The 245,838-nt window shown below is 40.3% G+C and overlaps 2 protein-coding genes, 1 non-coding gene and 1 pseudogene across 6 annotated transcripts; 2 read left to right on the forward strand and 2 right to left on the reverse strand.

Moving 5' to 3' along the window:
• Positions 1-14,363: 14,363 nt before the first annotated feature.
• Positions 14,364-14,499, reverse strand: LOC142423656 (small nucleolar RNA SNORA21). The gene has a single exon (XR_012779261.1). It is a non-coding gene; the product is annotated as a small nucleolar RNA SNORA21 (small nucleolar RNA).
• A 29,271-nt stretch (positions 14,500-43,770) lies between these two features.
• Positions 43,771-196,369, forward strand: KLHL2 (kelch like family member 2). Of its 3 annotated transcripts, none has more exons than XM_075564232.1 (15): positions 43,771-44,102; positions 59,283-59,408; positions 90,866-90,972; positions 99,268-99,389; positions 147,841-148,003; positions 154,380-154,489; positions 162,776-162,895; positions 174,725-174,874; positions 179,351-179,468; positions 186,500-186,697; positions 187,091-187,192; positions 188,743-188,871; positions 191,839-191,979; positions 193,332-193,475; positions 194,512-196,368. In XM_075564232.1, exons 1-15 carry the CDS (start codon positions 44,077-44,079, stop codon positions 194,538-194,540), a joined length of 1,785 nt encoding a protein of 594 aa, XP_075420347.1. In that variant the 5' UTR covers positions 43,771-44,076; the 3' UTR covers positions 194,541-196,368. The 3 variants fall into 3 exon arrangements, with proteins under 3 accessions (XP_075420347.1, XP_075420348.1, XP_075420349.1); XM_075564233.1 differs by having other exon boundaries at positions 43,773-44,102; positions 162,779-162,895; XM_075564234.1 differs by lacking the exons at positions 43,771-44,102; positions 90,866-90,972 and having other exon boundaries at positions 194,512-196,369.
• On the reverse strand, positions 182,946-183,049 carry LOC142423503 (U2 spliceosomal RNA; annotated as a pseudogene).
• Positions 196,370-207,574: 11,205 nt separating the features above from the next.
• MSMO1 (methylsterol monooxygenase 1) lies at positions 207,575-223,106 on the forward strand. 2 transcript variants are annotated; one of them, XM_075564235.1, is made up of 6 exons: positions 207,575-207,715; positions 216,314-216,599; positions 217,904-218,052; positions 219,251-219,377; positions 220,035-220,189; positions 222,125-223,106. In XM_075564235.1, exons 2-6 carry the CDS (start codon positions 216,345-216,347, stop codon positions 222,318-222,320), a joined length of 882 nt encoding a protein of 293 aa, XP_075420350.1. In that variant the 5' UTR covers positions 207,575-207,715; positions 216,314-216,344; the 3' UTR covers positions 222,321-223,106. The 2 variants fall into 2 exon arrangements, with proteins under 2 accessions (XP_075420350.1, XP_075420351.1); XM_075564236.1 differs by lacking the exon at positions 216,314-216,599 and having other exon boundaries at positions 207,582-207,715.
• Positions 223,107-245,838: the final 22,732 nt, after the last annotated feature.

Below are 245,838 nucleotides of genomic sequence, written 5' to 3' on the forward strand. Positions count from 1 at the left end.
AGATTTCCTATCTCCCCACAGCCCCTCCAACACTTGTTGCTTTCTGATTTTTTGAATTGGGCTATGTTTGCGGGTGTTGGGTGATATCTCATAGTTGTTTTGATTTGCATTTCTATTATGGCCAATGAACTGGAACATTTTCTCATATGTTTATTGCCATTCGGATTTCTGTCCCTGTAAAACTTCTGTTCAGGTCCTTTTCCCACCTCCCCAGTGGGCAATTTGCTTTTCTCTTATTGAAAGTTTGAAAAGTAATGTAGATTTTAGTAATAAGACCTTTGTTTGATGTATCATTGCTAAAGATGTTTTCCTAATCAGTAGACTCTCTTATTACTCTCTTGGTGAATTCTTTCGACGTACACAGGTGTCTTATCTTCAGTATATCCCACTTGTCTGAGTCTCCTCTGTATTTGTATCCTTCCCTTTTTCTTGTAACCTATGTAATCCCTGTGCCAATGTTCTCAGGTTTGTACCTATTCCATCATTGATGGCCCTAATTGTTTGGGGTTTTATCTCCAGGTCTGTGATCCACCTTGAGTTTATTCTTGTGTATGGAGTGAGGTAAGGGTCTTGTTTCATTTTTCTGCAGGTAGATATCCATTTTTCCCACACCATTTATTGAAGATGGCATCTGCTTCCCATTTAATATTTTGGGGGCCCTTATCAAAGATCAGTTGCCTATATGCTGATGTTTTTATTTCTGGGTCTTCAGCTCTTTTCCATTGGTCTGAATATCTGTCATTATGCCAGTACCACACTGTTTTCACTACTGTGGCCGTATAGTACATGCTGAAATCAGGTAGATCAAGCCCTCCCACTTTGTCCTTCTTCTGGAGGAGTTCTCTGCTAATTTCGGGCTTCTTCCCTCTCCATATGAAGTTGGTCATCTGTTTTTCAATTCTTTGAAGAAGGATGGTGGTATTTGTGTCGGGATAGCATTGACCTTATACAGTCACTTGGGCAGAACTGACATCTTTACTATATTCAGTCTGCCAATCCATGAGCATGGGATATTCTTCCATTTGTTGAGGTCATGCTTGATTTCTTGAAGTAGTGTCTTATAACTTTCCTCATACAAATCTTTTGTTATTTTAGTCAGGTATATCCCTAGGTATTTCAATTTGTGCTTGGCAATTGTAAAGGGTCATACCTTTTTAATCATTTCTTCTGTGGTCTTGTCTGATATGTAGAGCAGTCCAATAGATTTCTGTTTGTTGATTTTGTATCCTGACACTCTGCCATATTCCTCTATTGCTTCCAACACTCCGTTTGTGGAGTTTAAGGGGTCTTCAATATATAGAACTATATCATCTGCGAATAATGATAATTTCGCCTCTTCCTTCCGCAGCTGAATACCTTTAATATATTTTCTTTGTTGTATGTTGTTTGCTAGGACCTCCAGTACAATGTTGAGTAGGAGTGGGAACAAGGGGCATCCTTGTCTGGTCCCCTTTTTCAGTGGAATTGTTTTCATCTTTTGTCCGTTAACTACCACATTAGTTGTTTGTTTTTCACATATGGCTTGTATAATATTGAGGAATTTTCCTTCTATTCCTATCTTCTTAAGTGTCTTAAACAGGAATGCATGTTGGATGTTGTTGAATGCCTTTTCTGCATCTATTGATATTATCATGTGGTTCTTATCATTTTTCCTGCCAATGCAGTGAATAAGGCTGATGGTCTTTCGTATGCTGAACCATCCCTGCATCCCTGGTATGAATCCCACTTTGTCATGGTGAATTATTTTTTTAATATGCTTTTGTATTCGATTGGCCAGTATTTTTGAATCAATGTTCATTAGGGATATTAGTCTATAGTTCTCGATACTTGTGCCATCATTGCCTGCTTTAGGTATCAAAGTTATACTAGCTTTATAGAAAGAGTTTGGGAGTTTTCCGTCTTTTTCTATGTTCCGGAAGAGTTTGTATAGGATTGGTGTCAGTTCTTCCCTGAATGCTTGGTAGAATTCTCCTGTGAAGCCATCTGGTCCAGGGTTTGTTTTCATTTTGTTTTGTTGGTAAGTTGCCCCTGATTACCTTGTCTATTTCTTCCTTTGCTCCTTTGCTTATCGTTAGGTTCATGACTTCTTCCATCATTGTTTTCTGTTTTTCCTGCTTTTTCGTTGAAGCTGATGGAACTGGTTGCTGTTTATGTGTTGTTTTAGAGGAGCCTGGAGCCATCTTCCTGAGTTGAAGATCCCTGGGCTCTTTCTTGGTGGATTTGAATGAGTCCTTCTATGAACTACCTAAGGGGTGAGGCTATCGCTATATCTTCCTGTGGTTTCACCCTTATCCTAGCCATCCAGTATTCTGTTACTTGAAATGTGTGTTGGATATTCTTCTCATGTGACACTGGTCAGATCATTGTGGGCCCATGATGGCATCGATTCCCTGGCCTATCTCTAAGTAGGCTTCACTGTTCTTGGGGCACCTTGGCTGTCATGTGGTATTTTTCTCTGTAGCTGTACTGCTGATGAGGGCATTTGGGTATATCCTCCTTGGTGTAGAGCTCTGTAGCTGGCAGGGAATTACTGTAGGCAGAAAGATTGTCTTGGAGGTTGGGTGGAAGTTCCTGCAGTAGCGTGGAGCCCCAAAAGTGGTGGTCAGGTATTTCCCCTGGTCACTTGTAGGGTCTCAGGACTTAGGCTGGGAGTGCCCCCACTTTTTTAGGGGAGAACCCCCTGCTGCTTGGTGTGTGGGAGAGGACCGGCGTGAATTTCCCAACTGTTCTCCACGCCAATAAATGCAGGTGGGGTCTCCCCCAGTTGGGCCTTCAGAGTTTCCCTATGCAGAGAGAAGTGGCCTGGAGGACGTTCGTGTCTTGTGGTAGGAAAAAGAATGAAAGGAGAGGAAAAAGAGAGAAAGAGGAAGACACACACTGGGACAATAATGCCAAGCAAACCGACACCCACCCACTCACCCACGTACACCTAAAGTGCACAGAGTAAACAAAGGTGAAAACAGTACAAAATAAAGAAGGAAAAGAAAACAACCAAAAAGGAGAACTAAATCTGTTGAGGCTGTGGGAGAAAATTGAGAAGACCTTGACGGAGAGGAGAAAAGAAGAAAATGTGTCAGAAGAGTGCAATGAAAGAAAAAACAAGAGAAGAGAAAAGTAAGGAGGAGAGAGAATTTTTAAAATATTTAAAGAAATAGCTGACCCTGTGCTGTACTGTGTGTAGCACTAACTCGTCCTGTGTGCAGCACTGTTTTAAGACTTAAGGGACAGGCTGTCCACTTGGAGGACAGGGTTGCCCTAGGCTGAGTGTAGGGGTCTGGGAACCAGCAGTGGCATGTTCAAGGAATGAGAGGGAGCAGAGAGAATCATACAAACTGAGAGAGAGGCAAAGAGAGCAAAGAGAGAGAGACGAAAGAAAGAAAAAGAGAATAAGGATAAAGAAGGAAATAAACCCAACTAAGTTCACTAAGGTTGGCTGTGATGGTAAAGAGGGAGGAGAGAGAGAAGGATGAAATAAAGAATAAAGAGATAGCTGATCCCTGATTGCTTGGATGTGGGGCCAGAGGGCTTTAGACCCTGCCCCAAAATGGTAGGTTGCTGTGCCCTTTTAATGCTGGGACCGAGTGGTGCTGGGCAGAATTTCCCTAGTTGAGGAGATGAGGTCTGACGGAGATTCCCTCAGCAGCGCAGTGAGTTGTAGGTGTTTGTCCCAGGTGTCTTGTGTGGTGTACAGCACTCCCACGGAGGGTAGGCTGGAGTTCCTCCTGCTATTTGAATTGATTTGCCCTAAGCGGAGGGTAGTGACCTGAAAGCCAGTATTGGCATATGATAGGAGAGAGTGGGAGAGAAGAGGAGAAAGAGGGGTAAATGGCAGGGGGGGGAGGGGAGGGCAGAGATAAAGAAGAAAGAGATAAAATAAAACCCCAACACAAACCTGAGCTCATTGAGACTGAGTGCAGTGGAAAAGTTAGAAGGGCTAGTGAATATAGAGAGAAGAAATAGAGTAGTAGGTAAGGAAATAACTGAAGCTTAATCACCTGTCCGTGCGTCTGGAGGAGTTCCAACTCTTCATCCAGGTTTCAGGATGGTGTACCCGTTTGGTGTAGGGTTCCACAGATGTTGTGTGGGATTACTCCAAAAGCAAGCTCACGCTGTGGCCAGGGGTCACTTGGGTGCTGGATTTCGCTGGTATACCTGCCTTGTGCTGTATATAGCACTGCAGGAGGGGCTGGGAGGGGGGCACTGGGGTGTTCCCTCAGCCCTGTCTAGGACCCCAGGACAGGCAGGGCCTCCCCAGCTATGTATAGAATCACTGATAGGGAATCTGGACTTATTGTCCTATCTAGTCTGCTGGTGCTTACTATATCAGAGAATTTAATTTTTCCCCCTGGCCAGCTAGAATAAAATCAAATGAAACTGTCGCTCACAGTCACTGAGCTGCAGCTCTTGCCCTTTAAAGTTGTCTTTTGCTACAGTGGGTCTTTATTATGCTAAAAGCTGCCAGGCCCTGTAATTGAGTTCTGGCATTCCTTAGCTAGATTGCTTCTTATGCTGATTTATGTTAAGGACCTCTACTTATGTGCTCCTTGGAGCTGAGCAACCAGACTTGGTTTTGAGTTTTAAACCAATAATATATATTTCACCCTTCTTGGTTTTGATTTGTTTGTTTGTAATGTGTTCTGATTTGGAGGCTGTCAGGCTGACCCCCAGAGGGGGAAAATCCAGCTTACTATGGGGGTTATTTCCTTCTCTGCCAATTGGAACTAGGTTTGCTCCCTGGACTCCCAACTTTCTGCCTATTTTCTCCCACACCACAGTCTTCCTAAGATAATTATATATATTTTTCTTTTACTCTAAATTATAGCTACCCGCCGCCACTCCCCTGGGCGTGAGCTCAAGACAGCCAACCACGCAGAGAGCACCGGAGTGGGGTTCCCCTCGTTTCCGGGAATCTGTCCCCTCTCCGTTGTCTGCCTGAGCCTCACCAAAGCTAGAGCACTTTAAAGCGTTCTTGGTTTGCTTTGTGAGTGGAAATCCCACCCAAAAAGTGGTTCAGGAGAAACCCTGGTACCCTAGTTCTAATTTCAGGACTCTATCTCCTGATTTCCTTAGTCTTACCTCCTAATTTTCTGGTCTGGCAGCAGGAGCTCTAGACAGATGAGTCTTATCTGGTCGCCATTTTCTCCCCTCTAATCTGCACATTCTGTTGGGTTGTTAAGGGGGTTGTTTACTTGTGTTTTAGTGACTTTAAAAAGAACAGCAGTCAAGAGATTAAGTAATGCATTCCATTAGGTAAATTTACTGCACAAGACCTCCTTAAAGTGTTAAAAACTCCATAAAGTGTTACTTTAAGTGCTAAAATGTGTGTGTTAGTCTGGGTAGGCTACAGAAACAAATTCATGGACACACATATGTGTATAAGAAAGAGGTTTATATACAAGAGCAATTGAATATTGAGAAAGATGTTTATATACAAGAGCGATTGAGTATTGAGAAGACATCCCTTCCCAGTCCAGATCAAGTCCTTAAGTCCAATATTAGCTCATATGTCTGATAACAATCTATAAAGTACTCTTCAGACTCACTAAATATAAGCAATTATGTTGAATGCATGAGGACCACAGGAGAGTGAGTTGGAAATCTTATGGATCCAGTGGCGTTGTAAGCATCTCAATGCTGCCAGGCGTCTCTACGTGGCTTCTCCGGCTCCAGAGGTCTGGTGGCATCAAGGTAGGTCTGTGTGGCTTCTCTAGGTCCCAGGGCTTAGCGCCATGTACCTTGTTAGTACAGCGTCTCTCAGGGAGTGAGCAGAGAAAGAATGTGTCTACTGCCTCCAAGGAGGAAGTATCAGAGTCCCCACAATTCTCAGGAAAAAGCCATGCCCACACAAAGGCCTCATTGGTTATGATACGATTGACAAACTAGACTCCACGCCTTCACTCTTAATCTACTCAAGTCCCAAATTGATACCAGATCATGTAACTACCACAATGTGCCTGGTGTAAGCCATGGCATTTTCAATCACCTCCATTATGTGAAATCTGAGCATTGTATAAGCAAGGTCAAGGCAAAATCTGAATTATGATACTGAGGAAGAATATTGAAAGTTTCATGGACTGACAAAAAAAAATCTGTTTTGGAAGAAGTAAGCTCTTTAGAAGTAAGAACAGCAAGGCTTCATCTCACATAGTCTATCAAGAGAGAGTAGTCACTGGACAAAGGCATCATCTTGGTAAAGTAGAGGGAGAGTGAAAAAGAGAAAGAACCTCAACAGCGTGATTGTTACAGTGGTTGCAACAAATGGCTCAAATATAACAAGAATTGTGAGTCTGACCACAACCAGGCAGTGTTTAATTCTGTTGTCCTTAGGTTTGTCATGAGTTGGTATATAACCTCAAAGATATCTTTCTCTTAAATCAGTTTCTTTGAACTTATATATACAGTCAAATTCTACTAAAACTTGATTGAGAAAATTTAAACTCTGTGGTTTAAATCCGTATCTTCAGCTCTAGGACTGTTACACTGTCTAGCATAGACAATCTTCTACAGTACTGGAAGGTTTACCAATCTGATTTAAATATAAAGCACATTACCTCTATTCCACAGGATGGCCAAAACCAAACCCAGCTCTGCTGAGTCTTTTCCAACTCATATGATTCCTATAGTTCAGAGTGGAACTGTCCCCTAGGGTTTCTGAGACTATAAATCTTTATTTCCCCCAACACTTTTGTTGGCACACAAGTTTACATATATATAATTGAATATTTCAGTCATTCAATCATATCAAGAGTAGTTGTAAAATCAGCACCACATCTATCTTAGAGAATTCCTTCCCCACTCTGGTGAAATCACCTTTAAAATGAGTTGTGTAATCATGATCAGTTCTAGTGTTTCCTCTACCCTCCTGCCTTCATTCCCTTTTCCCTCCCTATTGCTTATCACTCACCCCTGCATTCCCTATAACACCTTGTATCAGTTATTATCATTATACCTCCACTCCTTCTGTGCTTCACATTTGGAAACTCATTGTCAGAAGACAATGAAAAACAAACCATGCTAAGGTGGTAAGGATAAGATCATAATAGTATAAAGACAAAAATACAAATAATGTATTTGACCTCCATAAATATTCAAGAAGTCAAGGAAGAAATTTCTGCCATGGAACCAGTAAGAGATACTTGATACCCAGAACACATTCAGGTCATGTCAATAGTTATATCAACTGGGTAATTATGGAGTTCAATCCAGCATAATCAAGATTACAACGGTCTCTTCCAAATAGTAAAACATACTCTTGCTTTTGACTAGAGCAGATCTGCCAGCAGTTCGATCTGACTAGATACTCTGCAGGTGAGTTTTGGCCTCCCACTGTCCTCTATAGCCTTCTACAAATTGTCTTTGAAATTTTAGCTTTGATACTTTTCTCTTTACCATATTTAAATTTTGAAATTGACATCTTTGGATCACACACAATCTGTTGTGCTTGTTCTGAGTGGACTTAGTTGACTCCTTGCTTAGGTGACTGCTTGTTTGAATACAAGCCTTTAAGATCCCAGAAACTCCTCCAACTGATACTCAGGCATGAACTGCTTTCTTCAGCACACTTTTTTGTAGCACCTTATCTTAAGTGATCATTTCACAAAGGTGAGTATCGAACCGGGCCATGATGTAAAATTTAATTGATCTTAAGTTGGTGCTAGGATTCAGTGTGAGGCCAGAACTCATTCCTGGATCTGTGCTTTTTTTTTTCTTTCTTTAATTTGCTGGAACTTGGGATTAATACATATGTCATTCCATAGTTCAATCATGTCAAACCTATTTGTATAATTGCTTCTGTAATCAGTTTCCAACCATCCCTTTTCTTCCTGGGCTTCTTGGCATCATCTCTTATCTCCCCCACTCCTCTATATCGCCCCTCCCCCCAAACCATTGTTATGTTTTCTTTCCCTATAGGCTCAGTGTCCCTTGGTTTCATTTACTGAAAAATAGAGAAACAACACAGTTTTGAGAGGGTGACCCACAATTGTGGCACACCTCTGTGATACACCCTCATAGACACAAGCATAAGCAGAATATAATACAATGGTCATCTCAGGATTGCTGGAATAATTTGTTAGTCTATAAATATTTAAGAGGGGAGCTAATAATTTCATCTTTGTCCCAAGAAATATTTGGTGGAATTTAACTGTCAACCTCTGAATTAGCAGCCTAGTGCACCTTAAGGCTCCTTCCACCAGATGGCAGGAAGGCTTAATGAGACCATATTGATATATCATTTCTAACACAAAAGAAAAAAAAAAGCTATGTATATACTTATTCCATACATTTAAATAGTATAATGTAGGTTATACAAATAAAAAGTCTGCAAACTTCAATATTTTCAACATTTAATATTCACAGACTAGTCCTTGGCAAAGAAGATAAAAAACAAACCAAAAAAAACAAATTTTCTAAAAGTTTCCAAGTTCAGAGAAATGCAAACATAAGGCAAGCTTAATGTTGGTTAGGCTTATCCATTAGTCAACCAGTAACTTCTGGACCTCATTCCTGCACACACACCCCAAAATGTGCATAAACCACATTTGTATAAAAATAGAACCACATATTTTAGAAAAGAGCCTAAAAATAGAAATCTTGCTTAAATTAATCAACTTTCTACACAATCCTGAGGATGATCTGAAACACAAAGTGAGCTAGTAGCTTTTATAAATTGCAAAATCTAAGGTCACTATTATAAGGTTCCAGAAAAGTACAACTACAATGCTCTTTAAAAGTGAAGATGATGAAACTCTTTTCGTGTACTTTGGACAGGTTATCAAGGAGAAACCAGTCTTGGGAAAAGGACAACATACTTGTAACCGTGAAAAAGAGGAAGACCCTTGACAAGATGGATTGACACAATCCAAGGAACTCAAATACAACAATTGTGAGCCTGCTGCTGGACCATTCTGTTGTATGGTCCCTAGGAGCTGGGGCTCATTCTAACGCACTTTAGAACAGCAACAACATTACCAACTGAAGAATCTCCCAGAAAAGTTAGAATTTCCCCTAGAGAGCACCTGAATTCCTACGTACAGCTCAAACTGTGGGTTTAATGCAAGTTGGAATATTAGCAATATTTACTACTTACTCAGGAATTTTTATTAAATTTTGGCAGATTCAGTAGCTGAAGTCCAAGAAGCAGTACAGTTGGACCTGTGATTCTCAAAGTGGGCCATGTAAGAGAGTGGAGGGGTAACCCTGGTGACCAGCCCTCATTCTGCACAGCTCATTTGGGGTTGAAGGAGAATCTTGAGGCATGTGGATGAGTGAGAAGGAAGTCAGTATAATTATTTTCATATTTAGGGGAAACTACTCTAATTTTTATAATAAAACACAGATAGTCGAGCACTGGAGGGTAACATAGATATATTGGCTAAAGAACACTGAGAATACTAATAAATATTTAAAGTTTCCATAAAGAGAAGATGTTTGAAAGAGCTGATCATTTAGCTAGGTGCTTAAGAAATTTTTCTCGGTGAAAGAGGTAGCAGAGGGACACAGAGGACTATGCAGCACCCACAGTGTTCCATGTCCCTCTCCTACACCACACTCATCTAGTTCATGAGCAATCTGTGAATTTGGATGGCTTAATGCGTGACTCAATCTGTTTGATGAAATGTTGAGTTAACTTTAATCTTTGGCTTTGTGCATTTCAGGACTGAAATAGATCACCATTACTGACACGTGACATTTCCTAATGTAAGGTTTCTGATTGGAGTAGAAGTTATTGGGAAAATTAAGAGGGAGTGATTTGGTAACACGAAGTGATAAAGAAGAGGATTGGAAAGAGAGGAAAGGGAAATTAAAGTTTAATTTAATTAAATTGATTTTTTCATTAAGAGAAACACAATTGCAAACAAGGTCATTTTAAAATTACTATGTAGTGATAAGTAAAATATATTACTTGACACAATGTAGAATATATGAATGTCAAGGGACTTAACATGTAGAATATTAAATATATTTCTGGCAGAAACTTGAATTAGAAATAATAATCACAGTCACATATTATTTGGGACAAGAATGTAACAAGTAAGCATACACGCACACACACATTTTACACTCCTGTCCATTTACTTCACAAAAATTATGCTGAATTGCTAGATAAATACTTTCCTAACAAGGACATATCTGTTAGGATATTTACAGTAATAATGGATCCTTACTCTTAGGAATTTTAGCAGGTTGACTTGTCCTATTATCCCATGGAGAGAGACAGAAGATATAAGAAGAGATGCTTCTCGGAAAGATAATACTTATACTTTAAGTCTGTTTTTCATGACCTTTCTTTCCAAGCAATATGGTGCAGTTAGGTCTAAAGCCATAGAGTAAGTTTTGTTTTGTTTTACTATCTGGGTTAAACTATCCAAAGTAATTCTCCATTCTCTATCCTTCCTAAAATAATAAAGTCTTCAGAGATGTGTAAAATTGTTCAACATAGAGAAAACTCTAATTCATAATAATTATTTAAAAGGCTCATTAACTTCTTAAAGTTTAATTTATCAAGTTATTTTTGAGACTGAGAAAAAGATGAGGCTTTTTATTTTCATGAAGATATATAGTCTCTGAAACCCAGAGGGAAAATTCTACCCTGTCTGATCTACACATATGCATTTTAAGGATCTCTTGGAACAGTGGCTTATTCTCACAAATGTTGGAGAAAAGATTTTTGGGGACCTGCTTTATGAAACAAATAAAATGTTCTAAACATCTCATTCTACATATACAAATAAATTATTCTATACAATTTCAAGTGTGCTTGAAAGGATTTTCTCAGATGGCAAACACTAAATAAAGATGTGCATCACCAGTGGGGCGGGGAAGAAAATAAAATAATTCCTTCTGGAATTTTTTCATTAATAAATTAGCAAATATTTTCCTCAGAAAAAGTACACAGGCTGTAATCTTGCCATGCTAGAATTATCCAAACTTCTTCAAGATGAGGTTTATTTAATGAGATATTACTGATAACCTCATCGTTAATTTTATGACACTAGAATGGTAATTATGTCAGGTGTATAAATTGTGTGGGACAGAGAAGAAGCACACAAACTTAAGTGAACATGAGGTGTTGAAAGGATCAGGTGGCAGACACTAAAGAACAAAAACCATCATTGTATGATCACCTTCCCCACATAAACGCTGAAGATGATGTGTGCATAAGTAAGTGTGGTGAAGAAGGCCGATGGTGCCCGGCTATTGAGAGATATAGAGTCTGGGGACTTAAAGACTTGAAAGTAAACAAGCGGCCATCTAGCCCAGAAGCAACAAAACCCACATGGAAGCAGCACATCAACATGTGTGATCATGAAGGGCCGAGGGGCCCAGGTTTCAAGCAACAAAGGTGGGAGGGGTGGGGAATCATATCATCGTGAATGAAGGGAGTGTGTGATGGGTGTCTGGATCCATGAGGCCCGACCATTGCTTGGAATTTATTAGGACCTGCTTGGAGCCATGAGGCCTGGCCATTACTTGGAATTTATTAGCCTGGGCGCTGGGCATTCTTCTACCCCAGCCTATGTGACAGAGCACTGCAGTTGTAAAGCTTGAGCAAACAAGGGGTGATGCTCTTTAGTACCCTGCATCCCCTTGAATGGGCAAAAGATCATCTTCCCCTTTGCTTGATTTGCATGTACATGCCACTCCTCTGCGTACCTAATTGAAGACTGTAAGCCCTTACTGGCTCACGGGCAGGGCACCCTCCCCTGAACTCCCTGATTGGCCTGTTGCCAAGGTAGGCTAATTTGCATGTGCGGCTGAGGCTTCCCCCTTTTGCTGGCCGTTATAAGCTGTGACTCTTTGTTCATTAAAACAGGACTTGATCAGGATATTGTCTTGTCCTCATTCTCCGTGCCTCTTGTACCCCCCACCCCTCCAAATTCCCACTTTCTCCTCCAGGATCCACATTGAATGTCCCACGGGACGGGACAGATGGGGACCCAATGCCCATCTGTAGACAACTGGACATCCCTTGCAAAGGGGTAGTGGGGAGGAGATGAGTCACTCAGGGTTCAGTGTAGCAACAATGAAACTCAAAACCTTCCTCTAGTTCTTAAACGCTTCCTCCCCCCAATTATCATGATCCCAATTCTACCTTGCAAACCTGGTTAGACCAGAGGATGCACAGCGGTACAGTTGGGATCTGGAAACACAAAGAATGTAGGACAGATGAACCCCTCAGGACCAACAGTGAGAGTGGTAATACTGGGAGGGAAGTGGGGGTAAAAAGGGGGAATCGATCTCGGGGATCTACATATAACCTCCTCTCTGGGGGATGGGCAACAGGAAGGTGGGTGAAGAGAGATGCCAGGCAGTGTAAGATAGGATAAAATAATAATTTATAAATTATTAAGGGTTCATGAGGGAGGGGGAAGTGGGAGGGAAAAAAGGAAAATGAGCTGATTCTAGGAACCCAAGCAGAAGGAGAATTTTGAGTATGATGAGGGCAATGAATGTATAAGGGTGATTTACTCAATTGATGTATGTATGGATTATGATAAGAGCTGTATGAGCCCCAATAAACTGATTTATAAAAAAATTGTGTGGGAAACAGTCAAGAGGGAGTTCTGTTTGGTTTGTTTTATTCTTATTGTTGTTATTTCTAGGCTATCCATTGCAACATTAAGAAGGATACTGGAAAGTTTTGTGTTGACTTATCTGATGAATATGTATCAATATGTTTTTCCTCATATACAATGTGTTGGGAAATGGTTTAGCATAAGGTAAACAGCTACAGATATAATTTACAAAGGAAATAATTCAGAACATTATGTATAATGACAAATAGCTAGAGCATTAGAGGGCCAATGAATTCCAGGCTGGGTCAACTACTCCCAAAATCTGTGAGTGTGAAAATTAATATTCTAAGTTACTAACCAGTGAGTGGTTTATATGCAGTATAATCAGAGTAATGTCTGACAAATACACTTTTATAAACTATGTGAATGTCATTATAAGTGCAAAGATAATAAAGGGGAGGAAATGGAGAAAGACAAAAAAACATTATACAGTAGAAGATGGGTGAGGAATTGTTCAAGATCCAGGAAAATACTAGTCAAAGTTTATTTTAAGTCTGTATTATGAAATTATGTCCAAAAAGATTTACCAGCTCCATGAAAGAGATATTTTCTCCTGTCAGTGAATCCTTGTGAGTAAGCCTAGATAGGAGTTGCTGAAAGATCATTTACTTTTATGAGTAACAAATATATATACTCCTTTTATATACTTATTATGAGCAATAGATAATATGCTCTTTCCTTCTCTTGTGAAGTCAGTGATGAGAGATAAGAAGTGAAAAAATATCCACCATCCATCAAATAACTTAAGAAATCAATGAAGGAAATAATTAGTGAGACCAAACCAAAACAAATCAAATAATATGATCCAATTTCAAAGGTAAAGGAGAGAGTGGTTTAAATGCCACAGAGTCATAGAAAGCAAAGTAAACCATGCAACTCCCTGCAGGCAGGAGCTGTGTTTCTCTATCCATGAGTTTCCTGTGGACTTCCTAGCAGAGTAAGTGTTTGCGGCATTAAAAACTTTCAGGTGAAAATGATGAAAAGAATGATAGCAACATATATACAAATATGCCTGATACAATTGATCTGTGGATTCTAATAAGCATTTTAAGAATCTTCAATAAAATGATGCAAAAATATGAGAAAAAAACACTTTGAGGCACACTCGGTACAGAAAAGGAAAGCCTAAGTCTGTTATCTTTTATATTAGCTATTTCTAAATCTGTCGGTCTTTTCAGCTCTTTACACTTAACTAAATTGATAATAGGAAAACAGATAGAGGCTCTTAATTTTTTATACTATCTGCTCTAAGCCCAGGGTTTTGCACCATCTCACACAGTAATCACTAATTTTTCAGCTATCTCCACAGTACTCTCCACTTTCAGCTAGGTTTTATAATTTATTTCAACAGCCACACAAAACTCACAGATGATGTTCACAATTATGAAGTTTATTACAAAGGTTAACAGGTTACAATTCAGATGAGAAATGCTCAGAGTATAGCTGTTCACGATGAATATGTTACAAAGTTATTTTAGGGCTGCTAATAAATATACAAAGGGCATGCCACTTGGCTATAAGCCTGAACTAGGAGGCACTCAGCTCTAGGTCTGTGGATCAGCAAAATCACTTCCCTTAACTGAGTGCCTAGCGGCACCCTACTCAACCTCCTGCCCTGTGGGTTGGGAAGTCCACCACCCTGTCTCATGCTCTGGCTCTTGGTTTTGCTACAACTGTTCCTCTGTGACTCCTCCAGTGTTAAAGTTGTCTCCTAGATCAGAAGGTGTAGGGAATCTCTGTCCATTAGGATGTGCTCCTCTCCTGCCTCTTTTTTTTTTTTTTTACTTTTGTCACATCACCGATTGAAGCTGAACAACACGACACGTTGCCGCTTCACCCATAAGTGGTGTTTTTTAATCTGCCCTTTTTGACGGCTCAGTGGGTCACTGGCAAAAGGCCCACCGAGTGCTTTTAAAAGGGGGTTCTCCTGCCTCTTGATGGAAGTGAGATTTCCCCATCCCATGCTTCTGAGATGTCTCACTTCATACCATGAAGAATAGCAATCACTCACAGCTTAATCATATAATACAATCGGTATCGCCCTCCATCTTCTTATCCAGATCTATCAGGAAAATTACAGTCATTTGGTGGGAGTAACAAAGGCTAAGACTAGAAGAGCCATATTAAACAATTCATTACATTGTTATCTTTTCAGCTCTTTGCATTTCACTGAATTGATAAGAGGAAAGAAGATGCTCTAAACTTTTGTACTATCTGTTCTAAGCCAAGGCCTCACAATAACGTCATCCATCTTCTGGGGGTGAATAGTGAATAAAAAAGTGATGACTTTCATGGAAAAAAATGCATCTTCAGGGTCACTAAAGTTCACAAATCCAAAGTTATCAGGGCCCTTACTTCTCAGACCTAGAGATTATTATTGATTGGAATTTGGTGTTCGTGTCTCATGATTTCATTCACAAATTTTGGGGTGTGGGTTCACCTGTGACTGGTACATCTGCCCCTCATACTTTCCCTCATATTATTCTCTGTGTGTTTCAGCATGAGCAGAAACAGACAGTTCTGTCTAAAAATCTAAAAATATGCTAAGTAGCTTTTTAATATAACAAGAGTAGTATATTTTACTGTTTCAAGGTGATATTAGAGTTACATTAAAAATTATATTCATAAAAGTAATTAAAAAGCAAAAGATTTTATTATTACTAGATGTGGTAGTTACATAATGTAGTGTCAACTTGAGACTATTAAGAGTGAAGGGGTGGAATTTAACCTGTCAATCAGGTCACAGCTTGATGACCTCATTTGAAAGTGCTACAGAGATAAATAGCTCACTAGAGACCAGACACACTCTCTCTCTTCTTTGTCTTCTGGATGACAACACACATAGAGCTACACCGAGTGAGCCAAAGCCCTGGAACTAGAGGAGCCACCTGAAGATCCATGCCAGTGCTGAGATGCTTCTACTGCCACTGCAGCCACAAGGTTCCATCCATTGGCCTGTGATCTTCCTGCATTCTGCATCATTGAATGTGTTGCGAGAGTCTGAAGAGGAAATATGGACTAATATTGGACTTATGGATTTGATCTAGACTGGGCTGAGATGTTTTCTTAAAATATAATTACTCTTTGAAATAAAGCTTGCTCTTACACATATGAGTATCTCTGTATTTGTTTCTTTAGTTAACCTGGACTAACACATTATGGTACCTTGGGAATGGGGAACTAGAGAAACAAATCATGAAGATGAGAACAAATGCTTGTTTGAACTCTGCCTCATGGTAGTTTTTTTTCTTTGGCTAGCCCGAGGTCAGACATGGCTTTCCAGTTTACTGGGTTGTTTTCTGGAAAGAATAAGGCAAGTTAAACTTTTGATTATTTTCTTAGGTTGTTGTCTTTGGTTGTTCCTGTCTGATATGGCAAAAATGAATGTGATTAATGTATATTATGAGCTCAGGTGGCGAAATCATCCCTTGAATTTCTCAGAGACCATGCTACTTAGTGAAACTGGCTAACAGAAATCCTCACCCTGGCTTGATGTAGTCAGGCCTAAGGTCATATTTCATATCAGTGAGATAGTTTTTTAAAAAGATTAAGATAAGATAGATAAGGATGGAAATTGACTGTTTTAAGAATTGAGTTTAGGATCTGGCTGTACTAAGTTTATACTGATTTCTTCTGCTTATTATTATTTCCATAATGATTGATAGAATTGATTATTGGGAAGTAAAAATAGAGAGTTTGTAAAACTATTAGCCTGCAGTTATTAAATTGGAATTTAAATGGGTTAGGGCAAGCCTGCAAAGAAGGCTCTAAAATGATAAGCTTCACCCAGTGTTTTGAGTGCTCAGGATATTCGAAGGTGAAGAGACTTGTGGGGCTGTTGACAGATTAATTTTTAAAAAAGAACTCTTTGACTTTTTGAATTTTAAACTAGTGGTTTGTTCCCGAAGCTGGAGGAAAAATAAATCTGGAACCCTGAAGAAACTCCTTTCTAGGAGAATGTTTAAGGGAGCCTATAGGCAGGCTGAAATGCTTGCTAGGTGACCACCTGAATCCATTTGTTGAGTGGAAGTGGGAGAAATGCAGCAATAAAGGGACAGGATGAGTCTGGCCACTGACACCCATGGAACTGGTTTACACGAGGAGACTAGAGGAGAAGATGAAAGTGGATCGACTGGTCTGAAGTTTATGGCCCAGCCCAAGGGAGTAGAGTGGTTGAGAATTTGTGACAGTGCCCATGGTCTAAAGGCAAGGCGACCAATGGGCACCCTGGTGAGGCAAAGTGAGGCAGCCCACATTGAGATGACCAGAACCCAAGTAGATGAAGAGAAGATATTTGAGGCTGTCACCTGGTGCATGTTGCTGCTGACGTTATGGATGGCCTGTCCTGATTTGACTTTGTTTATGGATGTGGGCTTCACAAGGTTCCAGCTGGAGTGAAGATTTGTCACATCAAAGAATATAATTGTCCCTCAGAACACTGGGTTGATGTACGTGGGCAGTATAGAAAGTGGATACCCAAAATGGGGGGATAAAGGCATGAAGTAACTGCCTTATAAATTTTCATAGGTGGGGAAATATGTTCATAGGATTAAGATGTAGGTGTATATATAAGTATAGAATATTTTTGTTTTGTTCACTTACAAAATGTAATGTTTAAATGAGGGTGGCAAATTTTTAAATTATGTACATTTTGTGTTTTATCCTGTTAGGTACAGATATGATTTTATTATTGTTTGTTTGAAAATTATATATGGCTAAAGAGTTGTATGAAAGTGTCAAGTTGACAAGGAGTGGTCTGTGATAGTTACATAATCTGGTATCTACTTGAGACTATTCAAGGTGAATGGGTGAGGTTTAGTTTGTCAGACAGGTCACAGCTGGATGGCCTCATTTGTAGGTGATATGGAGATAAATAACTCGCTGGAGGTCAGACCCAGCCAGACATTCTGCTTCGTCTTCCTTTTGTCAAGCCACAAGGAGCTATGCTGATGGAACCAGAGCCCTGGAGCTGGAGGAGTCACATGGAGACCCATGCCAGTGCTAAAATGCTTCCACTGTCACTGCATCCACAAGAATTTCCACTCACTGGTCTGTGATCTTCCTGCATTCAGCACCATTACATGTATTGTGTGAGTTTGAAGAGGAAATTATAAACTGGTATCAGACATATGGGCTAATATCAGACTTATGGACTTGATCTGGACTAGGATGTTTTCTAATATACTCTTTGATATAAAGTTCTTTCTTACACATATATGACTGTCTCTGAATTTGATTCTCTAGTCATCCTGGACCAACACACTAGGTACAGTTGAATTCATTCAGTTTCTCTTAATTCCATTTCCAAGAACTTTTTTGAAGACTCCCTATATATAAATACATATAAAGAGATATCTCTTTCAAGAAAATAACTCCACACAGATGTGAAGATTGGCAAATCTCAAATTCATGGATTAGGTAAGTCTCAAATTCAATCGATAAGCCTCAAATTCAAGCATTAGCTGTAAGTTTCCCATGACTCATGTGGTTTGAGGCTCTGACAAACCTAAAACTGACAGGTTAAAGGGCAGGATTCCGACTTCTGTCTCAAGAACAGGTGGTCAGAAGATGACAAGTAGAATACAGGATTTATACAGGGAGAGCCTTGCCAAAACATTCATATCTGAGTATATTGCACGAAGGTCTGAGGATAATTATGTAATCCTGAGACTCTTGCCCTAGCCAGGTTGACACATAACATTAACCATCAGAGGTGTCAAACAGACACCTCTACATGTCTCTGAACCACACTGACCTCTAAAGATTGATATAAAGCCATACTTGCCCTTAACATTATGAACTCATGTACAACTGAAAATATACTATTTCCATTTCCATCTTATATTTTAAAGGATAAGAAATGGAAGAAAGCAAAAAATATTTGGCATCTATATATTTGGCAAGTATAAAACAGGCAAAAATACTAACTGTGACGATCTTTGTTTCTGCATGGCTACATGGACATAATTGGTATTTGCAACTATCTTCCTCCACATTCATTTTTATTCCCTTTGCCCTCAGCAAGCACCTCAGTTGATCATGATTCTTTATCTTTTGGGGTGACCCAAACCTTCATTCTTGAAAAGTCTGGGCCTTAAGAAGTCATGTTGGAATTGTGCTGCTGTAATTGTTCATTGACTTTAATCAGAGGCATCCTGATACTAAAAGAGGACCTAAGAGATGGCCTGTGTGATAGGCTGGGTTGGCTAGAGAAACAAATCAATTGACACTCATATAATTGTAAGAAAGAGCTTTGTATCAAGTTCATAAATCCAGTACTAAGCCACAAGTCCCTCTTTAGAGCCATGCAGCCACATGCAATGATGCCGAATGCAGGAAAATCACAGACTGGGTGGATGAAAAGTCTTGTGGATCCAATGGTGGTGGCAGCATCACAGGGCTCTGGCAGGTCGCAGTGTGGCTCACTGGCATGAAAGTGAAGACAGAGAGGGAGAGGTTCTCAGGATCCTCCTTATGAGAAGATAATGCCCACAGGGAGGCACCATCAGACTGTGACTTGAATGACAGGTTAGACTCTACTCCAACACTTTTATATCTTCAAGTTGACACAAAATTATCCAACTACCACAGTTTATATTCCAGACATACTCTTCTTTACCTGCACTATATAATGTTGATCCTCTTTCCCTTTGATAATCAGGATCAATCACATCAGTATATTTAGTAAATCCATTCTGTGCCAATTGCTCCACAGACATGAGGAACCCAAAGCGGTTGGATTGACACAGTGCCTTCAACAATAGACGCAAGCAGTGGAACAATTGTGAGGCTGGCTTGGGACTAGGCAGTGTTTTGTTCTGAGTCAGAACTAATTCAATTGTACCTAACAACAGTTTAGAGTGTATAAAGCTCCCTGACAAACATTGGCTCAACCTTGAAAAGTATTGTCACCAACTTGCGCCGTAAGTGTGGTTTAGACAACAATTCCATCATTATATCAAGCCAGATACTTCAGGAAGGTAGAAAATATAGTTATTATTGTTGCTCTTATTAAATGTTGTTGAGTCAGCTCTAACTCCTAGCCGCTCTCTGTACAACAGAACAAAATGCTGCCCAGTCATGCATCATCCACACAATGATTGCTACATTTAAGCCCATTGCTACAAGCTACTGTGTGAATGCATTTTTTGAGAGTCTTTTTTTTTTCTTTCCTGACCCTGCTTTGCCTAGCATTGTGTCTTTCTCCAAGAACTGGTCCTTCCTGATAACATATTCAGAATATATGAGAGGAAGAAAGTTTACCACCTTTGTTTCTAAAGGAGCATTCTGGCTGCACTTCTTTTAAGATGGACTTTTTTGTTCTTCTCATAGTCTGTATTGCTCCAGGTGGACTAGAAAAACAAATTCATAGATATTCATATGTGTATAAGAAAGAGCTTTATATAAAAAGTAATTGTATATTAAGAAAACATCACAACCCAGTCCACATCAAGTCCATAAATCCACTATTAGTCCTTATGTCTGATACCAGTCTGTAAATTCCTCTTAGACTCATGCAACACATGCAATGACACTGCGTGCAGGAAGATCACAGGTCAGTGCGTGGAAAGTCTTGTGGATCCTGTGGTGGTAAAAGCATCTTAGTGCTAGCGTGTGTCTCCATGTGGCTCCTCTAGCTCCAGGACTCTGGCTGCCAACAGTATAGGTCCATGTGGCTTTTCAACAGGAATGTTTCGCAGGGAGAGTATATCTGTTTTGAAAATGATGATGGCAACATATATACAAATGTGTTTGACACATGAATATATGCATGGATTGTGATGAGATGTAAGAGCCCCCAATAAAATGATTTTAAAAATAAAAACTAAAATACTGTGGCATGTGTCAGGAACATGTTAGTCAAGAAAGTCACATCCTTGCTCTTCAATACTTTAAAGAGGTCTTGTGCAGCAAATTTTCCCAATGTGGTACATTTTTGGGATGAATATAATCTGTGCTTAGTGGGCTCATATCAATAAACTCATACTGACCCAACTTTATGTTCCTTGAACCACTCTCCTACTCCCTTAATAGCCAATCTCACATATGTGATCCAGATTTCTGCTTTCACATATGAACAAGCAGTTCTTTTGAAGTGTAGTACATCTCTTCCTGGGTCATTTTTACTAATTCACCATTTAGGGCTTGCTGGGACTGAAGTCTAATGATGGGTCTAGAAGCAACAATGAAGGGTGACATTTTTCTTTGGAGCATTCGGCAATGTCTTGTTAGACATCTACCTCAGATACTTCTCCAGAAAAACATCTCAGCAGAAGAGTTTTTGTTTGTTTTACTTTTCTGTTGATGGATTAGCAAAGGTGAAGTACTCTCTTCAGATTGGAAGTATGGTGTTATTGGCAGGAGTTTAGGGCCCTATCTTGATTATCTGCCATATATCCCATCCCAAGTTTCGGGATCCCTTTTCTTCCAACATAAACGATTTCACTTTAACTTTAGGATCTACTGGAGGGCTAGAAATCAATTAAAGCCATTCGTCAAGCCATTCTACTTGAATACACAATCTGCAATCAATGCTCCTGGAAACAGCAGTAAAATACCACACGATACATTGCACTGGGTAAATCTGCTACACAAGACTTCTTAAAAGTGTTAAAAAAAAAAAAAGAAAGAAAGAAAGGATAGTACTTTGGGGTTCAAGTTGAGCCATTGGTATTTTCAATCACCTCAAATGCATGGGAAAATTGAATATTGAATACAGGCTGACAAAGAATCAATTTGTTTGAATTATAGTGATGGTGAAGAATATTGAAAGTACTGTGGACTGCCAAAAGAGCAAAATATAATCTGTCTTGAAAAAAGTACAGTCAGAATGCTTCTTAGAAGCGAGGATGTTGAAGTTTCGTCTAATGTACTTTGGACATATCAGCAGAGACCAATCCCTGGAAAAGTAGAGGGGCAGCAAAAAAGAGGAAGACTCTTGTGAAGGATACCAAACTCTAAATCCATGGTTCAGATGTCAGGCTGGAGGCTTTTCCTGTCTAACATAGTTGCAGAAACTGACAGGTTCAAATTCAGAAAATAAGGCAGCAAACCCAAGGCTAGATGATGATAAATCAGAGGCAGGACTTTGCCAGAACTCATGTGGTAGTCACCTAGTCTGGTGTCAATTTAAGGATTAAGAGTATATGGGTCGAGCCTAGGCTGTCAGTCTGGAGATAGCCAATGAGACTTCTGTGTGGGCATGGTCTTCTCCTGAGAATTCTGGGAAATCTGGTACTTCCTCCTTGGAGGTGGAAGACCCCCTTTCTCTCTGCTACTCCCTGGGAGACATTGCAGAAAACAAGTCACATGGACGCAACCAGAACTTGGAAGCTGGAGAAGCCAAAGAGAGACCCTTGCCAGCACTGCGATGCTTACAACACCACTGGACCCAAAGACTTTCTACCCACTAGCTTGTGATCATCCTGCATTTGACTTCATTGCATGTGTTTCATGAGTCTGAAGAGGATTTTATAGATTGGTATTGGACATATGGGCTAATATCAGACTTATGGCCTTGGACTGGACTGGGTGGGATCTTTTCTCAATGTTTCATTGCTCTTGTATAGAAATCTCTTTCTTAAAGAAAAGAAAATGATTAAGGCAAAGAATGTACAGATGTGCTTTATACAATTGATGTATGTATATGTATGGACTGTGATAAGAGTTGTATGAGCCCCTAATAAAACGTTTTAAAAAAAAAGAAATCTCTTTCTTATACACATATGTATGTTCATGGATTTATTTCTCTAGTCTACCCAAACTAACACAACTTGCATATATGTGCATGTAGACCACACTCCCCAAAGAAACTCCACCAACCCTTTACATGAAATCACAAAATGGAGAATAATCACATAACACTACTGAAAATCACAGTCTAGTTAAATTCACATATCACATTAACGAACACATTTACATTCAAAGAATTCTTAGTATCCTCTAACATAAAGCATTCGTAGTGTGTTCTAAAGGATTCTAAAGTGATCACACCCAGTGCATCCATGTGGGTTAGAGGCTGCCAGATGTACAACTTGTATTATTCTTCATACATCTTGGATTCCTGGGGAGAGGGTGTATGATGTGGGTGTGTTTCGTGTGCTTGGTATCTATAAATATACTCTTTCAGCACATTCACTATGCCTGGCTTTTATATAAATCTGCACCCTTACAAAAAGGAATAAAATTGAAGTTTATTTCTGCCTTGATGACTATGATTCAAGATAAATTGCTACAAAACTAGATATCATTTATAACTTCCCCCTGAAGATGTAAAATTCACTTCTTGTTTCAGCAAAAATGTATGCTACAGTTTGATTGAAGGTGCATTTTCTCCTAACCTGTGATGACTTCATTTTCCTCTCAAGCTGTTCTCTCAGTTTTTTCTATGAATTGCATCTCACAATTCCTAGACCCCAATCTGCATTAACCTGAATATGGAGTTTTGTCTGTGCTCAATGCCCTTCATGATCTGCCTCTCTGGTTTCACCTCCCATGATTCTTCCTCATGTCTAGCAAATTGTTTACGTATCAGGACCCAGTCTGCTGGGTTCCAGATCTTAGTTTTGATTGTTTCCAAATATGGGTTCACTGACACTGGTGGCACAGTGATTAAATAGCTTAACTGAGAACTGAAAGGCCAGCAGTTCAAACTCAAAGATGTAGTATTCAGGCGACCTTGGCTTCATTCAGACAATGTTCCACATACTCAACCATCACCTGTCTGTAGATGGAGGCTTATTCATTGCTTAGATGTTGAGCAGGTTTCAGTGGAGTTTCCAGGCTGACATAGGTCTAGCAATTTACTTCCAAAAAGCAGTCAGTGAAACCTTATGGATTACAATGGTTTGATCTGCAACTGATAAGGAGGATGGTTCAGGATCAGGCAGCATTTCATTCTCTTGTGCATGGAGTCGCCATTAGTTAGGTCAACTTGATGGCAGCTAACAACAATATATGGGCTGCTCAACACCTTGATGGTCTTGTTTTCTCATCTGACTACCCCACAAGTTTTTACAGAGACTATAGTTGATTTTGCAGCAATGGCCTGGTTGCCTTTATGTCAGTAATGGGAAGCCCTGTGAATCATGTTCCTATACTCATTACTGCGTCAAGTTTCCTTTCTACACTGTTGATTTTGGTATTGGCCATTAGTCCTTCTTTGGTTAGTGATACAAGAAGAAGCATGATTAATCCTTGTACATTGAACTTTCACTCTTTTGCTTGCTGTATCTGGAACCCAGTCGTGATGTGAAGAGACTTGAACAAGTCAGCAGGAAGATGAGACTCATGTCCCAATTGACCACACCACCTCAGCTAATCAATAGTCAAGTGAATGAAGTCACTAGATAGCCACAGATAACTTGTCAACTGTAAACATGAATGTCATTTACAACCCAAAGAATGTTGGGAAAACATGAAGAGACTAAGTCTTTAAATTTATGCATGAAGAGACTAAGTCATTAAATTTGTGGTTGTTTGTTATGCAACAATAGTTAATTGACACAAAGACAAGCTAGTTGTGCATTTATAGAAATATCTGACATATGGTCTATATTTGCTGTTGATAGTTATTTACACTTATTAAGGTTTTTGAGTGAATCAGACCAGTCCAAAGTAGCTAGGTTAAACTATACAACAACATCTAGATTCTAGATTAGAGTTTAATAAGTAGAAACTGTAGCCTAGCCAAGCAACTCTGGTGGACTCTGTGGTGGTCCAGTGGGTTATTTATTGGGATGCCAACAACAAGGTCAGCAGTTGAACCTATTGGCTGCACTGAGAGAAAAATATGAGGTTCTCTCCTCCCATAGAGATTTGTTGTTGTTGTTGTTAGGTGCCATCAAGTTAGTTCTGATTCGTGGCCAGCCTATGTATAACAGAATGAAGCACTGCAGTAGTATGCCATCCTAACAATTGTTCTTGTGTTTGAACCCATTGTTGAAGCCACAGTGTCAGTCCATCTCTATGAAAATCTTTCTCTTCTTTGCTGCCCCTCCCCTTTGCCATAAAGATAAACAGTCTCAGAAATACAAAGGGGCTATTATACTATTGTTGTGTTAGGTACCAGTCTGAGGGCATTAGAAAAAGCCTGCCTGCCCCAATGAGAGCCAAATGACTAACTTCAAAGGGCCCCAGATCAAGGAGCCATCTGCCTTAGCACCAGGTGGCCCAATGGAGGAACCACTCTACTTTGGAATAGTTATGGATGGAGGCTTACAGGCCCTGCAGCTGTAACTCCTTCCCCTTCCTCTTTATTTGCCCACCTGTGGTTTGTTTCTACCCCCTCCCTTTATTGCTTACCCTCCTGACCAACTTAAAACTTGCACTTCACCACAGATAAACAAGACTTCTTAGACTCCCTGTGGGGGGCCCATGGTTCCCAGGGGAGTTCAGGGCTTCCATATCTCTTCCTTTCCCTTCTCTCCTCTCCCTCCCCAGTAGCAGAGAGTCTCTGATTCCATGCTGGAGTCCCTGAGAAGTGCAGAATAAACTTCCTTCTCTCTGGCCTGGCCTTGATTTATATTTGTGGTAAACTTAATAACTGTGTCCTGTAGGGTTGCTATGAGTTGGAAGCAACTCAATAGCAATAGGTTTTGTATTGGTTAAAACCTACAAGCCACGGTAACAACAACAAACATAAGGCTGGTCTGAGTATGAGAGCATGACATCCATTATCCATCTCAGGCACTGCTTTTCTTCTCCTCTATTACTCACTTTAGTCACTGATTTGACATCTGTTTCTTGAACTTTCTTTTTCTTTCTTCCATTCAACAAATAGAAGGATTTTCTACAAATAAAGCTCTATCTATATGTCTATACATATAAACAGTGTTGAGTTGTTGGGTTGTTTCACCTACAAAACAGTTTTTCAGTTGAGTAGCATGAATCCAGTCAGTGTACCAGCAATTATTAAGCACTAAATATGTCAGATATTATAAAGATACTGAGACCATAGGGATAAAGTCAAGGTCTCTGCCTTCAAGTTGATTACAGTCTTGTGTAGAATTATGAAGTAAGTGACTGAACCTAGTCTTTATTCATTAGTTCAACTAACACTTTGTGGATGCAGGTGGCATTTGATGTTTAAATTCACTGTCAACACCGGAAACTAGGCTAGTTCACATAAAAATTAGTTTCTGATTTCTCTTGAATTATTAGATCATGTGCCATAAGAAGATCAAACTTGAGGCAACCCTTGTCGTTAGTTGAATTTTCTTAATATGGCTCCTCTATCCACCCATATCTCCACAATGCCCAACAAATCATTGGGTTAGACTGTGCAGATAGGGTATGTGGACCCTAATAGAATGGAAGTCAGGTTTGCCATTCTTTTTTGTGTAAGGCAGCCACCTCAGAAGCAGGGAAAGAGGGAGAGAAATCCCAGGACCATCAGGAAGGAAGAAGAGCCACCAGCAGAGCATCTTTGAGACCCCTGTTTGAAGTGGCAGATGCAACAGAGACGATTCCATGCTGAAACCAGAGACAACAGAGCAGAAGAGTCACGCCACTTATACAATTCAAAGGTGAGGCAGGGCAGTACTGTGTGACTGAGAGACGTGGCTGCTGACTGAGGAGACTACATCCCTGACTTGTATTAACTTATTCAATAAATCCACTTAATTGTGAGTATTATCTTTGAATTCTGTGTGGCCATTGCAACAAATGGCAAACCTAACCAAGATGTAAAGGGCCATGAGAATTTTCACTGCTATTGAGTGAATGCGTTGGGTTTACAGTTCCAGCCTGGAACTGTTTATGGGAGTAGAAAACCCAGTTTTTCTACTGAAGAACTGGTGGTGGTTTTGAACTGCTGACCATTCAGACCACAGTTCAATGCATAACCACAATACCACCATGGCTCCTGGAGTCAAAAGAGGGACAAATGAAGGGTGGTGACATGCCTGACCTCAGCTTCATGGCAATAGGCTCTGGGCTGGTAGGAATTAGACTTTTTTTCTCCTGTGTGTAGCCAGAGGAGGCTCAATGTGACCTTCCCTTCATTTTGGCAGTAACATAATGCATAGCATAATAATAAATATTAGGCTTTCTATTTCTTTTTTTTTTAAACTTTCTATTGTAAATTAGGTGGGGGCTTAACATTTTGTGAAAAGGATCTTTTTTTATTAACTACTTAAACAACTTCTCAAGCCTTTCAATATCTTGCCCTGTTCCCTCTGCTTTTTTTCTTTTCCTCTTCTCCAGCTTGGAGGCTATTGTCTCTCCTTCACCTAGGTTAACACCTGTCTACCTTCTCGCCCCACTGTTTGTCTATCAGTTTATTGTCCTGTGGTGGCTTGTGTGTTGCTGTGATGCGGGAAGCTATGCCACTGGTTTTTTAAATCTCAGCAGAGTCCACCAAGATTAAAGTTTCAGCAGAGCTTCCAGACCAAGAATAGAATACAAAGGAGGAATAGCCTGTCTACTTCTGAGGAATTAGCCACTGAAAACTGCTTGGGCCAGGTCCAGACGAGGCAGCTCCCATCTCCTCTCTGTCTCCTCACAGAGATCGAACTTCAAGGCCCCTGTTTCCAGCCTCTCGGAAAGATAAATGGCCTTTTGAAGTTTGCATCTTCTGCCCCAACATTTCAAGGAGCTTATCTCTCCAGACCAAGGTTGTGCGGCCCCTGTCCCAGCACTCCAGGGAGTAGGTTGGCAAACAACAAAGGCACTTTCCATGGATTGCATCCTGACTCAAGGTCCTGCAGCTGCAAGCAATAGTCTCCCTTCTTGTTGTCAATGTATTCCTCCCTAGCTCATGCCCTATATATCTCCCACTGCCTCACCGACAAGCTGCGATTTCCCTGACCCAACTCATTGGGTCTTGGAATCTTCCCAGGAGCTCAAGATGCTCCTGTTCCTCTCTCTGCTCTCCCTTCCCTCCTGGGGGCTCTTTCCCTGCCCTAATAAAGCCACTCTTAACCTCATGTTCAGTGTCTCAGTGTCGACCTCTCAAAAACTTCATAGATAACACAGAAACAAATCTGACTCAAAAGAAGTATAGCCAGAATGCTCCTTGGCAAGGATGACAAGACTTCATCTCATGTACTTTGGAAATGTCAAGAGAGATCAGTCCCTGGAGAGGCACACCATGGTGGGTAAAGTAGAGGGACAGTGAAAGAGAGGAAAGCTCATGATAAAATGGATTGACACTGTGGCTCCAATAATGAGCTCCAGCATAAGAATAATTGTGAGGATGGGGTAGGATCAGGTAGTTTTGTTCTGTTGTACACAGCCCTCTGTTAGATTTCTCAGGTGGAAATACCTAGGTCCTTGGCTTCTTGGGAAAAAGAATTCACACCGAAGCCTGGTTTGTGATCCAAATGAGTTTTTATAAAGGACACAAGAAGTGTCATATTTTGTTAGGTAGTCTAGCTCAGGGACTGGAGCGTCCATAACGCATGCCCAGAGGGCCAAGCTATGGGAACAAAGGAGTGGCACACTGCACATGCTCAGAGGTTCAGGTTTCCCACCAGGTACATGTGGGTGGGCACTGCACCTGGATTGGCCCACCCAATTCAATCCAGTCAATGGGGTCGACCAGGGGTCGTCCACCATACCTCCCATGGAATAATTGAAAAGGCAGGAGCCCAGAGTCAACTTCATGACTTTGCGAGCAGTTTCCAGGCAGGCTGCACGTTCGGGAGTAGCCCTGTGGGTGCCTGTGTAAACCTGAAACTTCTAGCGCTCATAAAACTCACTTGGATCACATCACAAACCAGGCTTCAGTGTGAATTCTTTCTTGCGCAAAGCCAAGGACCGAGGTATATCTCTCCCCAGAGAGATCTAACAGTTTTATGCAGGCATCCTCGGGGCACTTTACACACACACACACACACACACACAGAGAGAGAGAGAGAGAGAGAGAGAGACACCTGAGGCCCGAGAAACCACAGCACAGCCAAGGAGCAGCTGGAAAAGGGGGGTGGGCTCGAAATTTCAGCCTTTTGGGGCTTCCATTGGGAAGCATGGTCAATGGTACTGTTTGACCCCATTGGCTGAATTAAGCCCGCCTGGCCTAGATTGGGGCTCTCCCAAGTGTACTGGCTTCCTGGCTCAAGGGCCTGAATTTGTGCATGCCCTCTAGCCTTCATCAGCTTCAACTTCCTGCAGGGGGGCCCTAGGCAAGGAGAGGAACAATCCCCTATCCAGCTACCTAACACCTCCTCTGGTAGATTGGCTTCCCTGAGATGGATAATGTTATGAGGTTCTTGGGAGAGTAGGAGAAATATCTGAAACAAAATTACAAACAATAAAAAGACCAGGTTTCCTGGTCTGACAGAGATTCACAGAACCTAGACTATGGCCTCTTGACACCTTTCAGGCCTGGAATCCAACTCACCACACAGCTCAACTTTCAGACCCAAAATAGTCTGGTTTGTTAAGTGATTTAGTTGCTATGCAACCTGCACATGGCCATTACATTCTTAGAGGAAATTGATGTTTCCAGCAGGCCTTCAACCTGTAATTCTTCCTGTTCCAGTTAACATTATGATCCACACATTTTAAATGGGCCTATTTCAGTGTAGCTTCCTTGGCTGTAATTGAACTGTGCTGAGCCAGTTTGAAGGTTTGAGCCAGGTTGAGTTACTCATCACCTTGTGGCTCAGGCTTTGGGGTTTCTAGGGAGGTACTTTGTACCGTACCTGTCCAGCCTCATATATTATTCTTCAACTAGAGATAGAATAGGTATGTAATTACTGCCAGGTCAACTGTTGGATTTCCTCCTTCCCTCTATGAGTAACTTGCTCCCTTAGCTTCACTACCTATCTAAATTCTACATGTTTTTCAAAGCTCAGATCAAATTTTAACTCTTCTAGAAACTATGCCTTAGAAAAATTCCCTCTAATATGACCCTTTCACTCACAAATATATTCCCTTGTGAAGTTTAGGTATGTATATCTGATTTTCTTATAGGAGGCAAGCTCTTTTTGGAAAAGTTCTATTTTTAATATGTATCCACAACAAAATTTTAAATAACCCTGAAAAGGACTATAAGTACTAGGGAAAGTTCTTGAATCTACCCTAGATATATTTAAAATAGGTCTGATTCCCATATGAAATCAAGTGAATGGACTAGATGAGTTTTCAATCATATGTTTTAAAGAATATGATCATAATAGTTTATTGCTGAAATCATATAAATAAAATTTCAGCTGGCCCTTCACCTATACCTGTCAAATTATTTAGTATGAAATTCAATATGAGAGGAATCTCTCAAAGATTATTTAACATAATAATTACCAAAATAGTTAAAGTACCCAAATGCTGTACTGTGATGGCTTGTGTGTTGCTGTAATACTGGAAGCTATGCCACTGGTATTCACATGCCAACAGGCTATCAGTGAAGCTTCCGGACTACAAACACACAATGAAGAAGGTTGGCTCCCACTTCAGAGGAAGAAACTGCCGAAAACCTTATATATAAAAGTTATAGCGGTGGTCACATCACATAGATTTTGAAAACCACACTAATGAAGCTCTACCATATGAGTATAAAGATATACTTATTCATAACTTATGCTAGAAAACAGACCCAGTTAGTTTTAAAATTACCCTAGATACAGAGCATTAAAAAAAAAAGCTCATTTAAAAATACCTAAGCTTTTTTCATTCCACCTCCAATGTATGGCACTTCACTGTTCCAAAAATACTACACAGGCAAATAAACCAAATAACCCATGAACATATATAGCTTCCCACAGTTAGAATTTTACAATTGGATTGTCTTAGAAAATGCATGCTCATGCAATATTTAAACATGCTTTAAAATAAACATTGTTATAAGTATGCATGTAATTAATTATGATTTTAAAGAGGTTTAACCAGACTGCCCCTTAGAAGCAAGGATGGCAAGACTCCATTTCACATACTGCACTGTGAGCATATTATCAGGAGATACCAGTTCTTGTTAAAATAGATGGTCAGGGAAAAGAAGAAGCTCCTCACCAGATGGTTTGGCTCTGTGGCTACAACAATGAGCTCAGACATAAGAAAATTGGGCAGAACCTGGGATTGTTCCTTTCTATTACCCCTGGGTCACAAAGGAAACTAATAAGAACAATAACATAAAATAAAATTCCAGCAGGTTTTAACCAACATACAATGAACACCAATTGAACTAAGATACCTGAGAGGTGAAAAACGGAGGCGCAGAATGGAGATAGAATTTAGCCAGGAATGTGAAGAAAGATTTTATTGAGGGAAAGAATTCCCACGAGGGGGAGCAAACAAAGGGACAGGAGCATCTTGAGCTACTGGACAGGTTCCAAGACCCAACGAGTTAGGTCTAGGAAATCACACCCATCAGTGGGGCAGTGGGATATTTGTAGGACTTGGGTCAGGGAAATATGCAAATGAGGTGAAGAGAGCTTCTGGTGCTTGCATTGATAAGAAAGGGGGTTTTTTAGTGGGCAGCTGCAGAGTCTGAGTCCTTCACAGACCAGCTGCTTGGTATGTGGGAGAAGAGGCTGCACAGTCCAGCTCTGGCCTTGGGAGGCAGGGCAAAGGGGCTGTGTGGACCCTGACTAGAGAGAGAAGCTCCTTGGATTGCTGGAGGCAGCGACTGCAAAGTCCAGCAGATCACCTGTCTTTCTGAGAGGCTGGAAGGGGCTGCATGGTCCAAACCCAGCCCAAACAATATCCACTATTACTTCACTCTGTCTACTCCTCATTCAAAATCTTCATGTTCTGAATTTTAAAGAGAAAGCATTGTTACTAGTTATAGTAGATTTGGTTCTGACTCACAGCAACCTTAGCATAACAGGAAAACATTGCCCAGTCTTGCACTATCTTCAAAGCCTTCTTAGATAAGATATTTGGAGTGAAAAAATCTGGAGGGAAAAAGTAACATTAGAATAAAAATATGAAAAAGTACAGAGACTCTAGACATGCTAAAGTTTTGTAGTAATGTAAAACGCAGTTAAAAACAAGCTAACCTTTATTGAGGTGCCTGACTGGTGCAAGTAGCTGGTAAGGTAAAGGTTGACAGTTTCAACCCATCCTGTGTGCAGTGGAAGGGATTTGGAATACTACTTTCCTAAAGGTTATAGTCAAAACCCAATGATACACTGGGTTTATAATACACAGAGTCACCATGAGCTGGGGGTTAGCTAACAACAAAAATGACCTTTATTGCAGAAACAGTGGCTTTGATTCTTCTTTCCTAAAGGTTGGAGTAAAACTGAAAAATTTCCAAAGAGAATGTGTTTTGGTGAGAGTGGAGGGGAAAATGCCTGTGGTACTGAGACACAGAAGACCAGCCTGGCAGTGTACTATTCAATCTAATACCTTAGTCAACCTTCACATGTTCCAAACCTTCCCTGAAATCAGTCAAAATTTAAATCCTGGGTGTAGTGGCAACTGGTGGCTGAGTTCTTCCTGTCTTCGTTTCCCACAGCTTTGACAAATTGGCAGTTAAGCTTCCTTAGCAGTTACTAATGGGCTGATGATAACATACAGCATGATTCCACTAATGTAAAACAATCGGAAATCCATATATTGCTATATCTTCTGCATATGTATGCAGCAGCATAGGAAAATGTTAAAAAGCGACACATTATTAAAGGGTTAGCACATGCTGCTTCCAAAGAGGGGATTGGGGGAGAAGTCAGTGGAAACTTCTATGAATGCTTTGGAATTTTACTGTGAAGATGAAGTCATGGACTATTTGCCTAATTAAAAAAAGAAAATCAACAAGAAAGCAAAATTGGTATGACAACATCATCAGAGAAAACATGCAGGAAGATTGATTTCTTGAAATAAATTAACTCTCCACAGAAAGGTGCATGATCCTTTTCTTCAGGGTTAGGGACCTTGATCCTTTCTTGGTACAAAGTATCCATATCCTGACTTATCTATAATTTCCTGCTGAACATTTTACATAAATATCTTGGTATTACTGAAAACTCTGCAGGTCTAAAATCTCACCATATTCTATCCTGTGCTCTACCGAAAACAACAACAACAAAATATTATATCACCGTAGTCTGACAAGGTGCCCTGGTGGCCTAGTGGTTACCATTTGGGCTGCTAATCCCAAGGTCAGCAGTCCAAACCCACCCACCACTCCATGAGAGAGTTAATCTTAGAAACCCCCTGGTATAGTTTTACCCTGTCCTATAGGGCTATGAGTCTGAATGATTTGACTGGAGTTAATGTCAGTTTTGTTATTTTAAGGAGCTCTATTGGATAAACATTTGGATGCTCACTGAAAAGTAGGCAGTTCAAACATACCAGGCCCTTTGATGGGGAAAGCTGAAATTAATGACCCCTGTAAATACTGACAGACTCAGAAACCCTATCTACTAGGTTCACTATGAGTCAGAATGGAATTTACGGCAATGTGTTGGGCTTTATCACTATATTCTCAAGCTCAACACTATAAGACAGACTTAAAAACGTGTTACCATGGAGTGTATTTTAATTCACATAAGGTAAACTTAGAAGACCAAAAACACCGTTGTGGAGTATGACTAACAGTGAATCACCTTATAGGGCAGAGTACAATTGCTCCTTAGGATTTTTCAAACTGTGAATCTATCTAGGGACAAACATCCTTCTCCCACAAACCTGCTGGTGCATTTGAACCACCAGCTTTGTGGTTAGCGATCCAATGCTTAACTGACTGTGCCAATAGAGCTCCTGGATAGTTGTAATAATTCTCCAATTGGTTTATTGTGCCAACTAGGCTTCCATAGGAACATGTGGGTGGAGTTTAATCAGCTTGATTGGAGGGAGACAAGACAAATAGCTTTCCAAGGCAGAACCCCTTCCCTCTTTCTCCTTGGTGATTGACCAGCACTCTGTTGTCTGAGCAAGTCCTTTGCCTCAACCATGTGCTGCACTATTGTGGGCTGAGCCAACCCATGGATCATTTTGCCTTGCCATTCATGCATAGTGTGATGTTTCATCAAGATATGCTTCTCCAGGCTTCTTGAGGATCCATTGGGATCACTTTGCTATGCTCCTGGGCTACTGGCCTCTGCTATGCTTCAAATTTTCATCGTCCTGCTGTTACTGCCCACCCTGCTTGTCTTGCGTGAGGGCAGATTGTCTGCTTCCTTAACCCTGGACCAGCAGTCGGAATTGAAGAACCTTCAGTATATTAACTGTTCCACAAAAGAGTTGAATTGAGCCTCTGTATTGCTGTGTGGACTAATTATCTGTTCTATTTTTTTCTCACTATATCAATCTATTCATATATATATACATATATATATATATATATACACACATATATATACATATATATAATCATAGTGTCCCGGTTTTGTTTCTCTAGAGAATCCTGCCTCACACAATACTCATAAGCTAAATGCTAATTGGTTAATGGTTGAGTGTTATTGTGTGTCTGGGTTTTCAGGATCTCTGAAAAAAAATACAGAAACACTAGAAATACTAAGGATTTGTGGTCATACAAACTCCAATTTATTTTTAAAAAATCATGCCTGTGGCACTGTGGGTTAGGCATCGGGCTGCTAACTGAATGACTAGCTGTCCAAAGCCACCAGGGATCCCTCTGAAGACAAATGGAGTCATGTGCTCCCCTAAAGATGTACATCCTTGGAAACCCTGTGAGTCAGAACAGACTTATTGGCAGTAGATTTTCCAGTTCTGTTTTGTTGTGTTTTTTAAGCTAATGATATGGCAAGGAACTCTGGTGGCACAATGGCAAAGTGGTCTGCTGCTAGTTGAGAAGTTGGCAGTTTGAATCTACCAGCAGCCCCATAGGAGAATAAATCTGATACACTGTTTCAGTCTAACGCAGTTCTGCTCTGTCTTACAGGGTTGCTAAGAATTGAAACTACCTCAGTTGTACATGACAGTAAGAATATAGTAATGACAAAACACACTAAAATCCATGTTTTCACAGAGCTCACTGGACAGTCAGTAAAGAAATATACAAGCAAAACATACAGTTTATCAGATGGTGGCAAGAGCTTTTAGAGGGAAGGAAATCAGAAAAAGGAGTTTAGAGCATGTAGGTAGTTTAGGGATAGTTGCAAGTTACAATTGGGTCATCAAAATTTTCTTAATCTAGCTATTGGTTAAGCTGATTTAATATGTAAGGAGGATAACAAATTAGCATAGGTTTGAATACTTTGCCTTAGAAAATACAGCTAAGAATGTTTTTCGCATGATTTCATTTTAGTTGGCTTTTAACAAAGACTTCAAAATGGCAGTCTAGGTTCATTTTTAGTTCAGTGAAAGAGTTCTCATACATATGCAGCTGGGATTCAATTTTATTTCTTGGGTTGGATTATTACCAAAATCTTAACAAGGAAAATGAATAAATATAGATGCCTCAGGGATTGACTAACCAATTATATCCTACACATGCTTCTCTACCCAAAACTGACTTGTACCAGATTATGAACTAGAAAGAATTTTCTGGCAAAAGATCTTTATTTGCAAAAACATAATTCCAAACCTTAGGCTAAACTCAAATGATAGGATTTATGTAGAAATGTAACACTTGTCTTTTTATATTAAGATTTGAACTAATAATGTAAACTCTCAGAGTTTTGGTTTCAAAATTCCTAAAGTTTAAGAATCCTTTTCATCTCTTTTACTTATGGTTGTTCTTTAGTAAAGATTTCCATTTACACTGCAATATCATAGCACTTCTATTAAAGAAAAGACACACTTCAACATCACACTTTGTTATAAAAATATGTGATTACTCACACTCTACTGCTAACCTCCAGATCACTGCCCTTAGCCTAGGGCATTTAGGCCTGTGCCACACCCAACTATGTGAGCTCCAATCTGTGTAGCTAGCGAGGCTAGAAAAGGCCCTGCCGACCCCACCAAGGAATACTCCACTCAACATCTTACAGGGGAATTCCTGCCTGTGTGCCTGGAGCATAAGGAAGCTCAGCCAACACTCCTCAATGCTCCAAGCTGCTGCAGGAACCTCTGCCCAACCTTCACAACACCACAGCAGGCAACCATTCTGGGTCACTCCCCTGAGAGGGAAGCCACAGGAGGATAAAGTGGTAGGTTAATTCCATAGTGAAATAAGCTATAGGCAGTTCGAAGATGCACTCCTACAAGTCTCCCAGAGAGAGCCAGTGCTCTTCAACTCCCTGGAAAATGGCACCTGGCTCCTCTAAAACAATGCAATGCAAACAGCCATCATCTCCAATGACCTCAATGGAAAAAAAAAAACGGGAGAAACAAAAGGCAATGGCAGATGTCCTGAACATAATGACATGCATAGACGAAGCAGACATTGAGCTGCCACAGAGAGAAATTTTCAGAATGCTAATTGGAGTCATACATGGTATGAGGGAAATAATACAGAAAAAGGATGAAATGATAGGAGAGGTAAAACCCATAAACCAAAGAGAAATACAGGAGTTTAGGGAGGAGATAACAAAAACCAGTAGCAGAATCACAGACCTCCAGAAGCAACTGGAGGAATCAGAGAACTGCATCAGTGACTTGGACGACAGTCAAGCAGACTTTATCAAATGCGAACAAAAATCTAATAAGATCATCAGAGAAGCTGAAGAAAACTTAAGAGCTATGTCTGAAGCTATGAAGCGGAACAACATTAAAATTATTGGCTTACCTGAGGAAGACACCACCAAGAAGTCATCTGCAACAATAGTGAGAGAATTCTTGGAGGAAAGCTTCCCCAGCTTAATGAATGAAAACCAGGCAACCATTCAGGAGGCTGAGAGAACAGCAGCTAGACTGGTTCCCAAGAAGAAGTCACCAAGGCACATAATAGTTAAATTATCCAACTTTGATGAAAAGGAGAAAATCATGAGAGCAGCTAGGGAAAAACTAGCAATCACATATAAAGGTTCCCAAATAAGAATATGCTCAGACCTATCAGCAGAAACTATGAAGAAGAGGCGAGAGTGGAGTAACATATTCCAAAACTTGAAGGAAAACAATGCAAACCCAAGAATACTCTACCCAGGCAAATTATTGATCATGATGGAGAAGTAAGAGTCATCCCAGATAAGGAAAAGCTCAAAGAATGTGTTAGAAGAAACCCAGCCCTACAAAAAACCCTTGCCGAGCCAGTATGGGCAGAACAACAACACTCACCAAGCATAAATAAGCGACCGCCACATAGAAAAACCTCACCCAGAGGGCAAAAAAGAGAAAATAGACGTCAAGATAGCATTGGCTTAAATATAGAAAGACTTGAAAGGCTGCTGAGGTAAGCTTTAAAAAAAAAGGCAAAAGGGCATAAGGAAAAAGCTACGGTATACAAACATTCCTGGGGTGAGGACCAGGTAATATGACAGGGACAAGACTAAATAGGGACAACTAAAAAGGAGGTGGGGAAAGGAAACAAAATAATTAAAAAGAAAAGGGTGGCGGGAGCACAGGGCACTAACCCACCCAAGGGTGGTGGTGGTGGTATTGTTTGTGTCTCCACAGGTAAAGAAGGACCAGACTTCAACCTGGTGCTCCAAGATGTGAATACAACATGCCAGCATGGAGTAGGGAACTAGTGGAGAGGTCTAGGGGGTGGCCCCAATGTCAACTACTAAATGGACACCTGTCCCTCCCCTCAGAAGAATTTATTTCGAAGGATGGAACCGAATCTACAGCTCCAGAAGAAGGACATATCTGATCAGAGCATACGGGAGCAGATGAAGGGGGAGGACGAGAGAGTGGGGCACATCATGGCCCACCAGGCCAGGAGGTCGATGTTCCCAATTAGAGCAGCCAGTCAACAGAAAGGACCACATGACCACTGATCCATAGCCCTACAGGGGACAACACCAGAGACACAGTGTGTGAATTGAACCCTATTGAATCCCATGACACCGAGGCAAAACATTAAGGGGGTGCAACAGAACAGCAAGGGAATGGAGCAGCAAGGTCACCAGGGAATGCTGAAGGTGTACTTTTGGGCCAGGGCGTGATGCCCCAACAGACTGGACTGGAAAACACTCCTAAAGGCCAACAAACAATCCTTGAACTAACTACAAGCTTTTCTTTTGTTGTGTTTTGTTTTGTCATTGGTTTGTTGTTGGTGTTGTTGTTTTGTTGTATGTTATTGCTTGGTTGTGCTCTGTCTTGGTTTTGTGCATGTTATTGTCTCCACAGGTCTGTCTAAATAAGATAGGCTGGATGAACAATTGGAGGAGAAAACAACAGTACAGTGGGCACATGGGAGACAGGGAGGTGGGGGTAAAGGTAGTTGTTAATAAACCCAGGGACAAGGGAACAACAAGTGATCCAAATCGGTGGTGAGCAGGGTGTGGGAGACCTGGTTGGGCATGATCAAGGGTAATGTAACTAAGAAGAATTGCTGAAACCCTGGTGGGGACTGAGCATGATAGTGGGACAGGAGGGACGTCAAAGGAAATAGAGGAAAGAGCTGGGAGGCAGAGGCAATTTATAGAGGTCTAGATAAAGACATGTACATATGCAAATATATTTATACATGAGGATGGGAAAATAGATCTATGTGCATATATTTATAGGGTTAGTAATAAGGTAGCAGAGGGACATTGGACCTCCACTCAAGTACTCCCTCACTGCAAGAATACTTTCTTCTATTAAATTGGCATTCTATGATGCTCACCTCCCCAGCACAACCACTGAAGACAAAATGGGTGAACAACTAAATGTGGTGAAGAAAGCTGATGGTGCCCACCTATCAAAAGATATAGCATCTGGGGTAAAGGCTTGAAGGTAAACAAGCGGCCATCTAGCTCAGAAGCAATAAAGCCCACATGGAAGAAGCACACCAGCCTGTGTGACCAGAAGGTGCTGAAGGGATCAGTTATCAGGTATCACCTCCCTGATACGACTGCTGAAGACAAATGGGTGCATAAGCAAATGTGGTGAAGAAAACTAACGGTGCCCGGCTATCAAAAGATATAACTTCTGGGGTCTTAAAGGCTTGAAGATAAACAAGCGGCCATCTATCTCAGAAGCAACAAAGCCCACATGGAAGAAGCACACCAGCCTGTACGATCACAAGGTGTCGAAGGGATCAGGTATCAGGCATCATCAGAACAAAACATCTTAACCATAGTGAAAGAGTGGGGCATGCGGAGTGGAGACCCAAAGTCCATTTGTCGGCCACTGGACATCCCCTTACTGAAGGGTTGCCGGGAGGAGACGAACCAGTCAGGGTGCGGTGTAGCAACGACAAAAATTACAACTTTCCTCCAGTTCCTAAATGCTTCCTCCGACCCCTCCCAATGTCATGATCCAAATTCTACCTTGCAAGTATGACTACACCAGAGGACGTACACTGGTACAGATGGGAACTGGAAACACAGGGAAACCAGGGCAGATGATCCCCTCAAGACCAGTGGTGTGAGTGGCGATACTGGGGGGGCATAGGGAGGGTCGGTTTGAAAGGGGGAACCGATTTCAAGGATCTACATGTGACCTCCTCCCTGGGGGGCATACAACAGAAAAGTGGGTGAAGGGAGACGTGGGACAGAGCAAGATATGACAAAATAATAATTTATAAATTATCAAGGGTTCATGAGGGAGTGGGGAGGGAGGGGAAAAATGAGGACCTGATGCCAGGGGCTTGGGTAGAGAGCAAATGTTTTGAAAATGATGAGGGCAACGGATGTACAAATGTGCTTGACACAATTGATGTATGTATGGATTGTGATAAGAGTTGTATGAGACCCTAATAAAATGATTTAAAAAAAAAGAATCAGGTGGAACTCCTCCTGTAATCAAATCTAAAATTTTTTTAACACAACTGCATTTAATTTTATACTTTCTTTAAATGTCAATTAGAATTTAATGTACAGAATGCGAAGAAAGCAAATATAGTTCTATATTTATTCTCTTACTTGCAATTTCTGCTGTGTTTCATTTCTCCTTGTATATCATAGTTCCTGTTGATCATCATTTTCCTGTGGACTGACGGTGAATTGTCAGTGTTTCACTTTGTGTAGTCTGCTGGTGGAATATTCTCGGAGATCCCATTTATGCCCAAATGACTTTATTCCACCCTTGAGTTTGAAGGAATTTTGTTGTTGTTGAATATTGAATTCTGAATTTCTAGCCTTTTATTTCGGAACATTGAAGATGTTGCTCTTTTTTCTGGACTCGTTTCATCTGACAATTTCTACTCATTGCTTTGCTATCTACTATCTGTGAAATTTAGGGTAAAACTTATAATCTTTTTAGACTTCAGTATCTTCCCACCACCTGAAATGGTTCTAATAATATATGCTTTTTACGACATTCAATTCAAAATGCAGAGCACACAAAATAATTGATTTAAAAATACATTGAGTATAAAAAATATTCACAAAATATTCTATCTTACTTAACCTATTTATAATTTGAGCCTAAATGAAAGTTTAATGAGCCTAAATTAAAGTTTACTGCTAAAATTATATGTGCATGGCAATAGTGTTATCAAAGAATAGATTTTGAGCTAAATTGAACTTTGTACCACATCCTAATAAATCAAGTCAAAACAGAAAAAAATATTTGATTAAAAAATATAGAAGACATTGGAATGTATTCTAGAAAGAAGAGAATAGGGGAGAGAACATAAAGATACTATGTAGGTAAAAATACATAATATCAATATGAAGTTAACCAATGTCTACAAACCACTTATATTATAGTGTAATTAGCTAATTCATCTGTTAATTGATTAAGATGCAGAGAGAACATTGGGGACCAGCTGATGGTGATCAGCAGAGGTGATGGATATATTCTAGATAAAAAGGAAGATGAAAATTCCAAAAGCAAGCTTACTTTAATCTTGCTTTATGCTATTTTGGTGTATTTTATTTCAGTTGTGCTTGGATTGACACAAGCTTTTTATGTGTGTAAATGCAAAACTTGTAATGAATAACAAGTGAATAGTGATTCAGATAATTTTCCATGAATCTTTACTTGCTCTCCTCTACTCCTCAGCATTGCTGATTGTGTAGAAAGATGTTTAGTCTCAGAGAATGCTGTAATGAGTTTATTACATCAGTAGGCTACATAAATATATACCATTAACTATATACATGCAAAAACAGTTGCAGTAAATACTCTTCTTAAAAAGCACAGAGAAATTGCTTACCTGACATACATTAGTGTGAAATTGATTTTTAGATTTTTACTGTACCAATTACCGCAGATTTATAATAAACTCCCAGGTAACTAAAAAAGGTCAAGCCAAAAGTTCACTAATCCTAGTTCCTGAGAGGGGTGACTTTGATGGCCACAGAATTGTGTAGGAATAATAGCAACTAATAATTGTAAAATGCTTCTATTACATACTTATGTGCTAAATGCGTTGCATAGATTTTTCTCATTTACTCCAAGGACAGCAGTTCTAAACCACCAGCTGCTCCAAGAGAGAAAGATGAGGCTTTCTACTCCCATACAGAGTTATAGTCTCAGAAACCCACAGGGGCAGTTCTACTCTGTCCTATAGGGTCGCTATGAGCAGCAATTGACTTTATGACAATGAGGTTTTTGGGTCTCCCTCCCAGCTCCCCCTCCAATGTCAGCAGGTCTGTGGGAGAAAGATGAGACTACATGCTTCCCTAAAGTTGCATAGCTTCAGAAATTCTAAAATCCTATAGGGTTCCTATTAGTTGGAATTCCCTTGAGGACAGGTTTTATAAAATAGGAAGTCTTATTATGGACCTGAACAAAGCTATCACCATGTATGCCTGATGATGGGTCAGTAATGCCAGCAGGAAAGAGAAAGGCGAGCTCATGCCAAGCAATACTAAGGCATTTTCTTTTCTGGAATCGTGCACTAGGTTTCCAATACCCCTCCCTGGTCCTCTTCCTACTCTCCCCTTATTAATCTTCTAAGTTTTTAGGATTCAGTTCTTCATCTTGTGTTCTCTACCTATCCAGTTAATGTCAACTAGTTCCATGGCTTTAAATACCATCTTTCCCTAATTACTGAAAAAGGTTAAGTGTGCAATGTCCTGAATAATTGGCAGTTTGAATTGACCTTGGAAGAAAGACTTGGAGATCTGTTTCTGAAGAGTCATGGCCTTGAGGAATTTATGTAGCAACGTTCTATTCTGCACACATGGGGTGGACATGAGTTGGAATTGATGTGATGGTAACCGGCATACACTGAGAATTCCTCTGTCCCCCAATTGATAAATTCAGCTTCGATGAATATCTTTGTCTGAAGCTTATCTTCACAGATATCTCAAACTTACCATACTGAAGTCAGAATTCACAAATCCTCCTCCAATTGAGTCCTTCTAAATCTCTCTAATAAATGGCAATTCCAAGTGGTCACATCAAACTTTTGGGATCATCTTTGACTCATACCTTCTTTCATTATCCACATTTCTCTCATCTATTAGCAAACTATGTTTTATCTTCTCAGTAAATCTCTCCATCACTCAGATTCTAGTTCATGCATCCTTATTTTCACCTCTGCAAGTCTAACCTTTGCTTGCTCTACATATGCTCATATTGCGTTGTTAGTTTAGTAACTGTTTTTCAAAAAAAGTATTTATGATGAACATTTTCAAATATACACAGAGAAAATATTATGATCACCACGTGCACTCATCAGACTCAAAAATTAACATTATGCCTATCTTGTTTCATGTAGTCCCCACCCAACCTATTTTCTTGGTGTAATATTTAAAACAAACCCCAGCAAAAAGCCATCCATTAAAATCACAGAAAAAGATGCTCAAAACGTGTAAATTACTTTTCATTTTACTCAAAATCCTTTATGATAGCTCACAAGACTGATATGACGTCACTACTTCCTCATCTGACATGTCCCCTGTATTCTCTTAAGTTCAACTGGTTGTCAAATCTTATTAGACATCCAAGTCAACATGAGGCCTTATGAGAGCACATATGTTGGGTTGGGCTCCTTCCTGAGTATCTGATCCAGTGAGTAGGAAGTTGGAGCTCTGCAGTCTACACTTCTAACAATCCCCCATTCCTTGGGTGGTGCAAATGGTTTATGCTCTTCTATGAACAGAGAGTGGCTGGAGATTCATCTCCCCAATTGCACCGTGAAAAAAAGGCTGGAGAACTGCTTATGTAAAAGGTTGTAGCCAAGAAAACCCTATGGAGCAGTTCTATCCTATAATACAAGAAGTCACCACAAGTCAGAGTGACTCCAAATCAACAGGTTGGGTTTCTAAATACTGTTCCTGGTAGCACTGTGGGTTCCTTGATAGCTTCAAGGCTCAAATTCATTGTCAAGTTCATTCCAACTCAAAGCGACCACTGTAGAACTACCCCTGTGAGTTTCTGAGGCTGTAATTTGGGAATAGAAAGCTTGGCCTTTCTCCCATTGAGCCAAATGGTGGTTTTGAACTGCGGACCTTTCAGGGAGCAGCCCAACGTATAACCCACATCATCTCACACGGAGAAAGATCAGGCTGTCTGCCTCATAAACATGGGCAGTCTGGAAAGCCTATACAGGGTTACCATGCGGTGGAATTGACCTGCCCGCCGGCCGTGTGTGTGTGTGTGTGTGTGTGTGTGTGTGTGTGTGTGTGTGTACCACCGAACTCTGTTGTTTTCCTTCTGGTCTCACAACCAGCCAGCCATCAAGTACCGCACACAGGATTCTCTGCATTCCCTCTGCCCTGGGTTACCCTGTGCATTGATTACGCATAGTTCATTTCCCCCTCTCTTCCTAGAAGCCTTCTCAGCATCCCTCTCCCCTCACCCCAGCAGCCGTCATTTTGTTTTTTCTCTCTGCATGCTCGAAGATGAGGTTTCCTCTCTGCCATCTCCCCAGCACCACACCCTTACCTAATAGGTGTCCAGTTCACCCGTGTAACGAATGGATGGGGTGGACCACCAAATTAATTTTGTTCTGCCTCAGTTTCACCACCTGTAAAAGAAGGGGCTGGTGATACCTACCCATCTCACCTACTGCAGAGTGGGCCCAAATCCCAATAATGGGAACACACCTGTGCTGCCGTTATTGCCATAAACGCCAAGGCGCCCCTTTCTAGCCCAGAGAACCCTTTGCCCATCTTCTAGCTCCACTGCCCCGGTGACCTACAGAGCCGCCCAAATGGCCAGCACTCTCGTCCCGCCCCTCCCCTCCCCCCAACCCCGGCTCCCGGCTCCTAAGGTCTGGCTCTCGGCTCCCAGGGCAGCGCCCAGCTTGTGCTAGCCGGCCCCCGGCCGCGGCGGCCGCGGGAGAAAGGGGAGGTGCCGAGGGAGGGGTCCTCGCCGCCGCGGGAGGCCGCACCGTTTCACCGTCACGGCGTCGGCGCCAGCCAGAGCTGAACCCGGAAGTGGCCGAGCCCGCGCGGTCGCTGGTCGCTCCGCCGCCGCCGCCACCCAGCACTCGAGCGAGCGCGGAAGCGGCTCAGGCAGACGCCCGGAGCGCGCCCGGCGAGCGGGCCGTGGCCGCGGGGCCCGCCGCCGCAGGTGGTGGCGCGCGGTGAAGCGAGCGCGGCGCCCCTCTCCGGGGCGGATGGCACGCGGCTCGGCGGGCGAGCGGTGCCGGCGTCCACGGTTGGAATGGTGCTGGCTGCGGCGGTCGGTGCCTGCCTTCTGAAGCCCGAGCAGAGCCACCATGGAGACGCCGCCACTGCCTCCCGTGTGAGTGAGCGGGCGGGCGGCGGCCCGACTGCGGCGCGAATCCCGGCCCGGGAGCTGCCGGAGGGCTGCGGGCGGTAGGGGACGCGGGGCGTGACGGGCGCGGATGCCTGCAGTCTGAGGCGAGCCGAACTCAGTCCGGCTGGCGTCGGCGGAGCCAATGCCAGCCTCGGAGGGGGCTGTGCACGGCGATTCCGAGTGTCCCCGGTACTGCTCCTGAGTCGCTGGTGACATCCAGCAGGCCACCCCCTTCGAAGGGATGCCACGCTCCGGGGTTCGTGGGCGAGGGGCAAGGGACAGGGAAAAGTACTAGGAGCACAGTGTCTAAAATGAATTGATCGCAGGTTCTTGCTACTCCAAATCTCTCACAAAAATGGTATCCGAGGAGCTTATAGATGACTAAATGCTGCGTCTCTCCTGAACATGTGACCTCTTTTACCTGACACCGCAAACCATCTATCTAGAAATCAGAGAGCGTCTTCTGTCTCCTGGGAACCCTGGGCACATTAGTCGTGCATGACCTTCCATAGCCTGGAAGCGGCTACTGCATTTTTCAGCGCAAGTCCTTTATCTTCATCGTCCTTTTCTTTTACACATCTTGCTAAAAGTGGACTCTTCAGGAGTTGTGAAAATTGGAGTGTACCTTTTCATCTAAGCTTATCGATGAAAGTTAGATTTGGTTTGCATCTTGCCATGACATTTGTAACACTAAATATTGTATATCTAGCTTGGCTTGAGTAGCTTTTAGTTTAGTTTAGTTTTTGTTTTTTAGATGCGAATCCATTAGGAGCGCTAATAGGATTTGGGGGGACTACTATGTCTAGAGGTGCCTTCCAGAATTTTTCGCTTGATTGGAGCTGAGTTGATCCTCCTGGGCTGATAGAAGCAAGGGCTCAGCTGCTGCTTTGATTGAGGACTCTGATCTTTTCAAATTCTAAAGCTGGTTTCAAAGCTCACCTTGAGGTTAGAGACCCCAAGTGTAACCACCATGTCACCTTATCCTCCAGGAGAGTGGTTCAAGTCCACCAGCTATTCCTCGAGAGAAAGATGAAGCTGTCTGCCCCCTTGAAGATGTAGTCTCAGAACTTATCTTCAGTCGTGATGAGTCAGAATTGACTTGATAGCTGTGTTTTATACTGTGGTCAGACTTTGAGGAGATCTCAAAACAACGCTCTTTTCTTTAGGGTTATAAATGAATTCATAATACCAGTAGTTTCAAGTATTATGAAGAAAAAACAAAGCTGGAAAAAGGAGTAGAGAATGATGAGGGGAAGAAATGCTGTTTCACTTAGGGTTAAGGTGTCATTAATAAGTGAAGTGGAAATTTGTGCTAAGTTCTGAGGATGGAAGAGCATTCCAGGCGGAAGGAACAAAAAACTTAAAACCACTGCCATGGTGTCATTTTCACTCAGTGACCCTGCACCACAGGGTAGAACTGCCCCTGTGGGTTTGCAAACCTGTAACTGTTTATGGGAATAGACCCTTTCTTTCATTCTCCACTGGTAAGCAACCTCTAAGCCCTCTGGGCTCCTTAGACACAGAGAACAGTTGAGTGCAAAGATGTTCTTCATAACATAATTTAGACACATTGTATGACATTGTATAATATCGATTGCAGTTTTCTCTCTGGATTCCCCTTTTCCATTCATTCACTCTTCTATGCTGCTCCTTCAAGCCTTTTGAGCATTGCTTTGGGAAATAGTGCTTTTTTGGTTGATGTGAGAGTCACATTCCTCACTCGTGTTGCTCAGGTGATAGGCCTCTTTGCTTGGCTGCAGGGTGGTCACAGGGGAGGGTTCGTTTCCACTTTGAAAGATATCTGAAGTCCACCATCTGGGGAATTCCACCGGTCTGGCAGACCAGGAAGTCTGGACTTCTTTATGATTTTGAGAATTTTTATCTCCACATTTTTCTCGTATTCTGTCCAGAGCCTTCTGTGATCCCTTGGGAAAGCACTCTTGTCTTTTCTTCCCTTTATGTCCACAGCATTGTCATAGTCAGTCTATGCTTTGTGTTTTATGCACTGTGCTTTCTCACCTTGCTAATAGTATTTGCTAAAGTAGACTTTTGACCCTTTTATTTTTTTACAGACCTATCCTTGAAAAACCAGCCCTTGCTTTTCTGTGCCATTAGTTTTCATTGTTTTCTCCTCTACCTTCTATAGTTTTGCTAAAAGTAATTGACCATCTTTATTATTTTATTTTGTTTATTCTTCCCAGCAGCCCTAGAATGTAGGTCTATTTTTTATTTGATTTTCAGATGACGAGATACAAGTTAAATTTCTTTCCCAAGTTCATCCAGTGGGTGGAAAAAAACGGGACTTTCATCTCTCTCAACCAGTTACTTTTCTTTCCTCTGTCTTAGCTGACTTCTCAAGTATTACTGTTTGTGGCAGGAGCTGTTCTCCACAAGACCCGGCTGGGGTCAGCTCTCCTTTACACTCAACTATTGCTCTCCGGCTTATGGCCCCAAATGCATCTACAACATTAGCTCTAGATCTGTGTTTTTCTCCTAGCTTATAGTGTATTTTCTCCTAGCTTATACTTCAACCTTTAGACCTCATATGTCTAAAATGGATCACATAAACTTTGTTCTCAAACTGACTTCCCTTTACAGCATCTCCAGTTATTCACTAGATACGTGAATTTTTCATTCATCTCCTACTGAATTCTCAGCATCCTGGCCCCAGCTTCTGAATTCACTTACTATTGTCCCTTTGGACCCTTCAGAGTCTTAGGGTCACACTGGATGACTTACCAAATCCAGATAGCTCAGCCATGCCACAGCCTTCCCTCTTTCTGACCTTAACTTTTATGTTTAAAATCATTATATGCTTTAATCTTCTAGCAAACCCGTCCTCTCACAAGTCAGCATTCATTGAGGCTCCCCTCCTCCTGCCCATTGTAAAGCTAGAGTTTTTCCAAGGCCCACTTTGAACCTATCTTCTTCACAAAACAAAACCACCACCAAATCCACAGTGGATTCTAACTTATAGCAACCCTATGTGGGATTTTCAAAGCTGTAAATCTTTATAGGAGCAGCCAGCCTCACTTTTTCCCCATGGGGGAATTGGTGAATTTACACCATTCACCCTGATTAGCAGTCCCAGTGCTCACCTAACAGTGCCACCATGGTTCCTTTCTCCTTCTCAAAGCCTTTCTTAATTACTCCACCTCGTGGGCCTTCCTGTAGTATTTATAAACTATTGCCTTCAGTCTTGAACCTGTGTACTGACTTGTGCTATTTACCCTACTGGTTTCAAATGTGCTTCCCCAGTTAAAAGGTAACAGAAGAAGGATCCTGTACGCAGCCTTCTTTGTCTCCTCACCCTGTCTAGTACAGATGCAGTGAGCATCTAGGCAGTGCTTACTTATTAGATTATTAATAGCGTCGGTCATGTGGTATATTGTTAATATTTTAATTGATTATTGCAATTTAAAATGTTACAAAATATACATATTGTTGAATGGAAAACTGTTTTGCTCTGTAAACTTTCACTGAAACTACAATAAATGGGGGGGAAAAGTTTCTGTTAAAAAGAATACTTATGTACTTAACTGTTCTCTCTACCCAGAATGATCTTCTCCCTTCTGAACTATGCCCAAATTATCACTATACCATATGAGGGAGCTTCAAAAAGTTGTGAGAAATTTTCATTATTTTTTAATTCCATTTTTCCAAAACCCTTTTAAAGCCCCCTTATATATGTCCCTGTATTCAGTTTATCCCCTAACCCCAACATTTTTCTTCTAAACTGTTATGGTTGCATGTATATCGTGTTTAAATACTTTTACAGCTTCCTGAGATAAGTGAGGTGTTATTAGCTGTGGTTTCTATACTATATATCACCCAAGATATATTTATGGAATAACAGACATTTATTGTAAAAGTCCGAAACCCAGAGAGACTAAATTACGTACTAATCCAAAGTCACTTGACTAGCATCTGGCATATATTTTCATAAAAAACAAACAAACTCAAAACTCACTGTCATCAAGTTGATTTCATCTCTGCATTACCCTATAGACCAGGGTAGAACTGCCCTGTGGATTTCCAATACCATTATTCTTTATAGGAGTACAAAGCCTCATCCTTCTCCTGAGGAGTAGCTGGTGGTTTTGAACTGCCCAATCCTTAACCCACTGTGCCACCAGGCATCATAGTATTGGGCATAAGCAGGACTAACTTTCAGTTGTGCTGCCTAATTCTGGTTCTCTTGGTGCCTTTTTAGTTAAGTGTTAGAAAATGTAACCCAGTTAACTGAATTGCCAAGTTATGCTACCATTCTCATTTACCAATTAGGTGATGGCATTCTAATATTGGAAATTTGGGGAAAGGTCAGAAATATGAGTGATAAAAGGCATAGAAATCAATCAACCTCTTTCTCCCTGTTTTACCCTATTCTGACAAATGCTTTGCTAATTGTTTATGAAATATTTTTTAAAAGATTGATCTTGCATAAGACCTGCTTTTATCCCAGCCCCTTTCCGGGTAATAGTCACTGTCAGGGACAAAAAGTGCCTGATTGTGCTGTTTGTTCTGTAGGTGGGAGAGGGAGCTGAGTTGAACTAAAGTGTAGAGCTTTTTACAGCACTATTGTTCTATGATCAGAGAGCAATTATACTCCAACTTCCATCACTTCTCCACCTCAGATATCCAGCCACCTCTTCTTGCCAGGGCTCCTCCACAAACTTAACTTTCAAGCCCAACAACCATGCCCTTAGGGGAGAACAGATGGTCTGCAGTCCCTCCCTCTGCCCTCCCATAGCTACACTGCTTTGATTTTCAGCTGCTCATTCATCTCAGTAAAATTGAGCTTTCCAGTTTTCTAGACTTTCGTTTCTAGCTTTGGCAAATTGTAAATATAATTGTTAGCGATGTGTATTAAAATTAATGTATTCATTGGCAATATTATAGTGCTGTCTATAGAGTATTCTGTTACTTGATGCAGGTTAGGGACTTCCATCTCACCAGATGCTTCATTATTCGGTTTTAAAAATCTGCGGGCTGTAGGTTAATCCACGTTTTTATATGTCTATAAGACAGATGCTACCTATTAAATGAAGGGGGAAGTGCAGAGTGGAGACCCAAGACCCAAGTGTCGGCCAATGGAGATCCCTTCATAGAGGGGTTTAGGAGAGGAGATGGGTTAATTAGGGTGCGAGGTAGTACCGATGAAGAACACAGCTTTCCCCCAGATCCTGGATGCTTCCTCCCCCCAACTACCATGATCCGAATTCTACCTTGCAGGGCTGGATAGGGGAGAGGCTGTATACTGGTACATATGAGGGCTGGAGGTACAGGGAATCCAGGGTGGATGATACCTTCAGGACCAAGGGTGTGAGGGACGATGCTGGGAGAGTGGAGGGTGAGTGGGTTGGAAAAGGGGAACTGATTACAAGGATCCACATGTGACCTCCTCCCTGGGAGAGGGACAGCAGAGAAGGGGGGAAGGGAGACTCCGGATAGGGCAAGATATGACAAAATAACGAGGTATAAATTACCAAGGGCATATGAGGGAGGGGGGAAAGGGGAGGGAGGAGGGGGGGAAGAGGACCTGATGCAAGGGGCTTAAGTGGAGAGCAAATGCCTTGAGAATGATTGGGGCAGGGAATGTATGGATGTGCTTTATACAATTGATGTATGTATATGTATGGATTGTGATAAGAGTTGTATGAGTCCCTAATAAAATGTAAAAAAAGAAAAGAGGAGAAAAAAATGATTAGGGCAAAGACTGTACAGATGTGCTTTATACAATTGATGTATGTATATGTATGAACTGTGATAAGAATTGTATGAGCCCCAATAAATTGTTAAAAAAAAAAGACAGATGCTACCATTTAAAGAAAACTATTTGGTAATATTATAATATGTTTATAAATTGCAGTGCGTCCTGGCTCTGAACCTCATAAAAGTCTAAATTCCAGATACTTGAAGAAAATTTGTCATGTATCTTTGTCTTTAGGTAATTGCACACACAGAAGCCACAACCCTACTGTTATGTTTCTGAGATGGGTTACCTTGGTCTTTGCTTCTCAGTGCCCAAAGAATTCACATGGCAGAAGCACTTTTGTAATCCAAGTAGCTTTTAGGAGGGAAAGGGAAGTGTTAGGTATTATAGTCTCAAAAAATACACACTATCTCTGGAAAGCATGCAGGCCATATGGGGACCATGCAAGTTTATGGAGAATACCAGAATGAGAGCGTGGAACCAGAGTGCTCAGGCAAGAGAGAGCGAGTCTAGAGAAGGCATGCAGGTGTGTGCCCCCCCCCCCTCAAACACAAGAGAGAGAGCCTGCACTATGACCTGCAAGATAGCAACTTGATAGAGAGGGCTCTGCCCTCAGCCTTTCCTATCTCCTATCCCCACTGGCTGTGATTCAGGGCATGGTTCAGGGTATTGACCAATCTTACCATGACCCTTTAATACAGTTCCTCATGTTGTGGTGACCCCCCAGCCGTAAAATTATTTTCATTGCTACTTCATAACTGTAATTTTGCTACTGTTATGAATCGGGCAGCCCCATGTGAAAGGATTGTTTCACCCCCAAGGGATTATGACCCACAGGTTGAGAACCATTGGTTTAAGCACAACTGTGTGATGTTATGTTGCTGGTGCCTGCTGTGGGTGGGTGTGCCTAGATTTATCTCCACCTGATCCTAGGTGCCTTTAGTCTGCGCATGCCCAGTTTGGATTTTCCCCTAGGTGTCCAATCTGTGCCTGATTCCTGTGCCACCCCTTTATTGTGGCATTTGGTGGAGACAATATCTTTATCCCTAATCTATCAACCTATCACTACCACAAACCAAAACATCTTTCTAATGGAGAAAGTCCTCTACTTTCAGTGTCTAAAGAGTAGTTATTTGGTTGATTTGAAGGATATGAGAATGTTTTGGTGGGAACTGTAGAGTATCCTAACAAATATTAGTTAAAACTTTCCAAAACTCAGTGCCATCAAGTCGATTCTACCCTTTAGCGACCCCATGTTGAGTTTCTGAGGTTGCAGATCCTCACCAGAGCAGATAGCCTCATCTTTCTTCTGTGGAATTGTGGGTATGCACCACTAGTCTGTGGTTAGCAACCCAACCCTTGCCTAAGAGCACAACCTTGGCTTCTTGGTTGAATATGTACTGCTAGTAAGCCTGGCCTTGTGTGTATGGGAGTGCCTTTAAAGATCAGGCTTCTGTAATGCATGTCTGCTAGAAAGACAACGGGAAGGAAAGGAAAGGTAGGAAATAATGGAGGAACTTCAAAGTGGTGTGGTTTGAATGGTAACTTAAAAAACAGTTGCTGATTTGAACTTGGCAGAAATTTGTAAGTAATCAAGGGTGACTAGTTGCAAGTAGGGGAGTTTTTGCAGCTTTTGAAGTGAACAGGCAAAAGAGAGAGGGAGGAAGGAAAGTAGAGATGGTGTCCACCCAATGGTCACATCTTTATGTCCTGAATGTGAGCATGTCTTTGGTTCTCTGGAAAAGCTTGCAGCTGCATTATTCATATGAATTGTACCTTTGTTTTCACTAGAAAACACTAAACACACGAACAGTCCATATTCCCTCCTGCTCTCAGTCTGGGATGGCCATCTGGGGAGTGGGAGGGAAGGGGGTGGCAGGACATATTACAACCACCTGTAGTTTTGTTTTTTCTCACATGGCAGTTCCTCCCCCTTCCCCCGCACACACACGAAGGCACTGTTATTCTGATAAACCCAATCCGAAACTCCAAGTTGATGGGTGCACTTTCTATGTCATTTACAAAAATCATGTAATGTACTTTGACCCTTCCACTACCCTTCATTGGAAATCATGGTTCCAAAGCAAATACCAGACATCCAGAAACTATGACTCATATCTATAGTGTCTTCAGATTTTTTAAAAACAGACCAATATAATGAACCCCTGTGTTATTTATCTTACCCAGCTTCAACAATGATTAGGTCACAGCCAACCTACTTTTTCTGCAATTTCCCCTACTACCCCTCATCTTCCTAGATTATTTTACAGCACATCTAAGACCATACATCTTTTCATGTGGGATGTTTCATGATGTGCGGAAGGCTTTGTAAGGCCTTGGTGTCATGTACACAAGAAGAGCATTTTGTGTGTCCAAGGTAGCTGTTGTTAATCGCCGCAAGCTGATATTCTTCACCTTTTCAGTTATATTCTTCTATTTTCCAGCAGTCTGTATGCTTCCAGGCACGTTGAACATTGTTCCTGCAAAGAATTTTTGGAGTCAGTTGAAAATATTGCTTGGTTGCAGATTGTGCCAGCCCCACTAGAATGGTTCATTGTCTTCCTCTCTGTGAATGCCATTGTCAGTTGTATAGTCTTAAGCAGAAACAGAAAGTCATCTTGTTTAAGAATTCAACCTTACCCTCAGCTTCATATTTACAGAAGGGTCAGTTATTGAGGGAAAACTTTAGGATTACTTATTATAAAACATAACAGTATATTGGCAACCAACCCTTTACCACCTCAACTATTTTGAATGTGTTTTGATAACAGTAAGCTGTTGGATAACAGACTGAATTAGTCTCTTTCTGAAATTTTAAGGAAGACAATTCTCCGAGAAACTCTTCTGGAACAGGCTAGATTTCCCTAACAAGGACTTACATGAACTACCTTAACCTTCCTGTTAGTTGTTTGTTCCTAGTTGGGGAAATGATCTTGTAGCTACTACTTTAAAAATTTTTAAACTATTTTGTTGGCACATAAGCCACATATCATACAGTTTAATAGTTTAAGCATATCAAGAAGAACTGTATAATCATTAACCAAATGAATTTTAGAACATATATGTATATTTATGATTAAATTGCTTTTACAATGAGTTGCGTAATCACAATCAGCTTTAGTGCTCCCTCACTCTCCCACATGCATTGTTTGCTTCCCCTAACTCCCTCACCCTTCCCTTTTCCCACGCTCACCTCTGCCTCCCCTATAAACCCTTGCATCTGTTATTATCTCTATATATCTTCTCCTAGAAAACCCAACAGAAACCATGAAAGAAAAAGAAATTAGTAAGAATAAAATAATAGTAATACAAAGATAAAAATACTAATAGTGAGTAAGAAAGAAAAGACAACTGTGAATCTTTAAAAGGCCAAGGAAGAAATATTTGTCATGGAACTAGTAAGAAATACTTGCACCTGGAAGAATTTCAGGTTGGGTCAAAAGGGAGGTCAATTGACCAAACATCAAGTTCAATCCAGTATAATCAACAGTTAAAATGATCCCTATCTGATGTTAAAGCTGTTCAAGACCCTTGCCATGGCTCAGAGGGATCTTCCAGGGATTAATTGGCAGATGGGTTTGGGGTTCTCACTGTCCTCCATAGTCTTTTACACATTGGGTGTTCATAACTTTAGCTCTGATGCTTTTCACTTCATAACATTCAAATATTGTGATTATTCTCTGTGGATGATACAGCTGATGTGTTTCTTCCATGTAGACTTAGTTGACTCCTCACTTAGATGCCTACATGTTTGAATATAAGCCTTTAAGATCCCAGGCACTATCTGCTCTCTTTACAATACTTAGCACCCTTATCTTCAGTGATCATTTCATGAAGGCGAATATTGAGTAGGGCTATGTTAACAGAACTAACTGTTATTGGATTGGGGCTAGAGTTCAGTGGGACTCCAGAATTCATCTGCTTCTCTCTGGGATATGTACAATTTAGGTTTACTTTGGTGGTTGTATTATGACAAAATCAAAACCCAAAAGACCCAGTACATTAACAACAAAAAACCAAACAAACTCAAGGCAGGAAAACAAAATCCCATAGAAACAGAAAAGTAAAATATTGTTAATTATACCCCTGGAGTATAAGGCGATTGTACTGATAACATCATCAATTTTCCCAATGACACGTAACTTTGGACATTGCCAGTGTGAGAAGTCTATGAGAGTGCGGTTCCACAATGAGCTGCACCTCATGAGTTGTTGCCCTACCATGTTTGATATCCCATTTGATTGAGCTCTGTGTACCCTAAGTATGGAGATTGATGCAAAGAGGAAACTTCTAGATTAATTCTTTTAAGTTCAGATTCCTGCCCAACAGATCACAACCCGTCATGTCACTGTGAAGGGGTGGGGGTAGGGCATTAAGGTACTAAATATATGGTGATTTGTGGTCCCTTTCCATTGTACACCCACCAAGCCAGGTCCTCCCCCTTCCACGATCCTGGGGCAGCCACTCCCTGCTTCCTCTTCCATCCTAGTAACCCAGTCCTTAGTTCAACAGTGCAGGCAACTTTGAGACAGGACTCAGTTCATTATGCAGGGCCTCTATGGTAATTCCTTTTGATTGTAGCCCCTGGTTATACCATACTGCTTGCAAGGTTGGCATCCAAGGTCATCGTCGCGCTTAGTCCATGATGTGGCTCACTGAGTGTTAGGTAGAATCTTATTTGTAGTGTCCACCCAGGAACATAAAATCTGCTCCATTGACTCCCCAGTTTCCCTACAGTCATTGTTTAGCATCCCTTCTTGCTGTGAGGTTACATACCACATCACCCACCATATTCACCAACTATCAGTGTCTCCTCCAAAATGTAATTGCTCCCTTCCCCCATTCTTGGCTTGATTTTTCTTGCATGATTCTCCTTCCCTTCCTGTGAAGGGGGACGGGAGAATATTGATTTCTCCCTGCCTTTTCTTGATGTTGTAGAGCCTCGAGTGGATGGTCTTCTCCCATTTACCCCCACTTGAAGGAGCGACACCAGACAACGTGAGGTCTCCTCCTTCAAGGTTGTAGTTACTTTTGACTTCCTTCAGCTACACAGGGGGAAGGAGATTCCAACTTCACATCTGCTGGAGCATGATTCCTGTGAGGCAGAGGTTGGACATAAAACAGAGGTCCCCACCGAAAAACAGGAACGAAGCTCTGCTGGGTGGAGCTTTTGTAATAAACATTTTTCTTGCTAGGCGAGTATCGAGCAACTCACTCTGAGTCAGTGCACCGGTGATCATTGCCTGGGAAGGTTCTCGCTGGTCACAGTGAATTTTTTCATAAAAGCATTTTTGCTTGAACCTCGTTTTTGCGTGTGTGTGCATGTCTGTGTGTGTGTGTGTGTGTGTGTGTGTGTGTGTGTGTCTGTTTGGGAAAAATGTCCCAGAAACTGTTGTTGTGTTGAACACAGCTTACAAAAACAGCACTGTGGGAAAAAAACTCAAATATATGATGGTTTCCTTGAGTGTTTTTCTCAGTTGTTGACTGAGCTCTTTCTGGATGTGCAGCAACTTCCTGAACAGACGAAAATGTTGACGTGTAGTACATTTGGAATTTGTTTTACCAGATCAGACTGTTAATCAAACTTTCTATTTAGGGTTCTGAAAAGAATGCATAACAGGGTGCAACAAAAAAGACCTGATTTGTGTCAGACGGGACACTGGTTTTGCCACCATGACAATACACCTGCTCACATAGCCATCTTAATAGTGCTGGTTTTTGGCCAAAAAAAACCCCAGCATGCCTCCCTTACCCCACACACCTTTCTCACCAGACTTTTCTCAGTGTAACTTATTTTTGTTTCCACTAATGAAGAGGGACATGAATGGATAATTTAAAAAATGAGGGAGATGCTGTCAGCCATCCAAATATATGAGTCTGGAAAATGTTTCCAAGAATGGAATTGCAGATTTGACAAATGTATTAAGTGTAATGGAGAATACTTTGAAGGTAATAAGGTTGTTTTGTAAGAATATTTAAATGCAGAGCTTTGGGGCAAAAAAATCTGTTTTGGGGGATGGGGTGGTAGTGGGGGGGTACTCCTTCGTACTTCCACCCTCCAACCTTTTTTATCCTATTCTGACCCAAATTATCCTTCCCAAGGCATTCTACTTTCCTGGTTGGTTCGATAGTCCATTGCAGTGGCCACATATAATTCACAATGTTCACTATCATCAGGGGCTTATTAGGGAAGGTATGAGGTCAGGATCAGAAAGCATTAGAAGGATACAGTCTTTTTGTTTGTAGACTTGTAGTAGGCTCAGTACCCTCTGGTCATTGGCCCAAGAGCCATGTGGTCCCTTGGCTTTTATCCTTCTCGGGCCAGTGTTACAAGTCTTCTCTAGTATGATAAATTCTTACAAGACACCTCGCTTTGCAAGCCCTCCTCCTGCCAGATAGCACTTCCAGGGGGTGGGAAGCCTGCTCCTCTTATCTCATGGTCTCGGGGCTACACCCCCTTGTGCCTCTGCTGTCACCCTACTTCACTCAGGGCTCTGGCCACTTAACACAGGGACCTTGTGCTCGCTCCACTGGTGGCTATTTCACAGAGAGGCCTTGTGCATGCACCACTGATAGCTCTTCTTTCTTAATGCCCGATGATGACCTGTCCTTTCTTAAAATTTGGCTCACTTACACCTAGGGAAATGGCAAAACTAACCACTCCCCAAGTTAGAGATGCTGCTCAGTAATTCTGTGGGACTTATTAGTGATTTTAATTTGCAGAACTAGTACATGTACATTTTTCATGTCTATAGTGGTATACCTGATATGTCATTTTTTGGTTACTCAGTTCTGCTTCTGAATGTGAGCTCATTTAACACAAAGCCTTATAGGAAATGGGAAATTATGGAAAGGGCATTAGTATTGAAAACAGAACTGTGCAGCACAGGTTTGTATTTATAAATGGCTCATATCCAGAAAATACTTTTTTTTCTTTGTAATGCAATATGTTTTATTTCTTACTTCCTTAAGCCCTTGGAATAAAGTCTTTTATTTGCAGCATTCTGTTTTCCTTACCCCAGAAAGGAGTGTATTAGGAAATGAAAGATCTGAACATATCTTTACAGAAGCACCAATGTAGGCATTGCTGTCTCAGAGTTAATCCTCAACTCAGAACTTTACTTTGTAATAAATATTCTTGATTCTTAAAAAGTGACCATTCTTCTAGGCCACTTTCGCTTCTACTCTGAGCATTGGAAGGTCTCTATAGTTTTCCCAATCTTCAGGATAATACTTTCACTACCTGTTTACATTTCTAAATTGTTAAACTAGGGAGAAATGTTTAAAGTATTATTATTTTGCTGTGGGGATTCAGTGTTAAATGGTCAGAAAGTTTGCATTCATCTCTAAAACTTCCTCTTTCCCCTTTTCTCTATTGTTTTATTTATGTGAGGATTGTGTCTAGAAAGAATAATTCATATGGCAATAATAATATTTGTGTACTTAAAAATTTTAACTTCAAAATTTAAGTGTAAAATTGAATATCCACTGGCTAATATAGGAAGTATTATTCCTGCAATAATTTAAAGAATGAGTTTGAGATTTAGATTGGCGGTACTCTTCTCCAGCTCTTTTGTTTACCAAGTGACCCAAACTTGATATTCTCATCTGTTTAATGGGATAATAAAAATAATTAGATCACTGAGTTGTAGTATAATTAACCAAGGGGGCTTCAGAAAGTTTGTGGATAAATTTCATTGCTTTTCAATTCCATTTTTTCCACAAACTTCTTGAAGCCCTCTTGTATAAGTAAACTACACTGTATTTATTAGAGGCTCAGTGATTGCCACTAATAAGTACAGAACAAATGTGAGTTAACATGATTAGCCTCATTTAGAGTAGGTTCAAAATTAAAAACTACCACCATCAACAAAAGCAAAGTCATTGCTAGCAAGTTGATTCCTACTCTTAGCAGCCTCATGGGCCACAGTAAAACTGCCCCATAGATTTGCCACATCTTTCTCCCATGGAGTGGCTGGTGGGTTTGAACTGCCAACCTTTGGTTAGCACTGAACTATTCTTTGAGAATTGGAAAATTTTTAAACATTTTTTACTTTATGTATATATATATCTGTTTGCATAAATATTTAGATATGCATCTATGTTGCAAGGGAAAGCATCTTAATAATAAATTGCCAGCACCATGACAATCACTTTAAATACTTCAGCATGCATCTCTTGCAAAAAGACATTATCCCACATATTGTATATACTTGAATATCAGCCAACCCGAATATCAGCCGAGGCGCCTAATTTTACCACAAAAACTGCATTAAAAATGTACTGCTAAACTCGGCTTATACATGAGTAAATATGGTAATCATATACCATATCATGTCTAAGGAAATTAAGAATTCTCTAGTTATACCTGTTGCTAACACTATTTTTTTAATTTAACAGTTTTATTAGCATATAATGCATGCATCATGCAATTAAGTGGCTTTAAATACATTAAAAAATAATTGTGCAATAATCACCACAATCAATTTTAGTATATTTTCTTCATCCTTGTACCCATTATTATTAACACCTCATTTCCTAAAACTGCACCTACCATAACCCCAAGGTGCTATTAATATAGTTATCATCATTGTGGATTACTTGTTCAGGATTTCATATAAAAAGAAAGCATACTACAAAGAACCCTCAACACTGGTGATAAAGCACATCAAAACCTCAACGGACAGAAGACAATACAAATGAGAACAAATTAAAAATGGGTCAAAAAGAAAACAAATGATAAGATGTTAAATTTTAATCTAACTATATCTGCAGTAATCCACTTTCCAATGTACTCTGTAAAAGGACAAGACTATTCACATCCCTAGTCAGTGGTCTGAGGGCGTTTAATGGCAGTATAATTCATGTAGGGATGCTGCAAACATATGCCAGGTGCTCAGAATTTAAGCTGTAATACAATTACCTTCCCGAATCTTGGAACTTATTATATGTAATCCTTGGATCACAGAATGAGCACCAATATCTTAACCTTTGTACCACTATGGCTTCTTAGATTTAAAATACATGAATGTAAATATTCTTACAGGTAGAGAGCAGAATTCAAACCAGATTCTGACCTTTTGAAGTTTGTACAGAATGTGATCTTGCTCTTGTTTTGCTTTGTAAATGATGTATGACAGGCTTTAAAATAAAATTAATTTCTTGATGAAAAGTTTGTTTCATCGTATCTGTATTGGGAAAGATCTGCAAAATTGCTCTGACGGAATCTTCTGAGCTCATCTTCAACACAAGGGAAGTTATTGCCCAGGAATTTTTGTTGTTGAAGCCACAGGGACTATCAGAATGTTACAAATATTATCTTAATTTTATACTGGCATATACCCTAAGTGAGCAGGGTAAAGACTGTCATTGTACCTCTTGTGGCATGATAAGGCTGAACAATAATATTTCTAATAAGATCGGTTTTCTGCTTTTTGTTTTTTTATGTACAGATGCACAAAGCAGAGTCATCAGAAGCCTCTCGATTCAAAAGACGATAATACTGAAAAACATTGCCCATTGACGGTGAATCCTTGGCATATGAAGAAAGCTTTTAAAGTCATGAACGAATTAAGAAGGTATCATTACATTCATGTACTGTAACTATGGTTCTCTTTGTCGCTTTTTGTTTAAAGTGGATACACCCCCAATAGCTATTTTGTTTGAAATAGAGAACATTGGAAGCCTTTTCTGTAATATTTTTAAAGGTAGGAACACCACAAATAATTAATCAGGAGGGTGGTTGGATAGTGGCCTATTTTGTCCAATATGGGTAACTACTAGTTTACTAAGTAAACTTGAAATGTGGCTAAATCTGAATGAGATAAAAGATGTACCAATATGTTTTTAAAATAATGGTTCCATTTCAAAGTACACCTTTGGATATTTTCAGTTAAATAAAAATGTTTGTATGTGCCACAAAATGATCAGGCAACACCTGGCTGCATATACATTCATGGGAAAGATGCCAGGAAGCAGAGGTGGTACTGTGTCCGAAACTTACCTCTCAGGGTTGCATTGTGTGTTCCTGTATGCAGCCCTCTACAGGTCTGTGTCCCTAGGAAACACTGGGCCACGGCCCTTCTACCCAGTCTCTCAGGACTTGTGATTCTCTGGGGCTGCTTGGAAAGTGCCATGTGCCCAGTGGCAGCCAAGTGCAGATGCAAGTTTGCAAACCCTGGGGCTCTAGGTCCTTAGAACCAGAGCTGCTGGGGACTGGGTGGTCTCGGGTAGAATGTTACTTTGATATATGTGTGGAGTATATACAGACATGTATATATATAATATGTTCTTACAAATCACATTACCACCAATTAAAAAAATAGTGGATGTTAAGTGTCATACTTTTTATATTACAATTCATTTGTTTCTTTTTACCTTTTTTAATGTGACTACTAAAATTTTTACAATGATATTTGATTTGCATTTGTGATTGCCATGTTAATTCTTTTGGGAAATGATAGTCTAGGGCTTTTAACTTGCTATAATAAAGAATATGGATAGAGAAATATGTAACTTTTTTGGTGAGTGATGGTGGTCCTATTGAAGATTAGGGACCTGTTCCATTGCTAAATGAATAGCTTTTATTTGTTCACTAAGAGGCTTATAGATGTACTGCTTAGCACTATTCTGTTTTCTTGGCATTTTGTGGCATTTTCCTGTTTCGTTTTGTAAATGTCAAAATCAACAGTCATTCCTTAAGAGCTAGATAAAGCTTTCTACTCTGTCCTATAGGGCTGTTCTAAGGTCAGAATTGACTCAATGCTAGTGAGACAGACAAACTACACAATCATCTGCCTGAAGTACTCAAAGCTTGGGCTAAGAAGGGTTTGGTTTAACTTTCTCTTAGTCCCTCAGTGCTCTGTTTTCTTAATAGCCCACCATTTAAGTCTCATTTGTTTGTGCAGTCTTCTATTTATGGGCTAAGTGATAGATATACAATGGTGAACAAACAGACATGGGGACAGGAGTAGGAGCTTATGCTTGATTGTAGGGTGCAGACCATAATCAAAGATTCACACACATAATTGTAAATTTTAACATCAGTTAGTGTACTAAAGGAGGGCTGTCTGATGCTGTGAAGGTGGGTAACACTAGTTAGAGAAGGATTGCCTGCGCAAAAGTGTCCTGCGGTAATAAGGTTATTAAAAGAGAGATGGTGTCTGATGCTTCGGGAGCAGCAGTACAGTCCTTTGGTGGGACCTCATTAGTGGGACTGTGGAGTGAGTGCAGTGCATTCATGGTATGAGCGAAAACTGGGGCCAGTGTAGATGGGAGGGAAGCAAGCCATTTAGGGCCTTGGTGGTGGTTGTGATAGAGGAGGGACTTATTGAAGGATTTTAACTAGGGAATTGGCTTCATTAGATTTGCTTAGGTAAGAACATACTGGCTGCTAAAGAGAGAATGAATTGGAGAGGAAAGATAAAAAGTTAAAGTAAAAAAATGGATTATTTTATTTGCTTCTTACTCTGGCAACATTTTTTATTAATAAATCTTTTTATTGGGTCTCATACAGCTCTTATCACAATCCATACATACATCAATTGAGCAAAGATCCTTATACATTCATTGCACTCATCATTCTCAAAATTTGCTTTCTACTTGGATTCCTGAAATCAGCTCGGTTTCCTTTTTTTTCTCCTCCCACTCCCTCCCCGCTCCCCCCTTCCCCTTGCTCTCTTAATAGTTTATAAATAATTATTATATCTTATCTTACACTGCCCGGCATCTCCCCTCACCCACCTTCCCATTGCCCATCTCCCAGAGAGGAGGTTACACTTAGATCTCCAAGATCTGTTCTCCCTTTCTACACCCCCTTCCCTCCCGGTGTCGCCACTCCCACAGCTGGTGTTGAGGGGTTCATCCGTCCTAGATTCCCTGTGTTTCCAGATCCCTGCTGCACCACTGTACATGCTCTGGTCTAACCACTTCCGCAAGATAGAATTGGGGTCATGATAATTTGGAGGGGAGGAAGCGTTCAAGAACTAGAGGAAGGTTTTGAATTTCATTGTTGCTACACTGAACCCTGAGTGACTCATCTCCTCCCCACTACCCCTCTGCAAGGGATGTCCAGCTGTCTACAGATGGGCACTGGGTCCCCATCACGCACTCTCCCTCATTCACGGTGATGTGATTCCACCCCACCCCCGCCTTTGTTGTTTGAGACTTGGTCTCCTCTGCCCTTCACGATCACCCATGTTGATGTGCTGCTTCCGTGTGGGCTTTGTTGCTTCTGGGCTAGATGGCCGCTTGTTTGCTTTCAAGCCTTTAAGTCCCCAGACGCTATATCTCTCAGCAGCCGGGCACCATCAGCCTTCTTCACCACACTTGCTTATGCACTCCTTCGTCTTCAGCGTTTATGTGAGGAAGGTGATCACACAATGATTGTTTTTGTTCCTTGGTGTCTGCTACCTGGTCCATTCAACACCTTGTATTCGCTTAGGCTGTGTGTTTCTTCCCTGTGGGCTTTGTTGCTTCTGAGCTAGATGACCGCTTGTTTGCCTTCAAGCCTTTAAGACCCCAGACGCTATATCTTTTTGATAGCCGGGCACCATCAGCTTTCTTCACCACGTTTGCTTACACACACGTCTGTCTTCAGTGATCATGTCGGGAAGGTGGGTATCATGCAGTGACTGTTTAGCAAGGCAAGGTGCTATTGTATTGGGGGAGTATGCATGAGGAGGCCCAATGTCCATCTGCTACCCTACTACTGAACCTATAAATATATACACATAAGTCTATTTCCCCCATAATCATAAATATATTTACATATGTACATGTCTGTATTTAGGTTTCTCTGTATGCACTTTGCCTCCTACTCCTTTCCTCTATTTCCTTTCGCTTTCCTCCCATCCAACTACCATGTTCAACCTTCATTCTGGTTTCAGTAATTCCTCTCAGTTACCTTGCCCTTGGTCACTCCCTACCAGTCCTCCCATTCCCTCCCTCCTCTGGTTTTGAACCACTCGCTGTTCCCTTGTCCCTGTGTTGGGCGACACCTCCTCCCTTCCCCTACCTCCCACGCTCTCATGGACCGTTGGTCCCATTATTTTCTTCTCTCATTGTTTGTCCAGCCTATCTTGTCTAGGTGGACCTGCTGATGTAGTAATATGTGCATACAATTGCAGATGACTTTGACAGCACCCAAGTGGCACATATGAACATGGTTTCGACAGCAGCAACACCGACACGCTGATAATAGAAAAGCCACTAACATACAAAATTTACAAGGTAAAAAAAAAAAGACAAAACAAAAAGATAGCAAAAATTTTTTTTTTAATTGCTAGTAGTTCAAGGTCTGTTTGTTGGCCTGTAGGAGTGTTTTCCAGATGAAACTTGTGTGGTGCCACGTCCTGGCCCCAAAGTCCATCCTTTATATTCCCCCGGGATCTCTTTGCTCTGCTTCCCCTGCTGCTCCATTGCACACCCCCAGTGTTTGCTTCAGTATGGTGGGGTCAGCTCAGTTGCACATCCCCCACTGTGTCTCAAGTGCTGTCCTGTGTAGGGCCATGGGTTGGTGCAGATGTTACATCTCGCAGTGTGGCCAGCTGTATGGTCCTCTCTGTACGATGGGCCCTTCAAGCTGGGCTATCGTCCTTGGGCTTAGTGCGCCCAGGTGTACTCCACTACGTCCTTTCTCCTTCCTTTGTTTCAGCTTCCTTCTGGATGTGGTGTGGTGGGTCAGTTCCTTCCCACACCAGACGATCTATTTTCATTTTCTGTGGTATTCCCTTCGAATGTGGGGGTTGGGCTAATTCTGGATTGGGCCAACATATGGTCCAGCCTCTTTGTGTAGTCCTTCGTACTTTACATTGCCCTCCTTGTTTGGTGTGTCATGGTGGGGTTCGTATGCATGTTCCAGTTCTGTGGGGACACAACCAATACTCTCCCCTGGGTGGGTTAGTACCCTGTTCCCACCCACCCCCATACCATCCACTCGGATTCTCCCCATCCCGATTGTCCCTCTCCCTGCCCCACTTCTCCTTCTTTATGCTGGGCTCTCATGTACCTCCCTAAGCGTGGCCTACCCTCCCTCCAACTATTTATGCTTCCCCCCGTTTATTGTGGGATGGATGTTTATTCTTCTATTTGTCATGCCTATTGTACTTACCTCAGGGGACTCATGTTGTACCTGTCCCTTTGGGTCTGGCTTACCTCGCATAAAATAATTCCTTCCAGCTCTTCCCATGAAATAATGTGTTTCATGTGCTCATCCATGCTTTTCAGTGCTGCATAGTACTCCATTGTGTGTATGTGCCAAAGTTTAGTGATCCACTCGTCTATTGATAGAAACTTAGGCTGTTTCCAAGTCTTTGTTATTGTGAATTGTTCCGCAATAAACATTGGCGAGCATATGACTGGTCATGTTTTATTTGCTGCTTCAACCGGGTATATGCCCAGTAGAGGGATGGCTGGGTCATAAGGTAGATCAATTACCATTGTCTTTAAGTATCGCCAGATTGCTTTCCACAGTGACTGTACAGATCTGCACAACCACCAGCAGTGGAGGAGGGTTCCTACTTCACCACAGCCCCTCCAACACTTGTTGCTCTCTGATTTGCTTATTTGGGGTAGCCTCAGGGGTGTTAGGTGATATCTTATGGTTGTTTTGATTTGCATCTCTCTTATGACTAGGGACTTCGAGCACGTTCTCATATGCTTATTAGTCATATGTGTCTCCTCTCTAGTGAAAGTTATTTTCAGTTCTTTTGCCCGCTTCCTTAGGGGGTTAACTGTTTTCCTCTTTTTGCAGGTTACGATGGTGTTGTAGATTTTAATAATGAGCCCTTAGTCTGATGTGTCATTATTAAATTCTTCTCCCAGTCTGTTTGTTGTCTTGTCACCCTCTTGGTGAAGTCTTTCGAGGTGCACAGGTGCTTTATTCTTATTAGATCCCATTTGTCGATTTCCAGTTCACCTGTGTGTGTACCCTTTCCTGTTGCAGTGAGCCTATGAGCTCCCTGGGCCAGTGCTCTGAGATTAGTCCCGATTCCCTCCTTAATGGTCCTGATGGTTTGGACTTTAACTTCTAGGTCTGTGATCTACCTTGAGTGTATTCTTGTGCATGGGGTGAGGAAACATCTTGTTTCATCTTTCTACATGTGGATATCCATTGTTTCCGGCACCACTTATTAAAGAGGGCATCCGCTTCACACTTGATGTTTTTTGGGACCCTTGTCGAAGATCAGTTGTCTATATGCTGATGATTTTACTCCTGGGCTTTCTATTCTTTTCCACTGGTCTGAGTGTCTATCGTTGTGCCAGTACCACGCTGTTTTGACCACTGTAGCTGTGTAATAGGCACTAAAATCAGGTAGGGCAAATCTTCCAATTGTGTCCTTCTTCTTGAGGAGTTCTCTGCTAATTCTTGGTTTCTTCCCTCTCCATATGAAGTTGGTCGTCAGTTTTTCCAATTCTTTAAAGAAGGTTGATGGTATTTGAATTGGTATAGCATTGAACTTGTAGAGTGCTTTAGGAAGAACTGTCATCTTTACTATGTTCAGCCTACCTATCCATGAGTAGGGGAGGGTCATCCATTTGTGGAGATCACTTTTGGTTTCCTGGAATAGGGTTTTATAATTATGCTTATATAGGTCTTTAGTATTTTTTGTTAAATATATTCCTAGGTATTTCAGTTTGTTCTTAGCTACTGTGAAGGGTACTTCCCTCTTAATCACCTCTTCCATGGCCCTGTCCGATGTGTATAGAAAACCTACCGACTTCTCTTTATTGATCTTGTATCCTGCTACTCTTCCATATTCCTCTATCGCTGTAAGTACTCCAGCTTTGGAGCTTTGGGGGTCTTCAATGTATAGCATCATGTCATCTGCAAATAGCGATAGTTTCACCTCCTCCTCTCCCAATTAGATTCCTTTGATGTCCTTCCACTGTCTTATGTTCTTAGCCAGAATCTCCAAAACGATATTGAATAGAAGTGGGGACAGGGGGCATCCTTGTCTTGTACCTTTTTCAGTGGGATTGTTCTTATCTTTTCTCCATTGACTATGATGTTGGCCATTGGTCTTTCATAGATAGCTTGTATGAGCTTGAGGAACTTATCTTCCAATCCTATGTTCCTGAGTGTCTTGATTAGGAATGGGTGCTGGATGTGTCAAATGCTTTTTCTGCGTCTATAGATATTATCATATGGTTTTTATCCTTTTCTTCTCGGTGGGTGTATGATATTGATGGATTTTCAGTTAAACCATCCCTGCATCCGTGGGATGAATCCTAACTGATCGTGGTGGATGATATGTTTTATATGCCCTTGTACTCTATTGGCCAATATTTTGTTAAGGATTTTTGCATCTATGTTCATTAGAGATATTGGTCTATAATTCTCTATACCTGTGGGGTCTTTGCCCTGTTTGGGTATCAAAGTAATGCTGACTTCGTAAAATGAGTTTGGGAGCTTGCCATTCTCTTCTATGATGTGGAATACTTTGTAGAGGATTGGTGTCAGCTCTTCCCTGAATGCTTGGTAAAATTCTACTGTGTAGCCATCTGGCCCTGGGGCCTTTTTCCTTGGTAGGTTTTTCGTGACCCTTTCTATTTCTTCCTTCACTATGGGTTTGTTGAGGTTCTTGATCTCTGTCTCAGATAATCTAGGGAGAGATTGTTCTTCTAAATATTTATCCATGTCTTCCAAGTTACTGAATTCATTAGAATACAAACCTTCATAGTACTTTGTGATTATCCTTTTTATTTCATTTGGGGTCTGTTGTTATTGCCCCTAATTCATCCCTCATACTGGCTATTGATGTTTGCTCCTTTCTATCCTTGGTAAGCTTTTCCAGAGGACTGTCAATTTTATTGATTCTTTTATAGAACCAACTTCTAGTTGCACTAATCCTTTCCTTTGTTCTTTTGTCTTCCCACTGGTTTAACTTCACCCTGATTTTTATTATTTCTTTTTTCTTGCTATTGGAGGGGTTGTTCTGTTGACTGTGTTCTAGTTGTTGAAGGTTTTGTGTTAACGTATCTGTCATACGCCTTTCTTCTTTTTTCATATATACATTTAATGATATCATGCTACCTTTGATAACTGCCTTTGCAGTGTCCCATAAGTTTGGATACGTTGTATGCTCATTCACGTTAGTTTCTAGAAACTTCCTAATATCTTCTCTGATCTGGGCATGTACCCATTCATGTTGCAGGAGATCGTTGTTTATTCTCCAATTGGTTGCCCTTGCTTTTCTGGATACCGTCTTAGTAATCTCCAGCTTTATGGCATGGTGGTCTGAGAAAGATGTCTGGATAATATCTTTCTGTTTGAATTTACTCAGGCTGGACTTGTGTCCCAGCATGTGGTCTATTCTTGAAAAAGATCCATGTGGACTGGAGAAGAATAAAACCCTTTTCTTTTGGATGAAAAGCTCTATAGATGTCTATCAGGCCCTGTTGCCTCAGTACATTGTTTAGCTCTCTGGCCTCTTTGCTGAGCTTCTTTTCCAGTGACCTGTCTTTCTCTGATAGTGGAGAGTTAAAGTCCCCCATTATTATTGTTGATTCCGTAATTTCTTCTGTCATTTTTTAAATAGTTTGTTTGACGAAATTTGCCACAACATTTATTAGGTGTGTAAATATTCAATATGCCAAGTGCTTCCTGGTTTACTGGACCTTTGAGCATTATGTAGTGTCTTTCTTTGTCTCTTTTTATATTTTGGATCTTGAGGTCCATTTTGTCGGAGATTAAGATAGCCACTCCTGCCTTCTTGGAGTTACCATTTGCTTGGTAAACTTTCTGCCAGCCCTTTATTCTTAGCATATTCTTGTCTGTGCGCGTAAGATGTGTCTCTTGCAGGCAGCAGATTGATGGGTTATGTTTTCTAAGCCAGTCCTCCAGCCTCTTTCTTTTAATGTACGAATTGAGCCCATTGGTATTCAGAGTAATTATTACTATCTCTGGCTTCAAAGTTGCCATACCCTGTTTTGTGTTTTGGGTCTTTACCTATCTCCCTTCATATCAGTGTGCTGTGTTTGAGTGGAGCATTTCTATCATGACCTCTTTTCCATCTGAGATCCTGTTGTCCTGGTACTTGTTGCTGGCATGTTGGCTTCTAGATGGAGATGAGGTATATGGTGGTCTCCTGATTGTTCTAGTTGGAGCTTGATCCTCTGGGCATAGTGAGTCAGCCAGCATGTTCCGCAGGGTTGGATGACTTGCAGCATATTTTTTGAGTTCTTCCTTGTCCTGGAAGACCCTTATCTTACCCTCTATCTTAATGGATAACTTGGCAGGGTATAGGATTCTGGGGGAGGCAGTTTTATCTTTCAGTTTTTGGAAGATGTTGCTCCATTCTCTCCTCCTCTTCATGGCTTCTGCTGATAAGTCTGAACATATTCTTACCTGCGCTCCTTTATATGTGAATGTCTTCCTTTCTCTTGCTGCTCGTAAAATTTTCTCTTTTTCCTCTAAGTTGGATATTTTTACTATTATATGTCTTGGCGTGTTCTTCTTGGGAGTTAGCTTAGCTGGCGTCCTATCTGCTTCCTGTATGAGTGTCTGATTCTCCCTTGTTAGGTTGGGAAAATTTTCTTCCAGAAATTCCTTTGCTATTTTGGCTTTTGACTTGTGTGTTGTATTGTGTTCCAGTAAACCGATTATTCGAATATTATTCCTCTTTATAGCATCTGTCATTGGTTTCAGACTGTCTTGTGTTTCTTTAATTTTCCTATCTGATTGTTTTTCTCGCTTGCTTCGTTCTGTTTGACTGTCCTTGAGTTCACTGATACGGTTCTCTGCCTCCTCAAGCCTAAACGTAGCTTCTGTGACCTTTTGTGTGGCTTCTGTTACCTCCTCTGTTAGTTTCTGCAGTTCCCTTTGGTGGGTAGATTTCATCTTCTATTGTGGACTTCATCCCCTCTATTGTGCATTTCATCCCCTCTATCATTGCATCCTTATTCTGGTTTGCTTCTCTTAGCTCCTGTATTACTGCAAGCAGAGTTCTGAAGATTTCCTTTTGTGGCTGATCTATATCTATTTCTTCTATGAGCAACGTTAGGTCTGTTACTGTGTCTCGTTTCTGTGTTTTTTTTTGTTGGGTGTAATGTGGTCTGTTGATTTTTCCTTGATCCTTTCAAAAGCCCCATGCTTCTGGGAGACCGGGGTAACCTTATCTATGTTGTTGTTAAGGATTCTTTCAGGCGATTGCCTATGACCTACTCTGAGGGTGGGTCAGACTGCTGTGTAGACCAATTCCCTGACGGCTTGGTGACCCGCAGTGGTATGTTTCAGCAGCTGGAGTGGAGGCTGGAGCCTCAATGAGTGCCCTCAGGCTGCTTTGACCTGGTTTGGCAGGGTACCCTTAGTATCCCCCCTTTTTTGGGGGGGGGGGGTTTAGTAATAAAAAAGGATTTAAAAGGTTAACAATTTAAAAATAGTTTTTAACAAAATATTGGGCAGAGGAAGGAAAAAATTGGAGAGAGAGGAAGAAGGAGAATCTATAAAAGAGGAGTGACAAGCTGTGATATTAATAGAGGTCGAAGGAGAAGAAAAAAGAGAAAGAAGGGGAATCTGTAGAAAAGGGCAGAAGAGAAGTACTAGCAATAATGAAAAAGTAGGAAGGAAGGAGAGAGAGCATACAGCACAGAAAGTAAAGAAAGGAAAGATAAAAAAACAATGCTAGATGGAAGATATGTAGATGTAGCTATCTAACAATTTCCCCCTTCCTTTCTATCTAAGCACTGGTGATGCCTAATAGAACGCGGAGGTGGGTGAGTTCGCATTGTCCCAAGACATGGTGCTGATCTGGGCTCCAGAGCGGGGCTATGTGGTGGTGGTGGTGGGGTGGTGGGAATGCTCTTCCACTCAGCAAGCCCTCCCAGGTCCCTGCAGGCCTGTAGAGTTTAGCCTGTGGTAGGAGGCTACACAGGTGGGAGCCGCTCCCCACTGGCAGTCCTCCTGCACTAGCTGTGAAGTGCTAGGGCAGCTAAGGGTACTGAGAGGAGGCACAGGCCACAGTGCCTGCCTCCTGTGGTGGCTGGGGTGGGGGGCTGCGGCAGGCTTAGGAGCTGGCACTGGGGATCCTACAGGACCCTTAGGTGGTGAGAGCTGGCTGGAGCGCACAGGTCTGCAGGGTCTGCAAAGCCGAGTCCCAGGCTCCCCAGCAGGCAGAATGTTTATTGCCTGGGCTGTGAGTGGGCGCGGGCAGGCTCCTCCGCTGAGTCGCACGGACAGCTGTGGCTTGGCGTGAAACTGCAGGGGGCAATGGTGCCCGTCCTCCGCCCAGACTCAGAGCTCAGAGCCGCGGCCTCTGGGATCCCCACAGCACACGGGGAAGGGGGTGCGATGCCAGTCCACAGGAGTGCAGAACTCTTTGTCTCGTGCTCCCTCTTGGCAGGGGCACCCACTCTTGCGCCTGACGCCGAGAGGGGCCCTCCGCGGGCAGACTCAGCGGCCCAGTTCACGGGTAGGCGCGGGTTGGGCTCTGGCTCAAGCAGGAAGTGCTCCGCGTAGGGTCCCGGCCGGGAGTAGAGCCGGTGCTAAGCTGCCGGGGGTGGGTGGCTGGGCACACGGAGGGCTGGTGGAGAGGTCTGTGGCAGCGGTGTGGGTGGATGGTCGCCAGACAACCCGCAGGTCAGTTACCCAGAGCTTGGATGAATGGAGGGAGGGACACGAGCCCAAGGGCAGATCGCTGCCAAGAGGGGAGAAGGGAACCATGGGAAAGGAAAGCTCTCCTAATGGGTTCCTGTGAGTGGGCATCTGATGTAGGGGATCTCCCAACCTGTTGCGCTTGTCTAGGCAAGACAGGCAAGTGACTCTGGGCTGGGGTCCTGTCTGGGGATGGAGCTTAGACTAGTCGCCAGTGCAATGGCGGCAGCCTAGTGACCGGAGTTGTCCCAAGAGTCCGGTCCTGTATCACCGAGGCCCCAACTCAGAACAAATGCGTGGGGTGGGGCTGGGGTGCTGTCCCAGGGGGATATTTTACTCACCAGACTCCTACCATTCAGCTACCTGGACACCAAACCCACTTTGTTCAGAGGAGCTCTCAGAGTATGCAGGTCCCCTGGTAGGCCATCTTCATTCCTCTCTGGCAACATTTTAAAAATGTGGGTTTTTATATATCCTATGGGAGTAGATATATAACTAGGCTAATCCACCCAGTCTGGCCTTGCTGTTTTAGTTTTTAATCCTGTTGTGACAATAGTTATTAGAATGTAAAATGCTGTGCTTACTAAGTAGAATGGAAAGAAAAGCAACAAAAATAAGGGCATGCATCCAAGCAGCAAGGGAGCAAAGAAATGAAGTTCCCAAGGAATACCAAAAATAGACTTTGGGGCTAGGGGGTGGCACCCCATCAGACTCATAAAGGTCAACTAACAGACCTGGAACTATTTATAGGCTTTTCGTCTTTATTGTTGTTGGTGGTGGTATATTGTTTTGTTTTTGTGCTTATTATTGTTTTTTGCATGTCTATCTAGATAAGATAGGCAGTATAAACAATCCAGAGGAGAAAACAATGGGACCGACAATTGGGGGAGGGGGCATGGGAGAGGGTGAGGCAGGGGAAAGGAAGGGGGTGTCAACAAACCCAGGGACAAGGGAAAAACAAGTGATCTAAAATCAATGGCAAGGAGGGCATAGGATGCCTGGTGGGGTTTGATCAAGTGCAATGTAACTGAGAGGAATTAACTGGAATCCAAATGAAGGTTGAACATGATAGTAGGACCAGAGGAAAGTAAAAGGAAATAGAGAAAAGAACTAGGAGACAAAGACATTTATAGGGATCTAAATACAGGCATGTATATATGTATAAATATTTATATGTGATGATAGGAAAATAGATCTATGTATATATATTTATATGTTAAGCTTTAAGGTAGCAGACAGATATTGAACCTCTACTCAAGTACTCCCTCAATGCAAAAATACTTTGTTCTAATAACCTGGCATTCTGTGATGCTCACCTTCCCGACAAGATCGCACAAAATGGTTACATAAGCAAATGTGGTGAGAAAAGCTGATGGTGCCCGGCTATCAAAAGATATTGCATCTGGGGTCTTAGAGGCTTGAAGATAAACAAGTGGCCATCTAGCTGAGAAGCAACCAAGCCCACATGGAAGAAGCACACCAGCCTATGTGATCATGAGGTGTCAAAGGGATCAGATATCAGGCATCAAAGAACAAAAAAATGTGTCATTGTGAATGAGGGGGAGTGCGGAGTGGGAACCCAAAGCCCATCTGTAGGCAACTGTACATCCTTCACAGGAGGGTCACAAAGAAGAGACAAATGAACCAGTCAGGATGGAGTATAGCACCGACAAAACATACAACTTTCCTCTAGTTCTTAAGCACTTCACCCCACCCCCCACCCGCATTATCATGACCCCAATTCTACCTTACAAATCTGACTAGACCAGAGCATGTACACTGGTACAGATAAAAGCTGGAAACACAGGGAATCTAGGACAAATAACCCCCTCAGGACCAATAATGCAAGTAGCAATACCAGGAGGGGAAGGGGAAGGTGGGGGGCGGGGAGAACCAATCACAACAATCAACATATAACCCCCTTCCAGGGGGACGAACAACAGAAAATTGGATGATGGGAAACAGCGGTCGGGTTAAGACATAATTTTAAAAATTCATAAATTATCATGGGTTTATGAGGGAGGGAGGGTGGGGCAGCGGAGAAATGAACTGATAACAAGGGCTCAAGTAGAAAGAAAATGTTTTGAAAATGATGTCAACCTATGTACAAATGTGCTTGACACATTGTATGTATATATGTATGGTGATAAGTGCTGTAAGAGCCCCCAATAAAATTATAAAAGAAAAAATACACATTTAAAAAAGAAAAGAAAAACAAGAAAAAATGGACTGGTTATATTAAGACTCGGATCTCTCATAGGTTTTCTTTGAAAGATTGAGAAAGACTGATTATTAATGTGTTTCTCTCTCATCAGGCCCAGGTACCTTAGTGTGCCACTTGTATTGTTTGAGTGGGTCTCTGTTGACCAAGCACTACTCATTCAACTTCTGGGAAGGTAATACCTAATGCTTCTTCCCCTGAGGTCAGTGACCTGAGTTTTGGAGCCTCTTTGGCCTTGGTTTCTACTTCTTTGAGCCTTGACTATAACACAGAGGAGTGGACCGGCTGGCATCTAAGTTTCATTGCTTCCCAGATATTCTTTGGTAGTTATAAAATCTGTTGTCAATTTGAGACTTGGAGTGAAGGGATGGAGTTTAGCCTGTTAATCAGGTTGCAGCTTGATGACCTCATTTGGAGACACTAAGGAGATAAATAGTTAACTAGAGGCAGGACACACACTCACGCCCTGATTCTCTCCTGACAAGACACATGGAGCTCCATTGATGGCAGCCAGGGCCCTGGAGCCTGAAGAGCCATGTAGAGACCCATGCAAGTGCTGAGACGCCTACGCCACTATTGGATCCACAAGACTTTCCACCCACTGGTCTGTGATCTTCATGTACTCGGCATCATTGCATGTGTTGCTTGAGTCTGAAGAGGAATTTACTGATTGGTTTCAGACATTTGAGGTAACATTGGACTTAGGGACTTGATCTGGCTTGGGCTAGGATGTTTTCTCAATATCCACTCAACCTGTACTAACACAGACTGTGAGATTTTTTCCCCCCTGTGTACTTGCTGCAGGTCTTGGGGTACAAGAATAACCCTCAAGAGAGGATTATTAAGCACGGGCCGTCATTCATCTATTTTGTCACATTGTGGATGTGGACTGTGTGATTGTGAACTTATCATGGCTTTGGTTCTCTGTGTTGCATGGTTGTAGCTGGTCGTCTCACCAGTCTGATTACTGATGCTACCAATGCTGGTTTTTAGAACCAAGATTGACCTCTGACAGCAAGAGTGTTGGCTGCTATGTCTGCTGACCAAGGCCACTTTGAAGAAGTCAGAGGCTAACAGTTTTTAAAAATGAACTGTCTTGGGTTCATCAGAAGCTCATCCCGTTCCCCACCCCCACACAAATATTATTCTCTACCTTTCTACCCCTGATAGCTAAGTTGAGTAATATTCTCTCTCTCTCTCTCTCTCTCAAGAGAGAGCTCTATATCAAAGAGCAATTTTAAATTGAGAAAACATTCCAGTCCAGACCAAGTCTGCTATTAGCCCATGTGTTCAATACTGGTTCATAAAATCTTTAGATTTATGCAGCACATGTAATGATGCTGAATGTAGGAAGATCACAGGGTAGTGGTGGATCCAGTGGGGGTGTGGAAACATCTCAGCCCTGGTGTGGGTCTCAACCTGGCTCCTCCAGCTCCAGGGCTCTGGCATTCATCAGTGTTGTTCCATATGGCTTGTCAACAGGAAGATGAGACACAAAGAGTGTGTGATGCCTCTAGGAAGGAAGACTGAATAATTCTTAAAGAAAAGATAACTCTCTGAAGAGGCTGAAATCATTCATTATTTCCTATCCTTGCATCAACTTCCTGCTGCCAGGAAAGGGGAGCTGAGAGTGACTTCCTGACTTCTGGGGAAAGAGAACTTCCTTGTTTTTATTCCTCTACTTGGTTTTTATGTTCTCACTGCTAAGAGGTAGAATATTAGCTATGTGTTAAGATTTTTTTTCCCAACCTTTCACTGCTGGAAGCCATGTTTTAGGAGTGAAAGTCACTTGCCTCCCCCATGTTTAGGGAGGTTGGAGGTAGGGGTTCTTTAAGATGTAAAGTATATAATTAAAATTGTTTTGGGCAAGAGGGATGTGACTTTTTTAACCTTTTTTTTAGATAGACAGCCCAGTGGTCTGTATACCCAGCCTCATATGAACTTGAACAATTTTAAATTATTTGCTTTAACTTTAAAATAGCCAATTAAATCCCTCCATGAGTTCTGACAATTTAATCAGCATGATTATGTAAGCATCTGACTCTCTCTAATGAAATGAATTAGCATGCCTGAAAGGCTGTGTAAAAAATGGTATCAAACTAAAAAAAAAAAAATGGTATCAGACTTGGCCCAAACCCTTCAAGTGCTTAGAGATTTGCTAGAGTACAGAGAAAGAATGAGGTAATCGGAGATTTTATGGCACATGCGGATGCCAGTAAGGAATTGCACAGGAGAAAACTACATGGCCCCTGGTGGGGGTGGGTATCAGCTGGGCACTGAGGAGATGGCAGTAAGATTTAGATAGAAGACTGCAGAGGAAAGGAGTTCCTGAGATACTTGCCTGTGCTAGGCAGCAGGTGAGGGCAATCTGATGGACAAGGGCTTCATGGGAAGTTTGTAGCAAAAGGTAGAAGGAAAGAATAGTGGCAGCCTTAAGTATTGTGATGAATTTGAACTTAATCTTCAGGGCAATGGGCATAGTGAATGTTTTTTGAGAAAGGGAGATTAATGACAGTGGAGGAAGAACTTGACAGGGATGCGGAAGGGTGAGTGTGGTTGTTTAGTGGTAGGATTTTCACCTTCCTTGTAGGAGACTTGGGTTTGAGTCCCAGCTGGTGAACTTTGTGCACAGGCACCGCCTTTCTATCAGTGGGGGCTTGCAAGTTACTGTAATGCTTAGCCATTTTTAGTGAAGCATACAGACTAAGAAGAAGGGCCTGAAAATCTACTGCCAAAAATTAGCCAATGAACACCTGGTAGATTACAATACCCTTAACTAGTAACTCATTGGGATAGTATAGGAACAGGCAGAATTCAACCCATTGGGTTACCTTGAGTCAAAGCTAGCAGCAGCTACTGGCAATGATAGCACAGCATAAAGTCTCTGGTGTAAATTAAACTCTCCGATTTCTCAAGCATGGATAGATGGAAATATTTCAAAGCACTATTTTAAAAATCAAACCAGTAGATCTTTACAGAGTGCTTATTATACACAGCACATTGAATTGGGCCCATGGGACACAAAAGAACAGACTATATCTGAGACACATATTTTATTGAGAAAATTAGAGGGGTTTTTTGAGGCAGTTTGAACAGGAACTGTTAAAAGATAGGATTGTAGTCTTTAAAATAAATTAAACAGGTAAACAAAAACTGTTTTGTAGACAATATGACAAACTGCTTAAGTCTTAAAAAATTTAATGAATATTAACGATGGCCAACCTTTTTAGTTTTGCCTATATTTAAAAGCAAAATAATTTTGATTCTTAAGTTATATTTAGGAGTTAAAACTTTTCAGTAAGGAAAAAAATATGAATCAATTCAAAACTCAACTTTATATCAAATGTTAGCCATAAATACTTAACTGTTCAGCTAAAACCATAATTCTTATATTCAGGGAGCTATTTAAACAAAAAAGCCTGAGTAGGTATTGTATCTTAGGTATCATAGACTCAGATCACTATTAGGATTAGATCTGTTATATATTATTGTAATTTGTTGCTTAGTTGTCAAATTATTTAAATAATGGACCACAGCATGAGCCTGACCTCTCTTTATATCACTTTTTTTGGGAGAGATTGTAAGGAATTAAGTAGGGTATGCATTCTCTAATTTCTTTATTGTAGTATAGCATATTGTGTTAGCCTGGGTTGAAACAAATTCCTAGACAAGCCTATGTGTATAAGAAAGAACTTTATATATAAGAGCAATTGGATATTGAGAAAACATCCCAGCATAGTCTAGATCAAATCCATAAGTCCGATATTAGCTCAAATGTCTGAAGCCAATCTGTAAATTTCTCTTCAAACTTAAGCAACACATGCAATGGTGCTGAATGCAGGAAGATCACAGACCAGTGGATGGAAATTCTTGTGGATCCAGGGGAAGTATCTCAGGCCTGGAAGGGCTTTCCACGTGACTCTTCCAGCTCCAGGACTCTAGTGAAGTTTCCATGTGTCTTCTCAACAGGAATGTCTCTCAGTGAGTGAGTGAGTGAGCTATTTATCTCCTTAGTGACTCCAAATGAGGGCAGACTAAACTCCACCCCTTCATTCTTACAACCGAAATTGACAACAGATAATGTAACTACCACAGCCTACCCCTTGTCACACAACTCTTTAGCCACATATAATTTTCAAGGGAACAATTATAGAATCATCTGTACGTAACAGGATAAAACTAAAATGCATACAACATGTGCCACCCTCATTTAAACAGAACATTCTGTAAATGAACAAAACAAAAATATCCTATGCCTAACAATTATAGTTAAGTAATACCTACACCTTAATCCTATAATCCTATGAATCTATTCTCCCACCTATGAAAGTTTGTAAGCCAACCACTTTATCTCTTTATCCTTCCCATTTTGGGTATCCAATTTCTATGCTGTTCATTTGCATTAACCCAGTGCTTTGGTGTGAAGCATCTTTTTTCCAGTTGGCATCTTGTCAAGTTTGAATCCATAAGCAAAGTCAGATCAGGACAGACCTTCCATAAAGTCAACAGCAAAATGCACCAGTTCATAGGCTCAAAAATCTTCTCTTGATCTAGTTGGATTCTGGTCAGCTTATTGTGGGCTGCCTCTATTAGCCTCACCAGGGTGCCCATTGGTTATTTTTCTTTAGACTATGGACTCGTCACAAATTCTCAACAAGCCTAGCCCCCTTGTACTAGGTCATGAACTTCAGACCAGTCAACCACTCTCGTCCTCTCCTCTAGTCCCTGTAAACCAGGTTCATGGGTGTCAGTGGTCAGACTCAACCTTTCTCTGTATTACTGGATTTCTCCCACTTCCACTCAACAAGTGGATCTAGATGGTCACCTAGCAAGCATTTCAGCCTGTCCACAGGTTCCCTTTAATGTTCATTCCTACAGAGGAGTTTTCTTTCCAGTTTCTGACAGAAACCCCTAGTTCACAATTCAAAGATCCAAAGAGGTCCTTCTTTTTAACTTCAATCTGTCAACATCCCCACCCCCTCATTGCACGTCTCTTGGAATGCAAATGTCCTGGGTACTCCAAAGCACGGGGTGGGGCTTATCCTTTAAGAACCTCCTTTGCAGGCATGTCCTAAACACATTTAAAGATCAAATTTTAATGGCTCAAGGTAAGTGGACTTGGAAGCTCTCTATTTTCATACTTCCCAATAATCATTTCTATCAGTCATTATATCAACAATAATAAATAGAAGAAATTATTATAAACAAAGTAGAATCAGATCCTAAATCTTAAAATAGTCAAGTTCAATCCTTATTTAGCTTATCTTAATCCTTATTGAAACTATTTTGTTGATACAAAGTATGGAATTAGGCCTCTGACAGCATCAAGCCAGAACCAGGCTTTCTGTCAGCCATTTTGACGAAGCATCTCTGAGAAATTCAAGGGGTGATTTTGTCCCCTGAGCTCAAAATATACATTAATAATGTTCATTTTCATCATTTCACACAGGAATAACCAAAGACGACAAGCAAACAAAATCATAAAAACTTTAACTTCCCATGTTCTTTCCAGAAAACAACCCATTGAACCACATAGATATATCACACGTTTGGCTAGCCAAGAAGAAACACTACCATGAGGCAGAGGTCGAACAAACATCCCCTTTCCATAATCTAGATGTTTCTCTAGTACTCTACCCCCAAGGTACTATAATGTGTTAGTCTGGGTAGACTAGAGAAACCAATTCATAGACACTCATATATAAGAAAGAGCCTTATATACAAGAGTAATGGAATATTAAGAAAACATCCCAGCCCTGTCTAGATTAAATCCTTAAGATATTAGCCCATATGCCTATTATCAGTCTATAAATTACTCTTCAATCTTATGTGGCACCTGCAATGACTCCGAATACAGGAAGATCACAGGACAGCGGGTGGAAATTCTTGTGGGTCCAGTGCATTGTAAGCATCTCAGCACTGGCAGGGGTCTCCTTATGTCTCCTTCAGCTCCCGGGCTCTAGCTGAGCCCCATGCGCCTTCTTAACAGGATGTCTTGCAGTGAGTGAGTGAGTGTCCCACCTCCAGTGAGCTATTTATCTCCTTAGCGCCTCCAAATGAGGTCATCAAGCTACAGCCTGATAGACAGGCTAAACTCCATCCCTTCACTCTTAAGTCTCAAATTGACAATAGATTATGTAACTACCATACACATTGTCAGGTTCTTTTCTTATTTTGTATTTAAGTAAGATGTGAACCATTTGAATGACAGAGTAGTTGGGTAGAACCCTAAAATTAAGCAAACTTGTTTATTTAAGAAACTTTTATGAGACATTTGAAGCCAACAGTCTTTCAGTTAAATGGGAAATCATCCACAATGTTTCTTAAGCACTTGTGATTGATTTGTTTTGAAGCAGTGGTTATCATGCTTGGATGGAGTCATTAAATCATTAAATTTACAGAATGAAGAAAAGAAGGCCTAGCAGTAAATTAATTTACTAATAATCTAGCCTCTGCGCTCTCTTACATTACTGAATACCTACTATATGTGGGAATCTGTGCTACTTCAGAATCTGCCTTCCCTTCTTCTGTTAAGTAGCCCTGGTAGTATAGTGGGTTCCAAGCTGGGCTACTAATCAAAAGGATGGAGAGAAAGATGAGTCTTTCTGCCTCATAAAGATCTGCAGCCTTGGAAATCCTAGAGAGCACTTCTATTCTGCCATATAGGATCAGTATGAATTGCAATTGACTCAGTGGCAGTGGATTTGATTTTGGTGGTTACTGGTTTAAAGCAGTTTCTTAAAAAAATTTTTTTAACATTTTAGTGGGGGCTTGTACAACTCTTATCACAATCCATACATCCATCTATTGTGACAAGCACATATGTACATTTGTTGCCATCATCATTCTCAAAACATTTGCCTTCTACTTGAGCCCTTAATATCAGCTGTTCATTTTCTCCCTCCTCCTCCCCTCCCTCACGAACCCTTCATCATTCATAAATTATTATTATTTTGTCATATGTTATACTGTCTGACGTCTCCACCCGCCCTTTTCTCTGCTGTCCATCCTCTAGGGAGGAGGCTATATGTAGATTCTTGTAGTCAGTTCCCCCTTTCTACCCCCAAATTTCCTCCACCCTCCAGGCACCGCCACTCTCACCACTGGTCCTGAAGGAGTCATCTGTCCTGGATTCCCTGTGTTTCCAGTTGCTATCTGTACCAATGTACATCCTCTGGTCTAGTCAGATTTGTAAGGTAGAATTGGGATCATGATAGTCTGGGGGGGGGGGGAGGGAAGGAAACATTTAAGAACTAAAGGAAAGTTATATGTTTCATCATTGCTACTCTGCACCCTGACTGGCTCATCTCCTCATAGCAACCCTTTGGTAAAGGGGTGTCCAGTTGCCTACCGATGGGCTTTGTGTTTACACTCTGCACTCATCCACATTTACAATGATACGATTGTTTTGTTCTTAATGCTTGATCCCTGATCCCTTCGACAGCTCGTGGTCACACAGGCTGGTGTGCTTTTTCCATGTAGGCTTTGTTGCTTCTGAGCCAGATGGCTGCTTGTTTATCTTCAAGCCTTTAAGATCCCAGATGCTATATCTTTTGATAGCCAGGCACCATCAGCTTTCTTCACCACATTTGGTTATGCACACATTTTTCTTCAGCAATCGTGTTGGGAAGGTGTGCATCCTGGAATGCCAATTTAATAGGACAACATGTTCTTGCATTGAGTGTAAGTACTTGAGTGGAGGACCAATGTCCATCTGCTGCTTTAATACTAAACCTATAAATATATGCACGTAGATCTGTTTCCCCACACTCTTATATAAATATACTTACATATGTACATTCCAGTCTTTAGACCTCTATAAATACCCTTTGTCAACTAGTTCTTTCCTCTACTTCCTTTTACTTTCCTCTTGTCCTACTATCATGCTCAGCCTTCATTTGGGTTTCAGTACTTTCTCTCAGTTACATTGCCCTTGCTGAATCCCTACCAGGCCTTTCACACCCTCCTTTCCACTGGTTTTGGATCACTTGTTGGTCTCCTGTCCCTGGGTTTGTCAGCACCACCTCCTTACCCCTGCCTCCCCTTCTCCTGCGTCCCCCCGGAACCATTGGTCCTGTTGTTTTCTCCTCCAGACTATTCGTCCACTCTATCTTATCTAGATAGACCTGTAGAGATAATAATATGCACCAAAAATCAAGCTATAGCATGATAGGCAATGAATGAGAGCCCAGCAATGGCCATAAAAAAGAATACCAATTACCCATAGAGGAATAAATTAATTAAAAGAAACAAATTTTAAAAAGGAAGAAAAAACTTGTAAATAGATAAAGGTCTGGTTTTTTATCTCTAGGTGTGTCCTTCAGTCAGGTCCGATGGAGTACCATGTTCTGGCCCCAGAGTCTGTCCTTTGTACTCCCTCAGGGACTCCCTGCTTTGCTCCCACTGTTGGTCGGCCGCATGCTTTTAGTGGTTTGCTTCGGTGTCACTGGTTCAGTCTGGGCCAGTTGCAACACTGAGTCTCCTGTGTTGTCCCCCTTAGGGCCCTGGGCTATCAAGGGACGGCATGTGTCATAGTGGGATCAGCCATATGGTCCACTCTGTGCATTGGCTGTTTAGAATGGGGATATCGTCCTCCAGGCCTTTTGGGCCAGGTTGTGCTCCACTCTCTCTTTCTCCCCCTTCATTTGCTCCCATTTGCTCTGCTCAGACATGCCCCTCTCCCCTAGCTGCCGCTTCAGTGCAGTCCTCTCAGGTAAATTCTTCTGGGGGGAGGGGCAGTTGTCCATGTAGCTGGTGTGGGGGCTGAGCCCTTAGGCCCCTCAACTTGAATTTTTATTCCATGTCTTATTTAAGCTTTAGTAAGTTTTAATACCACAATGTTTTGTTTAATGGCTAAGACTTTGTATATTTGACACTAGTTGGAGGCCATTAGTGTGGTTAATAAGAAACCCTGGTAGTGTAGTAGTGAGCTGCTAATCAATGACAAGGCCAGTGATACGAACCCATCAGTTGCCCTCTATGAGAAACATGAGGCTATCTTGAAAAGTTTTGGAAATTCAAAGGGATGGTTCTGTCTTGTCCAAAGGGTTGTTATGAGTTGAAATCAACTCAATGAAATTGAGTTTTAGGTTTTTTTTCTTTTCTTTTGAGACTGATTATTCATTATTAACCTTGGTTTCATGAGCCATATATTGGAGGATTAAAATTATATAAATTGTACAGATGAAATGAAATAATACATGTAGATAAAGCTTTTGCCTAGGACCTTCCTGTAAACAGCACTGACTTTTCCCACCCTACTTCATAAACTTATAGAACTCATGAAATTGCAGAGTAGGGATTTTTTGTTTTTAAGAGAAGGTGGTAAACTTTATGTTTTACACATGGATCTGGACGAATTAAAATCTAGGGAGATTGTACTGCCTGAGTGATACTAACATATTACCTGTCTGATGTCTCATACAGCATCGTGAGCTATTAAATTTTTATCACCCATGAGCACTACTACTATTGCTACTACTATCCACTACATCCAGGTTAGTTTTGACTCATTACGCTTGTATGGCACAGAGTAGAATTATCCCATAGGGTTTCCAAGGCTGTACTATTTCTCAGAATGATTGGTGCTTTTAAGCCAGTGACCTTTTGATTAGTAGCTGAATACATTAACTACTGTACCAGTGCCATGACTAGTACTTCTATCCAGTTGATGTTGCAAGCTCTTTAACAACAAGCCCCTAGAAGAAAGTCATAACTAAGGCAGCAACTCTCCTTCTCTCAGTTTCTCCTAGACCGGAGGGAGGACAGATGCTAATAGACTCTTAGTGCCAATTCAGTGGAAACAAGTTTGTAAGCATTGTGGACAAATAGGAACCATTAAGGACTTGATGCAGGACTGTCTGAAAGTTGCCTGTAAGCTACTAGAAAATTACAGAAACAAATAGTAGCGTATAAGCAGAGTAATGAAGAGAGAGTTGGGGACAAGGGGATGCCACAGTGAACTCTGTGCACTGTCCACAAACACATGAATATAGTACCTAATCATTTGCAGTACATAAAGAAAAGAATTTTGGTTTTGCCACACCATTTTCAGCTGTCATTAACATGAAAATGAGCATTAGGTTCAGCGAGGTAGATTTTTTACTTAGCACTGTCCTTGTAGCCTGTCGACATCACAGCAGTTTCTGCAGCATTTTTCCAGAGCAGGAAACAAAAATTCACAGTCACAAACTATTCTCTTAAACCGGCCATCACAAAAAAATTTACTGTGACCAGGGAGAATCTTCCCAGGCAATGCCACTGGGTGCACTAAGGCTTAATGGATTGCTTGATGCTCGCCTAGTTGGAAAAATGTGTATTCTGAAAAGCTAAGGTGACCAGACATCCCGCTTTTGGCGGGACAGTCCTGATTTTTAACAATTTGTCCCGCGACCCATGGAGTTTTAAAAAGTCCTGATTTTTGGAAAGAATGCAGGACAAGCTAGGGAACGGCTGGAGAACAGGAAGGGAATATACAGTTTTCAGCTACCATGTGGCTATTTCACCAGGATATGAGTATTTCATTATTTTTGTTAATTTTATAATTTTAAACATTAATAATAACAAATAATTACTGAGAACTGATTATAGAAAACTTCTTATCAAAGTTCGCATTGTTGATCAGTTGTTAGAATTCGACCACAATTGTTTGGACTTAATGAACAATGGCATTTTTTGGCATTGGCAACGACGAAAACATTTTGTAACTGTCTCTCAGATGATACACATCGTACTGCATGCTTGTGCTAGTTAAACTAGTGATGTCAACAAATCAGTTGTTCAGATAACTTAGGTAAGTAATTTATTTCATAAATATATAAATTTTCTTGAATCTAGAAGGCAGTATTCATATTATTTATATTTTATAGTGGTGGCAAAGAGTCTAGTGCCAGTCTTGAAAGTGACACTTATGACTTACGTTACGGCAAATTCAGAGAAAACATAATACAGTTGTGTGTAATGTGCTTTCCCCAAATGCATTTTCAGAATTACACAAAAATCTAGAAAAATTAATTTTAGATCCATATATTCTGATGCATCTAATAATCATAAGGATATAAAGTTATTTCCAACCATTATTAGATTTTTGGTTCAGAAACTGGAATAAAAATTAGAATTTTAGATTTTATTTCTGTGCCTGGCAAAACTGAATTAATTTTCAGTTCCATTATTAATATTTTGCAAAAAAATTTTAAACATAAAATGATTGCATATTGTGCAGACAACACGAACACAAATTTTGGAGGGAAAGCAAGAAGAGATACAAATAATATTTTTTATCAATTAAACAAAAACCTTAATGAAAACATTATTGGTGTTGGTTGTGCGGCGCGCATAATACATAACGCCATTCAAACAGCTGCTAATTTGTTGCCCATAGATGTGGAAAATATTGTTATTAAAATATATTCTTACACAACGGCTGGAGCCAAAGTGGGTGAACAAGTAAATGTGGTGAAGAAAGCTGATGGTGCCCGGCTATCGAAAGAGATAGTGACTGGGGTCTTAAAGGCTTGAAGATAAACAAGCGGCCATCTAGCTCAGAAGCAACAAAGTCCACATGGAAGAACACACCAGCCTGTGTGATCGAGTGGTCCCAAAGGGATCAGTTACCAGGCATCAAAGAACAAAAAATCATATCATTGACTGCACACCTCCATGATAGGATCGCTGAAGACAAATGGGTGCATAAGCAAATGTGGTGAAGAAAGCTGATGGTGCCCGGCTATCAAAAGAGATAGTGTCTGGGGTCTTAAAGGTTTGAAGGTGAACAAGCGGCCATCTAGCTCAGAAGCAAAAAAGCCCACATGGAAGAAGCACACTGGCCAGTGCGATCACGAGGTGCCAAGGGACCAGGTATAAGGCATGCAAAAATAAGATATGTGTGTGTATGTATGTGTATATATGTGTATATGTATATATGTATGTGTATATATGTATATATATATACCATATTAAATGAAGGGGGAAGTGCAGAGTGGAGACCCAAGGCCCAAGTGTCAGCCAATGGAGATCCCCTCATAGAGGGGTTTAGGAGAGGAGATGGGTTAATTAGGGTGTGAGGTAGTACGATGAAGAACACAGCTTTCCCCCAGATCCTGGATGCTTCCTCCCCCCAACTACCATGATCCGAATTCTACCTTGCAGGGCTGGATAGGACAGAGGCTGTACACTGGTACATATGAGGGCTGGAGGTACAGGGAATCCAGGGTAGATGATACCTTCAGGACCAAGGGTGTGAGGGACGATGCTGGGAGAGTGGAGGGTGAGTGGGTTGGAAAGGGGGAACTGATTACAAGGATCCACATGTGACCTCCTCCCTGGGAGAGGGACAGCAGAGAAGGGGGGAAGGGAGACTCCGGATAGGGCAAGATATGACAAAATAACGATGTATAAATTACCAAGGGCACATGAGGGAGGGGGGAAAGGGGAGGGAGGGGGAAAAAAGAGGACCTGATGCAAGGGGCTTAAGTGGAGAGCAAATGCCTTGAGAATGATTGGGGCAGGGAATGTATGGATGTGCTTTATACAATTGATGTATGTATATGTATGGATGGTGATAAGAGTTGTATGAGTCCTTAATAAAATGTAAAAAAAGAAAAGAGGAGAAAAAAATGATTAGGGCAAAGACTGTACAGATGTGCTTTATACAATTGATGTATGTATATGTATGAACTGTGATAAGAATTGTATGAGCCCCAATAAATTGTTAAAAACATATATATATATTCTTATTTCTGTATATACACTGTGCATGTTGAAATGCTTAAAGAATTTTGTGAAACTGCAGAAGTCAAATATCAGAAAATACTTGTATACAGTAAATAGCTCTGGTTATCTCTTTTGCCAGCAGTCGAAAGAATTTTGAAAATATACACGATCCTTTGAAATCCTACTTTCTATCACAGGATAAATGTCCTAGAATTTTAGAAGAGTTTTTTTTTGCAAAGATTCTTCAAAAATTTGCCTAGGGTTTGTACACAATCAAGCAGCTCTTTTTCAAAATGCTATAAAACTTATTGAAGGTGATAAAATTTTGGTAATCGAAATAGCAAATGAAGTTTATGATTTAAAATTTCGGTGTCAAGAGCGGTTAGAAAATAATTTTCTTCCATTAACTATCCATAATAGTATAAGCCAGCTAGAAGAACAAGGTGCACTAAATCGTGCAGATATCGTGAATCACATTAAAAAGTTCTATAGTAACTGCATAGATTATTTAGAAGCGTGGTCAGTACATTACAATGATATAGAACATTTCCATTGGGTTACATTAAAACAAGAGCTTAATTGGAATGATGTGCAAAAATCATTCGATCATATTACTCAAAATTTCCCATATAGTAATATTTCTGAAAATGATCTTTTTAATGAGGTATCACTTAAAATATATATTGATAAGGAAGAGGTTAAATTTGGGCATCAGCAAAATTCACAATAGAAAACAAATGGTTAGAAATATTTCATCATTTTGAAACAAACCATGTTCCATACAATAACGTACTAAACATTATGGAATATGCGCTGTCCTTACCAGGAACTAATGCTGCGACTGAACGTGTTTTTTTCTTTGGTAAATAAGTTGTGGACATCAGAAAAATCACAATTATGTGTTGAGACTTTGAAAGCCATTTAATGTGTGAAATATAATTTAACAAATTCTTGTGAAAAATTTTAAACAACGACAGCAATCTATTAAAAAATTTACTCAAATGAGAAATATGCCAAAGAATGAAATACGATACATAATTTTCAGTGTATTACATTTGTAAATTATACCTATGTTGAATTTAAAATATATATATTACAATACTATTTTTGCATTCTATGAAAATTTTTGTTGCTCCATATTGACCAAATTTTTAATCAAGAACCCAAGAAGCCCCCCACCCCACCCCTAGTCAATGGTGTCCCACTTTACCAATGTTAAAATCTGGTCACCTTAATGAAAGCTCCTCTCAACATCTCTTTCCATGTTTTTTTTTTTTTGGTGTGTGTGTGTGTGTGTGTGTGTGTGTACCTCCTTGTATGTCTATTCTTATATTAATATCAGAATATTTTATTTTTTCAGAGTATTTTATTTTATTGACATTTTGAACTTAGGAAATGTGGGTTCTGCTTTCTTCATTTTTCAGGGTTGCTTGCCTATTTAGGGCCATTGCAACTTTAAATTGCATTGCCATTTGAGGATTAGTTGATCAACTTTGATAAACATGGCAATTCAGTTTTGCTTTCAGTCCCTTTGGGTTCCCACCACCCTCAAGTTGATTCTGTTAATAATGGGCCTATGTAGGATTTCAGAGGCTGTAAATCTTTACAGGAGCACACAGCCTCATCTTTCAACCACAGAGCAGCTAGTGGACTTGAATTGCCAACCTTGCAAGTTAACAGATCATTGCTTACCTGATAGCAATTTACTGTATCATTTCAATATATTGACATTTTACTGTATTTAGTTTTCCAGTCTAGGAACATAGCATTGCCCATTGCCTTTTTATTTATAGGCCATCCTCAGATAATAAGCAAGTTCTGTTCTTTTGTACATAAAAATTTTATACATAAAATTTGTACATAAAAAATCTTTATCAAAATAATACAGCAGTGGACAGTGGAAAGTGGGTGAAGGGAGACATCGGAGAGTGTAAGATATGACAAAATAATAATAATTTATAAATTGTCAAGAATTCATGGGGAAGGGGGAGCAGGGAGGGAGGGGGGAAAATGAGGAGTTGATACCAATGGCTCAAGTAGAAAGCAAATGTTTTGAGAATGATGAGGGAAACAAACGTGCAAACGTGCTTGACACGATATGTGTATGGATTGTGATAAGATTTGTACAAGCCCCAATAAAATGATTTAATTATTAAAAAAATAATAAAACAGTAATACAAATAATTTTGATGCACCGAACATAACATCCATTTGTTAGTGTAGACCATAGTAAGTACCATGACAATAGGTTTTATAGAATGGATTCATAACTACAGGTTGTATATAAATTGTTTGTAACCCTGGGACAATCTTATACTAATGCCAAAAAAATCCCCAAATCAGAAACCGAAATGCACAATTCTGCCAACCCATCAATGAGACTGAATTTTCATGGGAGCAAACAGCCATGTATTCCTCCTGGGAGCAGCTGGTGGATTTGAAGAACTGACCACTGCTTAGCAGCCTGAGACCAACGTACAACACCACGAGCACTTCTTGAACTTCTTTCAGAGTGTTCTGTAGTTCTCAGTGAATGCTTATTTCCCCTTCCTATTTATATGTATTCCTGGAGAGTTTGTTCTTTCAGATGATATAATGATTATTTTCCTTTCGTTTCCTCTTTCATTACTGATTTATAGAAGTCCAATAGAGTTCTATGTGTTGATGTTGTACACTGCAACTTTGCAGAATTCTTTTATTAGCTCTAATTGCTTTCGTAGGAATTTTTAAAATATTTATTATATAAGGACTGTCCCATTTGGGAATAGAGGTAGTTTTACTTTTCCCTTCTTAGTTTGGACATCTTTTAGCTTTTTTCTTGTCAAATTGTCTGGTTAGAACTTCTAGTACAGTACAGCGGTGCAGTAGGGATCTGGAAACACAGGGAATCTAGGAAGGACGAACCCCTCAACACCAGCGGTGGGAGTGGCGACACCAGGAGGGAAGGGGGTGTAGAAAGGGAGAACCGATCTTGGAGATCTATGTGTGACCTCCTCTCTGGGAGATGGGCAATAGCAAGGTGGGTGAGAGGAGACGCCGGGCAGTGTAAGATAAGATAAAATAATTATTTATAAACTATTAAGGGACCAGGGGGAAGCGGGGAGGGAGGGGGAGGGAAAAAATGGAAACCGAGCTGATTCCAGGAACCCAAGTGGAAGGCAAATTTTGAGAATGACTAGAGCAACGAATGTATAAGGGTGCTTTGCTCAATTGATGTATGTATGGATTGTGATAAGAGTTGTATGAGCCCCAATAAAAAGATTTATTAATTAAAAAAAATCTTCTAGTACAGTATTGAAATAGCAATGGTAAAAGCAGTAGGTTACCTTGTCTTAATCCTCATCTTAAGGGTATACCTCTGAATTTTTCTCCATCATATTAAAGAACTTCCTCTCCAATTTTTTTAAATCATTTTATTGGGGACTGGTACAACTCTTATCACAACCCATGTATACATCCATTGTCAAGCACATTTGTACATTTGTTGCCATCATCATTCTCCCTCTCCATTCTTATTTTTGTTAAGGGTTTTAATCAAGAACTCATTTTGGACTTTGTCACTTGCCTTTTTGTCCATTAAGATGATCATGTGATTGTTTTTCTTCTTTTTATTAATATGATGCATCACACTTAGTTGATTTTCTAATGTTGAACTGCCTCTGTAAACCTGACTTGGTCTTAGTGTATAAGTCTCTTACTATGGTGTTGGATTCAGTTTGTTAGTATTTTATTGAGGATTTCGGCATCTAAAGGAATATTGATTTATAGTTTTATTTTCCTGTGGTGTCTTTCTCTGACTTTCATACCAGGATGGTGTTGACCTCATAGAATGATTAGGGAATGTTTCCTTTTCATCTGTTTTTTTTTTTTTTGAAGAGTTTAAGAAGAATTGATACCAATTCTTCTTTAAATGTTTGGTAGAACTTCCCAGTGAAGCCATGCGGCCTAGGACTTTTTACTTTTGTTGTGAGAGCTTTTGATGACTGATTTGTGATTTGGTCATTTCACTTGTTATAGATTTTTTGACATTTTAAAATATCTTTTTCATTTACTTTAGGGAGCGTAGGTGTTTTTTATCTAGAGATGCTCCAGAAGGGAGGCCTCATAATCTGTTTCCAAAAATGTGTTACAGTTTGGAAAACCCAGTTACATTCTAATCTGTCCCCGTGGGGTTAGTGTGAGTTGGGAATGGTTCCAGGACAACTATCAATACAAGTAACTTTGGACTTCGTTTGCTCTTCTCTTTCTAATTCTGTAAATTATAAAGGAGCCCTGATTGCAGAGTGGTTATGCATTGGGCTATGAATCCCACGGTCACCAGCCTGTTCTCTGGAGAAAGATGGGGCTTCCTGCTTCCATAAAGAGCTACAGTCTTGGAAACCCTAGTGACTGTGAATCAGAATCAACTCATGGGATTGAGGGTTTTATTTTTTTTTCTCAAGTTTTAAGTTGTAAAGTTAGATTATTGATATAATTTTTTTCTCACTTTAGATGTTTTTCATTGTTCATTTTCCACTGAGCACTGCCTGCACTATGCCCTTTCATTCTTCATACTTTAAGCTTTCATTTTCATTTGAGTGTAAGTAATTTCTGATTTTTCTCTTGTTTTTTTTCCTTGACCCATTTATTGTTTACTAGTGTATTGCAAATATTCTACATAGTTGTGTATTTTCCAACTTTTCTTCAGTTATAAATTTTGACTGTTACTCCTTTTGGTCTGTGAAGATACTTTATAGGATTTCAGTCTTAAAATTGGTTGCAACTTCTTTGTGATCTAGCAGATGGTCTATCCTGGACAATAATTCAAGCTCACAGGAGAAGGATTTGTATTGTTTTGATGTTGGGTAGGAAAATTTTTTTTAATGCTTTCCAATTTTATATGTGGGAGCATTTTCAGGTTTAAGGAATGAGATGTTTTGCATTAGTAGAATGTTCTGATATAGCTAAGCTTCAAATACCCAGATGTCTTTCAGGCATTAGATGATGAGTAAAATGGAATGTAATTGTACCATTTTTTGTTTGTTTGATGGCCCAGGATAATTTTAACACCACCACCCCTCTCAAGTACTTTGACATAATAATTTCGTCTTCTGCTTGTATTTTGTTTTTCCTCATCTTAATGTTGCTTTAGCTGTTAGTGTTCTTAATTCATCCTCCAATGATGGTTGGCTTCCAGTAATTTCCATTGGGCTGATAAAGCAATAATCCATTTTGGAAAGATTCTCTATTAAATAAAGGCAAGATGTTGAGTGAAAGACCAAAATGTGTTGGCCCTGTGTCTTTTAAAAATATTATTGTAAATTGGGAGTTTATACATATATCACTTTGTCTTGACTGATTTCTTCATATATTGTATGTAGGGACACTATTTTAATGGATGACAGTTTTTTAAAGTAAGTTTCAACTTCTGAATAGAGAATTTCTACTGTAATGATTTTGGATAAGGAGCTCTATACATTTATTATTGGTATCATCTTAACTCGTTTTTTTCCTCTCTGATTTGTAAACAGTCAAAATTTGCTGTGTGATGTCACAATTGTGGCTGAAGACATGGAAATCTCTGCTCACAGAGTGGTTCTGGCTGCTTGTAGCCCTTATTTTCACGCTATGTTTACAGGTAGGATATATTTTAGCTTATGGGTATTGTTTTTAATTGATCTTTTATTTTCATACCATAGTTTTTCTTGCTACTAATATTTTCTTTTTGTGTGTAAAATTAGGTAATGTAATGGAAGAAAATACTCTTACTACATTCTGAATGTCTCCTCAAGTTTATTTTTCCTTGTGGTCAGCAAGCATAAGTTCACATGCATACATACTCAAAACTATTTGCTCTACTTTTTCCCTCTATCATTATATTTACCTATTTTTCCATAGTTTACTATTCTATTATTATAGATTTTTGTCAACTTCTTCCTTTTGCAAAAGAAAGGCCCTTTTGGTATTTTTACATTTTTTCAGGTGATTTTAATTTTTCTACAAGTATTTACCGTGACTATAGAAATATTTCCTTAATGGCCTTGATTTGGAAATCTTATGAAACCAGGGTGGTTTATCGACAAGCGTAGATTTTACTTAGACAACTACAAAAATATGCAGAATGATGTTAGAACTTGTGGGAAAAGACATATATGTTCATTACACTTCAATTCAAGTCCATATATATGTGTATAGATGATACATGTATAATATATAGAGAAATGAAGTTACTCACTAATCTATCAATGAATTTCCAAGTTTTGAGTAGTAGTAGGACAAAAAGAAGATACCTTTACTGGGAATACAAATGTTATGTAAAAATACAAAGCTGTTCATACTTTAGTAACTATTAAGTATTCCTTGTTCCTAACATTTTACTACAGGGAATACTAAAACAACCCCAGCTGGCTCTCAGCCTGCAGTGGCTTATTGGGTCGTGGAGGAAGAGATTGCTCGTGTAAGTGAGCAGTAGGGTATGGAGGTCTCTGTGTAAAAGCAGTGGTGTAGATCGGGGACTGTGATGGGGAATGTGTTTTGGGAGCGCATTCAGAGGCATATTGGCAAAGTGCTGAAAGGGGGTATCTGACATTTCTTGAAACCTAGTGGTTGTAACGGATTTGACAGATAAAGACAAGTACGGATGTAGAGAAAATGTATTTAGTAGAAACTTTCCATCGTGCCTCTCAAGAGAGTCTGAAGCCTCTCTCACATTTCAACCTCCTGCAGTCCTGCTGTTCCTAAGGAGAGTTAAATTAGGAATGTCTCAAGGAGAGTGGAGGAGTTGTGGACCAATTTTATACAAATTTTTTGGTGGAGTACCATTGGCTGAGGCCAATTTGAAAAGTCAATATTAATATTTTAGGACCAGTCAGATTTTTATGTCCTGCCATTCATTTCAGTTTCTTGACTTATAGCAGCAGTTCTCAACTTGTGGGTCGCGACCCCTTTGGTGGTCCATTGACCCATTTACAGGGGTCGTCCGATTCATAGCAGTAGCAAAATTACAATCATGGAGTCGTGGCATCAGGTTGAGAACCACTAGCTTTATAGCTTATTTTCCCCCAAGGACTGTAAGAAGACTTAGGTGGGTAAAAAGAGGAATTGAACAGGAATTCCCTAATGAAGTGCTGTCCCCTGTAGATGGGCTTTCCTCAGAGGACACTGCTCTTACTATTTATGGTACAGGAATTAGGTTAATGTCTTGCCAAGAGAAAGGTATATGGTTTGAAGAGATAGTGTCTCATAATAGAATTTTATTTAGAAGCTCATAGAAGAGAACTACTCGTCCAGGATGCCTGTACTCAGTTTTTCTAGGTGCCCTACCATGCACAGAATTCTCAAGAATTTCCACAGAGCAGCAGGGAGTTCTGGGAAATGTGTCCAAACTCTCCACCTTCCCTCAGCAGTCTCATTTAACTGTTAGCACTACTGGGTCTTTGGGAAACTCACATGATCGGTCTATGTATGAGTGCTCCATTGGAAAACAAGAACAATATTTAGTTCATAGGGTTTCTGTGAGGATAAGTGAGTGTGTGTGTGCGCGCTTGTGACTAATTTGGATAGTTTATTTTCAACAAAATAACAAAATTATAGTGAATAACTTTGAACTACGGGATCAAGAATCTTACCTTTCTCTTCAAAAAGAAGCACTTAGGTTTTCCAAACGCCAAGTGTTAGGTATCCAGAAAATTGAATGCTAGAGAGAGACCCGGAAGCTTGTCATGTCTTTAGTTTTCTTTTCTTTTTATTTAAAAATATTATAATATAAACCATACTTCAGTTTTCCCCTCTTCTTTATAGATCTGCTGAGTTTTCCCTAATGAAGGGAATAAGGCTCTAAAAACTTTCTGTTTTTGTAAATATTTCTAGTACATCTCCGTTAACTGGTAGTTGTTAATTGGAGTTCAAGCTGAGAATGCACTTTCTATACTTGGTTAGATTTTAGATGGCTATTTGCTGAAATGCAAAACCAGACAATTACTCATAGTGATTCTGTGTGGGGCTTATGAGACCAGAAATCTTTACAGGACTAGACTGCCTCATCTCCTACCCTCAGAAGAGCTGGTGAGTTTGAACTGTCAACTCTGTAGTTGCAATCCAGTGCCTAACCCACAGCCCCACCAACGTTCTGTTTTACTAAGGCAGAACAAAATAGGGATGTTATGTTCATTCGTGGCACATTTAAAATGCAGATTGCATTTGTTACAATTTTACTGAGGTACATTTTACATATAATAATTTTTCCCATTTCAAATGTATAAAGATTTTTAGGAAACTTTCTGAGTGTACAACTATTGCCACATATTACTTTAAAAATAACTTTATTTTCAAATAATGATTTTGAGATTCACCTTTATAATAACATGTAGCACTGGCTTTCTCCTTTTTCAATGCCAAATAATATTCCATTATGTGTATATTCCACATTTGACTGTTCACTCACCAATTATTGGATATTTGGGTTGTTTACAGATTAGGATTTCTTGGAGTGGTGGTGCTGCTGGGTAAGCCTTAGACAACTAGCTGATGTTTCAGTTTCAAACCCATTAATGCTCTGAGGGAGAAATATGAGACAACCTCATAAACCCTACTTAGAGTTGCTATGAGTTGGACTAAGCTTGATGGCACTAGATTTGGCTTGGCTAGGAGCTTCACTATCAAATATTTGTGTGGAAATACATCTTTATTTCTTTTGGGTAGTTACGTAAACATGGAATCACTGGGTCATATAGTAAATTTATATTTAAATTTTAAAAGAATGGCTAAACAGTCTGTCCCATTATACATTTTATATTCCCACCAACACCATATGAACTCATTTTGCCATATCCTTGCCAACAATTGGTACTATCTATTTTTGTTTGTTTGTGTTAATTACTTGGTGTCGTGCTTACAGGTTGGGCTTCTAACCTCAAGATGTCAGTTTGAAACCACCAGCCACTCTGAGAGAGAACGACAAGGCTTTCTATTCCCTTAAAATAGTTGAAATCTCAGAAACCCACAGAGGGCATTCTATCCTATTTTATAGGGTTACTCTAAGTGGGCATTGACTTGATGGCAGTGAATTTGGTTTTTCAGAATGATTAATGACCTTTGGCACCTTTTCTGTGTTTGTTAGTTATGCTAAACTTTCATGGTTCTTCAATAATAGATACTGTTTACCTTTCTGGTGATCTTTGCACTATTTCCTGGGTTTTAACCCAGTGTGGAATTAACAGTTTGGCAAAAATTAGGTAAAGAAAGTACAGAGATACAGTCCACATGGTTTAGTGTAAATATTTGTCAAAATATGAGTTAATTATCTGTTTCTCATGGCCTGAATTTCTATTACACTCTATTGTAAAAAACAGTGAAGATAATGAATGACTCTTTGGAGACTTGTTTCATTAAATACCATGTGTATTGTATAGTCTCGTGCTCATTGAACAAGTGTTGACAGTATTAGGGTATTTGTCATGAACTCACCTGTTAGGAAATGGAGAATAATCAGATGCTCTTTCTTGGCACTTGTTTTTAAGTTCCCTTAAATTATAGGTAAACTTTTCATTCAAATTTATATCACCTAAAAATGAAACAACACAAAACTCTTGTTACACATCATAGTTGCAGGTCTCTGGGTTGAGAAGGAAGGTGAAAAGTAATTCCTTGTTGTACTCACACTTTGTGAGATTTGGACCAATTTAGAGCATGTCTCAATTGTTTTACTTGAGAAAGAACTTTTCAAGTTGGATTCTTGTGTTTTAGAATACTGTGGCGTTTTAAAGGGGTTTAGAATTTTGTCAAGATTTGTTTAACACATACATTTGAAGTTTACTTGGTGCCATGGGCTAAAATTCATAGGCCTTATGAGAAATACAAAAATATTGCTTTTACTGAAATTACATGTATGGAATGTTTTAAATGAAATGGATCCTAGGGTTTGATGTCATCAACTTGTTCACTTTTTAGAACATCATAGTGGATCGATGACGTTATCAATTTGCACCGAACTTCAGAAGCCCTGATTAAGATAGAAATGTTTCTAGCAACATATATATCCTTAAGCTCTTAATATTTAGAGCATTCCATTTCTTTCTGAAGACAATTATACAGGTTTATTAGAACAAGTGCTTAGCTCAACCTTCTGTGTTTAGTCGCTGTCTAATAGATGCTTATTGACTTAAATCCTTCATTGCCAAGCTGCTCATGCTCAAGACAGAGTTTTATTTTTTGTTTTAAGATACTACATTTTACATGGCCTTTGCCTTTTTCACTTATCATTTATCTTACAAATATTTATTGGGTAGCCATTAAAAACTAGGCATTGTGGGATATAGAAAAAACATTTGATTCTTGCTCTTAGGAAACTCAGGGATCCAGATGGGACGAACTAGGTGAAAGTGTGGTTTATAACAGTGAATTTGCTTACAGTATCCAAGCATATTCAGAGTGAGAGCCTGACCACCACCACCCAGCCTTGGGGGGCGCGGGGGTAGGGGTTGATTGTGTCACCAACAGGTGTCACCTGGAGAGGGTGCATCTGATTCTTGAGGGAAATGCAGGAATTACACTAGGGGGTAGAGGGACAGAATTGACAAAACTAGGTATGGGCATCAAGGTAAGATATTCTTTGGTGTTTGTGGAAAAGTTGTACTTAAAGGTTAGAAGTGGGAGATAGGAGACTAGACAACAGGGTTCTGGGCCTTGCAAGTTTGTGACCATGTGATTTGAAGTATTTGAGTGCTCCAGTCATTTATAATCTGTTCACAGTCTTGTGTGCCCATTCATAAGCTCCAGAAAGAGTGGTTCGCAGCAGAAGTGCCTCACATACATTTAAAAATTGTTCTGCAGTCTCAATCCTCCTCATTTTCCATGTCAGTAAGAGGAAACAGTAGAATTTCCTGTAGCAGCAAACACTTTAACTCAGTCCTCTTTCTTCCCATGTAATACAGTTGGATTTCTTCCTTTCTAGGAAGTAACAGGGTAGTTTTTGAGGTATTTTTACTCTTAGAAAAGCAACTTCTTTGTCCCATCTCATCAGCGGTAACCTCCAGGGGAGCAAGCAGCATGTAGTTTATGTGCCTCACTGTCATTCTCTCTCTCCTCCCATGGTTTCTGTCTGCATCATTATGGAGTCCCATCGGTTCTTTGACAGAACAAAGAAGCTGTTAAAAATCTGAAGGATGTTGCTTCGGATTTCTTACAGGCGTTGGATTAAAGTGAAAGTGACCACTGGTGGCCTTTTGTGTCATGCTTCTTTTTATTTTATTTTTATTTTGAAACTTCATGGAGTCTGGGACTAACCTTTTTTGCTGAGAGTGCCTTAAGGCACTTAACATCAGTTTGCTTTCCCCACCCCCAACTGGTACAGTTCATACTTGTGTTTGTTACCTGAAAGTATGATGGTTCAGTATGTTCAGAGGTGCCTCAGAAGAAAGCCCTGATGACCACGCATTGAGAATCCTATGGTTGGTCATTTTTGCTCCAATATACATGGGATTACGAGTGAAGTCAGTTCGACAAAGGATGGTTCTACTGGTTTTAGTGTTAATTTCATTCTCCTTTCCCCAACCATTTGGTTGATAATTTATCAAAGCTGCTTTCCATCTTTGGTTTAAGAGTTGTTTTTCCTATTTTTTGCTTTTCATGAGAGACAGAGTCTTATTTATGGGCCCTGATTGCTTACGTTAACAGGCATTAGGAGTGAGATCTTCTAGCCCTTGTTAGGAAGCAGTAATATAGAAGAGCACCTGGTTTTAGTAAAAAGTGGTGGGGATGGGATGACTTCAGGATGAAGTTACCACAGGTGACAAACAGGAAGTGAACTTGGTCTGGTGTAACATGTCTTTACTGTTGAGCAACCCTTTTCCTGGTTCCTCTTTGACTCTGTTCCTTTCTTTGCATTCTGATAGTTTCTACAAGAGGGTTGTGTCCTCCCATTGAGGGCAGAGTCCCTGGGTCTGCTCCCTGTCATGTGGGTCCATGGTAACCATTCCAGAGCTTGTTGAATGAATGGTGCCAACTTAGTGAGTCCTTTTTTTTATCAAGTAGTCATTGTCATTAGCTGAAGGTGGTAATGTCTTTACTCTTCCAGTTCTTAGTAGAAATCCATAAAGAAGAAAAACAGAATTACTCCCAAGCATGAACAGCAAAAGAGCAACTGCTCTTACAGCCCCAGGATTGTATTTAATACAGCTAAACTTTGGGATATGTGCATTGTTATGATGTGATTTTCAGTTATAAATGGGTGACAGACTTGCATTTTATAATATGGCAGGGAGTATAGGAGGGTTTTGTGATCTTTAAAAAGTGGCTGACGGGGGTAAGAAGGTGGTGCTGACCAACCCAGGAACAGGAGCAATAAGTGATCCAAAATCAGTAGCAAGGAGGGTGTGAGAGGCCTGGTAGGGATTCAGCAAGGGCAAGGTAACCGAGAGAAATTACTGAAACCCAAATGAAGGCTGAGCATGATAGTGGGACAAGAGGAAAGTAAAAGAAAATAGAGGAAAGAACTAGGTGACAAAGGGTATTTATAGAGGTCCAAAACTGGAATGTACATATGTAAATATATTTATATGAGTGTAAGGAAACAGATCTACATGCATATATTTATAGGCTTAGTATTAAAGCAGCAGATGGACATTGGGCCTCTACTCAAGCACTTACTCAATGCAAGAACACTTTATTCTATTAAATTGGCATTCCAGGATGCACACCTTCCCAACAAACTTGCTGAAGAAAAAAATGTGTGCATAATCAAATATGGTGAAGAAAGCTGACAGTGCCCAGCTATCAAAATATATAGCGTCTGGGGTCTTAAAGGCTTGAAGATAAACAAGCAGCCATCTAGCTGAGAAGCATCAAAGCCCACATGGAAAAAGCACTCCAGCCTGTCTGACCACAAGGTGCAGAAGGGACGAGTTATCAGACATGAAAGAACTAAAAATCATATCAATTGGTGCCCACCTCCCTAATACAATCAATGAAGATAAATGTATGCTTAAGCAAATGTGGTGAAGAAAGCTGATGGTGTCCAACTATCAAAAGACATAGCGTCTGGGGTCCTAAAGGCTCGAAGATCAACAAGTGGCCCTCTAGCTCAGAAGCAACAAAGCCCACATGGAAGAAATACACAAGCCTGTGTGACCATGAGCTGTCGAAGGGATCAGGTATCAAGCATCAAGGAATAAAAAAATCATATAATTGAAAATGTGGGTGAGTGCAGATTAGAGACTCAAAGCCCATTGGCAGCCAACCGGACACCCCTCACTGAAGGGTTGTGGGAAGGAGATGAACCAGTCAGGGTGCAGGGTAGCAACGATGAACCATATAACTTTCCTCTAGTTCTTAAATGTTTCCTCCTCCCACTATCATGATCTTAATTCTACCTTACAAATCTGGCTAGACCAGAGGATGTACAGAAAGCAACTGGAAACACAGGGAATCCAGGACAGATGACTCCTTCAGGACCAATGGTGAGAGTGGCGATGCCTGGAGGGTGGAGAGAATGTGGGTGGGGTAGAAAGAGGGAACTGATTACAAGAATCTACGTATAGCCTCCTCCCTGAGGGAAGAACAGCAGAGAAGAAGGAGGGGGACACACTGGACACTGTAATATATGACAAAATAATAATTTATTAATTATGAAGGGTACATGAGGTAGTGGGCAGTGGGGAGGGAGGGGGAAAATGAGCAGCAGATATTAAGGGCTTAATAGAAGGCTAATGTTTTGAAAATGATGATGGAAACCAATGTACATATGTGCTTGACGCAATGGGTGTATTATGGATTGTGATAAGAATTGTATGTGCCCCCAATAAAATGATTAAATTTAAAAAATAGTGGCTGATGAATTTGTCTGCTAGGCGCATCGGGTGGCAAGAAGATGAATTTACCTAACTTAGTATGGGTATTTTCTCAGCAGCTCCTTCACTGTTACTCCTTTGTGTTTAAGGTGAGATGAGTGAGAGCCGAGCAAAGAGAATTCGAATAAAAGAGGTTGACGGATGGACCCTGAGGTTGCTAATTGATTATGTTTACACTGCAGAAATTCAAGTTACAGAAGAAAATGTACAGGTAAGAGTAAACACTTCACACACTTAGTTCTTTATATAGGCCAGGTGTTTAAATTTTAAAAAGCAAATAAATGTGCCCACACAATATTCATTCTGTACCCAAAGTAATAAGACTTCTTTTTAAAACTGTATTTCAAAGGAATGTTTGGGATGATTATGTCTTTTTAATGCTTTTGATCTCAGTATCTTTTATACTTTTAAAGTTCTAAGATACAAAATGTTTAGTTCCTTGAATGATGCTTGTGCTTCTGTGAAAGCGCTTTCATATTCATTTATAATTAGACATTGATGCTGCCCACAATTTTTCTTTATTCCTTTGAAGGTAAGGTCTACTCAGGATGTTTTTGACTGCTAACAGCCTCTGCATCTTTCACTATTTAAAACCTCCCCCACACATGAATTTACTTGGAATTTAGCATTGCGTCTTTTCAATAGAAAGAACAAATGTTATATATAATATAAACATCTAAATAATGTAATTGTATAGGGTTGCGATACATGAGTCAGAATCAACCTGACAGCAGACAGTAGCATCAGCATATGGAGTAAACAGTAAAACTCCCTCCTCAAAACTGCTCTTCCCGTACTTGTCCTGCCCGTGCGCCTTGGTCCAGTGTCCTCTTCCAGAGGGTAACCTTTGATCTTAGTTTGGTGCGAGTTCTTTCAAACCACTTTCTGCACATTTATTCACACACACACACTTTACATGAATTTGCTATTCTTGTGTGCGTGGCTTTTCAGTGAACATGGTATGGTGTCTTAGAGATCTTTAGATGTCAATACTTATGAATCCAGGTCATTCTTTTTTTTGTGTGTGGGAGGCCATGTAATTCTTCACCTTCACAAAATTACTGCAATGAATTTTTTTATATTTACATTTATCCATTTCTTAGAGTAAAATGTCTCAAGATGAAATTGGTAGATAGTGAGTATATGAACATTTTATTTTTGATAGATATGCCAAATTGCTATTTTAAATTATTATTCATATTCTTTCCAACAGTAGTACTGTGCTTTTAGGCTACAGAAAGAACAAGGAGAAAATGCTTAAGAAATATTCTCCAAATTTTACTTGCCCAAATAGGAAATTGTGGGTCCAGCCTGGTAATTAGTTGAACTGTGCTATAAAATATTGAATTTGAATACTGAACTCCTTGTAGTTTTAATCTGCTAAGACATGCTGTCAATTTCTCAATGATTTATTAACAGTTGTAAATCATCTTGGTGATTTTTTTAATAGATGACCTTATTTGCCTGTACTTGGAAGTCCTGTGAATGCCCTAAGCATTTGGATAACCCTGGTTAATATTGGAGTTGTGCATGAAAGCAATTAATTAGTTACCGGACATTTTTTAACATGAAAGAGTATTTAGGGTACTGTATATACTTGAGTATAAGCCGAGTATTTCAGCACATTTTAAATGCAGTTTTTGTGGTAAAATTAGGTGCCTTGGCTGATATTTGGGTTGACTTATACTCAAGTATATACGGTATGTCCTGAGAGAGCAGTAGGAGAGCCTGGAGAGCCTTATTTATTATCTTCTTTTTTGGGTGGTGGTTCTTATTAGCTGCTGTTGAGTCACCCTTGATGTATGTTGACTCAGTGCACAGGTTGGACTGTGGTGATCCACAGGATATTCAATGACTGCTCATCAGAAGTAGATTATCAGGTCTTTCTTTCTAGTCAGTCTTAGTCTAGAACAGGGGTTGGAAAACTGGGGCTTACAAGCCATATGCAGCTCTTTCGGTACGTACATGTGGCTCTGAAGTAAAATAGAAAAAAGTTAAATGATATTTTTCAATTAATGGTAATTTCATTTGTTTGTAAACATATATTTATAACTATTGAATAATTTTTAATTTGTTGTAAGGAACAGGATTGTCCCTTTTGTCTCAAAAAGTGTGTCAATCCCTAGTCTAGAAGATCCATGGAAACCTGTTCAACATCAGAGCAACACTAAGTGTCCACACTGGATGAGTTGTGGCTGTACTTGAGGCCCACTGGCTGGGAATTGAACCCAGCTGTTCTGCATGAAATGGGCAAGTTCTATTGAATCATCACTATATACTCTTTCTCTGCACTATTTATTGGATTCTGAGGCATTATTTTCAATAAGAGTTTATCTTGGAGTTTTGTTTTCCCCCTTGTTTTATCCATTTGCAGCATGGACTTCATTGTGTCTTGTATTTGACCTTCCACAAATGATTTACTGATGAGTTTCTGTGGGCCAAAGCTGGTGTGGAATTGCAAAAGCTTATTTTGTCCAAAAAGACTGAACCCTGAGAGCGCAACCCTGAGTACTGTTTGTAGTAGTTGTATCTGCCCTAAAATATAACCTAGAAAACATTATGAGACAATTTCACAGTGTTGCATGAAGTCACTGTGAGTTGAAATTTCCAGGAGTGCATTTAACAACAGAAAAGAAACACAGGTCTTTCTACTCCTATAAACAGTTACAGTCTTGGAAACTCAAGGGCAGTTTACCCTATCCTATGGGGTTACTATGAGCCCTTATCAACTTAGTGGCAGTGAGCTTTGAGTATTCCCTTTATCTGTTTATGTAACTGCCTCTTGATTCATTTATAGGTTCTGCCTGAGCACATGAAGTGCTCTGGAATTCCAATTCTTCTCAAGGCTACACACTTTATAATCCATACAGAGTGCCTTTGCATAGTCAAGAAGATACAAGAATATCATTCTGATATTCTTTGCTTTCATCCAAGATCCATAGGATGTCAACAATGATATTGCTTCTTTTATATCCTCTTCTGAATCCAGCCTGAATTTCTAGCAGCTGCCTATGGATGTCCTGCTGCAACCATTGTTGGATAATCTTCATCAAACTTTTACTTACATGTGATATGAGAGATTGTTGTTCGCCAATTTGCACATTCTGTTGGGTTACTTTTCTTTGGAATGGGTACAAATATGAATCTCTTCCAGTCAGTGGGCGAGGTACTTGTCTTCCAAATTTCTTGGTATCCAAAGGAGTAACCCAAGCCCCCCAAATGGATTTTCCGTCCAAAACTTTGTGTTTAAATTTTTCAACCTTTTCACCTTCAAAGTAATCTCCATTACACTGAATATGTTTGTCAAATCGACAATTCCATTCTTGGAAACATTTTGCAAACTCATCTGTTTGCATGATTGACAGCACCTCCCTTGTTGTTGTTGTTTTCTTCGCCTATTCTACATCATCGAATCGCTTTCCTTTAATGTCCCTCTTCATTTGTGGAAACAATAAGAAGTTGCAGAGTGAAGTCAGGTGAGTAAGGTGCATGGGGCAAGGAAGGCATGCTGGCTTCTGCTAAAATCTGGCATACTGAGATAGCTGTGTGAGCAGGTGCGTTATTGTGGCAAAACCAGTCACCCATCTGCAACAGATCAGGCCTTTGTTGTTGCACACTGTTATACAACCTTTTCAGAACCTCTAAATAGAAAGCTTGATTAACAGTTTGACCTGGTGGAACAAATTCCAAATGCACTACAAATGAGTCAACATTTTTGGCCGTTCAAGATCTCCAGAATGAGGTTTGGCATCAATCAACATTTCACCTTTTTTGAAATGAGAAAACCACTTGTACCTTGAGTTTTTCCCTTAGTGCTGTCCTTGTAAGCTGTGTTCAAAATCACAAGAGTTTTGCGGAATTTTTCCTGAGCTGGAAACAAAATTTCACAGCCATACGCAGTTCTCTTAAATCAGCCATCACGAAAAACGAAGTTCAAGCCAAACTGCTTTTATAAAAAAAAATTCACTGTGACCAGAGAGAACCTTCCCAGGTGATGCTGCTGGGCACACTCAGAGTAAGTTGCTTGATGCTTCCCTAGCAGGAAAAATGCATACCATATCTCCTTTCTGCCCAGTGCAATTCCTGGGTTTTTTTGGGTTACCCATTGTAGACAAGTGAGGGTTTCATCAGCTTGTTGAAACGCTTCAGTTGGTATTCCATCCAATCCTGGAGCCTTGTTTTTGGCTAATACCCCAGTACACTTTGGACTTCTTTCTTTATTAGCATTGGTTCATGCTCATTTACTATCTCCTGAAATAGTTTAATGTTGATTAGTATCGTGATTGTGTATTCTTTCTGTGTTAGGGTTCTCGAGAGAGACAAAACCAAATTGCTAGTAATTTTATATATATATATATATATATATAGATAGATAGATAGATAGATAGATAGATAGATATAGATATATAACACCAGAAATGAACTGTTAAATTATATACAGATAAATAGATATATAATACAAGAAATGAACAGTTAAATTATAAAGCAGTACAAATGGCTCAGTGCAACTCCCGTGAGAGAGTTGTGAGACACTGGCAGTCCTTTAAGTCTTGAGGGCCACCACTTAGTCTTCTGTAGAGAGAGAGAGCTAGGCTATTATCAGCACCGGCAGCAAACAACAAGGCAGGTCACCAACCGTCAGCCAGGTCACCGACTGTCAGTCTTCAGCTCCAGAGATGTACATTCCAATCATGTGGTCTTAAAGGGACCTCACCTTACAGTGACACAGTTCACAGGCTAGGCGTCCCAGAGGTAGTGCAGCCTCTAAATTGAGGCACAGAACAAGCAAGGCAGCCACATACTGGTCCGATGCTCAAAGAGCGAGAGACAAGAAAGGCGAGGCTCACCGAGCCATTTATCTCTCTGCCCTTCAATTAATCCCACTTGTGTTTATCGGCCAGGATGGCCCAATAAACTATCTCAATTTCCATCTTCTTCTTTTATTTTAAAGATAATTTTATTGGAAGCTCATACAACTCTTTTTTTTTTGGTTAGTTCAAGGATTGTTTGTTGGCCCTTAGGAGTGTTTTCCAGTCTTGTCTGTTGGGGCACCACGCCCTGGCCCCAAAGTCCACTTTCAGGATTCCCTGGGTACTTTGTCACTCCATTCCCTTGCTGTTCCGCTGCACTCCCCCAGTGCTTTGCCTCGGTGTGGTGGGATCAGGTCAGGTGCAATTCCCACACTGTGTCTCGCTCACACAACTCTTATTGCAATCCATACATCAATTGCATCAGCCATTTTTGTTCATATGTTGTCATCATTCTCTTCTAGATAACACTTTTTATTGAGCACTTGGCATCAGCACCTCTTTTTGACTCTTTCTCCCACCCCCATGACCCCTCAATAGATTATACATTTTTATTATTTTCATATCTCACACTGACTGTTGTCTCCCTACCCCCTTAGTTTCTAGTGTCCCCCCCCTGGAGGGGTATGTGTGGTTATGTGTCGATCATGATTATTGGTTCCCCCTACCTCCACTTATCTACCCCCCCACCCCACCCTTCTGGTATCACTATTCCCATTCCTGCTACTGGATTCTATGATCCGTGAGCTCTTTCTCTTATTTATACCTATGTACATGATCCGGTCTAGTCCGAAGTGAGAAGCAGCACTGGGGTCATAATAGTGGGGGGCAGGGGGGGAAGGAAGCCTCAAGGAACCAGAAAAATATTGTGTGTTTCATGGGTGCTTTACTGTGCCCTGGTTGACTCATCCCTTCCCTGTGACACTTCTGTGGGGGGATATTCTATTGTCCACACATGGGCTTTGGGTCTCTGCTCCGACCCCCCTTGTTCTCAATGATATGTTTTTTCATGGTTTGTTTGTTAATGGGTCTTCTGATGCTGTTACCAATCCCAATGATATCTCATGATCAAACAATCTGGTTGCTCTTTCCATGTGGGCTTGTTTCTCTGCTGGATGACCACTTGTTTTACTTTAATCCTTTAAGATTGTTTTACTTCAATCCTTTGTTCTCACCATATTTGCTTATGCACCCATTTTGTTTTAAGCGATTGTACCAAGAGGCTGAATGTTATAGAACAACCATTTGTTAGAACAGAGTGTTCTTATATTGAGGAAGGGTATAAGCAGAGGCTCGAAGTCCATAAACTACCTCAGTGTATTTCCATATAAATATATGTTCATAGGCCAATACCTCTACTTTTATGAATTAATGTATTTACATAAGGACACACCTATGCTTATACCTCTATCCATGGGTTTGCTTCCTAGATCATTCCTCTGGTTCCTTTTACCTTCCTTCTGCCCCATTATTATGCTCACCCTCCTTCTGCATCATAGTACTTCTTCTCAGCTAGATTGCTGTTACTCCAACACCCCCAGGATCTCTATACCCTACTTGTTGTTGATTTTAATTCCCTAGTTGTTCCCCTTTCTATGGTGTTGTTTGCTCAACTCACCCTTCCCCTGCCCCCTTCTCCCCCAAGTCCCTCCAGGACCATTGGTCCTGTTGATTTATCCTCAAGCTTACTTCCCATATCTGTCTTATGTATGTAGGCAAACCAACAATGGCATAGACCAAACAAATAGGAAGCAAAAGATTGAAAAAAAGAAAAGGGGGGAAACACCATACATAATTTCAGGTCTGCCCACTGACCTTTTATGACTATCTCCCCATTGGTCCTGGGGAAATTATGGGAGCTGCCCCTCCTAGTCAGAATCAACTTGATGGCAGGGAGTTTGTGTTTGTTTTTTTCATTATTAGGTTTGCTGATTAACATTTTTGGAGAAACTGAAAAGTTTTTAAAGCATTTACTTAGTTTCTAACTGGATAGCTTTGTTACATGCATTTTTCTCCACAGCTTTTGGATATTTGTTTTAGCTTGCTAAACTTGATCTAAGTGTGAAAACAAAGATAAGTACATTAATAGATGGTGCCAATGTAAGTCAGTGTTCTCGTGCCTGAATTAGTATGAGTGCAGCTTCTGTCTGTGAGAGAACTTACATTATCTTGGATGAGTATAAGATACTTTGGATGGGTGGGCTTTAAACAGTTTATGGACTTTATTTGTTATATAGAGTAAAACTGTTTGAGACAAAAACATGTCATTCCATTACAAAGAAATTTAAATGAAAAAATTTCTAAGGACATTTAGAATCAATTATTGGTATTAATCATTAGAGTGTTTAGAACCATTTCAGGACGGTTGACAATTCAGTATCATGTATTTATTGTATTGATGGAGGCAGGTGAGTTGTTTTGGGAGCAGTTCTATTCTGCTCACATGGTGTTGTCTCCGCAAGTTGAAATTGAATTGATGACACTAACAGTGTCAGCAACTGAGAGCATGTTGTGGTAGTATTTTATCCATCACATATTCCTAAAAGATCAGAACCAGGAGGACCTTACACATGACACACCCTCTTAGTGCAGTTGACCACTTAATAAGAGAAGTTATTAAAGGAGGCATAAGTATTTTTAAAATATACAGACATATCTAAAGAAAACCTGTAAGTGCAAATTTCCCTCCAGTCTTCAATGTAAGACTAAGTATTATCAGTTGATTTGAAGGATCATATTCTTTCTTGCATAAAACCTTACTTTGATACATCAACTACAATTTTTCCAGTTATTCTAAAAGATATCAAGAAGGACTCACAAAGAAATCTCACTTCAGAGTCCTCTTCAAATTATGTAATTTCTGTTTTATTCCTACACAATTGTCTTCCATGTCTTACTTAATTAAAAATAATGTTGTGATACTCTGTTGATTAACTCATTCTAAGGCTTTCAACCACATTTTTCGTAGACCCAGCTCTCTCTTTTTGAAAATGGTTTCATTGGTATATAGTACACATTTGATAAACTTAATAGTTCAGTCATATTAAGAGTTGTGCAGTCATCACCACAGTCAATTACAGAACAAAGCAGCTTCTGTTATACTCACATTTTGCTAGATTTATATGTATTTAAATAAATAATGTGTTTTGAATAATAACTGTAACCAGATTTGGGAGTGTAATTTGGTAAAATGCAGTTCTTCTGGAGAGGCAGAAATGTGCAACCATAGTACGCTTCATAAGGGCATAGGGCAAATGGCTTGCAGGTTGTGTGGACCTTAAGTGGGGATTAGTAAAAAGTGCTCTTGCTGTGTATATTTCTGCATTGGGAAGATTCAGAACTAACATCTCCATTGGTTTTATTAAGAATGTTGATAGTAAAAAAAAAGAATGTTAAGAAAATGGAATAGTACCTGTTAGGTACTAAGTCCTGTGCTGGGTGTTGGCACTACAAAAAAAATGAACAAGTAAGCAAAGCATAATAGAGAACAGATTTATACAGATCTGGTTTTTTTTTCTCTTAAATACGAGGGGATACCCCCTCCCCCCGCAAAAAAACCCCAAACAAACGGAAAATAGCTCTGCTGGGGGGAGCTTTAATAGTATGCATTTTTCCCACTAGGCGAGCATCAAGTAACTCTCTCTGAGTTAATGCACCCAGTGGCATCACCTGGGACATTCTCTGGTTACAGTGAATTTTTGCATAAAAGAATTTTGGCTAGAACCTCATTTATTGTAACAGCCAATTTAAGAGATCTGTGTATGCCTGTGATATTTTGTTTCCTGCTTGGGGGAAAATGCTGCATAAACTGTTGTGGGGTTGAACAGTTTGCAAGGACAGCACTATGGGAAAAGCTCAAGTGTACAAGTGATTTTCTCATTCTGGATATCCCTCAACTTCCTGGATGGACAAAAATGTCAACAAAATTCATGCACTTCTGCTCAAAGACCAACGAGTGACCATTGAAAAGATGGGAAACGTATCTGTAGTAACTTTGATCTCTGTTCAGCAAATTTTGATGGAAGATTTGGGAATGAGAAGGATCACTGTGAAATTTGTGTCTGGGTTCTGACTGACCAGCAAAAACAGTGTTGACTGGAAACATGCTGGGCTTTGACAGACAACTGTAAAGCAGCCCAGACTCTTTTCCCAATGTCATTACTGATATGAGACATCATGTTATTCTTATGACCCCCAAAAGCAAACATCAATCAAGCCAGTGGAAGATGCCATTGCCACCTTGCCCCCAAAAAGTTCACTAGTGAAATTAAAGATCAAGTTGGTGCTCATTTCTTTTTCTTTTTTATGAGAGTGCTAGTGCATTTGGAGCTCATTCCACCAGGTCATACTGTTAATCAGTTTTTCTATTTAAAGGATCTAAAAAGATTGTAATAGTGTGCAACAAAAAAAGGCCTGATTTGTGGCAGATGGGGAACTGACTGATTTTGCTGCCACGACAATGCACCTGCTCACACAACCATCTCACTGTGCCAGTTTTGGCCAAAAAAAAGCATGCCTCTCTTGTCCCCAAACACCTTACTCACCTGACCTCACTCCATGTGACCTCTTTTTGTTTCTGTGAATGCAGAGGGACAGGAAAGGACAGCTATTTGATGACATAGAAAAAAAAGAGGGAGGTGCTATCACCCACCCAAACATACATTGGAAAAATGTTTCCAAGAATGGAATTGTAAATTTTGCAAATGTATTCAGTGTAATGAAGAGTACTTTGAAGGGGATAAAGTTGTCGGTTTGTTTGTTGTTTTTTTTTAAGTAAGTACATTGCTTTGGGGGTAAAAATTCCATTTTGGGAGAGGGTACCTCCTTGTAAAGTGGGGATAATGCTGTCCTTCCTCATATAAGAGTTTGTGGATTATGACTCATTAAATCAGTGATTTAGCTATCTGTGAGTCCTGCTGCCTGTGGCGAATGAGGTCAAAAAATAATTGGGCCAGGAATAAGGGTGCTGATCTGCAACCTGGCACATTGTCATAGCCAACACTCAGTATTTTTTAAACTGCGGGGAAAAATACAGCCCAAATTAAAATGTTGAAGAGTGAGTGACTTGAAGTCCCAAATGAGATGCTAAAGAAGATACAACAGGGATTTGCGGTGCTAATGTGGTTGCGTCCTGTGAGGCTGGTGAGAATTGCTTTGATCTAGAGGCCCTGCCCTGGATAAACACAGATTTCTGCCTTCTGCGGTTGTGTTCCAGCTTCTCTAGAAAGAGCCTTGGAGGCATTTGTAAAGACCACAGCCAAATAAATTCCAGATTCTGGAGCATCTGCATAAGCCAGAGGAGTAAGACAAACAAATCTGGATAAATAAATGAAATAGTTTAAAATTGTTATTCTCCAGGTCACTGTTTTACATGCTGGAAGATAAGATTCTGGAAGATATGCCACTGGTATTTCCATTACCAGCAGGGTGATCCGTGATACACAGGTTTCGTTGGAGCTTCCATACTTGCTCTGAAGAAGTGGCTAGAGCAAACGTTCAGGACAATATTATCTGAGGCAGTGCCAGAAGAAGGAACCTTTCAGATTGTAAAGTACTCAAAATACAGTTTGAGAAGAGTGACCTCTTCCAAGTGGAGTGAACCATCATGATGTAGATGTAGTAGAGCTTCTGTCACTTTGAGTTGTTGAGGTACTATGACATGAAAGGAGAAGAAAGAGGTGGAAACAAATGTTGCACAATTGGAATACGAAATGCATCTAGGAAAAGGAAAAGTAGAGGAATTTACTAGGAATCTAGGAAAAGTAGAGGCTCTCAAAAGGAAATGAGACTCTTGAAAACCAATATCCTTGGTGAGCTAACATGGACTTTTATTAGCCATTTGGGATCAGTTAACCATAGAGGATACTATATCTGGAATGACAAACTGAAACGATCAAAAAGAACATTTCAGTCAGTGATAGATTAATATTCATGTACAAGGAAGACTAGTTAAGATGACTATAACTCAAATTTATGATTTAACAGTAATGCCAAAGAGGAAGAAAGCAAAGATCAAGACACATTGATAGTAATTGGTGATTAGAGTATGAAAAGGAGCCTTGGTGGTAAAGGTTAGGCCATCAGCAGCTCCTGTGAAGATTTCATCTCAGAAACTTTCCAGGGCCGCAGTTCTGTATGCCCCACAGGGAGGATCACTATGAATTGAGATCAATTCAACAGTAATGAATTTGGTTTGGTTTTGAGTTTGCTGTAGGCAAAGTAAGATGATGGTAGATTTTGCCTTGGGTCATTGGCATGGATGAAGGACAACAGTAATACACGAAAAATATTTGCAGATAGAGCCCACAAGAATTTAGATTTGCATGAGAGGGTGGAAGAAGGATAGCCACTTGCCCTCACCATTGACAGAGCCTGAATTTGTACTGGGTGCAAGCATCTCTAAGACCTTCCATGACAGAAATGTCTTCCCTGATTCTTGAATGTTGATGTGGGTCTTATACCTCTTGTGCGTTATTTGTATTTTTGTCTTTATACTATTATGATCTTATCCTTACCATCTTAGTAGAACTTGTTTTTCATTATCTTCTGTTGGTTTTCCCAGAGGTGACATACACATGGAGTGGAGGTATAATGGTAATGGATCCAAGGTGTTATAGGGATTGCAGGGGTGGGGGGGGGCAGTAGACAGGGAAAGAGGATTTCTGGAGTCAATAATGAAGACGGGAGTGGGGACGGAGCACTAGAACTGATTGTGATTGCACAACTCATTTAAAGGCGATTTAACCATGAGGGGATGGGGTGGGGAGGGTGGATGTTCTAAGATAGATGTGGTGCTGATTGTACAAAACCCCTTTATGATTGATCAAATGAAATATTCAGTTGTAAACAATGTAACTTATGTGCCAATAAAAATGTTTTTTTTAAAGATAACACTTTGATTATTTGCTCGAGTAACTAAGTTAATGATGCTGTTGTCTGAGGTAATAAACACTGATTGGGGACACCTGGAGGCTATAGGTAGTTCTTTTTTCATCATGGTGATTTCTACCTTTTGAAATTGTAAGTGGAAATGATTAATAGACATTTGGGCCTGTGATGGAAAAGTTTCAACTTAGAGGAATCAGTTAAAAGCATTAGATGATATTTAGGAGCCCTGGTGGTGGAAGCTTTGGGCTGCTAACTGAAAGAGCAGCAGTTCAAACGCACTAGCCGATCCCCAAGAGAAAGATGGGGTTGGCTGCTTCTGGAGCTGTGGTACTATAAAGTCCCTGTGGATCAGAATCAACTTGATGGATGTGGGTTTTGATTTTAGTTGATATTTGATGTCATTGAGCAGTATATGATCATTTTGAGTGGTAGTATAGGGAAGAAAAGAAAGCCAAAGACATCAGGCATTCCAGAGTTAAGATGAACTGGTCAAGAATGAAGGGTGGTCAGCTGTGTCAGGTGTTATAAAAGGTCAAGAAAGTGAATGATGTGAATTGACTATTGACTGTCATAAGGGACATCACTGTTAGGTCCCATCTTATACCTATTATTCCAGGAACCTATCTGGCTTGTGCTTGTTTTATTCAGAAATGTTCCAGTAAAAAAGATCAATTATATTTTTGCTATGATCATTAATGACTTTAACAAAAATGCTGATGTGAATTAAAACTGGATTAGGGTGGACTGAGGAGAGGAAGGGAGATAAAGAGAGTACAGTTGACACTTAAGTTATTTGCTATAAAAGAGAAATGTGTTAAATAAAGGAATTTGTGGGGCCTTGGGCGATTTTCTGTTTTGGGGGCTTTATTGTTGTTGTTCTGGATGGATAATATTTTAAAGCATGTTTACATGCCAATAAGACTGATCCAGTAGAAAAACAAATTGATTCAATAAAAGCAGAAAGAATGAAAGAAAAGGGACAAAGGAGAGAAGATTTCGCAAAAGCAAGAGGAGTTGGGACCCAAGATAAAATTTACTGTAGGCAGAAGCAGGGAATCTTTCCATGGTTAATTGGAGGAGGGAGCTAGATTATGTGTACAACTACAAGTTGCTTCCTGGGGGAAGGCTAGGTAGTTTTATCTTTGTACTGATTCCCTGTAGCAAGCCTTCATTTAGGAGGGAGGGGAGAGAGGTTGATTGGTGGTGGTTTGAGGTAAAAATAGCGTGTTCGAGGATTGTTTTGGAAGAATGAAGGTAAATTGACTAGTGCAATGTGGTAACCTTATCCAGCCCCATGGTGAGCTCCTTTGAGATTTGATTTGCCTTCATAAATTCTAGTGTAGCGTAGAATGGTTATATGTTTTTTCTTTAGCCACGTTCAGCCTCTTAGATGTAGACAGGGAGATGATGAATGCTTTATTTAATTATTGCCTCAAAAACACTATAAAACAAATGATGCCAGAGCTTGATGGCTTGAAACAATAATTATGCATTTTCAAGTATCTACAGGTTGGCTCAGGGTTGTTTAATCTGGGCTGGGTGACTGACTCTGTTCCATCTTTCTTTAATCCTCCTGGTTCAACAAAATTTCAATTAAGGCAGCATGAGGGATTAGTTGAGAGTGGCAGGGAAGAGATTACTGAAACTCTAGGAACTGAGTTGTATGTGGATGTTGGAAGTCCCAAGAAAATATGGTGGAGAGAAGAATGATGTGACTTGCCATTTAAAAGCCATCAGAAAATTGAGAGTTACTGAAATGTTACTAGACAGTACCAGCCAGCAGACTGGGGAAGGGACCTATGCTTCAAAGGAGCTGTGGTTCTTGAAGGAAGGAGAAAAGAAGGAAGCAGCAATGTGGAGCCATAGCCTCTGCCTTAAAGTCATATTTTTGTCTTTACAGTGTGGGTTTAGTAGGTCATTCTTAGTGTTCCACAAGAAAAAAATTTAAATAGCCTAGAATTTAAAATAGCAGATAAGAGCAATAATCCACATTTTGTGAAATATCGTAAAAATGCTGTTTTTTGTGGATTGTGGTCAAAAAAGTTTGCAATTTTGGCCGTCAGTTGCTTGGAGTGTGAGAGAGAAAAGTTGCCACACGTTCATAAACAGTATGTGAATGAATTATTGTTGCTTATTTCTTGCATTAATTGTTATTCATAAGCCTGCTGATTTTTGTGTTGTACATGCATGTAATTAACAGTCTTTAGTTTTTAAAGTAGCTTTATGTTTGTATATAAGTTAGCATATATTATAAGGAGATCCAGTGTACCCCTGTCCCTTTTGTATAATTTCCCTTATTAACATCTTGCATTTCTTTGGTTATACCTGTAAATAACAAGTGTTATAACTGTTGACCTAATATTAAAATATTGTTATTAATTAAATTTCATTTACATTAGGGGTCACTGTTCATATTGTACAATTATGGGGCTTTTTACTAATGCATAATGTCATATATCTGCTATTATAGTTTACAGAGAACAATTTAACCACTGCAAGATATCATATAGTTCAGGCCCATCATATTCATCCCTCCAACTCCTTCCTGAACTCTCTGGCAACGATTTTTTTCCTGTCTGTAGTTTTGCCTTTTCTAGGATGTCATATAGGTAGAAGTATACAGCGTGTAGCCTTTTCACAGTAACTTCTTTAGCAATATGAATCTGAGGACCCTGCATGTCTTTTGTGGCTTGATAAATCATTTCTTTTTTATTGCTGAATAATATTTCATTGTATAGAAGCGCTAAAGTTTGTTTATCCATTCACCTATTGATGGGCATCTTGATTGCTTCTGAATGTGTTTTTGAGTCTTTTTTCTTCTAGATCAGTGGTTCTTTTTTTTAAATCGTTTTATTAGCGTCTCATACAACTCTTATCACAATCCACACATACATCAATTGTGTAAAGCACAGTTGTACATTCATTGCCCTCATCATTCTCAAAACATTTGCTCTCCACTTCAGCCCTTGGTATTAGGTCCTCATGTTTTCCCCTCCCTCCCTTCTCCCCCCTCCCTCCTGAGCCCTTGATAATTTATAAATTATTATTTTGTCATATCTTGCCTGTCCGACGTCTCCCTTCACCCACCTCTCTGTTGTCCATCCCCCAGGGAGGAGGTCACATGTAGATCCTTGTAATCAGGTTCCTCTTTCCAACCCACTCTCCCTCTACCCTCCCAGCATCGCCACCACAACCCTGGTCCTGAAGGTTTCATCCACCCTGGATTCCCTATGTTTCCAGTTCCTATCTGTACGTGTACATCCTCTGGTCTAGCCAGACTTGCAAGGTAGAATTCAGATCATGACAGTGGGTGGAGGGGGATCTCCAGTGGCCGACAAATGGGCTTTGGGTCTCCACTCTGCACTACCCCCTTCATTCACTATGGTAAGATTTTTTTGTTCTGATGATGCCTTATATGTGATCACTTCGACACCTCGTGGTCATACAGGCTGGTGTGCTTCTTCCATGTGGGCTTTGTTGCTTCTGAGCTAGATGACCACTTGTTTACCTTCAAACCTTTAAGACCCCAGATGCTATATCTTTTGATAGCTGGGCACCATCAGCTTTCTTCACCACATTTGCTTATTCACCAGCTTTGTCTTCAGCAGTTGTGTCGGGTAGGTGAGCATCATAGAATGCCAATTTAATAGAAGAAAGTATTCTTGCATTGAGGGAGTACTTGAGTGGAGGCCCCATGTCCTTCTGCTACCTTAATACTAAACCTATAAATATATGCACATAGATCTATTTCCCCATCCTCATATATAAATATATTTGCATATGTACATGTTTTTTCTAGACCTCTATAAATGCCCTTTACTTCCCAGCTTTTTCATCTATTTCCCTTGACTTGCCTCCTGTCCCACTATCATGCTCCGTCCACCCCTGGGTTTCAGCAATACCTATTCGTTACATTCATTACGCTTGATCATGCCCTACCAGGCCTGCCACACCCACCTCACCACCAATTTGGATCACTTGTGTTCCCTTGTCTCTGGGTTTGTTAACACCACTTGCTTTCCCCCCACCTCCCCTTATCCCATGCCCCCCACCAAACTGTCAGTCTCGTTGTTTTTTCCTCCAGATTGTTCATCCAGCCTATCTTATTTAGACAGACCTGTGGAGAAAATAACATGCACAAAAACAAGACAGAGCAAAACCAAGCAACAATATACAACAAAACCTCAACAACAAACCACTGACAAAGAACAAAACAATAAAGAAAAGCTTGTAGTTAGTTCAAGGATCATTTGTTGGTCTTTAGGTGTGTTTTGCAGTCCAGTCTGTTGGGGCACCACACCCTGGCCCCAAAGTCCACCTTCAGCATTCCCTGGGGACCTTGCTGCTCCATTCCCTTGCTGTTCCGCTGCACTCCCCCAGTGCTTTGTCTCGGTGTGGCGGGATCAGGTCAGGTGCAATTCCCACACTGTGTTTCCGGTGCTGTCCCCTGCAGGGCCATGGGTCTGTGAGGGACGTCATGTCTCATAGTGGGGCTGGCCATGTGGTCCTCTCTGTGGACTGGCTGCTCTAATTGGGGTCATCGTCCTCAAGGCCTGGTGGGCCAGGATGTGCTCCACTCTCTCCTACTCCCCTTTCATCTGCTCCTGTGTACTCAGATCAGATATGTCCCTCTCCCAGAGCTGCAGATTTAATGCTGTCCTTTGAAATAAATTTTTCTGAGGGGTGGGACAGGCATCCACCTAGTATTTGGTACTGGGGCCACCCCACTCCCCCCGACCTCTCCATTGGTTCCCTATTCCACTCCAGAACGTTGCATTCACACCTTGGGGCACTGGGTTGAAATCTGGTCCCTCTTTCCCTGTGGAGATAGAAGCAATACCCTCTCCTTGGGTGAGTTAGCGCCCTGTGCCTCCGCTACCCATTTCTTCCTTATTTTCATCATTTTTTTTCCTTTCCCCACCTCCCCAGTTGTCTACCATGTGCATCCCTGCATTTCATCTTAGATCACTGGTTCTTAACCTTCCTAATGCTGTGACCAACCTTCCTAATGCTGTGACCCTTTAATACAGTTCCTCATGTTGTGGTGACCCTGTATGTGGGCATATCTGCATGTGGGCAGACTGCCTGGAGATGGATAGAGGAGTGGTGTCTCAGTTCCAGTTCTATAATCTAGAACAACTGTTCTAGATTGTATTCCTATTTCTAATACAAGAGAGCCCACTGGGTGACTATTGAATGTTGACTGCTTGAGTGTTGGGAAGACGTAGGTTTGCAGTGACAGTCCAGAAACTATTCTTGTTGTGCCGACTTGCAGGTGCCACGCTGAGAACGGCACCCTAGAGTGCAGTATGGGTGGAGTTAGGGCAGCTATACTTGACTTTGCTGGTCTGGAAACTATTTTACAAACTCCTTTCGAATTGGTATAATCTTAGAACTATATCTCAGTGCATCTGAGGACCCAGGTACCTAAGAGACAGAGTTTGTAAGCATGGAATCAGAAGTTTGGGAGGTCAGTGGTTTCGTTCAGATGGAACTAGCAAATTACCGTCAGGCTCATTAAAGCTAGAGAACAGGGGACATAGGTGTTTTGAATTTTCATTTATTTCCAAGTGAACACTGGATAATGCAGGCCATTTTATTAAACTAATGTTAAAAAGAATCTCTTCTGACAGACTGTCCTTTGATATTGTTGTTTAAGTTTAATTACAGTTATATTTCAGATCTGCTTCTTTAACACTGTCTGTTCTTTACTCTCAGCTTGCCTAAGTACCAAAACTGTTCAGTGGTTAACAATAACATGCATGAGGCAGTTTTGTGAGTGTTCTTTCTTAGTGGTATCTTAGGAGAAAATGATTTACTTTAACCGTATACTACCACTTACTTATATTACTGTTAAACAACTCAGAAAATAATGGTAATAAACCCTGTATCACTCAGGAGCCTTAGTGACACTGTGGCCTATGCATTGGGCTGCTAGTCACAAGGTAAGCAGTTCAAATCCACCAACCTCTCAGAGAAAAAGATGAGGTGATGTGCTACCAGACCGGAAAACCCTAAGGAGCAGTTTACTCTGTTTTGTATAGGGTTGCTAGGAGTCTGAACTGGTTCAATGACATTAAGTTGTTTGTTGGCTATCTGGCTCTCTGCTAAAAATTTTCATAGGTCAGTGGATGCTGCCTAGTTCTAGTATTAGAATTCAGATCTCACATTTTAACTTGCCATTTATTTCAGAAATAGCCTTGAGTAACTTTTCTGCCCATTAACTTTTCTGCCCATTTCTCCACAATTAAATGATACTAGTATGCTCTGACATCTCAGAAATGCTGTAAAAAATACTAATAACGTTTATAAAGACTGAGTAGAAAATTATTCATGTAAAACTAGAATTTATCATTTTCCAGGATAGTATACATTTTGTTATTATTACCCAGAGGCAAAATAGTTTTCTAGGACCTTACATGGTTTGGTGCTGTCTAGAAATGGTAGATTATCTGAGGTTGTGTCTGTTTGGTTTGTGATCAAAATTATTTTATCCTAAACTCTAGAATATTGACACATGATTTTTAAAAAGATTACCATTTAAACCTTGATGCCTTATTCTACTCTCAAGTTAGTGAAAGTAATCCTCTTTTAAAAATATTTTTGTTTTGTTTTTGTTAATCTACTCAGTGAAACATAACAACTATTCTGCCATTTCTACATGTATAGTTGCAGTGCAGTGCAGTAAATTATTTGTGATGGCTGTTCTAGCCATAGGCTTTATAACACCCACCACATGACTGGTGGGCATAAATAGGTGTATGAAACTCTAAGGAGGAGATTGGTCCATTTTGCAATCCTTTCAGAAGCACTTTCAGGAGCTCTCACTACCATCGTGAAAAAAGAATCAAGATTGGAGCATGACCTTTGGACCTTGAGATTTCAACACTGAACTTCATCATTCTGAGAAACAAAGAACTGTGAACCAGACATGTGATAACGAAGAAAATGCAGTGGACATTCTAGCCCACTGAGCAAGGAAGTTGAGTATCATTGGGCAGGAGGCACAATTGCGGAGTTGATTGCTTCTCCTCACTGAAAATGGGGAGCTAGGTTTGCTGACTCACAGAGTTAGAGCCGATTGCTACGATCAGGCTTATGCTGGTGTGGTATCTCCTTTTGGGCATTTATCAGCAGTGAAAAAGTAGCTTTGTAACACTTTACCCATGCAGGCCAGAGGCCAGTTGGCTGAGAGATGGAGGACAAGAAAAAGACATGCCTGTGAGGTGCTCTTGACCAGAAGAACTGTATCCTGCCTGAGCATTTCTGATCTTGAATTATAAACTGTTAAATTTCCCAATAAATCCTATAATCATGAGTATTGCTCCGGGCTCTGTGTGACCATTTCATTGAATGATCGAACCAAGCAGAAAACGACAGAGTACTGTGTGAGGAATTGACTAGTGTCAGAAGTTGATAGAAAATTGGAGAGTGGAAGCATGTCTGACCTCCACTTGTGGTCTGTTGTTGAGCTTAATTCTTCTCCCTTATGAAGTCAGAAGAGCTCCTGTGTCACCTCCTTGCTGTTTTTCATGCAGCCACATGATGATTTTGATTACATGCTGCAGCTTATGCAGCCATCCTCATAACCATTAACTAAACTCACAACCTTGAGATTCCTCTCCAAGCTTTAGGAATTGTTATTACTTTGATTCTGTATGCCTGAGGCAAACATTGTTTAACTTTCGTAACCTAGCAAATGTCTGGATGGTAGCATGCAAATAAGATGTATGAAACTATTGAGGAGATTGGTCAGTTTTGCCATCCTTTCAGAAACTAAACTATGGTTTCATTTTAAGATTTCCAGGGTGTGCTAGTTACATAATCTGATGTCAATTTGAGGATTAAATGTGTAGGAGTGGAGTCTAGCCTGTCGATCAGGATATAGCCAAGGAGGCCTCTGTAAGGGCATGGCCTTCTGAGGATTCTGGTAACTCCTGTATTTCCTCCTTGGAGGTAGAAGATACTCTGTCTCAGCTCACTCCCTGAGAGACATCCCTTTGAAGAGACATAGAGAGAGGCTGCTGGAGACAGACTGCTGGAGCTGGAGAAGCCATATGGAGAGCCCTGCCAACACTTAGATGCTTACAGCACCACTGTATACACAAGACTTCCCACCCACTGGCCTGTGATCTTCCTGCATTTGGCATCATGTGTTCTGTGAGTCTGAAGAGGACTTTATAGATTGGTATCAGACATATGGGCTAATATCAGATTTAGGGACTTGGTCTGAACTGGGTTGGGATGTTTTCTCAATATTCAGTTGTATAAAAAGCTCTTTCATATACACAAATGAGTGTCCATGAATTTTTGTCTCTAGTCTACCCAGACTAATACACAACGATATTTTGGGTTTAAGGCTTATAGTTGATCTCATGTCAGTGGTTTTAGGGGTTCTGTCTTCTGGGGCTCCAAGAAGTCATGATAATTTGAAATGTTGTTTTGCATCTCCCCCTTTTGATCAGGATTCTTATATGGAATCTTTTATCACAATGTCCAATAATGGTAGCTGGTCATCAACCTGTTCTCTGGTCTTTTGGGAAAAGAGGCCGGTATTCATAGAGGCAAGTAGCCACACATTCTATATCCTTTTCCTGTATACTTCTGATGCTCCAAGTAAATAGAGATCAGTTGTACCTTGGATGGCTACTTGCAAGCTTTTAAGACCCCAGGTTCTACATAACAAATTAATAGGTAGAATCTTAGCACTGAATATATTCCTAGGCCAGTTGCCTGGCATATTCCTGAAGTTATCACCCTAAGCCTTCAAGCCAAGGAACCAAAGCCCATGAGGTTTTCGGTTCTCTGCAAGCAACCTTGGCAGCTACTATTTTTATCTTTTTATAGCTGTCAAAACATAAGTATCATAATTTTGACCAGTTCATCTTTTTTTAAGGTGTGCAACTTACTGATAGCTCTTAAAATATCAGTTCGATTTTTCTGTCACCATTAAATTCCCTTCCTCCTGTTTCTAGTAGTCACTAGTAAATTCTCAGCTCTATACATTTGCCTTTTAAAAAATATTTTTATAAGTGAAGTCCTATGATAGTTTTTATTTGTGACTGACTTTATTCCAGTCAGCACAGTGTCCATCCACAGTGCAGTGTGTACCATGACTTTGTTTCTTGTGCTAGTATTCCATTATGTATATGTCCCACCTTTTGTTGATACACACATCTGTTGATGGGCATTAAGACCTTTTCCACTAAATGAATTTAAGTGAATGTTGGTGTGCAAAGCTTCAATTTAGATCTCTGTTTTCAGGTCTTTGGGCTGTAGACCTAGGAGTAGATGAGCTGGATTGGCACAGACTATAACAGTGACTTCTAACAGGAAAGATTGTGAAGATGGCATAGGACTGGACAGTGTGGTTTCACTCTGTTATACAGAGGGAACTGACTCAACAGTATCTAACAGTAACCTCACAGTAGCTCTCACTTTAGGGATGCTTTATTTCTTTGTTTTGAACTGCCTAATTCCTATTTTCTGCATATTAGTGCTTTACCCAACAACCAGAAAGAACACAATTTCAAGTACTGTATACTCTTAGTTTGGGGAGATCACAGACTACAGACTCATTTACTTATTTTAGACAAGATCTTAACCTCATTAAAACTTACTGCAGTGTGCCCTCTCTCCTTCCCACCCTCCCTCTCTCTCCTTCTCCCTCCCTTTCCCTCCCTCTCCCTCTCTCTCTCCCTCCCTTCCTCCCCCTCTCTCCCCCTTCCTCCCCCTCTCTCCCCCTCCCTCCCTCTCTCTTCCCCCTCTTCCCCTCTCTCCCTCCCCCTCTCCCTCTCCCTCTCTCCCTCCCCCTCTCCTTCCCCCTCCCTGTCTCTCTCCCTGTTCCTCTCCCTTCCTGCCCCTCCCTGCAATAAAATTTTTAAAAAATAAAATAAAAACTTACTGCAGTGTATAAATTCACATAAATACAAAAGTTGATGCAGTTAAACAGAAGCCTCATATATATTTTTTAATCTTAAGGTCTTAGATTATAACTTTTTCTGCAGTCTGTGATTACCAATGTGTTTTGACGTAACTACATATATTATAAGCTTTTTTACCTTTAAAATATGAGAATTACAATTTCTTACCAAAGGATTTAGGGGTTCTACATTTAAATATTAGCATGAGCATTTCATGTTCCCTTCAATTGAGACATATGTTCCTGGAGAAACTGCCACGCCAATGCCCACAGTTGCCGCATCCTTTTGTATTTTCACCAGCAGTGGATCAAGGTTCCAGTTTACCTATGTCCTCATCAAATGTGAGATGTAGTGTACTTGTGACTTTTTCTAGAATTTATCACTTATAAAAATTTATATTTCTTGTGAATGGTGATGTGACTATATTACTAATTTACATTAATTCATGAACTGCTGTTTTAAACTTTGGTTTGTGAATACTCATGAAGACATTTGGTAAAATAAGTACATTCTTTAATTGTTTGTTTGCTTTCTTATTTTGGATCCTATAAGATAGGATTATCCTTTTTCCATTTTTTGAATATGCTTTGTAGTTAATAAATGCTTTCCGCTGACCAGCATAATCTTCTAGTGTGAGTTTAAAGCACTGTTTTTGTAGCTTGGGGCATAATGTACAGTAGTTTGTTTGTCATTTTGTATGAATTTACTACAATTATCTTATTGATGGACTTGTGTAATTATATTTCAATTTTTGGATGTCATGCATACAGCTTAAAAAACCCTTTATAGAAAACATTAAGAATCCTGTATACACTATAGTTAAGCTCTAGTTGGGCTCAGGTTTAGGCTGTTATGGACTCAGTTGTTATTTAATTGCCTAATACTGTTGAATTTTTTTTTCTTTTTTGTTTCACATATGCTGTACTATTGTATATTTTCTGACTTTTTATTTCCTCTAACAGTAATTTGTTTTTTATCTTGTAATTTTTCTTCACCTGGAACATTTACCTTGAGAAATAAAGTCCTGAGTTGTAGTTCTTGCTTCATTGAGTCAATTCTTACTCTTGGCAAACCTGTAGTATTTGGATGTTGACTGCAAACAGATTTGAGAATAGAGAGTATAAAATAATTTCTAGTGAAAAATGACTTGTAATTTTTAAACAGTTATTTGTCCAAGAAATCTGTGCACATACATACACGTGCATGTTATCGTATAATCTACAATAAGGGTCAGTAAATGATTCAAGACCTCTTCGCTTTCCCTAAGCAAGGTTGCATCTCTCTCTATCACAGTGATTAGTGAGCCTTCCTATAACTCTGATGCCATATTCTTCTTCATATAATCCAGCTTGGATTATTTGTTCAGCATACACATTGAATAAATGTGGTGAAAAGATACATCAGTGCACACCTTTTTAAATTTTAAGCCATTCAGGGTTTCCTTGTTCTATTCCATGGACTACATCTTGGGCAATACACAGACACTACATAAGTGTTTTGGAATTCTCATGTTACACAGTAGTGTCCATATTTTCTCTGAACCACACAGTCAAATGCCTTTGCATTGTCAATAAAACATAGGTAAACATATTCCTGATATTTTCTGCTTTCAGTGAAATCCATCTGATATCAGCTGTGGTTTCTTCATTCCATGTATTCTTCTGTCACTAACTGCAGTCTTGGAAACTACAGGGCAGTTCTACTCTGTTTCTTAAGATCTCTATGAGTTCAGATTTGCCTAACAGCGGTGGATAAAATTGTAGAAAGGAACAATCTTGAAAGATCCAGTGGAGATACAGAAGGAAATTTTGACCAGTAGGAGTAAAATACATGGTCATTTACTTCAATCTAGCACTCATGATTTTTTTTAATATAGTGATATTGAAGAGGAGGGACTAAAGGAAAGGTAAATGAATTAATTGAGGAAAATGATAATAAAACTTGAATAAAATAGGATTTTAGATGTGAAGAATGTGTTAGTCTGGACACACTAGAGAAACAAACCCAGGGAAATTCAGACATGTATAGGAAAGAGCTTGTTATACAAGAACAATTGAATATTGAGAAAACATTCCAGCCCAGCCTAGATCAAGTTCATAAGTCTGATATTTGCCCATATGTCCAATACCAATCTGTTAAGTCTTCTTCAGACTCATGAAACACATGTAATGATGAATGCAGGATAATCACAGGTCAGTGGGTGGGAAGTCTTGTGGATCCAGTTGTGTTGTAAGCATCTCAGTACTGGCAGGGGTCTCCATAAGACTTCTCCAGGTCCAGAGCTCTCACTGCCATCAGCATAGCAGCATGTGTCTTGTCAATAGAGTCTCTCAGGGAGTGAGCAGAGAGAGTGTCTCCTGCCTCCAAGGAGGAATATAGGAGTTCCTAGAATTCTCAGGAGTAGGCCATGCCCACACAGAGGCCTAGTTGGCTATGATCTGATTGACAGGCTAGACTCCACCCCTTCACTCTGAATTCTCAAGTTGATACCAGATTATGTAACTTACCACAAAGACCATTTGAAAGGCAGGAAGACAGGGATGGAGAAAACTCTTCATGCTTCTATTGAATCTAAACACTTATTATTATATTTGTTCACTTTATTACCATCTTCATAGAACTGGTACATATTAGGTGCTCAATACCAAACCGGACTCACTACTGTCAAGTCAGTTCCAACTCATACCGACTCTATGGGACATGGTAGAGCTGTCTTTATGAGTTTTTGAGATTGTAATTCTTTACCGAAGTAGAAAGCCTCATCTTTCTCCCTCAGAGAAGCTGGTGATGTTGAGCTTCGACTTTGCAGATTGCAGCTCAACGAGCAATGACTACACAGCTCATATTGAACTTTCCATTTTGGTCTTTGAGGCTATAAATTTTTAGGGATACAGAAAGACTCATCTTTCTCCTACGAAGTAGTTGGTGGGTTTGAATTCCTGACCTGTGGTTAGCAGCCCAGTACATAGCCCATTATGCTCCTAGGGCACCTTATAGTTAGAGACAGTGACTTTTAAGCATAGCATTCAATGTTTCGTGACCTGAAACACTGCTCTGCATTAACACTGCCATGAGGTCTCCTGGGTTGATGAGCTAGGGCTCATATTCTCTCTGAAAGGAATCAGGATGGTAGCTGAACCGGAGTAGGCTCTAACTCTACCTAAAAGGAGCCAGATGTGAACCTGAAGAATGTAGGGCAGGGAGCCAAGTTGTCATTAAATAGACCAATGGCCTCACACTCAAGAAATCAAATGATGTATTGCTTTAGGCAAATCAGATACCTCTTTCTTTGGCACTATGAATACAAAAGTGAGCCTAACTCAAGCCGCAGTCTATTTAGTGATCTTGCATGTATGTGAAAATTGGACAATTAATAAATAAGACTAGAGAAGAAGTGAAACATTTGAAGAAGATTATTGAAAGTACCTTGGACGACAAGAAGAACCAACAAATCTGTCTTGCAAGAAGTATAGCCAGAATGCTCCTTAGAGGGAAGCAAGGCAAGGTTTCTTCTCACGTGTTTTTGACAAGTTATCAGGAGACACAAGTCTCTGGAAAAGGACATCAGTATTGGTCAAATGGAGGACCAGCAAAGAAGACACTAAGTGGTAGCAACAATGGGGTCAAACTGAGTCATTGTGAGGGTGGCATGCGACCAGGAAGTCTGATTGGCTCCGCAGTAACCACCACCACCAATATCCAGAAAATACATTCAATAATAAGTAAAAAAACAAACACACACAAAAAAACCAATGGCCTCAATGTAAGAACACGTTGTTCTATTAAATTGGCATTCCAGGATGCACACCTTCCCGACACGATTGCTGAAGAAAAATGTGTGCATAAGCAAATGTGAAGAAAGCTGACAGTGCCTGGCTATCAAAAGATAGAGCATCTGGTTTCTTAAAGGCTTGAAGATAGACAAGTGGCTCTCTAGCTGAAAAGCATCAAACCCATATGGAAGAAGCACACCAGCCTGTCTGACCATGAGGTGTAGAGGGACCAGTTATCAGACATCGAAGAACTAAAAATCCTATCAGTGGGTGCCCAACTTTTTGATATGATCAATGAAGACAAACATGTCCATAAGCAAATGCGGTGAAGAAAGCTGATAGTGCCTGGCTATCAAAAGATGCAGCGTCTGGGATATTAAAGGCTTGAAGATAAACAAGTGGCTATCTAATTCAGAAGCAACAAAGCCCACATGGAAGAAACACACCAGCCTGTGTGACCACAAGCTGTCGAAGGGATCAGGTATCAAGCATCAAGGAACAAAAAATCATATAATTGAAAATGTTGGTGAGTGCAGAGTGGAGACTCAAAGCCCATCTGTAGCTTCCTCCCCCCCCCACCCCCGCCTACTATCATGATTCTACCTTACAAATCCTACTAGACCAGAGGATGTACATTGGTACAGATAGCAACTGGAAACATAGGGAATCCAGGACAATGACTCTTTCAGGACCAGAGGTGAGAGTAGCGATGCCTGGAGGGTGGAGGGAATGTGGGGTAGAGAAGGGGAATGGATTACAAGAATCTACATATAGCCTCCTCCCTGGGGGATGGACAGCAGAGAAGAGGGCGTGGGGAGATGTCGGACAGTGTAACATATGACAAAATAATAATAATTTTTGAATTATGACGGGTTCATGGTGGGTAGATAGGGGGAAATGAGCAGCCAATATTAAGGGCTCAAGTAGAAGGCAAGTGTTTTGAGAATGATGATGGCAACAATGTGCTTGACACAATGGATGGATGTATGGATTGTGATAAGAATGGTATGAGCCCCCAATAAAATGATCTTTTTAAAAGACCAATGACACTCCCCCACCCCCCTTTTAACATATTGTGTTCCATTTGAAAATATTTAGTGGTAGTTCTTCATGTTTGTATCACATGGTATTACTTCCCTCATTCCTTGAGATTAAAGGAACTGTGTATCCCTTAAGTTTTTCTAATATGCTTCCAGAAAACATATTTAATGATATGTATTTAAGAAATATTTTAGAATGTTAGTTAAGTTTAGTATCTCACTTGTTTTCACTGTCATAGTATTTCATCCCGTGGGTTTCCCATAATTTACTGCATCATTGCTATGTTGGTAGATCTTTAGTTGGTTTTTTTTTCCTACTCTTGTTCTTTACTAAATAATGAGCTGCTCAAATAGTTGGGAAGTTTAGAAAACTATTGAATTACAAAAGTAATAGAAGATGAAATTGCAAAACGGACAGAGTAGGAGAGGTGGTTGCAGGCGTAGGACCTCAGGAATCTTGCTTTGAAGCTGCTGTGCCTCCAGGTTTCATTTTTCCAAATTTCCTGTGCTTTTCCACTTGCCACACCATTGGAAATAATACAGAGTATATAGGCCTTCTGTTTATGAGACAGCCTCTTTGAAAACTTTAAATACCTCTAGACGGTGTTCATTCTGGGAAGTCTTGCATTATTAACCATTAATGTAAAATAATAAGACAGTGTTCCTTTGGACCCTGCTGTCAGTAGCTACCTTGAGGGATAATCTGACTGGAGGTATATACGTAGTAGAGTGAAATTTCTTCATAAGGCTCTTCTGGCCATGTCTTTGTAACTTCCACCAAAGGAATGAATGGAACTATGCAAACGGTGTGTGCAACATTAATAGAAGGATTGGTCAGTTTTAGTTACCACCCCATTGGCTATAAGGGTGAGCCTACTTTGAAGCAGGAAGAGAAAAAATCTAAGAAGAGGGGCACCAGTAGAACATGTTTGAGATCTCTGGCGCTGTGAAGGCCAGGACCAGAGGCATGAGAAACTGTGGCATGGAGACCATAGCAGAGCAAAGTAGACAGACTGAGATCAGAGACCTGGTCCAGGAGACTGTGAGACAGCAGACAAGCAGCATGGAGACTATGTGACTGTGAGGCAGAGCAGGGGTCTGCCTTCCTGGCCCACAGAGGCCAAAGGAGCACATGGCTTAGAGGCTGAGGAGAAGCACTGATGTGGGCAATGAATATCCTTACTGTTTACTCAGCCTGACTTGTGGCAGAGGCAGTGAATTATTTAATGTGGCTCATGTAGCCAAAAGTCTCTAACTCCCACCAAACGACCTTTCCCTGTATTGGTCTAGTAAGAAAGTAAGGGGGTGGTATTGATAGGATCACCTGTGAGTAATTGTAAACAGGATTCCCTGAAATGACATCCTGCTGCTTTTAAAATGAGCCCTCTCAGAAGCAGGAGGAGAGATCTCATCCACTGAGAATCAGGAGTGGAGACCACCCTCTGGGCCTGAGATCCCTACACATTCAAGCTCCTGGATCCAGAAGATAGTTATGATACCCCCGAAGCAGCAGCTGAAGCAGGAGCCAGAGCATGCAACAGAGTGGTGGGCTTCCCAAGCCACTCATTAAGTAAAGCGGAGTGCTTTAGTTCAGGAGGCTGGCTTGTGGACTGGGGTACCTCTGGGCACTGTATTGGGAAAGTTCGGCTTGATGATATACAGAAGTGAAGCCGAGTGTCTTTGGACTGAGTGGAGTGCAGGGTGTCTCTAGTCACATCATTCAGGGTGGGTTTGTTAACCCATGGAACTTGAACTGAATGTCTTTGGTTGAGGCTTTCAACAGAGTGGTTTGCCCCTTTGGGCATTATTAGCAAACCTGGAAGAACTTTGTAACATGTCTTGATAAACAATTCTTCCTGAGCGGTTCTCACTGGCTTTACAACTTGTTAATTTCCTTAACAAATCCTTTCATCATAAATTTTGTCTGTTTCTGTGTAGCCATTACAATGAATATTAGAGCCTGGAGAGATGAAATAGAGAACAGTCAGCAAACACAGTGGTAACATGTTAACATCCCTAATAAACGCTTTAAGTGTGAGTTTTGCCTGTGGATTCACTGTGGCCATTATAATGAATTATCAAACTCAGGAGAAAAGTAGAATGCCATGGGAGGAACAGTTGGTGTCAGAAAAGGGTAAAGAGGATGGATGATGGAGACATGTCTGACCCCTGCTTATACCAATAGATAATCCAGAAGGGGTGAGATATGGCCTCCCTACCCCTAGCACAGCATACCTTGTTAGGTATCAGTGCTGCTATAGCAGAAATTCCATAAGTAGATGGTATTTATTCTCCCACTGTTTAAGGGGCTGAAAGTCCAAATTCAGGGTGCCAGCTCAAGGAAGAAGACTGTCTTATTCTGGGTAGATTCCTTGACATCACTGTTTCCCTGAATCTAGAGCAGTGGTTCTCAACCTGTGGGTTGAGACCCCTTTCACAGGAGTCGCCCGATTCATAACAGTAGCAAAATTACAGTTATGAAGTAGCAATGAAAATAATTTTATGGTTAGGGGTCACCACAACACGAGGAACTGTATTAAAGGGTCTGGGCATTAAGAAGGTTGAGAACTACTGGTCTAAAGGTTCTTAGCACAGGGACCCTGCTGAGAGTATACACTTTACACCAGAGTTTTCTTTTTGTTGGTACTAAGAACCCTCTCATCTCTGTTTGCTTTTTTTTTTAAATTGGGGGCTCATACAACTCTTATCACAATCCATATAGACATCCATTGTGTCAAGCACTTTTGTACATTTGTTGCCATCATCATTCTCAAAACATTTGCTTTCTCCTTGTTCCCTTGGTATCAGTTCCTCAGTTTTTCCCCTCCCTCTCCGCTCCCCCCTCCCTCATGAACCCTTGATAATTTATAAATTATTATTAATTTGTCATATCTTACACTGTCCATCATCTCCCTTCACCTACTTTTCTGTTGTCTGTCCCCCAGGGAGGAGATGTGTGTGTGTAGGTTCCCCCTTTCTACCCCACCTTCCCTCCACCATCCCAGTATCCCCTTCTCAGCACTGGTTCTGAAAGGATCATCTGTCTTGGATTCCCTCTGATTCCAGTTCCTATCTGTACCAGTGTACATCCTCTGGTCTAGCCAGATTTGTAAGGTAAAATTGGAATCATGATAGTGGCAGTGGGGTGGGGAAGGGGGAGGGAGGAAGCATTTAAGAATTAGAGGAAAGTTGTATGTTTCATTGTTGCTATACTGCATCCTGACTGGCCTGTCTCCTCCCAGTGACCCTTCCATAAGGGGATGTCCAGTTGCCTACAGAGGGGTCTTGGGTCCCCAATCTGCACTCCCCCTCATTCACAATGATATGATTTTTTTGTTCTTTGATGCCTGATACCTGATCCCTTCGACACCTCGTGGTCACACAGGCTGGTGTGCTTCTTCCATGTGGGCGTTTTGCTGCTGAGCTAGATGGCTGCTTCTTTACCTTCAAGCCTTTAGACCCCTGACGTTATATCTTTTGATAGCCGGGCACCATCAGCTTTCTTCACCACATTTGCTTATGTATCCATCTGTTTGCTTTTTTAGCTGTTTTATTTCTCAAAGGAGATAAAGGCTAAAAATGAAGCCTAATCCTGTCCTGCTTCATTAACATAGTTGATTCTAGTTCTGACATTAATTTCATAGAGCCTAGGATTTTTAACACATGGGTAGTTACATCAGATGACAAAATAGAATATAATCATGTAATTCAGAATCATGTTCTAGTCAAGTTGGCACATATTTTTGCCACACTGCACTCCAAAACAGGTGTGTTGGGAGGAGGGAGGTAATATGGGCATCTTGAGAGAATGAAAGATAATGTCAGGAAGGGCAGATCTGGTTGGCGAGTCACAGGTGGAGCAGAAGACTGGGTCTTGTTGAAGTATGGGCTGTGAGGTATGAAAGCATGAATAAAAGGTGGCAGGATGCCAAGGGCAAACATTTCCTCTTTTGAAAGCTACTCTTGATCAGGCCTATCTATATTTCGGAAAGAAGGCAACTTCTTCCTTTTTTCTGTACTGTACCTTCTGAGGTCAGCACAATCAGGTCATATGTCCTTTGATAATGTAACTTAAAACCATTTATAATAATACTTATGTAAATAAAAGTGTACTACCAGGCAACAAATTAAAAGAAATAAACTTGTGAAATATGGCATACTTATTTAGAAGTAGTGTGTTAATCAAAGATATACTATTTTTTTTTTAAATCTCTTTAATCCAACAACATAGAGCTTCTTTATGTTTGGGCTGTTCCCTTTCCTTTGCTCAGGCTCTTTCAAAAACTGTTTCTTTGTTTGTTTTCAAGTTATTTCTAGCATGTAAGACCCAGGCCTTTAAACAAAGAGATGTTTCTGATAAAATATAAAATGAGTGGAAATTAATGAAATATCTTTTAGCAGTGCACATACTATATAGTTAACAGTGAGGTGGGTTTCATATTTCCATGTTTTCAACGACATCTGGAAATCTTGTTTTATATCTGGAGGAATCAGATCCCTTAGCAATCTCATCATATAAAAAACTGCTAATGCTGTGGATTTAAAAGATTTACTACAAAGTATTTCCTCCCGTGAAGTGAATGCCCAAGCTGAAAATAAATCACACACAGATCCTAATTAGTCGAGCAGAAGGAATGTATTTGTCTCAGCTAAACTATATGTGTAATTTGGTTTGTCAACAAACGTGAAGCAGGATGAAAGCATTTTACATTAACTGTGCAGCTGGTGGAAGAGTGTCATAGGGATGGTAATTGGTTGGCTGCGTGTCTTCCACATCTAGTATTCTACTGGTCATTATTAATCATTGCAAGAAGCATCTCTACAGTACATAGTGTTTAGCCTTTTATGTGCTTCCATATGCTGACTCTAAATGGAAAACACTTTTTTGTGAGTAAGATGTGAGGGACAAGAGGGCATGCTGTTGTTTTGTCAAATACTGGCACACTGAGATGGCTGCTTGAGCAGGTGTATTGTCATGGTGGAAGACCCAGTCCCCCATCTGCCACAAATCAGGCCTTTTGTGTCACACACTGTTATGCAATCTTTTCAGAATCATTATATAGCTTGATTAACAGTCTGACCTGGTGGACATTTTCATCCATTTGGGACATTTACAGATGTCCCAAATGAGGTCCATCATAAATTGACATTTCACCTCTTTTTAAATGAGAAAACCACATATATACTTGAGTTTTTCCCATAATGCTATTCTTATAAACTGTGCTCAACATCACCACAGTTTCTGTGTCTTTTTTATTTTGGGGGGTGGCCTCAGGAACCAAAGATCACAGCTGCACTCTATTCTCTTAAATTGACCATTACAAAAAAGAGAGAGAGAGAGAGAGGTTCAAGCGAAACTGCTTTTACAAAAAGAGAGAGAGGTTCAAGCGAAACTGCTTTTACAAAAAAATTCTCTGTGACCAGAGAGAACCTTTCCAGGTGATGTCACTGGATGCACTGAGAGTGAGATGCTTGATGCTCACCTAGTGCTTACAGTGAAAACTCCACCTTGCCCAGCGCAATTCCAGTTTTTTGTTGTTGTTGTTGTTTTGGGGATACCCTCTCATATTTTACATGAGAAGGAAGAGTAATGTTTATAAATGATCTATAAAACACTTGTTTGATAATCATACGGCTTTGGGATTCTTTATACTCAAAGGAAAGATCAAAGTGATGCAGACCCCTGTGAGCTGTGGGTGATCGTTACTGGAAAAACCACATCCAAGAAATGATTCCATCTTTCCATTATTATGGTTTCCTCATTGTGATTGGGCTGCTATCTTCAAGGTTGACAATTCAAATCTACCATATGCTCTGAATGAGAAAGAGGAGGCTGTCTGCTCTCATAAAGATTTATAGGCTCACAAACGTGATGTAAGGTTGCTACAAGTCAGAATCAACTTGATGAGCGTGGGTTTTTAGTTTATTCATTGTTGGTGAACCCTAGTGATGTAATGGTTAAAGCACTAAGCTGCTAAGTGGAAAACCAGCTCTTGAGAGCCCCGTGGAGGATAATGTAACTCTTATGCAGAAGAGATTGTCATGAGTCAGAATCAACTTAAGGCTGTACTGGCTTTATATCTACTGGTACATTGACCGGAATTCTAGATCTCCAGAATGGAGTCCTTTGCTTGCTTGTCCCCGACTTTGTTTTAAATAGTATATGTATATTATAGAGAACTTTGGAGATACCTATACTTACGAAGAGTAAATGGAAATCCTTCATACTACCACTGACCAGAGATAAGCTCTATTTGCATTTGTGGTACATTCTTCTAGTTCTCTCATTTTATATCAATACATGTTTACAAAAAGAATTATACTGTGTATTCTGCTTAGAAATTACAGTCTATATTTAATATATTAGTAACATTTTCCTAATTCTTATTTTTTTTAATCATTTTATTGGGGACTCATACAACTCTTATCACAATCCATCATTTTCCTAATTCTTTATATATTTACTACATATTTCAATAACAGCAAAGTCTTCCATTTTATTAGCTTATTGATATATTTTAATCGATCTCTTGTTGGGACTTTAGGTTCTTTCCAGTTTTAAATATTTTAGCAGCTCTATAGTTAATTAACATTCTTATAGTTAAATATATCCATATTCACAATTTTTTTCCATTTGTTCACTTTCCCAAAATATTTTGTCCATTTTATACACTTGAAACTAAGTGTATCCACATCAACTGTTTCTGCAATATAACATCCTGGAATTCCCCTGAAAGATTTAGACTTAATGTTCAGATTAAGTTATCTTAATCATGTCTTAATCTTCGATTTTAGTTATGCTGACCAAGATGTTTTTGTGATTCTAAATAGCAAATTAATAACTACCTCTTTGCATTGCTAAATTCCATCCCCTACTGGGTACCATACTTGTTCATCCATTTTAGTAGAAACTAAGGTCTGGGGTTATGATGATCCCAGATCAAAGCACATTGTTCTTTTTCAGAGATACATGAAGCCACACAGGGACAATAACATGGGAATCAGAATAACATAAGCTACTGAAAAGCTTAGACTACTAAATTTGATCTCCCAAGTTAGGGTTTTCCAAACTTCATTAATTTGTGTGCCAATTTCGTGACTGCTGTATTAACAATGCTGTTCAGTATTTTAATTTTTTTCTACATCCATTCAGTTTTTTTCTTAAATCTAGTTAAAGAATGTTTGTGTGAATGGAGTAATTAAGAAGTAACCCAGTCTGACATCATGTTTGGTAGAGAAAGAGGAAGACTCTCAAGAAGCTTCATCGACACAGTGACTTCAGAGTTATACTCAATTATACCATAATCCCTTATATGAAATATTATAATTCTCTGGATTTCATATACCTGTGGTTGTGGTCTTATTTTTTGGAGGGCATTATCAGCTAACAAACAGGAATAAGATGAGATTCAGTCCTGATCTTAGTAGAGGACCACACTTTTTGTTTAATGATCATTTATTTACTCTTACTTACAATGAATGTAAGGAATTATATGCTACAACTGTGAAGAGAAAGAATGCTATTTCTGAAGTGTCGTGGGAAAAACCTGACTGATGAAAATTAATCGGAGATCCGTGCTTACTGGTAATATCTTACCAGAGGCCCCAGATCATGTATGCATAAATAAGATACAGTTCATTTTTCTTTGTTTGAAATCCAGGATAGGTTTATCTATAGAGACAGTAAACTGGATTCCTTTTTTGTTTGTAATGGTTCCTTTTTTGTTTGTTTGTTTTTGTTTTTATTTTTTAATCATTTTATTGGGGGCTCTTACAACTCTTATTATAAACCATACATCAATTGTATCTAACATATTTGTACATATATTCCATTGTTCTTTTCTAGACATTTACTTTCCATTGAGCCCTTGAGATCAGCTCCTCTCCCCCCCCCCATTAGATTGTAGATTGTTAATTATTTTCAAATATCACACCAATGGCTGTCTCCCTTCCCCTTTGGTTTCTGCTGTTCTTCCCCCTGGATAGGGGTGTGTGGTTATGTTGGCATTCATTGAGATTGGTGCCTCCCTCCCTTTCCACCCCTCCCCCACCTCCCCTTAACCCTTTTGTTATCTCTATTCCCTTTACTATTCCTGGGTTCTATGTATTGTGAGTTTTTATCTCTTGCATATACCTATGTACATGCTCCCATCTAGTCTAGATTGGGAGGCAGTACTGAAGTTGTGATAGCGTGGGATGAGGAGGCCACTAGGGAACAGAGGTGTATTGCGTGACCAATTAGTGCTCTACTGCACCCTGATTGACTCACCCCCTCCTGCGACCCCTCTGTGGGGGGGTGTTCCAGTGTTCATAGATGGGCGTTGGGTCTCCGCTCCAACCCCCTTCCATTCTCACCAATGAGTGTTTGTTTGTTCACTGCTTGTTGTGAATATTCTGATGCCCGTTGCCCAGTCTTGATGATACCTCATAATCGCACCAGCTGGTGTGCTTCTTCCATGTGGACTTGTTGCTTCACTATTGGATGACCACTTGTTTAACTTCAAGCCTTTAAGACCCCAGACACTATATTTTTTAATAGCCGGGCACCATACCCTGTCTTCACCACACCTGCGTATGCACCCATTTTGTCGTAAGCGATCATGGGGGAGGGAGTTGAGCATCACAGAATGCTAATTTGTTAGAACAAAGTGTTCTTGTATTGAGGAAAGATATGAGCTGAGAACCAAGGCAGCTTCAGTGTATAAATATATGTACATAGGCTAATACCCCTATTGTTATGGATTAATGTATTTGCATAATTACACCTCTGTTAATCTCCCTATCTACCCCTTTGCTTCCTAGAGCTTGCCTCTGTTTCCTTTTGCCTCCTCCTGCCCCACCATCACTTTCCCCCTTCTTCCATCTCTTAGTGCTTCCTGTTCACTAGCTTGGTGTTGTCTAATACTCACAGGATCTCCAGACTCTCATAGATGCTGGTTCTGCTTCCCTGTCCATGACGCCATCGGCTCACCACACCCTTCTCCCCACCTCCTCCTTCCCCCTCTACCTTCTGTAGTCATTGGCCCCATTGCCTTCTCCCTGGACTTCTCTCCCATGGTCCAACCCATATAATAGGCAAACCATCCATGTCCTAGTCTGAACAATAAGAAAACATACGGTTGAAGAAAGAAAAGGGAAGAGAAAAAGATGAGGCATAGGTCCAGGTTTATTTGCTAGTCCCCTTGAAACCCACCCCCCTGGTCTTGAGGGGGACCCGGGGGATGCCCCTCCTCATCCAAAGTCCATTCTTGGGGTTCCTCAGGGGCTCTGTGCTTGGCTTTACTCCGATTGCTGATCTGTTACACTCCATTCCCACACTGTCTCCCCACTGTGTGTCTCCATAATTGTTCCCTGTCTCCATATGCTCCATTTAGGGGGCAACCTGTCTTGAGCTGTTGGTAGTCCCACAGTCCTCTCTGTGCCCCAGCAGCTCCATGCAGGGACCTCCTTCTCTGGGCTTGGTGTGCCTATATGGAGTCTAGGCTGACTGCCCCTTTTTCTTTTTCCTTCTTGGTTTGCTTCTGTCTGGATATGATAGGTTGGTTCCTTTCCCCCACCAGAAGTTCTAGTATAGTTCTCTGCAACACACACTTCCAGAGTGGGAGTCAGGCTGGTTCTGGCTGGGGCTGACCCTGTAGTCCATTCTTTTCATGGATTCCTCCACGAGTTACATTGCCCTCCTGGTTTGGCACATCATGGTGGGGTCTGTATGCACACTCCAATTCTTTGGAGACACAACCAATACTCTTCCTCTGGGTGGGTTAGTGCCCTGTTCCCCCCATGTCATCATCTCAATTTCTCCCCACCCCCATTCTCCCTCCTCCTTACCACTTTCCCCTTCTTTGTGTTGGATTCACATGTACCTCCCTGGGTTTGGTCTAACTTCCTCCCCAAATGCCTATGCTTCCACCCACATATTGTGAAATAAGTGTCTTTTCTTCTATTCCTGCTATGTTGATTGTACTTAACTCAGGGGACTGATGTTATCTTTGTCCTTTTGAGATTGGCTTACCTCAGTTAACATAATTCCTTCCAACTCTTCCAATGAAATGACGTGTTCATGTGATCGTCCATGCTTTCCAGGTCAGCATAGTACTCCATTGTGTGTATGTGCCATAGTTTACTAATCCACTCATCTATCGATGGAAATTTAGGTTGTTTCCAATTCTTTGCGATTGTGAATTGCACCACAGTAAACACTGGAGCACAAATGACTGGCCTTGTTTTATGTCTTACCTTCTCTGAGTATATACCCAGTAAAGGGATGGCCGGGTCATAAGGTAGATCAATTTCCATTTTCTTTACGTATCACCAGATCACTTTACACAGTGGCTTTATATATCTACACGACCACCAGCAGTGGAGGAGGGTTCCTATTTCACCACATCTCCTCCAACATTGTTGCTCTCTGATTTGGGCTAATGTCAGGGGTGTTAGATGGTATCGCATGGTTGTTTTAATTTGCATTTCTCTTATGACTAATGAACAGAAACACTTTCTCATGTGTTTGGCCAGATGGCTCTCCTCCCTAGTGAAAATTCTTTTCAGTTCTTTGGCCCACTTCCTTAGGGGGTTAACTGTTTTCTTCTTTTTTGCAGGCCATGAGGGTGTTGTAGATTTTCATGATGAGTCCTTTGTCTGATGTGTCATTACGGAAAATCCTCTCCAAGTCTATGGGTTGTTGCCTTGTTACCCTCTTGGCGAAGTCTTTCGAGGTGCACAGGTGTTTTATTCTTACCAAATCCCATTTGTCAATTTCCAGTTCTACTGTGTGTGTACCCTTCCCAATTGCAGTGAGCCTATGAATTCCCTGGGCCAATGATCTTAGGTTTGTCCTGATTCCTTCTTGAGGGTCCTGTTTTACTTCTAGATCTGTGAATCCACCTTGAGTTTGTTCTTGTGCATGCAGTGAGGTAAACATCTTGTTTCAGTTTTCTACATGTGGCTACTCATTGTTTCCAGCATCACTTGTTAAAAGGGTCATCTGCTTGCCACTTGCTGTTCTTGGGACCCTTATTGAAGATCAGTTGTCTATGTGCTGATGGTTTTACTTCTGGGCTTTCTATTCTTTACCACTGATATGAGTATCTGTCATTGTGCCAGTACCTTGCTGTTTTGACCACTGCAGCTATGTAGTAGGTATTAAAATCAGGTAAAGTAAGTCCTCTGACTTTGTTCTTCTTGATGAGTTCTCTGCTAATTCTGGGCTTCTTCCCTCTCCATATGAAATTGGTAATCAGTTTTTCCAAATCTTTAGAGAAGGTTGTTGGTATTTGAATCGGAACAGTGTTAAACTTATAAAGTGCTTTAGGTAAGATTGACATCTTTACTATGATGAGCCTTCCAGTCTAAAAGCATGGGATGTTCTTTGATTTGTGGCAGTTGCTTTTGATTTCCTGTAGTAGGGTCTTGTAGTTTTCCTTGTATAGGTCTTTAGTTTTTTTTGTTAAATATATTCCTAAGTATTTCAGTTTGTTCATGGCTACTGTGAAAGGGTACAGCCTTCTTGATCTCCTCTTCCATGGTTCTGTCTGATGTGTATAGCAAACCTATCAACTTCTGTTTGTTGATCTTGTATAGTGCCACTCCTCTATATTCCTCTATGGCTGTAAGTACTCCCCTTTTGGATCTTTTGGGGTTTTCATTGTACAGGACCATGTTGTCGGCAAATAGTGATAGTTTCACCTCCTCCTCTCCCATTTGGATACCTTTAATGGCCTTTTGCTGTCTTATGTTGTTAGCTACAACCTCCAATATGAAATTGAAGAGAAGTGGGGACAGGGAGCATCCTTGTCTGGTACCCTTTTTCAATGGGATTGTTTTTGTCTTTTCTCCATTGACTGTGATGTTGACTGTTGACATTTTGTAGATAGCTTGTATCAGCTTGAGGAATTTTCCTGCCATTCCTATCTTCGTGAGTGTCTTAATTAGGAATAGGTGTTGGATGTAGTCAAATGCTTTTTCTGCATCTGTGGATATTATCGTATGGTTCTTATACTTTTTCTTATAGATGTGGTGTACAATATTGATGGATTTTTGGCTGTTAAATGAGCCTTGCATCCCTGGGATGAATTCTACTGGTTGTGGTGGATGACATATAATATACTTTTGTATTCTATTGGCCAATATTTTGTTGAGGATTTTTGCATCTATGTTCATTAGAGATATCAGTCTATAGTTTTCTATACCTGTGGGGTCTTTGCCCTGTTTGTGTATCAAAGTTATGCTGGCTTTGTAGAATTAATTTGGGAGTTTGCCATCCTTTTCTATACTTTGGAATACTTTGTGGAAGGCCTGAGTAAATTCTACCCAGAATGCGTGGTAGAATTCTGCTGTGAAGCCATCTGGACCAGGGGCTTTTTTTGTTGTTGGTAGCTTCTTGATGACCCTCTATTTTTATTTTCACTATGGGTTTGTTGAGGTTCTTGACCTCTGCCTGAGATAATCTAGGTAGGGACTGTTTTTCCAAGTATTTATCCACAACTTCCACATTTCTGAATTCATTAGAATACAGTCCTTCATAGTACTTTGTGATTATACTTTTAATCTCATTGGGGTCTATTGTAATTACCACTGTTTCATCCCTCATCCTGGCTATTGATGTTTGCTCCTTCCTTTCCTTGGTTAGGGTCACCTGCGATCTGTCAATTCTGTTGATCCTGTCATAGAACCAGCTTTTTGCTGCATTTATCTTTTGCATCGTTCTCTTATCTTCCCACTGGTTTAACTCTTCCTTGATCTTTATTATTTCTTTTCTTTTTGTATTGGAGGAATTGTTCTGTTGACTGTTCTAGTTGCTGGAGGTTTTGTGATAACATATCAGTCATAAGCCTCTCTTCTTTTTTCATGTATGCATTTATTGATATCAAAGCTACTTCTGATAACTGCCTTTGCAGTATCCCATAAGTTTTTATACATTGTATTCACATTCTCATTAGTTTCCAGAAACTTACTAACATCCTCTCTGCTCTGGTCCTATACCCATTCATGTAACAGGAGATTGTTGTTTATCCCCCAATTGATGGCCCTTGCTTTTCTGGTCGTCCTTTAATTAATCTCCAGCTTTATGGCCTGGTGATCTGAGAAAGATGTCTGAGTAATCTCTATGTGTTTGAATTTATTCAGGTTTGATTTGTGTCCCAGTATGCAGTCTATTCTTGAAAATGATCCATGTAGGCTTGAGAAGAATGTGATTTTTTTTTAGGTTTGGATGGAAAACTCTATAAATGTCTATCAGGCCCAGTATTCTAATTCCATTGTTTAGCTCTATAGCCTCTTTGCTGAGCGTATTTCCCAGTGATCTGTCTTTCTTTGATAGCAGAGTATTAAAGTCGCCTACTATGATTGTTGTATACGTGATTACTTTTTTCATCTTTTTAATTGTTTGACAAAATTCACCGCTCCATTGTTGGGTGCATAAATATTCAATATTCTAACTGGTTCCTGGTTTACTGATCCTTTGAGCAATTTATAATGCCCCTCCTTGTCTCTTTTAATGGTTTGAACCTTGAGGTTCATTTTGTTGGAGATTAGGAATGCCACCCTGCTTTTTTAAAGTTGCCATTTGCCTGGTATACTTTACGCCAGCCTTTTATTCTTAGTTTATTTTTGTCTGTGTGCTTAAAGTGTGTCTCTTGCAGCCAACAGATTGTTGGGCTATATTTTCTGAGCCAGTCCTCCAGCCTTTTTCTTTTAATATATGAATTGAGGCCATTGGAATTCAGAGTTATTATCACAATTGGTGCATTCATTGCTGTTATATCGTGCCTTGCATTTTGGGTGTTTTCCTATCTCCCTTCATATCAGTGTGCTGTATTTGTTTGGGGGAGCTTCTTTCTTGTCTTCTCTTCCCTCTGAGGCCCTGTTATGTTGGTAATTGTTGTTGGCACATTGGCTTCTGGATGGAGTTGGACCATATGGTGATCTTCTGCTTGTGCTTGGAAGAGGTTGATGCTTTGGCCATAGTGAATCAATAGTATTGTCTTCAGGGTCAGGTGTCTTGCAGCATATTCTTTGAGTCTTTCCTTGCCCTGGAAGATCCTTATCTCCCCATCTATCTTAATGAATAACTTGACAGGATAAAGGATTCTTGAGGAGGCGTTTTGTTTTTGTTTTTTCTTTTCAGCTTTTGGAAGATGTTGCTCCACTCTATCCTCTTCAGGGTGTCTGCTGATAAGTCTGAGCATATTCTTACCTGAGCTCCTTTGTATGTAATTGTCTTCCTTTCTCTTGCTGCTCTTAAACTATTCTCTTTATCGAGAGAAAATTTCAAAGTTGGATATTTTTACTACATGTCTTGGTGAGTTCTTCTTGGGGTTTTAGTCTAGTGTCTGCTTCCTGTATGAGTGCCTGATTCTCACACAAGGTGGGAAAGTTTTCTTCCAGAAATTCCTTCACTATCTTGGCTGTTGACTTGTGTGGTGTGTCCTGCTCTGGTAGACCAATTTTTCTAATATTATTCATCTTCATAGCGTCTGTCATTGATCTCAGGTTATCTTCTGCTTTTTAATTTTCTTATCTGACTGTCTTTCTCACTTGCTGAGGTTTTTTGTGTGTCTTCGAGATCACTGATCCGATTCTCTGCCTCCACAAGCCTAAATTGTATATTCTGTAACCTGTGTGTGGCTTCCGCTACCTCATCCATTAGCACCTGTATTTCTCTTTGGGGCGTGGACTTCATCCCCTCTATTGTTGAACTCATATCCTCTATCGTTGCATACTTATTCTGTGTTGCTTCCCTCAGCTCCTGCATTACTCCAAGCAGACTTCTGAAGATTTCTTTCTGTAACAAAACTGTGTCTGATTCTTCTATGAGAGTCATTAACACTGCTACTGTGTTTTGTATCCCTAATTTTTTTGTTGAGAGTGATTTGGTCTGTTGTTTTTTCCTCATCCTTTTGTCCATCTCATATTTCTGGGAGACCAGGGGGCTCATAGGTCTTTCTGTTATTATTATGATGTTTTCAGGGTGCTGCCTGTGACCTACGACAGAGGTGGGTCAGACTGCCTTGTAGGTAGAGTTCCTCGAAGTTTCAGTGACCAACAGTAATGAGGAGTTTCAGTGACTTCAGTTGGGGCTGGATCCTATATGTATGCCTCTGGACTGCTTTGACTTGGTCTGTCCATGTATGCTTAGCAGCCTTTTTTCTTGTTTATATAAAAAATATATTTTCAGCTCCAATTTTTAAATATGCCTAATAGAAGGCAAAGGTAGAGGAGGCCTTGCTGTATGCTCTTCAGACTAAGCATGCACTCCTCCTGGCTCTCTGTGGGCCTGTAGTACTGGGCTGGTAGGCAGAAGCTGTGTGGTTGGGAAGCGTACTGCTGCGGCAAACCTTCTGAATGGGCCGGATTGGGCTGGGGCAGCAAGGCGTAGCATTCAGGGACGCTGCTGCGCTGGGAACGCACCACAGGGCACCGCAGTGGCGTGGCCCAGCCAGGGAGTGGGCAAAAGTGACATCAGCGGGAAGTCCAGGGCAGTGGCACTAGCCTCCTGTGCCAGTAGGAACATGCTGGGGCAGCAAGGCTAAGTGTTCAGGGCCACCTGCGCTGGGAGCTCGCCACAGTGGCATGGGCCGACCCAGGATCGGACAGAGCGGTATGGACTTGGTCAGCAGGCATGTCACCGGCGGGAGCAATGGGGAGTGCCCAGGGCTGCTGACTCAGAAAGTGTGCTGCAACACGGCCTCCTAGACAGGGAGTTGTAGAAAAGCTAGCGGGAGCAGGCGGGCAGACAGGTTGCTGGTGGAGGAGTACCAGGCAACAATGGGGGCGGATTGCCCCCAGTTGCAAGTCACCTAACCATCTACAGGTAGACTGCAGGTCAGTTACTGGGGTCGTGGGTGAATGGAATGAGGGACCTGAGTCGGGGCAGATCACTGCCATGTGGGGATAAGAAAACCGCAGGAACAGAAAACGTCTCTCCTAGTGGAACACCACAAGTGGGCAACTGCTGCAGGGTGTCCCGCCACAGCTGTGTGTGAATCAGCGGGGCAGCCAAACATCTCCTGGAGTGGAGACCCAGCCTGGGGGTGGAGTGGGTCAATTGCTGTTCATGACAGCGATGGCCGTGTGGCATGGTGCGCTGGGGCAGCTCAGCCTGATGAGCCAAGATGCCTCAAGTATCAGATCCCAGAACTCAGGGCCTCCAGCTCAGGACAGATGTGGGGGTGGGGGAGGCGGGGAGGGGATGTTGTCCCAGGGGGTTCTCTCACTCACCAGAATCCTTCCTCTACACAGTTGTTGCTCTCTACCTGGCACTACGCCTGCCTTGCATGAAAGAGCCCTTAGTATATGTCACTCACCTGGGTGCCATCTTCACCAGCTTAATGATTCCTTAAGGCTGTGTGTGGTCTTAGTCTCAACTTGATAGTAATGATGTTGATATCTGTAAAGCAAAACAAAATAAGAAAGCCTGTGTAGTCACTCTTGTCAATGAATGTTTATATAAGTGTGAGGTGCATATGCATATTTACTATGCACTGTTTTTTTAATTTCACTTAAGATATAACGTTTGTGTATTCGTGTAGAGTTGCCTTGTTCTTTTGAATGATTGCATAATCTTCTAATGAATGATAATTGGCTTGTCTTCTCATGATGACCATTTAGATTCTTTTTTGACTTCTGCTATAACCTACAATAAGCCTCTAAGATAGAGGTTCTCAAACTGTATGTAGAGACCCCTTTCGGCGTCAAACGACCCTTTCAAAGGAGTTGCCTAAGACAATTGGAAAACACTTATTCCTGATGGTCTTAGGAACCGATACATGCTCCTCTGTCTCCAGGCAGGTCCACCCTTATGAAGATACACCCCCACACAAGTATCCAGCATGTTGACATTATTGTGCCAATCCCATCACACACACCCCATACAAATATAGGTGTATGTCACAAGGTTGGTGCCATAATGTACTTATGCGGACCACTCACACTTGTAGAGAGCAGCTACTGTGTAGAAAGCAGCTGCTATATTGAAAGCAGCTACTGTATTGGAAGTAAAACAATACTTCGTGAATTTTAATTACTGGATAAATGTAAAATCGTGTACTGTAAAATTAACCAATCCCCCCCCCCCCAAAAAAAAATCTGTACTATGGGAACTTAATCTGGATGCTGATAGGTCTTTTTATATTCAGCTATGGTTGATGTGAATACTGCCCCCTTGTGATAGTAACAGGTATGTAAAAAAAACCAGAATGGTAAATGGAAACTAATGAACTTTACTGACTGAACTATGCCATGTATCATCTTTTGTAATATTAAAGCCATTGTAATATATTATTTTCATTAGCAAACCATCCGATGACAATGAATCATGTAGAGAAGAATGTTAAAAAAAGAAAATACAGTGAGGAGTTCTTATACTATGGTTTTACCTCAATAATTGCAGCAGGAATTAAGAAACCATAATGTGTTATTTGTTGTGAAGTTTTATCAGCTGAATCTATGTAGCCGAACAAACCAAATCGCCATTTTGATAGCAGGCATCTCAGTTTTGCCGGCAAGGATACCAACTATTTTAGAAGCAAAGCTGATGGACTCAAGAAAGTTAGACTTGACACTGGTGGCAAGTACCACAGACAAAACATAGCAGTCATTGAAGCTTCATATTTGGTGGCACTCAGAATCGCCAGAGCTATGGAACCTCACACCATTGCTGAGGATTTACTGTTGCCAGAGACCTAAGACAATGTTCGAGTTATGATTAGAGATGAATTTGTTACAAAATTGAGTGCAATTTCCTTATCTAATGACACTGTTGACAGAAGAATAGATGATATGTCTGCTGATATTCTTGATCAGATAATCCAGGAAATTAAATCTGTCCCACTTCCAATATTTGGCACTCAGCTTGATGAATCTAAAGATGTTGCAAGCTGTTCACAGTTACTGGTTTATGTGAGGTATATTCATGATGGCGACTTTAAAGATGAGTTTCTTTTTGACTTACCTCTTGAAATGACAACTACTGTACATGATGTATTTGACACAGTGTGTTCATATCTGAAAGAGCATAAGATCTCTTGGGGAAAGGTTTGTGGTGTTTGCACAGATGGTGTTCCAGCTATGCTAGGATGTCTATATGGATTTCAACGTTTGGTACTGAATGAGTCACCAAAAATCATCGGAACTCACCACATGATTCATCAACAAAGAATAGCAATGAAGACACTGCCACAAGAGTTATAAGAAGTAATGAAAAGCGTCATAAGTTCGGTCACTTTTTTAAAGGTGAGCACTTTAAACAGTCGACTGTTTTCACAACTGTGCAGTGAATTGGATTCCTTGAATAATGAATGCTCTGCTATTTCACACTGAAGTGAGATGGTTGTCGAGAGGAAAAAATTTTAAACATGTTTTTGAACTTTGTGATGAACTGTTTTCAATCAGAATGCAAGACCACAGTTTGAAGCACTTTTTAGTGGTAAAAGTGAACTGTAGAAAATAGCTTACTTGGTTGCCATCTTTCCCAACTTGAATGAGTTAAATTTATCACTGCAAGGACCAAGTGCAACATGCCTCAATTTGTCTGAAAAGATCTGATCATTCCAAATGAAACTTCAGCTTTGGCAAAAAAAAAAAAAAATAGATGAAAATAAAATTTACATGTTGTCTACCTTGTCTGCTTTCTTTGAGGAACATGACATTAAACCAGACAAAAGGATTACGATAAGGTGACCAAACTTCCTGCTTTTGGGGGGACAGTCCCTATTTTAAACAATTTGTCCCGCGGCATTTTAAAAAGTCCCGATTTTTTGAAAGAATGCACGACAAATTAGATTATATGGTTTTCTGCTGCCATATGGCTATTTCGCCAGGATATGAGTTTTATCAATGGTGTCCCGCTTTACCAATGTTAAAATTTGGTCACCTTAGATTACGATAATTTTTGTGAAAGAACACTTGCACATGCTTGCAGACAAAATTTCATTGTACTTTCATTTGCACTTGCCAGAAGCCCATTCACAGTCAAAGTTGAAGATGTTCCTGAGACGGCACAAGAGGACTTCATTGAACTTATTAACAGCGGTGGAACAAGAACTTATCTCTCTACAATGACAGTTACAAAATTCTGGATCAAGAGTTTGCAGTCATATCCTGTTCTATCTGAGACTGTTTTGCACCTTCTTCTACCATTTCCAACAACATATCTTTGTGAAACAGGGGTTTCCAGCTTCTTGTGGAAGATGATCTTTATTGTGCTCTTGCAAAGACTGCCAGAGAATTTCCGATTTGGTGAGAAAGAAGCAATCTCAACCTTTGCACTGATGTTGGCTTTTTATGCATACTGTTGCAAAATATAGCAATGTAGTTTACTGTTGTTATATTAAAACTGTTACTTATGCTACACCATGTTTCAATGCAAAATTTCATTTATTTGTCATTAGAAATAAATACTTCACAATATATAATTACATATTATTTTGTGATTAATCACTATGCTTTAATTATGTTCAATTTGTAACAATGAAAATTATCCTGCATATCAGATATTTACATGATGATTCAAAGCAGTAGTAAATTGCAGTTGTGAAGTAGCAACAAAAAATTTTATTGTTGGGGGCTCACCACAACATGAGGAACTGTATTAAAGAGTCACAGCATTAGGAAGGTTGAGAACCACTTCTCTAAGAACATCTTTGTATCTTTACTAACAGAAAAAATCTGTTGTGTAAACAAGTTCTACTTAGAACATTTCCAAAGCTGTAAATCTTTTGGGAACAGTCAGCCTCATCTTAACAGTCCAAGTTACCTCCAGGGTTGTTATCTGTTAGTATACTTGTGGGTATATAGCTGGTCATGATATTGGCATTTGCAATTCTGAGTGAAATAGACAAATAGCTTTTCATAGAATTTAAACCATTTTACTTTGCCTTGAGCAATATAAGAATCAACCTGTTGCTATACAATTATTTTCTCTCTGATCCACCCCACAATTTGGAATACACTGTGCAACCCTACTAACCACAAGGCCAGCAGTTCGAAACCATTCTCTCATGGGGCTTTTTTTTCTCCCATGAAGAGTTTGAGTTATAGTCTCGGAAACCCACAGAAGCAGTTCTATCCTGTCTTCTAAGGGCAGCTATGAGTCGGGATCAACTCAGTGGGAGTGAGTGAGGTACAACTCCGAAGCAGCCCTGCTGGTGGTAGAATGTGAGCCATGTTGGACCGCTAACCACCACCTGCCCCAAGGGAGAAAGAGGAGGCTATCTGCTCTGGTAAAGGCATTCTGGAAACCAGAGTCACCATGAGTTAGAATCAACTCGATAGCAGTAGTTTATGCCGCACTGTATTTTCTCAGGGGAAAGACTGGTGAGATAGGTGGTGGTAACTATTGGTACTCATTTCAGAAACTAAATATGACTCTAAGGACCACTTCCTAAATGATATATATTTGCTGAATTAAATGGGTACACTGTTAAGCATCACGGAATTTACTGTACATTGCTTCAGAGTGCAATGATATATGTGTAGAAAAGCTTCATTTTGAAATTACTAACCAATTTAAGCCTTCCATGGAGATTCATTCTCATAATAGTGAAACACACTCCACATATTATAGAAAAGGTTTGGTTATAATAACATTTTTGTACTTCATTATTCACTTATTAATTTCAAAGGAAAAGTCATTTCCCCCCTCAGTCTCATCCATTTTTCCAGAGAAAACTGATATTAGTTGGTAGAATTGTACTAAAACAACAGACATAATCTTCCTGGTCCTTAATGCTACCCATTACCGTTTGATTGTGTGTATACACATGCAAGTACACATAAATACGCACAAGTACACCCACTCTTACAAATGTACACCCAAATACATACACACACACACACCTGCACCCTTGGTTTTGAGAGCCAAATCATCTGTGATTTTATGACAATAGAGTCATTTGTTTTACGGAAAAACGTGAAAACATTCTCACATGTAAGACATTTTTCACAGATTCAGGGAAATTATGAAAGGTATTCACAAACAATGCTTGTCTTCTCTAATTATTCTCTCTGTGTTGCAGCTGAGTATTTATGAAAGCGAGGTCCTAAAGAAACTTGGAAGGTTTTATTTATATATATATATTAATCATTTTATCAGGGCTCATGCAACTCTTATCACAATCTACACATACATCCATTGTGTAAAGCACACTTATACATTTGTTGCCTTCATTATTCTCAAAACTCTTGCTTTCCACTTGGGCTCCTGGAATCAGCTCCTCATTTTTCTTTTTTATTCCCCTCCCTTCCGCTCCCCCCTTCCTCATGAACCCTTGATAGTTTATAAATTAAGTTTTAATTATATTTTTCTGTAAATAGGATTTTTCTCAAACTGACCATTGTTGTTCTAGTTGAGAGTTGTTTCCCTCACCACCTGTTTGGCATTATTTTAAATCAGCTGATGCTCAATTAATCTATTCTTATAAAGCTTCCCATCATGATTTGACTTTCTAATATGGTTCTTAATATAACACTATACTAATTCACAAAAGAAAAAAGAATCTTATTGACCCCATTTGAAAAGCACTTGTAGTGTTGCTTACAGTGTTTCTGGCAAACAATCTGATAAAATCTCACAGATTACAACCTGTAATTAATATAAAATTTCTTGGGTTATTCAAATTAAAATGAAAATTAATAAGTGATTATTAAGCAATTAGATTTTATGTATTCCTTTTAAGCACATATATTTTGCTCTCAAGAAACTGTCTGGTGGTAGGTAGACACTGTTAAATTTAAAATCATTTTCCCCATAAAGAGACCAGTTTATCTTATTATTCAGACGTTAGATACCAGTAGGCTTTCAGAAAAATGAGGCTTCTTTGTGGTCTGTATTATCCTGAGTTCATAGCTTTCTTACAAGTCATGGAAGCACGTGGTGGTTAGAACAAAGGAAACAGCCATTTTCAGTAGTCCACAGCACCCTCTAGCATCCTCTTGGTTAGTCTTTTTAAAATTCAGTGGATCATTTTCTTAATGCTTATAAAAAAGTCCACTAATGTAATATGACCCAGTAGCTTTTATAGGATTGATTGAGAAGAGACCATTGAAAGATTCCATGGAAATTAACTGCAAGTGAGAGGAATCATCACTATTTTTAAAAATAATCTGTACATTTGTTTTCTGTGGAATGTTTGGGGTGGGTTACAGGTTATAACTTAAAGCTGGACAGGTTATGTCTTACTGTGGAAGCAGTAAATATCCTGTTTCGTAATCATGTTTATTTGTGTGTTGCAGGTACTTCTCCCAGCAGCTGGTCTGTTACAGTTACAGGATGTGAAGAAGACTTGCTGTGAATTTTTGGAGTCCCAGCTTCATCCTGTCAACTGTTTAGGAATCCGGGCTTTTGCTGATGTGCATGCATGCACAGACCTCCTAAACAAAGCGAATACCTATGCAGGCAAGCACAATAGACCTCTGGCAGAGGACTTAGCAGAGAAATATTCCTAAACTCACTGTTGATTTTGTCAACGAAATAATTGTGTACAAGGTGGACAGGTCCATATGCTTGTTGGGGGAGGAAAATGTTTTCATAGAACATGGTAGTCTAGTAAATTTCAATTTTCTAGACAGCTGTGGGATGGCTTGATGGCCTTTATAAAATTGTTTGGAGGGAAAAATGTGATTTGAGTTCCAGAAATCTGATTTGGGATGAATTGTTTGAATGTATTTATAAATTAGGGATTACCTGTAAATGTAATAGGGGTACCTGTAATATGTAATATTCTTGTAACTCTTTTTCAGTGGAGTGAGAAATTTTAAGAATAATCAGACAAAATTGAATTCATTATTTATTCATCATTTTTATTAAAGGGCTCTTAAAATATATAATTGTATTAAGCACATTTGCACATATGTTACCATCATCATTTCCAAAATATTTTCTTTCAATTTGAGCCATTGGTATAAGTTCCTCCTTTTTCTCTTCCCCCACCATCATGAACCCTTGATCAATTATAGTATTATTATTTTGCATCTTACACCATCCATTGTCTCCCTTCACCCACATTTCTGTTATTTGTCCCCCTTGGGGTGGGAGGAGGGACCTATATATCCAACCTTGTCATTGGTTCCCCTTTCTTCCCCTTACCCCCGCCCCCAACCCTCACCCTACTTTCATGGTATGACTACTCCCCTACGGTTACTGAGAATTTTTTTTTTATCTGTCCTGGATTCCATATGTCAAGAGCTCTTATTTGTACCAATGTGCATTCTCAGGTTCAGCCAGATTTGTAAAGTAGAACTGGGTCATGGTAGTGAGGTAGAGGAAGCCTTCGGGAACTAGAGGAATATCGTGTGTTTCGTTAGTACTATAGTACACCTTGGTTGAATCGTATCTTCTTTGTGACCCAAATTCTTTTTTTAAAATAATTTTATTGGGAGCTCATACTACTCTTATCACAATCTATACATACATCCATTGTGTCGAGCACATTTGTACATTTGTTGCCATCATCATTCTCAAAACCTTTGCCTTCTACTTGAGCCCTCAGTATCAGCTCCTCATTTTTCCCTTCCCTCCCCGCCCAACCTCCCTCGTGAACCCTTGATAATTTATAAATTATTGTTTTTTTGTCATATCTTACACTGTCCATCATCTCCCTTCACCCACTTTTCTGTTGTCCATCCCCCAGGAAGGGGGTTATATGTAGCTTAATGGACATATAATTCACATATTATTCAATTTAATCTTTCAATTATAGCAAAAGCTGTATAATTTTCAGTATAATCAATTACAGAACATTTTCTTCTCATACTTGTTGGTAGCTCCCCATTTTCCCCTAACCTCTCCTGCCATGCCCCTAGGTAATTATTAGTCCAATTACTGCCTCTGTAGATTTACCTATCCTGGATTTCATATACAAAAAAAATCATCCAAAACACAAACAAGAAGCGAGCAAAAATCAAGCAAGCAAGCAATGACAAAACAAAACAGGGAACAAACCTTAATCAAAAAGAAAGCAGAAGATACTAAAAACTGAAAGAACTTTCAAATATGACAAAAGAGAGATTAAATAAGATATTACATTTTAACCTAACTACATCTGCCATAATCAACTTTACAGCCCTCACATCTGATAGCAAGACTATTCATATCCTTTGACTGTGGTCAGAGGGGATTTACATAATCCATGTGGAGATCCTGTAAGTGAGTTTTGGGCTTCCACAATCATCTGGGACCTTCTGCAAATCATATATTTATAGTTTAAGCTCTAATACCATTTCCTCCTTCAGACTGGATTTTGTTATTTACAAACTTTGGATCACACAGGCCTTTGAAAACACCAAATGCTATTCTTTCTGATAGCCAGGCACCTTCTATCTGGTTTCTTGACCACACTTTCCTGTAGCACCATATCTTCAGTGATCTCTTCATAAGGGCTGTTATCAAGTAGGGCTAAGTCATAACAGCTAACTGTTATTAAATTGAGGCTAAAATCAAATGCGAGCCCAGAGTCAATGCATATATCTATAGTTTATATATGTCTCTGGTTCATTTTTAGAGACATCATTATCACAGAATTGAATTCATTGATGTGGCAGTGCAGCCAGTTCTTTTCTTCAGTTAAAAAAGAAAATAAAAAACAAGGAGCAAACACTGTCATGAAGTTGAGTCCAATTTATAGCAACCTTTTATATGATTTCTGAGATTATAAATCTTAATGGGAGCAAGTAGTGAGTTTGAATTACTAACCTTGCAGTTAGAACCCTAGTGTAAGCCACAGCACCAGCAAGCTCCTTTAAAAGTTCCCTCTAAACCCAAACTCCATAAACTGCTATATAAAATGTTCTTATAATAAGTGACATATTAGGAAAAATAACAGAGGCTTTATAATTCCTAGAAATACAGATTTGTTAACAATTCCTTTTTATGCTCTACTAAAGCTTATTGAATTAAAAAAATTATTTCATTTTTTAAATTAATAAATCTTTTTATTGGGGCTCATACAAAGGGCATGTGCCTCCCCGTCGGGGAATCGAACCCTGGTCTCCTGCGTGACAGGCGGGGATACTCCCCACTATACTAACGAGGACGGCTATTTCATATTATTATTCACCTGCTTGTCTTCAGTGGTTGTGTCAGGAAGGTGAGCATCATAGAATGCCATTTTAATAGAACATAAATTCATATCATTGGCTGCACACCTCCATGATACGATCGCTGAAGACAAATGGGGGCATAAGCAAATGTGGCGAAGAAAGCTGATGGTGCCCGGCTATCAAAAGAGATAGTGTCTGGGGTCTTAAAGGCTTGAAGGTGAACAAGTGGCCATCTAGCTCAGAGGCAAAAAAGTCCACATGGAAGAAGCACACCAGCCTGTGCGATCACGAGGTGCTAAAGGGACTAGGTATAAGGCATCATGCAAAAATATATATATATTTATATATATATATATATATACACACACACACCATAGTGACTGAAGGGGGGAAATGTAGAGTGGAGACCCAAAGCCAATTTGTCGGCCACTGGAGATCCCCTCACACAGGGGTTTAGGAGAGGAGATGGGTCAGTCAGGGTGCGATGTAGTACCGTTGAAGAACACAGCTTTCCACCAGATCCTGGATGCTTCCTCCCCCCCAACTATCATGATCCGAATGGCAGAGGTTGTACACTGGTGCATATGTGAACTGGAGACACAGGGAATCCAGGGTGGATGATACCTTCAGGACCAGGGGTGTGAGGGGCGATACTGGGAGAGTAGAGGGTGAGTGGGTTGGAAAGGGGGAACCGATTACAAGGATCCACATGTAACCTCCTCCCTGGGAGACGAACGGCAGAGAAGGGGGGGAAGGGAAACTCTGGATAGGGCAAGATATGACAAAATAGCAATCTATAAATTATCAAGGGCTCATGAGGGAGGAGGGAGCGGGGAGGGAGGGTAAAAAAGAGGACCTGATGCAAAGGGCTTAAGTGTGGAGCAAATGCTTTGAAAAAGATTAGGGCAAAGAATGTACGATGTGCTTTATACAATTGATGTATGTATATGTATGGATTGTGATAAGAGTTGTATAAGCCCATAATAAAATGTTAAAAAAGAAAATATTCTTGCATTGAGGGAGTACTTGAGTGGAGGCCCAATGTCCTTCTGCTATCTTAATACTAAACCTACAAATATATGCACATAGATCTAGTTCCCCATCCTCATATATAAATATATTTACATATGTACATGCCTTTATCTAGACCTCTATAAATGCCCTTTGCCTCCAACTCTTTCCTCTATTTCCTTTGACTTTCCTCCTGTCCCACTATCATGCTCAGCCCCCACCTGGGTTTGAGCAATTCCTCTTGGTTGCATTACCCTTGATCATGCCCTACCAGGCCTCCCACACCCTCCTCACCACCTATAGAACATTATTAAATGAAACTAGAAGACCTACACAAATGGAAGACTTTCCTATGTTCATGGATAAGCAGATTCAATTTTTTGAACATGTCAATACTACTGAAAACACTTTACAAATAAGACAATCTATAAATCCCAACTTCGTTCTTTAAAGAAGTGGAAAAGCTAATTACCAACTTCATATGGAGAGGGAAGAAGACTAAGATAACTAAAGAACTTCTCAATTTAAACAAACTAGGAGACCTAGCACTACCCAATGTCAAAACTGCTACACAAGCACAGTAGTCAAAACAGGCTGGTACAGGTGCAATGATTGATACATATACCCGTCAAACAAGATAGAAACTACAGAAATAAAAGCATTCACGTACAGGCAACTGGTTTTCTACAGAAGACCAAAAAAACAATAAATCATAAAAGAACATCCTCTTCAACAAATAAGGCTGGAAAAAGTTGCAGAAGTGTGAAATGGGGCTGATACCTTCTCCATGCACAAAAACAAATTCAAGATGGATTAGAGACCTAAATGTAAGCCATAGAGATATCAGGATCATCAATTACAGGGCATGCTCAGACTACCAAATATAATAAAAAGAAGCATACACAGTAGAAGACTAAATAGATGATTGAGACCTAAAAATAAAACACTTATGCACATCAAAGGCTTTATCAAAAGAAAAGAAAATGCGAACCCACGAATTGGGGAAACAGCTTTATCAATGACAACAGACAAGAGACTAATTATTAAAATATATAGAATTCTAGAGCACTTCAAGAAAAGCAATCTATACAAAAAGTGAGCAAAGGACATGAATAGACAGTTCACAAGGGACAAAACTCAAATGGCCAAGAAACATGAGGAAATGCTCACAATCACTAGCATCAGGAGATGCAAATCAAAACAACAATGAGATAATCACTTTACACCTACAATGAAAGCCCAATTAAAAACAAAAACAGAGAACAACAAATGCTGGAGAGGTGCAGAAAGATTAGAACTAAAATCCCCTTCTGGTGGGCTTGTAAATATATGCAACCTTTTTGGAAATCGATATGACACGACCTAGAAAAACTGAGAAGAGAAATACCACACAACTCAGTAATACCTTTGCTCTGGATATACACCAAAGACCAGATGTATGCTCTCATGTTCACTGTAGCAATTAGTTGGAAACCTTCCAAAGGCCCATTAGTAGAAGAATGGATAAAGAATAGATAGACACAGTGGAGTATTATGCAACACTTCATGACATTGAGAGACCTGGAAACCATAATGCTGAGTAATGTTAGTCACAAAAGGACTGATATTGAATGAATTCACAGCTATAAGGCAGAAAGGCAGGCTTTTCTCAGGTCATATAATTTTCTAATTCAATCTCCCAAGCAACGAGGTAGAAATCCTGCCCAGCACCCATGAACCATTTATCACTCCCTTTATATGTACATTTAAAAGCCTCTTCAACAGAGAAGACCTCACCCCAACTGGGTCAATTAAGTCCACATGGAAGAAGCAAACCACCCTGTGTGATTCAAGGATTATAAAAATCCAAATCCAAAGGAGGGAATGGTATCTGAGGTTATGTTGTGAACACTGGATTTGCAGAAGGCTATGAATGACAGTGAAATTCCAAAATCTATTGCAGGGTCCCCTCAGGGATTAAGTCTGTGGTGAATCCCCCTGACCATAGCCCAGGGATATGATTATCTTTGCTATCAGACAGAGCATTGTAAAGTCAATTATGTTAGATGTGATTAGGTTAAAATGTAATACCTTATCATTCAATATCTCTTTTGACCCTTTTAAAGTTGTTTCTGTTTTTAATGTTTTCTGCTTTTTTTAATTGATGTTTTCTATTTTGCCTAGTCATTGTGTTTTGTTTGTTTATTTCCTGTTTCTATTTTGTATAATTTTTTCTTATATGAAATTCAGGATAAGTAGTTCTATAGAGACAGTATCTGGAGAGATGGGGGAAAGGAAGCTAATAGCAATGAGAACAAGAAGAAAATATGAAATTGTGGTGATTGCACAAATCTTAACCAGTGGCATAGCTTCCAGTATAACAGCAGCACACATTCCACCACAGTATGACAAACTGACAGCAAGTGATGTTACTGTAAAGAAGTTGTTATTTAACCCGAAGATGCCTCCATGTAAAATAGAAGTTATTCTAGACAGCAAGTGTATTTTAAGGCAATCTTCCTACCTGTGTTTCTGCTTTTCTGTACTGTGGACAGATTATTTAAGTAAGAGTCACTTTCTTTGCTTATACCAAAGTGTGTGTTTTGTTGCTGTTGTTAGATTTTGCCTAGAGGAAGTAGTATTGTTTTCCTCATACTTAACTTGTGTGATTTTTTTTAAAAGCAGTTTGACACTCTGGTAATGAAATGTTAGTATTGAACGATTTTTCTTTTAACCCCAAACAGAGCAACATTTTGCTGATGTTGTATTGAGTGAAGAGTTTTTGAACCTTGGCATTGAGCAAGTATGCAGCTTAATCTCAAGTGACAAACTTACCATTTCCTCTGAAGAGAAAGTAAGTATATTTTTCTTGTCCCAGAATTCAGTAACAGTATTCTCCTTTTATTTCACTTATTTTTGTAACTTGGTTATCCTATATACATATAGTGGCAATGGGTAATGATTTTTGACCTAGAGTTTAAGAAGCTCAATAAGCTGGCTTGATTATCTATGTAAATTAATCCCTTTCTTCACTTCTCAGAAGACTGTTGCCCCTAAATTTTTATACATTAGAGCTTGGCACTTTTCTAGTCAGCAAGAGCTTATACCCATTAAACCATCTGAAACTGTTGCCTTTGTGAAATACGTTTTTTTCCCCTAGCAAGATGCCTGCAAGAATTCGAATCCTAGTGTCACAGTTATCAAACCAAAGCAGCCTTTGTGGTGAATAGGAAAAGATGCCCAGGGTGGCTATATCTGACTAAGTTCAGACTTCATTATCGTCTTTCATTAGACTGATTTCCTACTACTTAGATCTCGTTCCCCAGGGCTTCCTTCTTTCAAGTGAATGCTGTTGCTGCTTCATCTGCTTATAGTCTTTTTCTCCATATTTTGGGTTTGGTCAGCCAAGTGCACTTTTCATAAAGTTGGAAAGGAAGCTTTTCTATGCTGACTTTTTGTTTCATTGGGTAGATTTTGTATCTCATGAAAATGAGGGCAGTAAAGCTTGTGAAACACTGCTTTTAGATGAAATGAAACTTGAGTTTCTATTATCTGTGCCTTGTGTTTAAAGGTGTATACAACCTTATTCAGATCCTCAAGGATAGTCATTCACTTGAGGGTAAAATGATACAATTCCTCTAATACTTACAACATGATAAAATATATGTAAATGAATTGCTATATGAGATTCATGACAGTTAAATTTATAGAGACAATCTGGATTACTGGTTTCTTAGCAGTATGACGGGGGAGATTGGAAGAGTGTGAAAGGGGAGCTAATAGCAATGAGGACAAGAAAGAAGGAAATGTTCTAAAATTGAGTGTGGCGATGATTGTACAACTCGTTTTAATATGAATGAATTATGGAATTATATGTCAGTAAAGTTGTTATTAAAAGGGAAAATCCAATCTGTTGACAATTGGACATCCCCTCATAGAAGGGACACAAGGAAGGGATGAGCCAGCCAGGGTGCAGTTTAGCACCAACGAAACACACAACATTCCTCTAGTTCTTTAATACTTCCCCCCCAATATCATGACCCCAGTTCTACTTTACAAATCTGGCTACACCAGAGCATGTATACTGGTAAAAATAAGAGCTCTCAACATAGAGAATCCAGGGCAGAAACCCCTCAGGACCAAAAATGAGAGTATGTGCTTGATATAATTGATGTATGGATTGTTCTAAGAGCTGTAAGAGCCCCCCATACAATTATTTGTTAAAATTTAAGAAAAAAGAAAAGGAATGATAAGGTGTATAATCTTAACACTTTAGAATAGAGGAGGAAGACATTATTTTAAGATTTAGTAAATATATTTAGTGCCAATCATGTACTGGACACATTGCATCAGGTAAATCTGCTGTACAGAACCTCTTTAAAGTGTTAAAAGAAAGGATGTTACTTTGAGGGATAAGCTTTGGCTGACCTAGGCCATGGTATTTTCAATTTCCTCATATGCATGTGAAAGTTGGGCATTGAATAAAGAAGAATGAAGAAACATTGATGCATTTGAATTGTGCTGGAGAAAGAATATTGAAAGCACCATGAACTGTTAAAAGGACATACTGATCTCTCTTGGAAGAATTAATGGACAGAGTGCTCCTCAGACACAAAGATGGCAACACTTTGTCTTACATAAGAGACCATGTTTGCAGGAATGATCGGTCCCTGGAGAAGGACATCATGCTCTGTAAAATGGAGGGGTATGAAAAAAAAGGAAGGCCCTCAAAAAGATAGATTGATGCAGTGGCTATAAAAGTGAGCTCAAGCATAATAACAATTGTGAAGATGGTACAGGGCTGTGCAGTGTTTCATTCTGTTGTGCTGAGGGTCATTATGGCTTGGAATCGGTTTGATGGCATGTCACAACAACATGTACAAGACACTTTCATGGACCCAAAATGTAAAAAGATTACTGAAATTCATTTTTAATTCATAAACTCGAGGGATAGCTGGTGGAAGGGGACAATAAATGATTATAAGATATCATAATTGGCATTCTATAAACACAGAGGAGTATTAATATTTCATTATTCCTGAGCTAGGGAAAGGAATTTAGCTAGAGTCAGATGTGTAGTCTGTCTTTAAAAGTAAATAGGAGTTTACCAGAGAGATTGGAAGGAAGGAAATTGGAAAGTCATTCCAAAAAGAGGGAATAAATTATAAAGAGATGCAAGAATAATTGCATCTTATTGAACCAGGAGAAACCAGTCCCTGGTGAAAGACATCATGCTTGGTAAAGTAGAGGGCAGCAAAAAGATGGTGGCCATTAATGAGATGAATTGACATCGTGGCTGCAACAATGGGCTCAGGCATATCAGCTTTTGTGAGGATGGCACTGACCCAACCAATGTTTGCTTTTGTTGTGCATAGGATCGCCATGGATTAGAGCAGACTTCATGGCACCTAGCAACAAAGGAGCTTTAGGTTGGACTGTGATCCACATTGTCAGCAGTTTGAAACCACCAGTAGCTCCATATGAGAAACACTGCGCTTTCTACTCTTGTAAACAGTTACAGTCTCAGAAATCCACAGGGGGTCGCTATGAGTCAGCATTGATTCCATGGCAGTGAGTTTGATATTGAGTTTAAAAAAAAACATTGGACCAGTATGATTGGTGTTTAAAATATAGGAGAGTGGTACAAAATAAGATGGTGTAGAGCCAACTTTACCAAAAGAATTTGGTCTTTGTCCTTGGTTCCTGACAGAGGACCGCTAAAATCTTGGACTTTCCCCAGTAATTGAAGTGCCTCCAGGCACCTGATGATTTATGACTCATGATGAATGGAGGCTGACTGTACCAGAAAGATACATTGCATGATGACTCTAATATACAATATATATCATAAATGATATATCAATACATATATATGATTGAGAGATGATAATTTATATATATATATTTGTATGTGCTGCAAGTAAACTCATGAATATAGTAGAAAATACAGGTGCAAAGCTATGAAAATATCTTAGCCATCGCCGAACACCATGAGGGTCCCAGGACCTGGGAGTCATGTCCATTGTTGCAGGGAACAACCAGATCAAGTGGCATAGCTGGCATAGGCCAAAAAGACAGTGTTCTACTTTGGTGTATGTGACTTATACTCTTAAAGTTGGTGAGCAGCCATCTAAGATGCAAAAGGTGATCTCTCCCTCTTCAAAGCAAAGGAGTGTAGAAAATCAAAGACATATGAGAATTATTACTCCGGAAGACTAATAGACTACCAGAACCTTAGCTTCCATAACCCTGAGACTGGGAGGATTCGAGAGTGCCTGCTGGCACTGCCGACAGATTTGAAAGGAACAAGAAGGACATCCTAAATGGAGTGACAGAAAAATCAAGGAACAAAACTCAAGCTCATTTTAAAAAGGATCAGGATTACTAGTCTGCTAGAATCAGTAGAATCCTTGAGATCTTTCTTTCCTGGAACTGAATTTACCCCTTTGGCACAGTTTCAGCCAAATGCTAGTCAAACTTATAAGGTATACAATAATATCCCAGAGGCTTGTACTTAAGAACACTTAAGAACAATCAGCCTGAACAGTTCAAAAAGACATTTTCCCAGAGGTAGAAAGGGGATAGAAAAAAATCCCCAAAGGGAATGGTAAACAGGGGGAGGAAGTGGGCTGAATATTGTTAGGTTGTGGGCATTTCAGTGTCAGGATCCTTTTTTAAAAAAATTTTTATTAAATATTTTTATTGGAGGCTCTTAACATCTCCCATCACAATCCATACATTCATCCATTGTGTCAAGCACATTTGTACATATGCTGCCATCATCAGTTTCAAAGCATTTTCTTTCTACTTGAGCCCTTAATATCAGCTCCTCGTTTTCCTCCTTCCTCCCTTGTATGCCCTCCCTCATGAACCCTTGATAAGTTAAAGTTTATTATTTGCATATCTCACATCATCATCTTTTGCCTTCACCCACTTTACTTTTCGTCACCCGTTGAGCCTTGTGATCGACTACCCCTTTCTTCCCCAACCCTCCCCTATTCCTCCTGGTCTCTCTACTCTACTTGTTGGCCCTGAGGGGTTTTTCTATCCTGGATTCCCTGTGTTGCAGGTTTTTATCTGTTGCAGTGTGCATGTTCTGGTCTAATCTGATTTGTAAGGCAGAATTGAGGTCATGATAGTGAGGGGATGAAAGGGCCAAAGAACTAGAGGAAAGTTGTATTTCATTGGTGCTATACTGCACCCTGGCTGGCTCATCTCTTTCTTGTGACCCTTATGTGAGGAGATGTCCAATTGTCTACAGATTGGCTTTGGGTCTCCACTCCATGCCCCCCCCCACCCGCTTCATATTGGGTATGATTTTGTTCTGGGTCTTAGATCCCATCAACACCTCATGGTCACACAGGCTGGTGTGCTTCTTCTATGTGGGCTTTGTTGCTTCTCGGCTAGATGGCCACTTGTTTATCTTCAAGCCTTTAAGACCAGTGTCAGGAATCTTAATGATTTGTTGAATAGACAACTAATTTGCTTTGTGAACTAGCACCCAAATCACAGTAATAAAAATTTTAATATCTAGGTAAGTAGAACTATGTAGACTTTAAAAGGTTATCCACATGAAACAGATCAAATGTCATCATATTATCATAACTGAAATTCAAGTTTAGGATTAGATCATTTACTTGGTAAAACTAAAATCCAAATTTACTGCCATCAAGTCGAATTTGACTCATAGCAAGACTATAACTCTTTACAGAAGTAGAAACCCTTGTCTTTCTCCTGAGGAGTGGCTGGTGGTTTCAACCTGCTAACCTCGAGGTTAGCAGTCCAGCAGGTAATCACTATACCCCCAGTGTTATATGCTCTTGGTGCCAAAAGAAACAAAACTCTTTGCCATCAAGTCAATGCCAACTCATATCCACCCTATCGAACAGAGTAGAACTGCCCCTCCTTTAAGTGTCTGAAACTGTAACTTTGCAAGAACAGAACATCTCATCTTTCTCCCAAGGAGCAGGTTGTGGTTTCAAACTGTTGACCTTTCAGCTAGCAGCCCAGTGTGCAATTACTATGCCACTAGAGCTCCTTTTGTAATTGATAAGTGCTTATTAAATGTGCTGAAAAACTGAGGTTCGACTTATACATGGGTCAGTGTTACCCCAGCGAGGTGTAACATCTCGCTGCGGCCCCCCTGAGGTAACGGACTAGCACCCGTTATCTCGCGGGTGACTGCCCTTTCTCCGCTGTTCATTCAAAGCCCCACTGACACTGCAGGACTTTGAATGTTTGTTTACTCACATCTAACTAATCAGAGCCATCCTATGACGTGGACGGCTCCAATTTGCAGAAGCACCCGTCATAATTCACTTACGCCAGCACCTGAACTGGTAAGGATGTATCTGTGGCTGCGCTCCGTCTCTCCCCTCAGGTCTCTGTGTTAATTCATATCCTGCATCCCCTGCCCGCACGGACTCCACCCCCTCCCCTCCCGCCTTCCTGCCTAACACTTTGCGTGGGAGGGGGGTGGCGGGGGGCATTAACCATGAAAGTTCTTTTTCAAAGTCTTGTTTTTTTATCCTATTAGAAATGGATACTCTTGAACCAAAACAAAAATGCTGGCCATATGAGGCTGGTTTCAAAATGAAGGTTGTGTCAAGAGCAGAAGGGAGCAATAACAGTATTGCAAGTAGGGAACTCTGTGTTGACGAAAAGCAAGTGAGGGAGTGGCGGAAAATGAAGGCTGACTTGGAACAGATACCAAACGCTAAAAAAGCTTGTCGTGGTTTTACGTCTTTTTATGGGGCACTAGAGAGTGAATTGCATAAATGGGTTATGGAGTGTCGTCAAAATGGTTACTATGTAACACACATGGGAATCGCATATGTGCTCTACAAATGGCTAAGGATGACAAATATAAAGCACCAGGCATTGAAAAATTTGCTGCGTCAGGAGGATGGTATACCTGTTTCATGAATAGGTTTGGCCGCCTATGTTTGAGAAAAAGAACAAAGATTTCCCAGAACTTGTCACAAGACCTTGAAGAAAAAATTATGTCATTCCAGTCATTTACTATAAAACAAAGAAGGATTTATAATTATGACCTGGCAGATATTGGGACTATGGATGAAACTACCATGACTTTTGATCTTCCAAGCAACAGAACTGTGGCAAGTTTAGGAGAAAAAAAAAAACATTTTTCTCAGAACCACAGGAAATGAAAAAAAAAACACTTTACAGTTGTTCTATCATGTTTGGCTAATGGAACAAAGCTGCATCCTGTCATTATTTTTAAAAGAAAGATCTTGCCTAAAAAGATCAATTTCCCACCAAGAATTGTGCATGTACTTGTTAAAGGCTGGGTACATGAAGACGGAACCAAAAAATGGCTGGAAGAAATTTGGAACCGACGACCATGAGCAGCCTTAAAGAAAATGCCATCATGATTTGTTTGGGATATGCTCAGATCCCACCTATCGGATGACATAAAAAATTTGGCAAAATGTAGTAAAGTTACTTTAGCCATTATTCCAGGTGGGCTTACATCTGTACTGCAGCCTCTGGATATATCTTTGTATAAGCCTTTTAAAGACCATGTGCGAAGGATGTGGCATGAATGGATGTCAAGCCCGACTAACAAAAAGGAAGAAATCTCATGAAGCCTGGCATAGAGTTGTAACAAAGTGGGTTCGAGATGCATGGGAAGACTTTCCAGAATACATGGTGTGACGTGCCTTCCAGAAATGTCGTATTAGTAATGCTATGGATAGCAGTGAAGACTGTGCTTTGTATGAAAATGACAGCAGTGATGGTGATGATGGCGATCTCAGTGAGGACAGCATCTATGATGACCTCACACCAGCTGAAGTTCTGCATTGGGATACGGATGTTGATGAGGAATCCAGTTTTGAAGGATTTTAACTCTACATTTTAGCATGGTTGCTGATTGAGCTCAGGGAATAGTACTCTTAAGGTATCATTGTTGATACCTTATTGTTTTTATTGAACCTATTTTCCACATACTGTGCTGGTTTACTAATATTAAATGACTTGTCCTTTTATTTATGTTTTTATTTAAAATAAATATTTAAATACGTTACCCCACTGATGTCTCAATTTTTAGTAATTTTATTTCCATTTGTTTTGATTATTGAAACTCACCAGCTGCTTCTGCATTTTCTGCCCTAGACTTATACTCGAGTCAATCAGTTTTTCTGGTTTCCCAGGTAATCATTGGGTACCTTGCCTTATACTTGGGTCGGCTTATATTCGAATAAATACAGTAGGTTAATTCCAAGGACCCTGGTAGCTCTGCTGTGGAAGCTATGGACTTCTAACTTCAAGGCCAGCAGTCCAAACTCATCAGCTGATCTGTGAGAGATGAAGCTATCCTATCTCCACTAGTAAAGATTTATAGCCCCAGAAGACCTTTAGAAGGGGCAATGTGAGTTGGACTTGGACTCAGTGGCAGTGGGTTTGGTTTCTTGTTTTGGATACTTAGTAAAAACTAAATTGGGCATGTTAATTTGGGTTGAGTAAAGAAACAAGTCCAGGGAGACATGTGTATCAGAAAGCGCTTTATATAAAACAGTAATTGTCTATTAAGAAAACATCAGTCCAGATCAATTCTATAAGTCTGATATTAGCTCATATGTCCAATGCCAGTCTGTAAATTCCGCTTCAGACTAATGCAACACATGCAATGACACTGAGCACAGGAAGATCATTCACAGGCCAGTAGGTAGAAAATCATGTGGATCCAGTGGCGGTGGAAGCATTTTAGCACTGGCGTGGGTCTTCACGTGGCTCCTCCAGCTCAAAGGTTCTGGCTACCATCAGCATAGCTCCATGTAGCTTGTCAACAACAATTTCTCACAGGGAAAGAGTATGTCTCACCTCCAGGGAGGAAGACAGCAGTTCCAAGAATCCTCAAAACAAGGCCATGCCCACACAGAAGCCTCATTGGCTGTGACCTGATTGACAGGCTAGACTTCATCCCCTCGCAATTTGACAGATTATGTAACTGTCACATTGGATTTTGTAAACATTTCTGTAAGTCACTTCAAACAAATTGGATCACAGATTAAATGTGAAATGTCTTAGTTGCAGAGTAAAAAATAGTCTCATAGTTTATCTAGGTGCCTTGCTACATAACTTGTTAACTTATTTTCCTTTTCCCCATATTTTCGAGAAGGTATTTGAAGCAGTAATTGCTTGGGTGAACCACGACAAGGACATAAGGCAAGAGTTTATGGCTCGACTGATGGAACATGTACGGTTACCCTTGCTTCCTCGGGAATATTTAGTTCAGGTAAGTTTATACAAACAATACAAAAACATATGAGTATCCATAGCTATCATTGAGTCATGAAACTCTTTTCCACAGTGATAAGAGCTACAGAATGCAGAGCCAAGGGGTGGAGGATTAAGGGCAGTAAATACCCCTGTATTCTCTGCCATCTGCTCCCCTCTGAAGGTGCTCATTATTGTTAAAATTTGTTTGCAGTCTCTGTATCTGACATGGCTGAGCAAGGAGTAGAGCTTACCCAGTCAGTTCTTACTCATGCAGAGCAAATCAGCATTTCATAAGGTTTCCCATGATTGTGCTCTTTTGGAGGTAGGTTGTTAGACCCGTTGTCAAGGGACCTCTGGTTGGATTCAGTTTGGGACCCTTTGGGATAGTAGTTGAGTGCTTGACAACGTGTGTCACTGAGTAACTGCTGTTACGATTCAACTATACAAAAATATATAGATATGCATAATAAATAGATACATCACTGCTACCTTTTCTCTTTAATTTAAAACAAAAAAAAACCCAAACTCATTGCCATTGAGTCAGTCCTGACTCTGTGGTGACCCTTAAATCTTTTTCTTTTTTTATTAAATGATTTTATTGGGGGCTCTTACATCTCTTTTCACAATCCATACATTCATCCAGTGTGTCAAGCACATTTGCACATAGGCTGCCATTATCATTTTCAAAGCATTCTCTTCTCACTTGAGCCCTTGATATCAGCTCTCCATCTCTTCTCCCTCCTCCCCCACCCACCCTCCCTCACGAACCCTTGATAAGTTATAGATTATTACTTTTATATCTTATGCTATCCTCCATCACCCTTCACCCACTTTTCCATTGTCCATCCTCCTGAGAAGGGGTTATAAACTGATCCTGGTGATCTATTTCCCCTTTCTCCCCCGACCCTCCCCTAATCCTTCTGGTCTCTCTACTCTCCTTGTTGGCCTGAGGGGTTTATCTAGCCTGGATTCCCTGTGTTGCAGGCTCTTATCTGAAGCACTGTGTATGTTTTGGTCTAATCCAATTTGTAAGGTAGAATTGAGGTCATGATAGTGGGGGGAAGGAAGCACCAAAGAACTAGAGGAAAGTGTGTTTTACCCTGACTGGCTCATCTATTCTCTGTGACCACTCTGTGAGAGGATGTCCAATTGTCTACAGATAGACTTTGGTTCTTCACTCCATGCCCGACCCCCACCAATACACATTTGGTATGATTTTGTTCTGTGACCCTTAAATCTTTACAGGAACAGATGGCCTCAACTTTTTCCCTTGGAACAAACAACTGGTCTGTTTGAACTACTGGCCTTTCAGTTAACAACCACTGTGTAACCCACCAGGCAGGCCAAAGAGCCTCTCTCGACTTTCTTGCAGAAATGGAATTGAGAGATTTGAACGAAATATTCTTTAATTTTACTTTAGAATTTTTGAAAGGTCTTTTGAACCTTTTTTATTTATTTACTTTTTTAATATTTGGAACATTTCAGTATCTTTATAACTGAAACTAAGGACACTCTTCTATATTAAGAGAATAGAACTGGGCATATTAAGTTATTTGAAACCCCAGTATTTGTTATGATCTGTATACTGATTGGTCCTCTGCTTTTTAAAAACTTAAAAAACCAAATTTGCCTTTGAAGTCAGGTATAGCAAGGGAGATACAAAAAATGTACCAAAAAGAATTTGATTTCAGGAGGTAGCATATGATCAAGCATAAAATCAAGTAGTACTGATAGTGTTTAAGGAAAAAGTTCAATCTGTACTAAAGGCATAAGCAAAAGTAACCCCCCAGGACTTCACAGAACACCAGTTGATGTTTTTAACAAATGGATGTCATGCTGGAGCCACTTATTTATCCAGGCCAAAAAGTATGGAAGACCGCAGCCAGCCCAACCAACTGCAAGAATCCTTCAGTGTGCCCATTTTAAAGAACGATGACCCAGCAGAATGTGGGGATTGTGGAACAATATTCTTTATGCCGCAAAACAAAGTTTTGCTGAAGAAAATATAAAAACCGTTTCAAGCCAGATTCAGAAAAGGATGAGAAAAAAGGGATATCATTGCTGATATCAGATGGCTTTTGGATGAAAGGAGAACACATCAGAAGGATATCTACTGCATTTTCTTAACCATGCAAAGTTATTCAACTGTGTGGATCATTACAAATTGCAGGTAACATGAAAATGGAAGTTCCAGAGTACATAATTGTGCACATGTGACACCTATATAGAGACCAAGAGGAACTGTCCCAGCAGAACAAGGTGCTCTCTCAGTTTAGAGGAGCCCTGGTGGTGCAATGGTTAACAGCATTTGGCTGATTGCCACCAGAGCTAGGGCAGCAGTTCTCACCCTGTGGGTCACCATCCCTTTGGGGTCGAACGACCCTTTCACAGGGGTCACCCGATTCATAACAGTAGCAAATTGAATGATGAAGTAGCAACAAAAATAATTTTATGCTTGGGGTGTCACCATAACCTGAGGAACTGTATGAAAGAGTCATGGCATAAGGAAGATTGAGAACCCCTGGTCTAGAGTGACCCACTAGTCACTCCTAGAGAGAAAGCTGAGGCTGTCTGCTTACATAAAGACCAATAGCCCTAGGGAGCAATTTTGCTCAGGTGTAAGGGGTCACTCAGACAAAATTGACTCATTGGGAGTGGTGAGTAGGTTGGAGTGGTTTAAAACCAGTGAAGTTTGCCTCAGTGTGGTATCCTTTTACCATACTTAATTAGTCTTTGTGCTTAGCACATAATGTTGGTTGCTTTTTTTAAAATCATTTTATTGGGGCTCATACAACTCTTATCATAATCAATACATACATCCACGGTGTCAAGCATATTTGTACATTTGTTGCCATCATCCTCAAAACATTTGCTTTCTTCCTGAGTCCCTGGTATCAGCTCCTCATTTTTTTTTTCATGGTAGCATGCTCACCTCTGCCCCGCATGATGGTCCACGTGGAGGGAGAGAGAAATTTAATGCTAGCCCAGGCTATTTATCTTCTCTGGGGACATGCAAGCCCCCTAATTACAGGTGAGGACATACATCACAGGAAGGGACTGTACTATAGGTAATACAGTAATCAGAAGGGATGGTCTAGGGCCATACATGCAATAGAAAGAGGGATTGGGGGTATACATGTGACAAGATGGGCGGACCCTAGATCCAAGATGGCGACCTAACCTTGATCATCCTTGGGCGGGTTTGACCTCTCTGGGGTCTCCTACAAGGAAACAGACAACTACTATCCTTATCAGAAGGGAGTGGGCCCTACTTGTTGTGGGATAAACAGTGGTGACTGCTTGCTCTAGATGGTTGATAGCTCTCAGGGAGAATAACCCCTGACCTATTTCTGATGACCTCCAAGTATAGTCATTCCCAAGCAGCTGTCTGGCATATATTTGGGGGAGACAGCTTGGGAGAAATCCTTCTGTATCCCACAATTCCCCCTTTTGTTTTATACATAAAATTCAAAAGAGCCACAGTGGCTACATGGTTATTTTCTATACATTAAAAGATGTCAAGGCAAAACTCCATGATCCAATTAATATAGCCAAAAATTCAGGCTTAATAGAAACATCTTGAATCCAGGCATGGAGGATAAAGTCTCCCTATGTCCATCTACTATTGGAGGAAGGCATGAGAGATTGGATACCGCAGCGGGAAGAAATAGAGCCAAATATGCTGTCTGCTTCTATAGTTAAAGCTGCCGGCCACACAGCAACCAGCTATGTGCTTGTAAGAGACAACCTCAGAGCAGCACCATATAGGAGGGTAAAGTGAGGAACAATGCCATGAGAATGTGATTAGGACTTACCTATTACAAGGGTAGGGGTCCCCCTCTCTACCACTAGAAACCTAGCCTTCCAGGCTCCTTTGCGAGACAATGGAGGATTCATCCTTAAACACTCTCTTCCTGTTCTCTGCTCCTCAAGGTATTTGCCTTATGCACGAACTTCAGAAGTGCCATAGAGGCCGGGTGATTCTCCTTCATACGCCTTAGCTTTCTATAGAAGCAACACGTGATCGCCAGGACAAAAATTGTGATAATGAGCAGCACTGTTAGGCTAGAACCCAGGCTGTGGGAAATACTTTGAACCCAAGCACGGGGCAGAGGTGAGCATGCTACCATGAAGTGTGTCTGACTCCCATTTATTTCAAGACTTCTATCTCTCATGCTCTCTATAACTTTACTATGATCTTTACTTAGTATCGCTGTACAATTGCACCTACCAGACCCGTAATGATGTGTTGGGGCTGGCTTCCCCTGACATATGGCGCCCATTACGTGGGGCCCTGTAGGAAAAGAACTCTTTTAAGTTATATCCCGTGTAACAATTGTATGGCCTCATCGGACAGTGAGGGTGAATCGGGACATTTTTGTAGTTTACTTTTTAAGTGTGTTTTTTAGTCCGAGTGAGATATGGGTCAGGCAAAGAGCAAAGATACAGAGTATGGTATCACTCTTTGCCACCTCTCGAAGAAACAAAATGTAAGGGTAACAAATAAGAAAATGAAAGTGTTTCTTCAATTGGTAAAGAAATTTAATCCTTCTTTTCTGGAGTCAGGAACCTTCGATATGGAGATCTGGGAAAAGGTAGCCATTAACTTAAGAAAAACTCACAGGGAAGGACAGAGCATACCCATGGAGACCTGGGGTCTGTGGGTGCAGATTAAAGCAGTGTTGGAAGGCCTGCAAGGTGAGAGAGCAAAAGATGAAGACCAGCAGAGTAGTGAGAAACCTCTAAGCTACACAGACTTAAATCAGGTGAGAAGCAGGCAGAAAGAGTTTGCTGGTTTGGCTAGGTCTGGTCTCCTGCCGTGAGGCTGGGAGATACCTGCCATCTCTGCCAATCAAAGATTCTCTTGCTGGGTTGGGCAGAGACCTTGCCTTCTGCTCTCTGTTAGGCGGGACTTGGATGAAGCTCCTTCCTCTATTTTCCCCGCTGGGAAGCCTTTGCTAATGGCAACCCTTCACTGTTGAATTTTGAATGACATTGGCTCTCCCAATGAGTTCCCTTCCTACAGCGGGGGGGGGGGGGGGGGGGGGGGGGGGGGGGGGGGGGGGGGGGGCAGAGTTCAGGTTCTTTTAAACCGCAATTAGGTGGCCCATGCTCCGGCGCAGGCCGCAGTTTGCTTTTCACGGCAAGGCTGATCGGCCTGTGCTGTCTGTACTTTCTTTGAAGATGACCTGTCTTTCCACAACTAAAGCACTCTTTCCTAGGTCTGATACAATTTGCCAAGGCCGCTGCCATGAGGTCTGCCTTGTGTTCCTCTGCCTCTACACTCTTTCATACCCTAAGATAATCCAGCAACGTGCCCTGTTCCCTGTAGGGGCACAAGGCATTTTTACAGTGCTTATTAGAGAAATCATAAGATAGCTTATGCACTTGGTTTCTTACTGCCTGCACATTATTCACACATTTGGAAATAGCATCTTCCAGTCAGGACACAAAGTCAGCATAAGGCTCATCATTCCATTGTCTTATAGCTGTGTAACTTGGCATTCTCTCTTCTGATGGATTATCTTTTCCCAGGCACTTAAGCAAACTTCACGTATCTGTCCTATTGTCTGTTCAGTAAACTGTAGTTGAGACTCAACTGTAATATAATTCTCATCTCCTAGTAATTGATGAATCCCTATATCTATCCCATCCTCAGCATTCTTGCGTGCTCGTGCAAGGGCTGCTTCCTTCCACAGCACTTGATATTGCAAGGATTCTGAAGAGGAAAGGCAAGTTTTCACTACAACTCTCCAGTCTGTAGGTGTCCAGCTCTCGGACTCTGCTAAGGCCCTTACCATGCTGATTACAAAATGTGAGTCTGGACCATAATCGTTGACTGCCTGCTTACGATCTTTCAGTAGCTTAAAGGGAAAGGCAGTGTATTGCCTTTCTTGACTCCCTTCGGGTGCTGCTCATTGAGCTCCCTGTCTATAATTCTAACGGGATAAGCTCTTCTGAATTCTAAGTCTGCTTCTTGAGCTATACACTTCTCCACACGTGAGAGCAAAGGTGCTTTGCCTCTCACTTTCCCAAACTCACTTGCTAGGTTAAATCTCTGTATTTGCATTCCTTTGGATCTAATCTCTTCTCCTCCAGCACTGGCTTGCTTGATAGTGTTGTGATTCCCTGAGCTATCTCCTGATTCAAACTTCACCTCCTCAGCTACATCTAAAATCTTCTCATCTGCCTGAAACTCATTCTGCCTGCTTCTCACCTGATTTAAGTCTGTGTAGCTTAGAGGTTTCTCACTACTCTGCTGGTCTTCATCTTTTGCTCTCTCACCTTGCAGGCCTTCCAACACTGCTTTAATCTGCACCCACAGACCCCAGGTCTCCATGGGTATGCTCTGTCCTTCCCTGTGAGTTTTTCTTAAGTTAATGGCTACCTTTTCCCAGATCTCCATATCGAAGGTTCCTGACTCCAGAAAAGAAGGATTAAATTTCTTTACCAATTGAAGAAACACTTTCATTTTCTTATTTGTTACCCTTACATTTTGTTTCTTCGAGAGGTGGCAAAGAGTGATACCATACTCTGTATCTTTGCTCTTTGCCTGACCCATATCTCACTCGGACTAAAAAACACACTTAAAAAGTAAACTACAAAAATGTCCCGATTCACCCTCACTGTCCGATGAGGCCATACAATTGTTACACGGGATATAACTTAAAAGAGTTCTTTTCCTACAGGGCCCCACGTAATGGGCGCCATATGTCAGGGGAAGCCAGCCCCAACACATCATTACGGGTCTGGTAGGCGCAATTGTACAGCGATACTAAGTAAAGATCATAGTAAAGTTATAGAGAGCATGAGAGATAGAAGTCTTGAAATAAATGGGAGTCAGACACACTTCATGGTAGCATGCTCACCTCTGCACCGCATGATGGTCCACGTGGAGGGAGAGCCCTCATTTTTTTTAATGTTGGGTTTTGGCCTATGTGAAGAAGAAGGTCGGATTAGAGTTGGAGAAAGATTCATTAATCACTTGTAATATGCAGATAACACAACCTCACTGAAGGCAAAGCACACTCGAAGCACTAACTGTTTATTTTAGCCTTCCACATGGATTGTACCTCAACATAAAAAAAATTCTCACAATTAAACAAATAAGCATCATTACAAGTGTTGAAATGATTGAAGTTGTCGGGGTTTTCATTTTACTTAGATTCACATAACCCATTGAAATAGCCGTGAAGAAATGGCATATTGTATCGGACAAATGACATATTGCAAAAGACCATCTCAAATGTGTTACAAAGCAAAGCTCTCATTTTGAAAGACTTAAGGTCCTCCTGACCTAAGCCATGATATTTTTAGTCACCTCAAATGTATACAAAAGCAGGACAATCAAAGGAGAAAGGAGAAGAATTGGAATAAACACATCAATATTGAAGTAAGAATGCCAGCATGCTCCTAGAAATAAAGGGGCAAGATTTCACTTCAGGTACATTAGTCCTGTAATCAGGAGAAGCTAGTCACTGAAGGACAGATGTAATGCATGGTGGACGTTCAGCAAACCCCTCAGTGAAGTAACTGAGGCAGCTGATTCAACAGTGGGCTCAAACACAGCAATGATTGTGAAATAGGCACAGGGCCAGATGCTATTTCACTCTTTGTACACTGTAAGTTGGAAGCAGTTCAATAGCACCTGCTGTCATCACGGTGTTGAAAGAGTAATACGGATTTTTAATGTTATTGAATGCCATCAAGTCTTTTGAGACACCTAGCAACCAGTCTACAAGAATGAAACATTGCCCAATGCTATACTCTTCTCAGAAATATTTCTATGCTTAAGTTCATTGTTACAGCTATTGTGTCAGTTCAAGTCAGACTCAAGTTTACTCAATGCAATCCAGAAGTAGGAAAATGTATTTGTAGAATAGGAACATTAATTTTTTTAATTTTTAAAAATATTTTATTAGGGACTCATATAGCTCTTATCACAATCCATACATACATCAATTGTGTAAAGCACATCTGTGCATTCTTTGCCCTCATCATTTTCAAAGCATTTGCTCTCCACTTAAGCCCTTTGCATCAAGTCCTCTTTTTTTACCCTCACTCCCCGCTCCCCTCTCCCTCATGAGCCCTTGATAATTTACAAATCATCATTTTGTCATATCTTGCCCTGTCTGGTGTCTCCCTTCACCCGCTTTTCTGTTGTCCGTCGGCCAGGGAGGAGGCCACATGTAGATCCTTGTAATCCCTCTTGTAGATCCTGTTCCCTCTTTCCAACCCACTCACCCTCTACCCTCCCAGTTTCGCCCCTCACAGCCCTGGTCCTGAGGGTATCATCCACCCTGGATTCCCTGTGCCTCCAGCTCCTGTATGCACCAGTGTACATCCTCTGCTCTATCCAGACTTGCAAAGTAGAATTCAGATCATGGTAGTTGGGGGGGGGGCATTTAGGAACTGGGAGAAAGCTGTATTCTTCATCAGTGCTACATCGCACCCTCACTGACTCATCTCCTCCCCTAGACCCCTCTGTGAGGGGATCTCCAGTGGCCGACAAATGGGCTTTGGGTCTCCACTCTGCACTTCATCTTTCATTCACTATGGTAAGATTTTTTTTTTTATGATGATGCCTTATACCTGATCCCTTTGACACCTCGTGATCGCACAGGCTGGTGTACTTCTTCCATGTGGGCTTTGTTGCTTCTGAGCTAGATGGCCGCCTGTTTACCTTCAAGCCTTTAAGACCCCAGACCTTATCTCTTTTGATAGTTGGGCACTATCAGCTTTCTTCGCCACATTTGCTTATGCACCTGTTTGTCTTCAGTGATCGTACCATGGAGGTGTGCACCCAATGATATGATATTTTGTTCTTTGATGCCTGATCCCTTCGGAACCACGTGATCACACAGGCTGGTGTGTTCTTCCATGTGGGCTTTGTTGCTTCTGAGCTAGATGGCCGCTTGTTTATCTTCAGGCCTTTAAAACCCCAGACGCTATCTCTTTTGATAGCCGGGCACCATCAGCTTTCTTCACCACATTTGCTTATTCACCTGCTTTGGCTTCAGCGGTTGTGTCAGAAGGGTGAGCATCACAGAATGCCAATTTAATAGAAGAAAGTATTCATGCATTTGAGGGAGTGCTTGAGTAGAGGCCCAAGAACTTTCCACCACCTTAATACTAAACCTATAAATATAGGCACATAGATCTATTTCCCCATCCTCATATATATTTGCATATGTACATGTCTTTGTCTAGACCTCTGTAAATGCCCTTTGCCTCCTAGCTCTTTCCTCTATTTCCCTTGGCTTTCCTCCTGTCCCACTATCATGCTCCGTCCCCACCTGAGTTTCAGCTATATTTCTTCATTACCTTACCCTTGATCATTCCCTACCAGTCCTGCCACTCCCACCTCACCTACCAATTTGGATCCCTTGTTGTTCCCTTGTCCCTGGGTTTGTTAACACCACTTCCTTACCCCTCACTTCCCCCTATCCCATATCTCCCCGGAACTGTCAGTCCCGTTGTTTTTCCTCCAGATAGAGGAACATTATTTTAAATGTTTTTAATCTTTCCCTTGGATGTTTTGTTTGCCTACATGTGTGTTTGTTGGTTTGTTTGTTTTAGTACTCTTTTGGATGTTTCCTTTTTTAAAAAAATCATTTTATTGGGGACTCATACAACTTTTATCACAATACATACAGACATACATTGTGTCAGGCACATTTGTACATTTGTTACCATCATCATTCTCAAATCATTTGCTTTCTACTTAACCCTTGGTATCAGCTCCTCAACCCCCATGAACCCTTGATAATTTATAAATTATTATATTATTTTGTCATGTCTTACACTGTCCAACGTCTCCCTTCACCCACTTTTCTGTTGTCAATCCCCCAGAGATGAGGTTATATGTAGATCCTTGTAATCGGTTCCCCCTTTCTACCCCACTTTCCCTCCACCCTCCCAGTATAGCCACTTACCACTGGTCCTGAGGGGTTCAGATGTCCTGGATTCCCTGTGTTTCAAGTTCCTATCTGTATCAGTATACATCCTCTGGTCTAGCCAGATAAGTGCCTACGTGTGTTTTTAAAAGTATCTTTAATAGGAGGCCCTGGGTATTATAAATAGTTAATGTTCTTGACTGCTAACTGAAAGGTTGGTAGTTCAAGTACTCCCAGAGGAATCTGAAAAGAAAAGTTTGACAGTGTCAGTCATCAAAAATTTTACAGATCATAGTTCTACTCTGACATAGAATTACCATAAGTTAGAGCCAAGTCAACAGTGAATGAGTTATTTTCTATGCCACCAGAATGACTCGCTGTTTACATTTTATTTTTCTGCTTTTCTTGTTAGTGTCTATAGCTAACTGATAAATATGGCATCCTCACACTGATCATAACAAAGTTGACATTGAAGTATATAATTGTGATAGTTAAGGTTTACTGTGCCAACCTGCCCAACGAACATATGTGGGATTAATTAAAGGGCAGAGCGATAAATGGTTCGCCAAGTCTCACCTATCTGGTCTCTTGCTCTCTTATGGTCAGACCAGTGTGCAGCTGTCTTAGCTAGTTCTCTGCCTCAGGTCGCAAGGCTCACTTCCTGCGAGACATCCTTGAGTAGAAGCCACATGGACCTACCCTGATGCAGCCCTGGGTACAGAAGAAGCCACGTGGAGACCCCTGCCAGCGCTGAGATGCTTACACACTCACTGAATTGGCTTTCCTCCTGCATTCGGTGTCATTGTGTGTATTTTGTGAGATTGAGCATTTTGTGGATTGGTGTTGGACATATGGGCAAATGTTGGACTTATTGGACTTGGACAGCACTGGCTTGGGATGCTTTCTTAATGTACACTTAACCTATATATAAAACTCTCTCATAAAATATGAGTTTCGAAGTGCTAGGGCTGCTACTGCACAGCTAGCAGAGCCATGTTCCCCAAGCTCTCCACCTTTCCCCCCCGCCCGCCAGCCCAAGGCAGCCCAAGCTCAACCCATGGCCCGAGCAGAAGCACCGAGAAGCTGCCCCAGGAGCAATGCCATGGCCGGGTAAAACGCCTACACGGACACCCTCATGGCAGGTGGGACCGTCAGCACGCAGCCATCATGGGCTATAGGCCCAGCGCCCTCCGTCTGGGTCGCTGTCCCCAGGAGTAGCTTCATCAACATCACGCCAGCCGAGGTTGGAGTTCTTGTTGGCAAACCCTGTCAAGTTTTTTCATGAATGGGCTGACACTTGGGGGCCAGGAATGTTCTGTGATCCGGGACTCATTGCTGCTGGACCAGGAATATACCATGGATCTTCGCACCAAGAGTACTGGCGGAGCCCCCACCTTCAGTCTCACTGTCACCATGACTGCCAAGACGCTAGCCCTGCTGATGGGCAAAGAAGGTGTCCATGTCGTTTGATTAAACAAGAATTGTTATGAAATGGCTTCCCACCTGCAGTGTTCCCAATACTGACCTCATCTGACCCAGACACCTCCCCCTACCCATCCCTCCTATGTATGGTTGGAAAACTTTGTTTTTTGTGTTTTTTTCTGAATAAAAAAAGATTCTACTAAAAATTTTTTAAATAGTTAATAAATAAATAAAACATGAGTGTCTATGAATTTTGTTTCTTCTAGTCTACCCAGACTAACACAGTAATTTTTCACTGCAATTCTCTTGATTACTTGTAGTTTTCCTGTAGGTCAAATGAGTGAGATTTTTTTATTAAAAATAAAATGTATTTTTCTATTAGTGATATTTATGTACACCTGTTACTCCCACACTAAATGAGAGAGAATAGTGATTGTTGGATATTTTTCCCCTCTTTGCTGCTGTTTTATTTTCAGTTTTACTATGAAATAGTAGTTTCCTTATATGGCAATTCTCATTTCTTTCAGAGGGTTGAAGAGGAAGCCTTGGTCAAAAATAGCAGTGCTTGCAAGGATTACCTCATTGAAGCTATGAAGTATCACTTGCTGCCAACAGAGCAGCGTATATTAATGAAGAGTATCCGTACTCGACTGAGGACACCCATGAACCTTCCCAAAGTAGGATCTATTGTTTATACTTATTGTTAGCCTCATTTGAATGGCCCATAGTGCAACTAACACTTCATAATTTTACTCTCCAAAATTTCTGTGCTATATTATTTCCTGGCCACAGAGAATGTGTGTAAGAATTCATTGTTGGCTAGAGAATTCAACTTCCCTATTGTTTTGACTATCACAGGTAGCAGTTGTCTGGTTCATTTAATCTTCATAAGTGGTTTTTGTCCTTTAGGAGTTTGGTCAGCTCCAGTTATAATAAAAATTGAAGTTGCCATTGAGTCCATTTGACTCTGGTGAGCTATGTTTACAGAATAGGGTTTTCAAGGCTCTGGGACCTTTTGTAAGCAAACAGGCCTCTTTTTTTTTTTGGCCCTGGGTGAGTTCAGGCTTCCAACCGTGCAGATAGTAGTTGAACGCATAATGAGTTACAAAACCCCCGGATTCTAGTTCTAATAGAAAGAATATGGTCAGATTAGGTAGAAAGGGTTTTTTTTGTCATTTAGGTGTTTATGTAATTGGAAACTCAGTAGTTCACAGAAGTACATATTAGAACTAAGGATAATAGAATTGCTTGTTCAATACACTGCCTTGCTACTGTCTACTATTTGATGTTTCATACACATATTGTATGTAGCCATTTCAGATTTCCATGTCTTCCCATTTCATCAGTGTTCCTGTTTTCATGTGCAAAGGTTTAAGTATCACCCTCTTTTTAAAATTGAAACAATTCATGTTTTACTGAATTAATTTTCTTTCAAAATAACCCCTCATTTATCTTTTTGCAATTCCATCTGCTGTGATTGCACCTTTACAATACTACAACCAGTGCTTTCATGACCACTCTCTGTGTGGTCTTACCAGAATGCTTTTAGTTATTTATTATTACTTTTATATCTGGGGCAATGATGGATTAAAAAATAACTAATCTGATATTCATTGTTTTTTATCTTTCATCTTCAGTTATTGTTCTCAATCTTTTCCATTAAGTGATGCTTTTACATTTATTTAATACCTTTATTTAATATTTTCCAAGTTTTATTTCTGGAGTCTACATTTTCAATTGCTTCAAATCTGTATTGGTATTGTTTTTCTGTTTTGCCTAGTACTAACAGTGGTATAGAATCAACCGCAGATTTTGTGAGTTTGCTATTTACTTTGTTCCTAGATCAACAGTAAATACTTTAATTTAGAGTGCACCCTCCATGCCTTCTGATGACAGCTTAGCAAAACTATACATGATGATACGGCCCATTCGTAGAAAGTTTTAATTCATGTGATTATGTTTCCAATTCAAGCCAAAAACTTAGGAACGTGGCATAGAGCATCCAGTGAGATTTAGAATCAAATGCAATCATATTTAGCATGAATTTTATAACATTTCTCAGTCCGTTCTTATTTTGTTGGCCCCTAGAAATATGGATATTTTTCTCAAAATAGTCTAAATTCTTACTAAGAATTAATTGTCATTTAACGAAGGTATTTACAAGGCATTCACTTCCTACCATGTTTTTAAAATTGGTATTTGCCTTTTTAAAGTTTTCTGATCTCTCCTCAGTTCTCCAAGGTTTTTCAAAAATAATTGTAAGTGGCTCAGTAAGTACATTAGCTAGTTCCCTTAACACCTTAGTATGCATGCCATCTGGGTCTGCTGGTTTTATAAATGTTTACATTTTCTAATGCCCTTTTACCTGCTTTTATAAGTAGCCATCTTTATAAGTCTTCATTACTTCATATTGTCCATATTATTTGTGTCACCTTTTGTTCTTGAAAATAATAGGATTAAAAAATGTCCAGAGTCTTAGCCAATTTAATTACCATTTCATTTATGCCTGCCTTCCCAACATCTTTCTAAATAGTTTGTTTTCTCTCTAATACTTAAAACATTAAACAAATCTCTTAACTTGTATAGCCCCTCTTCTGACATCTTTTTCTTTGCTATCACCAGCTTTATTGTAGACCTTTAGAGTAAATATTAATATATATCTAACTTCTGGAATAAATATAGAAACCTTAGTTCTTAGTAAAATCCTATCCAGTAATTTATTTCCTCTCTTTTGTGGAGATGTGGTGGTCTGTTCGATTTCCATTGTTTCTGGGTTTCTCTGGTGACCTTGTGACCTTTACAACGATGTTAGACTATTAGATCTTTAACATTTTTTTTTGGTAATGGGTGTACTGATTCATCAAGGTTCTCTTCTTATCTATCAGCATGACTTTTCCATGTTCCATTTGCATGATTCTTTCTCAAAGTTCATTTATCCCTACATAATTTTGCAAAGTTGCTTTTATGTTGAATGCTTTTTTAGGGACAGCATTTGTCACTTTAGAATGGTATTTTCACAACCAATTCTGAGTAGGTAAGTAAGAATGAAGGAAAGATTAATTTCTCATGCTGACATATTTCATAACAGTGAGACATTTTACACCGCTGAGTCCAATTGGAGCAAGTATGGTAGCAATATCGAGGAGACGATTATAAGATTTTGATGCTATTTCAACACTAACAGTGACTTAACACTTTTTTATTAGACTTTGATTCTGTGGACTAGTAACAATGTACTCTAAATGTACCTGAAGGATTCTCTTTGTAGCTCAGTCATTAGTTTTGCATTCCTAATAAACAATGTTGGGATTGTGTAAGGCACCTTTGTTTGGAGTTAAAGATCATAATGATAAACTATCCTTTCTTATTGTACTTCAGTATTCTTTCTCTTTCTTCTTGGGCTCTGTATTTTAAATTAATATCTCCTCCATTCTTACTTCCCTACTTAGAATACACTTGGCTTACATTTCACTAAGTTGTTGTTCGCTGCCATTAAGTGGGCCCATGATGCAAAGCAACCACCCACACAGTTAGACTGATCCATAGGGCTTTCACGGACTGGTCTTTCTTTGGATGCAGATCTACAGACCTTTCTTCCTACTTCATCCTAGTCTGGAAGCCCCTCCTAAACCTGTTCAGCATACACAGGAACATCCAAGCTGTGTGGAAGGAGAGAATTAAGTTTGCATATAAAAAGGTCTTCCCACTTTCCCAGATCTGTTTTATTAATATAATTAGTAGGGTTATCAAAAGAGATCAACTGGCTTTTACAAATAACTGTCTTAAGTTTTGAGTCACTCTTTTACTGGATGATAGCCATGCACTGTTTTTTGGTTGTTGTTTTTTCCCTAAGCACAATTTCTTGAGCTCATCTAAATATCCTTGTTTTCCTGGTATCTTGTTGCGTATTTTACCTGGTCCCCATATGCCTGATTCCTGAAATTCCATTGCTCGTTGCTCAGATTCCATAGATCATTGCTCAGCCAGGGTTGCAAAACTCCCCTTTGTGTTTGTTTGAGTTATCCCATGGCCTATTTGTTTTGATTATTTTTTCTTTTTAATAACTGTTTTCCTATCACAAGCTCCATGTTTTCCACAAGAACCTTGCCTTGCCATTTTTGAGACATTTTTAAAACTTATATCTGATATCTGTGTTTCAGTGTTGTCTGAGAACCCATATGCACTCTGTAAAACACAACCACTTTGGGGTATACAGTCCATTGATCTCTCAAGTCCTTAGATTAAATTCCTCACTCTGCCCAGAAAGCATTTACTAAATTTATGGGAACTCCCTATTTTCTTAACAATTAATATGACTTTTGATTCTATGTAATTGTATATTCCTGAATTGTTTTGTGTATCTTGTCTTTTCAGTGAGATCTGTACATTCTGAGAGGGTAGAAAATGTGTCATATAGTCAGTTAACACCCAGAAGTTTTATACTCATGCAGGTGGGAGGCACTCAGCAAATAATTGTTGGAAGAAGTGGAACCTAAAGATCTCATTTATTCTCAGAACTGAATTATTATAGATTTGTTCATTAAGATCTCTGTTAATCTTCAAAGAAGCTGTTTTATTTGTGGGGCACCAAGGCAGATCTCTCCAGGTCAAAGAATCTGTGCTTGCTTGTGAGCTCTAATTTTGTCATGCCCCTATTTTCAATAGGTCAGCTCCTTCCCATTTCGTTTTTCTTTTAATACCTTACTATCGTTTTCACCTCATCTACCTACGAACACACATTTTGTTTCCATCTGCTCTCCTAGTATGTGGAGATTGAATCTCTGGCCATTGCAAAGCCAGGGTCCTGTTTATAGCAAGCACTGTGACATATTGCTGGTGCTGAATGCCTGCTGGTTTGTTTGTTTGTTTTTGTTTTTTGGCTTAAATTCTGCTTCTGCCTGAAGGATCAGAAACTTAGCTTAGTTTCTGACATCCTTGTTTTTGACTAAATGTGCTAGATAATAGAGTTTTATTTCTAAAATGTGCCCCTTTTGTTGATGTAATGAAATGTTGATGAGGTGGTTGTTTTCCCGAGGACCCCTCCCCCTACCATTTCACCCTAACACTTTCCGCACCAGTATCTCTGTAGGCATTTTACCTGCCTCAATATGCAGTAGTCATCTGTTCAAATGCGTACCCCTTTGCCCTTCCAGTTGATGGTGGTGGTTGGAGGCCAGGCCCCAAAGGCTATCCGCAGTGTGGAATGCTATGACTTCAAAGAAGAACGATGGCACCAAGTAGCAGAATTGCCTTCTAGGAGGTGCAGAGCTGGTAAGCTTGATGCCTTGTGGCCAGTTCCCTTCTACAGAATCACTGAGTACCTCCTCAGATCATATATTCTCTTTTAGAATACTCTCTTTTAGAAGAGTATTGTTAACCTAACTGTGAAGTTAAACAATTGTTCAGGGGCCCAATACAGCTCACCTAAAATATTGATGGGATTATTTACTTCCATCTTTGCCCTTCTAGATCTTTCTTACTCTCAGTGTAAGATGAAGTAGTTTGAAATTTGCTCGATTTTGTTTGTTTCCCCTCGTTTTCATGACTCAAAATCAACCCCACACTAATAGGTTTGTTTCCTTGTTTGTTTGTTTTATTGTTGTTGTTGCTATTATTTTAGCAAATTGAGTTCTCAGTGCAATGGAACAGTTCTATGATAAGTAGCACTATATGAACATATTAATATATTCTATAAAGACAGTGCTCTAAAGTCTTTTGTGAGTAGTAACTAGGGTAATTAAATGTCTCTCAATTTGGACTTTTCTGGTGTTTTATCAGGATTAAAATGAGTTTATGGATATTTGGAAGAAAGATCACAGAGGTAATTTTTCCTTTTTAGAACATAATACCTGGGGCACACAATAGCCACATGGTTGTTTCTGGTGATGGTACTTAGGCTTGAACACTTGGGAAAGGTGTTATTTGTTGGTTTCTCCACTTTAAGAAACTTGTATTTTATTAAATGTATATCTTTCTAGTACTTTACAGTTTTAATTTTGTATTAATATCTATAATACTTGGACTTTATTTTCATATATGAGTGTCTTTTCTTAATGACTGGCTAGTTTTTAACACCTTTTACTGTCTAATCTATCTGCTCCTATTCATTTGAAATGCTGCCCTTTCCATATACTAAATTTCCATGTTTATTTAGTTTTTGTTCTTAATTTCCTCTTCCATCATTTTGTTCTCTTGCCTGTTCTCAAACAGCTGTTTGACTTACTGTGCTTTATAACATCTTCAATATGGTAGAAGAATAGTTCCTCATTACTCTAGTTTTAATCAGAATATTCCTGATAACTCTGGTAATGATGCTTACTGCCATCGAGTCATTTCTAACTCAGAGAAGCACTATAAGACAGGGTATAACTGCCCTTGTGGGTTTCTAAGATTAACTCCTTATGGGAGTAGAAAGTCTCATCTTTCTCCCATTGGTTTCAAACTGCTAACTCTCTGATTAGCAGCCCAACTTGTAACCCACTATGCCACCTGGGCACCTACTCTGGAATAATTAGTTTATGACAAATGGCTGCATTTATAGTGCTAATATTCTCATTTAAGAACAAGTTGCAAATTTCTATTTATTTTATGTATTTTGGTAGATTTACAACATTTTCTTGATAGAGTTCTATTTGTTTCTTGTCTAGTTTATCCTTTGACATCTTAGCTTTATTGTTACAGTTTGAAGTGCAATTTTCCATAATTTTTACTAATTAGTTTCTGATTCCTGAAACATTTCCCTTTTATTACATTATAAGTTTCCATGTTGTTAAGTATCATCAAGTTAGTTTTAACTCATAGCAGCCTAAGTACAACAGAACGAAACAATGCCTGGTCCTGTGTAATCCTCACAGTTGTACCTGTGTTTTAGCCCAGATTTGCAGCCTTCTCATTTGTATTAATGCAACTCATTGAAGGTCTTCCTCTTTTTCACTCACCCTCTCTTTCACCAAGAATGATGTCCTCCTCTGCAGGGCAGGCCCCAATCCCCACTATGTGCACCCACTCCCCTCCCCCCACCCCAACACTGAAGAATGTATTTCAGAGGACAGCACTGGAGCTACAACTTGGGGAGAGGTGCTCGTCTGATTGGAGCACACGGGAGAAATGAAGAGGGATGGAGATTGAGGGGAACACATCCTAGCCCACCAAGCCCCAAGGGCGATATTCCTGTTCAAATAGACAATACACAAGAGAAGACCATAGGGCCAGCCCCACCAGGAGACACGATATCCCTCATTGAGCCATAGCGCTACAGGGGACAACACTGCAGACACAGTGCAGGAATTAGGCCCAATCTGACCCCACCACACTGGGGCAAAACACTAAGGGCATGCAACAGAACACACGAGTAGCAAAGCAATGAAATCCCTGGGGAATACCAAAAATAGACTTTGGGGACAGAGTGTGGCACCCCATCAGACTCGACTGGAAAACACTCCTAAATGTCAACAAACAAACAAACAAAAACAGACCTATAACTAATTTTAGGCTTTTCTTTTTTTGTCATTGGCTTTCTTTTTGTTGTTATTTTGTTTTTGTTTTGTTATTGTCTTGTTGGTTTTGCTTTCCTTTGTTGCTTTGTTTGGCTTTACCTGGTTTTTATGCTTATTAATGTCTCTGCATGCCTATCTAGTTAAGACAGGCGGGATAAACAATTCGGAGATGAAAACTATGGGACTGAACAGTTCGGGGGGGACACAGGCAAAGGGGAGGTGGGAGAAAGGAAGGGGAGGTAGCAACCAACCCAGGGACAAGGTAGCAACAAATGAACTAAAATCAATGGAGAGAAGGGCATAGGATGTCTAGTGGGGCTAAATCAAGGGCCATGTAACAGTGAGGAATGACTAAACCTGAATGAAGATCACACGTGATGGTGGGACAAGAGGAAAGTGAAAGGAAATGGAGGAAAGAACTAGGAGGCAAAGGACATTTATAGAGGTCTAAATACAGGTATGTACATATGTAAATATATTTATATATAACAAGAGGGATATAGATTTATATATATAAAGGTTAAGCTAGCAGATGGACATTGGGCCTTGACTCAAGTACTCCCTCAGCACAAGAACACTTTGTTCTAATAATCTGGCATTCTGTGATGCTCACCTTCCTGACACGATCACTGAAGACAAAATGGGTACATAAATAAATGTGGTAAAGAAAACTGATGGTGCCCAGCTATCAAGTGATATAGCATCTGGGGTCTTAAAGTCTTGAAGTTAAACAAGCAGCCATCTAGTTGAGAAGCAATAAAGCCCACATGAAAGAAGCACACCAGCCTGTGTGATCATGAGGTATCGATAGGATCAGGTATTAGGAACCTAAGACCCCCAAAAAAATCATACCAATGTGAGTGGGGGGCGGAAAGTGGGGGATGGATGTGGAGACCCAAAGCCCATCTATAGACAATTGGACATCCCCTCACAGAAGGGTCACAAGGAAGAGATGAGCCAGTCAGGGTGCAGTATAGCACTGATAAAGCATACAACTTTCCTCTAATTCTTTAATGGTTCCTCCCCCCATTATCATGACCTCAATTCTACTTTACAAATTAGATTAGACCAGAACATCCACACTGCTACAGATAAGAGCCCACAACACTGGAAATTCAGGATAGATAAACCCCTCAAGGCCAACAATGAGAATAGAGATACCAGGAGGATAGGGGGAAGGTGGGGGAGAGAAATGGGAAATCATTCACAGGATCAACATATAACCCCCTACCAGGGAGACAAGCAACAGAAAAGTGGGTGAAGGATGACAGAGGATGATATAAGATATGAAAATATTAAACTGATAAGAATAGATACTACACTTGATCTTAGCCAAAAGGACAGCAGAGAAGAGGGCGGGGGAGATGTTAGACAGGGTAACATATAACAAAATAATAATTTATGAATTATGAAGAGTTCATGAGGTGGGGTGGGTAGGGAGGGAGTGGGAAAATGAGCAGCCAATATTAAGGGCTCAAGTAGAAGGCAAATGTTTTGAGAATGATGATGGCAACAAATGTACATATGTGCTTGCCACAATGAATGTATTATGGATTGTGATAAGAATTGTACGAGCCCCCAATGAAATGATTTTTTAATAAATAAATAAAAAGCTCTGTGCTTACTCCAAGAATGGAGTATATACACACACAAAAAGAAGAAAGTAATCATCTCTAACTTATCAAGAGTTCATGAAGGAGGGGGAAAATGGGGAGCTGATATCAAGGGCTCAAGTAGAAAGAAAATGCTTTGAAAATGATGATGGCAACATATGTACAAATGTGCTTGACACAATGAATGAATGTATTGGTTGTGATAAGAGATGTAAGAGTCCCCAATAAAAGTATTTAATTTTAAAAGAAAAAGAATGATGTCCTCCAAGGACTAGTTCTTCTTGATAATATATTCAAAATAAATGAAACGCAGTGTTGGCATCCTGGCTTTTAAGGAGCATTGTGGTTGTATTTGTTCCAAGACAGATTGGTCTGTTCTTCTGGCAGTCCTTAATATATTTAATATTCTTCTCTCACAAAATTGTTTTTAAATACAGCTCACTGCCATCTAGTAGATAGAACAGGGCAGAGCCACCCCTGTGGATTTCCAGGACTGTAACTTTTTACAGGGATAGAAAGCCTTGTCTTTCTCCCTCAGAGCAGCTGGTGGCTTCATTTATACTGCTGACCTTGTGGTTAGCAAGTCCAGTTTGTAACCCATTATGCCATTCTTCACCAACACTGTAATTCAAAGACATCAGTTCTTCTCTTGTCTTCCTTATACGTTATCCAGCTTCACAGGTATATGTGGCAAAAGAAAATACAGCGACTTGGGTCAGGCCCACCTTATTCTTCAGTTTGATCTTTACTCTTTGAAGAAATCTTTTGCAGCACATTTCGTCAATGCAATACATCATTTGAGCTTATGACTCCTGTTTCCATGAGCATTGATTATAAATCCACATAAAATCATATCCTGGACAACTGCTGGGCCCCTGGTCCTTCCAGGAGCCTTACCACATTCCCATGAGCAAAGGAAGCTAAGAAAATCCAGCAATTATCTTTATCATTTAGTAGTCTATTGCTCACAGCTCTTTTCAGACTTTCTGGATTTACCAGGAAGGGGCCTGAGTATTCATTTCCTGTTTGAACCAGGACTTTACCTGATACACAGATTCCTAATTTGTTAACTTTATTTGACTTGGAAAGTTTCTTGCTGCCAGATGAAGAAATGCACATTCATGTATCTCCATGCCCCAGGGATAGAAACCACCAGACAGTAAGATGTTTGGCAGAGAGGACCCAGTCCACATACTGGTATTCAAATACAAAACATTGAGCTAGTCAGATAGTTAATGTGGGTAACTTCAGTTCTCTCTGCTGGGGAGCACTGAAAATTGAGACACAATGCCTGAATAGTTTAATAATCTAGCTGGGACAGTTATGTAAGCTCCGCTATCATTTAAAATGGTAGAAATGTGGACCATTTGAAGCAGATTATTGTAGACCAAACAAGATTGAGCTACCTCAGAAATACTCTATAGGTGTTCTTTGCTGTAGGGTTCTGGAGCTTGAGGGAATTCCTGTAGGCTGAAATGGCTCAGGGAAGGCATCCTGGAGAACAGCGCGGTGAAATTTGAACTGAGGCTTGGCAGTTGAAAAAGCTGTGTACATATGTAGAGGAGCTGTATGGTCAGGACAGTGGCACGAACAAAAGTTCAGAAAGATTAAATTATGCCTGCAACCTTGAACCTAGCAATCTAATTTTTTGTCCAGTGATCCTGTAGGGTGTCTTTAGGCCAGGTGTCTACATAAAGGTAGACAAGGTAGTAGGTCTTTTAGGCTTTGTGGGCCATATGGTCTCTGTTTTGACTGCCACATATGCTATATAGCTACAGGCAGTATGTAAATGAATAGGTGTGGCTGGTTCCCATGAAATTATTTATGGGTGCTGAAATTTGCATTTTGTATAATTTCCAGTGAGTCATAAACTATTCTTTTGATTTTTTAAAAGTATTAAAACTATAAACATCTTTCAAAGCTCATAGACTGTATATATACACATAAAAACCGGAGATCACTTGAAAACATTCAGAAAAACATTCAAAATTGAAAGCCATGGAAGATAAATACTTGAAAAGGTCAAGTCAAAATAGTACCCTGGTAATGTAGCAATTTTTTCCTATAAGTTTTGCTTTTATTACTTACTTAAATCACTTGTGATGAAATATCGCAAGTGAAATATTGTCACATTAGTTTCCTCAAATGGAGTTTAGGGTATGTTTTTTTATGGATCAACAGCTAGTGTCACCCTTAGACTTGGGCACATGGGACCTCTGATCTTCCCCTGTGCCTCAGAAAACCCTGCCCCCTAGTCTTACCTCCTGGACATTTTTAAAGTCCTCCTCTGTTCCTGGGCATATATAGGATTGGCAGTCCCACATCCCATTTCTCCTCTTTGAGTTTCTCTCTAATCCTCTGTTTCCTGTGTTGATTCACCGGAATGGCTTAAGGACCTCCTGGACTCAGGCCTATGGGATGTTTTTTCTCTTCAGGACCTCAGTGACTGGGTTTTTATTTCTAGCAGATGAACTGTTCAGGCAATTGCCCTTGCTTGCTGGTCGGGTATTTCTTCCATAGGATCATAAGAGATTGGGTGGCAAGAATGGTCTGAAGCATTGGATGTGTGTACCTCACCCTTACCTTTATACTAGGTCAACTCAGAGGTCTGGATGTGGACTCCTATCCACCTGTGATGCAGCAATTCACTGTCCACCGTCTGACAGCATCGAAGAATCAATCCAAGGATAACACCCAAGGATAGCCTCCCAGCCTCTGGGTGCTTGGTCCTACATTTCAGACAGTCCTCTAGAATGACTGGAGTTAGCTTCTTTGAGGGCATTTAGGATTCTGTGCAACACATTTTCATAATTGTATAGAGGCATGCAGTTTCATGGTTATATATTCTTAAAAATAAATCATTTCTCTAGGATCTAGTCCATCAGATTTCTTTTCAAAAGTAACAACATATGTTGACAACTGTGGACTTAACTGAAAAGTCATCTTTAGCGGTTCTCTACATGTGGGTCGCGACCCCTTTGGGGGTTGAACAACCCTTTCACAGGGGTCACCCAATTCACAACAGTAGCAAAATTACAGTTATGAAGTAGCAACAAAAATAATTTTATGGTTGGGGGGGGGTCACCACAGCATGAGGAACTGTATTAAAGGATCACGGCATTAGAAAGGTTGAGAACCATTGCTTTAGATCGTGATAGTTTGTTTATATTTAAACACTGTGTTCCTTTTATAGGAATGGTGTACATGGCTGGGCTTGTTTTTGCTGTCGGTGGCTTTAATGGCTCATTAAGAGTTCGCACAGTAGATTCCTACGACCCTGTGAAGGACCAGTGGACCAGTGTGGCTAACATGCGAGATCGGAGAAGCACTTTGGGAGCTGCAGTATTAAATGGATTGTTATATGCTGTGGGAGGATTTGATGGGAGCACAGGTGATTTCTTTTTCATTTTTCTATACTGTCATTAGATATAATACATTAATGGTTTTATGGAACCAACTGGCAAGATTAAGAAAAAATTGACTATTTTAGCAACTATTATATTTAAGTTTCTAATTGCATCAAGAATTTCTTAATGGTGTTGTGATTATATGCATTTTCTCTCTTAGCCATCTGTATCTCAGCTCACCAGCTCTAAAAAGCTAATAAAAAACCTTGGCCTATTCATCTTATATTTGATAATGTTTACATGCCACCATTTTATTCTTTTCATTTTAGCCCAATTTAACATACCTGAAGTATATTACCATAATAAGAGATGTATATAAAAAAGAACAATCAAACTTTTTTAGAAGCAGAAACCAGGAATTCTTTGCTCTGTTACAGGTCTGTCATCTGTGGAAGCCTATAACATAAAGTCTAATGAGTGGTTCCATGTGGCACCAATGAACACCAGGAGGAGCAGTGTTGGTGTGGGGGTGGTTGGAGGTAGGTGCTCATGCTTCTCGGAGTCGAGGCACGTGTGTCTTCTTAATTTGGGGCAATGGGTTCTCCCAGTAATCTAAACCCGAATGTTTTCAACAAGGAAATGATCATTTGTATAAGAGAAAGTAGTAAATACTGTGAAATGTTTTTAAAATTAGCTTACCTATAGGAAGTTACCTTTATAACTGGTGGTGCAGTGACTAAGTACATGAATAGTAATCAAAAGGAGGGTAGTGATTCAGACCAACCAGTCCTTTATCTGTGTATGTGTATCATAAAACTGCCAGCTAATAGTCTTAATATATTATTGGAAATAGATAACTATATGCCATCTAAAAAAAGGGCTTTTTCCATTTAAAGGATGGATTGCCACAATTGTTTATGTGCTGTTTTGTCTCCAAAAAGAATTTGAGGGCTTTAAGTATCATATTTTGGTGTGCTTTTTTTCCCTCTTCTTTTTGGCTTGCCAAATTTGTGAGTTCTCACTCCATCCCCCACCAAACATACTCATTCCCTGCACCATTTTATTTTTAACAGCTTTATTGAGATAGGAAATCAAATACTACACAATTCACCTATTGAAAGTATAAAAATGATTGGCTTTGAATATAGTTACTGACTTTGTGCATCACCCTACTAAATTTTTAATATTGTCATTATTCCTAAATTTAAACCTGTTTAATTGTCATGCTCCATCCATTTCCACTATCCTTTCCAGAGAGACTAAAAAGCACACTGCCATTTAGTCAATTCCAACTCATAACTGCCTTGTATAGGCTAGGTTTTTAACTCATTTGACCTACTGCTCCATTTTCAGAAAAAGATACATAGATTATTCAGTTTTCCCCTGACAATCAAAAACTTTTGTACTATAGCCCATAATCCAGGATAAAATATAGGTATGTGCCTTTGTACCCCCTTCTGATCATTCTAGCACCCCACCCCCAGGGTCATCACCCACTTTGGCAAACCCTGCTCTCCCTTGGAACAGCTGTTGGGTTTGACAGGTGGGCCTTGTGATAAGCAGCCCAAGGCCTAACCTTCAGCACTACCAGAGCTCCTTTACCAGCTGTAGGCAATTGCTAATAGACTGTCTGCTTTTAAGGGTTTGCTGCTTTTGGACATTTCATGTAAACGCAATCATATATTATGGGACTGGTTTCTTTCACTTCACTTAGGGTCCAAGACCATCCAAGCTGTAGCATGTATTAGTACTTCATTTTTTATTTTTTTATGGAGGAAGAATATACCTTTGTATCCCTGTTTCTCACCAAAAAAAAAATAAATGTTTGTCCTGAATGCTTTTCCACAATGTTACCAAATGTTACCCAAAAATATACTGGATGTATTTTCTATTGCATCAGATTATTGATGAAAATCGCATCATATCTACCCTGAAGATCTTTTTAATATGATTTGATCACTCCACCTGTTACTGGGCTTTTTTTCTTCTTTTCTATTACTGTTTTAAGAGGAAGAAGATATATTAAAATTTTATGGTTTGAAAAATTGGCTGTTTGAGAAGTTGACTTTCTTTGTCATTGCCTGTGTAGGTTTGCTCTACGCTGTAGGGGGTTATGATGGAGCTTCACGTCAGTGTCTTAGCACAGTGGAATGCTACAATGCCACAACAAACGAGTGGACCTATATAACAGAAATGAGTACCAGACGGAGTGGAGCAGGTGAGTTTAAACTCCATTAAACAATTGAAGCAGGAAGGTGATCTAGTTACTTAAAGATTGAGTGATTCATTGACACCTCAATATTATCTGAAAATATGTTGATTTTAATGATAATATTTAATATTTTTAATTGAGCAGGTAATTGTAGGTAGCACTATAGTAAAAGGCTTCTCTGTTTCACTTGTATGTTCACATTATCTGGCATTCTTTTACAGTTTTTTATTTTGGTGCTTACTAGGGAACTTGCTTAATATCTAATCTTCATTGTTATATCTTCTAAATTATGTGCTTTTAATACCATTTTACCTTGTATCATTTTAAAACTTGTTTTCAAAAGGATTGTATGCATTGAATGGCGTATTCTATGTATTCTACCTGTATTCATAACTCAAATGAAGCTAATTGCTGTAATACCTACTCTGACCCATACTGATCCAATAGGGCAAAGTAGAAATACCCCTTAGGACTACAGAAGCTATAATGTTTAAGAAAGCAACTTAGCACATTTTTCTCCCACAGAGCAGCTAGTGAGTTCAAACTAAGGGCCTTTTGGTTAACAGTTTGGCACTTTACTAAACCACCAAGACTCTTCATTGTGTTTGACAAGCACACTTTCTATTGGAATAAATTTTACTGTTATTGTTTTCAGTTATTTTCATTTCTGCTCCTTAAATTATGTGCTATGATATTGACCTTCATTATTGTATTAGGCCAAGTTGACTAAAGAAATAAATCCAGACAGTCATATGTATAGAAAAGAGCTTTATATCAAGAAGTATGTACATAGCAAGAAAGCATCCCAGCCCAACCCATCTCAAGTCCAGAAGTCTGATACTGGTCCATAAGTCTCTCTTCAGACTCACACAGCCACATTCAGTGATCCAACATGAAGAAAGTTCACAGGCCAGTGGGTACAATACTCCAGCAGCTTTCAAAGTCAGTACCATAGTCCCAGCAAGCAGGAAGGTAGAAGGGGGAGAGAAAGCAAGAAGTTCATGGGGTCTTCTTAGAAGAAGGCCACACCCCCAAGGAGAGAGCATCAGGCTGTGACCTGATTTACAGATTGGATCTTACCCCTACACTTTCATACATTTTCAAGTTGACATAAAATTATCCAACTACCACAATTAGGAATGAGTTCTGAAGTAGTGGTTACTGGTCATTTGAGTTAACCTTAACTAAGACCAAGACTAAAGTATCGCTACTAAGGGTTTAGCTCCATGCACAGGTTTATTCCACACTATGTGGAAACATGTCTGCAACCAGAAAATGGCTGCAAACAAGTTGTCTCAGTAGTACTCTCATGTTGGTCTTGTCTCTTTTGTTTTTTGCTCATGTTGTCCGGGTGCTGTCCAGAAGGAACAGAATGAAGCACTTCTCAGTCCTGTGCCACACTCAGTTGTTATGTTTCAGCCCAGTGTTGTAACTACTGGGTCAGTCCATCTCTTTAAGAGGAGAGATTCTTCCTCATATTTGCTGACTATGTTAGTCCAGTGTTAAACTAGAGAAACATTCCTAGACACTCATGTGTCTAGGAAAGAGCTTTTTATACAAGAGCAATTGAATATTGAGAAAACATCCCAGTCCAGACCAAGTCCATAAGTCTGATATTAGCTCATATGTCCAATACCAATGTATAAATTCCTCTTCAGACTCAAGAAACACATGCAATGATGCTGAGTGCAGGAAGATCACAGGCCAGTGGGTGGGAAGTATTGTGGATCCAGTGGCATTGTAAGCCTCTTAAGTGCTGGCAGGGGTCTCCACATGACTTCTGTGGCTCCAGAGGTCTGGTTCCATCAGCCTCTCTCCATGTGTCTTCTCCACGGGTATGTTTCACAGGGAGTGTGCATGTGTCTTCTCTTCAGCAAGCTATTTATCTCCTTAGTGCCTCTAAATGAGGTCATCAAGCTATTACTTGATTGACAGCTAGACTCCACCCCTTCACTTTGAATCCTCAAATTGACACCAGATTATATAACTACCAAAATGATCCTCTACTTTACCAAGTATGATGTCTGTTTTCTAGGGACTGGTCTGATAAAACATGTCCAAAGTACATGAGACAAAGTCCTTTCTTCTGAGGAGCAAAATCAAATTTGTTTGTTCCTCTGGCAATCCATGGTACTTTGAATATTCTCCACCGACACCATAATTCAAATGTGTCGGTCAGTTCCTATGTCATCTTCCTTATTGATTGTCCAACTTTCACATATATATGAAGCAATTGAAAATACCAAGGCTTGAGTCAGGCATACCTTAATCTCAAAGGGACATTTTTGCTCTTCAACATTTTAAATAGATCTTGTACAACAGATTTGCCCAATGCAATATGTCATTTGAGTTTTTGCTGTTTCCAAGGTCAATTATTATAAATCTTATTGGGTGTATGTATGTATGGATGCTTGAAACCAAATTGTATGTCCCAAAAGAATCCAAGTCTAGTATGTTTTACTTTTATTCCCTGTAGAACCACTCAGATCAGTGTTTACATCTGATGGGTAAGGAGCCTGGAGGGTTTTCATGGCTATGACCCTTCTCTCACTCTCTCACTCACTCGCTCTCACTCTCACTCTCTCACTCACTCACTTACTCACTCACTCACTCACTCTATCCAACTTGATCTTGCCCCATTCACACTTATTATTTTTATTCCCTTACCTTAAAGAACATTTAAGAGGAACACTATTTAAGTGTCTTCTCATGAATTCCATAGTTGCTGTTTTGGTGTGGCGTAAATGGAAGACTACAGAATTCTTTGAGCAGGGTTAAAGATATGTAAGCATTTCTTCAGGCGTATAGGCACAGATGGAGGATGCATCAGGAAACAATAGCTTCATATTTTGCTATTTTTGTTTAATGAAGGGTTTTATTATTTCATAACAATACTTTTTTGACTTAGCCTCATTTGTTATCAATCCCTAGTCCCCTTTACCCTATGTTGGTTTGGCTGTTTGTGTTTTATAGGCGTTGGGGTGTTAAACAACTTGCTGTATGCTGTAGGAGGTCATGATGGCCCTTTAGTACGAAAAAGTGTTGAAGTGTATGATCCCACCACTAATGGATGGAGGCAGGTTGCAGATATGAACATGTGTAGAAGAAATGCAGGTATCTACCTAATTTAAGAGTGTGTTTATTTGAAGTTTTACTGTTATTACTATAGGTTACCATTTTTCTTTTAATGATTGTGATTTCTCTTAGACTTTGAGTTTTTTAAAAGTAGAGTGGACACTTATGTAATAATCTTGTATACTAAGCATGTAACATGATGTCTGGGACACACCAGGCTGTTTTGATAAGTTATTTCTAATGGTGACCACTTTTTATTGATGAGTGGGGACTAATTAAGGCCAACACCCTCTATTTGATATTGGGGATTTTTTGTTCTAACCACAGACATTTTTTATTGCCTACTGTGTGTCATATACTGTAGATCAGAGATGGATAAACTCTGATTCCAGTTCTCTGGGATTTAGGTGAGCCAAGATTATAGCAAGTTAAAAATATGATGTGAATCTGGAAGGGAAAAGCCTGAGAAAGGCAGCCCTAATTTAATACAGTTCAACATCTGTAGAAAATAGAAGTAACGACAGGAAAATAATTTTAAGCCAGCAGAGGTCTTTGAGGTTAGGGAGCTGACTACTCAACAAGAAGGTCGATTGGTGGGAAAGGCAAATGGATCCTGTTAATTGCAGCACCACTGGTAAAAGCGAAAAAAAGAAAGTAACTACATCTCTGTAAGCTAAAGATGTTTAAATAGATTGCGATGTTATACATTCAGCCATTTAAATTATATAGGTCTATAATGATTAGCTTGGAGAAATGTCTACAATATCTGGGATTTATATGGGATCAAGGGTAATATAAGAGCATGTGTAAATAAATTTAAAATTTTTAAAGGGCATGTGTAGTAAGAGCCACTTTAGATTTTAAAAAGAAAGCTCTGAGTATATATGATGCATAGGAGAAAGAAGGAAAGAGATTAAAAAAATTTTAATGGAAGCTATTTTGAGTTGTAGTAGATTAGAGGTTACATTTTTGATGCTTTTCTAATTTTGTGAGGGATGAATTATTTTAATATTCTAATTAATAGTATAGTTAACCATCAGTATAAAAATTAAGATTAAATTTTACCTTCTACTCATAATAGCTTTTCTTGCAAGATTTCTACAAAGCTGACTTTGGAAAAGTTACTCAACTTATATAATCTTTTCTTTTCTTTTGGTATAACATGAGAATGAAAATTATTTCTAATCAAGGTTATCATAAAGATTAAATTGTGAATATATTAGACTACTACTAAAAAATGACATAGTAGGAATTCTGTACATGTTAACCATCTTCTCTTCTTTCCCTGTGTTATGTAATGTGTGTTTCTAGATCACCTCTCTAAACATGTGCATGCCTATTCGTATTCTTCCAAATTATTAAAATGGGTTATTTTCCTCTCATTTTTGAAGGCGTTTGTGCAGTTAATGGTCTGTTATATGTGGTTGGAGGGGATGATGGATCCTGTAACTTGGCATCAGTGGAATATTATAACCCAACAACTGATAAATGGACAGTTGTGTCATCTTGTATGAGCACAGGGAGAAGTTATGCAGGTAATACTTACCTTTCATTATAATAGAGACAGCTTCAGAACAATTTGATTTTTATATTAAGAATAAATTTCTGCTGTAAGAAGAAAGGCTTTTCTGAAAGCTTATTTTATATGCTATTTTTAAAATAATATTAGATGTGTGTACAATATTCTGATATTAAGTACGAGTATCTTTTGCATTCACAATTCCAAATTTTTGTAGTACAAAATGATATGGCCAAATTGAGTAACAGCGACATCTGATAATAGTGGACTGGAAATCACTATAGAGCAAACTTTTGCTTACTCAGAGAGCCAAGAAATGTGACCCTGTGACATCTCAAGGCACAGGCTCCACGAGGTCGGAATAGAGGGAGCTGTGGAATACCCTCTGTCTTAAGTATGGTACTGCTTGAATAATGCCATGACTGGTCCATTTCCTAAGTAAGCGAAACAGTGATATTCTAATAAATTTAAAATCTAGATTGTTTCACAAAATTCGGCATGTATGGTAAGTCTTTAAAATTTTGTGTTGTGTATTGTTATTATATTGATGCAATAGTGGAGGCAAAAAGTGTTTTTCTTAATTAACTGTCATTGTTGTTTATATATCGTTCAAAACACCATGAAGGGCAAGAGGTATATATAGTAAGATCCTGTAATAGTTTAATTTGTTTAACAGCATCATTGAAGTACGATTGACATACAATAAACAGCATATGTTTAAATATGCAACCTGGTTGATATATATAACATATTTTACATATATATGTATATATCTATGAAACAATCACTACAATCAAAGAGTTCTTCTCAGAAAACATCAGGGGCAGTTGTACTCTACCTTATATGGTCGCTATGAGTTGGAAAACAACTTGATGGCAATGAGTTTGAGCTTTATAAACAGATTTCACAGTGCTTTAGTGTAAAATGGTAGTACTACACAGGTCTGAAGGCGGCTCCTGATTGCTTAGTTCCTGACGCTAGAATAAAGGACTCGATATTTTCCTGGAGTTAGAGAATACTGCTTGTGACTGCTACTTTATTTCTTTGCTCAGGAGTTACAGTTATTGATAAGCCATTCTGAACCTGAAGAACATTTTCAGCATATTCAGCCATGCGAAGCAGCCTTCAGCAAGTTTCTGAAGTGCCTGAGAAACTAGCACTTCTCCAGTTACAAGCTGCATTTAAGTCTCAGCAGAGGATGTGATCGTCTGCCTATCTAGGCCTCAGCTACTGAAGATTATTTTTGGTAGAAGTACTGTGTAGGCTTTTTCTGCAATGAGCAGCAGCTGAAACAAAGCTGGACTACAGCGCCCATTCTGTAGTCTTTAGACAACAGTTGCTCTCATAAGATTGCTTCTTATTAACATTGAGTGACAATGGATTCTGTTAGGAAAGTGGAAGAACTAATGTGTGTTCTTGTGAAATTAAATTTTGTCTTTATTTCTTCTCCTGAAATTATGTATGCCCCGGAACTGAAAATCTTGGAACAGGTATTACATTCTATGTTGAAGGATGAAACTATTTGCTTTTCTATAACACGGTTGATTACATGAGTACCATAAATTGTGTGCATATAAATGTGTGTGTCTATAAGCTATCCTTTAAGTACATTTCAAAAGATGTTTGAAACTTGATTATACTATTTATAATTGGCACAGTACTTTGAATTATGCCAGTACTACATTGTAAAACAGAGTTGTATTTTTTGATATTTAACAATGCTTAACACTTTAAAATGCCACTTTTGAGGAATGAACACGGTTTAACACACTTCAATATGTGTGATGCCAAACTTTTAAAATAAAATATAAATTATGCCTATTATTTTCTTTAGTTTAATCTTGGTTGATCATGTTTGATGTGTGGTTTTTTTTCCCTAAAGTTTCACATTGGCATGAACATTACCGCAGGTTTTTGATGAATATAATGAATATATGAAGCTCAATTGACTTTGCATGGTCCTAAGAAATTTTTCTGTGTGTATAAATTTAGCTGCTATTAACAGAAAAGATCGCTTTCTATGAGTCGCCATGGGTGTTGATCAGATAAAGTTTTTCTGAGATCTTCAATTATTCTCACTTTAAAAATAACCAAGACATGTCTTTCTTGAACGATCTTTGAATAAAAGTTTATATTATTTGCTTCATGGGGTCCTTGAGTTTTATATTTTTTGTTATTAAGGAAGTTACCTGTTTACTTGTTCTGTTCTTTTTGTAAACTTTGTAGTTGTGAACGTCAAAAACCTATAGTTTTGTTACTGGAAGAAAACCTGTAAAATAAGACTGTCAGGCAAGTAATTGAAGTCACTGGATATTTTAAGAGGAAATGACCCCCAAGGGTGATAATGTTAAAAAGTTTTATATTTGTCTGTCCCTAACAGAGAGGTAGAACAGAATTTGACCCAAAAGAAAGGGGGCAGGGGAGGGGGAACACGTTGCTGACAGAAATGTTAAAATGTTTGTTGATACCAGATGAACGGGATTGAGGACATGGAAAGTAGAGGAGTGGGGCGAAGAGCTGATCTATTTCGCTCTGAAGGGAAAGAAAAGAAGGAAGTGATGTGATATTCTGGCTCAGAATTTAACATTTAAACATACTTAATTGAACCTTCCATTGTAAGGGGAAATACAAAGAATTTAATCAAGGGCAAAAAAGAACAAACTTAAACTCACCTTATGAAAACCTGAAATTCTGCATGTTTTGAAATGTTGCCACACCCATTGCTAGGAAACATATATTGTGAACCTGAAGAAGGTGGAAAACCCTTAGCTGTTTGGGCACCAAGGAAACGGAAGGCATTCTCTTTCTTGGTCACTTCCAAAGACCTTAATGTTTCCATGAAAACACTCCATTGAATCTAAGAGTTTTCCTTAAAATACGTGTTCTTAAAATAAAAAATACCTTCAGTGTAACACGTTTTGACTGTTTAGTTTGTCAGTATCTCTTTGTCTCTCTAACAAATAAAATATGTAAAATATCGCTTCGTTACTAAAGTTGGTTGGTTGCCGTACTGACCATTGTGATGGGTTGCATCCTTACCCTCTCTTTACCTCATCACCCCCAGCCTTCACTTTCTCTTTGGGTACTCTTTTTAAAAGGCACGTAGAAACGTTCCCAGCCTGTAAGACAAAAGAAAGAGGGAAGACAAATATCAGAATTCCAGCCTAGGAAGCAGGTTTGGCAGCGTCCATAGTTAGACCCTGTGAGAACAAAACTGCTGCTGCCTGCCATTCTTGGATCTGTGCTTTGTGGCTGAGAGAAATGACAGCCAGGATTAAGGGAGATGCTATCTTTGTGCCAGTCTCTGTTCCTTGGGAACTGTGATATGATTCCTAACATGTTTTCATAGTATGTTAGCATACAGCATTCCTATAAGTCAAAACCAACTCCCCAGCAATGAAAGGGAGAGCATGTAGTTCCAGGTGTTTATAGTCTCAGATGAAAGTGAGTTTTTGAGGCATCCTGTAATATCAGACTTCCTATGAAATCAGTTGAAAACCACCACCCGCTTTGGGGGAGAAAATGGCAGCGCTTTCAAACAGTTAGTCTCAGGGACTCACAGGAATGGTTACTATGAGTCAGGACTAACTCGATGGCAGTGAGTTTTTAAAATTTGAATAATCGGGTGCAAGGTATGGCATAGCATTGTGCTTAGCCTATGTGTATTTCTATTTGATGTGGAGCTAATTGCCTTGAACTGACTTGTGTAAAAGAGTGGGATAGGAGAAAGCCCATGGGCATGGGACGCAATGCTAGGTTTACATCCCCTTAGTTGCTAGTAGTGATTTTATTTTCTCTTCTCAAAAATTAAAGTGTTTTATGTCATCAGTCGGACAGAAAGGATACATTTTGATATTCATGAATTATAGAAGGCTCTCAACAAATCCAAGCTATTGGTATTATTGGTCTTACAAAATTCTATCAAAAACAATTCTATCATGATCCTTGGCAATGTCTCTGAGGCTGTATTGTCCAATTACTCATCTACCTCCTTTGTTCCCAATTTTCAAATTCCAATCACCAGTATTTATCAATGCATCTTGATTGTACTATCTGAGACTGTACTACCCAACACTCATAAAAGTTGACTTGGACTCACAATCATGCTTCTGCCACGTGGATTCTTTCAGCGGAGAGAATCAAGAACTGGGGGAAAGCGTCCCCAAACCTAGCAGATTGAAATCGTCAACTAGAATGGGCTCAAACACTGGATCAGGTTGTGGACAGTGTAGGAACAGTGTTTTGCTCTATTGGATGTTAAGGTTATTGAGTTGAAACCAATTTCACAGCACCTAACAAAAGATTGTATTATCAGAACTTCCCATTTCTTCATTGTATTTGTAGGGCAAATGCTGAGCTGGAATGTCTATGTACTTTATAAGTGAAGTTTTTCACGATATTTTTCAACAATTGGACCCTTTCCATGCACACAAGAACCCTGGTATGCTATAGTTAAATATTCAGCAGCTATCCAAAAGGTCCAGGGTTTGATTCCACTAGCTACTCAGTGGATGATGTGGCCATTGTAAACATTTCTAGCCCCAGAAACCCTAAGGGAAGTTCTGCTCTGCCTTAGAGGATCATCCTGAGTCCTAACTACAATATACTTTCCATAAAGGGGAGTACATATAAATCACTGCCGTAGAATCAATGCTGACTCTTATCAACCCTATAAGACGTGGTAGAACTGTGCCTGTAAGTCTCTGAGAGCAACTCTGGGAGTAGAAAGCTTCATCTGCCTCCCGTAAAGCAGCTGGTAGTTTCCAACTGGTAACCTTGCAGTTATCAGTCCAGCACAACCACTATGCCACCAGGACCCAGTATATACCTACTCTAATTCAGAAAATATTTTTACCATAATAGGATGGTAAATCAAATCATAACCAGCATTTCCTTAGCATATTCCATGTACCCAACACTAAATGACTTTTACATACTGAGGAGAAGAAGGCTGGGGAGCAATATCTGACCTCTAGCTGCAAAGGAGGAAAGAGAATCCAATTCCACATCTGCCATGAGGCACAGTTCAGATATGCCTCCACCCTCCAATTTGATCCTATTTTGACTCCAGTCATCCTGCCTACGGCACTTCTCTGCTAGGTCTGATAATCCATTGCGATGGCCACACAGAACTCACAGAAAATGCTCTCACTTGGGAACCGATCACAAGGGTCTACATATAACCTCCTCCATGGGGGACGGACAACAGAAAAGTGGGTGAAGGGAGATGTCGGACAGGGCAAGAGATGACAAAATAATAATTTCTAAATTATCAAGGGTTCATGAGGTAGGGGGGAGCGGGGAGGGAGGGGAAAAATAAGCAGATGCCAGGGGCCTGAGTGGAGAGCAAATGTTCTGAGAATGATGAGACCAGTGAACAAATGTGCTTTACACAATTGATGTATGTATGGATTGTGATGAGTTGTATGAGCCCCTAATAAAAAGATTAAAGAAAAAATTGCTCTCAGTTATGGGAAATTATTGGGGAAGTTAACACGTTACCTCAAGTCAGGATTAGAAAACCTCGAAAGGTGTCCACAGCAGTGCCTCTTCTAGAGCATGCTAGCAGACCCATTTCTCTTTGGTCATCAGCCTTGAAGCCACTTGGTTCATTGTCCTCTGCCCTGCTCAGGTAAGTGTTACACAGCTGCTCTCATTATTAATACATACCCAGAAAGCACCACACTGCAATCCGGCCTCCTGTCCACTACTATGCTTCCAGGCTCAGTCTGATGCTCTCAGTGTGGCACCTCTGCTCGTGGTCTCAGTGCTGCAGTCTCTGGTGCCTCTGCCACCTCAGAAAGTGATCTACCATGAGCTGCACTGGTGACTCTTCTTTTCAGTGAACATGGAATTCCTCTCTTCCTGTTTTTAGATAGGCAATCGTCATACACAGTGGAATGGCAACACGGACCCCTAGGTTAAGCGTCCTCTGTACCTTACTTGCATTCTCCCACCTAGTTATGGATGGGAGTTACAAAGATTGGATCAAAAAGCCATATCAAGTAATTTTACTTTATCTGATTAATTGTCATTAATTGTCGAACAACCTCTGAGATATAGTTATGAGAGGAAATAAAATATAACGAGAGGAAATAAAATATTACTTAAAAACCACAGAAACGTATTAAACAAAATATTAATAAATGCAGTTATTTCTTCCTGACATGTCTTCCATCTAGGACTATAGACTTCTAATGGCAGTGCTTCCATCTCTCTCCCTTCCTGAATACCGTGTCATGTCATATTTTTATCACATCTAAAAGGCAGTTTTGATATCCTCAAAGGACTCAAACTGTTTTTAAATTTCTTTTAGCTTTGAGAACAAAACGTCGGAAGGGGCTAGAAAGGCAATAGGTTTTCATTGGAAAAGTATGAACTGATATTATGACATAGGTATCAGGTGGCATCTGGCCTTTTCACAATAGGAAGGACAGTCAACTTCAACATCAGTTGAAGTCAAATTCTTGTAAGCAAGAGGCACAACTTGCTTCTACCCTCCCACTTGCGTTACCAATTCTGACACCATTTGTCTCCACCCCACCCACTGTACATTTTATCCTCTATGTTCAAGAATTCACTGCAATTGCCAACCTGAACTCACAATAATCATAATTATGGGACTGCCTAGGGATGTTAACAGGTTACAATTCAGGTTCAGAAATGCTCAAGATACACTTCTTTAATCAGGACAGCCTCTTCTCAGTCGTGCCCACAGGAAGACCTCTCTCTAGTCCTTGGCCTCTGGGCGCCATAGTCCCTTGGTTTCTGCCCTGCTGGAGCAGAGTTACAAAGCTCTGAGATCTGCTGGTAAATGCAAAATTACCACATATTTGCAGAGTTCTACTCATTTGTCAGTTTATCATAACTGTGATGCCTTGTGTGTTGCTATGATGCTCAAAGCTGACGGCATTGGAAACAGCAGCAGGGTCACTCACTCATGCTGAGCAGGTTTCAATCCAGTGTCAAGACTAAGAATGGAATAGGAGGGATTAGCTACTGAAAACTTCATAGATAGCAGCAGAACAGTATCTGGTAATCGTGCATAAGATAAGCCCCTCAGGTTGAAAAGCAAAATATAACTGGGAGAGTGCTGCCACCTCAAAGAAGCCCATTTTAATGTGGATGGAGCAGGATTTGGGGTCCTTCATTTGCTGATGTAACTACTTAAAATGACAACACATGCAAATATCCATTAATAAGAATGCAGCATGTACAAAATAAGGATCTAGGAAAATCAGAAGTAAAAATGAAGTGGATGCACAAAGATTAATATCCTAGGCATTATTGAGCTGAAAAGAACTGGTATTGACTCTTTTGAGTCAGACTCATATGGTTTGCTATATGAGCAATGACATAGGTAAGATAAATGGTACTGTCATCATCAAAAGAAACATTTCAAACTTACAAGGAAGATCAGTGAATGTGACTGACACATTTACACACCAGCCATTAAATCTAATGGTGAAGAAATTGAAGGCTTCTACCTACTTCTTCAGTCAGAAATTGACAAGTAGAGAGTCAAGATGCATTGATAATTATTGGCAATTGGAATGCAAAAGTTGAAAATAAAGAGGAAGGAACAGTAGATGGAAAGCATGGCCTTGGGAATACTAAAGTGGATCTTGCGTGATAAAAATCCGCAAGAATAACAATTTGTTCATTGAGAATACCTTCTTTCAACAACATAAATGGTGACCATATCCATGGACATCACCAGATGGAATACACAGGAATTAAGTGTGCTATTTCTGTAGGAACCGGGAGCCCTGGTAATGTAGTTATTGTGCACTGCAATCCTCATGGTGGGCAGTTAAAAACCCCCGGCAGCACCTCAGGGCAGAGAGTGGGCTTTCTCCTCCTGTGAACAGTTACAGTCTTGGAAATCCATGGTTGCAGTGGGAGGAGGATGACTGCCCACAGCTTTTAAGACCCCAGTCACTGCCCACCAAAGTAGCCTGCAGAGCCAAATTCTGTGTGAAACAATTAGCTTTGACATCTCCTAGACTCGGCAAATAATTTCTTCAAAATAGTTGGTTCGGTCTCAGAAGTTTGCCCCCTCTATGCTCTGAAAGTGCTAGCTAAAATCAAGGTTCTGGAGATTGATGGAATACTCATTGAAATGTTTCAACAAGCTGATGAAGAACTGGAAGCACTAACTCATCTGTGCCAAGAAATTTGGAAGACAGCTAATTAACCAACTAATTGGAAGAGAAGCATATTTTTACCCATTCCAAAGAAAGGTGACCCAAAAGAATGCTCAAATTATAGAACAATAGCATTTGCAATTAAATGTGGCTGAAGATCATTCAGATGCAGTACATTGACAAGGAGCTGTAGAGGTTCAGGTAGTATTCAGAAGATAATGTGGAACAAGGGATATCTTTGCTGATGTCAGATGGTTCTTGATAGAAAGCAAAGAATACCAGAAAGATGATCTTGTGTTAACTACACAAAAGTATTACGTTATGTGGACCATAGTAAACTATTGATAATCTTGAGAAGTATGGGAATTCTAGAACACTTCATTTTGCTCATGCAGAACTTGTACATGGATTCCCTTTTCCCTTCCATTCCTGGTAACCATCAAAGAATGTTTCTTTTAATGTGATATCTTCTTCTAGACATTTTACAGTATTTGCCCCGTGTAATCTATGTATTTTGTGATTGGCTAATTTCACTTAGCATAAAGTCCTCCAGATTCATCCAGGTGTTGAGGTATTTTGCATGTTCATCATTATTCTTTAATGTGTAGTATTCTATTGTGTGCATGTACTAAATTGTATGTATTCATTCTTCCACTGTTGGACATTTAGGTTTTGGATTTTACTCTTGAATATAAAGTAGCAAGGTATCACTAATCTATGCCAAGAAACTGCCCAGCCAACTGACTTGAAAAGATCCATATCTGTGTCCTTTCCAACAGAATGCAGAAATTATCAAGCAATATCATTAATTTAACATGCAAGTAAAATTTTGCTCATGGCAATTCAGAAAGAATTGCAGTAGTACTACCAGTTTCAGAAGAGAACATGGAATTAAGGACATTATTACTGATATTAGTTGGTTCTTGGGTGAAAGCTGAGAACACCAGAAAGATGTTTATTTGTATTTTATTGACTGCCAAGGCATTCAACTGCGTGGATCATAACAAACTATGGATAACCTTGAGAAGAATGGGAAATCCAGAACACTTCATTGTGCCCATGCAGAACCTGTAAACAGACTGAGACAGTCATTTGAAGAGAACAAGGGGATACTGCATATAGTTTAAAACCAGAAAGATGTGTATCAAAGTTGCATTGTTTCTCTATACTTCTTTCACCTATATGTCAACCCAACAATACAAGAAGCTGGATATATGAAGAGCAATGTGGACTCAGGACCAAAGGAAGATTCACTAATAACCTGAGATGAAGATGACACATCTTGCTTGCTGAGAGCCAAGAGATCTAGAAGCACTTACTGATGAAGACCCGAGACTGCAACCTTAAGTATGGATTACAACTCAAAGATTTAGTTTTACTTGGATAAAATGATGTCTTGCATTGAAGAGCAGGGATGTCACTTTGAGGATGAAGGTGTGCCTGATACAAGTCAGGGTATTTTAAAGCACCTCATAGGCATGTGCAAACTGGACAATGAACAAGGAAATCCGGACAAGAATTTCTGCAACTGAATTATGCTGGTGAAGAATAGTGAAATGCAATGCACTGCCCGAAGAATAAACCAGTCTGTCTTGGAGGAAGTGCAGCCTGAATGCTCCATGTAAGATAGCAACAAGAGCAAACTTGGGCTCATGTACTTTGGACATGTCAGTAAGAAGTACAAGTCCTCAGGAAAGGGCAACACCTTTTTTAAGAAGAGGTCAGTGAAAAGGAGCGCTACCCTCACCAAGATGGAATGACAGAGGCTGCAGCTATGGATTCAGACGTGACTGGTGAGGGTGTTTCATTCTATTGTACTTAGGGTTGCTGTGAGTTTGAGTTGACTTGATGACAAGTAGCTCAGTCATTTGGTGAGAATTACAAAGACTATGACCAGAAGAGCCATATTGATTAATTTATTGTATCACAGCTGTGATGGGGAAAATTCCTCAGTTCAACCTTGCTGGCCTTTTCCCCACCAATGAAGCCTTCAGTGTTCTTAAAATTACTTCATAATCAGCCTGTATTATTGTCCTGGGTCCTTTGAAAAAATATATCAAGATTGCCTGTTTGGAATCTCAAAAAGCAATCATCATAACCTTTGGGGTTGACCTCTACGTTGCATTCATCTCTGAGGTCCTCTTGACCCAGCTTAAAACACTCGGGCAATCTGAAAACAGTTGTTTTATGTGTGGCAGCATATACACTTGCAGAGGCTCAAGGATTTGGGAAGTGTCCCCTGAGTTTTGTTGTTGTTGGGTTTTTTTAATTTTATGTTTACCCTGACCTCAAAGTCACTTTTTTCCATAGCACGAAAGTTATCCTTTCATTTTTTAAGGTACCCTAATGAGATGAAGCAAGTGCATTACCAAGACAATGTGTCTGTAATCTACGCATTGCAGTCATGTTTTAAAAGTTTTGTTTTCTTTTAAATAAAACAACTATGCATGTATGAACTGGAATCCCAGTAGCAATAGCTTTAAATTGATCCTCAAAAAAGGTATTACCTTTTTTACAGGAGTATCAGATATGTGTGAGAGAATATTAGTAACTTATCTAAGAACACACAAGTGACAATGTGAGGTAAAGCCTAATCCCACAATGCACACTATTTTAATAATAATTAATGGAGAAAAGTCATCCCTAAGTGAGAAAATACCAAGTGTGCTCAATTGCTAACGGAAAAATTTAAGTCCACCCAGAGGCACCTGGAGAAAATGCCTGCTGAACTTCTCCCCCAAACCAGCCATTGAGAACCCTGTAGTCAGCAGTTCTCCCACACTCGTGAATCGGTAGCAACTGTCGTTTTTTGAAAGCAGGCAGCTGGTTTGAGTAAAGAAACATGTTGGGAGTCAGCTCAATCACACAATCTCAGTCAGCATCAGAAAGCTTTGTAGCCTTCGGGGATGAGCAGAGTATTCCTACATTGCATTGGATTGAAGTACTGGGCCTTGATAACACTGCACTCATAAGTCCCTAAATTCAGGCTGACCCCTAGATAGAGAATGCCCTGGGAAGAGGTGGCTGTCTCCGGCAGTTGAAGAAATGAACGCTTCAGAGGGAAATCCGAATGGTACGCTCACTACCAGGTGTGTCACTTTCACCATGCGTTGCCTAAAGACAGGCACTGCCTGCTGCCCAGGGCGCAAGGAACAGGCCTTGTTTCTCTTTAGTTGATGTGGTCTCTCTGTTATGTTACAAACACCAGAGGGGCACCTGCCTCAAAAGTATAAATATAATTTTGAGCAAAGGTATGGAGGGGGAGCACAACAGAAACTACGTAGAGTCTCCCTCGTTGAAATAGAGTACTTGTGTGAATTTGTTAAATGCATGTCTTTTCTTTAATTGACCATTGAAGTTCACATATTATTCAACCACCTGAACTCTGTACAGCATACTTTAGTAGTGAGAGATGGCATGAGATGAGGCCAGACAAAGGATTGTATATCTTTTCTGGATTTGTCTCCAGATCTTACCCTGCTGTGTTAGATTGGGTTGACTAGAGAAACAAATCCAGGGACACTCATATATGTATAGAAAAGAGCTTTATATCAAGAGATAATTATACATCAAGCAAACATCCCAGCCCCATTCAGATCAAGTCCCTAGGTCCATAAGACTCACACAGTCACATGAAACAATGCAGAATGCACAGTGATCACAGCTCAGTGGGTGCAAAGTCTGTGGATCCAATGGCAGTGACTGCATCTCAGGGCTCATAGGTCGCAGAGTGGCTCACCAGCAGAAAGGTGAAAACAGAGAGAAGGGGGGAGGTTCCCAGAATCCTCCTTCTGAGAAAGCCATGCCCACCAGGAGGTACCATCAGGCTGTGACCTGATTGAAAGGCTAGACCTCACCCCGACACTTTTAGATCTTCAAGTTGACATGAAATTATGTAACTACCACACCTGCGTACTTTGCAGCAGAGAATGCTAAGGAGGAAATGCCGTGCACCCATGTGCAGTGTTAGGACAGTACAGTAGCACCCACAGGAGGCAGAATGTTTAAAAGACTTTGTGGTCAGCAGCAGAACCTTACAATTATGTGAAACGATGTTGGAAACAAGACCTCGACAATTAAAGAGTACAACCATTAAAAGTGAGACCAAGACATTTGCAAACAAGTTGCTAGTTCTAGCGAAACTGCTGCAACTATAGCAAATTGAGTTTTTACTGTTATGTCATTTACAATCTATGATTAAAGAAATGTCACATACAATATACAGGGATACATGTTTTGGAAAACAGAAATTGATATGTTAAATATCTACCAACTTTTTTTTCCAGAATGAACAAGGACCTCCAGAGAATAAGAAGGAACATTCTTCTTCTTTTTTAATTTTTATGAATTAGATGAAAGTTTACAAAGCAGATCATAGTTTTGCCTTAAGCAATTCAGAAACTTTCTATTTCAACGTATCCATTGTGAGGCCTCTCCTATACCATTCCCCCTCCCTGTGTTTCCTGTTTCCACTCCTCCTTCTTTCCTACCCTCTGAACTGGATTCTTCAGTATATGCTGCCCTTTAAATTTTTCATCTTAAATGATTATTCTAGCCCTCTGGTGAGTTCAGTTCCAGACCAGAAGGAAGACAGAGGGCTCTAGTCTTGGGGGGGTTCCACCAGTGTCTATCTGACCATTTAGCCTGGTCTTGTCTAGGTGTTGAGTTCTGCTCTACACTTGCCATACTGTCTGTCATAGACCATCTAATGTGATCCTTTTAGACCAATTGGTAGTGGTAGCTGGACACCACCTAGTTTCTCTGGTTTCAGGGTTGTACAGACTGATGGTTGCTTACATTAGTCTAATGGATTGTTTCAATATGTCTTTCAATTGTCATCTTTCTTTCCTCTGAATGAAAAGTGATCAATATTTACACCTTAGATGGCTGCTCACGAACCTTTGAGACCCCAGTCACAACTCAACAAAGTAGATTGTGGAAGATTTTTTGTGAACTGTTAAGCCAATTAACTTTGGTGTAGAAGAGACAATCTTAAAGGATCAGTGAAGTTAGTTTACAAAGGAAGGACTTGTTGCTGTCAGATTTGACATATATATGTATATACATATACATAGTCATAAAGCTTCCAGGAGTCTTGGGCTTGTCCAACCTTCTGAGGTGTTACTTACTTTTAGCATTAATATCATTTTACAGTTTCCCATGGTTTTGGCTTCCTCGTGTGGCCAATGGAAGGATCACGGAGTGGATCCCAACTCATAGCCACCCTAAAGGACAGAGTAGAATGGCTGCTTGAGGAGTCCAATCATGGCGCAGGCAGCCCTGTGTTTGTTCTGCAGAGCGGCTGATGGGTTTGATCGGCATCAAGAGCGCTCTCTCTTTCATATTCCAAAACTAAGCTCACATCAAGGTGCCTATTCAGACTCTTAGAACTGCACGTGTGGGGAGCATGGAGTAGAACCCCCGTCCTTCGGAGCGGCGGGTGCTTTGGACCTGCAGGCCACAGAACGCGTAACCAGCGCGCCACTAAGGCTGCGTTTCCTATGCAGGGATTTATTCAAGGACACCGCGGCTGGGGGAGCATCATGTCAACCCAAGATGAATCAGAAGGTGGGGCCAACGTCTACGAACCCGGCAGCAACGGGGAGCAGCAACAACAAACCCTTTATTTGCTCTAGACTGTTTTCCCCCGGATGTTGGCGATGTGCGGCTACATCCTAAAGGAGTCACGTCCTAAGGAAGCTTCTTTACACCTCAGTTCCACAAACGGAGCGCGCGTCGCAAGCCCCGGGGGCGCAGCCGCCTGGGCGACTGGGCACCGGCGCGGGGCGGCAGTGGGACCCGCCTCCTCGCGCGGTCCCTACCTGGCTCCCGGGGGCGCTGCCAATGGCTGCCCGCCCCTGCGGGTCGCACTAGGCTCACTCCATCCGCGGAGCCAATGGCCGGAGACTTCGTCTTCGAGTCACGCAGGCTTGCGAACGTGCAGACCAATCACAGCGAGGCGAGGGCGGGGTGAAAGGCCTCTAACCACTGGAGCGGCCGGCTCCTCTTCATTTGGCACCACCTCCCCTCCCCGCCGGAGACGTGTACCGACGCGCGACGCCGGACACGCCGAGGTGGCTGCGGTCCGCAGTGGTCGCCGGCAGTCCAGGTACCGTGGTTTGGGAGCGGGAAGCCGGCGGGCCTGGGCACTGCTGCGCGACGCCCAGCGCGAGGGTGGGCACCGGGGGCGATGGGTGCGGGCGGTGCCCGGAGCGGGGGGCCCTCTGCGTCGGCGCCCGACTTCTCGCTGCGGGACGGGAGCCGGTCTCTCGGAAGCCCGCAGAGCAGGGAGTGAGAGCGACGGGCGCTTTTACCCCGGTGGCCGCCGCGGGCTGGCGAGGGGACGGGCGGGGGGACACTGCTGGCCCGACGCGAGAAGCTGCGTGCGGCCAGAGTGGCCGGGGCGGCCCCGGAGGGGATCCCTAGCCCCAGGGCTTAGCGGTGAACGGCGCTCCACGGTGCTCCCTTCGTCGGTGGAAGGCCAAGTCCTGCCGGTTAAGTGAACCGGTGTTGAACCGGAGTCGTGGGGCGTAGTTGTTGAACGTTTGGGCATACGTTAACATGCCTAGTCTAAACCATGGAATTGGAGTTGGCCAGGGAACTATTGCATAGTCAGAATCTAGAGTTTGAGGGAGAGGCTTCGAAATAAAGGTGAAAAGAGATCGGCATGCTTTTTATAACAAAAGTAGTTAGAATCTAGGGTAGTCAGAAGCGAAGGAGGGGCGGGAAACTTTCTAATCCTACTTCTCCAGTCTTCTCAAAAATGTAATAGACATACTGAATCGGAAAGCGCTAAGCCCTATCTCTTTACACCTGAGCCATTTACCCTAATTCTGCCTTTGCACCTTCCCAGGAACCGTGCTTTCCCTCTCTTTAGGCTGGTCGCCTCTCCCATTTGCTTCTGGCCTCGATTTAGAAAATGCCCACTAGGAACGTCATGGTCCTCTGTGTTCAGATAAAATCCACTGCCATTGTGTCAGTTCTGACTCAGAGATGTGTTCTCATAGTATTCTCTTTATTGTTTTACTACGTATTTTGGTTTGGGTACTTTGTAATCGCACTAGATGGCATGAGGTCCAGGGTGAGGCTAGCAGCTAGCCCAATAACTGCCCTAGTAACCACAAAGTTACTATATGTCAGAGTGAACGCATGACTTTCAAGAGCCAAGGGAAATTTTTTTCAAGAAGAGGCGTATCAAATCATGCAGATTTTAAAATCTTGATTGTAGTAAGAGTCAATTAAGCACATGGGGTAGGCAAGAAAAGCTAGATTGCAGTTGCTAGAGACCAAGTAGAAAATAAGGTGAAGACAGTAGAATATTTCTTCTTAGGAAGTTTAGAAAAACTAAAAAAAACAAGGTGTTGTCCTGCCTTCCTCACTGATGTGTGTCCCGGCAAATGGATGTATAAGCCTTCTTCCAAATGGATTGAACAAGGAGGTGAAAGAAGCAAACATGGGGACGATTTCCCAGGACAAAGAAGAGTAAGGACCTTCCTCTGCATATCCTACCGAGAGAAAGCTAGTCTTTTTTTTCCAAGTGCATCTTTCCTTAGCACCTGCACCCCGCACTCTGAATCCTAGCCACCTTGACTCAGAGAATAAATTTCTATTTGTGAAAGCCACCTTTCTTGGGGTGTTCCTGTTACAGCAACACTAGAGAACTACGGTTTCATTTGGATGTGTGCTAGCAGAGACTTAAATGTACGAGTTATTTTGGAATTAGTAGAGGCTGGAAGTTAGTAAAATTCAAGATTACCTTGAAGAGACTTGGTAGAAGTATAGATGTCAAAGGCAGTTCAAGTGAGGGCTCAGAAGGAAGTATGAAGAACTGTAAAAAATCTGTTCTCTTAGAGAATTTATAGATGACTTTAGCAACAAAAATGTTGCTGGAAATGAGAACTTCTGTTGATGCTTCCTGGCCTTCCCCACCACCCCATTTCTGTTGGAGCAGCACTAGATCACCCTTTCAGAGCTTGGAAGGGATAGAATGTTCATCTACATTTGCTGCCTCTCTCGGTATGTGCTGCCATCCGATGGGGGGGCTGTGGAACGCCATGAATCTAACGAAGCAATGTGGCAGTAGAAATGCCATCGGATAGGTTTCGTTGTGACTCATTGTGACACCATGTACTATAAACACTGCCCAGCCCTGCACAGTTTTCACAACTTGTATTTTAGGCATTGTTGTAGCTACTGTGTCAGTCCATCTTGTTGAGGATCTTCCCTTTTTCAAGTGACCCTCGACTTCATCCGTCCAACAATTGTTAGGGCAATAGTGCAGGATTGGGCTCTGTTTTGTACAAGGTTGCTTTGAGTGGGAACCTATTCAATAACACCTAACACCACAATTACTACTTTACCAGAGTAAGATGTCCTTCTCCAGGGACTGGTCTCTTAACTGGCCTCCCCATGCCCAGTACATGCAATTGAGGCTTGCCGTGTTCTCTTCCCTAGTGTATTCTGGCTGCCCTTCCTCCAGGATATTTGATTGTTCACCTGTCAGTCCATGGTGCTTGCGGTGTTCTTCGCCAGCACTGTCATTCAAATGCATCGGTTCTCCTGTCTCCGTATTCATTACCCAGCTTTCACATGCATATGAAGTGACTGAAAATACCATGGCTTGGTTCAGGCACATCTTAGTCTTCAAACACTTTAAAGAAGTCTTGTGCAGCAAATCTGCCCAATGCAATGTAGTGTTTGTTTTCTTGACTGCTACTGCCATGTGTGTTGATTGTGGGTCCATGCGAATTGAAATCCCAGATAACTTCAATCTTTTCCCATTTATCATGATGTTGTGTATTAATCCAGTTGTGAGGGTTTTTGTTTGCTTTTACAATGAGTTATATTAGGTGTGTTCCATTAATTGTATCAAAATCCGTATTATTTCAAAAATATCTTTTCATTTAATGCCTTCCATTACATAAAACATGTAGCTTTAACAAAAAAGTCAAAACAGAAGATAGCCACTTATTGTAATTATTTCTGTGTGCTTTATTCATATTAATTATAATATTGCATGAAGTATGACTCACTTGTCAAGTGTAGGACTTGGGGCAAGTTGCTTAGGCTGGCTTCAACATAGTTTTGCATCTATAAACTGGAAATATAAAAGTATCTCTTTGCTCACGAAGGTGTGAGGATTAATGTTGTTAATCTCTAGCTAGCGTGAAGTGTTTTTGTAATACAATCCCTTGCATACTTCACCAAAAAACTCTCATTGCCATCAAGTCAGTTCTGATTAATAACAACTCTATAGAACAGAAAAGAACTACCCTTCGGGTTTCTCAGACTATTACTCTTTTCTGGAGTAGAGAGCCTCATATTTCTCCCATGGAGTGGCTGGTAATTTTGAACTGCTGACCTTGTGTTTAGCAGTCCAGTGCATAAACCACTGTGCCACTCAGGCTTCCTCCTCCTTGTTCCTAGCACATAGTGCCCAATAATTGTTACCATCTTGTCGATAATATGTGCCTGGTCCTATGCTAGGTACTTTCCATGCTTCGTTTAGAATCATTGGAAGAGTTATTGTTGTGTGCACTTACAGATGGTAAAACTGCAGCTCAGAAAAGTAACATAACTTGTTCAGTATTACACGATGGGTAGGTAATTGCTAGATTTGGTTAAAGGTCATAAAAGTACTTATTGGAGCAGTTTGTTTGGTTGTTCTTTTTTTGTAATTTAGGAGCTCAGGGAAGATACCTTGGAGAGGGTGGAGATAGACGTTGCAAATGGCTGGGAAGTGAGCAGGTGTGGTGGCTTGCTCCTTTGATTAAGACACTGATTGGTTCAAAGAAAGCAATAGGGTGGTGATTGTGGAAGAGAGAATAGAGGTTAGGGAAACTTCTCAAGAAAGGGACAGGATGCAAAGGAAAAGACAAAAATGAGAAAGGATAAGTGAGAAGCAGGTCTTGATGAGGTAAGCTCAGGACATGGAAAAACCGGTCAGTCGTAGAGAAGAGATACATAAGCACAGAAGGAATTTGAGACACATGATGTAAAACAATCACCTCTGTGGTAAGTCGCCCTAGAACAAGTAAGACAGAAGAATAAGGATGCAAAATAAATCCAGAGACCTGCCTGAAGAAAGTAGCCAAGCTTCACATTGTCCTCTCTGAAGAAGAGGCTGAGGGGGAAGTTAGAGGATCAAGATGCATTTTAAGTGCTAATAATTCTACCAAGACCTTTTTTTCTCTTTTCTTAAGAATTAATCCATCACAATCCATAAATACAGCAGTAAACATTTTTAGAAATATGATCTTTATGCTTTTCTATTTTTAATTTGGTGAGTGTTCAGTTTACTGTCACTAAAATGTGGCCAGTTTCAAAAACAATTTTTAAGTGATACTCCAAACTCACTATCGACTTGATTCCTACTCGTGACCCCAATAAGACAGGGTAAATTACCCATGTAAATTTCTGAGACTACAACTCATTTTCCCCTCCCTCTCACACACTTGTGAATCCTTGGTCAATTATATATTATTGTTGTTATTTCGTATCTTTTTTATATAATAGGCACTTTTTTGTTGTTTTGTTTTTTAAGTCATGTTATTGGGGACTCTTAACAGCTCTTATCACAATCCATACATCTATCCATTGTGTCAAGCACATTTGTACGTATGTTGCCATCATCGTTTTCAAAGCATTTTCTTTCTACTTGAGCCCTTGTTTACAGCTCATTCCCTTCCTTCCCCGCTCCTCCCTCCCTTCCTCATGAACTCTTGATAATTGAAAAAAAAATTTTTTTTCATGTCTTACACCAACCTCTGTCTCCCTTCAGCTACTTTTCTGTTGTTTGTCCCCCTCGGAGAGGGTTATATGTCGATTCTTGTGATCCATTCTCTCTTTCTTCCTCCACCTTCCCCTTACCCTCCTGGAATCACTACTCTCATTAGTGAACCTGAGGGGTTTATCTGTCCTAGATTCCCTGTGTTTTGAGCTCTTATCTGTACCAGTGTACTTGCTCTGGTCCAGCTGGGTTTGTAAGGTAGAATTGGGGTCATAATAGTGGTGGGGAGGAAGCATTAAAGAACTAGAGCAAAGTTGTATCTGCTATAATGCATCCTGACTCGCTGGTCTCCTTGTGACCCTTTTGTGGGAAGATGTCCAATTGTCTACAGATGGGCTTTGGGTCTCCACTCTACCATCCCCTCATTCACATCAATAGGATTTTTTATTCTGGGTCTTTGATGCCTGATACTTGATCCCATTGACACCTCATGCTTCCATGTGGGCTTTGTTGCTTCTCAGCTAGTTGACCACTTGTTTTATCTAAAAGCCTTTAAGACTCCAGATGCTGTATCTTGCCTCTCTTCACCCATATTTCTGTTAATCATCGCCAGGGTGGGAATATTCAACCTTGTGATAGGTTCCCCCTTTCTCTCCACCCCCCGCACTCCTCCCCCTATCCCCCTGGCCTAATGTTATTGCTACTCCCACTACAGTTCCTGAGGGGTTTATCTGTCCTGACTTACATGTTTTGAGAGCTCTTATCTGTACCAATGTGTGTGCTCTAGTCTAGTCAGATTTGAATGGTAAAACTGGGTCATCATCGTGGGAGGGAGGAAGCATTCAGGAATTAGAGGAATGATGCGTGTTTTGTCAGTGCTGTACTGCACCTTAGTTGAATCATCCCTTGCTTGTAATCCTTTTGTGGGCGGATGTCCAATCGTCTACAGATGGGTTTCAGATTATTTGACCTGATTCTGTCACACCTCATGATCACACAGGCTGGTGTGCTTCTTCTGTGTGGGCTTATTTGCTTCTCTGCTAAATGGCTGCTTGTTTTAAGACCCCAGATGCTGTAGCCAGCCATATATCCTCTTTCTTCACATTTATGCACCCGTTTTGTCTTCCGCAATCATGTCGGGAAGGTGATTATCAAACAATACCAGGTTACGTCTGAGAGGAGCGAGCGAGCTGAGTGGTTGTGTGAACATGTCTCCAAGAGCAGTGGAGCTTACTGCATAGCTGACCAACTGACTGAAGGGCAGATTGCAGAATTCAAGCAAGCTTTTTCACTGTTTGACAAGGATGGTGACGAAACTATAACCACAAAGGAATTGGGGACCGTAATGAAGTCTCTTGGGCAGAATCCCACGGAGGCAGAATTATACGACATGAGTAAATGAAGAAGATCCTGATGGTAACGGCACAATTGACTTCCCGGAATTTCTGACAAGGAAGGCAAGAGAAAGGAAGGACAGAGGCAGTGAAGAAGGAATGAGACGCATTCCGGGTGCTCGATCAGGATGGTATGCTGTATATTAGAGCAGCAGAACTTGGTCACGTGATGGCAAAGTAGGGAGAGAAGGCTCTGAAGTGATCAGGGAAACAGATAAGGATGGTGATGATCAAGGAAACTATGAAGAGTTTGTATAAGTGAAGACATGTACAGAATGTGTTACATTTCTTTTACAAAATTGTTTTTTGCCCTTTTTTTTGTAACTTATCTGTAAAAGGTTTCCCCCACTGTCAAAAGAATATGCATATGTGGTAATTAAGACTTCATTCCTCCATATTCTCTTCCCTTATCTTACTGTCATTGTCCTGAAACCTTATTTTAGAAAAGTGATCTAGTAATATGTTCCATGTAGCTTACTCTGGATATAGCTAAGCCCTTCTGCACACCTAAACTTACATGGAGTTGGTCAAACGGGAACGTCTGGTTAGGCCTTTTTTTCAGTAGTTTTAGTTAGGAACTGTCAACATGTGGTTCTTGAAGTGTAACTGCGTGCACTGTGGACAGTCAACCACAATAGTGCAACTATTTTTTGTACTGCTGGTCCTGTACCAGAAACATTTTCTTTTTTTGTTACTTGCTTTTTAAACTTTGTTTAGCCACTTAAAGAAAATATACTTCTGGCACAGTTTGCCTCAAATCCATTCCAAGTTGTATATTTGTTTTCCAATTTAAAAGTTACAATTTAGCTACCACCCCCAAAAAAAAGAATACCAGCTTATTAGAACAACGTTGTGTGAAGGGAGGCCTTGAGTAGAAGTCCAAAGTACTTCTGCTATCTTGATACTTAACATATAAGTATATGTATATTGACCTCTACCCCTTTTATTATAAATTAATGTATTTATATATATACATATATACATGCTTATAGCTGTACCTCTATAAATAGCTTTTGTCTCCTCCTTCTTTCCTCTATTTCATTTCACCTTCCTCCTGTCCCACTATCATGCTCACCCTCCATTTGGGTTTCAGTAATTCCTCTCAGATACATAGTACTTGATTAAACTTCACTAGGTATTATATGCTCTCCTTACTATCAATTTTAGATCTCTTGTTCTTTTATCCCTAAGTTTGTTGGCTCCCTGCTCCCTCTCTCTGCCCCCTCCACTCCCATGTCCCCCTGGGACCACCCATCTCATTGTTTTCTCCTCAGGATTGTGTGTGCCCTGCCCATCTTTTGTAGACAAACATAGAACGAAAGAAGAGGCAACCAAAATCCCGATACATAGTCCCAGGTCTATCTGCTGACCCTTATGAGTGTTTTCCAATCTGGTCTGATGAGGTGCCAAACCCTGCCCCCTGAGTCAGAAGTTGTCTAATACAGCTTTATATGTTGTACATGCATATCCTCATTCTTGCAAACAATTGTTTATGGGAAGATCTGCTCTAGTTGTTGACGAGCTTGCTTTTTTATCTTTTGTTTTATTACCCTTCATCCAATTTTGAACAATATTTCTACAGTTTTAGCACCCCCACCCCCTTGCAGTGTTACAGAATTTATACCCTGACCAACAATGCTGGGTGCTGGGCATGTTTAAAGGTTTGCTACGCAGTTTGCTGTCATTTGTCAGTTTGTCCTAGTGTGGTGACTCGTGTTGTAATGCTAAAGGCTGTGTCACTGGTATTTCAGATGTCAACAAGGCCACCCAATGTAAAGGGGCTTCAGTGGAGATAATAGGCTGTCCACTTCAGAGGAATTAGACACTGAAAACCTGGCTAGTATTAAAACATTGTAAATTACTGGAAATCTCTTGTGAGGGTGCTGCAGGATGGCCTGGTGGATCGTTCTGTGGTACAGTGACTTGAACGAGCTGCATCTGACTGGATGACACCCACAACAACTACGGGTTTTGTTTGTTTTTAAAAGAGGCCTGGCTTAGGATGTTCTCTTTGAATAAAATTTGAGTTTCTCCTTGTTTTTCCCTGAAGGGTCTATCATTTTTGGGGGTTGAGTTTTCCATCCTTTTATGTCTAAAACATACTTTGTAGCCTTTTGTCATAAGTTCTTTGGCATGTTTTTCCAGCTTGTCTGATCATTGATTTTGATTATGATTCTTTTTATTCCCAAGAATGAATATGCAATTCTAATGTAGTCAAGGGCGCCAGGCTTTTCTTTCATAGATTAACTTGCCTGTAAATGACATTGAAAAATCCCAATCACTGTTCATTGAAATGGGAAGTTTTACCATGGAGAACACACTTAAAAGATTTAAAAATAATGTGAAATTAATTATCCACTATTGTTCTTTTAGATAATGCTTTTAAAAGTCAGATGTGGCTTTTAAATCGATATCTAGAAGTAGAGAGTTATGACAGCTAGAATTTTTTTTGTTTTGATCATGTTTGAAAACTGAGAACTTGGTAAGTAATTGCTGCTGTTAAATTATCAGAAGCTGCTCTTGTTTTAATTCTTGGAATTTTATTTTTTAAAAAGCTTACCTACTACTCATTTTGTTTTCACAGACTCTTAAAGCTGTCTGCAGGGATTTAGAAAATGGCAGCAAATGAGAGTGTCAGCATCTTTAGCTCTGCATCGTTGGCCGTGGAGTATGTGGACTCCCTTTTACCTGCGAATCCTCTGCAAGAACCATTTATGAATGCTTGGAACTATATGTTGAACAATTACACAAAGTTCCAGATTGCAACATGGGGTTCTCTTATATGCCATGAGGCGTTTTATTTCTTCCTCTGTTTACCTGGCTTTTTGTTTCAATTTATACCTTACATGAGGAAGTACAAGATTCAAAAGGTGAATATTATAAACCAGAGATGGAATATTATTGTTCAGTAGATTTGAAATGAATAACTTTGTTTTGAGAGGCTCCAGGTCAGGGCTTTCCAGTATATAATGTGAGCCACATGCGTAATTTAACAATTTTGAATAGGATACATAAAGTTTAAAAATAATCAGGTGAAATTTGTAATAAATATTATGTAATGTGGTGGTTGTAAAGTATTAGCATTTCAATAGATGATTAAAAATTATAAAGCAAAACAAATTTACTGATATAGTATGCATTATTGTTTTCCTGCCAAGTCTTTGAAGTCCAGGGTGTGTTTTACCCTTCCAGCTCACTAGCGGCCTGCGATTCAGACCCTGGAACAGCACAGCTTTGACACTGTTCCTGACAGGATCTCAAGAACAGAATGTAAAGCGGACACATTAGTTTTTTATTTGGGATTCATAAATTTTAATTCTTAACCTACCTAAAAGGCAAAGAATGGAGAGCTGTGGGTATTAATAGGGCAATTTTGTATTCCTTACTGTCCTGACAAGTCTGTTGATAGATAAAAACCTTGGCTGGGGCTTTTTAAAGTTGAATTTTCCTTCTAAATGTATTGTGAGTACTTGTGCAGCATTTGTCTCATCTCAGATAGGTCTTGATGCTTATTTTAGCTGTTTGATTCTGAGAGCCTTTAATATAGGACATGCAAAACAAATCGGTGTTCAGGGACGGTTTCTTGAGCAGCTCACTACATTGATCTCACTTTTCTCACTTGGACCCAGATCTCGGGCTTCATCATCCTTAGGCAATGGCTTTCCCACCTTTGGAAACCATTGAACACATCTCTGAAGTGTATCTTTCAGCTAAAGAGTTTTAAATCCTATCACAGTATATGAACAAAAAATACCCTTTCTGCAATGAATGCTATTAAATGACTACAAGTGTATTTTTACTTTTGTAATGAAAGCTCCAATATCAGTATGGGCAATGCACCTTCCAAAATAGTTGAGGGAGGGCCAAACTATAATCATACCATAACACATGCTTTCTTCTCTGACATTTACAGTAAATAATGTGAATGATTTGGGGACTGCAAAGACTGGAGAGTTGTTTGTTCTTTAGTACTTCCTGGTTTGTTTGCAAATCTTTATGCTTGGGTTTGAATGTTCAGTTTCTTCATCTGAAATTATGTATTGATCATAGTTGCCAAGAATATAGAAGAGAGGTGAGAGTTGTGTTGCCTGGGAGTTAGTAGAACATAGAATGATGTGGAGCAAAACTAGTGCTCACAGAAGTTAACATTAAGTTTCATGCTTTTTCTCCACAGGATAAGTCCGTGTCGTTGGAAAACCAGTGGAAATGTTTTAAAGTGCTTCTCTTTAATCACTTTTGTATCCAGCTGCCTTTGATTTGTGGAACCTATTATTTCACAGAGTTTTTCAGTATTCCTTACGATTGGGAACGAATACCAAAATGGTATGAAAATAAAAATTTGATTTTCATACTGAATCATAGATAATTACTCAGTTAAATATAATCTGAAACAATTGATTACTGCAATAAGTAGTTATAATAACATTAAACCAGTGAGCAGTCAGGTTAACTTGACTCATCTAAAATTCACCACTGTCAAATCTTTTCTGACTAATACTTCAATAGGACAGACTAGAAATGCCCCTTTGGGCTTCCAAGGTTGTATATCTTCTTGGGAGCAGAAAGCCTCCTCTTTCTCCCTCGGAGCTGCTGGTGGTTTCAAACTGCTGATCTTGGGGTTGCCCAGTGTGTAACCTACTATGGCACCAGAGCTACTTAACCTAACTCAGGGCAGCCCCGTGTACATCAGAGTAAAAGGTAGTTTTAGTGGCTGAATGCTCAGAAGTCGATTGCCAGGCCTTCCTCCCAGTGTGCCCCTAAGCAGACTTGAATGACCAACTTTTTGTTTAGCAGGATTGCTTTCGGATCTGTTTACACCAAGGACAATTAAAATATATGTGTGTGCCTTTTACCCTTTTTTTAATCTAAACTTTGCAAGTAAATAAAATGTATATAAGTAAACTACAATGGAAACTTAAAATATCAATTTTTATATTTTTTGTTCTAGTGTAACATTTTATTGGAATATGTTTTTAGCATCGGAAATTTCTATAGAATCCTTTCTATTATATGCAAATGCATATGCTTCATTGAACATAAGAAAACTAGTATTAAAAATACTAAGGAAAATATTAACTTTAAATTTCAAATGTAAATGAATGAAAGAAATAAGAGAATGATTTGTCAAGTGTACAAAGTTTTCCAAGCAGCATATATATTGAATATATAATAATATTTTTGTGTATTTTAAAAGATCATAGAAGTTTTCATTATATTTTAATTCCATTTTCCATGAACATTTTGAAATACCAACTTGTTTTTATACTATAACTTTATGATTTGGTGTAACTCTGATTTCACATGTGAATTTTTGTCAAAATGAATTAGAAATGAAAATGTTTAATTTCTGCCCTTTAAGACATAACATGTAGCCATCTTGTTTCTAGTAGTTTTGATAATTAGTTGATTAATATATTCAGTAGATGGGTATTTCATTTCATATAATGATTCCATGATCTTGAATAAGATTGCAGGCTGTTTATGTAAATATTATTTCATACTCAATATTTTTGCCTTCAAGGTATATGCTTTTGCTCAAATGCTTTTGCTGTGCTGTGATTGAGGATACTTGGCACTATTTCATGCATCGACTCTTACACCACAAAAGAATATATAAATATATTCATAAAGTTCACCATGAATTTCAGGTATGTTAGAGTTATGCTTAAAACATTTTTTTAATTAAGCACAAAATCATTTTTATTGTATGACCATTAAAAAATAATTGGTGATCTTTTTATGTCCTTCCTCTTTGGCATGAATATAAGAACTTAGCTCATGTATACAGTCAATTTTACAAATTATCTTTAGAATCTAAATTTCACTGTGAACTGAAGTTAAAAATGAAAAATTACATGAAACATTTCAACTTTCTTACATTTGTGGTCCAGCAATCTCCTAACACAGTTGAATCCACCTACCCATTTGACAGTAACCTCGGTGGTGTACTTTACTGTTGAAACTTATAAGGCAGCTAGCTACTGGAGGTTAACATTTTTTTATCACATTACTGACTGGCACAAAAGTAAAAATGTTTAGATTTTTTTAAACTGCTTTGACTTGGCTTTGACAAATCAATGTCACTTTCTTCAATGATCCTGATTACATGATATACTGACACTAAAGCATTCCTGTCCTGCTAGAGTCAATTCAAAGGCAACAGTCAAAATTATACTTCAGGCCAATCGTTAAATGAAAGGCTATATTTTATTAAAAATTACTGCTAAGAAATAGTATGATTTTATAAAGTGATGTATACCAATGATATAGACTATATTAAGGAAATTTTTATCAATTTGTTTTAGGCTCCATTTGGAATGGAGGCTGAATATGCACATCCTGCAGAAACCATAATCCTTGGAACTGGATTTTTTATTGGGATCCTGCTTTTATGTGATCATGTCTTTTTTCTTTGGGCATGGGTGGCTTTTCGTTTGATAGAAACTATTGATGTCCATAGGTGAGTTACGGTTTCTAATCTGATTAAGTATCATAAAATCTTTGTTTTTCATTGTTAAAAGATTATCTGTGGACTAATAGAAGTTAATTTGTTAATTTTTTGGTAATAGACTAATCATTGGATAAAAACTCAAGTAATGCATATTTTTATAATACAAAAGGGCTTTTACTTATACTGTGCTATAACTTTTTTTCCTGGCTCTTTATTTATTTCCATTTTTTCTAACAGTTTTGTTAGCATATAATCCTCATACCAGATATTCAGTAGTTTAACCACATCAAGAGAGTGTTACAGCCATCACCACTTCAGTTTTAGGATATTTTCTTCATTCTTGTGTTCACTGTAATTAGCTCTCCATCTCCCCACAACCTCCCTTGCCACCATATGCCCAAGAGACCATTAATCCAATTACTGTCTCTAGATTTACCTATTCTGGATTTCATATAAAGGAAAACATTTTTAAAAATCCAAAACAAGAATAACGATGTAAAACATAAAAACTGTGATCATACATTTTGACCTAACTCCATCTTCCGTAATCAACTTTACAATACTGTCTGCTAACAGGGCTATTCCCATCCCTCAACTAGGACCTAGGGAGCTTCTCCAAAGGCTTAGTCCATGGATGGACCTGCACATGGATTGCGGGCTTCCAGTGTCATCCATAGCCTTCTGCAAACCAGGTGTTCACAGCTTAAGCTCTGATGCAATTCCCTCCTTTAGATTTAGATTGCATTATTTACAGCCCTGGATCACGCAGGCTGGTGTGCTTCTTCCAAGTGGACTTAGTTGATACCTCACTTAGATGGCTGCTTGTTTGAAAACAAGTCTTTAAGACCCCAGATGCTTTTCTTTCTGATAGCTGGACAGGATCTAGTTTCTTCACCACACTTTGCTGTCATGCCCATATCTTCAGTGATCTCTTCGTGAGGATCAGCATGAAGCACTGCCATGTCATAAGAACAATCGTTCTTAGGGTGTGGCTGGAATTAAGTGCAAGCCCACAGTCCATTCATCTATATATGGCTTATATATTTGGTTCACCTTAGAGACATCATAGTCATTTTATGTTAGGGAACATCATCAGTTATCCCCGTGGGGCATCACTTCCTCTGCTGTCAAGTCATTGTTGACTCATATCGGCCCCAAAGGGCAGGGTGGAACTACCTTTGTGAGTCTTGCAGCCTGCAAATCTTTGCTAGAGTAGAAAGCCTTATCCTTCCTCTGCGGAACTGGCTGGTGGTTTTGAACTGTTGACCTTTGTATACTGTTAGCATTTTTATGTTTTTGTTGTTAGGTGCCATCTAGACAGTTATGACCCATAGCAACCCTCTGTACAATAGAACGAAACACTGCACTGCCCTGCACCATCCTTAAAATGTTTCCTATTCTTGAACCCATTGTTTTTGCCACTGTGTCAATCATCTTGAGGGCCGCCCTCTTTTTTGCTGCCCCTCTACTTTACCAAACATGTTGCCATTCTCCAGGGACTGATGAGATAAAATGTCTAAAGCCTGTGAGCCTAAGTCTTATCCTTGCCCTGGAGAGCACTCTGGCCTTACTTCTTCCAAAACAGATTTGTTTGTCCTGTTAGCAATCCATGATGCCTTAATATTCTCCAGCATCACAACTCAAATGCATCAATTCTTCTGTCTGCCTTAGTTAGTATCTAACTTTCACAATTCTTGAACATTTACAGCTAAAGATTTCTTGTCTTACATCCTTGAAGTATACGATAGCCATAGATCTTGTCTAGTATTTTCCTCCTTAATATGTTTTCCAGACTACTTAATGGTTTCTATGAATTTTTGTCTCTGGTAAATAAATTTAAGTAAGAATGTAATTGGGATCAGTTAGCATGTAATTTGTAAGTGGCAGTGTCACTTACTTGGCATGCATACATTTCCTTAATAATCTTTACCATTTTTATTTCAGTGGGTATTATGTTCCTCTCAACCCTTTAAATTTCATACCTTTCTACTGTGGTTCGCGGCACCATGATTTTCACCACATGAACTTTAATGGAAACTATGCTTCAACTTTTACATGGTGGGATAAACTTTTTGGAACAGACTCTCAGTATAATGCCTACATGGAAAGGAAGAAGAAATTGAAGAAGAAGGCTGAGTAGACCCTCTTGATGATAGCACATGTTTCTTTGAACTGAAATTGTTAGTAGTAGCTAACAATTGCTTCTTAAACAAGCATGTGTCGTGGCTGCTACCGGAGAAAAATGAACAGCTTTTAATTATCTTCCTTATGGCAACTGTTTCCATTCCACATACAAGTCTTGTTTATGTACAAATAAATATATACTTAAGTCCTTTCAATGGGAGATTTTAAATGCCATTTTGCTAACCTTACAAAAAAAAGTTTTAACTACTGGAAGAAGTATTAATTTATCATTCCCCCTCCCCCAAAATGCCATAGATCTAAAGTTGAAATTGGTATTTAAATCTTTAAAATGTGTAGTGCCTATTTCAGAAAGGTACGAATTATGGTGTTGGGCTTATATTGAACTTTAGACACTCTAGAATATGCCTAAAAAATCTAAATATCATGAGTTGAACCCAATGAGTGGCCAAACCTGATGAATCTCCAAGAATAGCCGCCCATAGGACTTCGGCGCTGTCCAAAAGTACCCGGTAGGCAGGGCTTCGCCTTTTCTGTAAGGAGTTCTCTGATTGTAGTGTGCTACTGCCACCTATAAGTAGAAACTTATCTGAATGAATGTAAGTGGGATACTTAGTCTAAAGCTTCTCAAATACTGCGTGTTTTTTAATTGAGCTTTATTTCTGCTATTTACACTTTCATTTGTGTGTATCAAGTTTTCATTCTTAAATCTGTATTTTGAAATAATATTAGTTGGCTTGCTGTATTTTCACTTTGCTATCGAAATAAATGTGGTATTGTCTCATCTGGTTCCATTTTTGAGCATCATCTCTTACCTTTCATTTGATTAATATAAGAACTTGCAGATACCATTAAATTACTCAGTTTTATGGAAAAGGGAATTTTCTTTTAAAGTATTTTATTTGCTCAATATTTCCTGGAAGTTTCAACATGTAATTTTCTTACCTTTTATAGGAAATTCTATTGACCTGATAGAGTGGAGCTCTTTTTTCTCCATAGAAAATTTAGGTCTTTCTATACAGATGACAGAATTGAGCCTAACCATTGTTAGGTCTGATTCTTCTCAAGTAGAGAATGGATGAAAAAGAGGAAGCTGTTCAGTGAGCTGAGTAGACACAGTGGCTGTAAAATGGGACAATATTGCCGGGGTGGCACCGCTGGACTGGACCATGTTTGATTTCGTTGTCCCTGTGAGTCAGAATAGACTTGATAGCACAAGAGATCAAGAATTGATCATTCTATTTTTTAAAAATGGCTTCAAAGTTTAGTCCAATTTTGTGGCGACCTGGGGTGTAAGAGAAATGCTTCATTGAATGTCCAAAGTCGGGTTTTTGAAAGCAAATGCCCAAGCCTTTCTTGCAGGCATCTCTGGATGGACTCCATTAGGTGAATAGCCGAATGCTGAGCTCCTTGTGGTTATTAGGGTTTTATAATAAGGAACCATTTCTCATGCACTTTTTCTTCTTTGAAACTATAGTGAATGGGTGTGTTAGACATGGTTCTTTAGAGAAACAAAACCAGGACACATGATTTTATATATATCATATCCTTTTTATATGTATCATACAGTTATACTTGTGTATAAGCTGGGTTTTCAGCACATTTTTTATGCAGTAAAATTAGGTGCCTCAGCTGATATTCAGGTCGGCTTATACCCGAGTATATATGGTGTGTTCGACAGGGTTCTCTAGAGAGACAAACTAGATTGCTAGTAATTATATATAAATATATATTTTTTTTCCTTTTTTTAAATTTTTTTATTAGGGGCTCATACAACTCTCATCATAATCCATGCATATACATACATCAGTTGTATAAAGCACATCCGTACATTCTTTGCCCTAATCACTCTCAAAGCATTTGCTCTCCACTTAAGCCCTCTGCATCAGGTCCTCTTTTTTTCCCCTCCCTCCCCGCTCCCCCCTCCCGCATGAGCCCTTGATAATCCACAGATTGTTTTTTGGTCCTATCTTGCCCTATCCGGGGTCTCCCTTCCCCCCCCTTCTCTGCTGTCCCTCTCCCAGGGAGGAGGTCACATGTGGATCCTTGTAATCAGTTCCCCCTTTCCAACCCACTCACCCTTCACTCTCCTAGCATCACCCCTTACACCCCTGGTTCTGAAGGTATCGTCCACCCTGGATTCCCTGTGCCTCCAGCTCCCATATGCACCAGTGTACAACCTCTGCCCTATCCAGTCCTGCAAGGTAGAATTAGGATCATGGTAGTTGGGGGGAGGAAGCATCCAGAATCTGGGGGAAAGCTGTGTTCTTCATCGGTACGACATCGTACCCTGACTGACCCATCTTGGGCCTCGGTCTCCACTCTGCACTTCCCCCTTCATTCACTATGGTATATATATGTATATATAGATATACATATATATTATATAAATATATTTATAAAGATATATAATACAAGAAATGAACCTTTAAATTATATACAGATAGATAATATAAGAAATTATCTTATAAAGCAGTGAGACACTAGCAGTCCTTTAAGGCTTGAGAGTGCCAGTTGCCAGTCCCTTTCTGTAGAGAGAGCTGGGCTTTATATACCCAGGCAGCAAACAGCAAGGCAGGTCACCATCTGTGGGTCCCCAGCTCTAGAGACGAACATTCCAATCGTTAGGGCTTAAAGGGACCTTAACTTACAGCGACACAGTCCACAGGCTAGGCATCCCATAGGTAGTGTACCCCTTTAAATTGAGGCACAGAACAAGCAAAGCAGCCTCACGCAGGTCCAATGATTAAAGAACGAGAGACAAGCAAGGCGAGGCTCACTGAGCCATTTATACCCCTGCCCTTCAATTCATCCTACTTGTGTTTATCTGTGTTTATCGGCTAGGCTGGCACAAACTCGCATATGGGGTGTGTGTGTGTGTAATAAACAGCGAATTAGTCCACAGAGCAGTACAGAGGGCTCAGTTCAACTCACAAGGGTTGGGTGCAAGTCAAGGAAGCAGACAACTGAGTCTTCTGTAAAGCATTATAATATAGCCAGTCTGGCCACAGGCAGCAAACAGCAGAGCAGGTCACCAACAGTCAACCAGATGGCAGGGTCTGATAGTCCCCAGCTCAAGTGATGTACACACCATCAGTGTGGTGAAGCAGGTCTCAAAGGAACCTCAAACTATAGCAACATGGTCCATGGGTTGGTTGTCCCACAGATAGTGTAGCTCACAAGTTGAGGCAGAGAACTAGCTAAGTGGCCACACTGGTCTGATCATCACAGAGCAAGAGACAAAAGTGAGTCTTGCTGAGCTATTTATTTCTTTGCCCTTCAATTAAACTTGAACCTTATTAATCCCACGTGTCTATTGGCCAGGTTGGCACAATAAGTCTACATATCACAATGGGTTCAGATAAGGAATTCAGAAGGTTTTAACTTTATTTGTATATGTATGCTACTTTTTAATTCTCAAATTTTGGGGTGCACTTAAAATGCTATTTAGTTGTGGAATATCTTAAGGAAATATTTTCTACCTTTCATTACTTGATCATGGATATATAGACATCTTGATACATAGGCATCTGGAGTGGTACAAACTTAATGAGCTTGTAATTGAAAGATTGATGTTCAAGTCCAATCAGCATTCTCAAGAGAAAGGCCTATCAGTCTTCTTCCTAAACTACCACTTTATGAAAACCCTATAGTGCACAGTTCTACTTTGACACATACGGAGTCACCGTGAGTTGAAGTTCACTACAGCATATGTTAATAGTGTTTAGCACTCTCAGAGTTCTGGTGGGCTTGTAGTGTAGGACTGCTAACTGTGAGGTCAGTTGTTCAAGCCCAAGATGAAGCTGAGCCAATGTGTCACCTAGAATGCAGTAGCACTATCTGTTAAATACAGGCAAGGTTATAATAGGATTTACTGGTGACGAGCACTTTGACATTTAAAGTTAGCCTGAGTTAAGCTTCTGAAAAGGTTTATGGTCTCAGAAACCATAGATAGGGTCACTATGAATGATAATGGACTCAATGTCAGTGGTGTTTTTGTTTATTAGTTAGCATTTAGGTTGAGAGGGTCACCTTTTGGAAATGGTGCTCATTTTCTAACAACTTGGTACATTCGCATGCACTCTTCTCAAACTAGTTATCACTGAGCATTTACTGTACCCTGGATCCTATTGCAGACTTCCAGTGCGTGTTCTCATTTAATCTCTATGATCTGGATGCTGTTCTGAACAGCATGGGAGGAATAATAAGTTACTCAAGATCCCAAGGCTGGTTGTTTTAGCTATCTGTTTTTGAAAAATTGGTCTCTTCACTACTCTGGGAGACCCATGTCATCTATAATAATCTCAGTTAATACTTCCAAAATGTTTTCCTTTGTTTATTTTCAATTTCAGGAAGTGGGTCCTTTGAAAAAGATGTCTCTTTACCAGTGGTCACCTAGAATTCAGTAATACTCTGTTAAATATCAGAAAGATAATTTAATTTATTGGCTATACTTTTTCCATGTAAGGTTAACCTAAATTAAGCTACTGACCAGTTTATCTCTTTGCACCTGGTCATTGAGATATAAGAAAAAAATATTGAAAACTGGCTACAAAAATATGTATGATTCTTATTCTTGAAAACAAAGATTCTTCTTTAAATGATTTATTTGGATTGTATTAAATAGTTGGAAAGCTTACAGTTAATTTCATAATTAAAAGACTATGCTTAGAGGTATGACAATTAATTAGTATGTTATATACATATCCTAACTAAAAACACTTGGGCCTTTGGACAAAATTGGATTTGTGATACAAAGAATCTCATTACCACTGCCAATTTTTTGTTGTTAGATGCCATTGGTTCTGACTCATAGTGACCTTATGTACAACAGTATGAAATATTGCCCAGTCCTGTGCTATCCTTGCAATTGTACTTGTGTTTCAGTCCATTGTAGCAGCCACTGTGTCAGTCCACCTCTTTGAGGGCCTTCTTTTTTTCTGCCCCCCCACTTAAGCAAACATGATATTCTCCGAAGGACTGGTATCCTGACATTCTCAAAATATATGAAATGAAATCTCACCATTTTATCCCCCAAGGAAGATCTTGCTGTACGTCTTCCAAGACAGATTGGCTTGTTCTTTTGGTAGTCCATGGTACTTTAAATATTGTCCAGCACCACACTTCAACATTTTTCTTAGGTCTTCCTTATTCAATGTCCAACTTTCACATGTATATCAGGCGATTGAAAATACAATGGCTTGGGTTGGGTGCCCTTTCATCATCAAAGTAAGCTCCTTGCTTGCAACACTCTAAAGAGAGGGATTATGGGAAAGATTTACTCAATGACATGCATCATTTGATATCTTGACAGATGTGTCTCTGCTTCCATAAACATTGGTTGTGGGTCCAAGCAAGACAAACTGCTTGACAACTTCTCTACATTTAATGATGTTGTGAAGGTTTTGGTCCTTTTTTGGGGGGAGTGGGAGGCAGAGACTTATTTAGATCTTAAGAAACTCGTGAAATTTGGCTCCATCATCAGTCTTTTTTCTTTCTTTTTAAAAACATTTTATTAGGGACTCATACAACTCTTATCACAATACATACATATATCAATTGTGTAAAGCACATCTCTACATTTTTGCCCTCATCATTTTCAAAGCATTAACTCCAGAGGCCGACAAATGGACTTTGGGTCTCCACTCTGCACTTCACCTTTCATTCACTATGGTAAGATTTTTTTGTTCTGATGATGCCTTATACCTGACCCCTTCGACACCTTGTGATCACACAGGCTGGTGTGCTTCTTCCATGTGGGCTTTGTTGCCTCTGAGCTAGATGGCTGCTTGCTTATCTTCAAGCCTTTAAGACCCCAGATGCTATCTCTTTTGATAGCCGGGCACCATCAACTTTTCCGCCACATTTGCTTATGCACCCGTTTGTCCTCAGCGATCTTATCATGGAGGTGTGCAGCCAATGATATGGTTTTTTGTTCTCTGATGCCTGATACCTGATCCCTTCGACACCTTGTGATCACACAGGCTGGTGTGCTTCTTCCATGTGGGCTTTGTTGCTTCTGAGCTAGATGGCTGCTTGTTTATCTTCAAGCCTTTAAGACCCCAGACGCTATCTCTTTTGATAGCCGGGCACCATCAGCTTTCTTCACCACATTTGCTTGTTTACCCATTTTGGCTTCAGCGGTTGTCCCAGGAGGGTGAGCATCATAGAATGCCAATTTTTTTTAACTATTTATTTATTTTTAGAAATCGATACAATTCAATTTTATTTTTGCCAATACATATTTTTAAAACATTTTATTTGGGGCTCATACAACTCTTATCACAATCCATACAAATACATACATCAATTGTATAAAGCACATCTGTACATTCTTTGCCCTCATCATTTTCAAAGCATTAGCTCTCCACTTAAGCCCGTTGCATCAGGTCCTCTTTTTTCCCCTCCCTCCCTGCTCCCCCCTCCCTCATGAGCCCTTGATAATTTATAAATTATTATTTTGTCATATCTTGCCCTATCTGGCATCTCCCTCCCCTTTTCTCTTGTCCGTCCCCCAGGGAGGAAGTCACATGTAGATCCTTGTAATCGGTTCCCCCTTTCCAACCCACTCACCCTCTACTCTCCCAGTATCACCCCTCACACCCCTGTTCCTGAAGGTATCATCCACCCTGGATGCCTCCAGCTGTGCCTCCAGCTCCTATCTGCACCACTGTACAACCTCTGCTCTATCCAGACTTGCAAGGTAGAATTCGGATCATGGTAGTTGGGGGAGAGGAAGCATTTAGGAACTGGAGGAAAGCTGTATTCTTCATCGGTGCTACATCGCACGCTGACTGACTCATCTCCTCCTCTAGACCCCTCTGTGAGGGGATCTCCAGTGGCTGACAAATGGGCTTTGGGTCTCCACTCTGAATTTCATCCTTCATTCACTATGGTAAGATTTTTTTTTGATGATGATGATGCCTTATACCTGATCCCTTTGACACCTCATGATCGCACAGGCTGGTGTGCTAATGTGGGGCCCTGGTTTACAACTGCCAGCACCAGCACCATGACAGGCTGTATAAAACCAAAGTCTGAGGCAGGCTTAAGCTCTAATTTCAGATTCCTGAACATTGAGGTAATTCTGTCAGAGAAGGCATCACCTGCCACAGACTGACCAGTAGGAAGCAGCGACCACCACCCCCAATTGATCAGTCAAGAGAATATGCGCGGAACTACTCGCCAACCACCACTGGACAACGCTGATGCCAGAAGTTTTCTCCAATAAATTTAAAGAACAGCAACACTGGACTGCCCCCCCCCCTTCGTCCCTGGCCCCATAAAAACCCAGGGAACAAAGAACTCAGGACTGATTCCCTTCTAGACGATACGTCCCGCTGCACTGGTCAGTGGAGGGAAGGAGGCCCTAGCTCGAGCTAGTCCAATATTAAAACTCCTTTTGCTATGTTTGCATCTCAGCTGGTCGTAATTCTTCCGTGTGCCTAAGGTGAGCTCATGTTCCCTTCCCCAATCTAACACTTCTTCCATGTGGGCTTTGTTGCCTCTGAGCTAGATGGCCGCTTGTTCACCTTCAAGCCTTTAAGACCCCAGACACTATCTCTTTTGATAGCCAGGCACCATCAACTTTCTTCACCACAGTTGCTTATGCACCCGTTTGTCCTCGGCGATCGTATCATGAAAGTGTGCAGCCAATGATATTTTTTGTCCTTTGATGCCTGATACCTGATCCCTTCGGAACCATATGATCACACAGGCCGGTGTGTTCTTCCATGTGGGCTTTGTTGCTTCTGAGCTAGATGGCTGCTTATTTATCTTCCAGCCTTTAAGATCCTAGATGCTATCTCTTTTGATAGCCGGGCACCATCAGCTTTCTTCACCACATTTGCTTGTTTACCCACTTTGACTTCAACGGTTGTGTCAGGAGGGTGAGCATCACAGAATGCCAATTTGATAGTAGAAAGTATTCATGCATTGAGGGAGTGCTTGAGTAGAGGCCCAAAAACTTTCTGCCACCTTAATATTAAACCTATAAATATAGGCACATAGATCTATTTTCCCATCCTCATATATATTTGCATATGTACATGTCTTTGTCTAGACCTCTATAAATGCCCTTTGCCTCCTAGCTCTTCTATTTCCCTTGACTTTCCTCTTGCCCCACTATGATGCTCCATCCCCACCTGGGTTTCAGCTATACTTCGTTACCTTACCCTTGATCATTCCCTACCAGGCCTGCCACACCCACCTTACCACCAATTCGAATCCCTTGTGTGTTGTTCCCTTGTCCCTGGGTTTGTTAACACCACTTCCTTACCCCCCTCCCCACCTCCCCCTGTCCCATGTCCCCCCGGAACTGTCGGTCCCGTTGTTTTTCCTCCAGATAGTTCATCCAGCCTATCTTATTTAGACAGACCTGCGGAGATAATAACATGCACAAAAACGAGACAGAGCAAAACCAAGCAACAGTATACAACAAAACAACAACAACAAACCACTGACAAAGAACAAAACACAACAAGAAAGAAAATCTTGTAGTTAGTTCAAGGATCGTTTGTTGGCCTTTAGGAGTGTTTTCCAGTCCAGTCTGTTGGGGCACCACGCCCTGGCCCCAAAGTCCACTTTCAGCATTCCCTGGGGACCTTGCCGCTCCATTCCCTTGCTGTTCTGCTGCACTCCCCCAGTGCTTTACCTCGGTGTGGTGGGATCAGTTTAGGCGCAATTCCCACACTGTCTTCGGTGCTGTCCCCTGCAGGGCCATGGGTCAGTGAAAGACATCATATCTTATAGTGGGGCTGGCCATGTGGTGGGGTTTTTTTGTGTGTGTGTGGTGGTTTTTAAAATTGAATTGTAATACATACTGAAACCGCAATCCTTCATCAGCAAGTACTTCAAGTTCTCACTTTTGGTGAGCAAGGTTTTCTTATTTGCATATGGAAGGTTGCTAATAAGACTTTCTCCAATCCTGATGCCACTTCTTCAGTTTCTCTGATGATTTGCTCAACATAGAGATTGCATGTGGGGGAAAGGGATCAATGTATAACCCTACCACCACCACCCATGGGGGATGAACCGCAGTAATGTGTGTGAAGGGAGACAGCGGGTGGTGTAAGATAAGAAAATAATAATACTTTTATCCTTTATCAAGGGTGAGAGGATGGGGGAGGAAGGGGAAAAGGGAGCTGATACCAAGGGCTCAAGCAGAAAGAAAATGTTTTATAAATGATGATGGCAACATATATACAAATGTGCTTGATATAATGGATGTATGGATTGCTATGAGCTATAAGAGCCCCCAATAAAATGATTTATTAAAAAAAAAAACCACAAGGCCTTGAGAAGAAGTGACTGAATAAACATTCCAAATCCTGTTTTGTTTTTTTTAATAGCATAGAATAGCTGACCATAAGAACTGCTCTCCTAGGAGGCAAAAGGCATTTATAGAGATCTAAAAAAGGCATGTACATATGTAAATATATTTATATATGAAGATGGGGAAATAGATCTATGTGCATTTTTGTAGGTTTAGAATTAAGGTAGCAGAAGGACATTGAGCTTCCATTCAAGTACTCCCTCAATGCAAGAATACTTTCTTCTATTAAATTGGTATTCTATGATGCTCACCTTCCTGACACAATCGCTGAAGACAAAGTTGGTGAATAAGCACACGTGGTGAAGAAAACTTATGGTACCCAGCTATCAAAAGATATAGAGTCTGGGGTCTTAAAGGCTTGAAAGTAAACAAACAGCCATCTAGCTCAGAAGCAACAAAGCCCACATGGAAGAAGCACACCAGCCTGTCGAAGGGATGAGGTATCAGGCATCATCAGAACAAAAAAATCATATCATTGTTAATGGGAGGGGGGGTGCAGAGTGGAGATCCAAAAGCCCATTTGTAGGCCACTGGACATCCCCTTACAGAAGAGTCTTGCGGGAGGAGATGAGCCAGTCAGGGTGCAATGTAGCACCAATGAAACATACAATTTTCCTCTAGCTCCTAAATGCTCCCCCACCCAAGACACACACACACACACTATCACGATCCCAGTTCAACCTTACAAATCTGGCTAGACTAGAGGATGTACACTGGTACAGATAGGAACTGGAAATACAGGGAATCCAGAGCGGATGATCCCTTCAGGACCAGTGGTGTGAGTGGCGATACTGGGAGGGTGGAGAGAAGGTGGGTTGGAAAGGGGAACTGATTATAAGGATCTACATATAACCTCCTCCCTGGGTGATGGACAACAGAAAAGTGGGTGAAGGGAGACGTCAGATAGTGCAAAATAATAATTTATAAATAATCAAGGGTTCATGAGGGAGTGGGGAGTGGGGAGGGAGGGGAAAAATGAGCTGATGTCAGGGGCTTAGGTGGAGAGCAAATGTTTTGAGAATGATGCGGGCAATGATTGAGCAAATGCGCTTTACACAATTGATGTATGTATGGATTGTGGTAAGAGTTGTATGAGCCTCCAATAAAACAAAATAAAAAAATAACAACAACAAAAACAGAGCAGCTGTCTGGAAACTTCCCAAGACTGGAGAAGTACAAAAGCATATGCTTGACACCCTTTTGCTCAAAATTATAACTCTCCTTTGTAACAATTAACACTCTGGAAAGTTTTATCTCTTTCTTTTGAACTCTAAGCCATTTCTTCATCCAGGAACTAAGTGTAATGGAACTCCACAGGGAATTGAAGATTTGGTTTAATGTTTCATGTCAAGTGTATGGAACTATGCACTATATACTTTTTGCAATTAACCAGACAGAAACTACCCCAAGCTTTCTTTACGGACTAAGCTCAAGTTTCCCCAGTCTTCTTTCTTACTAAGGTCTTATTCCTGCATCATATAACAGTAATCTCTTACCACTATTCCTACTTCAGTCATGTAATGTTCATTTCTACCACTGTAGATAGAACATCCAACACTACCTGTTGGCCTCTCTAAAGAAAAAAAAGGAGCCTTGGTGGTGCAACAGGTAAGTGTTCAGGTTAGTGGTTCAAAGCCACCACCCTTTCTGTGGGAGAAAAGACCTAATGCTCTACTCCAGTGTGGGAGGAAAGACCTAATGCTCTACTCAACCTTTCTTATGCCATGACCCTTTCATATAGTGACCCCCTACCCATAAAATTATTTTTGTTGCTACTTCACAACTGTAATTTTGCTACTGTTATGTATTGTGCGACCCTGTGGTAGTCACCTAATCTGGTGTCAATTTAAGGATTAAGAGTGTAGGGGTGCAGTCTAGGCTGTCAATCTGGAGATAGCCAATGAGTCTTCTGTGTGGGCATGGCCTTCTCCTGAGAATTCTGGGAAATCTGGTACTTCCTCCTTAGAAGCAGAAGACATCTCTCTCTCTCTCTCTCTCTCTCTCTCTCTCTCTCTCTCTCTCTCTCTCTGCTACTTCCTGGGACACATTGTAGAAGATAAGCCACATGGATATAACCAGACCTCAGAAGCCGAAGAAGCTACAGAAATACCCCTGCCAGTACTGCGATGCTTACAACACCACTGGACCCAAAGACTTTCTACCCACTGGCTTGTGATCCTCCTGCATTTGGCTTCATTGCATGTGTTTTGTGAGTCTGAAGAGGTCTTTATAGATTGGTATCAGACATATGGGCTAATATCAGACTTATGGACCCGATCTAATCCCAGGGCTGGGATGTTTTCTCAATATTCAATTGCTCTTGCATATAAAACTCTTTCGTATACACATGTGTGTCCATGGATTTGTTTCTCTAGTCTATTCAGACTAACACAGACCCCCCCAAAGGGTCGCGACCCACAGATTGAGAACCACTGATCTACTCCCATAAAAACTGCAACTTAGGAAAAACCCTATGAAGCAGTTCTACTCTGTCATATTGATTTGCATAGAGCTACTCCCCTCACTTGCTTTTCAATCTGTCATAATGTGGTGTCCTGGCTATTGCTGCTATGCTAGAAGTTTTGGCACAAGCAGCGTCATCAGCAGAATTCCCAGACTGAGAGAAGGCTATGAAGGAAGAATAAGCAGTCCACTTATGAAGGATTAGCCACTGAAAGCTCTATAGATAGAACACTCTCTGATGTAACACCATATGATGAGACTCTCAGGTTGGAAGGCACTCAAAATAAAACTAGGGAAGGGCTTCCTGAAAGCAGAGTACACCTTATTGAAGTGGATGGAGCAAAGCCTTTGGAACTTCCCATTGCTGTCGGGGCATGACTCAAAATAAGAAACAGCTAAAAATTCCATTAATAATTAGGACTTGAAATCTATAAAGTATAAATCTATGAAAAGTTGAGATAATCAAAATTGAATAGAATGCACAATGATCATATCCTAGGCATTAGCCAACTGGAATAGACCAGTGCTGGCCATTGGGGATGACAAATTCAAGGGGAGTGCTGGCACATTCATCAAAAGAACATCTCAGTTGTAAAGCTCTAAATCAGCAGTTCTCAACCTGTAGGTCACAACCCCTTGGGGGTTTGAACAACCCTTTCACAGGGGTCACCCAATTCATAACAGTAGCAAAATTACAGTTATGAAGTAACAACAAAAATAATTTTATGGTTAGGGGTCACCACAACATGAAGAACTATATTAGATGGTCATGGCATTAAGAAGGTTGAAAAACACTGCTCTAGATGATAATATCTATATGCCTACAAGGGAAACTAGTTAATTCAACTATTATTTTACCTATTTCTGTAGTCTGCAATTGGTTAAGCATGCAACAAAAAGGAATTGGTAAGTACTGGCACTTGAAATTAAAAAATTAGAAGCCCAGAGAAAAGATCAATAGTTAGGAAGTTAGTTTTAATGATAGAAATGAAGCTGGAGATTGCATATTTGAATTTTTCATGACCAAAGGCTTCTTCATTGCAATAATCTTTTTCAGCAAAATAAATGGAAACTATACATGTGAATCACAAGAGATGGAATACACAGGAATCAAATTGACTACGTTTGTGGGAAGAGATTATGGAGAAGCTCAATATTATTTGCCAAAACAAATCCAGGGGCTGATTGTGGAGCAAATCCATTTGTTCCACATCAGTTACTCATATGTAATTTCAGGTTGAAGTTGAAGAAAATTAAACCAAGTCCACAAGAGCCAAAGTGCAATTTTCAATATATTCTATCTGAATTTAGAGACTATATCAAGGCAAGATTTGATTCATTGAATACTAATGACCTGAGTAAGACCAGACAAGTTGTGAGATGACATCAAGAACATCATACTGGAAGAAAGCAAAAGGTTATCAAATAGACAGGCAAGAAAAGACCAAAATGACTGATAGAGGAGACTCTGAAACTTGCTTTTGGACATGGAGTGGCTAAAAGGAATGGAATAAATAACTGAGTAGACTAGTTGAACAGAAAATTTTAAAAGGTAGTGTGTTAATCTGGGTAGACTAGAGAAACAAATTCATAGTCATATATTTATATATATTAAAGAGGTTCATAAAGAACAATTGAATAATAAGAAAACGTTCCAGCCCAATCCAGATCAAGTCCAGAAGTCCAATATTAGTCAATCTATAAAGTCCTCTTCAGAATCACAAAATACATGCAATGATGTCAAAAGCAGGAGGATCAAAGACCAGTGAGTTGGAAGTCGTGTGGATCTAGTGGCATTGTAAGCATATCAGCACTATCAGGGGTCTTTATGTGGCTTCTCTGGCTCCAGAGGTCTGGTTGCATTAGGGTAGGTCTATGGGACTTCTCCAGCTCCCAGAGCATAGTGGCATGTATCTGTCTTGTCAGTAGAGTGTCTCTCAGAGAGTGAGTAGAGAGAGAAAGTGTCTCCTGTCCCCAAGGAGAAAATCCTATAGTTCCCAGACTCCTCAGGACAAGGCCATACCCACACAGAGACCACATTTGCTATGACCTAATTGACAAACTAGACTCCACCCCTTCACTCTTAATCCTCTCAAGTCTCAAATTGACATCAGATTATGTAACTGCCACAGGCAGCTTGACAAGACCAGATAAAACACTATTGTGAAATGTGAAAAGACCTGGAGTTAGAAAACCAAACAGAACAAGCATGCTCCACACCACAAGTCTGTACAGAAAAATTTGAAAAAACTAGCTACCTGTCCAATTTATTGGATGAGATCCATATTTATGCCCATTCCAAAGACAGATTACCCAACAGAATGCAGACAGCTGTAGCATTATCTCAAGAGATAGCCACCAGAAATTCATGATGGATGCAGAAAAGGACTTGGAATGAAAGAGAATGCCAGTTGTATTAGGGTTGAAAACAGGGACTACCAAGAAGGTGTTTACTTGTGTTTTACTGACAATGCAAAGATATTTAACTGTGTGGCTTCTGACAAACTATGGATAATATCACAAAAATGGGAATTCTGGTACTCTTAAATATGCTCATACAAATTTTGTACATAGACCAAGAGGCAGTCTTTTGAACAGAAGAAGGACACTACAATTATGAATGGTGTGTGTGGCAGTTACATAATCTGTCAACTTGTGAAGGGGTGGAATTTAGTCTGTCAATCGGGTGACAGGCTGTTGACCTCATTTGGCATCACCATGGAGATAAATAGCTCACTAGAGGCCAGATACAGACAGACTTTATTTCGTCTTCCTGCTAAGAAGACACATGGAGCTACAATAGAGCCCCAGAGGTGTAGGTGTCACATGGAGACCCCTGATGACATTTAGATATTTCCCTAGCCACTTGATCCACAAGACTTTCCTCCCACTGACGTGATCTTCCAGCATTCAGCATTATTGCATGTGTTGCGTAAATATGAAGAAGAATTTTTAGATTGGTGTCAGAAATATGGGCTAATACGGATTTATGGACTTGATCTGGTTGGGATGTTTTCTCAACATACAATTTCTGTTTTATATAAAGCTCTTTCTTATACACATGAGGGTTTATGAATTTGTTTCTCTAGTCAAACCTGACTAACACAGTATAAGTAATGTGCATAATCATTATATTAAGGTACCATGCTTATTACATCTGTATGTTGAACCAATAATTTGACCATCTAGACTATATGAAGAAGAACGCGACATCAGGATTGGGGAAAGGTCCATTACCAGCTTGTAACATGCAAATAACAGAAGCTGGCTTACTGAAACAGAAAAACCTTGAAGCACTCACTGATGAAGATCCATGACTTTAGTGTGGATTACAACTCAATGTTAAGAAAAATCTTAACAAATAGATCAATAAAAAGCTCCGTGATAACAGAGAAAAGATTGAAGTGTCAAATGATCTTATTTGGATCTGTTACCAGGTTATGTGTTCAATTGAAAGTTCTTTTTCTTGCTCAGTAAGAATAACAAAGTGGGGAAGGAGTCAAGATGGTTTCCAGGTAGAATCACCCACCTGCTGCCACACCAGGAAATTAAGAGGTAACAAGGCCAATACTTGAAGGCTGGGTGCTAAAAATAGACTCAGTGTAACTAGGTTCTGATTCAGACTTCCCACTTTGATTTTCACACACGAAGTGGTTTGAGACTGCACTGAAATGCTCTAAATTCATTGAATCTGCCTCCAGGCTCTGCCATCCCCTTGCCAGGTCCTGCAAGCAGTAATTTCCCCAGACTGCTGTCTAAAAGTATTCGTAATCCCAGACTTTAAAAGAGCCTTGAGACTAGCCACCAGACCTCACACTCGAGTGCCCTGTGCCAGTAACTGCCCTGCAGTCTAGTACTGTGAAGCTCCCCTCCCCAGCAAGGAACTCAGAGACTATATCAGCCATCCCATTCTCACTTCTCCCCAGCTCCATGCCTGCCAGCGTGGATAGAAATAGGTAATTAGACAATAATTTACAATATTGAAGAAAATATTATAAAGCACTGCAAAATAACTCAGTTCTTTATGACCTTGCAGCTAAAAGCAGTATGAGATAACTCAGTTCTTTAAGACCTCTTTAAGATTCTTTTGAACCTTGCATGTCATTGGGCTTGTCTTAGAATATAATGCTGTTATTATTCAAGTGTGTAGAAAGTGTGCCTAGTTACGTAACATCTGCATAGATAAGAGGTTCAGAATGTTTTTTTAAAGCAAATTCGTTAATGTTTACTTTTGTAATCTTTCCCTTTTAAGAAGAGTATAAAAACCAGGCTTTGAATATACTAGAGACTTCAGTCCATCATACTGGTCCTCCCAATCCCATGCTTTGTATGTCTCTTTCTTTTCCTTTCATCCGCATGCCTTATTTCAGATGCAGCTTGATGCGGGATAGCTGGTCTAATCACCCGCAAGACATATAAGGAAAACTACAGAAACCTACTACAGAATACCAAAAGTAATCACCACAAATGAAAGGATATCCCATGCTCGTGGATTGGAAGACTCAATATAGTAAAGATGTCAAGTTTACCCAAGGCATTATATAAGTTTAATGCTATCCCAATTTAAATACCAACAACCTTCCTCAAAGTATTGGAAAAACTGACTACCAATTTCATATGGAAAGGGAAGAAGGGCAGAATTAGCAGAGAACTCCACAAGAAGAACAAAGTTGGAGGACTCATTTTACCTGATTTTAACACAACTACTACACAGTCACAGTGGTCAAAACAGTATGGTACTTGTAAAATGACAGATACTCAGACAAATGGAAAAGAACAGAAAACCTAGAAATAAAACCATCAGCATACAGAAAACTGGTCTTTGACAAGTGTTCCCAAAAGCATCAAGTGGGAGGCAGATGCCTTCTTTACCAAGTGTTGCTGGAAACAATGGATATCCTCCTGTAGAACAATAAAAAGAGATATGTACCTCACCCCATGCATACCTCTCCTGAGGTAAGAACAAACTCAAGGTGGATCACAGACCTAGAAGTAAAATCCCAAACTATCAGGATCTTCATTGAAGGAATGAGACCAAATCTCAGAACCTTGGCTCAGGACATACATGAGCTAACTGCAATAGGGAAGGGTACACACACAGGTGAACCGGAAATTGATAAGTGGGATATACTAAGGATGAAACACCTGTGTGTTTCAAAAGACTTCACCAAGCCGCTTGCAAGAGAACCCACGGAGTGGGAGAGGTTTTTTAGCAATGACACAAAAGACAAAGGGCTTATTACTAAAATTTACAATACCCATAAACAGGTAGTTTAATTTTCTCAATGATGTCTGCCTTGACAGAAGATAGATTTGATATGTGTATCAAATGTGCTTGCTTAACAATGAGATAATTAACCCAGGGTTGTTTCTGCATGAATATAAGAAATATGTTATTGTTATTATTATTATTATTAAGAAGAGGAAAACAGTCAACCCCCTGATGAAATGGGCAAAAGACCTGAACAGAAGTTTCACTAGAGAAGAGACCTGAATGGCCAATGAACATATGAGAAAATTCTCCCAATTGTTAGCCATCAGAGAAATTCAAATTAAAAGAACCATGAGATACCATCTAACACCCTTGAGGATAACCTAAATCAGAAAGCAACAAATGTTGCAGGGGATGTGGCAAAAGAGGAACTCCCCTCCACTGCTGGTGGTCACATAGATACGTACAGCCTCTGTGGAAATCAATCTGGCAATATTTAAAGCAAAGGAAAATTGAGCCACCTTATAACCCAGCTATCCCTCTGTGGGGCTTGTAGCCAGAAGAGGTAAGAAACAGACCACGACCAGTAGTCTGCATTCCAATGTTTATTACAGTGCAATCCACAATAACAAAGAATTGGAAACAACCCAAATTTCCATCCATTGACAAATGGATTAATAAACTCTGGCACATACATACAATGGAATACTATGCATCACTAAAAAGCACTGATGTCCACATGAAACATTTGTTTCATGGGGAGAGTTGAAGGAAATTATGCTAATGAAGTCAGCTAATCATAAAAGCACCAGTAAACATGAGTCTCCTGAGGTAAGTATAATCAACACATTAGGTATAGAAGAAAAGACACTTTTCTCACACTGTACAGGTTGAGGTACAGGCAGTCTGGAGGAGGTCGGATCAAACCCATGGAGGTACATGTTATTCCAACACAAAGAAGGGGAAAGGGGGAAAGGGAGAAGGAGAAAAGCGGTAGTTGTGGAAAGGGAGATAATGGCATGGGGGAAGCAGGGCACTAACCCACCCAGAGGGATAGTATTGGAATTGGAAGTGTGCATGCAGACCCCTCCATGGTGCACCAAACCTTGAGGGCAGTATAACCATGTGCACGTATGAAAATGCATGAAAAGTTTGGGCTACAGGGCTGGTGCCAATCAGATCCAAACTGACCCCTCTACCTAGCAGCATGTGCTAAAGAGAACAACACTAAACCTGCAGGTTTGGGAGCGGGGCCAGCATAATATATCTACAGGAAAACAAGCCAAGAAAGAAAAATATAAAGGGACAGTCTATATGGACACACCAAGCCCAGTGGATGACTTCCCTGGATGGAGCTGTTAAGGCACAGAGAGGACTATAGGGTCCCCTCACTGGATCATACCACAACAGAGGACAATACTGGGGACACAAGGCAGGTCAGCAACACGAACAACGCAAAGCCACAAAGTCCCTGAAGAGTCCCCAAAATAGACTTTAGGCAATGAGGAGCAGCTCCAGGAATTCCCCGAGGACAAGTCAGGAGATAGTCATAAAGGTCAGCAGACAGATCTGGAATTATGTTTCTTTCTTTCTTTCTTTCTTTCTTTCTTTCTTTCTTTCTTTCTTTCTTTCTTTGTCTCTTGTTTTCTTTTTTCAATCTTTTGTTTTCTTTTTTTTTTCAGTCTGTTAATGCTGGCTTGCCTACTTAAATAAGAGAGCAATGGGAAGCAAGTTTGTGGAGAAGGCAATGGGACTGATGGCCCCAGAGGGACTGGGGGGAGAAGGAGGTGGTGGAAGGGAGCAGTGAGCAAACAATGTCATAGACAGGGGAACAAATAGGGAATTAAAATCAACAACAAGGAGAATGTAGAGATGCTGGTGGGGGTGGGCGGAGCAACAGCAATCTAGCTGAGAGGAATTACTAAGAGGTGGAAGTAGAGTGAGCATGATGGTGGGGCAGGAGGAAGGTAAAAGGAAACAGCAACAATCTAGGAAGCAAAGCTATGAATAGAGGCATAAGCATAGGTGTGTGCATATGTAAATACAATAGTATATAAAAATAGAGATACTGACCTATGTACATATATTTAAATGGCAATATACTGAAGTAGTGAAAAGACTTTAGGTCTCTGTTCATGCCTTCTATCAATGCAAGAACACTTTGTTCTAACAACCTGGTATTTTGTGATGCTCACCCTCCTGGCAAAATTGCTGAAGACAAAAATGGGTGCACAATCAAATGTGATGAATAAAGCAGATGGTGCCCAGCTATCAAGAGATATGGTGTCTTGGGTCTTAAAGGCTTGAAGTTAAACAAGCAGCCATGTAGCAGAGAAGAAATAAGCCCACATGGAAGAAGCACACCAACCTATACAATCATGAGGTGTCACCGGGACCAGGTAGCAGACATCAGAAGATCCTAAAAAACAAATAAAAAACCACATCGTTGAGAAACAGGGGTGTTGGGAGAGAAACCCAACACCCATCTGTCGACAATGGGACATCACAGAGGGGTCACAGGTAAGGGTTGGGTCAATATGGTGAAGTAAAGCACTGATGAAACACACACTATTCCCCTGGTTCCTTGAGCTTTCTTAGCCCCCCACCCCACTACCATGACCCTAGTAATGCCTTTCACTTCAGGCTAGGCAGAGCTAAGAGATAAGAGCCCACAACACAGGACAATAGTTGTGAGGATGATGCGCTACCCAGCAGTGTTGTGTTCTGCTGTACAAAGCATCACTATAAGATGGAGCTGACACAGTGTTACCTAACAAACACAGGATAATGGCCAACAATTTTAGTTCCACTGACTACTCCTTTGTTTTTCTACTCAGTTCTACTTCTTTTTTTTTTTTCAAGGGCAGTGAGCTAGTTTATTAGGGAAGTTAACAGATTATCACAAGTCAGGAACATGCAACATGAAGGATACAGTTTTGGGGTCACAGCAGCACGTCCTATTGGCTAGCAACCAAGTGTCCCCAGCCTCCATCTGTAGGCCATGCTGTGGCCCTGATCACAGTCTCAGAGTTCTGGCTCTGCTCCGCCATTCTGTCTTGGCTTCTTTGTTTTTTTCAATGCATTATCTACTGGTGAAATCTTACTATTAATCTTCTGGATTTTCTATGTGCTGTGTTTTTGTGGGTCTTGATTTTCATTTATTTTGTCAGTTTGTTTTTGTAGTATTTCCTGAATCCTTTGATAGTTTTTTTCCCTGTGATTTCTTTGATTTCGTCTATCTTTCTCTCACATCATTTAGAGAGTCTAAATACTATTCTTTTGAATTACTTATGAGGTATGTTCAATGTTTTCTCTTCCTGAGAAAGATCTTCTGCTCAATATATTGGTCAGTATAGAGAGAGATAGACAAATAAAATCACACAGCAATGGAAAAGAAATTGTTTTCCTGAACTTTAAAAAAGTAGCGAAGCAACAAAAAGAAAAAGAAATTAATAACTAAAATTTAAAGGAAATGAATGTAAAAAACATGCATAGAGAGAAGGGAAGAGAAGAAAAAATATTAGCAAAGGGGTAAGGAGAAAAGAAATAGGTAAAAATTGAAGAAACTGTGGGGAAATGAAGGCTAAAAGAAAGGAGAAATAATAAAGGAAAGAAAAGAAAGAGTGGAGAAGCTGGAGGGACAGGGCACCAATATGGGTTGTCACTGTCTGCTAGCCAAGGAGCTTCTGGGTTAAGGTGGGACATGAGTTCTAATGGAGTTCCTATAGGCTTAGATGTTGCTTGGGGCCAGAAACAATTTGTACCAGCTCAGATGGTGACTGAGGACAGGGTGCTTGTTTCTGGAAGGACTTCTTTCAGGTATAGAAGGCAGCTAGCTTTAAACAGGGTAGTTCATTAAGGAGGAGTTCCCACCCATCCTGGGCGGTTAGACACAGTACTGCAGGTTCCGCTGGTTTGATTACAGGGACATAAAGGGCTTTAGACACAGGGGTGGGGGATCCACTGCCCAATCTATGAGGGTGAGGTTCTGACTTCAGACAAAGCAGGGGATGCACAGGTGACAGGAGATATCACCAAACACTGGGTGGGTAAAGTTGGGGCTGACTCCACTCTGGTCATCAAGAGGGAGGGAGCAACAAGGGAAGATCCCATTTTTCTTATCAACAGACACCCAGAGGAGGGGCCATTGTTTGGATGAACTGCTACTTGTAAAAGTCAGGATGGCGCAACAGGTAAGGCTGGCTGACATTTGACCCTCTACTTTCCTTCCCTCTGAAGCTCAGGGCTCTGAATTATTATCTGTGTCTCTTCCATTAGATCTTGTTGTCTTTAATGTAAATAGTCACACGTTTGCCTAGTTCTGCCTCCTTCTAGAAATCCCAAAATGGAAACTCAGAAGACAATTCTTATCAGTTCTCCTAGTCTTACTAGGTAGACAGATCGGGGGCCAGGAAAAAGGGGAAACAATGGAAGAAATCCCAGCATGGAGGGAGTGAAAGGGCAGAAAAAACACCTTTCATTTTTTAAATGGTTTTCAAAAGGGAAAGAATTAGTAGCACAGTGGTGGAGGAAGGTAGTGAAAGGGCATGGACTAAAGAACTTGGGGTGTACATGCAACATTTGTAACAGGGAAGCACACTATGAAGAACAAGCCAATAATAGAAGGTACACAATCAGCAGGACAAGAATTTGCATTTATATCCATGGGTGCTCTCAGACTCACTGAGGTGTTCATCTCAGCAATCATGTGACATGTAACCCTGAAACTCACTCATTCCATTCAAACCATTTTCCTATCTCTCATCTGAATACTTTCTTGTGAGAGTGGCAAGACCCGAGAGAGGAGGGGACTGAATCTTACAGTCCTTTTAGTCGTATCTGGTACTATAACTTGGATGCTCCTGTGTCATCAACAGACAACAATGAGTTCCACTTCGCTCAGGAATGCATCTGCTCTTTGATAGTCTTTCTTTTCCTCTCATCTCATTTTTTTTCCCATTTCAAGACTATGAGGTGCAATTGTGGGAATCCAGAAGCAGGGGCATGTTCACAGACCGAAAATATACCCATATAAATTTCCAGCCTTCACCAACTCTAAAGAATAAAGAGGTATTTCTTCCCTCTACCCGGAGGTTCACCAGAGTTGCCAGGGATCAAAGCCCATTATACACAGGAGCCTCACAGGGAACTCCTTTGGGATGATGGTATAACTCAGCCAGCTGATTCTGTTTTTGTTCTGACCCACCATATATTTAAGATCTTGTCCCCCCAATGCTGGAGCTCTCTCCTTTAGGCTGTCTCTTTAAGCACGTGAAGAGACAAACTGGTCAGAAGTCATCAAGAAAAAATGGAGACTATATCTCAAGTTACTTACAGACATCACACCTCTCTCTCTTACTTCAGAAAGCCTTTCCACCAGTTTTAGAGAAAATACAACCAAAACAGTTTATTTTGTGCATCTTATGAGAATGTTCTGATTCTCAAATGACCATCTTTACTGGATAATTTTTTTTAACTCTTAGAAGTCATGTAAGAAACACAAGGGGTGTTTTCATTCCAGCAGATGGCTGCCATTCCAGTTTCCGTACTCTTCTGTAATGTAGCAGTCAGCCAGAGCTAACAACACCAGCCTTTTTCACTGGCAAGAGGTGAGCGCCCACCCTGAAGGTATGCAGGATTGTCTTGGGAACTTGGTAAAAAAATATTGGAGGCACAGAAAGAAAGGGTTTTCCCATTAATATAGACATAAGGCCTAACCCGAGAAAGGTCCGGGAGGTATGGGTTAAAATATGTTGTTATTAGGTGCTATAGAGTCAGTTCTGACACATAGCTACACAACAGAACAAAACACTGGATGGTCCTGCACCATCCTCACAATCATTCACATGCCTAAGCCCGTCGGTATAGTCATTGTGTCAATCCATCTCTTTGAGAGCTTTCCACTTTCTCACTTCCCCTCCACTTTACCAAACATGATGTCCATCTCCAGGGACTGGTCTCTCCTGACAACATGCCCAAAGTATGTAAGATGAAGTCTTGCCATCCTGCCTGTAAGCAGCCCTCTGGCCTTACTTCCTCTATTACAGATGTTTGTACTTTTCTCAGTCCATGGTACTTTCAATATTCCTCTTCAGCACCACTTCTCCTCTTTTCCTTATTCAATGTTCAACTTTCACATGCATATGATGCAATGGAGAATATCATGGCTTTGCTCAGGTGAACCTTAGTCTTCAAAGTAATATTCTTGTCCTTTAATACTCTAAAGAGGTCTTGTGCATCAGATTTACCTAATACATCTTCTGATCTCTTGACTACTGCTTCCACGAACATTGATTATGCATACAAGCAAGACAAAATCTTGACAACTCCAGCCTTTTCTCCATTTATCATGTTGTTATCAAGTGGTCCAGTTGTAAGGGTTCTATTGAGTCACTTTTCTGTGGAAGGGGCACAGATATGGATCTCTTCCAGTTAGTTGTCCAAGTAGCTGTCTTCCAAATTTTCTGGAATTTGACTGAGTGCTTTCAGTGCTTCTTCAGCTTTCTG

Source organism: Tenrec ecaudatus, chromosome 12, assembly GCF_050624435.1.
Source record: "Tenrec ecaudatus isolate mTenEca1 chromosome 12, mTenEca1.hap1, whole genome shotgun sequence".
In the NCBI taxonomy this organism is placed as follows: domain Eukaryota; kingdom Metazoa; phylum Chordata; class Mammalia; order Afrosoricida; family Tenrecidae; genus Tenrec; species Tenrec ecaudatus.

Bases quoted from the DNA above. Each gene is read 5' to 3' on its own strand.
- MSMO1 (XM_075564235.1), top strand. From the start codon at position 216,345: ATGGCAGCAAATGAGAGTGTCAGCATCTTTAGCTCTGCATCGTTGGCC. The intron at 216,600-217,903 runs GTGAATATTATA...TTTTCTCCACAG, and splicing joins GGAAGTACAAGATTCAAAAG to GATAAGTCCGTGTCGTTGGA. The intron at 220,190-222,124 runs GTGAGTTACGGT...TTTTTATTTCAG, and splicing joins GAAACTATTGATGTCCATAG to TGGGTATTATGTTCCTCTCA.
- KLHL2 (XM_075564232.1), top strand. From the start codon at position 44,077: ATGGAGACGCCGCCACTGCCTCCCGT. The intron at 59,409-90,865 runs GTATCATTACAT...ATTTGTAAACAG, and splicing joins GTCATGAACGAATTAAGAAG to TCAAAATTTGCTGTGTGATG. The intron at 162,896-174,724 runs GTAAGTTTATAC...CATTTCTTTCAG, and splicing joins CTCGGGAATATTTAGTTCAG to AGGGTTGAAGAGGAAGCCTT.